The 258,329-nt window shown below is 39.4% G+C and overlaps 8 protein-coding genes across 10 annotated transcripts; 5 read left to right on the top strand and 3 right to left on the bottom strand.

Moving 5' to 3' along the window:
* Positions 1–3,040: 3,040 nt before the first annotated feature.
* On the top strand, positions 3,041–14,906 carry map3k7cl (map3k7 C-terminal like). 2 transcript variants are annotated; one of them, XM_075487132.1, is made up of 5 exons: positions 3,041–3,549; positions 4,667–4,798; positions 8,308–8,366; positions 8,730–8,845; positions 14,038–14,906. In XM_075487132.1, exons 2-5 carry the CDS (start codon positions 4,723–4,725, stop codon positions 14,216–14,218), a joined length of 432 nt encoding a protein of 143 aa, XP_075343247.1. In that variant the 5' UTR covers positions 3,041–3,549; positions 4,667–4,722; the 3' UTR covers positions 14,219–14,906. The 2 variants fall into 2 exon arrangements, with proteins under 2 accessions (XP_075343247.1, XP_075343246.1); XM_075487131.1 differs by having other exon boundaries at positions 3,044–3,549; positions 4,717–4,798.
* Positions 14,907–15,197: 291 nt separating this feature from the next.
* bach1b (BTB and CNC homology 1, basic leucine zipper transcription factor 1 b) lies at positions 15,198–21,235 on the top strand. The gene is made up of 5 exons (XM_075487591.1): positions 15,198–15,853; positions 15,954–16,202; positions 16,750–18,225; positions 19,185–19,391; positions 19,498–21,235. The coding sequence occupies exons 2-5, from the start codon at positions 15,954–15,956 to the stop codon at positions 19,822–19,824; spliced, it is 2,259 nt and encodes a 752-aa protein (XP_075343706.1). The 5' UTR covers positions 15,198–15,853; the 3' UTR covers positions 19,825–21,235.
* A 2,535-nt stretch (positions 21,236–23,770) lies between these two features.
* On the bottom strand, positions 23,771–30,708 carry rab38b (RAB38b, member of RAS oncogene family). The gene is made up of 3 exons (XM_075487590.1): positions 30,420–30,708; positions 28,650–28,927; positions 23,771–25,842 (listed from the first exon to the last, which is right to left on the bottom strand). The coding sequence occupies exons 1-3, from the start codon at positions 30,646–30,648 to the stop codon at positions 25,693–25,695; spliced, it is 657 nt and encodes a 218-aa protein (XP_075343705.1). The 5' UTR covers positions 30,649–30,708; the 3' UTR covers positions 23,771–25,692.
* A 1,560-nt stretch (positions 30,709–32,268) lies between these two features.
* Positions 32,269–53,335, bottom strand: grm5a (glutamate receptor, metabotropic 5a). Of its 2 annotated transcripts, XM_075487586.1 has the most exons (18): positions 53,180–53,335; positions 52,674–52,979; positions 52,453–52,586; positions 51,251–51,512; positions 50,895–51,009; positions 49,016–49,265; positions 43,961–44,196; positions 43,685–43,806; positions 43,481–43,605; positions 43,235–43,403; positions 40,564–40,690; positions 39,707–39,824; positions 38,770–38,956; positions 37,614–37,772; positions 37,391–37,516; positions 37,042–37,224; positions 36,760–36,929; positions 32,269–35,126 (listed from the first exon to the last, which is right to left on the bottom strand). In XM_075487586.1, exons 2-18 carry the CDS (start codon positions 52,893–52,895, stop codon positions 34,238–34,240), a joined length of 3,594 nt encoding a protein of 1,197 aa, XP_075343701.1. In that variant the 5' UTR covers positions 52,896–52,979; positions 53,180–53,335; the 3' UTR covers positions 32,269–34,237. The 2 variants fall into 2 exon arrangements, with proteins under 2 accessions (XP_075343701.1, XP_075343702.1); XM_075487587.1 differs by lacking the exon at positions 53,180–53,335 and having other exon boundaries at positions 52,674–53,169.
* Positions 53,336–57,393: 4,058 nt separating this feature from the next.
* LOC142402107 (tyrosinase-like) lies at positions 57,394–62,052 on the top strand. Its single transcript, XM_075487588.1, has 5 exons — positions 57,394–58,250; positions 59,269–59,485; positions 60,818–60,965; positions 61,048–61,229; positions 61,373–62,052. The coding sequence occupies exons 1-5, from the start codon at positions 57,429–57,431 to the stop codon at positions 61,636–61,638; spliced, it is 1,635 nt and encodes a 544-aa protein (XP_075343703.1). The 5' UTR covers positions 57,394–57,428; the 3' UTR covers positions 61,639–62,052.
* A 352-nt stretch (positions 62,053–62,404) lies between these two features.
* On the bottom strand, positions 62,405–72,228 carry chordc1b (cysteine and histidine-rich domain (CHORD) containing 1b). Its single transcript, XM_075487589.1, has 11 exons — positions 72,052–72,228; positions 67,183–67,232; positions 67,048–67,104; positions 66,718–66,878; positions 66,379–66,479; positions 66,146–66,204; positions 65,710–65,780; positions 64,583–64,688; positions 64,290–64,409; positions 64,132–64,194; positions 62,405–63,638 (listed from the first exon to the last, which is right to left on the bottom strand). Exons 1-11 carry the CDS (start codon positions 72,113–72,115, stop codon positions 63,459–63,461), a joined length of 1,032 nt encoding a protein of 343 aa, XP_075343704.1. The 5' UTR covers positions 72,116–72,228; the 3' UTR covers positions 62,405–63,458.
* Positions 72,229–73,650: 1,422 nt separating this feature from the next.
* On the top strand, positions 73,651–149,153 carry fat3b (FAT atypical cadherin 3b). Its single transcript, XM_075487369.1, has 51 exons — positions 73,651–76,590; positions 77,500–77,634; positions 78,150–78,351; positions 85,391–85,509; positions 88,128–88,326; positions 95,144–95,205; positions 96,298–96,612; positions 97,500–97,710; positions 98,399–98,470; positions 100,377–100,513; positions 102,569–102,844; positions 103,069–103,279; positions 103,431–103,645; positions 103,840–103,998; positions 104,677–104,798; positions 104,966–105,148; positions 105,267–105,381; positions 105,485–105,754; positions 106,081–106,431; positions 107,432–107,605; positions 107,754–108,284; positions 110,339–110,703; positions 110,909–111,062; positions 111,608–111,715; positions 111,807–111,990; positions 112,160–112,380; positions 112,813–113,265; positions 114,356–114,490; positions 114,611–115,004; positions 117,214–117,410; positions 120,911–121,064; positions 121,200–121,433; positions 121,651–121,829; positions 123,715–123,928; positions 124,137–124,351; positions 124,484–124,621; positions 124,822–124,965; positions 125,049–125,246; positions 125,542–125,819; positions 125,923–126,485; positions 126,835–126,966; positions 127,114–127,271; positions 127,425–127,956; positions 128,280–128,433; positions 129,848–129,995; positions 132,466–132,876; positions 135,080–135,335; positions 143,277–143,375; positions 144,479–144,538; positions 144,837–144,875; positions 148,411–149,153. Exons 1-51 carry the CDS (start codon positions 73,651–73,653, stop codon positions 149,151–149,153), a joined length of 14,259 nt encoding a protein of 4,752 aa, XP_075343484.1.
* Positions 149,154–161,527: 12,374 nt separating this feature from the next.
* On the top strand, positions 161,528–194,608 carry mtnr1bb (melatonin receptor 1Bb). The gene is made up of 4 exons (XM_075487130.1): positions 161,528–161,812; positions 192,637–192,755; positions 192,871–193,215; positions 194,066–194,608. Exons 1-4 carry the CDS (start codon positions 161,605–161,607, stop codon positions 194,486–194,488), a joined length of 1,095 nt encoding a protein of 364 aa, XP_075343245.1. The 5' UTR covers positions 161,528–161,604; the 3' UTR covers positions 194,489–194,608.
* The last annotated feature ends 63,721 nt before the right edge of the window (positions 194,609–258,329 follow it).

Here is a 258,329-nt window from a genome sequence, read left to right as displayed (position 1 = left end):
ACCAGCCACACTGGATACAACCAGGTGTATTTTTAAAATACACTGCAGAGCCAAAACCATGTCTCTTATAAATCCATCAAACCTGTCAAGTTTAGTTTGTGTATCACTCTGTGAGGCTCTCAAGTGTACAAACAGGTACAGAGGAATTAGATTTTAAGTATGACTGCAGCATTAAAGAATGGCAGACGTTTAAGTGTGTCCCATCCATCACAGTGAGATGAACAGTCCCTGAGGCTGAAAAGGCAGATCTGTGTCAACAGCCTGTCAATGAAGACAAACGAGGAAGAGGACAGAGCATCTTTTATCACTCTCTGTTTCTCTGTGTGTGCATCTTCTCCTTTGTCCTTCCGTCCTGACTAAATCATTTAGAGCAAATGCTGACATCTGCTTGTGTGCAGGTGAAGTGCTCTTATGAATAAGAAAGCCAAAGTGTTAATCAGAGAGATTAAGGAACTCTGTGGACTATTCTCAAAGGCTTCAGTTTGGCAATAAAATAAATACACCATTATACATATTATGCAAAATGTTGCTTTCCTGTCAACATGCTGTTTTCATCTTCTTTTGAGGACGCATATTCCACAAAGAAAGTTGGGGGATTTGCTCAACTTATGGAAGAACACCTAATCCGTCTGCTTATCTGCAAAGCAGAAATCCTTGGATTTTCTATAGATACAGTGGAAAGCTATGAAAATCACGTCACCCTGATATATGAAGGATAAACCATCAGCATCTGTGATGATGAAGTCGATATGTATCATTCAAATGGAGCATTTCAGAACTTGAGTGTTGTACGTCCATACACTTTGGAGATGAATTACGTACTATCATATGAAAATATAAATGTCCCAGAATCAGCAATGGACCCTGCCCACTTCGTTATTATATTCCACTTACTTTCCACTTACTCACTTACCTTTCTGCTATGTAGATTTTGGCAGGCATTTGATACACAATTCCATTACTAGAATTTTTATCATTCCACATGTGCCCATTTTTTAACTTCAAAATGTTCAGTAATCCTTATTTAAACTGAATGTAGAAATGTAACATAGATGTATTAGTCTTTTATATGTCAAATTGTAATTTTATTATTATTTTTGTTTTAATATATTTGGTGGCTGGATAACATAAAATAGGTCCACTCCTGGTACTCTAGTTTCCTCCCACCATCCAAAAACATGCATGCCAGGTTAATTGGTGAATCTAAATTGACCCTATTAGTAGGTATGAGTGTGGATGGTTGTTTGTCTCTGAGTTGGCCCTTTGATGGACTAGCCACTCGTCCAGGGTGTACCCTGCCTCTCACCCAATGGCTAGAACAGGATTAAGCAGGTATAGAAAATGGGTAGATTACATCAAATAAGTGACATCATGGAACAGGAGCTTTTGCTCCTAAACTGAATACCAACTGCTAATTGTAATGCCTCGTAATTTTGTTTATTTACCATGTAATTTTATTTAATAATGTAGCTGTTATATATCAATGGTAGGTTATGTCACTGCAGGCCAGTGTGTATATAAACAGTTTGCAAATAGATTACTATGACATATATGAAACTATTTTCAGATAAAGGATTTTAATTTCTTTGTGTTGTGATCAGCAGTTCCCCCCATAATACCAGTTTTGGGCACTAATATGCATGTATGTAGAAGTTTTGTCTTCACAAGAACTTAGTCCTTACTTTGAATCATTTCTAGAAAATGCCATAATTCAAAGTATTTTCTAAGAATTTTGTCAGTGCGAGCAACCCTTTGCTCTATGAAAGCTAATTAACGCGGCCTCTGGGCTTTGCCATTCCACCATCCCTCATTTCTTCATATTGAACCATTCTTCATTAATGATCACAGAACTGTCGAAAGGTGAATTCCAATCTCTTTATAGAACTCATATTATCACGAACCAGTATTTCATATAATGTATTATTGATGAATCAGTGACATCAAGCTTCCTTGTTCCCAAGGCAGGCATAACATTTGTACCTCCATGCTTCACAGCTGGCATCAGGCTCTTCAACTAAAAAGCTGCTTTTGGTTTGTGCCACATCTACTTGTCTGCAGCAAGAAAACATCATGCAAGATTGATCAGTTTCAGAGCACATATTCTAAAAGGCCTGGTCTCAATAAAGGCTCTTCTGTGGCACACCTCTCATGCAAGTCAGATGTGTGCAATCTCATTCTGATTTTGGATGTAGAACTTTGACTCTGAAACCTGCATGAGTAACCTGCCTGTGATTAAAATTTGGGTTCTAGCCTTCTGTTAGCCTCAAGCACTCATAGTCTGAATTTGTCAAAGAAGGCAGTCCTGGACCAACTATCAGCTGTTTGAAATCTACACTACTTTGCTTGGCTCTTTATAGAGGAGTGACTTATCTAAAATAAGCTGAAGATCTTTTGTAAATACTAAAGGATTTAGAGAGCTCTTTAAATCATGTCATTATATCACCACACAAAGAGGATACCAGGTCACAGAGGTTTGAATATCACAGGTTCCACCTGTCTAACTGAAACCCTGGTTCTAATTTTATGGATTTGACAGTGGGATAAATGTAGGGTGTATTCCCGGTTTGAGTTGAACATCTCTATTAAAAGACACTGTTTCAAAGAGTGATATATATTTGATTCACCAAGAATGTGTGTTAAGAAAATAAATGAATAAATCTCCGCAAGGAATTACTTTTTCAAATAAATAAGAGCGCTGAGCTTTGCTGAGTAAATGTTTGGCTCATTCTGTCTCTCGAAACAGTCACGCATCCCACGAGGCAGCTTAAAAAGAGAAAGGTCTTCATAGACATTGACATTATGTTGTCTGTGCCCTGTGTTAGGTGGGTTTGATCTATTTATTGAATCCCCATTCAATTTAAAACACACCTGTAAGTGCCACCACAATGCAATGGTGTGTTGAACAAGTCACGCTTGTTTCGCGTAAAGGGTCAATGGGAGACTTGTTTTCTTCCACAAGGGCAAACATGAGATGCTCAGTCAGAGCAACTGCCTCATTGCACAGCTATTCCAAAAACAAGGACCATCCCAGCGGTTTGACCGTGTCACTCAAAACAGTGTTGAAGCTATGGGCATTTTTGCGAGCTAAAGTCATGTCATCTGAGACACTTAATTGGGCCCGGGCCGCCACAGGGGGACAGCGGACGGCATTCCTCCGCTGCCAGCCTTAGTGTTTTACTCTTTGCCGCGTGGCTGCAGTCTTTGGGTAACATGTGCGCCCCCACACAAGATGAGCTGCGGGGGTTGAATTACTCATACTGACACTAGTAAACGGGACGACTTTATCCTGGATTTCGTGTAGCCTAGTTCACCGAACACAAAATAATAAAAGTAGCCTATCAACATAGTGCAGGTCAGCTCGAGGGTTTTTGGAACATCTTTGCTGGATTTTCGCAGGAGAGCGCGCGGCTGCGAAACGACCGAACTTGGAGAGACATCAGTGGTGGCCCACCGGGAAACTGAACACAGAGGACGCACTGTGTGACTTGTTCAACGCCTGTGACTGAAGTTGTACTCTGAACTTTCTGCCTCGGATTCGTGCTGCTTCAGGTAACAAGGACCTGCTGGCATCTGTCTGCCTGATGCATGCGGGAAACAAGTCCCACAATATCATTGTGTTATATTCCTACAATATGCGCACAGCTACACTATTTCTTTAAGGAACAGTGTCATATTTTGATGCACTGCATGCATGACTTGGTCTGTGGTTACATCAAAATGGACATTTTCTACACCAACTGTGAGATAATAATAATAATAGTAATAACAACAAAGTGCCTGTTTTGTTGTAGAAGGTCGTTGAAGTAATTGTGTGAGACGCAGTTTTTCAGGACAGGCAAATGACCAGATATAAAAAGCCTGTATCTTCACTGAAGGGGAGGGGGGATACAATTCAGTCCTCAGAGCCAGTCTTTCAGGACTCTCTAATTATTTAATCCTACTGCAACCCTAAATGCATGATGAAACTGGTGGCTCTGTGTGTGGTGCGTCCATGTGTATTTATAAGACTCCACTAGAGTCTTATAAATACACATGCGGTTTCATCACATGCCTTATCAGACAGTCTGTTCACTTTCATTCCAAGTCAGCACAACACCTGCTGAGTTCAGTGTTTAGTTTTCTCCACTGGTTAAAATCACATGAATGAACTTTATTTGAATATATATATATATATATATATATATATATATATATATATATATATATATATATATATATATATATATATATATATATATATATGTATATGTATTGTAAGTAAATAAGCAATTCATATGAAGTGTGACACTTTGAAAGTTAATTCATTTGTTAACCTATTCATTGTTTGGATTGTCAGGTTTCATAAAAGAGTGAAAAACTCTGTAACACTTTTATATGCTTGCAATACAGTAGCCTTGAGGTGCAAGTCACAACAACAAAATCTAAACTGACAGTATGGAATTATTATTTTTTTAAATGTTGTGGGACACAGAAAACATACAGAAGAAACAAAAACCACAGTTTAAATGTCAAGTTATGTTGACACACAGAAAACCAATAAAAATGTTTAAAAAGTAGGAACCAGCTTAGTTTTTATGGCAATTGATTTATTAAATGTTAAAATGACCTTTGATCTGAAATCACTGATTAAATATTCATTGTAACTTAATCGCTCGTCTTTTACAAGGTCCTTTAGATTGTGCTAACAGCTCTGTTTCGTCTCATGGCCTCGTGAAGGGATAAATGATCACCTCAACCAGAAGAGTGTCTCCTGATAAATCTGAAGTTAGAATCGCCTTCAGCCTCGATGACACACCAGGTAAAACATACACGCGCATACAGTACATACTGTCCGCACACACACTCGCATACCCTCACACACTAATCCCTGCACACACCTGTGTTCCAGGCTCTCAAAATGATGGTAGCAACTTATTTTGAGTTCAGGTCCACCTATTACTCAACCGCTCATTTAACACCAGATGAAGCATACTCTCAGTGCACTTTCAGTATGTGTGAAACATGTGTATGACATTCTCCCAACCAAAACAGACCAGACATGATCTGGCCTGAGCAGCACCCCCACCGCCTCATCCCGCTCTATTTAACTGTGGCCATTCTTCTACACTGTAAATGAGACAGGTGTTCTCACTATTTCTGTATGACCACAGCATTTTAAAAACAAGCACAAGCATATGCTCAGCCGTGCACAGGCAAAATGCTAATGTCTAAGCAGACATCAACTATTGTTTGATCATCAGTAAAAAAAAAAGAAGATGCTCTGTAGTCTTTATTGCTCCTAAACTAACACAGTTACACGTGCACTCACTCAAATATCTTTCATACAGGGCTACGTGATATCTGTCAGGGTGTTTTACTGCAGAGGGGTCAGGCAATGGGACAGCAGCTGCAGCCTTGCAATGGCAGAGTCAAGTTTCTCCCCTAATACTAACAGTGTCACTGTTCAGCTTTTAGAACACTGGCCTATATTTATAAGTAGTTAACACTTCCAGTGCTACTCCACCCATCCTTGATGCTCCCTTGTTTTTCTCTTAGGAAACAACATAAGGGGCTATAACAGGAACAGCCCCCTCAAATCTAAATCAGAGGTCAGTTATTGAAGTCCAGATGTCCCGGAACAAATTCTTTACCACTTGATCATTCATTTCATTCAGCGTGATAACCCTGACCACAGTAGCACAGTGGTCAGCAGAGAGCCTTCTTTAGTTAAAAAAAAAAAGGTTTAATTTTAGTTGTACCTCCAGAGCTCGCTCAGGCACAACCGGACTTCAACCTCCAAAATCAAATCTGGATATTCCCCTGACCATCATGTTGTCTATATGAACTCATGTTTCTCAGCAGAGGGGATGAGAGCTGTTATCCATCTGGAGACCATCCCTCATGACTTCATGCCTGGCATAGTTATAACCCCACAATGTGTCAATCCCAAGTATGAGACCTGTATTTATTCTGCATCATAATTGCCCCAATGGCTAAAGGCTGGCCCACTAATACTCCTGCTTTTAGACGGTTGCATCATCCCAAGATTCTCTACATGTTCCACAACTCCAGGGGGGGCATTACTGCTGAGGCGGTGCAGACAACCTGTCTGTTCCTGTCTGGCTGCCTGTCTGTCTGAATCCCTCTCTGTCTATGCATCTGGCCTGGCTGCTCATCCCTCTATGTTTGTCTGTCTACTTACTACATAGAATAGTTGTCCCTTAGTATTCTTATCCTGCTTGTCTTTCAACCTAGCAGCTCATTACTGCTATTCAGTCAGAGGACATGGTTCATTTATAAGTTCAGCATTGTGTTGTTATGTTGCAAAGTTATTCCAGAGGCCCCTATAGTGTTTCATATTGGACCTCATTTCATAAGGAAGAGAAAGGTATTCAAACAGCTCCATGGAGAAAAAAAAATCGACTGGTAATACATCTAGAAAGTAGCCTGGCTGACATGTCCACATCTCGATGAGATGGTGGTCTGGGAACTAGGTGTGCATTTTCTCGGATTTGAGGCGTGGTTTACGAATGCCTAGAGCCGTTTATTGGGCGCTACGAATGTCTATCAAATGGCGTCTGGTTCTTCCCATGCTGCTTTGCGCGCGATTCATAGCCAATTGTATCACTTATACCAGATGACATATGTAGAGCGACAGAAATTCGACGAGGAAGAAGAAGAAAAAAAAGTAAAATAAAAGTAAACTTGCGCTCTAAGCTACTTAAAACACTTTCTAAGGCTGCATCGAACGGTAACGTTGTGTCCGCTGCCATGTTGGATTAACACTCTACAAGCTTCGGTGTAGCGCATAGACGTCGTCATCGTCTTGCTGCCCCCCCCCCCGTTCTGTGATTGGTTCCCTAACTCAGGCAAAAATAAGGGCGGTGGTTTCCAGGCTGACTTTGCAGTGTGAATGAAATTGCGCGCAAAGCAGCATGAGAATTCCCAGGCTATCTAGAAAGATTCTCTGAAGTTACTATGTGAAATCGTCGTTACTCAAACAACATGCTCTGTGTTGATTTGATGGATGATGCTGACCAGACGTTTAAATTCAAAACCAATCCCAACATTATGATGTTTTTAATCCTGGAGAGAAACCGACCACTTTGCATTGCCCTTAAAGAGTAGTAACTTTAAATTGTTTGCATTCTTGGTTGTATTTCTTTAAAGGGCGTACCTCATATGTACAAAAGTTTCTTTGTCAACGCAATCTCATTCCCAACCTGTCACACACTGATGCTTGGTCAAGAGCAATTCTCATCAGTTTTCTACATATATCATATATCATCACTATTTAGGCTCATGCTTCCTATTGCTCGGTAATCTTCTGTAGAAGTGATGTGCAAAGAGTAAGCGTCAAAAGGAAAATGCCATTCTAAGGTGCTTGCTTATAAGTAACGTGTAATGTGTAAGGAAGTTGTAGGTGAGTAGGGCAACAGACAGACATCTTACAACCAAGCATGGGACTCATGTTTGAGTTCAGTCTTGGCACTGCTGTTTTTCAGTTTCTTCTTGTCATTCACTTTATTTTTCCTCTGCTCTACTGCTGCTAAGGTGTCACTAAGTCAGTAAAAAAGTCAGTAAAATGGTAAAGTATTAAAATACATTAGAAATTTGATTTTAATTGCAGAAAGCTTTTTCCAGCATTTTCCATGTTGTCATGGCTCAGAAAACCCAGCACAGCCAAAAGTGAGACTTTGGGGTATCCAGTGCATTCAAAACATACATTTGGGTCCTGACCAAGTGTCTGTATGTTCGAAGTTGGGAGGAGCATTAATGGGTTGTTTTCCCAAGTTCCCTGCATTTTCCTCAGCACATAGATCTAACTGAAATATAATCAAATCACCTGTTTTGTGCAAATTGTGTGTCTTAGTAGACTCATTGCTGTAAATGAATGGGAATCATGATTGTCAAAAAGTAATGAAAATCAATTAGAAAACCAGTAGCACAGTAACTGAGAGCATTTACGTAATCCTTATAGTTAAATACAGCTTTTGGAACCTTTTAATCTATTGCGTCTTTCTTCTACTTATTCTTCTTTTGCAGGTGCAAAAATTGTGTCTTCAAAGCTACTATGTTCATTTTTTACAGCACGTTTCTACAGTAGTTCAAACCAGACAAACCGAAGAAAGGTAGAGGGAGGCGAAAGGGTATTCTTTTTAGCACTAGAAATAATACACAGCAGACTTTTACGTTTTTACGATCATAAACCAATATGCTGTACAATATTTATTTTTGAAGTGTGATAATTCACTGCCATTCATTGTTTTTTATGTTTTTTTTCGAAAGTAACCAAGTGTCACTGAATAATGCATTCTGTTTATATAGATGTAAAAGATGTGGAGGACCTTTCACAGACCTTCCCGGATCTTGAACAGCGTTTACAGGTATACAGTAGTAGTAATTGCCACCCTTAATACACAACTTGTCTGGAGAACATATCAGGAGGGGATAACAACTTTACATTCAATCTGCTTTTTAAGGGAAAATCTTAATTTTGTGGCTCTGATTTGTAGCATGAAAAAAGCATGACAAAATACATTTATGCTTCCTAAACTTGGCCAAATTTGTTATCATTTTTGCTCACTCCTTATAATCTGTTACTTATTCACATCTGGATGGTAAACCACTTTTCTCAGATAAATAATAAAAACATAATTAACTGAACAGTTTTTTGAAAAAAAACATTGAAAACCATTCCAACCATCACTACATTTCTGTCATGTTTCATATGTCTGTCTCTCTTGCAGCCGGTGCCGCCTTGTGTGTCCCTGAGAGAAAGTGTGCAGGTGTACAAGGAACACTGCAGGATGGCAAGAGAGTTCCACCAAGTCAAACATGAGATTGCTGTGCTTGAGGACCACAAGTAAGGACCTATTGCCCTATTGCAACAAATTGCTTCCATATTGTTTTTACCAACACAACAAGGGTGTCTTTCATTTGGAAGATAGGCAGTCAGTCTATGAGCAATAGTCCACCAGTCTATGTGCAAGGCATTGAACTCCACAGTATACTAATCAGTATGATTGTGGAGAAAAAAAAAAAACTACTATTTTTCCATTCAGTAGATTTAATTATAAGAATTTTCATAAAATGATAAGTTATTCCGTTTCACCCAAACTTTAGCCGTCACAAACATGGCCACATATTTGACCCCAGAATACCCAGAAAATTTTGGTATACAGAGACGTTCATGGTCGACTCAATGACTGCAAGGTGTCCAGGTCCTGTGGCTGTAAAACAAGCCCAAATAATCACCTCTTCACCACCATATTTAACAGTAGGTATAGGTTGTTTGTGTTTAAATAATGTGTTTGGTTTTCACCAAACATTTTGCATTTAATAAAAAAATTCTATGTTTGTCTAATTTGTCTCAAGGTCATTGTTCCGGGAGGGGTTTGTTAAAATGCAATTTGCAGACCAGAACCACGCTACCATGTTTTTTTATTGCAAAAAGCAGAAGTATTTATAACGAAACTGTGCAGGTGAGAAGAAAAAAAAAAACTAAAATAAAAAAAACTGTTAAATACAAGATGGAGTTGAAACAGATTCCTGGAAGTTTATGAATGTTGATGAAGGAATAGATGTATATTGTCCAGTAATCATTGCTGTAAGGAGTGCGTGCTTTTATATAGCTGCACAATAAAAAGATAAAAGAAGGTTCAGAATTCTAAAAACAGAGATTGGTGATTGTAGTGGTAGTGGTAGCATTAGCAATGATAACTATAATAGTAATGATATCAACTGTACTAACAATATAAACATCTTTACTTCTCACACATCCTTGCCGACCTAATTCCATGGGCCCTAGTCAGGTCGGTTGAGCTGCTGCAGACAAAGAGGAGCAGGAACACAGTCATGCCAAAAAGCCCCACTCCTCCAAAACACACCGACCCATACAGAACACCAACACGACTCCCAGTTTTTTTTTTACTTTTTTTTTTTTTTCGTTTTTAAGAGAGAGGAAGCTTTCTCTTGGAAACCCTTTCAAACAACCCATACTTGTTTTTCAAATTGTACTGTCACAGCCTACAGTGCTGTGCTTTTCTTTTTCTTTTTTGCACTTTCATCAGGAATTGCACGGTCTGAACTTGGGACGTTTACTTCCGGGGAGACTGTCAAATGTCTTGAATGTTTTCCACTTGCGAATGATCTTCCCATCTGTAGAATGATGCACTCCAAGTAGTTTGGAAATAGCCTTAAGACCCTTCCTAGATTGATGGGCAGCAACAGTGGCTTCCCTAAGATCACTGCTGATGTCTTTCCTCCTTAGCATTGTGTTAACACACCGGAATTCTCCAGACGAGAACGCTGGCAAAAGCTCTGCTTTTATACATGTGCACACATTTGCTGATGATCAGTGAATCGAGTGTGTTTGAATATCGTCACTTTGCTCCTAATTACTCTCTTAATTTTCATGGAAGAGTGGACTATTTTTATGACCTGTTATGTGAAGCCATAAAATTAAAAGAGAGCACAGTTTCTTATTTTCTTGAGTGCATATAATGAAAATGGGTGAAGGAGAAACACATTGTAAAGCACTTTGTAGAACCTACAGTAGATAAGCTTGAAAACACTATTTAAGTGTGAAGCATTTACCAAATTGTTAACTGATGCGCTATTAAATAGCACATATTAAAGAGAAAACTGATACAATTTATAATATTAAATTACACCAAGGTTTAATTCCTCTAAGCACCACTTCACTAAACTTAGAAAAACAATTGAAGGACTGCAAGGCCTTTTGTTTCATGTCCACCAGATGGCATGTTAATAACACGGGGAGAACATTTAGCACTCCATCTAAAGAGAGAATTGTGAAGTGTGAATATGGAAGTAGCTTTCTGTACTGTAGTACTGCACTGTAGTACTCTGTACTTAATTCTTGGAAGGTGTGGAATGTTTGTTGGGGTTAAATGTTGTATTTATTGGGACCCTGGTTAGATTAAACTGAATTAGACCCATTATTAGCTTTAATGCTTTTATGCACAGTGTATACCTTTCCATATGCAAGGATGTGTGACACACACAGACGCTGTCCTCTTGTCCTTAGCAGCTGTGGGTGGTTTTATCACAAATATTTCCAAGGCTTTTGCAGTTGCTTGACCACACATATGCACACACTCACACACCAACAGACATGCACTGAATCTACTCCACTTCACAGTTCCTAAATAGAGAACAGCAGGCAGACCCTGTTGGGACGAGCATGGCCTTGAATTTAGATAAGCGTATGATGAGTCAGGTTGCTGCACACTCCTGGTTGTTTCTAGTCACAGCACACACATAAACCACATGCAATTTATAGTAAACCAAAACAGTTTTTGACACAAATGAAAGCATTGAAAACTGAAAATGGCAGGTAAAATTTCGCTGAATTGGAAACCAGACAATGGAGAATGTCATCACGTCTTCTGCTTTTTGCCACCACCATTGTCAGTTGTGCGTCATACAACACTGTATAAGGTTTTTTTTACTTCCCATATTTTAGACACCGAGTAAAGTGTTGCAAGCATTATTACAGAAATAACACTTCAACACACCGACAAGGGGATTTTCCAAAATGCAGAATTGCTTCTGGTCTGTTATGAATTAAGAACAAGCCGAAGGATACAAAACCATTCACTTTTTTACTCAATTTCATTCCATCCAGACAAAATTTGTCTAGGTTGAGCAAAGCACTTGATTTTCTCAGATAAATAGTATATCTTAGATGTGTGTGTATAACTGATTCAAACATGATCCAAAGAGTTAGTACAAGAGTTACACACATGAGCTAACCCCCATTGTGAAAGAGTCATTAAGCTGAAAGAAACAAGTTTTGCATTTTTTTTTTTTTGGTACACTGGGTTCATTGTTTTAGGGCAACATGTGAAGTACTGTTCGATATCCCCTATATATAGAGAAAAGGAAACACATCATCATTTCTAAATTCTATTTCTTTCAATGTTTTCTTTTTTTTTTTTATTACCAATATGTGTATCCGTAAATGTCAAAATGGGGGATCTTTTGGACTTCCAAAGAGGACAAATTGTTTGAGCGAGAATGGCCTTCGATAACAAAACTTTTGACTTCTTAAACTTTTCTAAAGGAACTAAGTAAAAAGTCATGCTGTCATGCTAGTACACCAAAATTAAAGAAAAAAACAACTCTGGGAAATGTACCTTAGGGCAAAATTGCCCAACACTGTGACAGAGACTATTAAAAACGCATCATGTGTTGAAATCGCAAAACTTCCGCCAGTAAAGTTACTAAAGAGCTCAACATAGTAACGACCATTGACAAACCTTTGCTTTTCCCCATCAGTGTTGAAAAGACACAGTTAAAAAAAAATACAAAGACTACAAGATGTGGACATTGCACCAGTAGAAGAATGTCATCTTCTCTGACAAGTCAAAGCGGTCACACTTTTTCCTCGTCATACATATTGTGATGCATGTGCTGTGGTCCACAGATGGTGAAATGTTTTTAAGATTTCTTACATATATCATTACAATGCAAAAAAGAAACTATGTACCTGATCAAATCTGAAATAAACGTGTTCCCTATACATAATGTTCAGAAATCAACCGATAGACTATTTAGAACACCATCAAACCTGCGATATCTGTTATATTCAGTGAAATTCTGCTTAACACAACTTCCATCCATCCATTTTCTATACCGCTGAATCCGTCGGTCGGGTCGCGGGGGGGCTGGATCCTATCCCAGCAGTCAATGGGCGAGAGGCGGTGTGCACCCTGGACAGGCCGCCAGTCCATCGCAGGGCCACACAGAGACAAACGAAACAAACAACACGCTCACACTCACTCCTAAGGACAATTTTAGAGGCACCAATGAACCTAACATGCATGTTTTTTTTGGACGGTGGGAGGAAGCCGGAGTACCCGGGGAGAACCCACGCATACACGGGGAGAACATACAAACTCCACACAGAAAGGCGCTTAACACAACTTTTAGATTCTAATTGAAGCTATGTTTATCACTTTGAAATAGATAATCGACTGAACAATTTTACTAAGAGCGTTACAAAGAGGAATTAAAAAAAGATAAAAACCTAACAATAAGGGTAAATCGATAAATAACATGTGTGGAAGGGGTAAGTCAGTAAAGTAGTGTATCAATAGATATACATGAACATCATAAATGCTCAAAAGTAAAACACACCAGACATTTCAATAGACTTTTTTTCCTCTTCGAAGAAGCCAGACACATTGCGCCTGAGTTCAGTTGGCAGAGAATTACGTAAAAATGGGGGCTTGAATATCAAAAGCCCAATCCTTTATCACAAACTGCCACTGGGGAATAATAAGTAGCAGGGCTCCATCTGACTCAGTGGTTTCTGGGCACCTATCAGGAGTATAAATCTGAGATGTGGGCAAGGCTACTTAAGACTTTGAAGGTTAAGATGGAAAAAATTAAAATTATATCAAATCTATCAGGGAGCCAGTGAGGAGAAGCAAGCACAGGGGCGGGGGTGATATGATAGCGCCTCCATAGTGCCAGTAATGAGTTGCAGCAGAGCTCTGGCTCATACCTAAGTATGGTGCGTTTACACTAATCAAGCCAAGAGTAGATCAAAGCATGTACTTGTTTAAGCAAATTAGTAGTGGAAAAAAGTTTGAGATTGTCTCAAGGTTAAAAAAAAAAACCCATAATGTTTTCCATCAGCATCAAACATCAATATCTTTGTAATCAAGACCACATCTCTGTTTTACTCTGTATAATTGGATCCACAGAATGTTTTGTGTTCTTAATCTTGAGAAGTTTGCTTTTGTGGCCCAGTGGCAACCTCAGCTATTCCTGTGAGTTTGCACTGTTTCCATGGTCGTTTTGGTTTCCTCCCACATTCTAGAAACAAACAGCTGGACGCTGTAATTTACTCATACTGTGTGTATGAATGTGACGAATTGTCTGTAAAATTCCCTCGTGGGAACCTGATAGGGTTGTTTCCCTTCCTCAAACTAAGTATATAGTTTTTTGTGTTTCCATACCACAGAGAATAAAATACAAACAAATAACCAGCTCTTAAAAACCTTGTCTTGCTCACTCCCTCAGGCGTAAGCTGCTGGCGGAGCTGGTGGAAGACGAGAAGCTTGCCATGGAGATTGCACGTCTCGAAGAGGAGTTTCGGCGTCTAACAGAGGAGAACCGCATCTTGGTGACTGTCCACAATGAGCGCACTCAGCAGCTGGAGAGACTCTGCCCGAACAATCAAACCAGGCAAGACTCCTCCTGACCTTTGACCTCACAGAATCTGAGACCACTAGTTTTCCATCTGATGCCAGGCCAGCAACTCTGTTCTATTTAGTCTATGAATCAGCAAATAACACAGAAAGGAGCTGTTTGTTTGTGTCTGAGTCATTTGTTTGAATCACAGATGCACTCTTATCAGAAGTGAGAAGTTGTTATAGGGATCCTACCAAGCAGTGACACAACGCTTCTTTTCTGGGTGTTGTTTTGTTTTATATGTGATCTTTCAGAACCCTCCTGGCCGCTGTTGCAACACCCAACGGTGTCTACTCATGTAAAGTCGGTCGCAGTGAATGTTACCAGATGCTCTTGTGTCTGTCTCAGATCTTGTGGGAAAGCAATTTTTTTTTTCACCAAAGGTGGTGCAATGTGGTCCAAATGTTGTATTTTAAGGAGTGTTTTTAACCCCTTTCTCCCTCTACCAGCACACAGGTGAGGGTTTAATCTCATCTGGAAATTGGAAGTTTTTGTGAGGAGCAGCATAATACTAAAAGGTGATCATTTATTTCACTGTATGTGCTGCGACATAACACTGAAAGAGTTGTATATTTTTTGATTAGCGATGTACGGGGTTATGTGGTGTCGTGTGTACCTATCGAAGGGGAAGTATGTAACAAGATAAACTTGGCTTTTTGTCCTCATCTGATAATAAAAGACGTTTTATTTTAACACCAGCTTCAGTTCCTTAGTTTCATTTCTCCAAGCCAGTTATGTTGTGTTTGTTGTGTTATGTCCACACTGCTGCTCTTCAAAAGAAAAAGGAAGTAGAGGGTTGTTGTTTTTTTTAGTCATGAAGTGATTAGTTCATTGTGGAATTATGAAACAGTCGCCTGATTGGCCAGTTTGATTTTGGCTGACTTCCTTATTCTTCCAAATCATGTGACATTGGAAACTTGGCTTTGTAGTTGCAATTATCATATTTTCTATTGTGGCTACTATATAACCTGGTATAGCCTGACTTTAAAGGCATGCCTTTTCTTGACATGGGACAGAAATGCTCTTTTAGGAAATATTAACCTTCAGATTAACATAGCTGTTCTCTATTTCTTGTAACAGGTCATTTGTTTTTATCCAACTTGTCCTCACAGTTCTCCATGTTTGAAATTTGTCAACCGAGTTGAGTCAACTCTAAGTCTCAAAGACAAAGACAAACACCAGACCATATCCTGATTAAACACTAGCTTTATATACCCCGCCTTCACCTTAATCTCCGTACTGCAGTAGAAGGAATTTTCTGGGAAATGTCTGCTGGTTTATCATGAAGATCCAGGGGTGTGATTGGAAGGAATGGGAAAACTGCTTGCTCATCCTTTATCAGCATGAGCGCATGAGTCAGCACTGGTATGTTACACCCATAGTTGTTGCAACACACACACACACACACACACACACACTCTCTCTCTCTCTCTCTCTCTCTCTATGCCCCCCTCTCTCTCACATACTCACACACAGGCCATATGACTGAGTCAAGCTCAGTTTTTAGTTTGTAGCTGAGTTGAGATAAGGTTTTCTGGGAAACAGCCCAGTTGGACAGCATTCCATTTAGCAATATCCATGCGCGCCAGACAGCTGGGACTTTCCTTTACACCCTAGGAGACTTGTACAAAGTTTGCTTTTTAAGGTAGGAATCTTTTTATCATTTCATGAAAAGATTAGATACGTTTTTGTTCGAGAGGAATTGGGTTGTCTAACTTTCCTGTCTGTCTTTGATGTACAAACAGATGTCTCTGATGGCCGTGTCTGCCCAGCGGTCGTCCGTGTTTACGTTTGAGTCTACAGTGCATTCCTCTCATGTGCTGCGCTGGCTGGACGAGCAGCGTTGCCGGGACATGTTGTGTGACGTTACAGTGGTGGTGGAGGCTCAGAGTTTCAGAGCCCACCGCTCTGTGCTCGCTTCTTGTAGCGAGTACTTCGCTCAAAGGATCTCTGCGCTCACACAGCATGGAGCGGTTATCACTCTGCCACAAGAGGTGAGACGTCACCTCATGATACCACACAGAAAAAAGCAGTTGCACAAACTCTCTGAAAGCGAAATGAGGAAAGTAAATAAAAGACTTATCTCCTCAGAAACTATTGTTGGTGCATAGGTTGAGGATTGTTTTTTTTTTCTTATTCAGTCGACTCTTGAACTGCATATAAACACATAGCTGTAACCACTACAACAGAACAACAAGTAATATAAGAAAACATTCTAAGAACTAAACTTGTTTTTATGAATATTGAGTTTCTTTTATACAACCTGTTCACAAGTTTAATTTGTTCTATTTTAAATTCATTGTATATAATGCATTTCCTGCTTTAATATGGAAACCTAAACCCATAGAAACGTTTGAACAAATCTACACTCAGAGTACAGCGCACATATTTTCACATGTAGGCCTGCAGTTTATGCATGATTATCTGACAGTAATAAAAAAATGAATAAAACAAATAGATTAGTCCCATCACTGACACAGTTCCTGAGAACATACAAGAGGATAGGAAATGCTCATTTGTCTCATTTATCATGTTTTACAGGTAACAGCTGCTGGCTTTGAACCCTTGTTGAAATTTGCCTACACATCTAAACTTCACTTCAGTAAAGACAATGTCTTAGAAATACGAAACGCAGCCTCCATTCTTGGTTGTCAAGACCTAGACGAGACGTGTTTCGATTTCCTCCCCCCAAAGTTCTTTTCCAGCAGCAGTGAATCTGTCCCTTTCTTGAGAAAGACCTGCTGTAAGAAGAAGTGCAAACGGAGATCACCAAAGAAAAACTGTGGGACAGACTCTGACGATATGTTGTTGGATAACAAAGAAGTAAAACCAGTTGCTGACTCATCATCTGAGCAGGAAGTGGCTTGGGACTGTGACAAATCGGAGAGCAACAAAATGGGCAGTCAGGACAACACAAAGTCTCTTGCACCTGTAACTGAAGGGAAGAGTGAGCATTTCAGGCAGTTTCTAAAGTATCGCAAGTTCCAGATAGCTTGCGGGAAGGAAAATTGTGCCACTGAGAAAAGTCTAACCAATCCAGCAATGTCAGTGAACATGGATGATTGCGTCCTCCCTTGCTCACCGTGCTCCAGCAATGCAACCAGCACAAATCAAACTGGAAATACAACCTTCAGCACATGCAGAGACAGTGAAGGAGGGGCTAAAGAGCCATGGAAAACTGACACACGTGAAATTAGAACAGAGAACGTTGAAATGGTTAAGAAAGACACATTTGAAAGAGAGAAAAAATGGCATGATGAGATCACTGAGAACAACTTCATGAAGTTGGAGAAAGTGAGGGAGCACATCCCTGAAATCAACTCTTCAAATAGTGTGAAGACAATTCCCTCAGAGCCAAGCACAATGTTGTGTGAGAGGTCATCAGAGCTAAGACTGGACTATTGCCCTCCCAGAACCTGGGACAAGAACCCTGCAATCACCAGGTCACTGGAGCATGAAATGTTTGTCATCGACATTAAAGACAGCGAGGAAGCGAGGGACCCTGGTGTGCTAGAGCCAGGGTCCCTTTATCACAATGTGCCGGTAGAAGCAGAGGGAAACGGATCGGATAATGCCTGTCTAGATGGACGGATAAGAGGACAGACGGGCAACATGGAAAGAGGAGCCATTCTTGTAGATAATACCAGACAAGGAAGCACTATGGAGAAGGAAGTTGTCGACTACCTTGCCAAGCGACTGTGGTCAGACAAAGGCACCTCTCAGCTAAACTTCCAGGAGCCTGTGGCAGGACACTCCACTGATACAGAGGGTGGGTGGGCACAGAACCCATCTTCAGAGTGCCCGAAACGTCACAACAACCTCAACTCCACAGGAAGCAGCTGCTCCTTCCTCCAGGATCTGGACCAAATAAAATGTTCATGGGGGCCAGCAGGCATGTCTGAGTGTGAGGGAGCATCTCAATCAGGTGTTTCCTCTGTAAACTCAGGGGAGGATGGAGACTCAGAGACAGAAACAGAGGGAGATAGCGAGTCCTCTACAAGAGAGAGAGCTAGGCAGGTGAGCAGCTAAACATTTACACAAGTCTGCTGATAATCTGTAGCTCTGCTCTGTTCTCCTACACATCTACACACCTTCTCGCCACCTACTTCTAAATCCATGTTGTTCTGAACACACACAAAAACGGCTCCATCAGAAAACACCAACACCGAACTTGTAGTTACCTTACTATGTCTCGTGAATAATGAGTGTCTGATGTCATTCAAAGTATATTGGCTACAGCACTAAGTTAATTATTCACCCAGTAGAGATGATATGTGTGTGTGTTTGAGCATGCTTATGTGTCCTGCTCATTCGTTCAGAGTCCAATTCAGACGAAATTCCCAGCTCAGCCTATTGAGTTAGTCATGACAACAGGTCAAACCACAGGTTTCCGGAATCTCTCACGTTTCTGTCCAGGCTGAGCATTTGGATTAGGCCGAAAGTACAAATAATAACTGTGTCGACAAAGCTAAGGTTATTTAACTTCTTTTATTGTCCCCAGATAAAACACTTCAAGATTTATACTGCCCCAATAAACTGGTGATTGTACATTTCCTGTCGCACATTTGCCACATCAGGTTTCTTGGGTTAATAATTACTAGTTTGGTAAAAATATAACTATGTGACCTGGCTTGCATTTCTGTTTGTGCAACAACTTCCACATGGACTAGACTCCACTTATTGCATTTTATTTAATAAAATAATGTCCTAGGATTAGTTGAAATTACATTAAGTACAAGAAATACTTGTTAATGATGATCAATTGATTGAGTATTTCTCACAATACTCAGAGAAGAAATCAGACCTTTCTTTACAAAGCTTCCTCTCTGAGGAAGGTTTTTAGCTCACAGTTAAAATTACATGTTACTTAGAGCTTGAAATTACAGACATTACAGTGTTATCGAGGATGCTCCTTCATTTATTCAAATTCTCTTCCTCCGTAATCTTTTTCTTTATTTCCTGTTTGGTTTTCTCAGGTGCAGTTGCCATTCCCTGTGGAATGGATAATCAATCTGAGTCGAAATGACTTCCAGCAGCTGCTGAAGCAACATGTCTTTACTCGAGAACAGCTGGATTTTGTCCATGATATGAGGCGGCGCAGCAAAAACCGCCTCGCAGCTCAACGTTGTCGCAAGAGAAAGCTAGACTGCATCTATAATCTGCAGTGCGAAATCAATAAGCTGGTAAGAATGTTCTTTTCTTGAAATAAGATTATTTTCCAGTAGTCTGGTTCTTGCTTTGAGTCAGCTGTGCTAATCAGACTAAGTGTTCCGCATGTGTATTTTACAGAAGACAGAGAGGGAGAAACTGATGATGGAGAAGAGCCAGCTGAGCCAGCTGAAGTCAAAAACTTGTCACAGTGTCACTGCCTTATGCCAGAGGGTCTGCAATGAAGCAAATCTACAACCCGACCAGCTACAGGTGTTGGCCAAATACAGCACCTCAGACTGCCCTCTGTCCTCTGTCTTTCCTCAGATTGACACACTTCTATCACAGCATGGATTGCCACTGCATCCCCAAACATCTCTCCTGGCATGTGCTGGGGGTCTTGAAACATATGAGGCATCTGAGGAGGAAACATCTAGCTCCAGCAGGGACACAGTCTCAGGACAATAATCACTTTAGACACATGCCCAGAAAACTACAACAAAGCCCAAAGAAATGTTGTACCTGAGGTCATGATGTCAGGTTGTGAAACTGAACTGTACACTGTATCATCCAGTATACGAGGACATTATCGTGTACTTTGGCCTCAGTTGAGGCTGCATTATAACTTAGTCATTGTGATCGTATATCTACAACAGCATTCTGCAGCAAATGACTTTGCCTTTGAATGCTTAAAGGAAAGTTTAGGAGCATTTCGAGAATGTTAAAGAAATAAAACTGCATCGAGACATTAACAACTTTGATGGTGAATTGAAGAGTAAGATTTAAATTTTCTAAGAATTCCTCACGGTGACTACTAATTAATCGTCATTTGCATAAACCTCAAAACACCCTTTAAACCATTGTAAGCAGTTTGGTACAACACAAATCTCAGGTGTTAATTGGAGAATTTTGCATGAATTACCTCTCATGGAAAGCACTGGTTCTGTCCTCTCGCACCGAGTGCTGCACACCACATTTTGCACCAAAACCACACAGCTCAACAAAAAGGCTCAAAATAGTGTGTCATGTTTACCTTTTTGATCTCCTGTCTGACTCTCATTTTTCTGCTTGTCATTGTGGCCTCCCTGCCTAAGCCGACCACAGTGACAAAGCTCTGTTTAATAGCTTTGACTTGTTAAAACGCACCTCGTGAATTCAGTTTTCTATAACTGTATTCAAAGTTCCTTGTTCAAAGTTTTGATGCATCAGCAAAGTTTTGAAGAAAAACCTGCCTCATCTGCGTAATTCTGAAAATCACTGAAGCAAATAACTTCATTCGTCTGTCTGGTTTTGTAGCAGATTGAACTATTTTGTGTTACCTATAATTTTATATCTCACCCTATCTAAATCACTGCCAAGAGTAAAGTCAACAATGTATGCATAAGTCATCAGTGATGTAGCACAACCAGATTTATCTATATATTTTGTGTCTCCTGTTCTATCAAAAGCACAATTATTTATATTTGCTTCCTGCATTCTATGAATTGCTCTGTTTTCTGCAGGTTTTACGGTGGGTCTTGCTTTTTGTTTTACCTTTGCTTGTTGTGAACATTTCACACTCAGGACTCCACAGCAAACTCCTTACAATTTCTCTTGTGATTCTCTTGATCAACTTTTGCTGTCGTTCAGATGGTCTTTGTTTGTTTTTTTTAAATTGAAATGAATGTTGTTGTGAATGCAAACCATCTCTATATTGATTTTAAGTGGATAACTGAATAACCATACTGTATTTCTTATGAAAGCAGGCTTCAAAGGTGTAAAGGATTTTAGTGATGGCGAATGACAAAAGAATGGTTTTCTTTCCTAAGTGATGTATAACTCTCGTGCTTAGTGCCCTCTAGTGGCCGTAAATGAAAGTAGCACTCCTAGTGTTTCTTTACAGTGCCCCATGATGATTTTGTCCTTCAATTATATGCTCCTGTCCAAATGGATGTCAGCATTCTATAGCATCAAATGTAGAAAAATAGATAAATTAATAAATTAATCAAATTCAAAGCCCATTGACTGCTGGGATAGGCTCCAGCCCGCCCGCGACCCGATCGACGGATTCAGCGGTATAGATAATGGATGGATGGATGGAAATTCAAAGCACACTGAGCGCAACAAATAAGCATAATATTCAACTAGCTTCAAACAGCAAGATAAGTTCGTTCTCTCCAGGATTGTAAGTGCAATGCGGTGTTATTGAATCAGTCATGTTAATTAGATATGAATTCTGCCAGTGTTCAGTGAGTGATGAATAGCTGAACTAAATTAATCTACAGAGAACTTATCCTTGAAACCTTGGCATATATATTTTTTTTATTTAATGCTGCTCTTCATCTCTCATGTGTCTCCCTCCTGAATCTTAGTCACTCTCTCCCACTCCGTACTTTTAATCTGCTCTCTGAGTTTGTCTTTGCTTTCACTCTTTCTTGAGTCCTCCTCTACCCCATCACTTTCTCTCTAGAGGCCATATTAATTAGCAAAGACTGTTCTTCCATCTCTTAATTTTCTTTCATGTTTGCAAAGGTAGTGTGATACTCTCCAGAGGATAACAAAACTTTAAAGAGTTTTGTCATTCACTGTAATGTTGGCCATCGTCCCAGGGTTTTCATGCCCTTATTAATATGAGAGAGTGGAGGGGAGGTCAGAGAGCTCAGAGATCAGGCAGGTCAACTGGCCTAAATAGGCTTGGTGGGAATTGAGAATCTATTCTTTCAGTGGGCTTAAAGATGAGAAAAGTCACCCCAATGGGGGAGACCTTTAGCCTGAGAAAGCATGTGATTAAGTTTTAAATCCAGTCCTTTACAGTTGGCTGCACTTTGCTTTGTGTTTATGCATTTATGTCCTTTGTTTTGTTATTCTGTAGAAATTATACATCTTTGGGAAAACACTACTGACAGAAGAGTCCTAGAAAAGTTCTATTTTCATTTTTTTCACGACTTTTCAAGTTACAAAAACCTGAAGTCAATAAAATGTATGCAGTGTGTCTAGTTTGACAATAGATGGCTCCACATGAACAACTCCTGGCAGTTGAAACAAGTTTATGATGTTAAGAGAACAGGGAGAAAAACTTATCAAATCACATCATATCATCATCTGAGTACTCTTAGCTGAATTATGTAGCTTGTCACAAAGACCCTATTGGCCTCCATGTGATTTAGCCAGTTAAATGCGGTCTGATCTAATAGAGAGATGTCACTTGTAATATGTGGAAAGCCTATCGTTTTCAAAGGTGACTATTTTAATGTGTCTTTTCTTGTTTGCCTTCATTTACTCGATGAACTATTGATGCTGTTTTGTTGTTGTGAGCGTTAAGATTAGCATCTCTTCCTCTAGTGCACATCTTCTTTTCTTATACTACTGCGCCACCCCCTTTCTCTGTTCCTTTCTTTCTGTCTCTGTGAGCATTTTCTGTAGGTGGTTCTCTGGCAGAGCCTGAGAACAACAGAGAAAAGGGTATGCTAGGCTCATAATCCAGTAATGACTAGATAAACCTGTGCCAGTTGTTGTCACAGAATGAGTTAATAGACCTAAACGTACAGAATTTGTTCGGAAACCTACTTTCATACAAATCAAAGTTTGCTTATCACTGTTTTATTTTTCATTCCGTCTTTTAAAATGTAGTCTTAACTCTAAATGAATGACACCCACCTCCTCAACTTCAACTAGCGCTAGAATTTAGGATAACTTTTAAACCCTATGTGTGGAAAGAGTTTGACAGATAATAACAGATTTTTAGCCCCAAATGAGATTGCCCTCAGATTCCATATTGGTCCAGAGTCAATAGCCCAATTGGGTTTGCTTTGGAATTCTGTTTGGTGCTAGGTGGGCGTGTATTTCCCCTTTAATGTGTTAAACCCGAATGGGCCCAATTTGTTTTGGCTTTTTAAAGCACAGGCACACATTTTCCATTCGTGAACCAGCTAAGACTCACATAGGAATCCTACCTACATTCGCCGTGTGGATAAAATGCTTCTTCTGGGTCCATACCCATAGAGTACCTTAGTACCAGAGCATAACCAAAGTGGGCAGTTAGCACTGGATATATATATGGCCTATTTTAGCCCATTTATTACCCACACAAGCCTCAAATACACAGGCTGAAAGGTAGTGCTGTTTAAACAGGAGCCAAAAGCAGAAGACCAAATCAAATTCCTTATGCAGAGAAAAATCCACAGTCATATGTTCAACTAATGAGAACCTGAGAGTTCTGGATCAGCATGAACAGACACACACACAAACTTATTTCTCAGTCTAAACTAATAAACGGGGACGTCAACCCGCTGGCTCTTAAAGTAATTTGTGAAGATCTGTTAAAGTGAAAGCAGCTTGTTCCAGGTTAAAGGTTAGATAGCATGAAAGTGCTCCAGTGTTATATTACGTAAGAGTGTGTTCCAAAAACTGCAAACACGAGATATGAGTGAAGCTGCTTCATTTATTTAAGAACTTGACAATAAATAAGTACAATCCTCAAGTGGTATAATAAGCTTTAGAAGTGCAGCTAAGTCCTTGCTTCTCTTCTGGAATCATTCACAAAGTGCTGTCCTGTGTTTGAATGCGTGTGAAACATCTATATTATAACCCTGTCCTGAAAGAAATTTGACTAATGAGTCACACATCTTCATGCTGTAAAACTGCTCTGTAGAGAAAGGCGTTCATTAAATCTATCAGGGCTTCATGTGCATGCTGACAAAATCATTAATACAATGACATTGTTGTTTTAGGCTTACAAACACCGTGCAAACTTGAGGAAGCAACATATATCAGCAGACAATTATTACATGATAACAAATAATACACTTAATTCTATTTCAATTTGGCAGATCGAAGCACTCCAAGACACTAATTTGGAGGTCAAAACAAACAAAAAAAAAAGGCACAAGTTTGGCTTGACTTACGTACAAGTGGCATACGCACAGGGTAATTGAAAAGAGGAAACCCCGTTCACATCCAAGCATCACATCACATCACACAAGCCTTATTCTTGGCAATCAATTAAAATTTAGCATTTTAGGTCCCATATAAAGCCTCTAATGAGCTGTATATTGCGTGTGGGAGAAAACATGGAGACAATAATCAGCAGAGGTGTAAAGGAGAGACACCGGAAACGAGTGTAATGAGACAAAACGAGGAGTTGAGGATGAGACAGGACACAGAAAGCCTACATATCCTTTGGCGCGTGTGCACACAACGACGAGAAAAAGCTTCGCACAAATGTTAGAGCATACCCATTAAAAAAGAAAAAAAAAAGACTCAGTTACCATGGATACCGAGGTTTTGGGAGATGACAAGTGTCCAGATTACAGCTAGAAGATCAATAAAACTCTATGTGATGACTAAAAATATCACACACATACACATATTAATCAATTATGGAAAGTATAAAAATCACATTAGTACAATGTCACCACCGACCACATTCCTCCTGCAAACAATTTTGCCTTATCTCCAGGGCATTTATGTGTCTCAGTGTTTAAGTCAGTCTCTTCACTCCTGCCCAACCAAGCTGTTGCAATAAATATGAACGTGTTGTTACCTACTAAATTAAATAAGGCTTACACAACAGTCAGCTGTAGGATGGATTTTAAGTAACGTAACACATTACATTCACCATATTACATTCATACAAGCACACTGTAAATAACTTAAAATCACTAAAAAAACCTAAAAAAACAATGTTTGTGCAGAGTTCACATAGTTACAGAGTAGTAAATCCTAGCTTCAATGAAATTGGTCTGCAGTGCTCTCTATGGCTCCTGCATTGTAATATCAAAGAAAGCCTGCTTTTCTGCAGAAGTACTTTTTCCAATCGGTTTAGTGGGTTTCATCACAAGAGTCATCAGAGTAGTAAAACAAGCAAACTTGATGAAATGGTGATTAAAGTTCCTCAACACATCTGGTTTCATTCTGTATTTACAGCACACATTTGTGTGACATCAACTACACTGGGATACTCGGAGGAACTTTGTTCACTTTGATCAGGGAGGTGAGAATGTTGACGGTCCTGTTCAAATTGAACTGCGGTAAAAGAGTGAAAATTGAATCTTAATCGGGTAAACAGAACACATTGTTTACTGACTCTTGTCTATGCTCTTTTTGCGTGACCGACCACATTATGCAAACAGCACTGGCAACTGTGTTACTTCAGTGTCGGAAAACGTCAGTATGACAATATGATTTATAACCAAAACTTAGTTGCAGTGTGACATAAACATGCAACCTTTGAGTCCACATGAGCTTTGGTTTTCTCCACAAAAGTCATAACAAGTTGGAATGTTCAACTCTGATATGTACCAACCAAAGAAGTCATTCCACATAAGCCTTTCCAGTCCCGCCAGCCTTGACTTTTTATTATTTAAAGCAGCCAGAGCAAGTCATCTGCCTGTTGGAGTCGATCTGTGGTGAGATGGTGTCTGGGACCACAGATTTCAGGATGTCATTCTCTGTAGCCATGATGTGCTTGACCAGGAAGTTTGCAGCGTCGCTGATGTTGAGATTGTCCTAAAGGAGAGAGTTAAACAACCATCAGGTAGGCCATATAGAAAATGAACAGCTCATTACAGAAGGATCCGGCTATATTAACTTGATGTCAGTATAGATACAGATGATTTAGAGTAATAATCAGCATGTGGATGACCAGTAGGCATTCATCTTCATGAAAAGTGCAGCACATGTGCCCCTAATTGTGTGGGAAAGATCCCTATGTACAGCCCAATACAGGAAAAAGTTTGGCATGGTATTGAAAATTCAAATAAAAGGGAAAAATGCATTGATTCTTGCATTGCAGTATAATGCATGACAGTATAATGCAATGATATTTCATGTTTTGTCTCACCGACTTAAAAAATACATATATTTGTGCAATTCAGGCCTGCTAACTATTTCAAAACAAGTTGGGACTTTTCCCTCTTTGAAATGCTGCCTTTCCATAATGCTGCACTTAAAAATGTACAGCCACTGAAGATGTCAAGCAATGTTATTTGTTAATTTTGTTTTGTTTATCCTACTGTCGTTTTATCCTATTCTTCCAACAAACATTTGAGTTTGCAACAGCACGTTTTCATATTTTTTCTTTCTCACACACTCTCTATTGGGGACAGGTCAGAACTGCAGGCAGGCCAGTCTACTAGCCATACTCTCTTCTTCTGCAGCCATGCCTTTGTAATGTGTACAGAGCATAGTTTTGAATTGTCTTGCTGAAAAAGAGATGGATGTCCTGGAAAAGATGTCATCTTGAAGGTAGCATATGTAGCGCTAAAATGCTGCCATCACAGAAGTGAGCTTTGCTAAGAGCACTGATACAACACCATGCCATCACAAAGCCTGTCTTTCCAGACATGTCACTCATAACAGTGTGGATGGTCACTTTTTGTCTTTGGTCTGGGGCACAGGGTGTTCATCTCTTCTGAAAAACATCTGGAAAACTGACTTCTCAGACCACATTACACCTTTGCACTGTGTGATGGGCCATCCCAGATACCCCTGGACCAGGTTTACATCAGGCTTCTTTTTTTAACACAGTTTTAAGTGGCATTTCAAAATGCTCTTTTTTTTTCTACGTGCTACCAAAGAAGGGGGAGTACCGTGCCCATCGTGCGTCTGCCTGAACATACTCATTATACACTTTGACCTCTCAGAATGTTGAGTCCCGATGCCACAAGAATGACAGTGCACCTAGGCCGCTCCAGCACATGAGTGTCAACAGAGGATGTGTGAATAAAGACAACATTAGCATTACTTAAACCTCTGTGCAAATAACGCAGGATGTTTCAAATAGTATATGCAAGGAAATTAGATAAAGTTGGTACAGTATGTAAAGTGAAACAAGACATTTGTCAGGTAAAAAAAAAAAAAGAAAATAACAGAATATCTTTGTTCAAAGGTTCAAGCTATTTTTAAACTGTAGTCATAAATCAAGTATATCATAGGGGAAAACCATTCTATATTTCAATGTGATTCTACTTCCATTAAAGGTATAATGCATTTTATTATTATGGTCAGTAAGAGTTTGATAAAACTTTATCATCAGGTGTCTGCAGATACAAAATCTGTATGTCATCCAATAGATGTTGCATAACTCACTAATGAATCTACTACTACTTTAATAACTTTTCTTTGAATGCTGAGTTCCCTGAAATACAGGCGATTCTGAGCACCAGGCAGTTAAATTTGTCTTGTAGAGCCAGCTTTCATGTAGATATGAAATTCCAGTTGGCTTTGAGGTGCCATTTATTACTGGCTGAATGGACCTGAGTGGGATTTTCACTAGGCAGTGGGGGGCAGCTACTCACTACAGAGGCGTACTGTCTGATCACTTAAAAATTACACTGCTCCTGATATTTGTTTTGATCTATTTCCTTTATGTGGACATGAAAACTTTTTTTTTTTGATAGGTGAAAAAAAAGGACACATTTGGGAGCTGAATCGGATGGTGGGGGGGCTGAAATCAACAACTGACATGCAGATGATCAGAGTTGAAAACATCGTGGCTTGCCTTATGATAATTCTTCTCAAAATACTAGCTTTCTGTCTGAAATGTTTGCTCACTGGGGTGACAAGTACCAACACATCTGCAAAGAAATGAGGGTGTAACAAAAGAAAAAAAGAAAAACAAGAACAGTTTTTTTTTTTCTAAAGATAAATATTTCCCAACATACCATGATGCCCAACACGAAGCTACAACAAACATCCACTGAGTAAGACTGGCACACAATTACACACAAGACCATCATTTGTAATATTTCACACATACATACAGGATAATCAAGATATAACTTTTGGAAATTAGGGTGGCAAAGTTAAATACACAAGACTTTGCATTAAAATCCTATATGGAGACACCAAAACAAGTAAATGAACTGCCAAACATTTCACCAGGCTTCAAGATGTTCGCTTTGACCAAAGCCCAAAAGTTTGGATTAACTGGTGCCCTATAATCAGCTTTGGGAGTGTTTTAGGTGCGATGACAGTCAACAATGGGGGTCTTAAAAGGTTAATGTAGACGCTGCCATTGAATCTGTTGCCAAAGAACGAGGGGACTGGAAAGTACAAAATGTTTTCACTTTTCTGCCCACTTGCTTTTGCCACTGTTTTAATCGTCACTCTCTGCTGCTTTGATTTTGCTGACCTGATTCATCTAAGTTTGCTCATGACAGACAATGATCACGTTCATGGCTCATCCAATCACCTACCAAAGGGTTATTTTAAAGTGCCTGGGATTTCCATGGATGACTTCCCATATGGCAGAATTTCATTGTCACACATTACACATGACAACGGCAAATACCTTAAATGTAATCATGTCTCACCTTCGCAGAGGTCTCAAACCAGCCAACAAAGCCGTGGTCCTTGCAGAACTGGTCCATTTTGATGCCATTGTTGGTCAGCTCCCTGCCCTGGTCACACTTGTTAGCCAGCAGCACAGTTGCTATGCTCTGGCCATTAGCAAGCATTACTTTAGAATCCAGGTCCTCTTTCCACTTAATGACGGCCTCGAAGGTCGTGGGTCGTGTCACATCGAACACAATGAAGGCTCCCATTGCTTCACGGTAATACACTCTTGTCATGTTCCCAAAACGTTCCTGACCTGCGATTAGCAAACACACACACGCACACACAGAGGGTCTCATTTATTAGTGTGACATACCAAGTTTCCCAAGCTTTTGCAGTAAAACAACTGATGCAGCTGGCATTAGGACTGCAGTTAGCTGTGCCAACATTTCCATGAAACAGCACATTCCTGAGGTATTACTGTCACGTTGCACTTAAACAGTCAATGCAACTGCTTGTTTCAGCTTAAAATAAGCAGACTTAAGACTCAAACCTGTAGTTTGCAGGTTGACTTCTGTGAGAATACAGCAATGTCTTTATGCAAGTAGGTGTGTATATTTATGAGTTCATGCGTGTCTGTGTAATATGCAGTAAATAGAAATTAGTTAGCTGTCAATAGGACATTCCCTCAGGGTGTATGTTCTGCTGTGTAATGTGTAAACTGAGCATGTAGGTGTACATCCAACATGTTGAGCATCTCTCAGCAGTAACGTTAATATGACTGAGAAATATTAATGAATGAGAGAGCCTTAGCTTTGCCAAAAGGACAAAATGTTGCTATGGTGCAACATGAGTAAGAGGAAATGGAAAGTCTGACTGTCTATGGAAGGGCGGCTTCCTCCTTTCATATAGACAATGAAATTCATCATTTATAAGGAAGCCCGATCTGCTGTGGGGTGACAGCAGTCTCACGTGTGTCAGTTGACACATTGTCATTCATAAACAAATGTTAAACTCTACAGCTTTTTATGACCAGAGCACAATGTGCAAAGTTTATTCTATAAATTGTAACAAAGTGAAATCGCTCACTTGCCACTTCCTCTCAGTGCTCTTCGCCTGGTTTAACTCCCACCAGGTAGACAGATGTGACTCATAATCTAATTTAACGGCTCAAAATTAACCACTTGAAGCATGTGCCTGCATGCTGATGTGTGTGTGACTGAGTAAGGTTGTTTTGCTTTTTTTCCCCTATCTATTTATTTAGGCTACAATGACACTCCTGTGACTGGCCTTCAAATCTCCCTCACATGGGCCTGATCACATGATGTAACATCATACCTTAAATGAATGACTGAGTAACAATGTGCTTGTCGTCTCTGCATAATTTCTGCATCTATCTCTGTGTGCGTGTGTGTGTGTGTGTGTGTGTGTGTGTGTGTGTGTTCTCAAGAGACTACTGTCTGTCAGATACCAGCTCCCCAATGACAGTGCATATTTACTTTGTATTTCATAACTTTACAAGTCATGCCTCACTGTCAGTTTGAAGAGATGTGTTATCTACTAAAACTATCAACTTTTCAGGAACTAAAACAGCATTGCTGAACATTTTGTCTTATTTCAGCTTTAAGGGTTCATTTTAACATAAAAATGACCATAAATTTAAGCCACAAACAGAATGCAAAACAGATTATTGAAACTCATTAGATAGCTCTATTGAACCCCGTTTCTAAGTGGTTTTAACCTGCTGTCACTAACTGTCTACCCAGCAAATGGCAGACATTGAATATTCATCGTCCACACTGTCCCACCTGCAATGTCCCACAACTGAAGCCGGACAGTCTCAGAGTCCCAGTTCAACACTTTCAAGGCGAAGTCCACTCCGATTGTGGCCCTGTAGTTTGTGGAGTAGGTCTGATGAACGTATCTTCTGATGATGGAGGTCTTCCCGACCCCCAGATCTCCAATAACCAGCACCTTGTACAGGTGCTCCTTCCGGAGACTCTGCATACCGTTGGAGTGTGATGAATGATTGGTCATTTCACCTGTTGGATCTCAGAGCGAGCCGCTCCCAATGACTTGGACTCGATACGAGTACAATTTGAGTCTACGATCCCTTGAGTAGCCCACGTCTTACGGGGTTTAAGAACCGCCCTCCCCGTCGGGAGTGTGAGAGAGCTCAGGGGCTGTGCTCGGAAACTTGTGACCTCGACTCGCCACAAGGAGAGACGTGCAGTGCGCACACGGGTTTGTCAAGGAGCGGTTTCTAGGAGTTTTTTTTTAGTCTCATGTGAAAAATACTTCTAGGATTATACTGCCTGTTTCTGTCATATATTACCCCTGTGAGCTGCGAAGCAGTCACCTCTTTGCATCGGCAATTAAACTGATTAACTCTGAGCGTTAAAAAGATGGTAGCCACTGTTTTTTTTTTTCATTAGCCTACTGTGTAATACGCATGAAGTAATCCCTCATGACTGCTTGTTCATTAAATTATAAAGATACACCCACTTAGCCTACAGAAAATTAGGTAATGAATGCTTTCCAGTTGCATAAATAAGCTCAAGAGTAGAGCTGAAGCAACGCGGATCACTGGGTGAGGACTGAGCTTGGGTGTGTGAGTCTGTGCGTGTGTTTATAATTATCAACACTTATTCACAGTGAAATTCAATCAAATGGTCTAGTACAACACAGTTTAATAAAAAAAAAAGATAATTATAAGCAGCCAAAATGAGAAAAATACTACAAAAACAGCACAATATACTGTTTTATAGTGATACACTACTGTTCTGTAAACTGAATTATAATCCAGTTATTGAAAGGTGAAAAAGAGTACAATACTTGCAACCACGCTGGCAGTAGAGTACAGTAACAAGTTCCTTTTAAACTCTACTAAAACTTAAACTATCTCCACCTACAACAAATCCAGCATTGGTCTATCTCTAAAACGATGATAGTTCTTTATTAATAATCCAATGAGGAGTTATATAAGAATATATCTTTAGTGAAATCAGTGCTGGTTGGAACATTGTGAAATTGCAATGAGACGTGTATAATGAGAGTGTTTTTTCCCCAAAAACATGTGAGTAAAACCACATGCAGGATTCGATCATGAGAAAAAACAATGAGTAGATCCACTGAGACCTCTCTTTTTCTGTGCAAACAAAAACTGTTACCCTCTAACTATGAACGAACTTTGCCCACCTTCTGGTGAGTTTCAATTTCAGTGGACAATTTTTGGACCATAATTTATGGCATAGGAAATTACATCACGTGCTATTTAATGAATAAGGCCCTAGAAACCCTATTTCCCATTAAGTTTATTAATTATCGCACAGTGATTTGACACAATTACCTTCTTATTTAGAATAGGTCCTTAAGTAACATTGATTGATCTTTTTTTATACCTTATAATTAACAATGACTCCTTTAACCATGACAATGATTTTAAAATTAGTTAAGCTTTTCCTTTTTGTTTTTCTTGTTTAAATGTTGGCCATTAAATGGAGTCGGCGACTGCTGCTGATATACTTAGAGACTTTCCAGTTAGTTTGAATTTTGTAACATTGAGATGAGGCATTATCACACAATTATGAAGTCTATCCACGTCTCTGTATTGCTTCAGTATGAATACCAGAAATTGAAATTGTAAAAACTTTGAAGCATTTTCGATGGACTTTATTTGATTTACATTGTAAATTCAGGCTATCAGAAAGGCAGATGAAAAGACAAATCAAACACACCAGGGGAGATTATATCAGTGGCACAGAGCAAAATATGTATTTGCAAAGCCTGAGTCGGCACGAACCTGCATGCAAATATGGTTATTCCCTTTGACATTATTTACATCTGTAAAAAATACTGTGTATAAACATAACCGTGCCTGTGTAAAAATGACAAACAAACTTTACAAAAAGAAAAAGATAAATAAGCAGAAGATAACTACAACATAACTAGTATCAGTTCATAACATCTTCTGGGCTGAGAAGATGCAAACCTGGTAATAGTAAAATTAAACTCCATCCTGAGAGAGGCCAGAATGCCTCTGCAAAACCAAAAATAGTACCTAGTGAATGCAAATGCCTTAACTAGTATAAATGGGCTCGCAGTAGGATAGTAGCAGTAGTAGTAGTATGATCTATTTCAAAGAAACACAAATCAATCCACTGCTAGGAAAAATTGGCACATATTTAAGTAAAAAGCCAGGCTGGAGACATCTGGCACATTTTCTGTTTGCTTCCCTTAAATACATCAAAATCACTTTTAATATCATTACTTTGCTACAGTAACTATTAATCATATACGTTTGACATTACGATATTAAAAAATGACTCATTGGAAACATTATTCAGAGAGAGTACAAACAAATCTTGACATCATGCAAACTGGGAACATTTTGAGCCAATACACGACGACACTCATTCAAAGAGGAACGAGTCCGAAAGTATTCTGGTTCCGACACATCCTGAGGTGGAAAATTGTTTTGGTCCACTATGTATGATAACTTATCGTACATTCAGCTAAGTCACATCTAGATAAAAGAACAGAATAAGACATCCAAGTAGTCTGTAAGCTCTTTGTGGGTTAAACACCTGATGATTGTGTCCACTGAGATATGTCTTACAGTCCCTGGAGATGCAAAGTGCTCCTGCCATCTCAGGGTTAGAGGATTCAGTCTCAGTCCATGCTTTCTTTCTGAGAGACGTGTGAACTCCCTGCGCAGAATTTGTACGTTTTTTTCTATCAGTATCAAGATTTTAAAAAAGCTCTCTCGTGTCTATCAGGGTTGACAACAAATCGGAGTGCAAGGAAAATGGGTCAAATCTGATGTTTGGGCTGATCTGGAGAGATGATTTCAGATTGATACAATCTGTGTCCAGTTTGGTGAAAAAAATCTTACAGGTTGCGGTAGTTTTAAAAAAAAAAACAATAACAACACGTGATGAACAGAAGGACAAAAGTAAGCAGTAATATTAACAAAAAAAGCTTCCTATGATAATAAATAGTGAAAAGGTACAGCTGAAGTCCAACCATCTGTAGTGAATTCTATTACCTGAACTTCCTTGATCCTAAAGAAACATGCTATATTAAAATTAATTTGATATTTTAGTATAATCCAAAGAAACACTGAACAAAAACATTTTGTAAATGTCTCCACTTATGACTAACTATGCTATGGTGAGATTAAAGTGGAATTTATACGCACCTTAAGTTTTTTTCCTCTCAGCTTATCAGGGTTGTCTTTGGAGTGGGTTAGAAAATGTGTCAGAAAAAGCATCGGAAAGTCTTTAAAATGCCTATGTGTGCGTTTAAATGTCAAGATTAACAATCAGTTGATGACAAAAGCAGTGACATTTGAGTGACTGTTTTCTTTTTTGCATTTGATTTTTGCAGTTTTGCTGTTGTATAACAAATCCTCTTTGTGGTATTCTTTTCTCATTCCTCTCGAATCAGGGCATGTGTGGGTGCATTCAGTCCCCATCTTAAGCATATTCTACCAAAAAGCCCTTTAACATCCATCGCATCAAATGTAGAAAGGCATCAAAGAATTTGGTCCAAAGAATTGAAGGTTTGTCTTGTGAATTTTAAGATACTCCAACTACAGGACGAACATGGACAAAAAAAAGCGGGATTAAAGGGAGGAGGAGCTTTGGCTGTAGTGTGTCAGCAGCAGCTGGTCATATTCACCCTCAGAAGCCGGGGACAGGGACGGGGGTGAGCTGCCATTGGAGCTCAGAGATGAGTCTCTAAATGGGGACGGAGGCGTCAGGGCCATGAGCTCCTCCATATCCTTGGCTCGTCTTCCGCATGTTCCGGATAGGTGCTCGTAAATCTTGGTTGCTGGTCGATTATCGCAGAAGCTGGAGACAGCTGTCACTTCAGCGTGTGTGGTGACAGTGGAGGGGGCCTGTCTGTTCCTGGGTGTGAGGTACTGAGATGGACACGGTGGGGTGTCCGCAGGGGCAGGCAGAGCGGTGGTGGGAGGAGGGCTGACGGTGGCTCCTCCGGGCAGCATCATGGTGTTTAGCTCACTGATGTTGGCAGTAAAACGGTTAACCACACAGCTGATTTGGTCCATGATGGTGACACCCTGAGTTTGGCCAATGTCACCCACACTTATGATACTAATGTCGCCCCCGTCCATCATGCCCTGGCCATTGTCCCCACCTCTTCGTCTGACCCCAGCAGGATGCTCAGGAACATATGTAGGTAGAACTTGTGCCTCCTCGCCATTCTCTCCCCCATGGAGACCCCTTTGCTTTGCTGCATGCTGGCTGATGGCGGGCAAAGGTGACTGAGAGGGCGAGCAAGTGAAAGACTGAGACACTTGTGGCTCTTCATACTGCTCTTTCATACCATTGTCTGCAGGTGTGTCTCCTCCTTTAGAGAAGGGCTTGATGATGGCTGTCTGATTAACCTCAATGGGGTCCTTTTTCTTGACATGGAACGACATCCTCTTCCATAAATTTTGCCTGCAGCCACGTTCGTTCTGCCCCCATGTCACTGATTTCCCATTTGAGCTGCAAAACATATATACATATGCAAATATATTTGATTTGTTCACAATGAAAGAGAACACATCTACAGTGTAATAAAGTCTTCTCCCGAGATACATTAAAATACATTTGTAAAACTGTTATCAGCATATGAGAATAAGACTGAGAAAGAACCTGCATGCACTCATGTATTTTTGCTGTCCCCTGCTCTATCTTTTGCTTTCTGTGTAATATCTCTTTCCATTTTATTTTATCTTCCCTAGAAAGAGAAATCCTTAAAGGCTGTAAGTTTCCTCTGGGAGTTCGTAACCCAAATGAGGGAGGCTTTTCTCAGCTCAGGGAGCAGTTTTTCTTGGCTTCATATTCAGCCTGTTGCAGTATTTGCAGCTCTTTACAGACAGTTTAAGACCAAACAGATAAGGTTAAGTTCTAGTATACAACAATTCAACAGAACATGCACAAAGTCAGTGACAGGGATCCCTTAGAAGACTCCAAACAGTATCAGGGGAGGCTTAATGAGCTGAAGTCGAGAAATATGACATTAGTCATGAAAAAAATGACTGTGTGATTTTTTTTGAAGAGTTCATATACCTTTGTTTTGGAAGATTTCAGAACTAACAATCTAATAAATACTTTTGCATGGAAAATGTATACCTTTAGTGTAGTGTGGAAATGTCAAACAGCCATATGTGGCTAAGTTTGAATGGGATTGAAAAGACAGAATCATCGGGGCATCGTGCAATTTAGCAAAGCTAAGCAAAAAGGAGTGTGGTGTCTTTTTCCAAATTTTATCTGAGGGGAGATGAGTGTGCAATCGTTGCCACAAGTCGCTGTGCTTCTCTTTTATTAATGGTTTTGGTCGCATGAAAATAAAAACTTCAATGATTTTGACTGTATAAAAACACTGTACTGTGAGATCTTTATACAGCTATCCATGGAAACTTTGACAAATTTAAAATTACATCATGGCGTTTCATTCTGTTCACTACATGTTAAATGGCAAGGACAATAATATATAACCTTCAAAAGACAGGTAATGGTGTTATTCATTACTTTAAGATCTGTGTTTAATTTGTGTAACTGTGTTTTCATTTGAAATTTAATAAGAACGGAAAAAAAAGAAAATTCTTGTTTTCTATAAAGATGCTTTACTGATTGTTTTTCTAATAGCATAGACTATTCAAAAGATGGACGTAACCACTGGGCATGAAAAATGATGTGCCTTAAATCTGCTTTCTGTCTGATGGCCAGCAGGAGGGCTTGCCAAGCCAGGGCAGCGATATGTAATTCCGTGGGCAAAATGAACCTAATTTCCACATGATTTATGACCGCAGCAAATATTTGCATGATGTGTTTATTTGAACGCATATTGTTTTGAGAAGCAAAACGCTTTATTTTTGTGGCCCCAGCAAACTAGCCGGACTAACTTCGTCAGCGCCAAAACGAGGCTGGAACTCGGCTCACAGTGCGCAGTGGGGGGTAAGTCAATCTTCATAAATGATGTTGCTAATATGGGATGTCATACAGCTTCATGTCAAAAGAGGCGAACTATCCCTTTAAGGCTTCAAACTTCTAGCCCACCAGTCCACATCACGGTGGCAACATCAGTCTTTTATCGACAGTCCATACTTAAGACACGCTTAAGTTCCCCTTATACCTTATGTTGTCCTGTGCAGAGCCACGACGTCGAAACAGGTTGGCCATGCTGCTTGAAGATTTTCCAGCCTTGGCAGCTTTCTTGGCATCGCCTACATGCATGCGCACAACCGTGGACGTAGTGAAGGCGCTGCGGACATTTTTCTCTGGCTTGGCGAGCATGATGTACACCTGACCATGAAAATGAACAACACACAACTGTTAAGAAGAGAAACAAAGCAACAAAAGACACTGAAAAAAACTACATCTGAGATTTCAACTCTTTGTGTTTGTTGTTTCCTACCTTGGGAACGAACATGCAACAGAGGGCCACGGTGGCACTGAGGCTGACACTAAAGCACATGGTTATGATCTTGTAGTTAGAGCCAAAGTAAATGGGAACAAAGGCCAGCCAGATGATACAGGTGGTGTACATGGTGAAGGCAATATACTTGGCCTCGTTAAAATTAGCCGGTACGTTACGAGTCTGTAGGAGAAAGGGAAGAATGTAATCTGTAAAGCTGTGCGAACTGAAGTGGAGAGAACAATTTACATGGAGAGGAAACTAAGAAAATATTTGGCTCAAAAACAGGAGAGTATAGGGTTTATTTGAAAGTTCAATGACATATCCTTGTATCATTAACTACAGTTACCTTGAAGGCGTAAAAGGTGCAGCTGAGAATAAGCAGGCCATTGTAGCCCAGTGGCGCCACAACCCCCAAGGTGGTCAAATTGCAGATTAAATGTACCTCACGGATGCTGGGATAATCATAGATCACCTAAGAGGAGATAATGGAGAGGTCACTCTGTATTGTGTAAATATTATTAAATTAACATCCCCCACATTGTAACACTAGCGCACTCATACACACACACCTGCGGTGGCTCTATGATAAGAAGTGCCACAATAATTCCCAGCTGCAGCAGTATGAGTAGGAAGGCGATGACCAATTGTGCGCAGGCGGACATAAAGCGAGGTTTCTTGGTGCAGATCTTCTTCTTGCTGCCTGCCAGGATCCGAGCTATACGGTTGGTCTGGAACAAAAATAGATGAAATGGTCGGTTGGCTTCAATTGCTTCGACTGTGAATAATACCTCTTGCGCGGATGCATGACAATAATCCTCTTCCCTGATCTTAAATATCAACCTCAGCCCACAAACACCATCAGTTTTTGCCAGGCCTCCCTAACAAATGGATATCATGCAGTCCCTGGAGAGAGCTCCTTTACTCCAAGCTTTACAGTTGGTTTGCCATATAGGCTATGCTGAAATTTTCCAAAACATGGAACAAAAATTGCAGAGAAGTAGTCATATTGATGATAGGTGCACACTGGTGGAGATCCAGATCATCCAAATGATATATCACAGTGTCAAAGTTAAAGTCCAGAATTCCAAGATATTTAATCCCACACCATAAAAAAAGAGATGAAATCAAATGTAATTCTTCTTTACATGTGTTTGCAAGGATGACTCACATTAACAGCAGTAATGTCTATTTGCAGTTCAGCAGGTCTCTCCTCTGCCAGCGGCTGCGTTTTAAGCAGCAATTCACTGCTTTCTGTAGGATCTTTCCGCTAAACAAGCCTTATGTGCTGACATTTTATAAATACTGCTGTACTAAACTCGACTCCATCGAAGTGAAGTGGATTAGAATTGGATTTAATGGGGCTGTATTTAATGCACTTAAATTGAACTTGTTTACTTTCGCTCTTGCCTTGAGATGACTTTGCTGTGTGCCAGCTCCATAGAAATGAATTGAACTGAAGGTTGTAGGAAAGGATGCCATTACTAGCTTACATCTGTCAGTTATACAAAGTGCAGGAAACTAAAATTCAATCAAATCCAAATTTGCCTTTGAAAACACTTACTGAATTCAAAAACATTTACTAACAGTTGATGGCCCTGTGACACTTTATGACCAGATGAAAAAATGTGACATTAACCTAATCAAGTCAGAAGTTTTAGCTTACAAAGCTTCATAGGAAGTGTAACATGTAAATGACATACAATACCTGTACTTAACTTAGCATACCTTGGTGACAAGAGCAGAGTAGCTCATGGCAGGGGACAGACCAATTCCCAGCCGCTGGAGGTAGCAGTAAACAATGTGTGGCTTGGCGATTAGGCTGAAAGTGCACAGGTAGCCCAAGCAGATTCCAGCCAGGATAATGTAGCAGAGCTCACGACTAGATGACTTGACCACAGGAGTGTCCCAAAATCTGCAAATACAGTAAATAAAGCAATCCCCTAATTGCCACCTGAGATACTCTTAACATTAAACAAGTTGTTTAAATTATGTAAATGACATTATAAGCTTCTGGTTTTAACAAGAGTCATCTGCAATGGTCACAAACTATTTCTGGTTTACTAACAAATGCGTGTATTTATAGATTTTAATTTTTTTCTAGGTCAACTTAGTCACTTGCTATGTATGGCCTAGAATTAGAGGTATTTTTTGTATCAGTTTTGAATAATTAACCCTCATTACAATAATTTAGTGTCAGTCACAAAAAGCTCAAGTCTTGGCCTAAAACTGTCACAAATATATCACAAACCATATAAAACAATCTGAAATGTACTAAATTGCAAACCTGCTCATAATGCACATATCATTACCATGTTACTGATAACATACAGTGATTTGATAGTTTATAAAGTATATAAAAAAGCTAGTATAAGATCAAAACGGACTCTTGTCTCTCATATTGAAGGTAAAGTTAAAAAAGGCCACATTATGTATTTGGGGGCTTTCCCCTTTACTTCAGACCGTTAAATAGCTTCTTCTTTTTGAGCGTGTCAACAGACTGAAAAAATCCAAAAGTTTCAACAAAAACAATAAACGTGCTACTGCTGAACTGTTTTTAGGCCAGACTTTTTTTTCTCACTTTTTGACATCATGATGTTACACAAAACATGTGTTCTGCATATACAGTATGGTAAATATCTTGGAAAGGTGTGGGTATAATTACTTGATAAAGACAGATGTAACAAACAGTGTCGCCATGAGCCCCAAACAGGCAAAGACTACTGCGGCGATAGGCTCTGGATCACCCCAACGCACATATTGCACTGGAATTGGTTCACAACCTGAGGGGAGGGAAAACAATGAAAAGTTCAAGCAACAATTTTAATTTGTCTGGTCAAAAGAGGATAGAACATATACTTGCATGTGATAGACTTGCAGCTGATTTGAGATGCATTCAGCAAGGCATTACTGCTTGTAGAGCTATTTGCTGTGGACAGTAATTCACTTGTCATGCACAAAATCTTCACTCTATGACACAGAAAGGGTCTCGAGAAATAAGGGAAATGTATGAAACAGAAAAGGAATCTGCTGAGCAGAAAGCTCAGAGGGATACAATAAAATGATAAACTTGTAGCTTTTTCGTATTTTCTGTATACCCTGAAGGAGGGAAACAAAATGGCCAAAAAAAAAAAAAAAGGATCTAAGATATTCTAAGGGCTAATCTTTAACAGCAAACCAGTGAAAACATTTTTTTGACAGACGTTGGAGCTGAGATCTCTGTCTTCATCTGAATTCTTTTATATGACAGGGATCCACGGTCTCTCGGTGTGTGTACAGTACGTGAGCATGTGTGTTGATTTCTCTACAGTTGAACATCTTAGTAGAGCATCTGACAACTTGCCAGCTTGTACTGTGAGTGAGTGTGTGTGTGTGTGTGTGTGAGAGAGAGAGTGCCTGTGTGTTAGTAGTACGTAAGATTTCAAATGGGATTAGTGGGAGGACCTTAAGTGTGTGACCCAGATTTGGCCTGTCTGAAAATCCTGTACATCTGAGTAGCAGACACATAAACTAAGTATTTACCAGTGAGGTCATTTGTGGGCCAGGAGCCCAGGACACAGGCTCGACAAGTGTACTCATCAAACACAAACTCATTCTCCTTGCAGGGAGTACAAGTCCAGCAGCAGCTCACCTCTCCTTTACGGATCACCTGGAAACACACACACACACACACACACACACGAACACCTGTATGAAAGTGCAGAAAGACCTCAAAGCTCCAGAGGCTCTTTTCTGTAGATAATCTTGCACTCTGACTGCCCTGTAGGGCTAGGAAATGAGTATTTGGTCGTCAGGGGATCAAAAGACAGAAAAAAACGTGTAGAAGGTTGTCCAGTTGTATTAAATCTGTCTCTTTGCAACCTTTCAGCACAGGAGGGCCCTTTCACACATAGACCACTTCCCATTTCTGTTTGAATGAGTGCCCTGGTGCTGATCCCAAACATTTCCCAACAGAAATTTTACTAGGTCAGACCAAGTCACACAGGCATATCCCTTCTGTGACAGCCCAGCAGTCACATTAACAGACAAACAGTCATCGTTGGCTAATTTGGCATGCTGTCAGCTGTTCAGAGGAATCCAGAAAATCCTGGTATTAAATCAATAAACAAGGAACTCTCCTTCTCCTTGTTTTTTTTTTTTTGTATGATAATCAGCTGTAGAACTGAACTGTTTAATATGAACAAAAGCATGCCGCTTAAAAGCTGCTCCCATTGCCATTAACAAAGGGGCATGTTATAACAAGACTGCAACTCTATAAGGACTTACAGAGTTTTAATTATATAGTTCACTTGATGTATATTCTAATCTCACGCAAATGGAAAATACTGTACGAATTCTCTTGTTTTTTTCAGTCACTTCACTGGCATGTTTGAATGAAGCTGTGAGGAACATTAACCTGAAAGGGACCCAAAAGGAATGAATGCCATTCGCTTTAACAGATTGATAAAATTATCATTGTTACATACCTTATGTCTGAGAGGGGATTTAGTTGGGGGCAAGCATAGCTCAGGAGGTAGAGCTGCCATCCTTAAATCAGGGGATGGATCTACCAATTTCTCAAGGTTATGTTTAATTTAGATTTTTAATATTTCAAATCTAAACTCTTCCTTTAGATTTCTGTTTGGAGTTCTTATGGCTCCCTTCCCAAGTCAGTATAAATGTAAACTTTGTGCTGCCATCTATCCATCCGTTTTCTATACCAGCTTAATCCCATTCAGGGTCCCAGGGGGCTGGAGCTTATCCTTGCTGCAGTGAGAGGCAGGGGTACAGCCTGGAAAGGTCGTCAGTCCTTCACAGGACCAATACAGAGATAAACGAGACATATAATCATGCATACTCATACTCTCTCCTAGGCTCAATTTAGAAACACTAATTAACTAAAAATGCATGTTTTTGGGCGGAAGTGAGAGTACTCGGAGGGAACTTACGCAAGCACAAGGAGAAGATACAAACTCAACACGGAGAGGATCTAAAACAGGAACACTTTTGCTGTGAGGTGCCAAGCAAGATACTTTACCAGTCATGAGTTTAAAAATCTATAATAAGCATATGAAATTTGTTGCAGCCCAGTAATATATAAATAAGCTAAATCAACCCCATCATGACCAACTACAACATTAAAATCTCTATACCCGCTTAATCCAACTCAGAGTCACGAGGGTGGCTGGAGCCCATCCCAGCTGCCATTGGACGAGAGGCGGGGTACATCCTGGACAGGTCACAACATTAAAATGCTGTTTGAATGCATCAATAATAATTATCTGATGGTAAAATACATATCATATCAATATAACCCTGTGCTCATATTACTTAAATAATTTTGCTCAAGTGCAGTTTTAAAGGTTGGTCTTGTATTTGTAATGATGTATTTATACAATTCTCTGCAACACGTATGTAAGGTAAGACTCTAAACAATTTCTCCTCCAGCTGTTCATAATCTTCTAAGTGAGCTGGTTTAGGCTTCACGGTTAACTTAAAAAGAAAACTGGAGCAGAGACTCGAAAAGAGAACTGTGAAAGATAATGTGAGGTTTGTTTCTTTAAAGTAACACAATCTCCATGTGATGCAGAAGCAGGCAGGAAATGACTCTTGCTTGTTCTGAATTAACAGAAGACGGAACAAGATGTAATCGCTGATGAGGTCAAAACAGATCGGAGAAACTCAAAGCTCAGAATGTGAGCTAGACGTATGGACTTGCACATCTTTTCCAAACTATGCAATATACTGGATGATACAGAGGAGGAGAGATGTAGTGTTCTCCATGATATGGATAGGCTGGAGGGAGCTGGAGAGGGCCAGGTGGGGGAGGATTAAATCCTTAACAATAAGCTGCACTGAGTCCCTGGTGGAGTACTTGATGATGTGATAGTACTGTTTTTTAGGACTAAAAACCTGTGGGATCAATTAAGACTTGTGTGTGGGGTGTATTTGACAACTTTCCTCATAATAAGTTCTCCTATAAATAATGGAGCATGAAAACAAGAAACAATGTATTTTAGAGATCAGCCTAACAAAAACAACTACCAGTATTAGAACAGCTGAACTTTCATAACATGCACCTGAAAGGATAGGCATATAAATAAAAACTGTCCAAATTATTATTTATGTCAAGACAACAAGCTAATTTTGTTTAATAATTAAAAGTCTGACTACTACAATGCAAACCTTAGTGCACTGCAGTTGTTCATCATACCTTGATCTGTGCCTTTTGGCAGGGCTCAGAACAGACTGACTGGATTATTTCACTGTTGTTGCTCCAGATTTCCTCATCATTCATCTTTAGGCCACCCTGATCCCAGCTTCCCACGTGGATGTAAGCGTACTCATCCTCACCGATCTGTTTGAAGTTCATGATTTCATACCTGAGGCACATATGAGTACGCATTTAACATATATTTCTACTTCCTCCACCTCTTCTTTCTTTGGTCAGAATCCTAACCTGCCAGGTGAGTCTCCATTCTGGTCAAAGTAGATGGTCTCCCCGGATACACCAGTAAAGTTGGTTTTCATCAAGAAATCCAGCAGCTTGCGGCCATCAATGGGCCGCATGTTTTCACACAAACCCTGGAGGAAAGCGGACATTGTAACAGTTTTCACAACTTAGGGGGATTATTTTGATTGAGCACACTGTTGAGGATCATACCTTATACCCTGGACAGAGGGACTGCTGCATGGTATGCAGGCCATAAGCCATGGAATAAATTGCATTTATGACAAAGCCCATTTTGGTGTCTTGAGCATACTGGTGGCGCAGAGACTCTCTCCCTGTGAAGAACAGAATACTCCTTATTGCGATTCACCTAATCAAATTAATTACATTAATCTGCTTACGGAAAAACTCATTTTAGGATGTGTAAACAGACAAGGTAAAAAAAAGCGTCTAAGGAGGTGAAAGGAGCGTGACATTTATTCTACTAACAGGTGCAAGTGCGGTTGTACAAAGCGCTCTCCTGCGGGTGTCCTCTCAACCTGCACTGGAACCGGTGCTGCCAGAATTCGGGAAACCAGGGGTTCCTTAGGTTGGCATCGGGCTTCAGGTTCAGGTAATAATTATCAAACCAGGTCACATATGCTGACTTAAGTTTTATAGTGATTCCACCAGCTGCTTCCCTCTGATAACCATCAGTCACATCATACCTGTCTGCCCAGCCATCACTGAAGAGAAGGAAACAAGGACACAGCACCTTGTTAGAGTTAGGACTGACAACTTTTTACATCTTTTTTTGACTTTCTGTACATTCGGCTTGCTCTGGCCAGTAAATACGTTTGTTTCTAAAGCAATTTAAAGCAAATCAACAATTTCATTTCAAATATTGAACCAATCTTGTGTAACCGTTGTCCATCTTTGCAACCCATACCTGGATTTGAATCCTTTGATGACACCATCACCTCCTCAGCTGGTAAACCTGACATTTAATCTCCGAGAAACTATTGAAAACCCAACAAATGACTCGCATTTAGCCCTAAAAACATTAAAAGACCATTTCAAACCACTGCTCAGCACCAGTACGTGGACTAGTCACGAGCAGCTTTCTTTCTTAGAAACATTTATGGATTATTGACTGTTTACTCTGGCAAGTGAACCTCTTGTTGTAAAGAAAGGTGTAGCTGGTGCAAAAATGATATTTTACATAACTGTTGCACTGAAACTGAAAGCTCAAAGGTCACAAGATGATTAAGGTGAAAAATAGTCACAAATCACATATACAAGTTGAGGAAAGGTTTTTGACAACTTTTCGTCTTTAATGGTATTAACGTACAAAGATACGCAGCAATTGATCTTCAAGGATCAAAGGTTGATAGTATTAAGAGGACTTACAGGCTGACACAGTGGGGCCTTATATACGTCATGTCTGTTCAACATTTTTTGTGTGCCTTACTTTCATGGTCAAGTTTCTGAATCACTACTGATTCATCAGATCTCTGCAGTCTTATTTAATGTCTTATTCTATCTTTATGATTGAGAGGCACAAATAATGAAGTCATGAAAAGCATATTAAGCATATTGATTGTAAACAAAACCATCATGTGAGTCTAAGACGCTTTTGTACTCAATTAATCCCACACCATAACACTTTCACCCCCACACTTTACAGTCACAACTGTCCAGTCACTCTGTCAGTCCAGGACCTGATTTTGGCAAGCAGGCTGAACGGCACCTGAGCTCAACATTTCATCTGACTGAAGAATGATTATAAGAGCTCTTTATATTTTCTTCTAGTTTTTAGGAAAATGGTCAATAGAGGGATTTCTTTCTGCAAATATACTGCTACTACTAACAAAAAGTTTTTTTTACAGAAATCATGGTGGTGGCATAGTCAGGTCTGACGAGTCACCTCCACTTGCTTGAACAGGCATCCCCCCACATTCTGCATCAGCTGAGCTGGAATTAACAGCTTGAGAAAGTGGTTGATTGGACCTTAAATTTGTAATGTAAGTACCGAATCTGTCACAGCCGTCTGTAAAGGTTATTCCAAACAGCAAGACATTCTCTACAACCCTAAAAAGAGTGTTGTTGTGATTGGTAAAACCAAGGAGGACCAGAAGCTCATATTTGCTTCATTCTATTAAGCAGACTAAATGTTAAATGTGTTGAACAAAGTAAGATATTTGGGTCATACCATAAGGGATTATTCATGTGAAGATGATGATGATGATATTCTCTGTTGTAAGTTGCATGAAAAAGCAAATATGCTGGCAAAAAAATGTTGCATTTGTACAGATGATATCAGTTTCTGTTTGCACTGGAACAACTGCCTGTATGAACTAGATCACAGTAAATGGATTGTGCTTTTGTGTATATAAATATATATATATATATATATACATATATATGTGTGTGTGTGTGCAGATTCATAGCCTATAATCCTTGTTGACAAAATACAGTATTGCTCTATTGCTGTTTCAATATTCAAGCATGACTTATATAACCTTAAAAATACATACAAAAACAAGCAGACTGCAGTGTCGGCACACATTAATTGTACTCAGATTAAAAAGGAAAAAAGAAAACGCAAAACATTGTGGGTTTGGACTCAATAAGCAGTTTCATCAGTGAGCTGTTTCAGTGAAAATGTTTTTGCTCCATCTATTATTATCTTCTTCTGGATATGTCTACAACTAACAAAGACAGAAGGTGCTTACTCCTCCACACATGTGCATACAAGTAAAAAAGCACACCTCACCGAGACAAAGAACTGCATTCTGCTTAAACTCTCCCTAACAGACTTAGAAAAAAGAAAGATAAAGAAGTCATTTTTGAAAACTTCTCTCACCAAGCTGGAGTTATACAACAGTTGTGTGGGTGTTTTAAAATGCTGGTGAGGCAGGAGATCATTTCATAACACATCCTTAGAGATGCGAGCACAGAAATGGTATGCTGGCACAAAAAAAAAGGCTGGAATGGATATGAAAGCATGGAGGGCTTTGACTCTGGATAGTTTGAATCACTCTTCAGCAAGCATTCTGAAACCCACACATCGACCTGGGAGGGCAATATGCTGCATGCAGCATGCTGCTACACCACCTACATGCCTGAAGACACACAAAAGTGTACAAATGGGCCGATAACATAGACACACACACTCATACAAGCGCATACAAAGGTATGCACGCACACATAATGCTCTGATTTCACTTATAAACTGGTCAACTTTCATAGCCAGCTATTTTATTCGTGAACATTACAATTAGTGAGGCAAACTAGAGGCCAGAAGGGTGTCTAGTTCTACTCAAAACTAAATAAGACATGACAAAAAAACAGACAAACACACGAAAAAAAACCTGTCTTTTTTCAGAAACAGCTGTCTGATTCAAATGGAGTGAAAGCACCCTCCCACTACCTAAGCGACCTCAGTTGCTGTGTTTCCGATCGAATGGCAATATATGTGGGTGGGAAGCTAGTGGGGATCGTGTTGCTTTACTGACACCATAAACTCCAAGTGGTTGACTGGAGCACTTGTGTCACAGTCAAAATCCATCTCGCACAGGTGGACAATTGCTGATAAACCACAGAACTCAACCTGATGGTGGTGCTACAGGAAAAAAAAGAGATGCGGTCAGTATGGTCAGTGTTTGTCAATAACCTCCCTTTACCCAAGTATGTCTTGGACAACCAGTGCCTTTTTTTCAAAGGTTACCCGATATGGCATATTCCCTACAGAAGCTATCTGGATCCACCTTGACTAAAATGGATGTAGCATTTCTTATGCTCCAGCTATGTTGCAGAAGTTGGTAAAGCAGTAGTGGAGAATTTTTAGAGCAGGTTGAACGTCTGCGATACTGATTCGTGAAGTCTTGGGTCTAATAAACAGTTTTGTTAAGGGAGAAGAAAAAAAATTTGTCTGTATTGGAGTTTGCAAAATCTCACTTTGTGATCTGGTTATAAGAGAGTGAATGCCTCCCATTCATTCAACCCACAACTATTCATGTTGGCCTTGGTGATTGTTACACACTCATTTTTGGAGTCCTGTTTTCAAATGTATTCTTTATTGAATAGAGTATAGATTAAAGGGTAGATGTTTGAGCCATATTTGATGTAAATCTGTGAAATAATTGAGACATATACTTCAATCTCGTCCAAAGTAATTGACTGACTGACTGACTGACAGATATCCAGGGATACTGAAGATGCATTTTAACCAACACTAGCCAGAAATCAAATTTTCCAAATTAAAAACTTCATAAGCTAGAACTTTATTTCAAATTGAACTAAATTAAATCCAATTTAATTTGTAAAATGTGTATAGGAAACCAACTAGATTAATGGAAAAGATGACAAAACAAAAAAAAAGTGAGGATAAAAGCACAGAGAGATGACAGAACTCTGAATTTGATACATACAATATTGGCTGCTTGGAATCACTTATGGATCCAAACATCTTAACTGTTTGGCTAGCATCTCTAGTAATGAGACAGTAATAATGACAACAGCACAAATACCTGGGACCTGTGTGCATGCTTGTAGAGCTCATAAAGTATGGTGCTTTGCTTTATGTAGTTCAAGGTTATTTTATGTTTCCTGCTGTCAAATTTGAGCGACAGCCTACATATGTGGCTCCTAATGAGGAAAGGCATTTATAGAACACCAGGGACGAGAGTGAGCCAGAGAGCTGAACCTTAAAATAAAACATGTTATTCTCGGAGAGAGTGAAACCTCTTGCTAGATCGACCCCCTCTTTTCTGCTTGTTTTCTTCTCTTATGATTTTAAACGCATATGTGGGGTTTTTTTCTGTAGATCTTGCCCAATCTTTAGCAGCTTCTCTATTTAAATCACAGACATATGCATTATATAGTCAATTTGAAGAGATAATATTTCTCCAAAAGAAAATAGAGAAAATGCCTCTTGTGATTGATTTTTTGATATTGTCGTAATCTTAGGAATGACCGAGAATGCAGCACATTTAATCATGCAAGGCAACATTTGGTACTTTAACTAATTGTTTATGATGATTAAACTAATATGCATTTATAGAACAGATAATATTCCTACAAACCATAATTAGTGCAATGATAAAAATCATTAGATTAGATTAGATCACTAAGTAATCATGATTTATGGTTCTTTGACAGCATCAACACTTCTGGTTGAAGAAAAAAAGCACCAAGTACAGCTGACTTGATGGTAAGGAAAAAAATCTGTGTCATTTAGATATGCAAGGAAGAATATGAAATTACCTTGAGTCACCCAGGCCCCCCCCTGAAGTTGATGGATGCAATGAAGGTGATACTAAGGATGATGAGATGATGAGAGGACAAAGATGGTCCCAAAGACAACAAATAATCTGACGTCTGAAGGTGATGATGGACATCTGAAGAAAGTCTTGACTGGAGAGTAATGCATCAGACTTCAGATCTTGAAGTGCAACATTTCTGTCACCTCTTTTAGCCTCTAACAAATGCAAAAAAAAAAAATAATAATAATAATAACACAGTCAAGAATTCTAAACAAGCCAGACAGAATTTGCCACTCACCTTCCAACCAGCAGAAATTCTCCCACCAGGCCCTGACGTCTCATGGCCATCAGTATGCCCCGGACAGTCATACCCTCACAGAAGCAGGCCACCACTCTAGCTTTGGGCAAATGGCCTCTGAGTTTTTGCAAGAGCTTGTCGAAGCTCTGTTGCCCTGCGTTGCTGTATATTTTATCTGAGTGGGCGATGCAGATCCCGTCTTTTGTTGCCATGTCTTTAAATGCCTCCATACCACTCTCACCATAATTACCTACGGAGGGATCCAAATTCATATGAACACAAAGTCAGGTGTTTTGTTTCTTAATTAAAGCCAACACACTGGGCACATTTCTCAGCATGACTCTTTGACAAAGCCCCTTTGAATGCATTTATGGCTGAATTTGGCTGAATTCAATTCCACCACTTGCTTTTCTGGTGCACTTATTGTTATTACCATGCCATGCAAAGATTCAGTCAAAGATCTGACAGTGCTTCTCCTCCCATTCTGATTTCTCAGCAAGAAAGCTCTTGTGTGCTCATATATATGAACTAAGTTCAACAAATAAATACAGTAGTGTAATGCCAGCACAGCACTTCAGATTCTAGTGAATTTGTCCCTAACATGGGAATTGTTGAGGGTTAGACTTCCCTGTTTTTGATGGAATTTAGGTCACCTAGTTTCTGTTGCTGTGGATGTAAACTCCCAAAATGTATATTATTTACTAGGTCATAAACTCTGTTTATGCAAACGCCTCAGACTGTTTTTGACAGAAGATTAACTGTGGCGATTGTGAAATCCCAGTTAAAAGTTGCAAACATTTGTGCCGAATGGTGAAAACTTTGTTTAGTTGTCATACAAGTCGTTCCAAAACTTATACAAGACTGTCTTATCCGATATGTGAATGTATACATGTATATTTACATTTACAGCTTATCAGAAGTCAAATAATCTTGACCCATTGCACTCCCAGCAGGACCTAAGAAAGACTCGAGAGATACAGTGCAAAATAAAGATAGGGTTATTATTTATAGGGGGTTCCCATTTCATTAGGTTTTGCCAAGCAAATGTTCATTTAGCATACAAAAGGCCTTATTTGAAATCATCCTCAACAATTTGGCATTTTTATGGGGGAAAAATGGAAAAAATTGGGTCAAAAATAAAAATTTTATCCAGATTTAGCACTTATCATGAGAGATTTACCTCAGGACAAATGGCCCAGACCCATTGGGAAGTAAAAAAATACAACAACTAAACAGTAAAATTACGGTCACAGAACAGAAAATCATAGAGATTGATACACTGGCAATGCATTTTTTCTTGAACAGCTAGGATCAGTTTATCAGGGACTTATGTTTCATTGCTTAAATGTCTGCAGCAGGGTTTGGGGGTTGCTTTGAAGAAAAAAAAAGAAGAAAGAATCAGCATCTTTGTCTTTCTGTATGACACCTTCTAAATATACCATAATGTTTTCATTTGCTTTTCGTAGGCTTGGAGGAGGGAGAGTAAGATTAGGAGAAAGTAAGATTAAAAGAGATATATCTGAAAATAAGCAAAAGCATTAAGCCCGTGTCAAATGTGCCACGGGTACCTTTGTCAATAATGAATAAAATAATGATGAGTATACAATAGATTTCAGTCTTAAACAATGTAAAGTACCAGTTTCTTTACAGTGACTTTGCTTTAATGCTTTAAACACTTCCATTTCTCTCTCAGACTCCCTGGATTTTTCCTCAACATGATGCACTGCGGATGCTGAAAGACCAAAATTCTTTTAATTTTGCATTGACAAATATATTTTTGATGAAACGTGTTTCCGTTTCTTTCCGATAGAGTTTTGCAAAAAAGTGGTGCTGAGGGAGGTAGAGAAGAGACGTCATTAATTTGCTTACGCAGCCTTACCCTCTGTGTGTATGGCAGACACGTAGCTCCAGTTGTACCTCTTGACTATGTCCACCATGGCTCTGGCCTGTTGCATATCTGACGGTACCACCCTCATAAAGTATTTAAACAAGCTCTGTTGAAAGGGATTACATTCTCACAAGTCTGGCAGTACACTTGGCATTCTTGATAAAACAGTCTCGTAGTCTAGCAGTTTGCAAATGAATCTGTTCCAAACTGCACTCTATCACTGAACACTGACTACCAGCTTATTTTCAGCACGAGAAAATGATAAACAAGCTGCAGTATTTAAGATATATAAATACATATATCTATGAGTGCGTGTCTGTGTGCGTTTAGGACTTAACTGGCCTTACCTTGTCACTGAGATCCATGCTGGTGGCTGAGTATGCTATCTGTGGAATGTTGAAGAGCTGGAGGAGATTTTGCACCTGAATGGCCACAGAGCTGGACCCTGGTCCAATCAGTCCTACAATGGGCTTCTTCCCCTGAACCAGCATGGTCCCTCCTTCCGCAGTGCATCTGCCCTGACTCTCCTCCTCATCGTTGGATACGAGTGTGTCCCGAATAAATTCAATACTCTGCTCTAGTGCCACTGCAGAGTGCCAGCAGGAGTCCCTGGTGTACAAACAACTCACTGTCACCTCATGTTTTTGGCAAGAATAATGGCAATAACAGGTGAGGGTGGGATGTAAAGATTTTTTAATTAACCTCTTTATTAAGACAGATTCGGAATTAGTGACACTTTTTAAAGGTTATATGAGGTTTCCATCTTTCTGAATCAGTCAACTCAAGATAGTGTCTCAAAGTCGTATTTATTTCAAAGTTTGCCTCTTTGATTTTCTCCAGGCGGTCCCCTTTGTTGGAATGTGGCAGAGATACACTCTAGTTCCCACGACTGGATATGTTGCAGACTTCAGAATGTATTTTGTATAACGTAAAGACAAATTTTCACCTTTTTCTTAGAGCGTAGTTTGCACTTAAAGGGACCATTTCACAATCTTTGCAGAGTTGAGCAGTGACTGTATGAACTCTGTCAACACACAAAGCATTTAAGAACTGTTGTTGCTTTGAGTTGAAAAACAATCTGACTCTGCTTTTTTAAGGCAGTTTGAACCAGCCACCACCTGTCAGCGCCTGGATTTACTTTAAGAAACTTCCACTCTGAGCTACATTCAAAATTACCTCTCATGGCCTCATTTCTCCAACTCACTTTCACTTGTCTGCACCCTGTCTAGTTACCAACAGCCTCCCTGGGAATCATAGTTATATCTCCTCACCTGCCATCTCACTCATATACCTCAAGACAATCTGCTCATTTAACATGATCATGTGTTATATCTTGGTTAGACCGACGACTTTGTTAAGATTGTGAACTCATTTAACATATTTTTGTGTTAGATCTACTTTGCAGTACCTGCGACAAACAGGTGAAGTCAAAATGGCGAGCTAGCGATTCCTTTCTATTAATTCTTCATAGGGTGAATACATGGTCCCCTCATGGCATATCAGTAAAAGCCACCAACAACTTGCTGCTGTTTTGTGACAGGTTGCTGACCTGATCTCGCAGCCAAGGGTGATGTTGGGAAGGATAGTGGGGTCTGCATTAATCCGATCCAAAGTGCTCATCATAGCCTCCACTCTCTGGATCCCATACTGCTCACGCACAGCACCACACTTTCGCTCGTGGACCTGAACATGGTGGAACAACACATGGATAATTAACATTTATCTCACAGATATAAGATGGGCACACACGTAATTACACACAACAGGTACCTTGTCTGCAGGTGGTTGGTGGTGGACAGAGAACAGAGCTCCTATGATGATGTCTCCAGGGATATGTGCCAGTACTCTTCTCTCACTGTTCTGGGCATTCACCCCAACCTGGTCTTTTAAACCCAGCCATCCCAGATCAGCTCGCAGTAACAGGATAACAGCACACAACCTCACATATAACTTTGTTCCTGCCACCGTGCTTCTCCTTACACCTCCCGCCATCCTCTGTCCTCTTAGAACTGAGTTTGAGATAAATGAGCTGTGTTTGGCATGTTGAGTTTAGCGCTAAGGGCAAGGGTTAAACTCCTGAAGAAAAAAAGAAGGATAAGAAGTAAACGAGCTCAGCGTGGATACAGTGATGTCAGTGCAAGAAACAAGAAAATACTTAAATGGAGCCACGGGGTCCAAATAGGTATGGAGAATCTATCAAAAACTCGAAAAAACTCTCCTATTGTTACCTCAGCGTCTGCTCCCGACCCGACAACTAAATGATACTTTCTGCCTACCTTTCTTTCTGCCTGCTGCCATGCAGATGTCAATCCTGCTGAGAATGTTTCCATAACAGCGGAGCTGTAAGAGACGCTGCTGCAGGCTTTTTGCTCAGGCTCTGTCTGGTGCCTGGCTACAGCAAACTGCAAATAGCCGCAGATACAGTAATACAGCCCGTTATTGGAACATGTTTGAATTACTGACGCACACGGCAGCCCCCCCCTCCCTCTCCTCCTCCTCCTCCTCCTCCTCCATAACAGTGGAAAGCATGGAGCATCATCAGTGCCTATGGGTGGTGAAAATCTCCGGGAGTTGATCATCACTCAGTTTATAAGAAGCTGACGGTTTAGCTGGAATAAAGGAAAAAAAAGCAAGATAAGAAATATCATCTAGGTATGATTTTAAAATGTAAGATTCTCCTAAAAGTATTTTATGCTTTGACTAACCCACTTGAAAGGATTACTAAAGCCTCAGATACCTCTAAATTAAGGCTATATTGTATCCAATCGAGGAGAAACCTTCAGGGAGAAACCTCACAGGCTGTGTGAAGGTTACAGTTTTTAAATACATTATTCAAAGGTTACTTTTGTGGAGCATTTAGAGAACCCGGATGGAACGTTCCCTTGAAGGTTCCCTCAATGTTGAATAGTGAAACCCTCGATAACCTTCCTGAACATTTCCTCACTGAATTATCAGGAGTGAACCTTTATCAAATGTTCCTTGATTCTGCAAATTTTTTGAATAAATAACCTCCACAGGCCCTCTCAGGGTTCCATCGATCCATTTTATCACTATACCTCAGGGTTATTTCTGTAAAATGTAAAGTTTTTCTCATTAGTCTAAAGGACATTTTCTGTAGCTCTTTTAGAGATCTTTTAAAGTAACATTCCTTGAAAGTTCACTATTTTCTGTTTTTTTTCTTTCTTTTCCTTATGAAGCAAAATATACCTCAGGCACAAGCACAAGATTCTTTAAGGGTTATTTTGTAGAACCTTTGGAAAACTTAAGAGACTGCTGGTAAAGGTATTAATACTAATGATTACTTTATGAAACACAAAAACCTCAAGGAGCAATCTTGGAACTATGAGTGATGATTTTTAGAATCCTTAGAGAGCTTTTACTGAACCCTATCAAATGTCTAATAAAAATTACAAGAACAGATCCCAAAATAACTGTTAGGAGAGGCTCGCCAGAAGGTGCATCGAACCATCCGGCATCCCTCAGGGAATGTTCTTAAAATATTGCCCAAAGGTTCCATTATTTGCTGTGCATAAAATAGCCTATATGTCGTCATCTATGAAACTGGACATTTCAACATGTTCTATTTTCATGTTAATGTTCTTTTCAACAAAAAGCCCCGATGCTTGTTACTTGGTTTGAATGATTTTGCTTTGTGGCTCACCACGCTGTGCCAGAGGTCAACTTGACCCTCTTTCCCTATTCATCAGGCAAAAATAACAACAACAACAAAAAAGCCTTTTTCCTTCCCAGCGTGAAGTTTCATGGCCTCATAGAAAGTTTGTCATTTGTATGATCAAAGAGCCTGGATGTAAAACTGTGCCGTCCACAACAAAAGACACAAACTGAGTCTTTTAACTGCAAAGCTTTCACTCTCTTGCCTAAGGTCAGAATGACTCGCAATAAAAGATTTGATTTGTGCACTCCTATCCAACTGCACTGCACATCTGTCAAGACTGTAATGAGACCCAGTTTTCATCCTCTGATACTGGGTGCTGTTCTGCAAAGCAGTGCTCTTTGATTAAATTCACACCACAATCTGCTGCTTTGTTATCATTTTAAACTCACAAACCACAAAGCTAACATGTAGTTTTAGATCAGGATAATGACAGAATTATAGCCTGGAAAACCAGCGCCAACTGCTGGACGGCAAAATGTTTTGCCTGCGGTTGGGTCTGGCCTCGATCCACTTGTCATTTTGAAAATACTGCCCTGAATCTGGCAGATGGCAACTAAACCAATCACAACGCAGAGATGTGTTTTGAATCAACGCGGGCGGGCCAGAGGGTTCTGAGGGAGTGACGACAGAGCAGTGCGACGTTGGGCAGTGGAAGCGAACATAGACAAGCGAAAGCACAACAAGAAAGATGGCGGCGGCAATGGAACAGTGCTCGTTTGATTCAGCCTTGGCACACAGCCATTATAACGAACAGCCTTGCCACTCTCTATTAAGCCCCATTGTACCGGCTTTTTGGCTGCAGTTCCACCAGAATTCCACTGGGAGCGTCGGTGGAGACCAGAATGAATGGGGCCCAATGGAGCTAGATGCTACAAATGGTCAGTTTCACCTAAGTCTCCTCAAGAGCGCTCAGATTTGAATGTAGTTTCTGAGAGCTCAACATGGGTTTCAAGTAAAAAATCAACTGAACGAGTACATATATCCCTTTGATTTCTTACTGGTTGGCTTCTTGTTGTCCACAACGCGCTAGCATTGTGCTAATGACAGCTGGTCGACCAGCTATGTATGACGTCATATACACTTCAAATCCTTTTTTTAAGCAAATGAGTGGCTCTAAAAATCTAAAACTCAGCCATGGGTATTTTCTAAACACCCTCTTTCGAAAACAACATTCGAATTACTAGAGAAAAAATTATATCTTGAGATAAGGGCACGAAAGGGCGTATAGCTCCATAGGACTCCATTCATTCTGGTCTCCAAAATTGGGCGCCCCACGTGGAAAGAGGGTGGAACTGCAACCAAAATCGCCTCGTTGGAAACCGGAAATGCACCGTGAGTGGCGTATCTGTCCTATTATAGAATCTGTGCTTGGCATCAGTTTTGGAAGAGTCCCCTCCCACCAAAGCTTTCTGTCGCGCTTACTACGTCACAGTCAGTTGCGCTGATTGGTCAGAGCGTTGGCCTATAGGCACAGACGCGGTTTGAAAGACAACGGGTTGTGCTCATCAACAATGTTCCGTTGTATCCATTGATCGGTGCCAGACTAAATTAGACATCCAATCCATTTAGGCTGGTTTATCAGGCTAACAGAATTATATAATAATTTGCTCTGAATTTAGTCTGTGGATTATCCGGCACATCAGCGGTGGGGTTCATTTTGAGACTAATATCATGCAATAACACACAGTGTTTATTACATCAATTAGCAGACACAGATTTCTGAGTGAAAAATTGTGGTTTATCAGTTTAGGGAGACTAAACAACCGCAGCCTCATGAACCATGCAACACTCTTACGGCTAAATGGCGCCCTCTAGTGTCATTACATAAGCTGTCATGGGTTTGCCCCCTGAATATCACATTCATTCATGTCCATTGTTCAGATGAAAAAAGATAAAGATCTGGGTGTACAGAAGTTACACTCTTGATTGAAGAGAGTCATGTGAAACAGCAGCAGTAGGAATGACGATTTTTTTTTTTTGGGGAAAGCATCTTCAAGCAAAGCGCTGCCTGAAGCAATGTTCTGCTCATCAGCTGCTCATCCTTTGTTTCAAGCCCCTGCTCGTGCAGTGTAAAGGATGTATGTGGGCTCATATGACACAGAGTCAAAGGTTATAAAGAAACTGCACAAATGGAATTCCTTAGAGGGATGTTTAACAAATTCATATGGGGATTATCTTTCACTAGCCTGGTGGAGTGTGTAAATAATTAGAGGGTTGAGGACAGCCAATCACCTGTGGTTGTAAAGACAAAACGGAAAGCATTTTGTTATCCTTCTGTCTATCTTTCTCTGTGGTCCCTCCACTGACATGGTGCTATTCATCCCATAATGCCAAGGAAAACTGTTTATTTGTGTGTGTGTGTGTGTGTGTGTGTGTGTTTCTGTAGAAAGAGATCATGAGCTAGCCTATGTGTGGCCTACTATTCAAGCAAAACGTGGAGAAAATCAGTATAATAACTACTACAACAAATCTTAAAACTACTTTTTTCCCCATTTAGATTAAATATTTAGTTTTGTAACACTTTTATCATGTGGCAATATAGTCCCACATGCTTTAGTGGTTTTCTAAATATGGTCCTAATGATGGGGACCTAAACTTTCATTAGAGTGCCAGTAAACACCATAAACATGCTACAACCATACAGTCTAGTTTGGCTTGAGTTTTAGGATGTGTGCTTTCAGGCGTATAGTACCCCTCATGAGGTCTAAGCTTGAGGGTTTTGTAGCATGTGACTGCCTCAACAAAGGGGGGGGGTTAAGCCAAGAGATCATTATTAACACTTTCCCACTTAGTTGTACTTCGGTTCATTCTTCGGCAACTGCTCCGCAAACTAACACCCCACAGCTGTGATGTGGCCTTTGGGAGTCATTAGTTTCCTGTTGTGTTTGGTGCCTGCCCATCAACAGTTTCCCCGTCAGTGCGCAACCCAAGAGGCCCTGCGGACCAAGGAGTGTTGCCCGCTGTGGGAGGGAGACAGCTCGGCGTGCGGGGCCAGGTCGGGCAGGGGCTCCTGTGAGGACGTGGAGGTCTCGGGCCAGCCAGACGGGCCGCAGTACCCTTTCTCTGATTTGGACGATCGAGAAAAGTGGCCCCTGGTTTTCTACAACCGGACTTGCCAGTGTGCGGGGAACTTCATGGGTTTCAACTGCGCGGACTGTACGTTTGGCTACTTTGGAGAAAACTGTAACGAGAGAAGAGAGTCTCTCAGGAGGAACATATTTCACTTGACCAGGGCCGAGAGGAACAGACTCGTGTCTTACCTGAACTTGGCCAAGCAGACGATTAGCAGGGACTATGTTGTGGTGACTGGGACCTACAGGGAGATGGAGAACGGCTCCAACCCGATGTTTGCAGATGTGTCTGTGTATGACGTGTTTGTGTGGATGCATTATTATGTGTCACGGAACGCGCTGCTCGGTGGGCCGGGGAATGTATGGACCGACGTGGACTTTGCCCACTGGGCCCCTGCGTTTCTCCCGTGGCACCGCGTATACTTGCTGCACTGGGAACACGAGATCAGGAAGCTGACAGGAGACACGAGTTTCTCCATCCCGTACTGGGACTGGAGGGATGCCCAGGACTGCGACGTGTGTTCGGATGAGCTGATGGGGGGCCGGAGCGCCCAGGATCCTAGTCTCATAAGCCCGGGCTCGGTCTTCTCCTCTTGGAGGGTAAATACAAAAAAACCCAACTTATTTTCTTTCTTTTCTTTTGCTTTGTTAAAATAGTTGCCTAATATTCAATAATGTGTAAAATTATCTTTCAGGTGCAACACTGCTACTGCCTTGCACATTTTTAGTTGACATGGAAGAGCACAAAAACACAGAACTAGATGAATTAGTGGGTTAAAGGCCAAGTTAAAGAGTCAAGTCAATATGTTCAGCTATAGCCTATGTTACCCTTCATGAACAAACAAATAGATTTTTAGGGGTGATAAAACAATTATTCAAGTGAAAATTGCGAGATTTCATTGGTATTTTTCTTTTAAAAATGTGACTTTCATAGTTCAATAAACATTTTTTAAGGTTTGTTCCCCTGATGTACTGTTGTCAAGTTAGTGTAAAACTGACAAGCTTGTCCATTTGGTTTATAGTTAATTTGTCAGCTTTGGATATAATATCCCTGTCTTGCAGTTTGGAATGTTGAGAAAAAATAGATTAATAAACAAAAAAAAATCTTTGCCAATTGTGGTGAATTCGACGTTTTCCAGGAGTAAAATATCCTTCTGAATAGGTCTCAAGACTCAAATATCACACAGTGGGTTATTGTCTGTGTTCTATCATCTCCCTGTCTTCCAGGAGAGACATTCAATGCCATTCAATTCATTGCATTACTTTTCAACATGAACGTGTAGAATCAATATAAAAAAGGATCAAATGAAATTCCACCAAAATACCCCTTTAAACATTTTTTTAAAAAGCCGGAAAGATGAGTATGTCTTTAAAGTCACATAAACTGAGTACTTGAATCATACATTTCATTATTTTTCTAGATTTTTCTGCTAAAAGTAAAATAGAGAGGTATACATGCTTTTACAGAGAGCACTTGGCCTATGTTCACACAATAAGTGAACCGGCACCGCATTTGAAATGTACCTTAAACCAGTTCATCCGCTCACTGTTGGCAGGTATGCACTTCATTACCAGGATTTATGGTGGCACTTTCTCGATCTGTGCTCTTCGTCTGTAGGTCCTGTGCTCCCAAGCTGAGGAGTACAACAACAGAGGTGTATTATGTGATGCCAGGGATGAAGGCCCTATGCGCCGTAACCCTGGAAACCACGATCGTAATCTGGTCGACGGATTACCAACCTCTGCGGAGGTGGAGTTCACACTCAGTCTCCCCAACTATGACAGCGGAGCAATGGACCGTAGTGCCAACATGAGCTTCAGGAACACCCTGGAAGGTCGGATAAGCCTGAACACATATGCACTGACATATTGCTTGATTTACTCTGCACTGCTCCTCACATGATCTCTGTGGTATTCTCTGTGATATTTTGTCAGACTTGGGCTTGTATTATGTCATCCTGTGCAGGCTGTTTTGTATGTTGTTTAAGATATTTTTGCACTCAGATTTGCGGCCTTTAAATGTCAATGTACTTTGTACAACGTTGACATCTTCCCCGCAAATATGCAGTTGCTGTTTAGGTAGGCACTCATTTATTTCAGAGTAGGTGCATGTTTGGGCTCAGGATAACAGATTCTGCACAAATCCATCGATTACACCAAGGCTGAATGACACATTCCATTACCAAACATCTATTTTCTGTTGATATTTGCTTGAAAATGAACACATCGCATGTAGATTCACAGTCATACTGGACCTTAGTTCTACTAAAATATCTGATAGTCTAGTATGCAGAATTCAACTTCTTGTAGCTCCATGAGAGTGGGTATATACATGAAGCACCCAAACACAAGCTGATGCATTTGCAGTCCAGTGCAGTCAGATATACACAAACCTTTATGTTGGGGAGACTTAATACAGATGCACAACATGAGGAGCCACCACCTCAAGACCTGCATCAGACAGCAAAGTGCTGGTTCTGGACAGAGAGGTTGGACAGAAGAGTGAGGCAGGCCATCTTTGATAAACCGAAATGACTTTTCATTTCACAGAGATGCTGGCCTTTGGCATCCCTTTTCAGCCGCACACAATGCAGCCTTGATAGCATCACTCAGGTGGTTTCACCACTGCTTCTGCTTTCGTTCATGAGACCCTGGTGTCTCACGTGATGGCTGGGTGGATAACCGAGCCCCCTGTGACCCTGAACATCCCAACGTGCCCACATGACGGTGGGTTCAAAGGCAGACATGTGACTATTCTCATGTTCCTGACCCCACAAACGGTTCAAACTAACCTGCCACTCAGATGGAACAGAGGAAGTCCCTTTGATGAGAAGTAGGTGAAAAGTATTCAGGAACCTAAAAAAGTTCAAACCAAAGAAGTTTAGTTATCTTCTACTGAAATATTTATGTAGCTTTTCAGGCTTGAGATAGTTTTTCTAGGAAATCTCTCAAATCTGTCCATAATCACAAGTATTTGTGATTATGCAAGTACTTCCTCAAAAAGACAGTCTACTGTATTAGAGCTTGGTGTAGACACACGTGGTCTCCCATGCATTTTTGTTTCAGGATATTATGCTTGTATGCTTAACGGGTTAAATTTGCACATCACCTGGATGTTTTGATTATGAGACGCAGGTCAAGAGGATATCTGACTTTTAATCTCGCAGGATTCGGGGACCCTCGGACTGGGTTGGGTGGCAGCTCTCGTTTGGGTATGCACGCTGCTCTACATGTGTTCATGAATGGCTCCATGTCCTCTGTGCAGGGCTCAGCAAATGATCCCATATTTATGCTTCACCATGCTTTTGTCGACAGGTGAGACACGACCGTCAAACGTTTTACAAATTGATAACACTTGCGCTTAACAGTAATGTTTTCCTTCTTTTCTTCATGAAAGCATTTACGAAGAGTGGCTCAGGAGGCATCGTCCGTCTCCATCCCAGTATCCAGAGTCTAATGCTCCTATAGGGCACAACAGTGAATACTACATGGTGCCATTCCTACCTCTCCACAGGAACAGAGAGTATTTCATTTCAAGCAAAGACCTTGGATATGAGTATTCTTACTTGCTAGATGCCAGTAAGTTCCCATCATGCGACTGAGGAAATCAAACACGTCTCTCTTAGTGTCTTTTCCCACTTTATGTATTCGGTCACTGAATATGAGAAAAAATGTGTACCCTGAACAGATATTGACTGTGAGCACGTGTATCCTCTTTACAGACCAGAGGCTTGCAGAATCCATGCGTCCCTACCTGGACGAGCTGCAGGACGTGTGGCCCTGGCTGCTTCTCGCAGGGCTTTGTGGGGGAATTTTGGCAATAACCGCAGCTGCCGCTTTCCTAACTGCAAAGCGGCGATACAGAGGCTCATCTTGGCCGCACCGGAGGAGTTGGAGAAATGCACTTTCTCTTCCAGAAAGACAGCCACTAATCAGGAGCAATGAGACAGAAGAAACCAACCATCGTAACTACCAAACAACTATCTGAAGGCACAGCCGGTGTGGTGACATAACGGTCTATGAGTTTCTATTTATGAGCACTGTGAGCTATACCTTCTACTGACAGTCATGGATCTATAATCCATGCTCATACGACTGTCTAAAATGTCTCAAAAATGCAAACAACTGTGCATGCAGAACATTTTTAAGTGGATCGAGGCACATTAAACTGTGAGAATGTTATCCCCCCCCCCAACTTGTTCAATTCTATCCATCAAGATTATATCAGAGGTTGTCTGCAATATTTATGGTTTCTATCAAGTAAATGTTCCATAACGATTTGCCACAAGTTTCAACGGTTTAGTTTCAGTTGATTGCCTTGAAAATGAGTTTCTGCATGAATCAACAGAAGTGTATTCTGAAGAACTGACAACCTCCACATCATCCAACTACAATTTTATAAAAAACAGACTGTTCCAATACATTTGCAGAACTGGGTGTTCTTTTTATTCTTAGGCGGGGGTGGACTGAACCACATTTCCATTAGTATTTCAGATGATTCATATCTGTGATGCAAGAGCTTCTTTTAGGAAGTTTATATCTGCTTAGAGGTCTCATGCCTTCATGGCATCAGACTTCAACATTCTAATCTTACAACAATCATAAAAGTCATGGCGGTCCTCGAAGCGGACGTGGTTCAGAATCTTGACCTAAAAGTTCACACATGCTTAAATTCGTGCTGCGGTTCATTTCTAAAGATCCCAAAACTTTTAGTATGTTCCACATATTTTGTCTGTCAGTAAACACGGTTCCAGTTTTAAAATTTCAGCACAAAAGTTTATTTGTTTTGGTGAGATAAACTGGTTCCTTGATAAATTTCCCCTTCTGTCATGGTCTCATTAAGCCAAATAAATGTCTTACATTCTAAGCCTAGACACATGCTGTCTAGAATATTTCAATAATACAGTACTTAGCTCAAAATACTTAGTATTCAGTGGGCATTCTCAGATATTACAGTACATTCTTATTAAAACCAGGCTATGCTGTTTTGACAAGAAACAAAGAGATAACTACAGTATTAGAAAGTGGAATTGTACAAAATACATGTTAAATTGATGTAAAAACAAATTTGGAAAACAACAACTTCAACAGTGATAAAGATGACATAACTAAAGCCCTGCCTCCCAACCATTTCCTTCTAACGTTACGAGTCTCAAAGACACGCGGTTTCTTAAAGTGTACTCATTACAAATTCCATTTTCTACAAGTACGGACGCTTCTGGGGTTTCAAATTTCAAACTCAAACTACAGAGAGCGGCTTTATCACACAGACAGGAATATGCTGATGAGGACAGCATCTAGCCTGATGCGACGCGGCTGGACAAAATAATTCAATAACTTACGTGATTTATGAAAGTGAATCATGGAATGAAAAGACAACAGACAGGTCGAAGTGTAACGCTTCAAACGTGTCCAGTGTGAAACACTGAAAATGTACAAATGGAATCATCTTTTACCAAAACGTATGAGCGTAAGCATGGTCAAAGCTGACTCTCGTCCCACTGTGTGAGGTTATTTTTCAGTGCAAATTAACATGCGAGTTGTCACGACTTGACCAAAGTCAACGGAAGTTACCGTGTTCCTTGTTGATCGTTGAAAAACAAAAACCCACTTTTAATTATTTTTTAAAAAGTAAAAAAAAAAAAAAGTAAAAAAAAAAAAATTCAGAAGTTTGGGAAAGAAAACTGATAAAAGTAAAGAACGATTAGGGTTATTCTGAATGCCAAGGAGGCAATTCTATAAAGAGGTAAAGAACGTAAAGAGTGATTAGACTAGAAATACAAGCTAAGTTGTTATGTTTGATTCTAATCAGTCATCTTCATCCTCATCCTCACTATCAGTCTCTTCTCTCTTCTTCTCGCTCTCTTTGGGCGGGGCGACAGGAGGAGGGAGGTCCAGGCGGGCCCAGGACATCGGCTCAGACTTCTTCATGGCTACCTCGATCTTGGCTGCCATCATGTTTACACTGCTTTTGGTTACATCTATCACCTACAGAGTGAGAGAAAAGAGCAGCGTGTCACACGGGGTGGCAAAAATGATCAGTGCTCTTTATTTTAATACCTGCTACCCTAAGTATCCACCTCAAATCCTTCGGCAGGGAAAGAAGAATATGTAAACTCTGACCCACCATCAGTTAGATTAATCCAAATCAAAGTGTAATGTCATTTATTTTGAATGCAACTCATAACAGAAACTACCAACTAACTTATGGGAACACAGAAGAAGTATTCCAACATACGCTTTAAAATAATCAGAAGGAACATTTGCATTTACCACTAGTGAAAATCCCTACACACATGATCATTAAAGTTATTATAAGTTGGAGCACCTTGTATGCAGTTCAAAAACTATTTACTGTGCATCTGTAAAAAGGCTCAGGTTTATATATATATATATATATATATATATATATATGTATACTGTATATATAAAAATAAATAAAGACCTGAGCCTTTTTACGTCAAAGTAAAACCACACTTACTCCCCACAAGCTGATATTCTGCACGAATTCCTTCTCTCCCTCAAATAGAATGTGGATGTTGAGCTGACGGAGAAGAGGAAAAACATGACATTAAAATCAAAAAGAGCAAACACTAAATAGCTAAAAACTAACTAATATGGACAGACTACATCTCTCACCGTGGTGCTGTTGGCATCCACGTAGCTCAGTTCTGGGACGGCATTTTTGGCATAGATAGAAATGATGACCTGCGTCCCGGTTTGGTGCCAGTCAAACCGACAGGGGACCACTTTCTTCCCCTGCAAAGAGATTTCAGATAAAGCGGGGTTCCTGATTCGGCCTCTGCAGCTCTACCTCAGAGCAATGTCTTCACTGTGAAAGTGTTTTGTCAGACACCACTAGATGGAGTTCCAGCTAAGTGCCTCTCACAGTGTCAGACACCGACCGCTTGCCATCAAGCTGGCACACCGACCTCGTCTTTTTTTCTCCACAGATGAGCTCCTTTAGTGCAGCCCTCTTGAGAGAGGAAGGTGTTGAAATCCGACGTTTTCCTCTTACAGCAGCTCCAGTATTTCATCCTGGAGACACGAGAAACATAAACACCTGCTGAATTTTTAGCAGACAACTTGTCACTCTAGAGAACCAGTAAACAATACTGACAGAAGGAGGAAGAGCAAAATTCTAATGATGCTCTTTATTATTCTGTTGTGGGTTCCAGTGAATATTCACTGTTTTACATCCATCAAAAAAAAGTTGAAGTTGTAATAAAAGCCCCTTTCACACTGAGGAAGAACCCGCGTTTAATTCACGAATTTAGTGTGTCCGCTGTTCTTTTCACACTGACGATCCGGGCTGGGGTGTCAACTCGATTCGACATTCGACCCGCGCAGGACCCTAGTCTTTTTGCTGAGCCGAGTTTGATGTGAAAGCAATTGACGCGGGTCGGACGTGGGCGTGGCGTGGCGTGACGTGAGGAGTTTAAAAGACAGAATGGACAGCTGATTCAGAACAACAGCGACAGGTGAGGACAAGTTTCACTTCAAGTTTTACTCTGTTTTACTTCAAGTTCGAGACATTTTTTAATATGGCCAACTGGGGAGACAAGGAGGTCCGCGAGCTCCTCAGCCTCCGAGCAGAGGACGTTATTTACCGCCACATGATGGGGGCGGTGAAAGAGGGACCTCTGCTGGAAGGGCTGGCGAGAATAACATAAAACGTAAAATAACATCTCCATGAACTGCATATACACTTGCGTGACCGAACAAACAGCCAGCAACAAAAACAAGTCCTCAATGTGTCCCGCCATCGTTGGTTTGAACCATTTGATGCAGACAGGTGTATTTAACCCTACCTCCGACGCATGGCTTGTGCCTACGTCATTGTACACGCCCAGCATTTTATGTGTTTCGTGTGACGCTCTGCCACTAGGCAACGCCCCCTGAACTCGGCTTCAGGCGGCACGGATCACCTAATAAGCCAAGCGTTCACATTGCTCGACGTGGGATGAAGTGGCAATTTGGACCCGCGATGGTAGCGGATCTCAGTGTGAAAACAGCTACTGAGAAAGAGAAAAAAGGCACAATAAGCAGCTATACCCACCCTTCGTGGAAAATGGGACATCCAGAGTGGTATGAGCAGACATCTGAGTCAGTCTCAGGGCCTTCGAAAGTCTGAAGATAAACAACAGTGTGGTTCAAATGACTGAAGAGGGTCATCTTTTCTCTAGAGTAAGAACGCTGGTACGGCTAAACAGCAGATAGGTTGAATAATAAAAAAAAAAAAAACTTCTGCTCAGCTGCAGAATTCACAGTTTGTGTTTTCAGCTCGTAAGTGTCATACTCATGCAAAACATATGAAGGTTTCTTCTTTCTTTATGGGGGAGGTTATTTCAAAGATTCAACTTGGGTCATTGTGATTTGTGTTGTTAGAGTGTTATAGACTCACAACTTGCTCGTATTTTTTTACTTCAAGCATCAGCTGTACGGTTGTACAGGTAAAGATAGACACTGACAGAGTATTTCCATGTGACGCTTACTTTAGTGCAGCCTCCATTTTTGCAGGACGTTCCAATTTTGATCTCGTCGTCATCTTCCTCTAAAATTCATGAAAAACACAGAAAAAAACAAACAAACAAAAAAAACATTCTCAGCGGAAATCAAGCTGTTCCGTCAACTATGACGAGCCTTGGCAAATAGTTTTGTATGAGAAAAATCTAATTGTGTTCAAGTAAAGAGACGGAACGGGAGAAGATGACCGTTCTGTTCTCACCATCCTCCTCCGTCGCATTTTCAGATAGTTTCAGCTTCTCCAGCGCCTGCTTTAGAGAGGCAGAGACTTTATGCTGCAACCTCACCATTGGCTCGTCGGCACTGCAGGGGAGACAAAAAGACATTATTTATTAAAACTATTCTAAAGTGCTTCATTAGAATAATGCCGTGCAGTCTGCAGATCTAATAACGAGAGTTCTTTTCAGTGGTGAAATTAAATTAAAAAAAAAACAGTCAATTCTAAGTTTTGGCACGATACATTTAGTGTACAAGTTCAATATCTGTGTAGTATGAGCCACAACTTGTGGAAGAAAAAAAAAAAAAAAAGTTTGAAACCTACCTCGGTCTGACAATCGCCTCCTGAGGTTTTGGTGCTGATATTATGTACTCATTAAACTTTGGTTTTTGGTCTTCCGACTCTTTCTTCTCTCCCGATGATGTCACATCAGGTTTTACTGGCCCGGGGGGCTTCTCTTGGTTGTGGGGACCTTTTGTGCAGCCCTGTGAGAAGACAGTCAGCGTGTTGGACTCTAAAAAAACTTAAAAGGGGTTATGGCCAATATGACCGCAGAAATACTGGCGGTCGATACCTAAGAAACAATAGACAATAGAGACATGACCGTGGAGATTTGGAGGCAGAGAGAAGGGACAATTACGCCAGAAAACTTACAGCAATGCTGAGGAAGTCGGAGAAGTCGGTGGTTCTTCTCTTACAGCAGGACCATCCCTGAAATCAAGTTAAAGAGACATTAACTTTGACCGGGTAAAACAATACAAGCTACCTGTGCATTTTCAGCCATCTTACCTTCAAGGCATCGTGGAACACTGGGACTCCTGGGTGATACGTGCAGCCCTCTGTGAAAAAAACCCCCCAAAAACCCGTCTTAGATTATCAAGGAGAAAAATATGCTGCGGTAACGGTGACTGGTTACGAGTTCATTCAGATAGTCACAGCGAATGTAGGTCTAAAGCAGTACCTTGTAATTTATTGTGGAACAACTTGAAAGAAATGATTTAACCTGGACTAACCCACTCAGGTTAAAGTGGTAAAGCCCATCAGTGATGTCATGTCTGGATGCATTCATCTCGTCACGTTTGGAACGTCTCCCGAAGGACTCGAGTCAGCAACGTTAAACACGGACTTCAAATGTTCTTTGACAAAACAACTTGTGGCAGATTAACATTAGTTTTTTTTAACCATTAGATTTCAAATCTGCACGGTGGTGTGGTCGTTAGCACCGTCGCCTCACAGCAAGAAGGTTCCAGGTTCAACTACCCGCTGGGGCCTTTCTGTGTGCAGTTTGCATGTTCTCCCCGTGTATGCGTGGGTTCTCTCCGGTTACTCCGGCTTCCTCCCATTGTCCAAAAATCATGCATGTTAAGTTAATTGGTGTTAAAATTGTCCTTAGGAGAGAGTCTGGTTGTTTGTCTCGTTTGTCTCTGCGTGGCCCTGTGATGGACTGGCGGCCTGTCCAGGGTGTACCCTGCCTCTCGCCCAATGACTGCTGGGATAGCTCCAGCCCCCCCGTGACCCGACCGACAGATTCAGCAGGTATAGAAAATGGATGGATGGATGGATGGATTGCAAATCCCTCTTATCACAATGTGCTCAGGCAGGTATAAAGTTCAGAATATCAATATTTACTGACTTACATTTAAAAAAAAAAAAAATGGTCAGAGTGGGAAACTGCCCTGAAAAGCAGTCTCTGATGTTTGCCTCCAATGGGGTAAAACTGCATATTATGTGCGTTTTTTAAGAAGCGACCCACTGACAAATCATCAAGGAGTGAACAAAATAAAAAGCCTGGACACAGTGGGTCATAAATAATATCTGTGCAATACAGCATGTGCTACGCCTTTTCCGTGCTACTGCCACAGATACACCACTCAGACATCCCTGAAGGTGATTATAATATACTCTACTGTTATGAAAAAGCGGCATCCTATTAAAATGTAAATTAGACTTGACTCCTGCTTCGGAGGTCTGCCTGTACACAATGTTGGATCACTCCAGGATGGGGGCAGTAGATTCGAAAGAAAGGTAATAGAGGACACTCCGAAGTTCTCTCTTGGGAGACAGCGTAAGCGTCTTGACAGTTCAATTACATTTCTCCACACAAAACGCGGAATCACGCATACATACTCTGATAATACCGAATAAGAAAACTCCAGATTAAGAAGTTAATTATTTTGACAATGATCTTTTGCACATACGACCTTAAAGTGGATTTGTTGAGTAACAGCAAATTTCAAAGATCAACATATTAATAATTTGTCGTGTTATGCTCAAGTCGAGAGGAATTCGGGAGGGGACGGGGGGGTGCCTACATTTCATATAGCAAAACAGAAAGCTACACACCATAAATAGCGAGGAAAATCCTGAAAAAACAAATCAACCGCGGCGCCATCTGTATTTCTGGACATTTTCATCAAATATCAGAGATGCAACAAGATAAATGAGAAGAAAATTGTAGTTCCAACGTAATATTTGAAATGTCAGCCTCCTGTAGCAACTTTTTCTTCCACATCAAAGACTTCTCCGAGAAGAATAAGCACGGCAAATATGTAAAGTGTGCATCCATCAATTGTCCCGATCTCTGAACGAGTCCCCTGGTTTTTAGCAGCCTTGCACTCACTTTCACAGATTAACGTTTAACTGCTGGCTGCAGACTGTGAGTGTTCAAAACAAACATTCCCCAGGTGTAACCCCCCCCCCCCAGCTGTAAGTAAAAGGATTAGAAAGCATTCACCACACTTCATTCCATTTAAGAGTTTCTCAGATTATTGTGCAAACCAGTTGTGTGGAAATGAATGTCAGAACGATGAGCATTGTAATCGGAAACCCACCAATGACATTTTAGTTAAGTTAGAAAATTTTTCACTTGAAAATAATTCTAAACGAGAAATAAAAACCAAACGCCAATAACCCTGAATAATATGAGAATCCAAAAAAGGTGAGCAAACATGCAAAATTTAGTATTTGTACATTTCAGAGGGGAAAAAAAACGTGGTCATTAAGCATGTTTACTTGACACTGGAAAAAAAAACAAAAAAAAAACAATCCATCTCATTAATCTGACCAAAACAGGATTTTAAAAAATGCCCCCTTGGTCTGAATGTGAAATCAAATAAAATCGAGCTCAACAAAACAAGACTAACTCACCCAGATAATGTGGTTGGGCATCAAACTATTCTGCATGTGTACACTTAGCAAGACTCAAATTGGCATAGGCACGCTGTACATGAGCCAAGCCGCCACACTATTTCATCATTTGGTAAAAACACTAACGTGTAAGTGTATATCAACACAGCCGAATTCCCAATAAAGCTGTTCTCATTCACATTTTAAAACCACGCGCAAACTTGCATTTTCTTTGACAAAAATCAGCCTTCGGTACTTTGAATTCAGCCATATTTAGCGTGAGTGATGATTTTCCAACCGAGAATGTCAGTAGTGGCAGAACATCTTGAACATTTTCCCCACACAGTCCACAGCGTTGCACCATCAGACATACTTCAGTCAATAACTTGATTCTGCTCCCATACATCGGTTCTGGGACAGGGATGGCGGCCCAGTTAAACTGCCCAGCGCCATGTTTGGAGGAAACCCCTCTGTATACCAAAGTATTCCTGAGTCAAATGTGAGGCCATCGGTCCAACTGCTAAAGTGAGGCTGTAATTGGATCATGCCACAGGTCAAGCACACAAGCAAGTCCGCACCAGAATGACTGAAAAAGAAAGGAATTGAAAGTGTTGCGATGTCTCAGTCAAAGTCAACACCTCAACTTCATCGAAATAACGTGACCTTAGAAAGGCCAGCAACCCTCAATGAATTAAAGCAACATAATGAAGAGAAGTGGGACAAAAGTCCTCCCCAGGGATGTGAGAGACTGACAAGGTCATGGAGAAAACAATTACTTCAAGCTGTTGCTGCTAAACTTCCCTCTACAAGTTATCGAATCATAGGATGCGCTGAAATCCCATACACTGCTTCTGCACTTAGCTTAGTAATGAATAAATGAATCAGTTAAAGTTCAATATATGATAACACGGTGCAGTATCATATATGCTGTTGTTCCTACCTTAAAGACCCTGTGGGCACCAGATGATCCATAAAACCAAAGAACCAAAACACAGATGCAGTTACTTTTTAGAGAACGCACACCACGGTGTATTGATGTGCTCGTCACTTCAGCATTCAAATGATCTTTTAGCGACGCCATTGTTCTTTTCAATTCAGTTTATTCATTTATTATATTTCTTAAAAAAATAATGACCGTCCTAAGGATGTAGAGGATGTTAAATAACCCCAACCAACATTTCTGGAATATTCTGTTTAGATTTAGACTGGACTTTAAAAAACAAACAAACAAAAAACGATTTCGCTAATGTTAACTCCGTTACCAGAGTTAACATTTTGACATTGGGAGCTGTACAATAGACACTCCGTGTGTAATAAAAGCGTAGAGTTAAAGGTGGGGTAGGGGTTCTTTTTCTGGAGCATTTTTTTTACATATTGCTTGAAATACTCTTCACACCCCCATTGCAACCAATTAATTAAAAGTTTTGACACAAATATGAAAAGTTTTAGTGGCCTCTAGAACGTACAATCTAGGAAAAACACTATCCAATCATACTGAACGGACTGTTAACGATGATTGGATTCTGATGCCGTCTATCAAACTGCAACCTGCTCCTCCCTCCCCCTCCCTCCCCCTGTGCGCGTACCCTTCTTCGTGAACGAATTACGCGTGCCCAGAAGCTTGGCAGGAAGCTAGCCAGCTTGGCTAGCACCTAGCATTATTAAACGTATAGTTAGCATATACTAAATACTAAATACGGCAACGATCGATGCTTGCTGTCAGAACAGCGCTCGTGCACCTTCGTGCTCGTGAACAAGCATTGCGCGTTCATGTACTCTAGAGGCGTGGCTTCAGGGGGAATCTGAAGAAAGGGGTTGGGACTTTTGACCTGTGTATTTTCAAAATGCAGCTTCGCTGGACTCAAAATCCAGGATCTCCTACCCTACCTTTAAGTGGTCGTGAACTTTAAACTCTGACCAGACAATGGTTCTGTACAGTACAACGTTTACCTGCAGATCAGCTGAAACGCTCAGTGTATTTAAGTCCAGGTTGAAGGCACACCTATTTTCAGCTGCGTTTGAATAAAGCTCAAAACGTAATCACATTTTAACTACTGATTTTATATTGTTCTTATTTCTTTATTTTTGCTTAAAATTTAAATCATGCTTTTTATTTCTCTGATTTTATCTATTGTTCTTATTTCTTTCTTTTTTGTTTAAAATTCAAATCGTGCTTTTTATTTCTACTGTTTTAATGTCTCTGTAAAGCACTTTAAATCGCCTTGTAGTTGAATTGTGCTATACAGATAAACTTGCCTTGCCTTGCTTGCTAACCACTTGAGCTTAACATGCTAACAACGGCGTGATAACGTTACGCAACAAAAGAGCCATGTGCTATAAACTACCCGAGTTCTGAGGCGTAGTGGTGTTAATTTATTAAGCTGACCATGTTTTGAGATCCCACAACACATTACAGGTTAGCTACACGGACCCGAGAGGCCTGCTCGCTATAGAAATTTCCAGATGATCAGATGTTAGCTTGGCGAACATTCTGGCAATGTACATGACATAGTTAACTATGAAACTACTCACCGTCTGGGTTGTTTTCTGGATCGAAACGCTGTCCACATGATTTGTTATAACACAAAACAGACATAGCTGTGGGTGGACAAAAGTTTTAAAAGGTGACCAGACTTCTAAACCACTAATAAGTCTCGCGTGTGAGAGATGCAGAGCCGCTGCTGCCGCTAAGGTGCTGTACGTTACACTGCTCACACTTCCGGGTGTTGTCGGCTATGCTCGGCAAAGATCGGAGCTTGTCCGCCACATCCATCCACTTAGCGCACCGTGGTCCCAGACCAGCAGCAACTGATGATCACCGCTTCTAAACTTGCGTTAAAAGACACATTTTTTTTGCATTCCGTTTTTTTCCCACGACTATTAATCTTGCAGCAATCGAACGATAACTGGTGTAAAGCCAGTTTGGAGTAAACTAGTGCAGATAAAGCCCGAAAAAGCCATACGCTCTCAGTAGTAAGGTGCACGAAACTGGGGCAGTAGCTATTTAGTTTTACGGGGATGGCTGCAGTCTAGTAGTCATCTGTCTGCCTGGATATTCAGCTACAAATGAATGTTTCTGTTGCGCGCATTGCCTTCAACTGCTTAGCGCGTTTTTTTTTTTTGTATTTTCTATTTCTATTACTGTCGGACGGAGAGGGGGAAAGGATTTACTTCCATTGATAAGCCAACATCAGTTTCGTCTAAAGGTAGGATAATTTGCAATGTGTGAGTATGGTCTGTACAATTCTATAGAGGGACGTTAATTAAGGGACAGACGGCCGTTAAAGTGACATTAACTCGTGAATTTTGCACGAAGGGGAGCTCCACTTGAGCTAAAAAAAAAAAAAAAAAAAAAAAGATAGGTGATAAGTGAACCCATCATCTGACGGGACAGCCTCTCAGCACCACAAATGATCGATCCTAATCCAGCTATGATCTAATACACAGTTTTGGTGGCTCATATAACCTCTGTCTATTTAATTATGATACGCCTCTTTGTCATGCATGTCTGCTGAATGCATATGCATAATTTGAAAGTATTTGCAATGACATTAAGAAAAAAAAGAGTAAATGTTGTTGTTTTTGATATTTCTTTTTCCTCTACTGTCCTTGTTATTGAAAAGGTATCTACTCCCGCTGTGAGTTTTAGTTAAAATTATACCATTTCTTGAAAATGAGCTCCTCCGAAAACTGTTCAAATGTACAATAATTTCTAACTGAACACGTTCGAGGTTTTGAGTGCACATTTATGTTTCTCAATGATACTTTCTTTCATGGAAATATCACTCATACCTGGAGAACATCTTTAAGTAAAGTAATTGTTCCAAAGCCCTCCAAATTGTTCCATATTTCTCAGATGACATGATGTTCTTCTCTGAGGCAAAGCCTGTGGATTGTTTAAATACCACACAATTGTTTGTGTCAATCTTTGCAGTATATCCTGTTTGCAATGCAAGCCATTGGTGTATTGGTGACTTTTTTTTTTTTCAGTTGTCTTTCAAAATATTTGCACGCAAAGCACATGTCCTACCAACTCATCAACTAAATCCAGGTCTGTCTCTCTTTGTATTTTTTTTCCAAATAGGATGACTGAGTGATGGAATATCAATGACGCCTAATCCATGGGGAAATATGCTTCCTCTACCCAGTTTTTCTCGTCTTTTCCATTTTGTTTCATTCTTTATATTAAATTTCCCCTCAACCCCAGCCCAGTTCTTGCCCACACCGAGGGCAGAACAAGGCTTGCTCCTCTTCACCCAGCCTACCTATGATGCTTCAATATTTGAGAACTCTGCTGCTAGAGCATATATCAGAAGTGAAGTCAAAATGGGTATCACTCTTAGGCCACCTTGGTCTTTTGAACTGAAATATTCCATCGAGGCCGGAGACAGTGAAGGCATCTTCCTAGCTGAGGATTTTCTAATAGGAGATTTTTGTTTCCTACGCATATTCACCAGTGGAGCCAGTGGTGCCATATTAAATCGGGAGGTACAGGACAATTACACTCTGACAGTAAAGGCATCCACTCAAGGAGGCCTAGAGGCCTTAGCAACTATTTATATCAAGGTCTTGGACACAAATGACCTCCGACCTCTCTTTTCCCCAACCTTCTATTCATTTGTTGTTTCTGAGAGTGCCCCTGTGGGCACCAGCATAGGATGTGTAACAGCGACAGATGCTGACATCGGCTCTAATGGGGAGTTTTACTACTTTTTCAAGAACAGAATAGAACTCTTTGCTGTTCATCCAACCAGTGGGGTCATAACCCTGACAGGTCGACCCAGCATAGACAGAAAAGACCGTTTTGAACTGGAGGTGCAAGTGATCGACAGAGGTATGAAACTCTACGGGGACAGCGGTGTTAGCAGCACTGCCAGGCTAGTTGTAACTGTGGAGCGGGTTAATGAATTTGCTCCTGTTCTCAGCGCAGTTGCTGTTGTTCCCTCATGGGCAGACAAAGACCCAGTCTATGCCATAGTGACTGTTGAAGATGAAGATGAGGGGATTTTTGGGGATATAGAATGGGTGTCCATTATTGAGGGTGACCCTTTGGAGCAGTTTGTGATTGATCGATCACCTGTTGGTAATGAGTATAGGGTTAAATCATCAGAAATATTCAACTGGGATACATTCCCCTATTGTTGTAACTTAACATTTCAGGCCAAAGACAGAGGCGTGCCTCCTAAGTTTTCTAATACCCAAGTTCTACAGTTGTTGGTTGGAAAGCCTGACCAAGTGTTGCAGAATTTCGAGAAAGATGTTTATGTGGTCAAGCTGAGTGAAATAGCCCCCCCAGGCACTATTATAGAAGTGGTAAAAATATCCCCGGCTCCTTTGAGTGTCAATTACAGCTTTAACAGCTTCTCTGATTCAGTGTACTTTGATATAAACCCCTTTACTGGAGTTATTACGACCACAAGGCAGCTGACAAAAATATCACAGGATTTCATGGAGATGGAGGTAGTTGATAATATCAGTCAGCTGCGAGCAAGGGTTCAAATTACCATAGAGGATGCAAATGACAACTCCCCAGTGTTCAAGAGGCCATTCTATGATATTGCGATAAATGAGAGCATACTTGTAGGTACCGTTGTTCTTGTAGTGTCTGCTGTGGATGACGATAAAGGAGAAAATGGGTATATAACTCACACAATCAATGGAGAGCAGTCTCTTCCGTTTACCATAGACCAGTACACAGGGGAGGTTAAAATCACAAGAGATCTGGATTTTGAGTCATCAGAAGATATCTATAACTTTGCAGTGCGAGCCTCTGACTGGGGTTCACCCTACAGAAGGGAAAGTGAGGTTAATATTACTATTCGTGTGATAAACATCAATGATAACCAGCCTCTTTTCGAGAAGGTTTCTTGCAGAGGAATGATAAGCCGTGAGCTCCGTGCCAACCAGATCATTGTCACCTTGTCAGCTGTAGATTTAGATGAGCTAGGAATAGTGACGTACAAGATACTGTCTGGGAATGAGTTAGGCTATTTTAACTTGAATCCAGACTCAGGGGCTTTGTCTTTGAAAAAATCGTTTGGGACAGAGACTTTGAAAAGAGGGATATTCAACCTGAAAGTGGTTGCAACAGATGGAGAAATATTGTCTGATCCTACATTTGTGAACGTAACAGTGGTGAGGGGTAGGACGCCACCTAAGGGGTTTACCTGCAAGTCGACCAGGGTGGCTCAGCTTTTGGCAGAGAAAGTGCTCTCAAAAGCGTCTGCTATGTCTAGATCAAAATTAGATGAGGGATACATGGACATTTTCTCTATGAACAAACAGGCTCCTCAGTTTGAGTCCTTACCTCCGAGCATTATGGTGAGAGAAGACCTGGCTGCTGGGGCCAGTGTGTTTCAGGTGCGTGCACGAGATGGTGATACAGGCTTGAATGGCTGCGTTCTCTTTTCCTTTTCTGATGGTAACAAAGACAACAGGTTCAATATCAACATGGAGAGTGGGCTGATATCTGTACTGTATCCACTTGATCGTGAGCGAGTGGCTCGTTACCTCCTTAATATCACCATCTATGATCAGGGCATTCCTCAAATGTCTAACTGGAGAGTAGTGACGGTAATCATCGAGGATGCAAATGACAATGATCCCGAGTTTGATCAGGATAGCTACTCCGCCCTTGTTCCAGAAAACTCAGACATTGGCATGGAAGTTATTAAAATCACTGCATTTGACAGAGATATGGGCCAAAATAGACAACTCTCCTACATAATGCTGACCAGTGTCTCTCAGTTTGGAATTGAAAGTGAAAGTGGAAGTGTATTTGTTGCCAGCCAGCTGGACAGAGAAACATTTCCAACGTTCACATTGAAGATTGAAGTGAAAGACAAGGCTGAGCGTGGCACTCGAAGATCGTCAGTGACTACACTACATATAATAGTGGAAGACATCAATGACTGCTTCCCAGCTTTCATCCCTAGCAGCTATAGTGCACGAGTACCAGAGGACCTGCCGCCAGGCACTGTGATTACCTGGATGCAGGCTGAGGACCCAGACTTTGGACCTGGTGGACTAGTCCGTTACTCATTGGTTAATGACTTTAATGGAACTTTTGAGGTAGGTTATGTCACAGTTATTTTCTTGAATTTATTTCTTTTGATAATCTGTTAAACTGTTTGTACAGTTAAAACCAATATGACTCATCACCATACCAAGTTTCATGGTATGGCTGTAAAACAAAGTGACAAGTGACAGTGAGATATTTGGTTGGATATGCTATTTAAAGATTTTAACTGTTTCTATGTTCTCTTTTCCCCTTCCAAAATTATTATTATTCTTTCAAAGTGATCACATTTAACCAATGAGGTTTTTGAAAGTATGGATTTTGGATCACACGTCCTCTGCAATAATTCCCTGGTCTTTTAGATTGGAAGGGTGCTCTTTGTTGTCACTCTGGTCTTCAGTTCCCTACACAGCTCTGCAACACTGCTGCTGTTTTCTTTCTTTTGTTTTTACCACTGGGCCTAGAAAATTTGTCAAAGTAAATGACATCAAGAAAAATAAGAACATCAGGCAGTCTGCAGAAAAACTTGGCCTTCGGTGGCATTTGACCTTCCAACAAGGCAGTGATCCAGACAGACCAAGCAGACTAAATTGGTCAAGAAATAGTTCAAAAGGAGGAATGTCAACATTGTGGTGCAGCCAGAGTGCAGACGTGGAGCCCATCCAAATATTTTGGATAGGGCATTTTTAGGTGAAAGTTTAAAAAGCAGAACTATTTCAAATGTCTGATCAAAACTTGTAACATATCATCTTACCGACGTTTGATGATTGTTGTTGTCATTTCCGGCCATAGAAGGTATTTTGTTAAAAAAAAAAAAAAAGGATTCAATAAAAGTTATAAATCACAATTTGGCATGTGTATAAGCCATTATTTTGGCATTAAATATATGTTAACCCTCTTTTTGAGGATTAAGAACAGTTTATGATGGATAGAATTTGTGTCTGAATTAATGCTTTGTGCAGATCAATACTGCAAGTGGTCTGCTGAGGTTAAGAAAGGAGTTGGACTTTGAGACAAAACAGTTTTTCAACTTGACCATACTTGCTGAGGACAGAGGAGTACCCAGGCTGCGGAGCCAAACATTTGTAGAGGTAGAGGTGCGTATGAGAGAGACACAGAAAAATGTGTGCAGTTAATCATTACCATTGATATCCTTGTTAGTGTATTTCTTGCTTCCAATTGTCGACAAGATAATATCATTTTATATATACATATGTGTGTCTACATGACAGTTAATTTGCCATGATATATATTATTATTATTATTTATTTATTCATTTATTTTCTGACATTTATCTTCTTATCCATTTTACTTAATGATAGCATTATTAAGCACAAAGCACACTTAACCTGCCAAGATATACAATGGAACCTACTATACTCGAGTATGATGAGATTTATGGCCGCTCATAACTCTGCTTAATTCTGCCGGAGGGGCCCTTGTAAATACATTTGAACAATAAATAATGCAAAAATCAAAGTAGTAACAACCCGCAGAAACGGTTTGAATTTTATTAATACAATATTAATACCTACTGTAAAATAGAACAAAACCATGTCAGCACACAATTCTTCTGTTCAAATTAAAGTGAACCATTACATTTTTTTTTCAGGTGGTGGATGTCAATGAGAATTTATATGCACCATACTTCCCTGACTTTGTTATGAGAGGCTCAGTGAAGGAGAACTCTCGTGCAGGAACGAGCGTCCTGACAGTCAGCGCCAAGGATGATGACAAGGGACGAGATGGCGTGTTGAGGTACTCTGTCCGTGGAGGCAGCGGACTGGGCACTTTCACAATCGACGAAGACACAGGTGTGACACAAGATCAATTTTGAAGCCTATTTGTGTGAAGTGGAAATCCAATAACATGTAGCGCCACGCTTAGAATGTCAACTAAATGAGCGGCCAGTAGGAAATCTCACTATTTCATATGTCACTAATGATGAGTTTCACATATGTGTAGTCATTGCTCAACTCTTGGTTTTGTTTTTTTAGTGTCGTCATGGAGTGGTTTTGAATTTTGAGTCGTATGGAAAAAGCATTACCATTTGATGCCATACTTGATAGGCACATTTATAAAGGTATATTAGAGTTTAAATGTTGAGAAAGATTATCACATATAGTCACAGTCAGTGTGTTGATGAACCTCACGTGGGAGCTGTGTACCGGGAGATCATTACTGTAATGAGGGCAGCATAACAGCTACAGTGGCTGGGCCTCAGGCCGTGCTGTAGAACCGATCCACTGCTGTGTTGATAACGCGGATCAAGGCTCTCCTCCACAGCAGCCCCATCTTATCAAAGTGTGAAGAAATCACTCTGACTTATCTAAGAAGCATGACCTAAAATAAGTTTTCTGTCTGTCCTGCACTGTCAAACGGCAGCTAAAAACATGTTGATCCAAACAAGAAACCACTGACCCAGGCATAAAATGAATCAAATACCGAGTACGACAACGGGACAGTTCATATCATTTTATACTTGGTGATGTGCAAAAAGAACGACTGATGGATGTACATGTTCAACGTGAGCATTATTAGAAAGTTAGGGACAGATGATCTACAGCATTGAAAAAAACTGTATTATAGTAAAATGAACAGAAAGAAAAAAGCTTGTCTTTCACTAAACATCTGCCAGGAAAATTGGGCATTTTGAATAAGCTACCGATATATTCATTTAGATTTATAGCATTTGCATTCATAGCTATAAATGCCAGACTATTGCCTGGCTGTCCCTGAAACTTGCAACTCAGTCAGGTGTAAGTGAGAATATTTTCCTTTCCATTAAAGATTGTTGTAGTTTTCTTGCAACAGCAGGTTTTACATTCAATGGTACTGGAATGTTTAAACTTAAATCTGCTCATTTTGTCTTCCCTGCATGGTTCTCAGTGGGGAATAATACTTTATACGCTCTTGATGTTATAGTCTTACTATTGTCAAAAAATGTATTGCACAAGTAGGCTGTGGTTGGACTTTAGAAAAGTTTAAAGTCAGGGCTTTCACCATTTCATTGTTCAAAAGAAAATACACTCTGTAGGATGTCACTGTTCTGCCAGGTAACAGGCTCCACATAATTGTAACTAGAGAAAAAATACAAATATTTTTGTGATTTCGTGAGAAAGTGTGTACAAATTCAAGTTTGTCACTATCGATTGCACAATTTCAACTGTATCTTAGTAGATAGTATAGCAACTAGTAAAATGTATATTTTTGCGAGTGTTAAGTGTAGTGAACGGTAGCAATGCATTGAATAATAATGGACAAGTTCAGCTCCTTAAGTGCATTTTTGCACATATTCACATCTTCAAAAATAATTTTTAAAAACCCAGTTTTCTTTCCCTTCTCCTCACCTCATGTGGCGCTACTGTACACAACTTCCACTAGAGGCCTGTATTGACATTTAACTAGGCTAATTAGTATTGACTGCAGTAGAGAGTGAAACAAATGGACAGATAGAGTGTGTCTTTCTCTGAACTCTTCTGCCTTAGTGTGTATAGATATACATGTATCTTTCTATATATAGATATATAGATAGATACGTATGTATATATTCATACATATATGTATATATGTATATATATATATATATATATATATATATATGTATATATATTATTGTACACATGGAAAACCAGCGTACATAAACAGATCCCCACAGCCCTTCTATAACAGTGCTTGGTGCTGTTATTTCACTTTGGCATTAAAGGAGGAGCATCACAGGCAGCGAGAACGTTTATTGAGTGCAGATTTCCAGGGGAAATCAGACTGCTTGTTAGAGCAGAAAGTGAAGAAAGAGGGGAGTGCAAACGAAGCCGAAGAGAGGGAGGAAGACGATGTAGAGGGAGTCGCGTGTACATAAAAAGTGTCTGAAGAAAATATGGTTTTCTTCCTCTGAGACTTTTAAAAAGAAAAATGTTTTCCTAATTTTTTGTTATAATGCAGTTTTTTTTTAAAGCATACAAAATACACACACCTTTTTTGCATCAGATTAGAAAATACAGTGAGAGCATGCCACGCTTTTCTTCATCAGGTGATTTATTTAATCGCGTTGTATAAAAGGTTATGTCGTCAGGCATGGTGCAGTAGCACTGTTCCGTCCTTCCACCATGCCTTTGGTTGCCATGTTGAGCTGTGCCCCATGTCGCCTGTCAATCTGTGGCTCTGAACGCCAAACTAAGAACATGAAGAGGGACTGAGACAGACAGCAAGGAAGAGTCAAAGAGACAGAAAGAGAAAGAGAAGGAAAGAAAAATCCATTTAGTTTAGCCTGTCTTAACATATGTATCGCCTTACCCCACATGTATCTTCTTAAGTGGCTTTTTGATGCAATATGTCTGTTCCATGACACCCCCATTCTTTGACATATATTTTCCACATGAACCTTTGTTTTCAGTATTTGTTACATAGATATTTCTGATTACCTAATCAATGCATGGATGGTAGATACAAGGGCTTTTTATAAGACAAGACTAAGGATCTTTTCTACTTTGCATGTTTAGCTTTCCTACACGTTAAACAAAATTTGGTATTCCCGTCGTTTGTTTGAGGGAAAGCAAGTCCTGTAATTCCTCATCAGACAGCTGGCAGAAGCCACAGCTTTTCTGTTGTTGGGCTCGCAAGTTCCAGGATTTGTCATAGTCAGGATAAAATATTCTTTAAGTTACAGGCAGTTTGAAGCAGCAGACTTTTCACATTTATCAAAAATTAATGGGCTATAATCTTTTATGTCTTCTTTTATAGCACACAGTGAGTGCTATTTCTCAAAGAAAAATGATCACAATATTTTATTATCAGTCTCGGGATTGATTATTTGTTGGCATTAATTAGATATTTGTGTGACAAAACTAGCTTCTCAAGGGTGAGGAAGTTGAATAGACTTGACAGATGGATGTAAACCCGGCTGTACTGTGAATTCTTAGATTAGAAAATGTAGCATGAGCCTTCATTTTTTGTCCACTCTTTGAAGTGTGTTATTTATGGTGAGAATGGATGCTGTCAAGTCTGATTTATATTGAATTCAGTGAATAGCGGCTGTCGGTCCTAAAGTTCAAAGAGCTCTTGGAGCAGGCAGCTCTGTTTTCCTTGTCTCTCTGTCGAGCTGTCTGACAGAGATGAGATGTGGTTTGAAAAGGACATGGTCAAGGACGACGGGGCAAGGATGTTTTTCAGCAAACACTTTTACTTTCCATTGTGTGTGCCCTGGGCGGCTGCTTAGTCATAACCTAACACATACACAAACTTTCTGACAATACAGCCACACCTCTAGATGCTGATTTGTGTGTGTGTACCTGAGTATTTAAAGCTTTTGGCTAAATGGAAGCCCAAGTTCAACAACCAAAGACACGTGCTGTGTGACAGCAAATCAATTTCTCCAGCAGCAAATAAAAATTACTTTTTTATTAAAAAAGATCACTTTTTGCCGCATAGAGCTGTGCTGACATGAAACTTCTCGTTTTTTTTCAACGTATCATGATTGTTTAGATTATGTTGTGCAAATATAGGGTCACTGAGTTTGGGCACAGAATCTTGCAAGCAAGGCACTGAGCATGTTTACCTCACGGGTGTGGAGGGCATTCTGTGACTCCTGGACTTAAAGACATAGTCCGGTTTTTATAGAAAAATGTGTGTTCCTGATGCTCTCTCTACAAGTGCAACTTGATGTAAGAACTCCTCCATTTCTAACAGAGCAGTTAATTTGCCATGATAACTACATTATTGAATTTTCTATAGCAACAGGCTCTCTGCAACTACAATCAAAATAAACTCCAGTAGTACTGTTCTACCCCCACCTAATGATATATTATCATAATTTTTAATGTCTTTACAAAGGCATACGATTGCACAAGCAAAGCAAAAAGCTAATCAACAGCCATTCAAAAAGTTTAAGAGCCAGAGCAAAGACAGAAGAAGTCTTGCAAACTATGTCGATATTCGTTTAAAAAACTCTCGACTGTTACACTAGTTTCAGAATTTTTACAAAGCAATTCATGATATAATGGGAGGAATAATCAGCGGAATTATTCATAATGAAAATAGTAGTTTGATGAAGCTTGATACAAAATAGTCAAGAATGACACCCTGCCACTACATTTCTCCATGTGTATTAATAATCAAAACATCTAAAAGACCAACAATCATGTGCATGATTTTTCTGCATTGAGCACTTTTTTATTATTATCTTTTTTATATGCTTTCATGTTAATGTGCGTGTACTTTCACTGAGGTAACAGGTATTTTACTTGTGGAGAGTAGGTTCACAGTGAGATATAAGCATCTTTACTATGGTAAAGGTGAATACTTCCCCCACTGCTGTATCTGCTTGGAGGTTAATTTTATGTACAGTAAATCATAGACTCTGCAAGCGTTGACAGACTCATTTGTCTTAGTTCCTATTTAGAATCTATGACTGAGTTAAAGCAACAGATTTATGTGTTCCAGGCTGGCTGGTGTGATTTAAGAGAAAACTGGGGACCTGATTAAAGTTTGTGTTCACTCAGCTAATATGCTGCTCGCTTGTCTCTTATGATCAGTGAATTTCTGCAGGTTCATTTTGTTAAATGAGACATATTATGTCCATTTTCCACAAGCTCATACAATAGCCTGAGGTCTTAACATATTTAATGTAACATGCTTTGGTCTCTTAAAACACATTATGATCTGAAAAAGCATCCAATAAAGAGTCTTGAGAGCTCATACCACTCACCAAACTGATGGAAAAAACATTTGATTGAACAATTTCATTCTCAAATACTTACATTTCACCTGTCTGCAGTTGGCACGTACCTGGGCCTGAAACTGTCCTGGAGCACCTGGGTGCTAAAATAGCACAGTTCACAACTTTACCACAGTTCATCTAGCACAACATAATTTACTATATTGTGCACCAGCACCACTAGTTAAAAATACACTTTCATTATAATAAATGAAGTAAAAGAGGAAGAAAAGACACTATCATCTTTATAAATATTGAATAAAAAGTTGGAGAGTTCTTGTAAAAAAATTAAGTGTTTAAATGATACCCAGTGGCAGACAGGGAAGAGACTTAATACAATGAATGGGTGGAAGTGAGGAAGAACAGAGATAAAGTGATAAAGTGTTTTCAAGCAAGAGACACAACAAGAACAACCATCAGATTGGATTGTATTACTGGAGAGAGCTCAGAGAAACAAAACAGGATGATAGATGCAGACTGAGTGTCATTTTTGCTGTCACTTAGTAATAACTGATGAGCTCTCTTGTTCTATCGTGTTTGCTCTGCTCGACTCTGTTGGTGAAGATGCTTATGTGTGGTTTTGAATTCACAAAAACAATGTAATCATGATCATTTCTCCCTCTACTCTTTGTAGGTTGTAGATAAGATGGGGTATTGAATATGTAGTTGATTCCTCGTATAAAACTAATGAAACTTCTGAATATACTCTCTGTATCATGACGAGCAACATATATACAACATTACAACTACAGCATGTTTGTCCCCCTTATGTTATTTATTAGAAATAGAAACAAAAGTTATGACCTAACAGTCTCACAGACGAAGCCTCAGTCAGCCACCTCAGTTCTTGTTCAGACTAACATGGACACGAGTTCTTCTCATGTAAAAATGTTTGGTCAGTTGAAGGAAATTTGGAATTTTGCAGCCTTTCAAAATGTTCTCTGCTATCTTGCATTACGTGGTTTGATAATATAGAATGCACATTATGTTGCACATGTATTGGTTTCACACATATGCCCCCATAGAATCATTTTAAAATGTAAATCAGAAAAAGCAAACTCTATTAAACATAAACAGCAGCATTTTAGTAAGATTCTTTTTTCTGTTTCATCTTTTTGTCAGCGTGTTTGTTCGTCATGTATATCACAGTATATGAAATATGCAATCATAAGAGTTTCAATTTCCCACTTCTGAGATCCAGTGAATGAAGCGTCATCTGAAGTTGCAGTTTGGTGGAAATAATGAGGCAGTGGGCTGGAGTACCTTGTAAAGTGATAGAACTGAACAGTTCACTGAATGACACATTTTCAGAAATATGGGGCCCACAACAAAAAGAGTTTTTGAGTTGGTAGTAACTTCAGACACCAAAATATATGCTCTAAAGCACAGAAGAAAAGGGATTCTATATTATGCCTAATTTAATAGTTGAAATTGTACTATATATTTTTGTAGTATTCACATACTTAGACTGTGTGACACATTGCTCCACAATGGTTTTGGCAGTGTACAAAGAGGACATATATGAACCCTAAAACCTAGGCCGAACTCAGGCATGAGTATTTATGTGTCATATTTCAAGTGCATGCACAGTCCTGCATGAGGGATTTCAAAAGAAAAAAAGGAAGATGCAGTCATTTGTCATCCATTGTGCGTGTTCTCTTTGTCCCTGAAGAGGTCACCAAAGCTGTCAGCTGCTCATCTTCCTTTAGGCCACTAAATACGCATCAGTCAGTGTGTATATATGAGAGTCTGAACATCTGTGTGTGTATGTGTGTGTGTGTGTGTGTGTGTTTTCACTGGTGCAGGGCTGTTCAGGGTACATTTAGCACTGAACAAATAGCAGTGGGAGCAGTTTGGTCAGCCGTGATTAGTTGTAGAGATGCTGAAACATTGAAGGTGACTACAGCTGCACCACTAATGCCTGTGAATGTCACGAAGGCCAGGACACAAAGTTTAGCCTGTGCCAAAGTCTTTGCCAATGGAAATTTAGTCTTCAAAGACTTTTCCCGTGAGACCTTTTAAGAATGTATTCTCCTGATAAAACCCCCAGTCTGCACTTTCACTCACACAAACACCACACACACACACACACAGACACACACGAGTCACAACTGGACTAATGTTTTTCTGTTCTTCAACAGGCGTGATTTACACTGCTGGCGTCCTGGATTGTGAGACCAAAGACTCCTACTGGCTTACTGTCTATGCCACAGATAAAGGAGTTGCACCCATGTCTGCTTTTGTTGAAGTGTTCATTCAGGTAATGACAGTTTGGCACCGGCAATAATATTCTACAATACAGGCATAAGAGGAAGTATACAGAGAAAATGTTTATATTAATTTAATCAGAGATTTGCTTCGAAAGACATTGTGTTTAAAAATAATTGCTGAAAATGTGAACTTTTCCAGAACTTTGTAGCAATGACGGATTTAGGCCATTAACCTATTTTTCAGCATTTCTGTGTTCATGATATTTTTGACAGAGGGTCGGAAATCAGGTCTTCGTGACCCAGTTGGACTTAAATTCAAACTCACCCTATCTCTAAAATCGTAATGTTACAGGCTCCATACCACATCAGCATTAAGCATGCTAACTGTGCACAGCTCACATTTTATTATTCAACTATGCTGCCTTTGTCAAGCAAATGCTTCTTCCCTGCCTGCCAGAATTTGCAGAACAATGCAGGCTCTTTAGTTGAATTGACTTTGAATGATGAGATGAGGGAGAACTGTATTAAATGGGCCAAGCTATAAAAGCCTTATTGGGGGTTGTTAGGAGACAATGCATTTGCTCATAGAACCAAATTTACTGGAGTTACATTATTATTTATGCAATGCAGGGTGGCATTCATTGAAAATTGAGGATCACCACCAAGATCTGCTTCTGCAGTGTCGGTTCAAAAGCTAGTAGTTTTATAAACTTCCACTGAAATCAGAAGTCATGTGCAGATTGCTGCTATTGGTGAACTTTCTGCCTCTTTAATAACTGCAGGTTGCCTTGTGCTCTTTAGTGTGTGTTTGTGACTTCCCATCTAAGCTGGGTGGTTTGTTTAATTTAAACTAAGTCATTTCTATTCTCCTCGGTGGCGCGGATCATTTCAGCCGTTGTGAGAGCCATCAATCAGTGTTCCCAGCATACACATCCACACCATCTCAGAGCAGAGCGTACGGCTCGTTTTCTCTACGACTTTAGAATAAATTTCGATAATCTTAAGAAGAAGGTGGACTTGGCTTGAAATTTGAAGAAATACAAATTACAACAAATTAAAGTCCCTGCTCCCTCTTTGCTTGTTTTTGCCACAAAAGACTGTAAATTAAATTTGTTTAAAGAATGTATGCTTCCTTAACAGGAGACTGTTTTGTGCATGCTCATAACTATGAATGAAAGTTTTTCTTTTCTGTGTTCAAGTTATTTTTTCTATTACACGAGAGGAATTTATTCGAATTTCAAGTAGCCCCAAAGGAATAGGGCTTAAACCATAGTTTGTATAGAGAGGTATAAATCGAGCATTTGTAGTATTTTGAATCCCTTAGTGACTTTTGTACAATAAGTCACATCAGATGCTTTCTACAGCAGCTTCTCAGCCATGTAATTTTCAAAATAATAACTTGTATAGACAAGTTAATGTTTGATTATTAAATGTATTACTTTACTAAATTTGACTATGTTATACTTAACTAACTTGTCACTGGTGTTATATGCCTAATTTTACATTCTTTCTTCCAAATCCAATCGCAGGCTGATTTAAATTATTTAAAATTTAAGATAAATTTGGGTTTTCAACAGCCTAACAGATGACACATTGAAGGGTCTATAGATCCCAACTATACAGATATTTTGGCCAATCTTATTTCTGATATTGGCATAAAGGTACAAAAGGCAAAATGATGATGATGATGATGGGGGGTATTAGTATATAATATTTGATTATATTTGCAGTTTTCAAATACATCACTCCTCTTGCTGATCCAAAATATTGACATTTCACGTGAGTTCTAAGGAAAGGTTAGCATTGATGAATGTTCTCAGCTTGCTGGCATGTAACTGTAGGCTAATTTAGACGCTGATTGTTGTATACTCTTGTGGAACATTCCATCCAAAGTAACAGGAAGATACCAAAAACAATGAATATATTACTCTCGAAAATTATAATTGTGCTCAGTCTGTGAGCAAGAGATATGCTCTACACAATCCTTGCGTTTCCCTTCCAAAAATATAATTCACCGACTAAACACTCTATTACACACATCACTGTTACAACAGAGCTTTCACTTTGGGCAAGAGTTAAGCAGCATATGATGAAAAAGGCTTTTCTAGCTTCAGGATATTCACATTTGGTGATCTGATTGGGTGCTTTACCCCTGGCCTTTTCATCACAGACAAAAAATTGGAAATTAATCAGGCGCAGGTGCATCTCATTCACCACTGAACTGTCTTGGCTCTCTGTGCCTCCCAGCAAATGCTCAATCAACACTTTGCTTGCCATGTATACTCTAGATCTGTGCTCTCGGAAAGGAAATTAATTTGCTTTGCTTTTAAAGTGTGACATCTATGACATTTTGTGGTAAACATATTTCCATTTTGTGATTGCTAACAGATGGACTCAGACCCAGGCGTTGTTGATTACAAACAAACACACTAAAATCTGCAGATATATTTTTCCTATGCATTCATAACGATTTAGAGGGTTATTTTTTATCTGCTTGTGCATTGTCAAGTCGGATACAGTGAACATTTGAAATATATATATATATATAATATATAAAGAGACAAGAACAATAATCCATATTCAAGTCCTGCCACTGCCTTTTATTCAACTCCTTCCCTTATGTGCCACCGTCTCTTCTTTTATTTTGTTCTCCCATCATTCTCCTCAGGTGGAAGATGTCAATGATAATGCTCCCCTCACCTCAGATCCTATCTATCACCCAGTCATCGTCGAGAATTCTCCAAAGGATGTGTCAGTCATTCGTATTCAAGCTCAGGATCCTGACCTTACAGCCACACCTAGCCGACTGAGTTACCGCATTACTGCTGGAAATCCACAGAATTTCTTCACCATCAATCCCAAAACAGGTAAAAGTCACAGACATGATTTTCGATTACTGAAATATATTTGCACTAAAACTCAATGAGTGATAGGATTTTGGGTACTTACTAGTAATATCACCTTCTGAACAACAAGTATTAACACTTTTTGTTGCGTCTAATTGAGATAAAGGTTTTTATATTGAGATAAATGTAATTTAATTCAGTGCTTCAATGCTTTTGAGCCAGCACAGTCAGATATCAAGGATGTTGATAACTTTCCATATTCACTGTGATGGTTTCTTAAAAGCAGACACTCAGTTAAGATAGTCATCAAAAAGAGAAGGTTAATATCTCTTAAGGCAAAATCCAGAAACAACTTAATGTCTAAAAATGTTTGTGAAGACAAGAAATAAACCAGGAACACAATGAATAGTAATGTCAAACTTGCAAAGGAAACAAATGGGGAGATTTCTTTAAAACAAATAACATGTTCTGTTCCAGATTTTTGGCATAGTACCAACAAAACAAGGGTATGCAGAGTATAAACAAAGGGATTTTTGACTGAACAGAAATGTGAAGCGATAAGCAGCTTGAAAACAAAGCTGGGAGGAAAAACTAAGAGAACAAAAAAACTCCAAAAGCCGCGATAGCTTGCTGAACTTTTATCTGAATCTTTACAGGTTTAAGCTCCTTACAATACACCCAATAGAATTAGTGCAGTTAGTTTTTTTTTTTTTCAAATCTATCCTGATTGTAAAGGAGAATATCTTTTAATCGTTTGATTGTTTTAGTTAAAGCAGCTTTAATACCCTCAAGTGTTTTTTTTATAGCGTTTGATGAAGTGTACAGCACAGTTACTATATTTTTCTTTTTCTCCAAAAAGTCAAACAAGGTGCAAAGTTAAACAAGAAAAAGGTGAAGCTAGGTTTTAGGAATATTACCTATGATTTGTAATTAAGATTAACCTAGCCACCACGTTTAAATATGAAATACATTTAGAACTATGGTTGTACTACTAAAGGTCACTTTGAGGTGTAGGTTTCTTCAGTCAAGTATCGCTCTTGTGGCTCCATCCTCTTGTTCAAATTTAGTCATCTCCAACTCAAGATAAGTCCAAAATGACAAAAACCAAATGAAGAACTCTAGGGTTCACAATACCAGACCAAAAAAGGTGACATCAACATGGTGGCGGCAAAAGCCCACAAGACAAAGAGGCCAGAGAGCAGATGAAGGACAATAGCATGGATGCCTGCTTTGAGATTGAAAGAGTGCAGATAGTGTTAAACCCTCGGTGAGAAATCCTTCTAATGTGCTTTCCTGTTCCTTTTCTTAAATATGTCGTTGGCAAACAAACCTCTTCTCACAGGACTGCCAGCTACCAGACTGATCTGTGAAAAAGTAGATCAATTTCGTACATGCATAGACAGCTGTGGTATACCTCACACAAATAAGAGTATAAATCGGACCGCATTCAAGTCCCAGCTACACCGAAGTGGACACATGTGAACATGCAAATGCACTTGTCTGTGTTCAAATGCTGCAATTATTAGAATAGTCAGTAAGCAGTAATTATATTTTTGCAACGGGTTGTAAATATTGGATTAGACTTTTGGAATGTATTTAAATAGTTCTAGATTTAAATTAAAATAAGTGTGCACTACCAGTTACACATTTCACTGTAGTAACAATGTAAAACTTCTTGAGATAAAAAAAAAAACAAAGATAGAATTTTCTTTTGTCAAAACATAGCAGCTACAGCATATCCAACACAGAATTGGGATTAAAGAATGTTTTTGTTCTGACTGAGAACTGATGTAGCCTTAAGCTGTGAGCCTTAAACAGATATGACAGGTTGGCTTCAGAGGTTTGGTTTCCTCATTTCTTTCCACCTCCACATTCCGATTTTCTCAAACTTGTAATCTTGAGCCCCAACTGATCCTGCCTTAAACGATTTGTAGTCCATTGGATTTGATTCCACAAAAAGGCTTTATACAATTCTTGTCACAGATCTGTTTTCCCAAAATCTTTTGTGAAATAACACCGTTGAAATCCTTTGTGCAAATTGTCCTCAAACATTCACACATTTGAATGTTTGAATGAAAGATGATTTACACCGCAGTCTGTGAGGTGCCTGAACATCATTTCAAACTCTGACTCTTCTGGGTTAAAAGGCAGGATCCAAGTCAAAGATTTTCTTTTCCATCCTTTTTAGTCTTGATGTATGATGGTGTACAAGTGTTTTAAAATCTTATGTCTTTTCAATAATAATCAAATCACCCTGACAAAATAAATAACACAACAAAAATCAGTAGAGCTGTCAATCCTACCTCACAGTAAACATTGGTAAGAAAAAAATAAAAGCTGTTTAGCAGTCAACTTTCAAGGATTAACTCATACATTCTCCAACTATGTTTAACACTTACATTAAAAAATATTGAGGTGGTGAAATGTTTTATTCAAATCCCAAAGAAAGAAAAAAAAACATTGTGAGGTGTTTTCTCTGCCCTAGATTACATTATGAGCGCATCAACAAACAACCGCAGGCGATTATGAGTGCTTCAGTTGTTGTAGGAACCAGCATTGCGTTCAAAGAATCAATGTAATGATCAAAAACCAATGGCCTACATGCAACATGCTGCATGTCAGTCATCACGCTCATAGAAGAAGAAGTTTTCTAATGGTATGGTTGCATGTTCACTTTGTAAATCGAAAGCTATGTTTCTATTTGGCGTTTAAAACGCTTTTGTGCATTATGATATTGACATTATGTAGTGCAGCAGACTGGGCTGAACTAGGAAGAGAAGGCTAACATCGATCCCAGTAGAAACATTCTGGCCCTCACACGTTCATTAATATGCAACCTGGACCCAACATAAAGACATTTGCGTACAGATCTCGTACCTGTAATAATGATTCAGGGAGTCTTGGTTAGCAGCCCTCCGGTGTGATTAGCTTTAAAGCAGGTGCGGCAACATATCAAATCAATTTATCATTCTGCAGATGAGGACACTTAACCAACAGATGTATCTGCGTCTATGAATAATGTGGGGATAAGTGTGAGAGAAAAAGAGCCTTAGTGCGACAGCTGAATAACTTGATGAATTGGTTATATCATTATGTTAGAAAGGACAGTCCTGCTGCAAAGAATCAACATGCATTTTGGCACAACCACAGCACACGCTATAAAAATAAAACCCTTTCGCTTTGTGTGTATGCCAGTGCGTATGGGTTTGTATGACCTGTATATCTGTGGTGTTTGTGTGTGCGTCTCAGGGGAGTTTTCTAGCCATCTGAGCCCTGCTTTCTGTTTCTGTCAAATGTTCACAGCATTTTGGGTCTTCGCTATTATTCCATACAAGGGAACTAAGTTAGATGTTGTTGATGCTCTGATGAAAAAACTAATGCTACAGTATGCAGAAATCTTTGTAATTTATTGTTTCAAGAATTTTTTTCTCTTAGATTGACATGTTGGGTTCCACCAGCTGACTTCTTTGGTAGATGAGGTGAGCGGGAAACAATATGACTTGCTTATTCAATATGAATTACCCCTCAGTGTGGACGCAGTTAGAGACTTTCCGTGTGCCAGAGCGATTCATTGGAAAGATTAATAAACAAAATCCAGCTGACTGATTGGCTTCCATGAAGCGGTTTGTGAGCAACACTGTGAGTTGAACTGCTGAGCTCTCTCTTCCAGCTTCAAATTGTTCTTTAAAACTCATGTGGGAGTGCTTCAGAGTAATGCATTTTTCAAGTCCTCTCAAGAAGTGTCAGTTTGATAGGTTTGAGATGCCGCAACAATTCCCAAAATGCATTGAAGCCGAACTTTGAATGAGTGCAAAGTGTGCAGATGTGCTGTGACAGCTTACAGTGCTGTCTGTTGGTTTTTTGGCTGTGTGATTGAAGACTACTTCCTTTGGGGAGGAAAACAGAGCAGATTTGTGTTAACACAGGGTGTCAGACGGAGCGTTATTTGTAAAAGCATGTATGTTTGTAGAGTTCCGTTATGAAGTCCTACTGGCTTTGTGACCTTTTTCTTACAAGCCTCAGTTGGATAGAATTGGTTTTATTGTATCAAGACACTTGCACACACTTAGGTCAATAACAAATCTCTTTTTCATCTCTACAATAACTAAATGATATGCTGTATATTCATGCCATTCACACATTCTTCCTAGTAGCACAAAAAGTATAGTGTAGTAGCATACACGTGGGGTGCATATAATGCGTGACAACTGCAAGCATATAAATAGAGCTCAATACCTGTTAAAAATTTAAATGCAAGGAAAAAAACATTACACCACTGAATTCATAGTTTAGCTCAGTGAGTTTTTGCTGCAAACTTTCAACAGCTTCATAACAGTCTTCTTTGTTTTGAATTATAATACTGATAAACCATGTTCCTGTGATATAGAGTATGTCAGGGCTGTATTTGTACTGCCATTAACTAACATTTCCCGAGGCAACAAAAGAACGAGTTTGATCACAGCTTGATATTCCTCTTTGCTGTACTGTATATGTAAATGTTTCCCTTCTGCCTTTGGAGCGAGATGTGCCGCGCAAGTTTTATTAAAGATTTATTAAAGATTAACATCTCAGAGAAATTTGAAATCTATTAATTTATTTGTAATGAATCACTTGATGGTCTTGCTTTGTAAGTGGATGAAAATTTGTGCATTCAAACTGCTTGTTTATCATCGTTGAAGAGTCTTGCAAGGTGCTCTAATATGTACATTTCCAGGTATCTCCTTACTATTTAGCCGTGTCAGTATTTATGATCAACAGAAACTATACATGTGATTTTTATATCTCAAGTTTGGATTTTTAATGCTGCTCTAGTTCAAAAAATATATTAAAGAGTAATTGGCTTATTTGGTTAGGATGTCTTTGAACTGTCATCAGTGGGATAATTTCAGGTAGATTATTATTTAGGCTGACATTTTATGTGTGTGCAGATTTTTTTTTTAGTTGATTTTATTGGGTTTTTCTTATGGGTATTTTGTTCAACATCTGATGTGCAGCTGCACATGAGCTGTAGATTAATGATTTGTATGAGTTGTTACAGTATTCTGCTGAACAAGCCCCGCTTCCCTCTCTGGTCCCTCTCCTATAGCTTGTGACCGCTGCTCTAGATTTACTCCTAATTTGCCTAATTGAAGTTAGCCTGCGTAGCAAGCTCAAGGTGACACTGTGATGTGTGCAAGCAGGAGAATGCCTGAGTAAGTGTGCGAGTATGTGAGTGACCATGATTTTAATGCAGCCATTGAGTGTTGACTGCATAGTATTCACCCCCCCCCCCCCCCCCCCCCCCCAAATAATCCTATTTCACCGCAGTGCTTCATTACACTGGCACAAAAACACCATCAGTATTAAGGCACATTTACCTCACTACCCCTCATAAAAATCCACACCGAAATAATTACACGCCTTGTTTTGTGTAAATTACACAATGCGTCCATAATGAATAACTAGGCGTGTCTAAACGTTTGACTGCTAATGACTAGATAGACGCTACCAGCAGGAACTTCTCATGAGATCTTAGCTCTTTAATTCTTGACCACTTTTGATGGTTTGTCCTTTTGGGTCTTTAGGATTTCTAGCCCATACTCACAGGTGTTCCTCAGCACCATGTCTCTCTTCTTATGGCCTTACTCTGTCTTGTGGACATAGATCCTTTTAAATTGTGTCGGGCGGCTGCTTAAAGGAGCCTACAAATACTAGTTCATGGGATCATGTTTCAGGAGTCTTAAAGTTTTTAAAGATTCAAAATTGTTGTTTCTTTAACAAGTTATTTTATGTCTGAGGCCTTGATGAAAGTTTACTGAGAGTTTGCATCGTGCTTTATTTTTTCGTTTTCTTCTTCTTCTTTCTTACAAACTATTTGATATGAATGGAAAAACTAGAAGGAATTGATGTAACTTTTCCATAACTGGGACAATATTATGGCCATTTGTTGAATGAACCAGTGTATTTTTCTGTGCAGATTTATTTAGTGTTTTAAGATAAAGTAGCTGAGAAAAATATCACTATTTCTCTCTGTTTGGACATGAACAGAATAAAAGCTGAACAGAATACAAGCATTTTTCAGGGAAAAATTTCAGGACTGAATCTCTTTTTTGTGATTTGTGTTTATATATATCTGGGGAGATTTTAATTTGTGTAACTCTTGAAGATCACACTGTCTGAACCTTGCAAAATCAACACAATATTTCTTTCTTCTGCTATGGGGAGTTGGCTTCTTTTTGAGACAATATCTCCTGTGATTGAAATCGTTACATTTAAATGCAAATACTTGTTTTAATGTTTGCCTTTTGTCAAAGCAAGAGTAATGGGCTCTCGCGAATGAATGTCAGCGAGTGTGATGGAAACACGATAGGAGGGCAATTGTAATTGGACAAATGACAAGTAAGAAATAAGAAAACATCGATAGCGTAATGGAAAAAAAAACAAACTATGTTCTGGGAAATAAAGGTGTAATCATTGATTTTCAGTGCTGTTTGTCAAACATTCTAACCTTCATCTGAATAATCTGCTTCAGTTTGAACTTTTATCAATGGCTTTGCTCATCCTGTTGGCTCATTGGTCAAACGAGTGACCATTAGCCAGACAAGGCCATATGAACATGTGCCAAATGTAACTCTCTGTGCCAGGACTGCAGGCTAGACTGCATATGACTACTGGCTCATTAATAAAATTAATTCAATTGCAAACAACTTGTGCTTTATACATTTTTCAATATTTCAGCTTTAATTTCAAGGTTTCAGCTAGAAAAGGGAAGAAGAGAAACAAAGTGTAACAGCAGCTCTTTATTCACTCACAAATCTGCTTCTTTCGTTCTCTGAAGTTTCTCTTTTATGATTTTCAGGTCTGATCACGACAACTGCAAGAAAACTGGATAGAGAACAACAAGCGGAGCACTTTTTAGAGGTACAGTAAAAGCTGAGCAGTGTTCACTGGTTTATAGTATTATTATTTATCCTACCCTGCCACCTGCCACAGCACACTATTAACAAAGACAGGGTGGAGGACAACCTTTGCAGGCATTCAAGGCTTCATAACCATGATGAATGAGTGTAGTTTTGGGCCGAGGGTTTAGTATTTTTAAAATGTAATCATTCATTGTTGGTTATCTTCTCCACTCAGGACGGGAACAGTGAGGAGAGGAGTTGGTCGGCCCGGCATTTGATAGGTGGAGACACTGGGCATACAGATAGCTCTGTGATTACCATTTCTGTTGCTGCCGCTGCTCTGCATGCAGATGAGCCTGATAATCAGAGATTCTTGACTTTAGACACAGGAGCAAACTTGTTTTCCTCACACTCTTCTTTCAACTCATCAAATGCGGATGAATCTTCAGGCACTTTGCACCTTTTTGAAATAAAGGAACATAACCTGCAGCTGACCCACAAGTATTTCAGCTCGGTGTTGTTATGAATTGTATAGCATTTCTGCTTTTTTTTGTGAACTTTTCTAGATTCTTGTTGTTCGTTTCAATCCAGTACTGTTTAATAACCCAGCGTATGACAATATACTGCAAAGTGGCAGCAGCAAAATCATGTGCAAACGAGCTTGTATTGAACAGTGATATGGACTGTAGAAAAAAAAAAAAAAGGGTTTAAAGTGGAAGGTAGAGTTGTCTTTGTTGTTATATATTCCAGCCCAGTGATTTCAACAAGACTGTTAGTCCCCGCATGCCACCCAGTGTTCTGACTGCCTGCCTATGCTGCCTGTCTGTAATTAATAGTCTAGTGAGCAGTCATGCTGGCAACAACGATGTTCACCCTTATCTGATCCCATTGATCAGTGATCAGACCTCTGGCTCTGCTTCCAGGGGATCAATAATACAAAGAGATTTCCCCGGATCTCAGCTCCACGTGGCTCTGCACTCACACGGTGCAAGCAATATTTAAGATGTCAATAGATGTATGCACTCAGAAAGACAGTCTCACACACAAATGACAAAGTGTGTTTTTACCTTATGTTGTATATCTGCTTTTTTTGTTTGGGCTGTGACTGCAGGTGACGGTAATAGATGGCCCTGTGACGACCCGGCAGTCTACAGTGTGGGTCATAGTGCACATCAACGATGAGAATGACAACCCGCCAACCTTCCCGGAGGTCACTTACCGCATCAGCTTGCCTGAACGAGACCGGAACAAACGCGGTGAACTCGTTTATCGTGTATTTGCATATGACCGCGACTCTGGAGTGAATGGCAACATTACATACAGCGTTATTGATGGTAACGAGGAGGAAAAGTTCATTATTGACCCCAGGACTGGTATGGTGTCATCAAAGAAGATGGTGACAGCAGGCAGTTATGATATCCTCACTGTGAGTGCCGTATAATAACTGAAACACAGTACTCAATAGCATGACAGGGATGACTAAATGTCTGAAATGCAGACTCCTCAAAGTCTAACTTGGGATAAAGCTGTGACCTCTTTTAAACACAGAACTCCCCTGGGTTCTGTTCTCTCAATTGCTTTACCTCTAAAAACATGGCCAGTCAGGGTTCAGCTGCTTTATAAGGTTCTGCTTCTATACAAAGCTGGCAGAAACAAACACACACAATGTCATTTCTCATCAGACAAAAATTCAGGTATTGCAAACTTACTAGTAGCAATGTGAGAGTGGCTGTATAACTGAATTTATCTACATTAGATGACATGGTAAACCTTTGATTTTTTTTCACATGAAATGGTACCTGTGTCTCTCCTTTTTAGACTTTTTCTTACATCAAACCACAAGCACAAACTGCAGTGGTTGTGGCCATTTTCCGCATACACCTAATTTTTGCAAATGCACTGCATATCTGATTCACTGATTAGCTGGTAACACCCCTTTTGTGCCATTAATTGTGCTCATTCTTGGTTTCCGTGAAAAAATAACTCATATTTGATTAGCTGAAGCAGCCTCCTTCATTAACACAGAGAGCAAACACACCAAGATCCTCCCCTTCAAAATTGTTGAATGCATCATTGGTTCTCTTATTAGTTTATTGGATTTATTTTTGCTTTGCTGTATTACTATAATGTGTTTGAAGGTTGGGGCAAACTATTTGAAGTCAAGCAGAGACATACACCACTTAAAGCTTGTTTGTAGTTTGTAGTTTGCTTAGCCTAATTTCATACAGACTAACCCTGCATCAAGCTAATTATTCATTCTTTACTTGGGAAATGCCCTGTTTTAGCTCCGCATATTTTTTTTTCAACTCTTAGATAAAAGCAGAAGATGGTGGTGATCCGCCACTTTGGTCTACAGTTAAACTACATGTCGAATGGATTCGCAAACCTGTCCCCTCACAGGTGCCCCTAGTTTTCACCCAGAGGTACTACAACTTCTCGATTTCAGAGACAGCTGCTGTTGCCCAGCCGGTGGGCGTGGTGGCTGTCAGCCAGTCGAGCACAGCTGTCTGGTTCAGCATCATCGGTGAGTAATTTCATATGAAATATGAACTGTAAAGAGCAATGTATTAGACTTTTATTGTGTGGGAAATTTGGTGTTATTCCAAAATGAATCAGACTTCTTTGAGATAAGAACCAAGATCAATAAAATATAGAGTCATTCAGTTCTTTATTGTTTATTTGGTCAAATGCAAACAGGCAGGAAAAACAATGGAAAGCAGGGTTCTCCTGCTTCTCTGGCTCCTGTGAAAACAGTAAATCTTTTTACAAGCTTAATCCTGTCTCTCACTTTACTATTAGGGAGCTCTCCATAGCCCTTTGATTCTGGTCTTTGAAAAAAAAGTTTAGCAGTCTGTGGAGATGTTATAAGGAAAATGTATTGATTGTAGCTACTTCTTCATGTCATACAGACAGATTTAAAAAATGTACGCATTGTTTATTATGTTGTGTGCTGCTCCTAATGTTGATATCAGTGAGGTCCTTTTGGTCAGTAAGGACTAACATTTCAATGTAAAAAAAAATAGAAAATAAATTTCTTTTTAACTTCAAGGCCCACCCATCACTCATATGTTGCTAAAGTACTCTGTTGAAAAGTCCATTTACACGAGTTGAGTTAATGGCACAAATAAATGTGAAAAATGTCAAGATCAAAAGACTACTCTAACCTAATGAATGTTGATTACCTACTCGTCTTCTTTTCTCTCACTGATAAGGTGGACGGCTTGCCAGAGAAATGTTCTACATTCCACAGAATGCATGTGGAAGAAACTGCTCTCTTGACACAGGTATGCTCAAAGTGAATTTTGCCATGCCTCCAGGTTCAGAGGAATTAGAAAAAATTCAGAAAGTGTAGCAGGCAGCACTGTGACCTTGTTTAGCTAAAGGCAGAATTGATTGATCTGAATTTGAAGAAGGATTCTCACTGAGCCGCACACAAACAGCACCAGTTTGTTTTCCCTGTCCAAAGTGGACAGGTTTATTTCATTAGTTCAGCTGCAATGCTGCTGCTTCGGAAAGTAAATGTGCATGTGTTGTGATAGAGACTGCCTCTGCCTCTGACTGTGATGCATTCTGCTTTCATAACAAATTTCCAGATTTTTACAACTTGCTTGCCTATACTTTGATGTCAGGGAAACAAGACCACTGTTAGAATTAATTTGGGTGTAACTTATGAGCTTTTAGTTTTCAGATAAACTCTAACCTCTATTTCTGCTGTATATCAAAAATGCATGGATTGACATGTGATTTGAGAACCGACAGCTTCAGTGAGCTTCTGCTAACTGTTTAGTCAACCAGCCTACATCATTATTGTTAAGGATCACTTTCACTGCTGCCTTGCATTCATTTCAGCCATCGGCCATTTGTATTTACTGCAAAATTAGCTATAAAACGTCATAGGTCAAGGTGGACATAGTAAAGCATTTCACATCTAGAGAGCAAGATATGTCCCTCAGGAGATGGTAGACACCAGAACTACAGCTAAAAAAAACAAAAACAATGATTAATGCAGTGATGTTGGTAAAGTGGTCAGAAGCATGACTGTAGATTAAAAGTAATGTTACTCCATAACTACTAGATGTGTCAGTGAGACTTACATGGTAATACCCCCCCCCCACCCAATAAACCTTAATATTATGTCGGTTTAGCTTTTTTTCCAGGTATAACATATTTACAGCCACAATAAGTAAAACACGAGTAGCATTCTTCTAGACATTGATTTAGAATATATATATCAGTATTTTCTCCATATTTATTCTTTCATGTTCTGGGAGACTGTGTGATACACACACAGTAAGTTGATTTATACTAAATGACTAAGTAGTACCACAACTCAAAAACTCCTATATTATAGTTTTTACTCATACATTTTGCTGCAAGTAAGGCTGTTAAAAAAAGAGCCAAAACTTAATTATTTACATGTGGAATGTCATTACTGGTTTATTAGCAAAATATTTTTTAAAAGTTTTAAGATTCATTGTATGTTTATAAGACACAGATGGCACCAAAAACTGTGAGGCGTGGTTAAACTCCCTAAAAAGAATTCTTTGGCAACTACATGCTGCGAGTTTTGTTTTCCAAAATTCTGTGATATTGATCCCTTGTCATGTAATATTGACCAACATCCCCCCACCCCAAAAAAAGAAAACAAACAAAGACAAAAGCACGAGTCTTAGCGGTTTGCACCCACTTAACACGCATCAGTGATTCTGTGAAAAATGTTCAATCAGTATTCATATGCTGAGGGGAGCTCAGGCTCCCAGATATCTCGAGAGAGGCTTGGATGAGTCGAAGGATGGCGGTGAATACCTAACACGTATCAATCCTCTGCTTCACTTTAATCAAACATTACGCTTCTAAACTGTACACTCACTGCCTGTGGAAAAGACCTGGCCATGGGTTTCTGATCTCCGTGATGGGTTGTGTTTTGGAGTGATAAGACAGATGTTTGTATGGCTGTTAACAGCTTTCATTCTGCCAAGTGGGTTCACTGCTACATCACATTGCATTTTAGTTCATTTTATTCCACAGACCCTCCAGCTCCGGATGAAGGCACCTCGCCAAAACAATTACAGCGTAATAATTTAGAGCACCTGATTTTGGTACACAAAGTGAATACCAAGTGGCTCACAGGCTTGTGTGTGCATGTGTGTGTGTGTGTGTGTGTGTGTGTGTGTGTGTGTGTGATCTCAGGGAGCTTTGACATGCAGTTTGACCTTCAAGTTGGGGTTGGGACTCTAGTGGTGGCCAAGCCCCTTGACGCAGAGCTGCAGTCGGTGTACAACATGACTGTACAGGTGACAGATGGGACCAACTTTGCCACAACACAGGTACACAACGTTTTGATTTGTTATTTGTGCAGAAGCACTGCAACTAATACCCTCCAGATCCCCATCAAATAAAATGACTGAATCTCTGTCCTTGAAGCTGTTAATTCTCAGCTTTCCTACAAACACTTGTGCTCCTTTTTTCTTTTTTCCTTTTTTTTCAAATCGTCTCCTGCTGACTATAAAATGGGCTTTTTGTTACACCGTCTTTGACATTCCTTGTGCTCCTGTTTTCTTGGCTGGCCTACTATGTATTTCTTGCAAGGGAAATGTTGATATCAGCGGCTTGATGGGATTATGCCAAGCCAAAAATACAGTCATGTGAAAAAGAAAGTACAACCTCTTTCATTTTTTCATCACCCCATGTCATTATTATAGAGAAAAAATAATTAAAAAAACTAAGCCAAATCCAGAAGCAATTTGAAATCTAAGTAAACCCAATGATTCAGTTGCATGCAGAACAACCTTCATCAGCACTTCAGTAATTTTCTGTTGGACATTATGAGTCTCTCACATCACTGAGGAGGAATTTTTTGTCACTCTTATTTACAGCGTTGCTTCATTTCACTGAGGTCTGCCGACATTTGTTTATACACAGCTCTATTAAAGTCCCTCCACAGCATTTCAATCAGGTTTAGGTCTGGATTTGGTCTGGGCTCTTGCAATAACTTGACGTCTTAAATTTGTTTCACCCAATTTGTTGTAGATTTGCTGGAGGGCTTGGAATCATTGTCCTGTTGATTGACCCAATTTCAGCCAAGCTTTATTTATTAGACAGGTGGCCTCACCGTTAAAGATCAGAATACTTTGGTATGAGAGGCTGAGAGGTGTCCAGGTCCTGTGGCTAAAACAAGCCCAAATCTCACTCCTTCTACCACTTGAAGTGACCAAACATCTCCATTTTGGTCTCATCTATTCAAAGAACACTGTTCCAGGAGTCTTTTGGTTTGTTCAGTTGGAACCAAGTAAAAACAAGCCATGCTGCCATGCTCTTTTCATGGCAAAGAGACTTAAACCTGGTAACCCTTACAAACAAGCCATACTTGTTTAGTCTTTTTCTAAATGCAGTGTCATAACCGTCACAGTTAACATACTCACAGAGACATGTAGAGTCTGAGATGCAGCTCTCGGGTTTTTTTCAGTTTTTCTGAGCATTGCGTGGTCTGATCTTGGGGTGAACACACTGAGACATCCAGTCTTGAGAAGGTTGGCAAATGTGTTTTCCACATGTGAATAATCTTTCTCGCTGCATAATGATGGACTCAGCTACAATGCTTTCTTCAAGGTCATTGCTGATGTATTTTATCCTTGGTGTTATTTTAACACACACCTAAATGCTCCAGACCATAAAATTTCCAAAACTTCTGCTTTTATAGGGCTGCCCACACTTGCCGATGATCAATTAACCGAGTGTGTTTGACAAGCAACTCTTGGCTGCTGCTTACCCTCTTAATTCTTATGGAAGGAATAAGGGTCTACTTGGTTTTTAAGATAATGTTTAAAGAATAATTACACAGTGTAACATATCATATTTTGATGGACATCTGGGCTTGCATTCATTGATTTTAAGACCTGGTAAAGAGCAGATTATTTTGCTTTTTATGATTCCATCTTTTTCTTGTACCCATTTAATCCATTTCAGGGTCACAGGGGGCTGGAACCCATCCCAAATGCCATTGAGCAGAAAGGCAGGGCTCGCCCTAGACAGGTCACCAGTCCATCACAGGACCATGTCCTGATACATAAAACCTTAGACCTGAAAGAGGTTGTACTTACTTTTTCACAAGGGTCTAGCTCAAGAGTAATAATACTAAAGAAAACAGCTTCGAAAAGTTCCAGAGATACTGCTTTGCCTCAGTGCGCTGTAAATAGTATATCACTAGTTTATCCCCTTGCAAGTAAAAAAGAAATACTGGAAAGAAACTACCCAACAACTACACACAATCTTATTAACAAAGCCAATTCTATGTCTCTTGAGACAATATACTGAGCACTTAATTCCAATTTGTACTCATCTTAGTGACTGCAAATTTCTACATCTCCCTCTATGTCTCTCAGGTGTTCATCAGAGTACAAGACAGCAATGACAACCCACCAGTTTTTTCACAGCCAGCCTATGACATCAGCGTCTCTGAGGATGTACCAGCTGACATGGAGATTCTGCGGGTCAGAGCGTCGGATATGGACGAGCGTGCCCGTTTGAGCTTCTCCATCTATGGCAGTGTGGACCCAGCTAGTATGAGACTGTTCAGGGTCAATCCTGGAACCGGAGTTGTTTATGCTGCGGACAGGCTGGACTATGAGGCCAGAACACAGCACATCCTCACTATTATGGTGAGATGGAAAATATGGAAGAAGCTCTGTGTTTGTGCTCGGCTACTAGTCTGTTAGGCTGTTAGTTAATTAGGCTGTCTGTGTGTGTGTGTGCGTGACTGCACGTCCTGTTCCTTGTGCTCTGCATTTAATGATGCCCCTCTTGACATCTGTGTATTCCCATTTTAGCTGAATTTGTACATTTATCCTGTTCTACAGCTCAAATCTCTTTTCACCTGCTCCAGGTTAAGGATCAGGAGTTTCCATTTAACCGTGACCTGGCTCGTATTCTGGTGGCAGTCGAGGACACCAATGATAACATTCCCTACTTCACAAGCACTGTATATGATGCTATGGCCTATGAGACTTTTCCTTTAGGCACTTCTGTGCTGCAGGTGACGGCCCTAGACAAAGATAATGGGATTAATGGTCAACTCACGTATACTATTGAAGCAGGTAAGAACTAGTATTCAAGGACATTTCGTCTGTTTTAAAGCTTGTTGACATTCATGTTTGGTCTTAACAACTATGTAAATTGAATTAAGTTTCTATTTTTTTTTTAAATCTATATTTACATCAGTAACTACAACTTTGCTGCTACTTACAGGTAACACCGGGGGTGTGTTTGCCATTGATAACGCCACAGGCCTCATCTTCACCGCAAAGAATCTGGATTTCACCTCTGTGGGCTTTTACACACTCACTGTGCGTGCCACAGACAGCGGATTTCCTCCATTAATGGCCACAGCTTCAGTTCGCATTTTCTTAATACTGTCTGACTTCTCCAAACCCAAATTCTCTCAGAAGGAGTATCAGGCTGAGGTAACGAGAGAGACAATGGAACGATGCTTTAATGGGAGAGGGGGCTGGGAGGGGGTGTTAGGTGGAATAAGGATGGGTTAAAGGTGTTTGGCAAAGATGGATGGTAACTGTTTGATTGATTTGCAGGAGGTAAATATCTTGATGACATGACTCATCGAAATGTTTGAATGTATCTCTGATTTCTGCTTTTACAGATAATGGAGAACAGCAAAATTGGAACACATGTGACCACTGTTACTGCCATTAGTCGCTCACCGCTCATTTATGACATCATCAGAGGCAACGAGGGGCGCCGCTTCTTTATTAACCAATATACTGGCGTAATCACTACTCGAAAGCCACTAGACTTTGAGGTGTGTTGATGTGAAATGCAATCTAATGTTTGGTGAAAATGAAACGGTGGCAAACGAGTCATAAAAAAATCAGTGGATGTATGAAACAAAATGCCAGTTCTCAGAGAAAGTTTGGGGCTTCATTTGTGACAGTTTCTAAAAATTTAAAGAAAAGAAAGCAAGAAATAACTACTTGAAATTGAAGTAACTTTGTGTAAACTAGTTTGAAAAAAAAAAATGCATGTAAATGGGTAAAAATGTAGAATACAAAAGAGAAAACTAATGGAGCACCATTGCAGAAAGTTATGACAACAGGCCAATTTGTTTTTGATGAAGTTACAAAAAGTAAACTTTATCATTATATTGTTCCTCAAAAACTTGAGATCTTAGTAGTCAGGGAAATCTGGACCAGTATTAAGGGATAAAAAAAATTATAAAATAGCAATATAACATTTTTTGATAAGGAGAAGCACAGAAACCTTTTCTCAGTAATGCAGATTTAATTGGTTTTTACATAAAGAGACAAAACTTGACAGCCTAAATCTGTGAGTCTGACTAAAGTTCCCCTGAAGTACTTTGGCAAGCTGGTCATGATGCTGGCAACAACCTAGCTGTCAAGTACCTGGAAAAGCTTTTCACGTGTGTCCCTTGGAGAATTGGTGCTGTTTGAAAGCTAATTGGAGTTTTTTCTTCTGGTAGCAAACAACATCCTACTTTCTGATGGTGCGTGCTCTGAGCATGGCTGGAGTGGAGGTCAGCACCACTGTCATTGTTCAAGTTGGGGATGTGAATGATAACCCACCTCAATTCCAACAAACCAGGTATTTGTGTTGATGTATAGATAAGTAGAGCTTTGGTACTGATATGCCACTTGTTTTTTTTGTTCAGCTTTGTTGAGCTCTGACTGAAGGTGTCAATAGTCTATTGTGAATTAAGGAGAGTGTTACTTTCCTTAGCATTTCCCTATTTTTTTTTTTTTTTCAAACAGGTATGTGGGCACAGTCAGCGAGGCTGCTCCAGTCAACAGTGTGGTCCTGGGAGAGGATGGCAAACCTTTGGTTATTCGGGCAGTAGATAATGACCGCAATCATAATGCCCTGTTAGTGTTCCAGATAATAGATGAGACCGCTCGTATGTTTTTCACTGTGGATTCTGGGACTGGGTCGATTCGGTAGGTACCAGTGCTCTGTAGAAATGAGAACAGTGACGTGCTGTTTTATCTAATTCACCTGTTTATGAACAAATACATTTTGTAATGGGTTTGTTTTGCATGGTTGTAAACTTTTTAGAACAATTGCCATTCTGGACTATGAAACCTTCCCAGAGTTCTTCTTTCGGGTTCACGTTCGAGACAGCGGTCAGCCTCCAATGAGTGCTGACAGCCCGGCAGAGGTGGTTATAAAGGCAAGTCAATGAGTCAGCTTTAACTGCGTCACAAACCATTTTTGACCCATTTTTATCAATGTTATTTTAGATGCTATTTTTTCCTGTATTCCCCCTGTCTTAGGTGATCAACATCAATGACTCCCCCCCAAAATTCTCCCAAGATATTTATGAGACGGTCCTCCTGCTGCCTACCTACGTGGGAGTGGAAGTCCTCAGGATTGAGGCTTTAGACCCTGACATGACTGCTGAGCTTAACAAGTCTGTCACACCCCAGCTGGCTTACTCTCTGGTAGACAGCAATTTGGAGCACTTTTCTGTGGAACGCTACACAGGGGTTGTGACTGTCATCAGTCAGAACCTCAATAAAGCCCGTTATCGCTTTAATGTGAAGGTAAGCGAGTGGCCGTTGGTGGGAATGACATATCAGAACTTTTATTTATACTCCCTGTTTCTCAGATAGGCTTGGACTGGCTTACCTAACGATCATTTTCACAGGCAGGCTAAAACATTTGGTCATTTGCAAAACTGTGGTTTCAGAGCTTGTTCTTAATCAGTGTATGGTAATGCAGGGTGGTTTTTAGTGTTTTTCTCGTGAAACAAAAGGGCAATGTACATAATGTTTAATGAAAATACATTACCAATTAACTACTTGTTATTCATATATAAAATATTTGTTTAACATAATACAATACAAATACAATGTTTTGTTTCTTTAAGGTATGGGATGGACGTTTTTCCAGCATATCATCGGTCACAGTGCTTGTGAGAGAAGCTATAGACAGCGGCCTCCTCTTCACTCTCCCGGTATACTCCGCCTCCATCCAAGAGAACATACCCAATATCACTGTAGTCACTGTTGTAAATACAGTTGGTCACCGCCTTAATGAGCCGCTGAAGTACACGCTGCTGAACCCCGGAGGACGCTTCACCATCCGACCCACCTGTGGAGTGGTGCTCACCACTGGCGTGCCGTTTGACCGCGAGGAGAAGGGGAGTTACGAGCTGGTGGTGGAAGTCAGCAGAGAGGATGAGATTTTGAGAGTGGCCAGGGTGACTGTGCAAGTACAGGTGGGTGCAGGGTTCTTTGCAGAGTGCAAATATGTCTTCTCTGACGCTGGAGATTTTTGCCACTTACAGGTATTTTCAGAACAGATGAGGTGAGTTAGTGAAAGGAGTGACAGAATCCTTGTACAAAGTCAGATGTAATGGGTGAGACGGTATGACAGCTCACTGTCAGTCAGGAGCTGGACTTCAGTTCAGTGCTGATGGCAAATTGTTTCTGGCGTTTAAAGTGCTTTTTCAGTGGGTGAGGGTATTGCATTGATCTTTAGATGAAATAATTCATGCTCGTATTCCTTGTTGTTCATCGGACTCCTTGAAATCAAAGTTTTGATTAAAATCTCGGCCTGGCAGGGGGTGAATTTGGGTAACCAAAGGCAACGTTTCATTGCTGTTAGGAAAAGTGCAGTGTTGTATTTAAGCCTAAATTAGAGCGTCATCTCAAAAGGAAATACACCTCCCAAATTGTGTTATCTTGATAATCTTGTTTTTCGTAACTGTCGGAAGCCAAAATTAAATGTACATTTCCATTAGATGCAGAGCCCCGCTTTAATGTAAACTTTAATGTAAATTTTCATATTGAATGTCTATTCTGTTTAGTCTGTCAAAATAGTTTTGTAATTATTTATTTTTCTTTATGAATCAGCTTATTCACTTATTTATGCCCATCTGCAGTTTTGGATGTCAGTGACTTAGATTGCGGCTTTGTTCAGGAGTCGAGAAGCTCTTTAAACTCTTTTATGTACCTTATGTCTGCTTTGAACATTTTAAATCAATTGTCCTCTGTGAAACAAGGGACTAATCAGATTCTATGTATGTTTAGCTACACCGAAATAAACTTGTTAATCTATTTAAAAATCTTTGAGGTTAGTAATCTTTCGGCTAAGATGCCTTTGCTGGTATTACACTGACAGTTACCAACACAACAGCTGTTATGAATAGTTTTATCTAATGTTACACCCCCTTAAAAGTCGGATATTTTCTTCTAAAAATGACTACCTTTTTCTAGGTGGAGGATGTGAACGACAATGCTCCAGAGTTTGTGAACCTCCCCTATTATGCTGCAGTTCAGGTGGAGGCAGAGCCAGGATCAGCCGTTTTCAGGGTCTCAACTGTTGACCAGGACTACGGTCCAAATGGAAAAGTGACTTACAGCCTTAAGACGCAGCACAGGAACTTTGAGGTGATAGCTTTGATTATCCTGCTTTGAATTGAATTTTCTTAGTTTCTATGGGAGGCTACAATATATCTCGTAACGATTTTGAAATTTCATGGGTTTGTACAGTGGTGTGTTTCTTACCTTGCAAAATATCAATTTCAATTCTATGCAGGTGAATCCTACGACAGGAGATCTAATCTTAAAGAAATCCTTTGAAGCAGATTTATCCAATACAGAATACAAGGTGATTCTCGTAGCCACCGATGGAGGCATCCCCCGTCTGTCCAGCGAGGTGGAGCTGCCTGTAACTGTTGTAAATAAAGCCATGCCAGTATTTGACAAGCCCTTTTATGGCATCACTGTCAGAGAGGATGTGGTTGTCTCCACCTCTGTTCTGTGCATCAATGCCAGCAGTCCTGAAGGCCAGGACATCATCTTCACCATCACAGATGGAGACCCTTCCCTGCAGTTTGACATTGGCTTTGACACAGGAGTCATCGGTGTGATTTATCCATTAGACTATGAGACCACTCAATACTACCGGTTAACAGTGAAGGCCACTGATACACTGACTGGGGCAAAGTCAGAGGTCGATGTGGACATGGTTGTTCTGGATGTGAATGACAACCCCCCGCTGTTTCAGAACACCTCCTACTCCACGGTCCTGTCTGAGAACTCCATCACCGGAACGTCTGTTTTACAGGTGTGTTTGCGTGTGTGTCTTAGTTAAGTCAGTTCAATGTGTACTCTGATTATCTGTTTACATTTCAGACGTTTTGCAAACAAATATTAGATGCCAAATCATTTATTCCTGCAGAGGAGTAATGCACCAGTTTAGTGTTCTTTTTGCATATAGGGGATGGCTTTATTGTGTGTTATTGTTGTTGCCTACTGTAAGACTGGTATACTTGATAGATATTCATTGTGTTTCAATCTTACCCCTTGCTATATTATCAATATCTATTTTATAATTAATTAATGTAAATGCATGGTATACTTTTTAGGACACTGGCCTGTTGTGCTATTTATCTTTAGCTTGATTCTTTGAAAGTTTATTCAGACTATTCAAAGACAAAGTACAGAAGAAGAAAAAACAATGAAATGAACATATATACTTGCTCTATCTGACAAATTCTCAAAATACAATATAAATACAAAATAAATGGTCCAAAAGGAATGTAGGCTGAAGCAAAAGCACGTATTGTTCACCCTTCTCACCAAATACCAGTAAGATATATTTGAAAACTCAACAGCAACTTCTCTGTCTGGGTATCATGACCTAATAACACAAGTCGATTCACCAACCTTCCTCTGACAGATTTCATGTAGAAGCCCATTTTTTATTCGGGTGTACTAAAACTGTCAACTGTATCACTGCCAAAGGGAAATGTGCATATGAAATAGGACAAGGCCGGCGTTTGTAACAACGTGCCTGGATGTAAAATGTGTCCTCTTCAGCTGAGCTATAACCACATCATTAGAGACAGTTAAAGCTTTTGAAGGTAAAGATCTTGCAAACCAGAAAAAAGTGCGAGAATTTTGAAACATTGTTTGTGTTCTCACTTTCTGTCACTGTTCTAAGCCACTACCCGTTCAATCCATTCCAAAAGCAGACTCCTACCAGCCCTAGTACAAAAACAGTTTAATAATGGAGCTGATTCATCCATCCATCCATCCATCCATCCATCCAGTTTCTATACCTGCTTAATCCAATTTAGGGTTGCAGGGCAGCTGGAGCCTATCCCAACTGTAATTTGGTGAGAGGCAGGGTACACCCTGGACAGGTTGCCAATCCATCACAGGACCACACAGAGACAAATGAGACACACAACCATCCAAGCTCACGCTCACTCCTAGGGACAATTTAGAGTCACCTAACATGATGAACCTAACATGCATGTTTTTGGGTGGTGGGAGGAAGCCAGACTACCTGGAGAATGCCCACACACACACGGGGAGAACATGCAAACTCCATACAGAAAGGCCCCAGCCGGGAATTGAACCTGGAACCCTGTGAGGTGACGGTGCTAACCACCACAGCACAGTGCAGCCCGAGCTGATCCATATCAAGCACTAAATAAAAATCTTTTTCCTTGTCCTTTTACTTTCTCACTTATCATGCTGACAAACAATTATGAAAACTGCAGTCTTGGACAATAGTTTTGTCATTTCATCAGATGACTGGTGTGACTAAACCAGTAAAAAGCAAGACATAGATCTCTGTACAATGGATTTTGTCACAACTTAGCCAGTGAGGCTGACATTATTTTTAATTACAATCTTGCTGTCCCTGGAAAAAGCAAGGGGAAAAAAAAAACATAACAAAACATTACAAAAATTCTATTCCACAAAGTGAGTCGATTGATGGTTTTATTTTCACAGTAAGACAATTGCTCCTACATGAAACTTGCAACAACAGTTTGTGGCTATTCTTGAGTCCCTGCATTATGATTCTGTGATAGAAAAAATTACTGTTGACTTTTCACGAGTATGCTTTGTTTTTTTGTTGCTTTGAGCAAAATAAGCCATTGAGGTTCATAATATTCCAAAGAACTGCGTATAACTGTACATATCTATAAAACTTTGGAACTCATTCTAAAACAATATGGCATATGTAGATTTGATTGTTCTTATCAGACTCTTGGTGAAACGTATACATTGTCTACTTTTTTCTAATGGAAAGTGTTTGCACTGTAGCATGCCAAGGTAAAAAAAATCAGATCTGAAGTTTTGCACAATGTGTTCCTCCCTCTTTAGGTCTTTGCCCAGGACCAAGACTCAGAAAAGAATGCAGTGGTAACTTACCAGATCCTATCTGACATCTACAACAGCTCCGACTACTTTCAAATTGACAGCAACAGTGGATTGGTATTTACAGCACGCATGCTTGACTATGAGCTCATGCAGCGCTACAACTTCATTGTCAGAGCAACAGACAGTGGAGAACCTGCCCTTAGCAGTGATGTCAGTGTCACAGTGACTGTAACTGACACAAACGACAACCCACCTAATTTTAGCCAAGCACTTTACGAGACCTTTGTCAGCGAGCTGGCTCCCAGGGGACATTTTGTGACTTGCATCCAGGCGTCAGATGCTGATATTTGTGATGCTCAAAGGCTGAGGTAAAAAAAAAAAAGTAGGATGTTTTAGAAAGCTATAGTTTTAGTCTTTAGAAAAGCACAATGCCTAACAGGCAATCTTGTTTTGGTTTAGAAAATCACAGTAGGTGTTCATTGTCAGTTTTGATTTATCTTTTTGTCAAGTGGTTTTGGCTCAGCAAGAAGCAAATTATTGAACTGTATTCTTTTTTTTTTTTTTTTTTTTCAGGTACAGTATTCTTTCAGGAAATGAGAAAACAACCTTTATGATGGAGCCAGATACAGGGGTTCTTCGTCTGTCTAACAAGAGGAGACAAGGCATGAAACTCTCCTATCAGCTCAATGTGTCTGTGTCAGATGGAGTCTTCACCAACACTGCACAGGTGAAACCACTCATCGGCGGTTACAATCTTGTCCTGTCAAATGTTTTGCAATTTGAAACCCCTGTAAACATCTTGTACCGAAGGCAGAAGGACCTTCGTCTGCAATTGCTCGTTTTCACATGATTATAAACATCTGCCTCAGCACTCGAGTATAAATAGAGTTTTCTGCAGAAGGTTAATATCATGTCATATCAGATTTACTATGAAGATTAGCAGCTAAATGAGAAATATGCTCACATCTGTACCATAATGGTTAATTACAAATTGGACATTTGCAGATCTTTATTTTTTTTTTGACCCTGCAATCCTAATTACTGTGGCAATGATATCCTATGTGTGTGTGTACGCAGTAGTTTCCAGAAAGGCATGAGTATCTGCAGGTGGTCTATAGTCTCCATAATTTGCTGTTGGCTTACAGGCTTGACGCTCATATGTTGATGTGATGATGTTAGACAAATCAGCCGGTAGTTACTCATTGTGATGGCATCAACATAATGACAGCAGACAGTGTTTGTTAGGATGATGTTTGAGACTGTGATTAACAGGTGATTGTACGAGTCCTGGGAGCTAATCTGTACAGCCCAGTATTCAGCCAGAGGTTTTACCTGGCTGAGGTCCAGGAAAACTCTCCTCCGGGGTCAAAAGTCATACAGGTGATTTATTTATTTATTTTCTCGCTTTGCTTCGACTTGTAATTGGTAATATTGAACTGACTGATATATGAATTTCTGTATGGACTTCCAGGTTCGTGCTACAGACGAGGACTCGGGGCCGAATGGCCAGATCACCTACTCCTTTATTAATGACCTCGGGAAAACTCAGTTCACCATTGATGCAGATGGAGTCATATCAACTGTTGAGAGATTAGACAGAGAAAATCCTCTTTACAAGGACATGGTGCTGACTGTCATGGCCCTGGATGGTGGAGGTATACACTTATTCATTTATTTAGCTAACCAGAATGTTTTCCACATAGAAACCTCTTCAGCTGATCAGCTGATGGGAAGGCCAAACATATTACAACAGTAATGTACGAGTGGAAGCCCTTGTTGGCATTGTAGGTGTCACATATATTGATGTTTTTTGTTTTTTTTCAGGACGTGCGTCATTTTGCACAGTGCGAGTGGTCCTTGCAGACGAAAATGACAACGCCCCACAGTTCAGAGCAGTGGAATACCGCCTGAGCATTAAAGCCAATGTTGCTAAAGGTTCTCTGGTCACACAGATTCAGGCCACTGACCCTGATGCCAGCTCTAACGGAAGGATAACGTACTCCCTTTACAGTGAGGCCCGGCTCTCATTGGTTGACGTTTTGGAGGTCAGTGAAGTTAACTGAATATTATAGAGGATTGCCCTTCATATCATCATTTTAAAGTCATCACATAAACACAAAATTACATCAAATGAAACCAAATGTGAACCTCAGCAAATGTATTTAAACTTCTTCAAAGTGCAAAATGTGTGCAATATATCCTGATTATCAATTAGGGGATATTATCAGCTGACACCACCACCTCATTTTTTACTGTAGATTACAAGTTTCTGCACATCTAATCTTAACAGTACACTGCCGTTAATGCTATATTCAATTTGAAAAAATAATAATAATCAAGTAAGGATCAAATTAAAAACATCTGATGAAAATGGAGCAAAATGACATACTTTAATAGATTCAATTTTGGAAGTAGCTTCGAATCAAAGATATCAAAGTCTCAAAAGCTGATTTAAATTTCTTTTTGCTGGTGTGCAGGTGGAGTCCGATAGTGGTTGGATGATGACTAAAAGTGCGGTGGACCACCTTCAGGGAACTGTACTGTCCTTCTTTGTGAAGGCCACAGACTGCGGTTCTCCACCCAAGCACTCCCTGGTGTCAGCCTTCATCCACGTCGTCCCCCCAGATGCATTTGTTCCCTCGTTCAGCCAGCCTCAGTACTCCTTCACCATCCCAGAGGACACAGCAGTGGGAACAGCGCTGGGGTCTGTGTACCTTGGCCCTGGGCAAACGGGGCTCTTTACTGCTGTTGGAGGAGAGATGCCTGACAGCAACCAGGGGGAGACCTTCCAGGTCGAGAAGGAGACGGGTCTCATCCGTCTGCTGAAGCCCCTGGATTACGAAGTTGTCAACATTTACCGCTTTAAGGTCGCAGCAACAACAAGAAGAGACCTGATCGAGTCTGTCTCCACTGTGGACCTTGAAGTAAAGGTTGGTGACACACAACAACACAAAGAGCCTGTTGGTATTTAGTGTGAGTAAGTGCATTGGAGAAGAATGTAAAATAGGGGAGGACCTGACAACTGGAAATTCTAAAGTGTCCCAACTCTGAGAAAAAGTGAGGAAAAATAAATCATATGTTGACTGTTGCAGGCGCATACATAATGGGGGCAACAGGTTCACATGTCCCTTGAACTTTTGATTAGATTATATTGGATGCTTCTGCTTCTTACTGTCTGAAAACCATTGTATCATTAAAAATAGTTTTAGAATGCTGTAGTTTTATGATAAATGCTCATTTTTATCATAAAATTGATTTAAGATATATTGCTTCAAGATGCAGGTCTGATATCAGCACTATTAGTTCATCCATCACCTTCAGTGCAGTTTAACTCTGCATATTGATCAATATATTTATCGATTTATTCACTTTCTCGCTGAAGAGTTTGTTCAAATGTTTGCTGAATAACAGTTTTGTGAAAAAGACTTAGGGAATTAGGGAAACATGCCTCCGTTTTTTTCTACCTTTAGTAGAAGTATTAGAAAAGCTGTGGCCCTTTTATTGACATGATGTGCCTCCAATTAATTTGAAATTAAAATTCTACCCAGTGCTTGTAGTAAGGATGTTGATGATGGGTCTTTTGCACAAGAAGTGTACAAGGTGTGTTCTCCAAGGACACTTGGGGTTGACATGGTGTTCTCTGAAACCAGAAATCTGATTGGCAGACGGCTGCTCTTTCTCCTGAGCCACGGCCCCACTGATGAGATCTCGGCTGACACCATCACCTCTCCTGAATACAAAACTGACAAATGTGTGCAAAACATGAAAGCATGTATAAACTCAAAGGAGTGTGATTCTCTTCCTAATTTTCAGTTAAAGAGATCATATTTAAAACTTGATACAGATATTCCTAAATATGCAGTTAATTGAATTAAAGATTATTCAAGAAATGGATTAGAAATATTCATTTGCTAGATTTATGAAAACGTAGACTTGGAATCTTACTCTTCATTACATTGTCCTTTCGAGACATATTTACATGTTACAGAGCTGAATCACAGACAATTCGCTATTTTCCAGATTCTAGACGTGAATGACAACAAGCCAGCATTTGAGACGAGCAGCTACATGGCCACCGTGATGGAGGGGATGCCAGCGGGCACAAGAGCAATCCAAGTGCGTGCGCTTGATCCAGACTGGGGCTCTAATGGACAGGTGTGACAGCTAAATTCCTTTCAGTATTTTTTTGTTGTATTTTTACACAAATGTGTTTCGCGATTTAAAGAGTTAAAGATGCTTTGAAAAGCTGTTGCATATATCTTCTTTACATCACAGGTAACCTACAGCCTTGGGCCTCTGCTCTTCTACAATCTGGACTTTACGAAGGACACTCAGCCCCTCGCCGGCCCTCTCAGTACCAGTTCTGTCTTTGCCATTGATAGTAAAACAGGCTGGATCACCACAGTGGGTCAGATGGACCACGAGGTCTGCTCCAGCTACAGCTTTGAAGTAGTGGCCTCTGACCTGGCTGACTTGCTGCCCCTATCCTCCACAGCAGTGGTAACCATCACTGTGTCAGACGTTAACGACAACCCTCCGTGGTTTGAGAGGGAGTTCTACAGGGGTGCGGTGAAGGAGAGTGATCCCCTCGGTGAGGTAGTGGCTGTTCTGAAGACCAGAGATCGAGATGGCACTGATCAAAACCGCCTTGTTAGCTTTTATATCACAGGTGATCACAATTACTCAATTTTTGTAGTTTCAGCAGTGAGATGTGATTGTGTTTAGGGTGGAAAATTATACACAATTTCCTTAACCAATACTTAGTTGCATTAATAGTGGATGTTCTTCCCCAAATGTTGACAATTCTTTTTTTTAACAACTGACAGCTATTACCATTTTAAACTCCATCCAAAAAAAATGTCACTGATACACTTTCCCTTTTTAGTTCTGACACTGTTGGAAGTACGTTGTCAGAGTCCTGCCGCTCATTAGCAGCTACAGCAGCTCTCTCTGCTGTTGCACACTCAGCTCAAACCTGTCAACTTCTCCTAGCAAACACAAATGTTTTACCCAGCTTATTATGGTGCCATCAGCTAAATTTATAGGTGGTTTAGTAGAAAGCTGGTAGAAAAAGACCAAGATAGTAAGGTCTAAATGCCTAGATTTGAGACCCCTAAACAGCAGTTCACAAACCAGTGGATGAAATCACCATGGCCCTGTCCATCTTTTATATGTTGTCCATGTTCAGCATTAGCATGAGTGACTCGTAAGTCGCCGAAAAGCAAAACAGCCAGATTTATTTTCTTTGTTTCCCCTTCCTTTTAATATTTCACAGTTTGCGTTGCACTAAAAATATTTCAAGGATATAGAAAAAGGATGGATGGATGGAAGTGAAATCGTGTAAAAATAATAAAATAAGTAATAAAATTGGCAAAATGAAATGTTCTGTAAAAAAACTGTACAGCGTGTACAGCCTCAGTTCTCAACAAGTCGGGATGCTGCGTAAGATATAAATAAAAACTGAATGCAATGACTTGCAGAACTCAGAAACCGTTTTGTTCAAGGTGTGACATTTTACTATTTCATGAAAAGTTATTTTTCAATTTGATGGCAGCAACAGTTCTCAAAGAAGTTTGAAAAGGGCCATGTTTGCCACTTTGTTGTATCACATCTTCTTTGAACAACAACCTGTAAACATCCAGGAGCTCTGCTGCTGGAACTTTTTTCTATTCTTGATTGTAGCTGCTCACCAGTCCTGGGTCTTCTTTGTTGTATTTTGCATATACAACATATTTTTCATCCCACCCATATTTCAATTGGCGTCATGCTGTAATTAGCATTGCATCAACGAAATATGCAAGGTCTTTCCTGAAAAAGATGTCATCTGGAGGGGAGCATATGTTGCTCTAAGCTTGTATATACCGTTCAGTATTGAGGGTGCCTCAAGAAGTTTCCAGTTCCATAGGGTGTCATGCCAGATAGTCCCTCTCCTCTTTAGGGTGGAGGAAACAGCATCCTTGATTTCCACAACAAATGTCAAATTGGGATTCTGACAGCAGAACAGTCGGACCATAGTACTGCTTTTACTTGGTCCCAGTTCATTCTAAATTATTTTTAACCAAGATTTTTTCAGAATTCTGAATCCCCACCCATCTTTTCTTCTGAGAGACTCTGCCTTTCCAAGGCGTTTTTCTTTTTTTTTGCCCAATCATGTTACTGAACATTTGCTAAATAACCTAATTTGATGCAAAATGTCCCCCCAGCAGCTTTTCTTTTTTTTTTAGTACCACTTACTTTTCCAGCTTTTTGATGCTCCTGTCCCTACTTTTTTTTTGACATGTTGCTGTTATCAAATTCAAGATGAGCTGGTATTTTTCATTAACTACAAAGTGTCTCACTTTCAACATTTGATAACTTTTCTATATTCTGTTGTGGGTAAAATATAGGTTTATGAGATTTGCAAATAACGGCATTCTGGTTTTATTTAAACTTCATATAGCATCCCAACTTTTTTCTAAATGAAGGTTCTATATTAGCTATACATATTTTAAAAGGCTGGAGTTATAAAAAAGCTCTCACCTTGATAACAAGTGTTTATCATTCTCTTTACACTGTGTGACAGTGCCAGCATATGATGAAGATTTTCCTTCTGTTCTGCTATTATACAAATTAGACTAATGGAAGAGCTGGTCATAAAGGGTCAAAGATTTAAACTGTGCAGTGCCATGGTGTTGCCCCACTTACATTATGATGACATCGGTTTTGATTGCACTTAAGGGTACTGCGTCATTGCGTATGTCGGTAGTGTGGATGAGTAGGGAACCTCGTGCTTACTCATCTTGTGGATCAATGAATGGTAGTTCCAGTTTGTTCACAATGCCTTCTCACGTCTCTCTTCTCTATTTGGTGTGTTTGATTCTTATGTGTGTTGTCTCCAGGTGGAAATCAGCTTGGTGTGTTTAGCCTTGCCCTCATCCAGGGGGAGTGGAAGGTGTATGTTAGTGATCTGTTGGATCGTGAGCAGCAGGACTGGTATCTGCTGAATATCACAGCTAGCGATGGCCTATACGTCTCTCACACTGCTGTGGAGGTCACCGTCATGGATGCCAATGACAACAGTCCCATCTGCAACCAGGTCAGACGAGATGACATATTTTTTTTATATGCAAATCAATTAACTTTTTCTTTTAATTATTTTAAAAATCTTACCTACATTGCACTTGTTTTTTCTTTTATCTATGAATATGGAGAAGAGTTTTGTGAAAGATAAGTGTTTTGGCTTTAAAATATTTTCTTCATTGGTGAATATGGTTGAAAAGTAATTAATTGATTTAATTTAGGATGGTTTCTGTTATTATCACATTGTCACAAGTTATGAGGAAAACTTGCAATATGCCATATCATTGTTCACTATTGCAATGACAATATATAACACTCCAATGGTGTTAATCTCAGGTGAATTAATGAGGACTGCACTCTACTTCTGCACCTGTGTATGCTAGTTAGTTGTAGAAAATGCACAAACAAAGAATTTCCTCTAAATAGAATGCAGCCCTTATCAATGCAACTTTGCTGCTTCTGTTTCAAGGCAGAATGTCTTTCTAATGACTGCGTAATCATAAATTCTCAATGCATCGTGGAGCACTAATGCAAATCATCTTCGCCAATCCCATCATTCAATGCGTGGTTAACAAAATACAGCATAAAAAAACAATGTTCATTTTCTGATTGACAAAGAATTTGTTGAGGTGCCAGTTTCCATAATAATGAACTCATTTTTAGCTAATTCCAATGGTGACTTATTTCAGAAAAAAAACCGTCTTAGATAATATAGAATTTGCATATTTATGACATGGTGAGAAAAGCAAAGTCTGGGACTGCTGTAGTTGAGCCAGGATTTGTTCAGTTAAAATATTGATTCTCTGTTCCACAGTGTATTACAGAACAGACTGAAAGTAAATTACTTTGAGCACATTGTACAATAAGTCAGGACATGTGCTGGAATCTCTCTATAACCTGACTTTTAGGTGGCTACTGTACATTGTGGAAGTAATATTAATCTTGAAAATGCCCACAGTCAAAAAATTGATGGATCATGTTTGTTAGGTTATATAAAATCACCCAATTTACACAGCAAATGACAGAATTTTTTGATAAGAAACAATTCATTCAAGCCCGTTGTGCGAATTCCTGTGAAGCAACTTTAAGACTCATCTGAAAACAACATTAATTTTGTTGCTAAAGCTGATCCATGAGAAGCAAATCATGGATAAGATAAGATAACTGGGCTGTGAATTCCTCTGGGAGTATCTCCTTGCGTTTATTAGTATTCAGCAGTTCTTCAGTTTCACATAATTAGTTGAGGAACTTTCATTTTCCTTAAAATGCTTAATAATTTTCTTTGAATTCCTTCTTCTCTCCTCGCTCTCCTCTGATATTCTTTCTGTTCTCAGCCAAGTCGAGCCTCTGTAACTACAAAGTAGTTACTCTGGCATTGCATGATAGCAGCATCAAAGACATTTATGGTCAGACAGTGTCCTATAATTGTGGTTTTTTTGCACATTACACTACACACATTTTTACAACATTTTGCTTGTAAATGTTGTGGCAAAGCTAGTTTCGTTTGTTCAACAAACCCATTTTCAGAACAGATGCAAAATTGTATAAAGTAATTAATTCATATCATTATTTTATCTTCTATCAAACAGACACGGGTACAAAGGAAATGATTTTCAGTATGTTTATCGACCAATTTCTATGTATTTAGAAAATAATTTAAAAAATCCCAAATAGAATTTCATGCCAGCAAAACACAACAACAAGTTGGAAGAGAGGCATGTCTATCATTTTATTACAGTGGCCTTCTGTAATTACACTCTTTCATCATTTGCAAACTGATTAACTGATTGTACTAATTATTGCAGTTTAGCAAGAGGAATCTATCCGTCCTTGCTAAACACAAGATTTAAATTGCTCAAAAGTCTGTGGTTGTAGCTGTCTGTTTACCATATGTGGCCACACATTTTCTAAAGGAGACAGATGTGCAGATGTGGTCTACAGATGGGTCAGCTAAGTACACTCATTCTGTGTATATGATGCCATGTTGGTGCAAGTTGTACAGAATGACATCTGGCTGAAACATCCATGGGTCCCCTTGGGAAAAGTTGTTGCCTTGATGTTAGCATATTAACATAATTCCAATTCATACCACTGCATCAATGGTACCCTCACACAAATACAAGTCACCGATACCATGGACTCTGATGCAGCCCCACACACCATCACAAATGCTTGATTTTATTCTATTCCCACATAACAGCCACTATGAACTATCTTTAACTTTAATCTTTGGCATGTTGAACTAAATGTTAATTGTCCCCAAAAGTAGCTGAAATATTGACTCCTCTGTCTCTTCATCTGATATTACCTTGTGCCTGTATAACTTGGCACCGTTTCAACGATAACATGATAGATGGCCTCCTCCTTGTGTAATAAGATTTCAGGTTACATTTCTGGTTGCGGCGTCGGCCTGTGCTGAGTGTCGATGGTTTTCCAAAGTACCCCGTAGTCTATATGGCTGGATAAATCATGATAGCATGACAGTTTTTCATGTACTGCAACCTGAGGGCTCAAAGATCACATACTTCCATCAGTGGTTTACGTCCTTGGCCTTTCCGGACTGAGATTTCCCCAGACTCCCTGAATCTTTTCACATTAATGTGCACTGAGAATGTTGACAGACCAAAGTTCTTCGCAATTTTTCGTTGACAATCATTTCTTTGTAACTGATCAGTGATTCTCTGACAGATTTGGCCACAAAGTGGTAAGCAATAACTCATCCTTGCTTTACAAAACTAGGCCTGTGGTGGATGTAACACGCTCACCTGTCGTGAGTCATTCTGCTTCTACAACTGTTTTACTCATCTAAAAATTTTGTTCTATTTTTGCCTCTCTTCCAATTTTTTTGAGTGTGTTGCTGGTATCAAACTATTTGATTTATTGATATTTTCCGGCTACAATGAAGTTGCCAGTTGAGACACTGAAAATTATTTGTTTTGTATTCAAGAAATTCAAAGGAATGAATAAATTACAGATTTAAGTATTTTGTTGCCCTTTATAAAACTTTCCTGCTTTTCTTGAAATGAAAATATGTTCAGTGGCAGTGGAACTAAATGTTGAGCTTTTATTGCATTAATAATGACTTGATTGGTTGTCAAAATAGTAACTGATTGATTATCTCTTGATGACCTGGTCACTTAATCAACTAATTGTTCCAATAATTTATGGATAGCGCTGATGTAGCAGATTAAAAGCTACACGGAAAGATATTTCACACTGCATATGGATGTCGTACGGTAATATTCAAACTGTGCTGTGTCGCTGTGTTAGATGAGACTGTGAGTACACTCAGTTCATTTCCAGAGGCGATTATTGGCAGGAGTGGACGCTGGGTCAGGAAAGGGTGCTTAACTCTGTTGACCTTGTCCTCACAGCAGAGATAATGGATGCAACACCCAACAGTCAAATTTTCTATTCAGATGTGTTGAACATGTGGGCTTTTATTTCTCTGTCAATATGGCTAGTATGCTCTCATTATATGTTTGTATATCTCTGCATTTCTATGTGTCCTGCCAGGCGGTGTATAGTGCTTCTTTTTCTGAGGACATTCCCACTAACAAGGGCATTCTGACAGTGGGTGCAACAGATGCTGACTCAGGCTCTAGTGCAGAGATCCAGTATTCGCTGTTTGGCATTGGGGTGGAAGATTTCTATATGGATGCTAACACTGGTAATTTTAGTCGCTCTTTTTTCACATTTTTTTTTATGATAAAAGCCATATATATGTATATGTATATACTCCTAGAAAAAAAAGAACTAAATAGAGCTTAAGAGTTCTTCTGACACCTTTCCTTTTTGTCTTAAGGTGAGTTGCGAACAGCCACCGCGATGGATAGAGAAATGACAACTGACTACAAACTCATTACCCAGGCAACTGATGGGGGAGGGCTGTTCTGCAGATCTGACATTTCTCTCAAGTTGTTGGATGTGAATGACAATGCCCCCTCATTTTCCTCCTCTCATTACCTGGTTAGTGTATATGAGAATGCTGTCCCCAAAGCGTTACTTACCCGACTGCAAGCCAGCGACCCAGACGAAGGTAAGCTGGTGGGGTGTTATGCTGGTGCATGTTAGATATGTAAAATCTGAGCCAAGGAAGCATAGTGCAGACTGTTTAATTTATTCATTCAAGTCTCGATTCAAGCACAGTTCCCAAACAGATGACTGAGCTGTCTGAGCAAGATCATGAGCCAAAGGTAGAAATATTGCGTGTGACATATGTATTCCAGACAATTTGTATAATCTGTCCCTTCCAGGTTTGAACCGTACAGTGATCTATTCACTGGTGGATTCAGTAAATGGCTTCTTTTCCATTGACCCAGTAACTGGAATAGTGGTTTTGGAGAAATCCCTGGACAGAGAGAGCCAGGATTCCTATCGTCTGCGTGTCCAGGCTACTGACCGACTTGGACAAGAGGGGGCGCTTTCCTCACAGGTTGGTGATGCATGCAGTGGTGGCATGGTGATTGAAACTGAGTGTAAAACTGTCAAGCTGAAAAAAGTTAGGGGCTTCTGCAGAAACAAAGTGGCGGAATTTTGTAATGTAACTACTTACTTTAAATTCATAACTGTAGTAAAGTACAGGTATGCTTACTTTACTATGCATCTACTATAAAATACTTCTACGAAAATGAGATGGTCATTTTTATTTTTAACAACATTTAGCATGACAACATAGTTTTTACATATGAAAGGCATGGAGTTTCTGAGCGATTGTTATTCGATGCTTTAATACATTAGATTTCACATGGAAGTAGAGATGTAATTTTGGTCATATATCTGTGGTAATTATTGCCAATCGTTGAGTTCTTTTCTAATGATACTAAAATGTTCACCGTTTCACCTTTTTCTATGAATTTGCTGCTTTTCCCAACTGATTTGGTGACGAGGGGTGATAACAGTAGAAAGGTGCTGGGTTTGATCCCCAGCATGTTGGTTGCTGACTGACTACCCTCATGTTGAAATGGCATTTCAATCTATTGAGCCCCTGAAATCTATTAGAGCAGTGGTTCCCAAACTGTGGTACGCGTACCCCTAGTGGTACGCGGAGGTACTGCAGGGGTTACGCGGCGCACAGGGAGTTTTTTATTTTTTATTTATTAAGGCGTCACACTTTTATGGATGACTGTTTATGAAGGAGACTCCAGTTTTGAGATGAATGTTACATGAGTTAGGCCTGTTAATGTATTCTTAAAAAGAGAGAGAAATGAGTTATGTTCATGTATTCTTAAAAAAAAGAGATAGATAACAAAGGAAGATTATTTTCATTTAGTATTTATGCTATTTTGGTTAATTATTTATATTTCAAGAAAATGTTTTTTATTCTTATGTTGAATTCAACTGAGGTTAAAAAAAAAAAGAGAGAGAAAGCCTGAGAATTTTATGTTCAAGTTAAGGATATTAAATAAAATGATTTTCATGTAATAACCACTGTGTTGCTCTACTTTTGGAGAATCATCGCACGCGTTGTATGTGTGAGGGGGTACTCGTGGTGTGACAAGAAGGCTCAGGGGGTACTCAGGCCAAAAAAGGTTGGGAACCACTGTATTAGAGTGTTAGACTTGATGTGTTTAATTAATTTTGGCCAGTAGATGCCACTGTTTGTGCAGCTTACGATCAGTTTGTCTGAGCACACATAGCAACCATAAATGGAATGATCAAAATGATCATAAACATATAGTATTAACTTTAGTATTAGAAAAGCTAACTAATGAACGTAAGCAATCAAAAATGAATCAGATTTGAATATTAAACCATTTTAACGGTGATGTACGCAAAATGTGCTAAGTACACAATGTGGTCATGTGATGAAGATGTGCAATCTGTATCTCATTTCACATGCATCGATTTTAAAATGAGCCCATGAATAAAAACATCTTGTTTACTGAAGGGATGAGATAAAGAACCAGGTAGATTTCAATTAAGATAGATCATCATCAAACTGTGCGGTTGCTGGGATGTGAAAGATGAAGAATGTGACAGAAGAGGGACAGAACTGTCTGAAGACCTCAAACAGTGTTGACTCTCCCATCTAAAATGTGTCACTATCTGAGGGTCCTTTCATGCTGCTAAAACATGCCATGAACACATGCTGAAATAAGAAAAAGACTCTCTTGCCAACTTTGTTGACTCGCTTGAATTGATTAATTTTTCAGTCCACAATGTTTTTTAATTAAAAAATTTTTTAGTAAGCCTTTTACTTCTTTCCCTCCCATTATTGTTTGTGCACCAGCTTTCAATGATGCTAAAATTGACCTCTCAGTACTGCAGACAAATTAACTGGTAGGCTGTATTTTAACTCTCTCCCTTTGCTTTTACAGGTTGATGTAACCATTATGGTGCTCGATGTAAATGACAATGCTCCAGTTTTCCAGAAGAGGGACTATGCTGTTACTGTCCCAGAAGATGTAGCAGTGGGAACAGAGGTGCTACGCTTGTTAGCGACAAGTGCTGACATCGGACCTAATGCTGAGATCATCTACAGCATCCGGTCAGGCAACGAGTTAGGAAGGTTCACTATAGACATGAAACTGGGTAAGCCAATGCAGATTTTTTTGTGATCCTAAATTAAATCCTAAATTAACGTTTAGATGTAATAAAATTTACCCTTTGAATTAGATGAACTGCTTTGGTTAGCATGAATTACATAGTTTGACTCTGTGACGCATTCCAAAAACAAAAACAAATTAACACAACCCAATTTAATTGGTTTGAATATATGCTGCGCTGTGTGTATATTAAGGCTCCATTTCAGTGGCTGATGACTTGGACTTTGAGGTGTGTAAGGATTACTACATCACTGTTGAGGCCTGGGACAGCGGAAATCCGCCTCTCAGCACAGCTACCATGGTAATCATTGAACTCATGGATGTCAATGACAACGCTCCAGCCTTTGATCAGGACCTCTACAATGTACTGATCGGCGAGGATGCATCCATTGGGCAGACCGTTACAAGGGTAACAGTTGGTCTTAACTTGTTCCCCATCCTCATATCTTTACTTTTGTCTTTTTCAAAAACTTTTGTTTTACATGTGTGTGTGTGTGTGTGTGTGTGTGTGTGTGTGTGTGTGTGTGTGTGTGTTTTGTAGGTATTAGCGGAAGATCTGGACAGCCAAGTGAATGGGCGGATCACCTACTCCATTCTCAAAGGTGATCGGAGCAACCAATTCTGGATCGATCCTGTAACAGGACTGCTTAAAGTCAATAAGAGGCTTGACAGAGAGCTAGTAAGGAGGCATTTTTAAGAATACTATCTCATGAAAGAAATAAACTGAATGATTTTTCTTATCCATAAACACTCCTGACAGAAAATACCCAAAAGGATCAACCCCCAGTGAAATCTCATTGTGCAATTATAACTGTTTACCTTACAGATAATATACATACAGACATGCAGATATCCCACATTTTCCTTTTTACTATCTAGATATCCAGATACACTTTGTCGGTGCAGGCATTCGACAGTGGTTCTCCTGCCATGTCCTCCACCGTTACAGTTAACATCAACATCTCCGACGTTAACGACAACCCTCCTGTTTTCACTCCTCCCAACTCCACTGCCGTCATACAGGTAAGTCTGTGAGTGTGTTTCCACACTGTAGTCATCTCTTTGTTTCTATGTCATTTCAGCTCCTTATCTGACTGTACTTTCAGCTCAACCAGGCGGCTGGCACCACCCTGCTGAAGCTGTCAGTCAGCGATAAAGACTCCTCAAGAAACGGCCCTCCCTTTGTCTTTCGCATTATGTCGGGAAATGAGGGAGATTTCTTCACTTTGGACCAAACTGGGACTCTGAAGTCAAATCGTGTCTTTGGCCCTGAAGCCCCTAGAGAATTCACTCTTGAAATCCAGGTATATCTTAACTATCAGCATGGTTAGACACATTGTCTCTCAGTAGGAGTTACACATTATTTAAACCTGAAACCCAAAAACCTTGAATAGTTTAGCCATTTAGAAACTTGGGTATCCTCTAAATATGGGACTCGGAATACTCAAACACACATGTGTGCTGCATTAAGTCTGAATTCTGTCACGGACCGCCATTATATTAGGGACATTGTCTGACTTAAAGCTAAAAATATCGGTCCTAAATTTTTCTTCTTCCTTTGAGTGCATAGCTCACATTAACTTTTTTTTCATGTCATAGGCAAGTGACTCTGGTAAGCCAAATCTTACCTCCTCTTCCTGGGTGTTTCTGAGAGTGATTGGGAATAGCCGGTACAAGCCAACCGTCTCCCCACTGGAAATCTTCATTGTCATAGTAACAGATACCTTCCCGGGCGGTCTGATCAGTCAGATCTATGCAACCGACCGCGACTCCAGCGACGTTCTGTCATTTATCCAGAAGCCTGAGTCTAAGAGCATGTTTAAGATTAACAGACAAGATGGCAGCATTGCAGCTCTGCCAGGCCTGGAACCGGGAAGGTACATGGCACACAAACACATAGTGAATAACATATACAGTGAAAAAACACGATATTGTAAACAAAACAAACAAAATCTAACGCATTTTCTTGCCCTCTCTCAGGTACCAGATAAATGCAACAGTGAGTGACGGACGTTTTGCTGCGATAGCTGATGTGTCAGTCCAAGTTGAACAAGTGACTGATGTGATGCTGCGTAGTTCCCTGACCTTACGATTTAGCTCTCTTTCCCCAGAAGACATACTTGGTCGCTACCTTAACCAGATCAAATTAACTCTAAGGGAACTAGCAGGTTGGAAATGGTCACCAGGGCAACAGGATCCCCTTCACGTGCTCAGTGTGCAGCCAGTGCAGGGGACATCGAATGTCGACTTAGTTCTCGCCATGGAGAGGCCGGAGACATCCGGCAGCGGAAGGATGGGGGGTTTCTACTCACCGCAGGAGTTGTCTGCAAAGCTGGATGAGGCTGCAGCGCGGGGTCAGATACGTGGTGTCTTGACTGGGGCGACTCTGATGGGGAATGCTTGTTCTGAGAAGCTGGATTGTGGGGAGCGAGTGTGTGAAAACACACTGGTGATGGAGGGTGGCTCACTTGTTACCTACAGCACGGAAAGAGTCAGCTTAGTTTCGCCAAGGTTTCGCCGTACAGAGACCTGCATCTGCCCTGGTGAGCACTGCACTCGGGTTTCCACTTGAAAGCTATGTAAACCCTGCTCACATTATCAGTTTCCTTTATATGTTACAATAACTTATAGCGGATAATCGTTTTAATTCAAATTTATACAATCTTGAAGGCTCTAAGTAGTGACGTACTGAATTCTGTTTTGCTGACTTTTATTTTTTATGGTATGTAAAAAATGTATAGTACTATTATAAAAAAAAGAAAAATTGGCATAGAAGCATATATTATGTATACAATATCTAAGGACAAAACCTTACATTTGCTTTAGCTAGATATTACTCTGACATTGGTATTATTTTCTGATGTTCATGCGTCTTCTTTTTTTCCAAAACAGGAGGGACATGCCCCACCCCTGTGGAGCTTTGTGAAGGTCAGTCCTGTCCAGCAGACATGCAGTGTGTGCGTTCTGGTCCTACAGCGCCATCTGTCTGCCAGTGTCAGCCAGAGAAAATAGATGGGTGTGCGGGTAGGATTTGATTTTGCGCATTATTTTTTGGATCTTTCATTTGCACTTGTTCCAGGTGGACAAGTAGATCGAAATCAATCTAAATCAATACTTCAACTTGAAGTTGAAACTTTTTCTCATCTGTCTCTGTGTTTTGTGAATGAGCAGGCCAAACCTCTCTGAGCTTCTCTGGAAACAGTTACATCAAGTACAGAGTGACGGAGAGTGGCCAGAGTGGGGAGATGAGGCTCGGCCTGAGGATCAGAACGCTTCAGAGAAGAGGAGTCATCATGTTCACACGTGTTAACCCCTGTACCATGCTGAAGGTAAATCATACTTTGACTGCACTGGAATGGCACCTTTCTGCCCTGTGAAGCACTGCTCTGGTCTGCATCATGCCGGTTTCATACAAAAAAATCTGTTTTGTAGCAAAAAATAAAAGTTAAAAAGGCCTAATTATGTTTGCTTTCTTTCCACAGATTGAAGGGGGGCGACTCTGGTTCCAGTTGGATTGTGACAACACCCTTGGCATTATGGGTATCTCTGACAGACCAATAAATGATGGCCTTTGGCATTCAGTTGCTTTGGAGCTGACCAGGAACTACAGTCTCCTGTCACTGGACGACAGCTATGTGGAACGTCGCAGGGCAGCCCGGGCCCCTGTTCGCCTTTGGCCTCTGGCTCCAGATTCATCCTTTTTCTTTGGGGCTCAAGTAAGGCCAGTGAATGGGCAAGGTGAGAGGCCCATCCCTGGACCAGGGAGAAACGAAGGAGGGCCAGGACCTGGAGACCGTGGTGTGAGGGGTCCTCCGAGAGCCCAAGATGGCTTCCAAGGCTGCTTGAGCTCACTAATGCTGAACGGTAATGAGCTGCCCCTCCAGAATAAGAGGAGCCTTTACGCTGAAATAGCTGGGCTCAGCGACGTCAAGTTGGGCTGCGTGCTTTATCCAGATCCATGCGTCAGCCAACCCTGCCTCAACGGAGCCATCTGCAGCAGCCTGCCCTTTGGAGGTCTGTGTATATGCATAGGACCATGACTGTTAATGAGCGTTACTCTTGCTGCACTATCGAATTATGTAAATATTTTTTCTTGTCTCATGAAACAGTTCTTTATAGCTTGAAAGTTAATTTTATCATTTTTATATTTTACAAAACACATGAGGATAGTTGTGACCATGAACCCTTGTTTATTTTGTCTTTATAGCAAAATATTTAGTAAGTTGTGGGCAAAAAAAAAAAAATCAGATTCAGTTGAACTGATTTGAGATTTAAGACTAACAATCAACTTTTGTTATAATCATTGTTATTACATCGTTTGAATATCTGTCCAACAGGCTTCACGTGCAGTTGCAGCACTGGATTCACTGGGGGGCGCTGTGAAATTGAACTGACATCCTGCATGCCAAACCCATGCCTGAATGGTGGGAACTGTAAGCCTTCCGGCAGTGCATTCCTCTGTGGCTGTCCCAGAGGGCTTGGGGGACTTATGTAAGATAAAATTGCCTGAAATCACAGTCACACACAAACACACACATATGTGGGCCTTAATATCTGTAAAAACTATGTCAACAACTAGTGTGCCCTATTTAATCAGTGTATAAATGCTCACAGTTAGAGTAATGTTTTTATTAGTCCCCTGAACATCTGCATCTACTCTCTCATTCAAGCATATAAACCCCATGCGTAGATCAGAAAATATGCAAACATTAATTAGCCCATATTAGCACTCCACTACCCACTGTGTTGTCTTCCTAGTTACTGTGTGGGGCAATTTGGTGGTTCTAAATAAATTTGGCATAATTCTTGGTTGAAAGACGTATAATCATTCTCTAGCTGCCTTCTTAATTACAGCACAGTAATTGCCTTTGAAATAACCTCTGTGCTCATGTTGTTGTTCAATGGAGCCACCGCTAGAGAGCAGTTTTCCCTCAAAGGAGGAGGCGGTTCTGTCTTTTTCATGCTTTTGACAAAGATGCAAAAATTCCTTTGGTTAAGTTGAACTGAATGACATGTAGCTGAATAGAGCTAAAATTACTAATTAAGATGCTTCCTTTCAGCCACAAGATTTATAATTTAATAAAAGTTATAGTTTCTGCCACAAGCGAACATCCCGTTGAGTCTAATTGGTTTTGAAATTGTTTCGCCTGCAGCTAGATGAATAACAATTCTGAAATAAAAAGCATGTATATTCAATTAAAAGCAATGCGAATATTTCTTGTGATTTGCTGAATTTTACAGAAATATGACACGATGTAGAATTTTTATTTTTTTCCCATTAGGATACAAATTATTTCCTATTGAAATTATGCATGAGGATATCACTGGCTCGCATATCCAGGCCTTGAAGAGTAAACTTTATATATTTATATATATATATATATTATATATAGACTTTGATCACTTTTATCGTTAAAAGCAAAACTTTGCAAGGCTACACAATAAAGTTCTTTTCTTTTTTCTTTTTTTTTTTTTTACATCTGACCAACTCTGAGACTGTTTTTAAAATCCCATGAAGGGAAAATAATTTCAAAAGAGGAAGGCATATATCTTCTCTTCCCTTTACAGCAGGATACCGTGTTTGATATGACAAGCTAAGTTGAGCACGTATGAGTGTCGAGTAAGTGATATTCTGTTGGAATTAAACTCTTTAGTGAAGATTAAGAGTCTATGGTGAGACTTTTCTTTTCATTTGGGCACATTTCTTTGAATCAGAAGCAAATAAATGGGGATAATAGGGAATCCACGAAGATAATCCCTTGATTAAGAATAAAAAAGGCCTTCTTAAAAGATGATCTTGAGGGTATTTATTTCTTCTTCTCTTTAACTCATGACATGCTTTTTTTCTTCTCTTTTACTCTGATACAAATAATTAATAATAATATAATTGTGTCACCCTCTACAGATGTGATGAGGATCTGAATGAGTGTGACCGGGACAATTGTGGAAACGGAGGAGAGTGCATCAACACCTTTGGGTCATACTATTGTAATTGTTCAGATGGATACGAGGGTCAGTTTTGTGATGACCAGACCCCTGGGGATGACACACAGGTAACAAGCACTTAACAAACTGGATTATCGTAGGACTAATTCCTAGAACAAATGCCCAAGTATAATTCAGCTAACATCTAATTGGACTCTGCATACACAATGATGCTGTTGAGAATTTTGAGTGGGCTGCGGCCTCCCAGAAGGCTTATTCAGAGGCTCTGTGTCCTCATCCCCGCAGTTGGTGAGTAGAAGTGTGGTAATGGGTAAATCACAGTTTCCATTTGAAGTTGTCATGCTCGTGACTCTTATTACGCACTACAGTTTATACCTTACAGTGCAATTTTGCAGACTCTTTCAAGTTTTCAACATTCTGAAGAATGTGTGAGACTCATCTGAAAATGGATTCAATTCCATTTTTTTATTTTCATCAATGACAAAGCCAAAAAAAAGAAGAAGTATTTTGGAAAAAATAGAAAAAATATAAGCTGTAATATGCCACTTACACAAGCTTATTCTTCACACAGTTTTTGTTACAGCATCTTTGGCAGCTTCATGACTTCTTATTATGATCCCACAAGAATTTACACATCTTTCCTCTGGAAGTTTCTCCCATTCATCGAGACAGAAATGTTCAGACTCATCCGGATTAGATGGGGAGCCATTCTCAGGTCTCACCAGAGATGCTATCCAGGGTTCAGATCCAGGATCCTGAACTTTACTGAGTTTCCCCAAGCCACTCCTGCGTTTTCTTGATGGCATTCTTCTGCTGATTGTCTTTGTGAAACTTTGTAAACTCCCCCCTCCGCTTTACACACCGAGCAGTCTGGAAAAAATCTTTATTTAGGATTGCTCTTTATTTTTATGCATCCAGCTTTCCTTCTAACCCAACTCGTGTCCCAGCCACTATCACAGAAAAGCATCACTACAGAGTTATATGTCATCTAGGTTTCTATTACATGTACTCTTGGAAATTGTGGATAATTAGTTCATTCAGTCATTCAGGGGCCTTTTGGCAAATTCCAAGTAGGTTGTCATGTGCATTTTAGGGAGGAATAGCCTCTATTAGGCCATTCATCTCAAAGGATCTCATTGACCAGACAAGCCTGATTTTTACATGCCGAGTTGAGTCTTTGATTACTCCAGTTGGAAGTCTGTCAGTGGTTCAAAACTTTTTCCATGTTTCCAAGACTTTGTGTTTGGAATCCTAAAATGCTGCAAGTTTGTCCTTTCATATTTCTATTCTGTTTGTCATGAATTGCCAAAACGCTCCAAAAGGATTAGGCTCAAACGAATGAGAATAAAAACTTAGTTTAATCCATTTTAATACAGCATTTAACATTTCTAAGACGTTAAAAGGTCTAAAACTTTCTGAATGCTGTCCTTACTGAGAATTCAAACTTGGGTAATGTTGCACATTTGACATAAGGTGCCATCATTATCCCCCAGTAGAAACCAGACATAAACTGCTTTCACAACCGTCAAACAGTAACATTGTGTGTTCTTGTAATGGTCTCTTTCGCTAAAAATATTAGTGTAGAAAAACCTTTACTTTTTTTCCACTGATGCTTAGTCTTTACATATTATGTTTAAAAAAAAAACCTGGGGCAATAATCTCTTCCGTCATACTGCAAGACTATAAATGTTATTTATATATGATATAAATGAAACTACTATGATTATTTGCTGTAGAGAGTGCTTCAAAAGTTTGGAAATGTAACCAATATCACATTGTACAGCTGTATTTATAGTAGGGATGCAACGATATAGCATTTTTTTAAACCGAGTACAAGTACAAGTACTTGCCGAGTACCGATATGAGTACTAATCAAGGCCATTACAGTTCTTACAGTTAAACACATTTTCTTTTCTTTAGGCATATTCAACCCAAATACAACTGCACTTTGTGCATTTTAGTAATTTAAAACTACTCTTAGTGCAATTATTGTTTTAACATTTTAACCTTCACAAACACATTGCAGGAAAATTACGCTCCTGTCACACTGGTATCGGTTCTGTAGTATCGGAACACTTTAATGAATACTGCGTACGAGTACACGCACATGGTATCGGTACCGATACTAGTATTGGTATAACAAATGTTAGTGAGGTTTTTTTTTAAATTTTCTTTCAGATGATGCCCTCTCTTTTACATGCAGTGTGTTAGTTTACATCTACCGCCCTCTTATGAGTATTTATGAATGGATGGCTGGAATAGATCTGTGCATTACACCTTGCATGTATATTTAATATTACTCTCAAGTGACTCCTTGACTAACTTGAAAGAAACACCTCTAAACTTTACAAAACTTATTTGCTTCTTGACACAAATCAAGTTTTATCATACCAAGAGGTGTTGGTATGAGTTTTCTCAAGAGCTTGGATATACAGTATAAGACCTATTCTCATAAGAATCCCTGAACCTGGACTTTCTCTGCTTCTACCAGGGAGTGAGGGTGTTTGCCTGCTTACACTTTCAAAAAACGAGATGCTGAGTCCATGTTTTTGTGATTTTTCTTTTCATGTCGCCCAGGCTGAGCCGTTGTCTTACGTTGGACCGGGGGAGATAATTGGCATTGGAGTCCTTGCCTTTGTCATCATTTTACTCCTCATACTCTTCATCGCTTTTCGGAAAAAAATCAAATTCAGGAAAGAGTCAGACCCAGGGACTCAGGCTGTGATGGGCATCTCAGCGGTGTCCACAGAAACCAACTATATGCTGCATAAGACTGGCATGGGGGCAGAGGGGATTGAGTTTAAAGCTGTGCGTGTATCAGGTTCACCAGGGACCACAAGCACTTATGGAGAGACAGGAGGCAGCGGTGGGGGCCCTCCCCAGGTCATGGTGCGCCCAAATGCCCACTCCACCCTCCCAGGAGCACTCGGACACCAGGCCATGAGGAGTGGGGATGGTGAGAAGACCAGTTCCACTGAAGGCAGTCAGGTGTGTGTAAAAGTGTGCATGGCCATGTATTTATGATTAGAATTTATTTTTGTGACACATCATCATGATCATGATATGACCATTAGCTTGCTGGAACGGAAGGTTTTTCCGTAGCTGGTTTTATATACTGTAGGTGAAGAGTAATTTGCTGGTGCTGGAAAATATTGAATACTCGACATTATCCCTAAAGACAGTAAATAAAAAGAAGTAAAGCCAAGAAGGCACTGTGCCCTTTAACCGTCTTGCAGTCTCTGAGACGAAAACTGGGTTTAAGATTTAATGTATGAAACTGAAATATTGAAAACCCAAAGTCATATTAGTTTTATAACATATCAATAATTAGGCTGTAACAGAATATCTTACAGCCACATTGGACTCATTTATTGATGCTTCACGTTTGCAATTGAGTTCAGTATTACATCCTGCACCTATTTTTTAAACAGCCACAAGGGCCTAAGAGCAGGTTTCAAAGCTGTGCTACAGCCAATGGCAAAATTGTTCAACCCCCATTTCATGAGGAATCCAAGCTAAGAGGGTTTAATGACTTTTCTGGTGCCCTGTAAAAAATGAAGACATTTGGTGCTACCAGTTGGCATCATTAAAGGAGAATGTTACAATGAAAGTACAACTCAGAAACACTCGTTTAGCTAGAGAATGTATAATCGCAATAGGTTTTTTTTTTTTTTTTTATCAGAAGTGTCTCACTTTTTGTCTTTTAAACCAACAAGAGGCTTTTATATATTTTTATAGGCTTTAGTGGTCCCCTAATACTGTATCTGAGTTTTTTTCCCCAAAATTCTGCCTTGGTGCAGAATTACAGCCAGTCCCAAAAATGAGCTTTCCTTAGGATCCTCAGAATGAGCCGTTTAGGGTCTGCAGCTTTAAATGCAAATTAGGAGGAGAAAGGTGGGGCAAAGATTGCTCTGGTTTGCAAAGATGCACGTAGCGCTAGTCATTTCAATCAGGGGAAAGGGAGATATTGTGCGCGCCATAACACCAACAGCAGGACGGCTATCAAAACAACAAATAAGTACACAACACTTGCGTTACAGTAAATGAGGCGTCCACTCGCATCGACACAGACAGATTGACCGATTTGACTCTGGAACCATGAATGAATTATTATCCTGATGAAACGCACTGAATTTGCTGATTCATTGTTCTTCAGGAAGCTTGAAGTAGGGGGTTTTGGTCTAAAACGAGCGAGCTAACCATCTCATGGGCATGCAAACACCTCCCACAGCCCAGTTGATGCTATTAGCTGCATAGCTAACGATACAAACCCTTTCCTGTGGTAACAAGCTATGTAACTATACTGTACATACAGGAAAGCAACACAATAATAGAGCGTTAAATTACTTACTTGTCCGAGGTCTGTAGTTGGGCCAAAGAGAGTTGGTACTGATCAAGGGTTAATTTTCAGACGTTCGGCAAGGCCCGCTCGGTATTGGCCCAAGTTCTGGAAACATTCGTCGGTGAAATGTTTGGCGCACACATACACAAATCTCTTCAGTTCTGTCGTCACTTTCCCAGAAAAAAACAAAATCTGTCCACTGGCTCTTTAGAGGTTCTGATGCAGGAGCTCTAAACAGATTTTTTACATCCATGTACAGAGCAATGAGCTGGCCAAAGAGCTGTGGGCGGGGAAAGGCAGTTTTGGCATAGCCATATATGGGCTTTGGGGGGAAACAACCTCGACGTCATATGAGGCGCTACGTCATATGAGGCAGCTTTCCCGATCAGGCCACCTGCATGGTCACATTACCAAAGGCGGAGAATAATTTCCAGTGCATGGTTTAGGTCTATCGTCATTTTTAGCCACTGGGGGACCGCAGGCAGGCTAGAGGAACTCATATTAATGTTAAACAACCTTAAAAAGTTCAAATGTCATACCATTTTGCTCCTTTAAGAAGAGCAGTGTGGATATGACTGAGTTAAATTAAGCAGTATCTCTGTTCGCTAGAATGAAACAATGTATCACTGGGAGCAACAGTGGTGCTCCGTACTTTATGTCAAAAATGTTTAAGTTGACACTGTGGCACAGATAGATCTTGTATGTATCACCACCATTGACATTACAACAGAACTGAACTGAAGGTGTTGGCATTGATTTATTATTTCTTTTGGCCTTTTAGTTGAACTCAAAATATAGGCTATATCAAATATATCATTAAATCATTTCCTGCCATTTTTTTTCCCACAGATGAGCAGCTTTCTCTCAGACATGTCTACTGTCAGAGGTGTGGCCAATAGGAGGGGCATTGCAGTGTGCAGCGTGGCACCTAATCTCCCCTCCGCGTCGGCCCGTCACTCAGAGCACAGTCCAGCCCACAAAGTGTCCTGGGAGGGTGAAGAAATGAGGGAGAAAAGGCTGGAGAGGTTTAGAGATGAAAGAGAGGACGAGTGGGGGCAGAGAGCTTTTGAGCTGGAGAGAACCCACAGGGATAACAGTCCACAGGGTAAGACTGACATGTGCATGCACAGATGCACACTCACACGAGCACATGGTTTCTAACCATAATCGTGAAAGGCAAAGAGAACACAGTCAAATAACTCATTGTGTGACCACCACACAACTATCTTCACCGAGAGAGCTTACTTCACAACGATATATGCCTTTTGATCACACACATCAAAGAAAATAGCCCACAAGAGGCTTTAAAAATCATATTTTTATTTTACTATCATTTTCATTTTATCTTTGCTTCCTGGGAGCAATAGATGATCATAAAACTTTCAGTTAGACTGCTCAAATTAGTAGTTATATCATCCTATATCCAGAAAACTGTCTTACATCTCATTGCAATTTAGTTTGAATGGTCAGTGTAGTCAGGCAGAACTGATGTCTTACGTTCTTGTCCTACGTTCACCCTTAAAAGTGAAGTCAAAATCAAAATATTTGAGACATTTTTGCACAAGGGCACTTGTGCACTTGTGCCAAGTTTTCTACCTATTTGAAAAAAAAATAAAAAATCTTTTGAGAACTATGAGGGCCACAAAGTCAAGGAAAACTCTGAGACATTATCGGAAAAAAAATTCAGTTTAACCGCCGACACTGTCAACAGTAAGACTGCAGTTTGGTTCCTTCTCTGTCAATTAAATAATCATGATGCATTTCATTACCAAGGCAGACGTCAGATATTTCGATTTTTTTTGCTCGACCTGTTGTTTGAATAAAACAGCTTCCAGAGGGAACTTCCTGCTAGTTAATTATTGATTTTCCTCCTGTGGGAACAGGAAATTGGTTATTTTATTAGTTTGGTCCCCTGCTGAATGTATGCAGAAAAAAAACATGTAGTCCTAGAGTTCAATCACACTGCAGTCCATTAGATAAAATGTGTTTATCGCAAATTAATATCCATATTAGTGCAGTAATGACTCCAGCCGTAATTGACAGTTACACTAATCCACTGAAAACAGTTGAATAATGAATATAGTAATACGAGACTACAACTCAAGACACAAATTACTAAGTATAAAGGTAACATCCTTTTTACCACTACCTGTTCTATCTTAAATAAATAAATGATATAATGATTAAACATTACATTATTATAAAATGTTTTGGTATTTGTCAACCAAATACAGGATGTCTCATGAAAGAAACCCTCTTAGTAGATGCCAGCTTAAATGCCACAACTATTACTGTGGCAATTACAGGATGGATTACTGAAAGCAATTTGCAAAGATGTATTAGTTGCTGAAAAGGAAGTGGAGTTAGAACTGTTGAAGCTTTGGATTGGATCCATGTTTGGCTTAGTGTTCGTGATAAGTGTTTTCACTTTATACGTTATTAACTCATCCGAATGGAAATATTTGAAAAATAATGGAAAAAGTGAAAGGAGCCAAACAAGTCAACTTTTCCTAACCATTAATAACCTTAATACTTAATTTAACATAATTACAACATTTTCCTGTAATGTAATGAGAGCATTTAGATTGTCTAAATGGATTATTTGGAGTGTCCCCTCACTTGCATCATATACCAGAAAGGTGGCTGCTGCACTGCACGTCTTATTTAGTTTGACTGATGGTGCTGCCTATTCCCAAAGTAGCTTTGGAAAGGCTCCATAAACACTGAACCGTGACCACGTGGCTTGGGTTTGGAAAGCTAAATTTGATGTCCACACTGTCTACATTTGATCTGCTCCACACTGAAACTGATGTGGATTATGATTTTGATGATGTATGCGTGTATACACATGTGTCTATGTATGTATATCATGTAACTGTATGTAAACAGGTAAAAGAAAGAACACCTTTTTTCAATTCTAAGGTTTTACATATCAGGAAAAAAAAAAAAAATCTGGTCCTAGCAGGTCTTGAAATGAGGTGCATTTAACCTCATATGAACAGCAACACATGATATATTACAACGTGTCATTGTTGATTAGAAAAGGTAGGTCTGATACACACCATGATTCAATCGCTTATATAACAAACGTTGGTAACAATAAATAAAGTAATAGTTTTCTTTATGACATCATCAGTCTCTCACATTTTAATGCGGGAAACGTTTGTCCACTCTTCTTTTCAACTTTGCTTCAATTGACTGAGATTTGCAAGGATTGGTTTAAACATGGGCTGCACAGTGGTGTGGTCCATTATATGTAAAAGCTCACAGCTGAAGAGGCAGACATCCTGTTTTTCCCATGACTGCGGATGGACCAATCCCTGAATTATTGCATATCAAATTTACAGTGAAAAGTACCATTTTTTTTTTTTTAAAGATTTTGAAAAGCAGACGGTCGGTCCAGGAGAAAAGAATAATGTCTTGTGTCTCGGAAATGAGATGCAGCATCTGATCACAACAAACAAACTTCAAAGTATGAGAAGCTGTCCACTCGTAAACTTTCCTTACTTGAATGAATAGCAAATTAATAACACATTTCAAAAATTCAAATTATAATTACCTGTGGACAGTTTGGCACACCTGAAGCAAAGACTGATTAGATGTGAAATGTGTAAGACAGAAGGTGAAAACGGGTGCTACAGCACTATACGCCATTAAAAAAGAATGCCGCTTTTAGGACATTAAAGTATGTAAAACTATTCTAATATACCTACTAAACAAAGCTTTTAGCTTGTAAATGAATATGGATTCTTTAAGTGGCAGAAATAAAACAATGTTTTCCACTTACCCTTTTATTTTGTTTTACAAAATAATTCTATTTGTGTTTACTGTGAAAGAAAAGTGCTTTGCGACTAACCAGAAAAGACAATGAAATGTCGGTTCTCTGTCTTTCACCTACCAACATAACATAAAACTGTGTTTTTTTTTTGGTAAAAGTTAAAGTCACTGTGAGAAAATGTACCCTTTCCCATTTCCATGCAATATTATTTTGCAGATGAATTTGTTTATAGAACCCTTTATTTCCGCTCTGTCAGTCTTTTCCATCTCTTTCACAATTCGAACAAAAAAGCTAAACCAGGCGTTGTGTGGCTACTAGATCTGAGCACCTGGGAGAGCAATGTACCTGTCTCTTTCTTGGTTCAACAGACAGCAACACGCCACGTCATTCTGACAGCCAAATACCTGCAATGCCCATCTGACACTTGTTTGACATACGATCAGTCAGAGGCGACTGGGTGATTTGAAAGGATACAACCCTCCAGATAACAATAGAGAAAAAACACCTTTTTAAATGGTGTCTTTAGTAACTCGCAGTTTAAAAAGCTCTCAGAATAAATTAAATTTATGTTCACGCTTTTGTCCATCAAAATGTCCGATTTTCAACTTGAAGTAACAGAATGGCTACATAAATGTTTCAACAATTCACTCAAACCCCACTTTCCATGGCAGATTGCAGCTGATGAACTTTGTCAAGCAATTTGCTTTACTTTGAGATGTTTGTTGATGATGCACCCATCTATGGAAGGTAGCATTACATGAGCACAGCTGGACCTGCAGAGCTTGTTTTGGGATCTCTTTGAACTCCGAAGCAGTAAGACAGCGCTTGACAAAGGACCAAATTTCTCTCAGATTTTACTGCTACCTAAATTATTTAAAGGTGTGAACAAGAAATTGTATTTTAATTTAGCCTCTCTTCTTACAATACACAGTCGGCTAGATGGAAAAGTGGAGTGTGGATACCCGAACATCAGCCTCTGTGAAATAGTAATTTTCTCTTCCTAATGTCAGCATAGCTATTTTCTTCTCCCACTGCATTTCTCTTTATTTCTCTGAAGTAATCAGCTATTGAGATGATAGTGAGCTATAAATGAAAACTTCATTGGGTTCTAAGTGAGCCAGACATCTCAAACCTCGAAAAAGGACAATCTTGACAAGACACAAATGAACAACTACAGGCCCATCTCAAATCTCCCATTTTTAAATAAGATCATTGAAAAAGCGGTTTTTCAACAGCTTAATTACTTTTTAAAACAAAATAACTGCTATGACACCTTCCAATCAGGTTTTAGACAGCACCACAGCACTGAGACTGCTCTGACCAAAGTGTTTAATGACATTTGTCTGAATACAGACGGTGGAAAAATGTCAGTCTTAGTTTTACTAGATCTCAGTGATGCATTTGATACAGTTGACCACAATATATTACTGAAACAACTGGAAAACTGGGCGGGTCTTTCCGGAACTGTACTAAACTGGTTCAAAATAAACTTAGAGAACAGGAAGTACTTTGTGTCAATAGGTAACTTTACATCTAAGCACACAAGAATCACATGTGGAGTTCCCCAAGGTTCCATCCTGGGACCTCTTCTGTTTAACATCTACATGCTCCCACTGGCACAGATTATAAAAAACAACAAAATAAACTACCATAGCTATGCAGATGACACGCAGATATACATTACAACGTCACCAGGAGACCGAGGCCCTGTACAGGCTCTTGGTAAATGCATTGAGGAGATTAATGACTGGATGTGCCACAACTTTCTCCAGCTAAACAAAAACAAAACTGAGGTAAATGACTTTGGAGCCAAAGAGAAACGATTACAGGTCACCACAGAACTTCAATCTATACACCTAGAAACTACCAACCAGGCCAGAAATCTGGGTGCAGTGATGGACTCAGACCTAAATTTGGAAAAACACATTAAGGCAATAACACAGTAAGCCTACTATCACCTTAAGAATATGTCATGGTTAAAGGATCTGATGTGTCAGCAGGACCTGGAAAAACTAGTCCATGCATTCATCTTTAATAAGCTTGATTACTGTAACAGCATCTTTACAGGTCTACCTAAAAAGTCAGTTAGACAATTGCAGCTCATTCAGAACTCTGCTGCTCGAGTCCTTACTAAGACCAGAAAAGTGGACCACATCAGTCCAGCTCTGAGGTCTTTACACCGGCTGCCTGTCCATCAGAGAATAGACTTTAAAGTTCTGATAAAGTCTATCTATAAAGCTCTGAATGGTCTAGGACCAAAATACATCAGTGACCTCCTGACCCAGTATGAACCTTCCAGACCCCTCAGGTCATCTGGATCCGGTCTTTTATCAGTTCCCAGAGTCAGAACCAGACATGGAGAAGCTGCATTCAGCTTCTATGCTCCACATGTCTGGAACAAACTACCAGAAAGCCTCAGATCAGCTGAAACACTCAGTGTGTTTAAGTCCAGTGTAGCAGTCACAGTGCCGTGTGGATTAAGAGTTTTTCAAACTTTGACAAAACCAACATTCCTGTGGGGGATGTTTACGTATGTGGATAAAAAACAGATCTTCATTTTCTTCCCACAAAGGAAAAAGAGACAGAAACTGCCTAATTTACAACACCCTTAAGAGCTTTTGGGAGTGAAAAATAAGCAACAGACACTTGCCATAAAAATTGGAAAACTCGAATGAACAAAGAACCTTTCTGTTGGAAATGTTGGAGACTTACTATCTTATCTTCACCATAAATCGCGGTTGACATTTTAACACCCTCTCCCACCAGAGAAAGAGACCAGATAGCTACACACGAACTGAGAAGACTTCACTAAGACTCACTTTTAGTCGAATTTTAAAACTATATTAAATGTGTTTGATAACCGTATACAATTTCTTTCAGGTTTCCAGCTTGATCACAAGACGCATATAGAGACAATTTGTACGATTCTGGCTTAAATATTGACAAAGAACTGATTTTGGTGGAAAATGCCCAACCTGCATGATGGAACCACATTGCCCCCTAGTGGTCTGCAGTGTTGATTAGTTGAACATTTAAATCCCAGAGGACTCAGTAAAATGGACAAGATATATGCAACTATTAACTTTTAACGATGTCCCTTCGGTATCTATTTGGTATTTGTTTGGTATCCCCATTGTTAACACAGAAAATTAACATTGTGTGGTTCACTATTCATATGTCACGATTTCATAGATATTCATCTGAATTTTGAAAGTCATAATCATCAATTACGTTGTGTGTTATTTTGATGTCTTTATATTGCAAGTCTATGTTATATCTTTAATCTGCATATCTTAACAAGATGTGGTGTTTTCAGAATCACTGAGACAAATGTTCTATGAGACGGAGTAATGGAGAAATAAGAGTTTCTTTGTCTCATCCAGAAATCCCCATATAAAACAGATCATCTTACACAGACACCCAGGCATACGTTCACTACAGTTCAGGCATATCATTGGCTGAAAGAGTAGTGTAAGCTTACGTCACGCCCCGCCTCCGAGAGTCAAAACCCGGAGCCCGCGAAAAACTCTTGCTTCTCGCTGCTTGTCTTGTTTCTGGCTTCATGCCACTTGTTCCAGAAGAGTTCCAACCCAGAGGTTCAGAAGGAGATTTGAGCAGAGAACAGTTGCTCAGAGAGAGTTGGAGATGGTTTGAGAAGGAGAGAAGAGCTCACCAGAGTTTGGGAGTTTTCCCATAATCTCAGGAGAGAGCGGAAGGACGTGAGGATGAGCGATGCAGAGGACGACCGGAAGGAAGCCCTCCAGAACCCAGTGAGACCCCGGAGACGAGAAAGAAAGACCCGAACAAAGATAAGAACAGAATGAAGTTTTCCTTCCCAGAAAGCTAACTCCAAGCAACCTTTTATTAATCTTCTGTGAACTTAAGTTCACTTCATCAGAGAAGCAACGGACCCACTGACACTCGGAAGATTCGATCATCTAACCACAGCCCTCGCCACCATTGTTCCCGTTTCCCGGTGAAAGAAGCAACTGAGAAGTCCGCTAAAGTCAGCCACCACAACCAGGAAGGCCCAGAGAGCGGAAGAGAAATCCCCTCGGACCCCGCGTGGCCGCTGCCGTGTTCCGAGCTGACTAAGCAGAACTTCAGCACAGTAAGACCGACCCGTTTTCACCTTAAAGTGGGTTTGATGGATGTCTCGAGGCTTTCACAGAATGATACATTAATCCGAAATGTCAGTATTTAGCGTCAAATAGTCAGCCAACCCAAACTATTTGAATACATCCAGTATCTCCCCATTCCCCATATTTTATTTTCCATTCACTAAGTGTTTTATATAATCACCCATATTCAATGCATCTCCTGTTTGTTTTAAAGGTTCATGTTTTGGTCATATCATTTTAATAAATAGTTCATATATCTATATATATGTCATAATCACAGATTGTGTCGGATGCTTTCTTTACGTAATGTCTGTCCAACCAAACGAGAACTTCACGAAAGTAGCGAGATATGAGACTGATTATTAATTGATTATTAACTGATTATTAATTTAACATACCAGGATCGTAAGATTTTAACAGTTTTCCTACCTGACTGTAACGTAAAGTTAAGATAACGGTAGGTGGTGCCCTTAATTCGAGGTTTAAGATAAATCCTTATATTTGATATATATAATTGCCCGATAACGCTACACCAGGTTGAAGACACACCTATTTTCAGCTGCGTTTGAATAAAGCTCAAAACTTAATCACATTTTAAGTACTGATTTTATCTACAAATTGTTCTTATTTCTTTCTTTTTTGTTTAAAATTTAAATCATGCTTTTTATTTCTACTGTTTTAATGTCTCTGTAAAGCACTTTGAATCACCTTGTAGTTGAATTGTGCTGTACAAATAAACTTGCCTTGCCTTGTCTTGAGATCAAATCAATCAAGTTTCAACTCTGCATATAACATCTGTTGTGAAAGTCCCGCTTTTAAGATCTACAATCTTCACGTTTTCACTGATGTGTCCCCAAAACATTACAATTGGATATCTGTTTAGTTTTTTCAGTTAAAACTTTGTTGATATCAATATTCTATACTGTTTGTTGTTGCCGTGCACGTGTACGCAGCTAGTGTCTGAAAGACGTGTCTGGTGCGTTCACTGGTGACTCCTAACTGTGTGCATTGTTTTTTTGTCCGGTTTTGTTAACCCCTGTGTAGCTTTAAGGTAGTCTATCATTTTAAGATTTGACAATTACTAGTTTTACTTCACTTGAGTTGAACATGTTGAGATAAATATGTGTCATTTGTGGTTATACACTAGATGTGTCGGAGCTGGCGGATGAAGTGGTACATCTATCAGACTCCACCTCTGAGGAGCACTCCCTCAGTTCTTACACCTCGGAGTCCTTCGACGACAACGGTAGGACTTTATCTATGAAACAAGTCACAACACTTTGCACTCCTCAATATTTAGTCACGGTCAGTGTATGAAACAATTTTCAAAGGAGTGAGGTAACACTTCCTCTGCCACGTAACTTGTATTTCCATTGGAAGGTCAGAAGGGATAAGGTCTCTGGTGGAGATTTTATTCATTCAGAATATATCGACCTAAATATCTCCATCTAATATAGAACAATAAAATAGTATTGTTATCTCAGTCATTATGGGAATGAGAAGAGCCAGCTGTGCTTACTTCAAATTTCAAAATCAGATTTAGATAAAGGGACAGTTAACATAATTTACTTCATACAATGTGCCAAGTTAATTCAACAGTCTTAAATTTCATTGGTTTAAAGATATGGACCAGATGAGGGAGGTCCGCAGCTGAATCCTGCTCAAAATATCCCCAAGATAAGAATCTGTCACCCAAAAGAAACCTGTGTTTGCTAAAACAGGTTTCTTTTTGCTGACTCACCTTAACTACACATTTCTATTTTATACAAACTGTCTTTCACAAGCAGAAATACTACAAACCATTGCTGATCATTGCTCATAAAAGGTCTCATCATACAAATAAGTAACTCCATTCACCAATGGCTAATGCACATGTCCTCAGACACAAGAAAAAAAAAAACCTTTTCTGGAATTTTCTGGTGTGGCTTTTTCCCAGATAACTCAATATCATCTTTTTCTTTTTTTGGCCAAGCATAAGAGAGTAGAAGTCAAGCGCTGTCATGATCATGTGTGTGTGTATGTGTGTGGTGTTTTCTTCTTCAGACAGGCAATCCATGTTGATGCTTCCTTTCCTATCTAATTAGTGTAGCTGCATAGAGAATAAGCCCCGATGTCTTTGCCAGTCCCTTGTAGGGCAAGCACACACACAAACACACACATCTCACATGTGTAAAAATGTGTTTTCAAGACTAGCATGTCTCCTCTTTGTTCTCAACACATGCATTCACATTCATGAACATGTTCTTTATAATACTACAGTCACACGCAACACATGCAATCTTATCCTATTCACAAATGGGCTGACATTGTTTCTGTACTTCTTCTTGTCTTTTTGTGTGTCCTACCTAGCCTCCATAGTGACAGTTATACGTCTAGTCAATGACGCTGTTGATGATATTGAAAGTGAAGGTATGAAAAAATATATATATAAAATATCATACATTAACAGAAGTTAACTCCTCTTTCCTTTTTCTGCCTTTCTTCTGATGCCAAACTGTTCAGTGGCGGAGCACAAGATACTGTGTTCTCAATGCAGCCCAGCATCTGCTGTTCACACTCTATTCTTATCAAGAGTAACACATCCAGCTTAGATTTAGAATATTTTTGTCAGTTTTTGACACTGAATCTCTTTCTGTTAAAATTTTTCCCCTTTGGTTTCTGTGTTGGTTGTCTTTCCCTGACTTTCGCTTTCTCTCTTCCTTTGAAGTCTCAAACATGGACAAAGAACAGCGGTGGAGCAGCCGTGGTGAGTGAGAAGCAAAGCAGCTGAAAAACACGATTTAAAAAAAACAATCTCTACCACTTTATTTCCCGAGTTGTGATCGTGAGCCCAACACTTTGTATTAGTTTTAAAGCTGCACTATATTTCTTGTATACAGTGCATAATAATAGATCTTTTCGTACCATTTATTTTTATTATTATGTTTTTCTGCTTTTTGCTATCCAAACTGTGTTTGAAAACGTACTTGCGACATATTTGCAGTATTGAAAGCAGTTTGTTTTGTTTCCAATAAAATCAAAACACGAGGTAAAGAATATTCTAGAACATATTCTGGTTCATAATTAATTATCACTGCAAGCAAAGCAAAGCTTTCACCCCAGCCTTGTAGATGGTCTCAGAGGATTTTAAGGGCACTTTGAGCCAAGGCTCACATCTGCACAGAACAACAGAGGGAAAGGCAGCTTCAAACACTTTCTCTTTCACACTAAATAGGGCATCAGCTAGAGTCTGACCGCTGATTTTCGTGTCTAAAAAAATCCATAGTTTGGCTGACATACATGAACTGGTTTTCATACCTATCTTATAAGATCATATGTCCCTGCCCATTGATTGTGCTGCAGTCCTACAATCAATATTAACTGGCACATAGTTATCAATTCTGTTTGTTCTCAGTTGCCTGAAATTTACTGGCTCAATGAAGCGCTCATTCACCCACCCAGGGCAAGGCTGTGTTTATGCCTCTGATACTGACAGCCTGCTGAAGCACAGAAACAATTATAAACTGAACTATATTGCACTTTTTAAAATACACAGAAACACATAGGATAAATCTACACATTTAAACACACACCTATGAGCATACATAATTAAATGTACGTGCGTGATCCCTTCACAAAACCTCCAGCTTTTGACCAAAGCACAGTGAAAAAAACTGGATGAAAAAAGGTCCAAAAATAGAAATAATTTTTTGGGAGCTACAGGGACAAATAACTTTTTGATGAGTTGATCATAGAGGCTGACTACGACAATAAGACCTTAATAACTTTGCTATATTTGCAGGAGGCAAGAATTTGGGAGATTGTTTAGTTGTTTTTTTATAACAGTGCACTTTAGCGATATCAGCCGAGGCATTTTAGATCAATTGAAGACAGGCAAGAGAGAACTAAAGACAGAGTTGCAGCAGTCTAAATGAGAAAAGATAATTTAGACAGTTTATGATACAGATAGCAACTGAAAGACTGGCTAAGATTAGTATTGTAAGGTTAAAAGTAGGCTGTCTTAAATTGACAGTCGATCAGTTTTGCCAGAAATAAGATTTTGTGACTTCACATTTGTAAGATAAACAGTTACATCTTTATTTAGAATAAAGATCATGACTGAAACTGTTTCCAGCACTTCATAGTTTTTGTTTACTGAACTGAATAATGTTTATTCTAAAGACAAATGTGATTATGTGAAACAATTATGATATAATGTGTTGAACAGACCAAATGTCTGCTATTCCAAAAATGGAACCTGTATGCATTTCATATATCATTAACTGTGACTGCAAGAGAGTCCAGTTTCGGTTTGTGTACAATTACAGTGTGCTTGTGTACATGAGGAGTCATGTGAAATAGAATGCGTCCTCGAAATTACTAAGTTTCCATGTATTGGGATATAATAATACTAAAAAGAAAAAACATCAAAAATCTGTTTCTTACTAGGTCTTGAAATTTGGTATATCGATTTTAAATGAACAACACATAATAAAACTTTGCAGAAAGAGCAGCCTCCATCACTTTTTCTTTCACACTGAATGGGACATCAGCTACAGTCTGACCACTGATTTTCCTCCCTAACTAAATGCATGGTTTGGCTGACAGTCATGAACCGGTTTCACACCGATCTTATAAGATCAGTATGTCTCTGTCCTTTCATTGTGCTGCAGTCGTACAAACAATATTAACAGGCACAAAGGTACCTCATAGCATCCTTAGCGTTTTAATTAAATAAAGACACATTGTAATACGCCATGTGTTGTTGTTCAACACATGTTGTATTTACCGGATGATTTTTTTTTTAAATGTCCAGATGCATAAAACCTTTTTACACAGCTGTACATGCATGTTGTGTTTTTTATCTGTTCACATGTATGAGTGATGTGGTAAATGGCTCTCTGCCAGACTCCCTCTCTCATGATCAGTTTTTGGGGTTTATTTCCACCGTCATAATTCACAATGCTTCTCTCCATTCAGTCGTTGCTTTGAGAAATTCATCTTCAAAGTCTTCCTGTCCCATAAGATGTTTGTTTTGCTTTCCACTTCACTGACAGCAAGTCACCACCTGCAGAGCAAGGATGAGATTTGTGTGGAGTTCATCAAAGAGTACATTGTGAATTGTAAGAACACCCCCCACCCCCCTCTTTACCTTTATTTGAACATTTTTCAACCAGAAACACAGATACTTCAGCAGCATGGTATGCCGGTGACAACTCCCAAATATTTTGTGGTTTGTTGGCATCGCAGTCTAATAAATGCCCTGCATTGCACCCCAGGAGCTGGCACTCTCCCGCACACAAATGAAGTGAACTCTTCTTCCCACAGAGACACTGACCCCTCTGGCTCCTCACACTTCATCAATATGATATTTTTTTTTCTCTCACAGCTCATTAACCTAACCATGAATTATGCAACCTGCATGCTGTAGTTTGTTTGGAAGTTTGGGATTAGTAGGGAGTTCTATGTCAGTCCTTTATAAGCATGAGCTAAATTGTAAAAGTTTTCGTGAGTGATTTTTATCTGCATGATAATAAATGCAAAGACATGGAGCAATAACACAATAGAAACACACGGGATAAGAAGGCCCGTAGTGACACAGTAAGAAATAAAGCCATTCATAAATCCCCTGCTACATCAGGCACACATAATTACAAACAAACAGCACACACAGAGCTATCAAGCAACACTTGTCTTGTAAAAATGGATTTTAAAGATGCAATATTAATTACCGTAATAAAAACTTGCCAGTATTTGTTTTTAAAGGAGGAGTTTGTTTAGTGGGGAGGCAGTAAACTCTAGATCCTGGCCCCTTGTGTTTGTGGTTTTTCTCCTCAAGAAATAATGCTTTGGCCTCACAGTGGATGGTGTCTGCAGGGATGTGAGTGAGTGTGAAAATGATCAGATCAGTCCTCCAGTCACTCTTGTTCAACACTATATTCACAGCAGTCACCTCACCCTACTTACCCTAGATAAGATTACAACGATGTTTTAAAAGTCGTGTTGATTTATTGATGGGGAACTTTTCACCACATTATCCTATTAGGTGCATAATCTCATTCCTCCTCACACTATCCAATGAAGTGAGGCAGTGTGTAACCCAACACACACACCCAAACATTCCAGTAGGAATGCCCTAATTCCAGTTATTTTGCTCTGTAAGTTTCTACGGAGCAGAACCTTGAGCTCGTCATGAAGCATGTTAGCTTGAGTAGTACTTGCAATAGAATAATACTTTTTATATAACAAAGCTCTTTCAAAATGCTTCCAAGATTTTTATTCTATCTATCTTTGCTTTTCAGCATACAGGTGGGAGACTTCCTGCCAGACTTCGAGCTGGCTGTCGCCATCACGTTTGCATCCACCAGAGGTAGGATCCCATTACGACCTCAGTGACGTCCAGCAGAACATTAGACGTGGAGGTAGCACGCGCTCTCTCCAGCTGGACTACAGAATGATGGACTACAGTGGCGACAGAGACCATGAATGGGGGCAGGAGTACAGGAGGAGGACCTACCAGTGGGAGAGAAATAATTCTGGTGTGTGGGAGAGAAAACACACTGTGTACAGAGAGGAGAAGAGAAGACATGAAGGGGAAGGAAAGAACACAGGCATGAGGAGCTGGGACGTGGGGACACACCAGGACCATAGAGACCATGACAGCGGTGAAGATAGCTCCTCTCCTGTTTATGAGGAATACAGAGAACCCAGCCATGATCCGGAGCAAAATGAGCACATAGAGAGTCTTTATGACACTCTTCCTCCGACTCGGCGTGCCTACGAAGGATATCCGTCAAACCCCCCAGGCCTCAACCTGCACCCGGCTCAGCTGATGCCTCCTTTGAGGGCCTGGGACTTACAGGCAGAGGAATGGAGAGAATCACAGGAGGATCACGGAGGACTCGGCTCTAGTAGTCTTGCAGGTTCTGGGGACGAGCTAGAAAGACTACTAAATCTGGTGTCACTCAGAGCCAGGAGAGCCACACGGATAAACAGAGCCTCTACCGGATCTGAACCCGCAGCAGCCTGGGACGGGTTTAAATGAGCACAGAAAACTATTCAAAGAATTATAAATGAATATTCCTTTATATAATGTAGACAGACAATGATTCTCTCTGACTGTTGGTTATATTTTAGTATTACATCGCAGGTGGACCACCTAAAAATAATTGAACAATTACCCTGTATATCTTAGTCATTCAACATTATTATCCTGATGTAAACAAGCTCTCATCCACCACCAGTCCCCTGGGTCACTTATGAGCTGGAGGAATAAAAGGAAATATATGTGTTCTCTGGACACCTTCACCTTTGCTGTACTTGATAGAGCTGTGATTGGCTGCGAGTCAATGTTTTTACATTTATTATTTAGTCAAAGTGTTTTAAGCCTGTCTGTCTCCCTTTTGGATAATACGAATATACAATGATGTGAAAAAGAAAGTACACAGTCTTTCAATTCGACATTTTTGCACATCAGGACATAATTGAACATCATCTGGTCTTTACTAGGTTCTAATATGGGGTAAATGCAACCAGATATTACACAGTCAGACCATTTATTTAACAAAACCTGAGCCAAAATGCAGAAGCAAAGTGCGAAAAACTAACTCCACCCCAATATTCGAGAGCTTGTGGAACCACTATTTGCAGCAATAATTTGAAATAATCTTTTTCAATATGACATTGTTAGTCTCTGCACTCGTCTCAACTTGTCTTTACAACATTATGACAGTGCGTTAGCATTTGCAGGCATTTGTTTGTCTACAACTTTCTTAAGGTCCCTCCACAGCATTTCAATCAGGTTGAGATCTGGACTTTGACTGGACCATCGCAACACCTTGAGTCTTTTCTTTTTCAGACATTTTCTTGTAGATTTGCAGCTGTGCTTGAGATAATTGTGCTATTGCAAGAACCAAGACGAGCTCTAGCTGTTTGAAAGATGGCCTCATGTTTGACTTTAAAATACTTAAAAATTGAGAGGAGTTCATGGTCGACTTCATTCCTGCAAGGTGTCAAGGTCCTGTGGCTGCAAAACAAGCCCAAATCGTCACCCCTTCACCACTGTGCTTGACAGTTGGTATGAGATGTTTGTGCTGATATTATGTTTGCTTTTCTCCAGACATATTGCTGTGCATCATGACCAGACATCTCCAATTTGATCGCATCTGTCCAATGACCTTTATTATAGAAGTCGTTTGTGGTGGTTTGTTCAGATAAAACTTAAGCTTCGCTGCCATGTTCTTTATAGAGAGGAGAGGCTTTCTCCTGGCAACCCTTCCAAACAAGTGTACTGTCATGAACTTTTATATTTAGCATGTAAAGTGAGGCCTGTTATGTCTGAGATGTAGCTTTTGGGGTTTTTCCCATTTTTTTTATGCAAATTTGAGCATAATGGCCACTCTAAGATCAGTGCTGATGTCTTTCCATCTTGACGCTGCGTTAACACAGACCTGAACGCTCCAGATCTGCAATCAACTTTTTGCTTTTATATAAATGCTCACTCTTGCTGATTATCAGTTAATCAAGTGCATTCGAGTAGCATAATCGACAGCTACTTAACCTCCCAACTGCTGCTACTTAGTTCTTTTTGCGCACCACTTCTGCATTTTGACTTGTTTTATTTATTTTTTTATTTTTTGAGAAAACACCATGCAATGTGTCATGTCGTTTTTGTATCTGTGGTGGTATTGACTTAATTCTAAGACCTGGTAGCAACCTGATTATTTTTTATCATGTTCTGATGCATTTGAAAAAATGCATGCATTTCATGTAATTGTACATGTGTTTTTGTGTATTTACATACATTATTCCATTAGATTATGCACATGTCAGCAAACACACACAATCTTTTTTGCATTTATTATTTTCACTGACACATGCTCAGGGTTATTTTCAAAAGAGCTATACACCCACATCCTTGACACAGCATGAAAGATTTTATTTAGATTGCCAGAAGATTATACCAGGGGCTCTTTACTTAATCATCCAATTATTCTATGAATATATATTCAATAACAGTTTGTGTGAGCCTCCTCGTGAACACACACATCATGGATATCTGGCTTGTGGAACTGATTAAATGCAGCACTTATGATTATGCTACATTTTCATTTTATGAAACAATGGTTTTGGCCTCTTGTCTTAGCTGTTAATACCAGCTGTGTGGTAATGTATGACGGTGTGTGAAAATATAGACAAACATTTATCAACACAACTTCTAATACTCTTACTCTGAATGTACATGATGTATTTTGTATATATCCCCGAAGCTGTACTTTTAGATAGAAGTAAGCCCACTGTATACCTGGTGTTAACGCAAGAAATGAATTCCAAGACATTATGTGCTAAAAGACTCAAAGAATAGTGTGGAAATGCAACCGTGAAATACAGAACCACTCATCCAGGATGTGCACATGCTTGGCGCACTGATAACACAGTGTAAATTCTGCTGTGCTCTCAGTTCACACACAACAAAGAGAATGTAAATTTAAAGAAAGTCCATGTTAAACAATGGTGAAATTAGGATTGGGAGTTTTTCAGGATGAACATTATTCAGAGCGGCAGTCCAGGTTAGCTGTAGATTGGGAATAAGCCTGACTAAATATCTGCTTTCAGAGTTATAGTTAAGTAAAGATGTCACATCACAAACCCTCCTTTATTTCACATTTCCTACACACAGTACATCTGCTGGTGAACATGCCTGTGATAAACACTTTCCTGGGGTGGGGGTGTAGGAAAACCTTTACATCTTACTTAGGGGTGTAAATGGCTAACAAAATGCAGAGCAGACTCTTTTGGTTTCCTAAAGGATAGAGCATCATGTGTAAATGTAAATCATCTACAACTGACAGCCCGTAATAAAATTCAAGGGCAAACTATTTTGCTGAATTGATTTGTTGTTGAAATAATGCAGAGAATTTAATACTGAAAAGCTACTTACCTGAAGGACTGTTTTGGAAGTACTCTAACATCCACCACTAATAGCCGCAAGTCTGATGGCAGGCCTTAACATGGTCATTATCAGGCTTGGTGTCAGCTAATGCATCTATGCCTCTCAGTATGATGCTCATCCATCCATTCATCCTCTTTGCTCATTCTTATTCAGGTCCACTCTGTAAGTGGGTCCCTGAAGCGTGTCCCAGCCCGGTCGAGGTAACAGACAGGGAAACATCCCGGGCAGGTCAAACTAACACATGCACAAACACGTTCACACCTGTGGGCACTTTACAGTTTCCAGTTCACCTGGCCTTCATGTCTGCAGACTGCGAAGCGAAATCGGGACACCCGCAGGAGACCAAAAAGGAATACAGTGAGATCACCCGAACCCAATTCAGACAGCAGCATCCAAAGGCTGAATTATTAAACTCAGACCGTCAGTGCTGTGAATCAGCTCTGGGACACCTTTGCTGTCAGATTTTAATACTTGACTGTCATCTATCCCAGTTGCATCATCTTGTAAACTCACTTTCAAGTATTCAGGATTTTAAGTTATTTTAGGTCACTGATGTAGTACAGTGTTACACAGTGTCTGTACACTCATATGACTTGTTGATGAGCACCAATCAAGCAGATTCCATCTTTATTGGAAAAGGTCTTTGTCCTAAGGGTGAGTTTGTTCCTGGTGTTTCCCTAGCAGGCTAGATATAGCTCAAGGCAGACTGTGACAGATAAATAATTCCCATAAGATGTTTAATCCTGTCAAGTCAGTCTTGTCACAGCTCTTATATGTTTTTCTTTCCCCTCTCACAGGAATCTGGCAGATTCATTTAGCAAAGCTTAAGCTTGTCAATGTCCTGGGAAGACGTGGAGGTGTAAGACTGTCTTCTGGAATGTTAAATACATAAACTCTATGATCAGTTTAAAAAAATACATTTAATTTAGAAAATCCATCTGAGATTATTTGAAAAGGCTGTTGTGATCATAGGTTAGATTGCTTTGGTGGTATAAACTGTCAGCTGCTAAGCAGATTTTAAGCATAATGCCTTTTTGTTTACTACAGGAAGAGATTTCTTTGCTGACTTGAATAAATGTATCCAGCGTATTGTGTGTTGCTCTTTTTTCCGGGGTGTTCATTTCCGTCCTGACCCAGTGATTAAATCATGCATCTGTGATTAGATAAATCTATTGCTGTCTGCTGTGAGAAAAATATGTGAAACCAATTTAAGACTGTGTCCAGATCCTCAGTACATATGTCTAAAATGTTTGGAAATGAACACCTTTCTTTCATGATTGTAGCTGCTTATTAAAACATACTTGCAAATGTAATTATGTAATGACTATTGGTTTAAAGCAATACAATGTAACTTCTCAAAAAGCCCATTATGGAGCTCCCCCTACAGGCTTGGAGGTAATGTACGGTAACACTGTGGTAAATACAACACCCTTTCGCTTTCACGTTTTACGTTTGTTGACGAACCGGCGAGGAGTCAGAAGGTGCAAGCTATGTCGACCGAGAAGGTAAGAGTAATCAAATGTACCTGGGAGCGTGAGAGGGGTCTATTTGTTTTTGCGGTAGGTGTGCCAGAAAGCAAGTCGAAGTACTTCCGCTCAGCTCCCGGGCCGCTACCGGGCCGCTCCAGCAAAGTTACATAGCGCAGTTTTTCCAACTCAGACCCCGAAGGGCATAGGAGACAGGCCAATCGTAATATTAAAACTCATTCTAGCCGCAAATTTTTTTCAAGCTGTTATTTTAAGGTAGAAATGTTACATAGAATTGCTTTAAAGTGCAGAAGAATATTAGTTTTAATTTACAGGTATTTACTACCAAATTAAAGGAATTCTTTAACAACAATGGCTTTGTAAAATGTAAAACCATCTTCATATAATCAGACAAATTTGAATAACCATAAATAAAGTTAACTTAATTAGCTTTAAATAGGTTTGCTAAAATTCTTTGCAGACACAACCTCCTGAAAACCAGAACCCTGAACATCACCACATATTGTTTCCTCTTTTGCGGTGCTTAGCCAGCGGTGCTGCAGCTGTCTTCAGTTGTTTGTTTATAGATGTTTCTATAGTTTAATCCAAACCAAGAGAATTGCAGCTCGATCTGGTTGAAATTTCAGCCATTGCAGATTATTCGTCTTCTTTACCTCTAAAAACTCCAGAGTTGTTTGGTTGTATGTTTTGACTCTTTGTGTTTATTGAGTAGCACGGTGCAATCAGCTTTTGCAGTCCTGCTATCATACCCACTATTGTCTTTCTTTGACGTACAACTCTTTTCCAATTGCGAAGCGAATGGGTATTCTGTTTTTTTTCTGAGAATCATGATACGTTTTTTTCGAGATTGTAAATCCTCCCTTTGAAATCAATTCTAGATATTTTACCAATTAAAAGATAAGGAATGAGGCTTTTTTTAATTTTTTTTATCCCTTTCTCTGCATCCTCAAAAGATGCTCATTCAATGGCCGGTGTGCTCCATCTCCATACCCTGCACTCCATCTACACATACCGAGGAGACGCATCAAGGAACCTTTGTGGTTTTTGAGTACTCTTAACCCTTCCCTACCCATTGTGGAGTTTACACGGAAAATGTGCTTGTTATCATCCGACCCCTCTCGTACAAACATCACCAGGTTGACTGTCTGCCAGAAAATTTCCCATGGCAACCAAAGATTCCCCTTATTGTGTTTTATTTTCTCTGTCACGCACAACAGATTTTGCCCAATTAAGGGGCAGGAGGTGTGTGTGTCTGCGTGAGTAGAGCATGCATGTGTGTTCTTAGAACTTTTGTGGCTTCAATGTGTGATATTTTTCTCTGCATGCCACAACATATCATACCTGCCCTCGAAAGAATTCATGTGTGGTGGATACAGTTTTGTCCAGGGGGAGAGTTGTTTGACACAAGTCACACTCACCCACCCTCTTGTATGTAATATTGTATGTGCATAAATTCAGATAACTTAGGGATATGTGGTGGCATGTATGCCAGTGTCTTGGGTTACAAAGAGAAAAACATTTTAAGTAACAGTCGATCTTTTTAAATGGCTATTTGGACTGTTTTTTTGTCAAGAGTTGCAGCTATTGTCCATGAAGGCAATCGTTAGTGTTACAGTTTTTTAAAGCAGTGGATATCCATTTTGAATGTAATGCCGCATATATTCTTTTGTTCTTTCCAGTTTGTTTCAGTGCAAGAGATGGAAAGAGCTCACAGTTAAATGTTGGCTGGCTTGTTCGAGCTCTATTCTTTCTCCTCCCAGCAGGGACCTTGCACCACAAAAGATTCACACAGGTACGATGCAGAACTCAAGAGAGATGTATCTCTATTTTCCTCAGCCCAGGAAAATGTTATGCATTGCCATGTAAAATGGTTAGAAAAGTTGATGAAACTGCAGGAGACACTGAAAACCTCTATTACCAACTTTACAGCTGAAAAATAATCAGCTTGGTTTTGCTACCTAATGTGATCGCAACACCTGAATCTATGTTTCCTCCGTTCTTGCTGCTTGTCACAGCAAGGCAACAGAAAAGGAAATTTGATCAATTAGCATAATATGCAAAATATTTCTCAAGTAAAAAACAGCCTGCGGTCGCTAAAGTGTGCAAGCAGCGTGTCAGCTTTCTCTGAATCTTCCCGTTTATTTATTTATTTACTTTTTATCATTTTTAAAAAATAAAAATTTATGCTGATTCTCTCTTTATCTCAGGGCTTCGTGGGACATTTCCCTCATAGGCAAAACCTTGCATAACACTACTTGTGCCTTCAGCTCAATGTGCAGTACACACAAAACCGACTACATGAAATGTAAACAGCAAACCACAGGTGAAACAGCCCTGCTGTTTGGTCAGAGTATATAATGTGAGCAATATAGTCATCCAGCTTTAGTGCTCATTAAGTTGCTATGAAAGAATTATGCAACATAACCCAATAACTTACATAGTCTCTCTATTTTATAATTAATGTATTCCAAGCATGCTGGTTGTCCTAGTGACAAGCACGGGGTCAAACCAAAGGCACATACAAGGGTGAGTGTGGGGAAAATGAGACTGAGCAATAAACAATGTGACTGTTGTGTTTATTTATCATGCATCAGAGGAAACTGATGAGAACCTGCCAGTTGCTTTAGCTGTGCTGGCTTTTTAGTGGACCATCTGGCATTCACACCATAGAGTCAGCTAAACTACATAAAACCTTTGTGTACCCCTGTCCCTTCAGTTTTTGTTTTTTTTCCTTCACCTCATCTCTGCTCCAGTTTTGTCAATGACCTCCTACAGATCTGGCTGAACACAACAAGGAAGAGGAGTCATGAAAAGAAGATAAAAGGATGTTACATAAAGGAGGAGCGGATTGAAAGATAGATCATGTAAGAAAGGCAAGAGATGAGCAGAGAAGTGGGAAAAGTATGAGAGATTACCATTCTGCAGTTCTTGCGGGGCAGCTGTGTGGTTGATTCTAAATCCATGCTGTTCTCAGTAACACCAGGATTATAAAACGAAGCCAGACCTAATCTACATGACTAACATCTGTCTCTGATGACAGAAACGCAAGAATGCACAAAAGCACGCAGACGTGCTGGTCACACATGACCAGAATGGTACTAATGTGGCCAGTCTCTGCAGCACTTTCATCACATATATTATTTAACACATTTTTAGAATGTTACATGTATGATGACACACAGTGTACCTACACTCCAAAGTAAGGGAAGGAGGAGAATGGGAAAATCGTATGAGGGCATAAATCCTTACCAGAAAGCTGCCCTTAGCCATGTCTAGAGGAAGCTGCATAGCAGCCCTATCCCATCATTTCCCCTCCCCTTGCTGTTTGGAGATTATTACAAAGGCAATCCGCTAGCATATGCCTTCAAAACTGTTACGTTGGAGACAGGGAAGTTAACCATGCACTTTGAACCCTTTTATTGGATTTTCTTACATGATGAAAGCATATAAATGCCATAAGATTATTTCACATTTACACAGCATTAATATCCAGTAACTGCCACAAACTTTGGGACATTTCTTTAGTTCGATTTTTTTTTCTTCCCCCTACAACTACTTCATTAAAACCACATAAAGAGAATAGAAAAAGCTGAACCATACTTTTTGGAATATCTTCATTCCATCCTTCTAGAATTCCAGGCTTGAGCTCCGATTTGCTGATTTGACAGTGACCTTCATTGTTAAAGGTGTTGAACTTTATTGCAATGTTCCCCTAGTTTGTTCTTAAACAAAGACTGCCTTAACTGAGGTGAGACAGGATGATGGATCAATATACTGCGGAGAAATCTGGCTGCATCATGGGCCTGAAAGCACAGCTTGTTATCTCCTTTGCTTCTAAGAAATTGGTACACTGTCACCCACGAGATTGCTGAGATCTGACTTTCTTAAGAAGGAAGTCTGCTTTGTGTTGTGCTTTGATCATCAGGGATTTTTATGCTCACTGGCAAAATAAGCATGTAGATATGCTTAAGTTGCAATAACTTTTATTAGGCCCTTGTTTAACTGTTAAGAGACTGAAATGCTTCTCATATAACATTAAGAGCCTATGGTGTGATTTAAGTGTTAGAACAAACATAACCCACTAGAATTGTGAGGCAAGCCCATTTACTGTAAAAGGTAACTGGATAGATACAGCCTTAGCCAGAAATGTTGTCTACACATGAATTCACTATTTTCATTCCTAACACTGTCAACATATTTAAAAATCCATGAACGTAACACATCTGGCAGACTCTCAACAGAAAACTTGTGTTTGTGCCAGCTGTTGTTATCTGTTGGGGTTTTAAAATGCAATCCAATGATGTGAATTTAAAATCCAGATTACAACAAAATCTTTGTGTTCTTTGGCTTAGTACCCATTTCAACCAAATTCCATATAATATCGCTGACCTTAGAGATGTTGCAAAACATTTTATGGGTTGACCGACAAACCCAATGGATGCGAATCTAGCATTCATTCAAAACAATTACTCAACACACATTCAAAACAAAAAAACCTGTTATGAAAAAGTTGCGATGCCATCTCCTAACCACAATAATCCACAGTGAATAATCATATGGACGTATTTTAATTATAAAAGTGGTTGGACAAATGGACATGTTTACAAATGTTAAGAATTAGATTTATCTTTTATTAATCTATTTTTTCTGTTCTATGTAATATTAGGACCGCTGGGATAGGCTCCTGACCCTCCCGCGACCCGACCGACGGATTAAGCGGGTATAGAAAATGGATGGATTGATGGATGTAATATTTGGGTTAGGGTTACATCTCACACTTTGCACCCAGTCACTTTTCTTTGTGGAGCTGTATTACAGTCAGTGTCTGCAACGCGGCCAAATGCAAAGTTCTCATTGCCCTCGATCTGCTCTCTGTCAAGCCTCTGCAGTATGTTTACTTGTTCCTTCAGCAGTGTAGCCAACACCTTCCTTTTATGTGGCCTTGGAGGAGCAAGGGCTATTGATACCAAACCCTCTGATGAGGGTGCAGAAATGAAGAGTTTGGAAGAAAAGGACTAGGACAAAGAATTTACTTGCTAAAGTTAAAGGTAACGGCTCCTTGGCTGTGTTTGGTGCAGGGATTGGGATGTTGCCTTCTGAATAAAGAGGGTCTCATTTAGGGGCTGGAGTGCCAGCAGAAGTGTGCTCAAACTTACGCTGCACAGATTAATTCTTTCAATAACACAGGTTTAACATGACCAGTGTTTGTAAAGTGTATGTGTATAATGGGAAAGAATGCAACAATGAGATAAACTCTTCATATTGTGAGCCTACAACACTAAAGAATAGCAATACCTCCAACATTTGTATTTCATAGTTTATGGATCTGAAAATTTATTTGACTTCTTCTGGGATGTTTGACTATTTAGTTCAATGTTTTGAAAAGCTACATGGGCAGTCCAACATCAAAACAATAAAAAGAATGAACAAATTGCCATCTGTAAAGATGGTCCCTCCTTTAAGGTTCCTTTTGGCTTTCGCACATCTGTGTTGGAGGGATTTCCACTCGCAGTTATCATAAGACTTCTCGCCAGGAACTGAACCCCATGTGTGTCATCATACCCTTTTTTGCCCCCCCCCCCCCCCCCCCCCCAAAAAAAAAAAGATGCATTCATGTTGTAGATCTCTTTCTTCTTTTTGTTGTCTTATTTGCCAGATGTGTGTTTTTTGTTTGTTTGTTTTGCGTCACCTTTTGAAAGAGCGCTTTATACGTGATGCAGTCACACAACCCCACAATGTTATGAGAATTTCCGAAAATACACATAAAAATGAACCTTTAATAATTCAACATCTTTTAGTTATAACTATGTTTTAGCTGTGAATTAATCAATACCTCACAATATGTTTGTTGCTGAGACATTCGATGCCCCGCTGTGTCTGCAATACAAATATGGCTTCAAATGTTACATTATTCCCCAAAACACAAGGAGAGCCAAAACAGAAGTACTGCCTGGCCAGTTTCCCCGTGTTTTCTTTACACGCTTTTCTCCAGACATTCGTTTTAGTGGCACCATCTGGTGACTTCATTAAAACTCTCTGTGGAACAATGACTCGAGTTAGTAAAGAATGACTGTGTTATCATCAATAACCCTTGCTGTCATTTAGAGAAGACATAAAAACATGGCCTTATGGAGCATCTGTGTGCACCAGGTTATTGCAGAGGATTGTGCATGATACCCATTTTCTCAGAATGTTATTTACACTATTTCATTTCACTAACAATATTAGACTTGACGGCTACACAGTTACTAAGTGGTTATTAAGGTTGGGGAAATTCCTTCAGAGCAGTAAAACATATTGTCATCAAAGCCGCTATAGATTTGGATATCTACAGTTTTCAACTGTAGACTGTTGTTTTGCACCACCAGCACCATTGATTTGTCTTGTGTATGGCATTGTGATGAATCTCTGTCTCAACTATATTTAGTGGGTTTCCATAGAAGAAGCGCGTGCGAGCATGCCTATCCGGCTGACCTCACAGAGAGCTGTCTGTCTCTTGGTCATCGCATCGCTCTGCTTTGAGGACTGACCCCAGGCGGCTCTAATCTGTTCCTGCCGCTCTGCCTGAGGGCATCCGCTGTAGCCCTGTAGCGATGAGTAAAACAAGGGACTGGCGCGCCGCTGACCTCAATGTGTCAACACCGGCACTGACCGTCTTGATGACTTATATGAATCCACTGGATCTGATGGAGAGGTTGACTAGACTGTTGCCACAAGTAACCCATTTTAAGCATGAATGGGAGCCACCTCCACTTGCTCTGCCTGTGTAAGAATTCGCAAGAATCAAGAAATGGCACCCTAGTGGAGGCATGCACACACTGCTGAAGGATTTGTCCAATCAGTAGTGAATTTCACTTGCAACTGAAAGGCTTCCACAATCTAATTCCAGCTGTTTTGTTGTTGTTTTCCCCCTCTCTCTCTCGTTTTAATTTTTCCTCGCAAGATTAATGCATATGTGCAAATTCCAATAAGAATAAAAAAAAATGTTTAAATACACATGTGAAACTTCAAAGATACAGCGACAAAATGTCTGGTTTATTTTAGTTTCAAAATGTCTTCTAGCTCAGCCGTGACAAATGCTTCACACGAGTCACAGTGTGCTGCATGGACCCGCCGCACCGACCCACCGCTGGTTGGACACTTAGAGCGCTTCCCAGCATTGTGCTGAGATCAAAGGCAAATTCTGGGAGGTCACGCTGGGAATAGGCAGCGGGGGAAAAACATGAGGAAAACCTTTGTTTGCAAGCATAGTGAGATGAAGAGGAGCAGGCGATGACAGTAAAAGGACATTAAAACGGACACACACACACACACACACACACACACACACACACAGAGAGAGCCCAGTCGGAGGCACCAGCGGAGTCTCTCTTCGTCCGCACTCCGTGAATTTCTCCACATCCCGATATGCCTCACAGGGGGTTTGAGTGATATTTCGCCACAATGCCGCCTCGCCACGCTCGGCGCCAACTGCATCGTTGTCCAGTGCATGGAAAGGACATCGCAAATCGTTAGAGAAAACAATTCGTTTCACCGTCTGGTTTGAACATAGCAAATTGAATCAGAAAGGTTCCCGTGGCGGCACAGTGGTTTGACATTTTCAAAGGAAATCGCCTTGTTGTTTTTTTCCCCCAACGTGGACAGATGCAGACGAAGGAGAGTTACACATGTCAACCAGTAAGCCAGCATCACTCGGAGAGGATGAAGACTTAAAATACGACCACCTTTTTAAGAAACATTTTCTAAAAGATCCACAACACACATTCCTCACGGACAGGAGGTGTGGCACCGTGACGGTGTCCAAATTTCTGTCTCACATGGCTGGATGACTTTCGTGCGAAGGAATGTGGAAAAAAAAAAGCCAAGACTCCGTGTAACTTTATACGTCACATGTGGTCATCACATCAAGTAATTATCGCCTTTAAGTAGCGGACTTTACCTGCGCTCTCGATGAACTGTGGGAGGTGCGCTCCATGCTTCATCCTGGACACACCGGTACCAAAGGTACCTGCGGGACATAAAACGCAGCTGGGACTTGACAGCAGCTTGGTGCTGTGATGCCGGACACATTTACGCTCATAAAGAACCGGACTGAGCCACGGCTGGGACAGCTGGAACGCACCCTGGCCACGGAGGGGACCGCCCGCCCCGCCTGGGTCATAGCAATCTTAGCGAGTGTTTTGATCTTCACCACGGTGGTGGACGTCCTGGGAAACCTGCTTGTGATCATCTCGGTGTTCAGGAACCGCAAGCTGAGGAACTCGGGTATGATATCTCCTCCTACGCATCTCTTAAATACTTTATACAGGGGTCACTCAAAGGTAAACCGGGTCAAGAGCGACCATACCTACAAATATTAATTTCAAGGAAACTACTTTTCACTTTTTCCAGGACAGGATCTTTCAAATAGACCATCTGGAATCTGCGCATTTAGGTTAAACTACACACTATGTGTAGAGTGGATTCTGTTCAATCTGGCTTTCCCTAACACCTCTGAGCACACTTTGGCCCATATACTCACCGCCATCAGTGAAGCTGGTTAAAAAACGTTTCACATGTTATACAGTTTAGATAATAAGTTTAGAATGACCTGCTCTTATCACATTCTACAAGGCACACAGTTTAGACTACAGCATTTCTATACACAAGGTTTTCAAAATGATTTTACTTCTTTGAGCCCAACCACATGGCTTTGACATGGAGTAGTTGACAACCTTATCCAAAACAACCAAGTGACTCATATTTTGCTGAGGGGCAAATGCACAGTGCACACGAGAGCTGATGGACGGAGTGAGGTAAATCCACATTTCCAGTTAAAAGATTGTGCGTTGAGACCACTTCTGGCCACTGGTGACTTCTCAACTTGTCTATGCTCCCTCGCTCATGCACTCTAATAGGTTCACATAATAGTCTGAGTCACATATTTAGGCTACAATGAAAGAGTGTAAGCACAGGTGAGTCTCTCTGAAAATATCGTGGTGTTGATGAACTGCATGTGAAATTGCCTTTGTCGTAGAGAAGCATAATACCAAATCATGAAGGATGGAAGTAGCCACTCTTCCAGTGAGCTTTGCTTCAGGTAGAAATTGTATTCTTGGTTGTGATTCAATTTCCTTATGAGGAAAACGGATGCCCTTCAGGAGTTCTAGACGTTTTAGATTTTGTGTGTTTTTTTTTTAATGCCTCAAAATGTGAACACATGTGAGACTAAAAACTTGTCATGGTAGATATTCTCTGCAGCAAGTTCTTCCATGCTGTGCTGACTGGCTATTTTGTGCTTTCTCAAGCAGCAATTTAGGATAGGAAATATGCATTTATTTGCATATCATGTGAATCAGCAGCTATTTTTTTTGGTCAGTTGGATGTAAGAATGAATCTTTTTTGCCTTGTTATAGAATAGATAGATAAAAAGAAATAAAGAAAATGAGGCACTGTCACTGAAGACATGATGAAACTGTCTCTGTATTCGCTCACTTCGGAAAACATTTGATTTGAACATGTTTCTTACAGTCAGATGGACACAGTGATCGTTGGAGCATTCGGATGTAACCTTGATTTCAGACTCCCACATACTGCTCTCTAGTTTTTTTGTTTTTTTTTACTAGTGTTTAAGTAAGGTTCAACATATTCCTAACTATGAAATGCCTTGTGAAAAGAGTTGTCACTTGTGTAATTAATAGTGTAACTAAGAAAATTAGGACGTGCATCTGAAAAGCAGGATCCACCTGAGAAGTGTGACTTTTATCTAAGAAACACGGCCTACAAAATATCCTTTTTTTATCATTGTCTTTTTAAACTTTATGCACAGTGACAGACTTGAGATAGCTGCCTTCAGAGGATTCTAAATCAAGTTCTAACACTTCTTGAACGAATAAGATGGAGATTAAAGCTTATTACAGCGGTTGGAAGAGTTGGAAGAGTTGGAAGTTTAATCAAAAGGTATGTTTAACACGCACATCTCTGCTCCTTTTCATTTGTATAACACTTGTATAACATGTAAGATGTGTCGTGTAAGCTAAGATGAAATACTATGGTGAGCACATACAGCCCAGGTGCTCCAACAATAAAAAAAAACAGCTGTGGTGCTTGTGGCTGGTGTTTGAGGAAAGTGTGATTCTGTTGAGTTCGTACTAATTTAGGACTACAACACTTTCAAAGGGCTCAACAAAAGATTTTGCATTACTAGACAAATCGTTGACACGTTTATCTCATCTACAACTTAAACAGCAATTCTTTGCATCGAGACACCTGACATATTCACTGTTTAAATACACGACTACAGTTTTCTACGCAAACCACCAACAATAGATCACCCATTTTTTTTTCAACCAAGCTGCTTTGATCCTATTCAAAGCCTTTTTTTTTTTATTTTGATCTTTTCTTGGTGTCTTTAGTAAGAGAATCACTGGGATATATTTTCTTTGGTGTTGGATTTTTTTATATTTTTTTTCCACTCACATGGTTCACCTCTGCCTTGGAGCTGATCTGTCTCAACTCAAACAGCCCACTCAGCAGTTCAGAAACAAAGCTGAAACCACAATCGGGAAACTAAAAAAAATGGCCACAGCAGATCGAAATGACCGGCTCTAAAGTTTAGATGGGAAAACACTCTACTTAACAGGAGTTTATTAACAGTCGCAGTGGGATCAGAGGGTAGCATGTGAGTGCTCGCCACTGTTGTCCCTGCCGCGGCAGTGTGAGAAGCAAACCTACTGCCGACAGTAATATCTGATCAGGTGCAAGGTTTGAGAGGGATGACAGGCACTGCTTTGCTCTCACACACCCACGCTCATAGTAAGTAGTATCAGGCTCGTTATCACCCTCATGCTGAAATGGCATCAAGATATTTGTGATTCACAGAACTCTCAAGCAAGTTGGTCATGTAATCAAACCACTTCATAAGCATCTGTAAGCAGCAGGCAGCGAAGGGATTTGTCCCCTGAAATGTGTTTTGTAAGCTATTCCAAAGCACCTTAACATTAATATGTGTGCACACACAAAAACTTACAGCAAAGAGCATATCCAGTTTAATACTTTTCATTCAATCTTTACATGTTACTGTGCTGCTGTGCTTTCTTGTACAAATTTGTGTGAGCATGTGACAAGCAGCGTGTACACTCGCATGGGGCAGAGGTTTCTGTCCCCTGAGATTTGTCTTAGAAGATGCTTAGGTGTTTCGAGTCTTCAAAGAGAGTTAGACAGGATCACACATTACAGAGACTCTCTTCAAAGAGACTTTATTTACATCATACCCCCCCTCCGTCCCCCTCTCTTTCACCAGCTTTTTTTTTTTTTCAAAAGTTCTCTGCCTGCACAAAAATAATGCTTAAGATATTTCTAAGTTAAGACTAAGATTTGAAAAAGAAATTGCTCTTGACTCAGTTCAAAGTTAGGCATTTGCTGGCTTGCTGTCATCAGTACCTCTATCCATGGTGCTGAAATCTTTAAAACCAGCATATTCATCGATCTGATGCTGTGGTGCTGAAACACTAAAACCTGAATCGCCACCTTGTGTGTAAATGTAAGCTTGTGGACTTGTGTAGACGTTGAAGGCCAGAGCAAGAACACCGTTTCAGTGTCTGCACCATGACAAAGTACAATCCAAAATGCAGAATTAGCTTTTTACATAACTTTGTAATAAAAAACAAATAAGTAATCAACTTCGATTTGGCACAAAAATGTTCTGTTGCAATGAAGACTCAGAACAGGTTACATTGCACAAAGTCAAACTCTTCACCTCCATCAACTGGAAAAATATACTGTACATGAAGTGGGGCCTGATGGATTTTGACATCACATGATTAACTGAACCTTAAAAAAAAGAGCATCAGCGAATCACATTTATAAATGGGACTGTGAATGGACACTCAAAAACTAAATGACTCCCTCCAAAATTCAAACAAAAATACTATAGCTTTATAAAGGAGAAAAAATTGCGAAAAAATTGGCCCAGCCATGTATGTCCCCTGAATTGAGTGTTTTAAAGTGGAAGGCAGTAAACTTCCCCTACAGCAAAGAGCAACAGAAAAGAACAATCTGTGAAGAAAACCAGAACATCTCTCTACAGATTTATGAAAGACAACCCTCCGTGCCCGGCCGGGAGGACTGAATCTGTCATCAGAAATAAAGCTGGACATATCTAGTAAATAAGAAAAAAATAATAAATTAAAGAATGAAATCTCAGGAATGTAGGGTATAACATGCAGCACATGGCTTTTCTTAGTTCCATCTATTCACAGATCTCCCTACATTTGACTTTTTTTTTGTAAAAGTGGAAACACAGGGAGGCAGTATGGTGCATCACTTGGACTGCAACTGACAGTCAGTCCAGTTGACAGCTCCTAAAAAGATTTTTTTCATTTATTCCCAAAAGTCTGTTAGTGAGTTTTGACTTGATGTATTGTATCATAGAATAGTTGCACAGATGGGCAGAAGTGAATTCTAGTCCCTCACAGCTGAGCTGGAATGTCAGCTTGAACACCGCTGCTCCAACTGCATATTATGTACCTCATCCTTATGTTTCTGGGAGTTTAGACTCCCAAGATGAACTAATCAAGTTTGGTCTGCCAAGAATACCATTCTAAACTTGGCATTCGCCATGTTTACAGAAACATCGGGTCTCACCTCTCTTCGTAGTGCTACAGCATCCAAGAACTGTCTGTCTCTGTTTGGACCTCCCTGTTTCACCCAGTGGGCCTCTCTGTCATCTGCCACTACTTTTAATTCTACTTGAGCTGTGTCCTAACTTAGGTTCAGCTGGCTGTTTTTACATTCATAAAGCATGGCAAAGTGTTTGAAATATGAATACAGCATAGAAAGCAAACGTGCGCATGTATATTTCTGGGCTGGCAAATATAATGCTTGAGAGGGGCAACTTTTTAGAGCCCAGGCACGGTTTGTGAGCGTATTTGCCCTGATATCTGAAAATGCTCTATGCTCTTTTGGGTATTATTATGGACTTTACTAGTAGGTTTGATGACACTGAAGGTATGTAACTATCATGGTTTTACAAATGTGAAATGTGTGTCTGAGTGACAGAGAAAATGTGAGAAGATTGTAACAGAGAGATGACTCGGGGCAAATTGCTAATGGGCAACCTCGGCCTTTTAGTCTATTGGACAGTTTCTGAGTATATTTCGCATCTTTACATTTTAGGCATTCAGTCAGCAGCATTAATCCGTGTCTCCCGATGAATAGGCATGGGGGATTTCTGTGTCTCGCTAAAAGACATTTTGACAGGACATTCAGTGTTGGCAGACTATTGCGAGCAGTCTCTCTGAATACTAACGCCACCTTAATGCCCTGTCTTTACTGATAATTGTTACCAGATGTACATTAACTGTCAGTCATAACTGTGGGCTATTAATAGCTATGGCACAGAGTGATTTTAGAAGAATTGAGACTGACATTTCTGCTCTTTGAACAAAGAGGAAAGGAAAAGTCTTCCTGTTACACATTCATAAGTGGTTTGTTAGATAAATGTCAGGAAGATTTTAGTGTAGCTCGGTATATTTAAACCTATTGTGTAATTTTACCAATATGACAGACAACTTGACGAACTTTCTTCCATTCCACTTGTACTTGATAATAATTTGTAACTTAGGAGTAGTTCACTGTTCAATTTAGTGATGCAGAAATTACCTTCATATCAATAATTCATGAAAAAAATTTGGAAAACACAGGTTTGAATATTCTGCCCTATTCTTTTGTACTTGCTTATACATATTGTGCAAATAGGCTAAAGTTTGCTGAAACTAAGACTTTTATATCTTTAAAAAATATCTTACCTTGATCCACTATTTATTATCCACTGCTCAGCCTAGAATGGATCTTAATATTCTCTTCTTCACTTTTAAGATATAGCTTTGCTGTTCATTCCCCACCATGACCCAGTAGGCATCCTCAGATCCTTGACTCATTCTGGTTTCTACTAAAATTTATGCTCAAGAGCAAGGTTAGTTATTTTCCAAATTTATTTATTTTTTATTTCCTTTTTAGCCAGAGGGCCACTAGACTGTTTGATTTTAATTCATTAAAATCAAAACAGGAGGTAGGCAAGCTGAACTGTCAGATCAGTCAGATTTTCTTTAATCCTGAAGAGCTTTCTCGGCTTTCTGGTGCACAGTGAAGGTTTCCAAACCAGACAGCTGAAGGCAGACTCATACCATCCACCCTACAGCCCTATTGGAGCTGTTTTCTGTGCATAACAGAGAATATGGAGAAAAGCAGGCAGAGAGGGAGACTTCACAGTTCAGATGAAATAGCAATAGAGGAATGTTAAGCTGTGGCTCAAAAAGAAAAGGGGAAGAGATTAGACGCAGGGGCTCTGTTGCTAGTTTGATTTGAATTAATCCATTTACTTGATATTGAATCATTTGGAATCACGCATGAAAATTGCATTTGACATCCCATTATACATCCCATTGTGACAAATATTAGCCACTCAGTCTAGTTTCATCGTGTCATTTCATGTAGAATCCATAGGGGAGCAGATTTACTACTGATCTATAATGCAATGGAGAAGAGTGTCTGTGGGGCTTTGGTGGATTTTCTGGGTGTGTTAGGCTTTGCCATATAATTCTTCCATCATCTGGCATCATTTTTGTCTTAGCAAAGTATTTAAGCAGAAGTGAAGGTTGGACATGATTGCTGGGGGTGTTTTCAGCAGCATTAAGTGCTCTGGGAGTCTACTTCTTCCTGAGCTCTGCCCAGGCACTGCCCTGTATCTTTTAGGTGAGGCATGACTTCTGTAATTCCCTTGAACACAGACAGCTGGATAAAGGAAACAGGATGAGCTCAGACTGGCTACAGTAGATGGAGCATAGAAAGGGAGAGGTGCAAAAGGAAAAAAATAGTTTGGGAACAGATAAAAAAAAAAGGCCAAGGATACAGGCTATAAAATACAGAATGACAGCCCAAGTTTTAGATAAGAGATGAGCCTGACTGCTATGAAAAGAAGAAGACTGATGCTGTGTTACAGAGGTGCCGTCAAGACAAAGTAAGACCTACTGTCATGTGTCATCAGAATCACCCAGTTGTTATCAGTGCTTTAGTGCTGAGATGGGAGATGATTCAGAAGCACAAGTTTGCACATAGTCGCACACACACACACACTGACAGAACAATTTCCTTTTATCTCAATAACCATGAACGTGATAGATTGGCCCATTTAATCTGCAAAGCAAGTGATTGGAAATTTCATTCCTTCATTCCATAGCACCTCCTGTATCTGGCAGTATCCATAATACATGCATTGTGATCATTTGAAGTGCATTATGTAACACTTTCTCAAAACCCTCAGGCAGCAGTGGGTGAAGAGGTGGAAGAAGCAAGGGATTTTCTGCAAGTGAAGGAGCAGAAAGAGAATGAAAAGAGGAGGGAGGTGAAATGGAGAAGATGTGAAAAATCAAGGGCAACCTAGGATGAGAAAATGGGAATTAGATAAGGGAGGGAGGAAGGGTGTACACAACAGTACACAAACAAACAAAACAGGCAGTCAGGATATTTGTTTCAGGCAGACACAGAGAGACAGAGGAGCAGGATGGAAGTCACTTCCTAATCCACTCTTGAATACAACCCTGTGGAGATTTGGATAAAGACGGTCATTGTTGATATTGGTGCAGAGGCCAAACGTGCACAATGTGAGTCTTGGAATGTTTTCAGTGCTGTTTGCCTATATGTCAGGATTCAGCAAAAAACTGTCATGCTGAAATTCATGAAACCTGTAATCTAGTTTTTAACATGGATTGCACACATCCAACTGTGTCTACTTTTATATTTAATTACTGTAAGAATTTGTGTTCAGATAGAGGTTTGACTATTTTGTCTACATGGGTACTATAAATAATGTTTGAAGTTAAGTCTCTTGAAGCACAACTCAGGCAGAATAAAAAAATAAATGTTTAGGTTTTTTTGTTCTGTTTTTTTTTTCCAGAAAATCTTAACTTCATAAGAGCTTGCTCTTTTAGCAAACCTCTAGAGTGTCTCTGAAAATGTGCCGCTTAAGCCATTCTCATGTTGTATTGTGTTGTATCGGTATTCATGACAGCATGCTTAGCCTCAAAGAAAAATTGAAAATGAAATGGGTTTGGCTTGCATTCAACAAGTTCTCTGTTTGTTACACTCCAAAGCCATGTTGAATACAGTTTTCGGTCTCTTTCAAAGGATTAAAGAAATGTGTGAAAAGGGAACCAAAACTGTATTTGATTTATTGCAAATACCTTGAATTTAATTCGGAATCAAAACCTATTGATTTCAACTCATACATAGATTAGTCTCCATAACTTGAGGGGAAGATATTCAAAGTTCCGGAGGTAAAATGCGAATTAAATTATTTCATACATAAATTCATTTTCCCTCTTTTTTACCGTTTTGAAATTTCTGTAGCTGAATGGGTTTAGAATGAGAATGAGATGAACTAGATGACAAATGAGTTCTCAAAGCATGTTCCCTTCAACACATTTTAGAAGATCTATTCGTGCATTACCTGACTCTGTGTAAGACGTTTGGACTACAAAGGTCATAATGAACTGAGGGATATTTGCTATCAGATGAAACAAAAACTAAACAATAATCAAAGTATCTCTTCCTCCTCAGAGGGCTACATTTCCTTCTGTTTCTGTTCATCTGCTTCACACCTCATGATCAGAGCACGTTTGAATCACTGGTAAGACTTGGCAGCTTTTTGAGTACTCCGATTCTGGGAATCTAAAATGGCAATATTTCTCTGATCAAACACAAAATGCCTAGAGAAATTAAAGCCCTTCAAAGGCCGCAGTCAGTCAGCTGGACGGAATCATGTAAGTAGTGATGTGGAGAGACAAAGGCAATATTTTACATAATGAGATAAGTTTTGCCCGAAAGACTGTCTTTGCTGGTTTCAAAATCAATATGTCAATAAGCATTTCTCTTGTTGTGAAGTGCAGCATTAATGTATGCTTTTATTTTCTCAGTATTCACCGTTATAATGATGAGCTAAGACAGCTTTCTGATTTAATCATCTGCTTTGCTTTACAGTTCAGTGTGCACTTCAAAGGTCAATCTCCTAGGACTTACCAGACTTAATGTTCTCCTGCTGCACTCAGTAGAGATGCCAGTGAGCCACAGAATCCCAACATTATGCAAGTCCAACATAAACAGTTACAACAAAGATAATATACTTTATGATAATCCCGAACATTTAAAAGGATTTGCACTTTTGCTTATAATTTACAGTAAATTTCCTTTCCAGACATTGATCTCTTGCAGAAAATGAGTCTGAACGCCGAATGAGGTGAATGTGCTGATGAACCTCACAACCTGGTGCCGTTAGATTGAGCACAGTGGCACTTCTAATGTCAAAAAAATAGAAGGTAAAATGGTCAAACTCCCGTGTTGTGCATTCTAAATGTTAGAGATGGGGAATATGATAGATTTGGCTCGCCTGAGGCGAAGCATAGACAAAGTCCATTCTGAATGTAAACTGTCCTGACCTCAGTTCACCTCCACATTCAAACAAAACCTTGGCAACAGATGACAGCATCTTCAAAAATGTGAATTCTTTGTAATCTAATGATGCGCACAAATAATCCCTCGTATGTTATTTGCTGTAGAAGATAGTCGGTAGATTTTATCTGGTTTTGAAAGACAGATGAAGCCGGATTAACAGCTTTGCAAAAGACAAACAGTTGGCAGAAATGTCTTTATTATCCTGGTCTCTGCAAATCTGACTATTAACAGAGTTTTTTCTGTTAATTTTTGTAACTTCTTAAATCCATTGGAGATTGAGAAAAAGTTATATCGTCCTATACAGTTCCATAGAATTGATAAGCAGCTATACCCATATCTTTTTTCTTGCGTGTGAATATTCAACAGTGAGTGGTCTCACAATGCTCAGAGCAGGATTTTATTATTTTTGTAAAATTACCTTTCCATAGCCGAGTGGCTAGGGAGTACACCACATGGACACATTTTCTTTGAGCAGCAAGTACTTCTTTGGATTCCCAGCCAGCTGAACCATTTACATAATTTATTTTTGGATTATTTCCTGTTTTTCCTCTGTTATTGTCAAATAACAGCATAAAACCTCCCAAAACTGATCTTTTAAACCCAAGAAATGTTAACATATATAGTTTATTACTGCTCATAAATATTAATAGTGCCAATCAACAACTAAACACTGAAGATAACCGTTTTTTTTTTCTGTTCATCTCTGCAAACGCTATTAAAATCTGTGTATATTTATCTACTAGCGTTAGTGCTTTTTCACATGTCTATAGGCACGGCCAACTTAAAGAAAGTTGAATAAACTCTCGTTAAACCAGAATGAACATTTTTACTCCACCTCCTGTCCAGCTCAGGATTGGAAGTCTTGCGATTCTTCCAACAAACATCCCACTCCCAGCACAGACGTGGAGCTGCTGCTCAAGAGGCTGCTGTTCTGTCTGAAAACACATTAATTACAACAACAAAAGCATCAACTCCGACCAGACATACGCTTTGCTAAATGTGCCTCTGTTGCTACTTAGAGAGCCGGGAGTGTAATCACAGCTAAATAGAAAAACAAATTTGTACTTAGAAGTCTGGTGGTAAAATGCATTGACAGTCCAAAGCATTGTTTTTTGGGCTGCGTTTACTCATGTGCACTCATTCTTGAGGTCTCGCTAAAAAAGATTTTTCTGGAAAATAAGACATAAACTATTTGTGGTGACTATTTGATGCCTGACAATGTAGGAGCAGCAAAGAAATATGCATATGATAAAGTTATTAATTAATCAGGCATTGCATTTTGAATTGCACTCGGAAGAAAACAATACAACCTCTAAGCTACAGAAATTAAGGATTTATCATAGCCGTTGAATCCTACGATTCTTAGGGCGAAAATTTAAAGAAAAATGTAAGCCCACCATCTTTTCTAGCTAGTTTCCATGTATTATTCAAACTGGTGACATGTTTGTAATGTCCTCTGTCACGGTTAGCCTGAGGCATAACTAAACTAAGCGGTTGCTTATGATGCCACAGCAACCATGGGCTACACAGAGCAGGAAAAAGAGACAAATGGAAATGGGTTTTTGACCATTTTGCCAGGAATATCCTTCAAAAATAAATTTATTTGCAATACTGTTCTTTATAATGATTTACAGCATTCTATAACATACACATTGTCCTCTTGCTATACCAATCAGAAAGACAAATAGCATTTATTGGTTAGATAGCTAGTTTTTATTGTCCCAAAACAACAAATTTGTATTCACAATATGCACATATTCTCGTCTCACGGGGAAAGAGCACATAAATTCAACATATAAAACCACATATACAGCTGCCAGCAACTCCCACTGCACTGGATTCCCCATTTAATGAGTGAAATAATTTTACTGGCAACTGTACCCAATACATACCTCCAAATGCATGCACTGATCAGCCACTGCTCCAAAACATCTGGATGATTTATAGGTTTCCTTTATGGTGCCAAAAAAAACTCTAACCTGTCAAGACACATGCTCCACGTGAATTGTGAGTGGGAGCCTCCACGCATCCAAAAGATTTTTCCAGCACATCCTACAGTTGCTTAGATGCATTGATATCTAGGGCAAGTCAACACCTTTACGTAAGTATACAGCATCATCAATCGATTAAAGCGAGGCTATTCAGCCTTTCAGACGCCGGCCTCTTTTCCATTAATGTTTTTCTCCTTGATTAAGGCGTACCAGTTAAGATATGACGGAAAGACCAGTATTCTTTCAATATTTGACTAAACGGTGCATAACAAGCTAGAATGAACTTGTTCCAGATCATTTCTACCTCTTCTATGACCTGCTTTAATGTTTGTTTGTTTATGGCACACAGTGTTATGCATTGCTATGAAGTACTGGAATATAGACCTAGCAGCCTTCTGAGCAGATACATACATATTGCTGCATTTATCTATTTTATTGATTTTGATCAAGATATGATAGTATGATTTTTTTTTTTTTAAAAAGTAAAGTTCTAACTGCATAGCGTACTTTATTTAATCATTTTCACACATTGATTGAAGCATATTTGCCAGCAGAGGCCAAGTGACAAAAAATTAACATCACACTAAAGGTAACTTCAGCAACAAGTTAAAAATAGGGAGAAGAAAAAAAAAAAAGAAGCTTCAAAACATCCAGCAACAACATGTCATACACCTTAAAGAGACTAAGAAAACAAGCCAGGAGCTGTGTGACAAATTGTGGTGTGGGAGCAACACCTAAGATATTGTAAAATCATACTTTGTGTCAGTTTGTGACATGGGTGAGAACAGAGTTGGTGAATGTGTAGTCGTCTGCGTCGGGGCCTACACAAAAGTTGAGCAAAGATTATGTGAGATATCAGATTGAGATGGCAGGGGACACTTTTTCTTCTTCTAAGCTATCTTCTGCATCCAGGCACAATGATGCATGACTTGTTAACTGTTGACAAGATTATTGTTCAATGCAGCTAGAAAGAGCTGAGTTGACTTCACATTACTCAGATTAAAACAGTTTCATTCAGAATTAATTCAATGGAATATATGAACACCACTCATTAGAGCGGTCCTTTTAACGCCTTCATGCACAGCACCACCCACCAATGCAGCGGTTGTGTGAAACACGGTGTTGCTGGAACGAAATAGCTGAGAATACCACTTTTCTGTTTAAGCTTGTTGCACTTGTGAGGGTTTAATTGTTCTACAGTACTACTGTTGTTCTACTGTTACCTACTTGAGAAAAAATGTGATGTTTACTTCCCTTCAGGACACAGCCACAGCTGTTTGTAAGAAGGGAAGATGCAGCACCACACAAAATCCTCTAAGTCTTTCCAGAGTAACTAGGTTTCCCATAACAACATGTCATTTTGACATAAAAATTCAAACAAAAAATCCCACAGTATTGTGTCAGAATGGCAGCGGATGGAAGCAGTTAAAAAAAATATCAATGTATGGTCCGACAGAGAAGAGGCTGCAGTACAAACACATTTATCTTGTTCATTTGGCCCAGACAACTAAGAAAAATACAAACATTATACACTGGGCTGCAGCTAATTATCACAGGGAAGAAAATGTGGAAAAAGAAAAGTTTGAACAGTGCTGTTATTTATTCATTTAATAACGCAACCTGTCTGATTCACCAGATGTCAAATTAACCTTGCGCTGCTTTGCATGTCTGTCTGCTAATGTGACCTGTGCCACGTTGAGAGTGATACATAGACATTATTAGGTCCAACCCAGTCAGATTTTCGGCACAAAAAGTTATGGAACAGAACCATGGGGTTAAGTCACACATGACATTAGCCGCATTCGGACAGAGCCGTTCTAAGAACGGTCCACCTCGAATTTCGTTCTAATAACTGCCCTTCCCCAGGGGAACTGTTTCAGTTTGCATTCGCACATGAGTCGGGACCTGATAGGGACTGATGCGGCGCAGCCGTCTGCGACAGTGACGTGTTACTTTAGCGCCACATTCAACAACGAAACAAAACCCGCTAAAAGTAAGGAGAGAAGAAAAAAACACCACCAAGAAGCTAATATGGAGAGCGGGGAGGCCACCGTGTTCATGGTCTGCATGATGGTGATATTAATCATGGACGATCACATCAGGCGTCTAATATCGAGGCTGGAAGAGCTCACAGAGAGAGTCAGGATCAAGCGCAGGCGATACTTCTTCATTTCATGAAGGAAGGAGAGCAGAGCGCCGCAGACAAAGGAGACCACGTGTAAGTTTAACTTATTAAACACTCGCCAGTTGTGTCCGTGTCGTATGAGGAAACATTTCAGCCGCGACAGCATGACAAGGGGCGGAGCTACCGACCACCAAACACCTCCGTCAGATGTGTTCCTATGGAACCCAGAACAGACCCAGCTGAGGAGAAGGAGCTAAAATGGTTATAGGAACTGAGGGCGATGGTCCCGAGTTCCTGTATGTCCGAATGCGGGAAAAAACGGCCCTGTTCCTGAAAAGGTTATAAGAACTGCCAAAGGTTCCTACTTGCGGCTATTAACATGTACATGTATGAAAGGGGCTTTTGTCATGTTCATCAAACCGTTTACCGAACTGTTTTTGGAATGTGTTTCAACCTCGTAAAATCCAGGATGTCCTAAAGTTTCTCAATAGAGCAATGCTCCACTCCACTGGTACAATGCATACGTACACACAGTCATCCTCATTATGTAAGAAGTGATTAATTAGAGCACATTTCTATCACAGAACCTCAGCAATTTGTATTACTGTGGCTGGATCTCCATTCACTAGCAGAGCAAATCTTAAGCAGTCTTTTGAAAAAATGCAATTCCATTAAATGGTTTGCTGCAAATAAACTAGCAGAGTAGTGTCACCAGAGAGTTGCAGTATAAGCTGCATTGCTAATGGTTGTCCTAAGCAGAAGAAAACCTCATGGAGGAAAAAGCAACAACTGCTGTGGATTTTTCAGGAGCTACTTTATTCTCTGGAAATATCTATTATATTTGTGGGCTTCACAGCTGGTGAGTCACATCAGATCACTTTGCTTGGTTAGATGGGATTTTCAATGTTGTTTCCATTCACCCTAATGCCCATTGTGTCTTCTTATAAACAGGCAAAATAACCTCAATTAACTTGTTTGCACATTAGTGAAAGCATTTACATATTGTACCATTTCCATCACAAGTTCTTGTCACATCTTCTAAATGTAAATCAAAAATGGCAGAAGAATACTGGCTAATGCCTCCTCTTAGGGAGCAACCAAGCCTTCACTCCTGGCACTGTGAGCTTTGGCCACCTGTGAACTTGTTGCTGCTTCACCAGTTCTCTTTCCTTGGACCGCTGCATGCTGGGAACACCCCTGCCAGGCCTAATTTTGTGACGTGACTTGACCATGTTATCGCACAGATCTTTATGCTTGGCCATTATTTCTTCTTCCAACTCATACTTCATACTTCAAGAACTCATTTCACTTGCCTCCATCATATATTTTAGGCATTGCAATAAAATGATATTCGCTTCCACTTTCTGTAGTTTTTTGTGGCGCATTAGTATGCACTGGCTCATGCAGAAAGAGAGCATGTTGTTGTTTTGATAGCTGCTGTGTCACAGACAATAAAACTATTCAAACTGGGCTTCGACCATTTGTAAAGTCAAGTGTTGCCAGATGCAAAATGGGAGAAAAATGAAGTGTCGGTCGAGGGGGTGATCACTGTCATGAGAAATGGTGTGCTAAGCATCCCATAGTCTGCTGATGGGAGGTGAGGAGTAACGAGACCCACGATCTTAGCCACAGTGTGTCTCACACTGTTCATCTTGTTTTTGTTACATACAGCCAGCATGGTTTCTTTGTACGACAGGCTTCATTATGCTTTGATTTAGATCTAGTAGAGGTGGGGGGAGAGCGGGCAACAGAGCTGTTGTATTTGCTCCCTCAATTATTTCCATTTACCCATTTCAAGTAAATACAAAACAAACAAAGCTAAAGGTTTGATGAGGGTAATTTTCTTTCTAGCAGTTTAATGGTTGTTGCTTTTCTTACTGCAGTTTTACATTGTTCATTTTTCTTCAGGGAATGAAATCAACATTTTATGAGAGATTTTCAGAGGAGCGATAAAACAATAGAGTATATTAAAGGAGTTTTTAGATTTAATTTTTCATTCCCTTCTTTACACGGACTTTATTGTCAAAGCTTCTAAAACATCTCGTAATGCAATGAAGTAAGGCAAACTAAACATTTATTGAAACCTTGGAAGATTCCATTGATAAAACTTAGATCTTTAGTCCCCTCTTACTAGCATGAACCTTAGATTTTATGTTTTGATGAGTCAAAGAGGCTCTCTGTAAGCCTGAGTCTAGTAGTTCGGCTCTTTTCCGAGAGCCGACTCGTTTGACTCGGCTCCCAAAGAAGAGCCGGCTCTTTCAACTCCCGAACGGCTCTTTATTTAGGATCTTTTGTAGCCTATATTTTACTTTAACTTTGCAAAAAAAAATCATGGTTTATGTGTTGAAAACCCTTTTGCTTTCAGTGTTTTTATGAGAGACCTTATAATTGCCTAATTCTTTGCATTTATTCTGTGACAAAACCACTTTTACATTTGTTTATTTCAATTAAACTTTTTTATTGCACAAATTAACAATAAACTTCAAACAAATCCACAGAACAGAACCAAACTCCTTAATTCTCACATGAATACCGCATGCTGGTCGCCATGCTGGCCAATCATAACAAAGCTCTGTAACCAGAGCTGGGACTGAGCACTGAAAGTGAAACCTAAGCAGCGAATGGAAAATAACTTGGAGTCGGCTCTCACTTGATGCGAGCCGGCTCTTCTGATTCACTACAAAGATGCTTGTGCGCATGACCCATCACTACCTGAGTCCCCTGCTAAAAAGAATAAACATAAAAAGATAGAAAGCAAGGATGCAGCTGATGTTACTGCATTTCATGGTTGAATACCAACTAGCCTGGTTGGTGAGAGGCATGCCAGTTCTTTAGCAAAACTGATGATGGCAGAACAACTAGCAGTATTTACAGTTCAGCCCCTTAAAGACGAAACCTGCTTTTGTGACATGCAGGTCAGACTTTTGTGAAGTGTCAAGTAAAGTATGCAAGAGTATCCGTGAAAGTGTAGTAGGGTCCCTCTGATGAAACATCTTGAACATTGGTTTGATTCATAATGTGTGTGCAGAATTCTGCATCTGCAGAAAGTGGAGCCCCTCAAGGTAGCTCCCCGAAAGGTGTTATAATGAGTAAAATAGCACATCTGTGGTTCCTCCAGTTGTCCTTAAGTGCTTATAATTGGGCCCCTAGTGCTTAGTAAGCTTACATGCTAAACTACACATTAGAGTATTAGCTCATGCTAAGTTAAGACCACGAGGACCTGATAAAAATTACTCTAGAACGGTCATATGCAGATGGGAATTCTTTTTTTTCACACTCCACTTTACCATTAAATAGGATCTACCATTTAATACCCATTAATCATGAAATACAATGTACCACCAGCTGCTTATCTCACCTGCTCCAAATCCCTACTTTAATCTTTGATATTATCTCAGTGCAGTGCTCCATCACTGAGGTGAGAGTAATGGGGAGATGTAAGAAGCAATTTGATACCCCTGCGTGACCTCTGCAAATTAGTGTGTGTGGCTTGTGTGTTGGATGAACTTGAACTTTCCAGCACCAAGTCCTTGAAACTTCTGACGCTTCATCAGTGATTGCCCTGATCAATACGACATTTTCACTGCAATGAAGGCTTTTACAGATTTAACAGATGTGTTTTCATCTTGCCAATAGATCTCTCCATGCTCAGTTTCATTATCTCTTTCCATCTCTTTAATCACATCCAAATTAAATTCGAGATTCTGCCCTCGCGAGCAGGGCTGACCTACATCACAGTGCCTTTCCAACAATGCAGATAAGTTTTGCTAGCAACCCTATACATTGAAAGTAAAAAAAATTTTTATTTGTACTTATAAGTAAAAAAAAAGATGTTAACATCCAATTAGTCTTTCCTGTCTTCTGGATTAGTGGGAAAAAAAAACGTTTTTAAGTATAGTTTGCTAATTGTTCTTTGTTCAACACTTGTGTACTTTTTTGTACAAATTTTTTTCCCAACTGGTCACTTAAAAACTACTTACAAGTTCAAATGGAATGCACCATCACGTTGCCTCCCAGTTGATTTGGAATAGCCGTATTTATGTCTCATCTGAAATACCAGTTTCCCACTTATAAATAGTCTTTATCAACATTCAAGTTAGAGTTTTTCCCTTTTATTGTATTACTTCCCACAAGATATAAGATATTTTAGTGCCAGAATTTGCCATTTTTACTCATCTGTAAAAAGTTAAGCCACCAGTTCCTAGTAAAGTGGTACTTCAAGGAGCATTTAGGTCTCAGCGGGGCCCGGGTTCCCCCCTTGGCCCCACTCCTGGATGTGCTCATTGGTCCAATGTGTGTAATAATTTTATACTGTTTCTATTGCATAACCTGTAAGAAAGCCAGATAAATCAGTTTTGTGCCTGATCTGCTAAGTTTTGCAGTATTCATATTTTCCAGTCTGATTTCTAAAATCCTTTCCCTCTACGTTCTCGTAATGATTTTTTCTGGCATTTAATGGAGGTAGTGGATCCAGTTCTCTTATGTAAGATCCCTTATGAAAGCTGGCGCTCTCTTATCGAGACAGTTTCCTCCAATTGGTGTTGTCTTTGACAAATCATGAGAAAAAATTTGGCAGCAGCTCTTTTGGGGGGATTTTCACATGAATTCTGTCACATTGCACATTCACAATACCTCACAGATGACATCACATCTACTGTGTAGCACAAAGAAGCGCTGAAGAGATATTAATCCTGACACAAAACATTATATTAACAAAATAGATTTTTGTAAATAGATCTTTTTGTATTTTGTGGTGTTGTGGTTGCAGCCTTATATCAGGCAACCATGGAGCTAGATATTACATGGCACTGAACACATGAACCCTTTTATTTTCTGGAAATATTGTGTGGTCAAATGTAGTGAGTCATACAGGACCTTATTGATTATCTACTTCTATTTGTTGGATTTACAGACACTCTATGAAGGTGCAGTTTGGCTGAAGAACTGAATAGGCAGGATACTCATGATGCAGAGGCTGACAGTGCATATGTTTGTGAAATTCATCTATTCTGCTTCAAATACTACACAAAAGACTAAAAAAGCAGTATGATTTAGATGGTTCATGTGCTAGAAATCCATTCAGCATCACAGAGCGCATTACACATAAAAACGCTTTACACGACCGTTCCCGAGGGTTTTTGTTTGTGTGTGTGGAATAAAACCACCAGCTGTAAATCCTTGACTCACCCCTTCACCTGACAAGCTTTTTTATCATACCACAACAGTGTATCATAATTCCACTAGTGTTGTCCATATGCTGACTCTCTCGTGCAGAATGAGGCCCTGATAAATCCCGTAGCACGTGCCTGAGCACAAAACAGCCATATGCACTGGCAGCACTATTTATGCAACGGCCAGACACTGTTTGGAAGACTGATCTCTCATCATTGTGCTTTCATTCGGTGGAGCAGTCCAGCCAAGCTGCAGCAAAAAAAATTAGATATTTCCATTTGATAAAAGTGAGACAGTGCTGCACTCAAAACTGAGAACTTTTACTTCAAGACTTTCTCTATGATGTAAGTCCAGCTCCACTTGCCCTCATGTATATGGTAATTAAGCCATATTCTCTCATTATCACATGATACAGAGCCATCTGTCAGCTCAACGCTTCACCTACTAAGATGTCCATGTTTTGGTATGCAAACAAATCTGTGATGCACTCCAATATATTAGAGTTGATCACGTATTTTCTTTTTTCCCATTGGCACCTCGATTAAGTGTGGATGTAGATTATTATCAACAACTGATCTAGATATCAGAGCTTAAGAAGAAGCTCTTTTATCATCCACTCTTCTTTTTTTTTGCAATTCTTTATTAAGCATTGCTACATTGTGTGGAGGAAAATCCCAGTGAATTACAGTCTTAATTCCAAGAAAGTGTCTTTCTTCCAAACCACACATAATGCTCTGAATAATTTATTGTATGTGCTGCTACACTTTAGAGGCTTTATATGCACAAGTAAATGAACCCAGCTACACAAATGCACACACAGATGCACACTGCTGTGTGCACTTCCACAGCTAATAAACAAGTACTCAGCTAAATGCGGGATCGGTAATATAACATATATCACGAGCAGCACATGGTGATGCTCACACAAAACAGAAGATGAATGACTTTGATAGGTTAGCGTCAGTGTGACTTTTCGTTCAGAGCATGACAGCGAAAACGGCAGAAAGTTGGCCTGCAGATCCGTTCATTGAAAACCTGCTATTGATTGCAGTTAAATATGCAAACCATCAGTACTCCAGGGGCAAATAGAGCATTTATTTGCATAATGAAATATTTATAAAACTGTGTGAAGACATTTAACTGCTTTTTGTTTTAAATGCACTCACATGAGACTCAGTATGTGGACTGGATTATTAAAGTGGCTCTTCAGTAAAGTGTTATGATCCATAAACTTAATAGATTTATATTACTGTTACCCTTGCTGCTGTCATTCATATAACTGCAAACTCCTCTTTAATGGACATTGATGGTCTATTGTGTAGCCCATTTTTTTGCTCGACTTTATCCCCCTACGCCTACTTTTCTGTCTTTGTGCATGACTGACCATGATTTAAGTTGTTCCCTCATTATGGAGGTGATTTACGCAGCAGTTACAGCTGGTGCGAACATTTGCCTGAAAGTAGGGCTGCGCTGCAAGGCAGTAAATTGCCTCTCAGTTAATCGGCATATCGCATGAGGGTTGTGTTTTTTTTTCTGCAGCCAGCATGTTTTGTGAACCTTAAAGCCTTGTAAGAGCAGCATGAATGGATAGAAAAGCACATCAAGTTGTGTTTTCCAGAGGTAACAATTGCATTAAAAGTCATTAACACATTCTTTAGAAAATAAATAAATACATGAATAAAACAAAACAAAAAGGCAACATTCCAATAGAAACTGCAGCAATGTAAGAAAACATGCATTACTTTGATGATGTACATTAGAATTTAGTCTAATTGTGTGCGTGTGTGTTTGCATTAGTTGAAGAGAATTACTTTTTCTCCTAAAGAGAACATTTTTACTTTTTTTCTCATCTTGTACTGGATATCTTGCCGCTGTGGTGACTATAATGATTACGTAAAAGTAATGCAATTTATTAATGAGGCTTCATATTGAAAGTTGCACATGTTGTTTACACTGGAGGTTCATCTAGGGTTCTTATATATATATGTATATATGTGTATATGTGTATATATATGTGTATATGTGTATATATATGTATATATGTGTATATATATGTGTATATATATGTGTATATGTGTATATGTGTATATATATGTGTATATGTGTATATATATATATGTGTATATGTATATATATGTGTATATGTGTATATATATGTGTATATGTGTATGTGTATATATATATATGTATATATACATGTGCTGCTCGTGATATATATAATTTTATTCTAAAAATAATACAAATACCCTGTGAAAATCAATTATAAACCCTCTCTCTCAAATTGATCTCCAGTCTGTTTACATAGTTGCTAAATAGTCAAAATTTTTAGAGCATGATACATCAAAACTTCTGATTGACATGAAAACAAAGTCAGTGACGGGAAAATAGATCACTTACTTGCATGGATCATAACACATTTAATCAGTGCAGATGAACCCCCACCTGAAGCAATAAGAAAGATATCCATGGACAGTTTCATGAAATTTCTTCTGAGTTTCGCTGAAGAGGATAAGTCAGCAGCATTCAGTGTGAGTGTGTCATCTGTCGGCAAAAGTTAGCTTCGTTAACATAGTACCAAGCAAACTGAAGAGGTTGGCTTATTTGGAAATTAACTATACACTATGTTCACATTTTATTTCATATGTTCTCCTCCCTTCTGCAAGGCGCTACAGAACTCTGTACGCCAAAACAACAAGACACAGGAACAGTTTCTTCCCTCAGGCTGTCTCTGTGTTAAACAGCTAAAACCGGACTTCAGTGTTTCATTCTTGCACCATGCACCAATTTGCACTTCTGATTTAATCTTGTTCTATGTCTATTTTTTTGTCTATTTTTTTGTAATTGTTGCACTAAAGAGAGTGAGGTGTAACCGGAGTCAAATTCCTCGTGTGTGTCCACATACCTGGCAATAAAAAGCGATTCTGATTCTGATTTAGAAAAAACGTCTTAACCAGACACAGTAGAAACAACCACAGAAATTTTGCCGGCAGATGAAATCCCATTTCACCGTCAGAAACAATGCACCAGATAAAATGCACCAGGCATGTGTGCGGTAATATCTGTGTGTAGAAACTTCAGATCACTGTCAGAGTCCCATGATCTAAAGATTGAAGACCCTTCCTATCACAGTAGGGGAACACTCCTGAAAGCGGACTGACAATCTCTATCCCAGAAAACAGCTAAAGAAGTGCCCATCTTCATCTATGCACGGTTCATTTCTGACCGTAAACAGGGATTTTGACCATGGTAAATACTCACATTTTCACCTAGTGAACAGAAAACCAGATGTTTTGAGAACAGGGTTTCATGGATGTTTCCACTTGCATGACAGGCTGACATCAAAGCAGAGATTTTGATGAGCTCGTATTTTCATATATGGCTGACATCAAAGATTACTGGTGTTTTTACACATAAACTCAGGAGATTTTAAGGAGAATGTGCAGACAAATTGTTCAGGATTTTTTCCAGCGTACATGTTCATACATATGTCTCAGCAGGAGGCTTTCAACTGGAGATTGGCTCTTACAACAGGAAATGCAAGGGAGGGGTGTGGGGACATGTGTCTAAGGCGCACAGGAGGCCGGACTTGATGCAGAAATTTTGCTGTGGAAATAACAGTTTTTTTTTTACAGCACAATGAGTGATGGTTATAGAATAGTTAGAGGCTCCTTTTTGTATTCTTATTATTGCTGCATGTGTCACGCCCATGGACTGATGGTTTTAGTTTCATGTTTTAGGTCACCTTTTTGAGTTTCAGTCCATGTTTAGTTTTTAGTCATGTTTTAGTTTCCCTGCACTCTGTTAATTAGTTCACTCACTGCACCTGTTTATTCCCCACCAGCTGCACCTTGTCCCAATCACCCTCACTCCCTATTTAAGTTCTCAGTCCTTTGTGTTCTTTGTGAGATCATTGCCATTCATACCTGACGTGCATGTGTTGATTCCCGTTACGTCCATGGTCCACGGCGTTTTTCAAAAGTTAAGTATTTATTTATCCATGCCATGTTTAGTTCTTTATTTTTTCACAGTTTGGTCTTTTGAATCTGGCTTAGCCGTGCCTTTTGTTTGTTACTTTGTTTTTGCTTAATAAACCAAGCCTTTATTTTTTAAGTCCACATCCGTGTCCTACCTTCCCTTCACCCTCAACCCCAAGACTTGACAATCTGAATGTATCTACACCAGTGAACAGAGACTGGAAAGCTTAATACAATTCAGAAGAAATGAGAACTTTACTCAGGAAGCTCACCAGCTCAATTGCACACAGGCAGTAAATGCTCTGGAAGATTTACCGCAACATTCGCATCTTGTTTTACTTGCTGGTTCTATAGATTCTAGGTGGCTGGGTGGAAAATCTCCGCTAGAAGTCCTGAGAAAATGCTTCTGACATTTGAGTAAGCATCTGCCACTCTTTCAGAACATCTCTAGAATATTTCAGGACTCCTGTGCATGTGTCCAAAGGGCTGAGGAACAGATCCCATTTCATTTAGAATCTCCAACAGAAAAGCTAACCTATGACAAAAGGAGTGAGCAAAGCTCTGTATGGACTGAGTGTCCAACCATCTCATGCCAGACTTTTTTAAGAAACGGTTTATCTCCTCCGTGTAAATTGTTATCTAAACCAGTTCTTTACTCTGGTTTACTTGTATTATTTTTACCAAAAATTTATTTTCATGTGAATACAATTGTTTGTAATGTTTTTTGATTTAATACCTCGACTTAATTCAAATGCTGTGATATGACCTTAAGAGAACTGTGCATAAACAAATGCCTTCAAACATCAATGAACTGAGAGACTGATACCTATATACAGGTAATGGTTCCCTGTTAAAGGTGGTTCTACAACCTACTGAAACATGGGGTGTATTTAGTTATTCATGTGCATTTTTTTTTCATTTTGTCATGATGCATTTCTGTGCATATTACATTTGTAAAATGAACCTTCAGTAGGCATTACATAGGAGGGATAAGACTTGATAGAAGGGCTCTTGTGCAGAGTTGTGAATTAGGTGTGCCATGAGATTTTGGCTTGCCCTTTGGTGTGCCTCGGGCACAAAAAGTCTGAAAAGTACTGATTTACTTCGTAAACAATCTGTCACAGTCAATTATGAAGACAACTGACTGAGGAAAAAAAGAGACCCGAGGCAGGCAGCTAAAAGAGGCGCTTTATTGCAAGGCTCCCACACACTTTTCTACAAGGATTTTGGCTCAGTGCCACATCCAGGTCAGCAAGTGTCACCGAGCCAAAATCTTCACAGGTCAGAGGTTTCAGTAAGTTAGAGCTAAGCAAAGAGGCTGTTCGGAAATTATAAGCTTGAGCCATTTGCCTACATATTTACCATGGTCATTTTTCCATACTTAAAATTTCCTAAAGCAACCTCACAAGGTAATGTGAACAATGACTTTGCACTACCTCGATGCAGCGGAGGTACTAACAAAGAGGGTGCAATTTAAAAAACTTAAAAAGCTTACCTTTTCCTGAACCACAACATGACGTTATCCAGCAAGGTGCTGCAGTGCACTTTCAGGTATCTTCGCTAATTAACTGGTGTTTTTTGACAACCAGCAACACCAACAACAAGCAAATAGAAAAATGTTGCCCTTAAAACTTTCATAGTTTGCTATGTTTCACTTCTGTTTTGGCATCTGTAATTAAAATTCCTTGAAACATTGTGTTACCTGTACCTGAAACAACTCACCCCCACCACATCAGCCTCTTATACTGCATTAGGCAGTGTACGAGGCTGCAACATTATGCAACTACAACATAATTGTACATTACAATAACATTATTGTAGTAAGGTTAAAATTCCTTAGTCTGGGGTTCTGGTGGTTGGATGCATTAAGTGTGTGATTTTGACCTCAGTGACCATGTTTTGCTTTCACTCTCCTACTGGCACTCAATGTCAATTTATTTCTCTATCATTTTGCAACTCTGACCAAGTATTTATTATTGCCTGAACAAAACTACCGATTTCTTAGATCAGAAAAGAGTATATTATTCTAAGTATATGACGACAGAATTGATAGGACGCAGTGGGATTTAAAGAGTCTTTTTTTTTAGAGTAGAACACAAAGAAAGAAAATTACCTCAGATATAACTAATGCAACCAATCCCTGAAAAAAAACTTTTTACACTATAAGTGTATTTGTGAGTGAAGGTTACAGACTCTGTAATTGATCAACCGCCAATTTAAAGTGAATGTCATTGTTTGAAGTTTCTCAGCTGGTTAGAATCCAGTGCCAATTTCCAGGTGAATTAAGATAGTCAAATCCAAAGGACTTGTTATATGATGAATTCTTCCACATTTTTAATTAAAATGTAACCTCAGGGATGTTTATACCTATAAACTTAAACCAGGGTGACTTCAGACAGAAATTACTGGAGGGTCAAATAAATGTGTGTGTCAAGCCAAGTACTTGGGAATAGAAAACTTGGTGAATCATGGATAAAATACACATTGGGGTGCATTGTAGGCTATATTTGCCGCACAAACTCTAGCTATTTATGTGCCTGAGGTGACAGCTGTTATCTAGTGACAGCATACATATTCGGAACTGCGAGGACAGTCTCAAACTTTCCAAGTGTTTTGGTTCCGCTGGGAACTCCTTTAGATATACCATGAAGATAATAAAGAGCACTTCTGAGGTCATTTTCATTGCATAGTGGCAGCCAGACACTCCACTGACATTCTTTTCATATTTGCAATATGGCCTGACCACCACTTAGATGAAACAATAACCAACCTCTACAAAAAAAGTTTTTAATAAGGGGTGGGTAGCAGGTTGTGATATTCAACTTAATGCATTGACAGACATGCCATTGACACGGTTGTTTATTGGTTTGTCTATAACACCATGAGAAAAGGAATATTATTATCTTATTTTGTGTTCAGTCTCAACAGTGTGTTCTGTTTTTGCTTCCTCCACTGCTGTCAGTGCCATTCTTTGGGGACCTTTAATCTCCTTTTATATTTTGCCATTTTCCTAATTTTCCTTTGCCTTTTGGCAGCTGTGTACATTATTCTCTATGGACTGAGTGACTCTTTATTTTTAAATTGTCTTGTTCTTTGTGTCTTGTTCTTTCATTTAACAGATTTAAGAAATGACTTGAGGTGACAGCTTCATTATAAAATAAAATAGGAGCATTGTTGGAAGTCCAAATCACGCCATGTGGAAGTTGCATTATTTATCCATCTTAAATTAGACTGGCTTCCCATTTTTAGCATTTGCACATGAAAATGCACCTTTTGTAATGCCTGACCACTTTTCCTTCCACATCACTCCCTCTAGACCTTACAATCTATTTTTTGCCAGTGCTCCTTCCCTAAAAACAAATTTAAATGCAAACAAGGCAAATCTGCCTAGCATGTCCTCCCACAGGAAAGACGTGAGAAAAAGCTAATGAGAGGAAAATCATTGCAATCTCTACCTCTGGGGAATAGCTTACAGACATGGAGGGAAAATGCGCAAAGCCATTTTTTTGGTTCTAGTATTGTTCATTACAGTAATCATTCACGCATTCCTTTGTCAAAGAAGATTAAGTTTCAGTCAATGGTTCCATATGCAATTATGAACACATGAATAACCATGTGAAAAGCTGTCCAAACTTCAGTCTTAGGAAAATCCAGTCCATTCATTAGGCAGAAAAAGAAGGAAAAACAAGTAGCAGAGCAAAAAATTCTGTTTCTACTGTACTATGCAAATTGCTACTGCAGATTAAACTCAGCGCTTCCTACTGTGTGCAGCTTTCATCTGAAAATTTGAAGAAAAAAAAAAGAAAAAAGATTAAGGTCTCTGAACAGTTGGTTGTCCAAATTATACCCTTTCCTTGGGGGCTCTGGATGAGTTAAGTTGTAGTGTAATCTAACTAAAGTTAACATGGCTCTAAACCCTGAAACAAGATTAAAATGTTTGGGCTTAGACTCACATTTATGAATAATTATGAAGTGTGATCATCATCACAATCCATGGCTTTGCAAACAGATGCTTCAAAAATTCTCACAGGTGTGTCAGCATGCATCAGCGTGCACTTCCCACATATTAGACACTTGTTTGCTGCTTTGTCAAATGTATGCTGCTTCCTATCAAGCTGACTACACAAAAAAAAAACTAAAGCAGCTGGCTATAGCCTTCTTGAACTGGCTTCTTATGTAGTCCCCAGTGTGGTCAGAGATAATTGAAAAAGCTAGCGTCAAGCACAAAGAGAAATTCTTAACTTTGTTACTTGTTTTCATTACTTTCCAACTTTCAGCCACATCCATAAGCATTATGTAGAGCAGGGATGTCCACATCTGGTCCTGTCCTGCAGGTTTTAGATGTTTCAGATCATTTCATCATTAGCAGGCTTGTGCAGAACTTAACAATCTTTTGAGGGGATCTATTTCATCTGAATCAGGTGTGTTGAAGCAAGGAAACATCTAAAACCTGCAGGACAGCGGACCTCGAGGACCGACTTTGGACATCCCTGATGTAGAGGCTGAATTTTCACCTGGTTTCTCTGGCGTTCAGGTTCTTAGTAACTTCAATGGCAGAGAGGTAAAACAGTCACGTGGTACGTGTGTTTTCAACAGCCCAAATGACTCACTAAATGTGCCACGCTTGCAGCCACAGCTTACACAGAAATTATTTAGCTAAACGACAGCACCTTATCCCACAGAGTGTCAATGCTTTTCTTCCTTAATGGACAAATTGCAAATTAACGGACAAAAGCAGATCCTTAAAACACAAGTGTGCTACTGTAACACTTATCACTTATGTATTTAACTGTTAATCTGTTTATTTCTAGCTCTGCAGCATGCCTCGTTAAAAGCCTGTAACGTGTTTTAAATATTTTTTATAGTAAAATCACATATCATACTGTACACTCAGTGAATGAAACAAGAAACACACTTGATTAAACAGTGCTTTTTTTAAAACAAACACTATGACAACTCTGAATTTATACATAAGTTGGACCCAAAAAAGCCTAATAGCAGCTGTACAACTAAATAAGAGCTCATGTGATTCTTATTTCTCATTTTGGCAGAGCTGTTGAGCAGGGGCAGATTTTTTAGGTAACACATTTCACATTTGTGCAACTCTCTGAAAGAAAAAAATGGTTCTGTAAAATCTGTGATAATACACTGAATACTTTATAAATACAAGTGCTGCAGCTGAACTCTAACTGTTCAAAATGCACCCTCTGTGAAAAGTATGAATTGGACATAATGTACATAATTGTCAGAAAAGCTTTAATCAGGGTCAGTTCTGGCTATAAAAAAAAAATGGTTACAAAGACAGCTGGATAACCCTTTTATGTTCATTTTTACAAGAATTTTAACATATTGCCTCGATGAATATGACAAAGTTGACCTAATTTTCTTTGTATTCTGTCCAGAGCTAAATTTTCAAAATAGGCCTTGATTGCTGAGTGACAGTTTTGGAACATAAAGAATCCCATATAAAATGTTTCATCTAATGATTTAAAACGTGAACATAAATCCTGACAAAGGTTTATTATCAATGTTCCATATTGAGTTGCTCCTATTGCACGTGAACGCCCTGTTAATTTTTTAACAAAACAATAATAAGCAAGTTTGACTGATCTACATGATAGTTTGTAATTTAAAGAAAATTAAGACATGCATGAGCGGCATAGAAAGTGCAAGATATTTGAAAAGCCTAGTCATTTTTTATTTAGTTGTTTTGGGTATATAAAGTACAGTTTGAGTCTCAAAACTCTGTCCTGCATAAAGTACGGTGGTAAGATTATTGCAAAAACATTATTTCCTTGCTCTACATCGTTTCACTGCATACCTCTGTGCAAATGTGTATAACTCTAGCTCAGTGGTTAATATGCGTCTTTCTTCTTTGCCTAATTCAATTATTGATGTAGGACATGCTTGCCCCCACACACAAAGTCATTACTAAGACTAATCTCCCTAGACCAAAGAGATAATTTTTGCTCCATCACGTTTGGACCACAGGGGTTTTAAAAGATACAGTATGTCATCCCCCCTTTCTCGCATATATCCAATTTATATTCAAATGCACCGGAAAGAATGAGCAGAATTAGATTACAAAGTCTTATCAAAATATGATTGATGTCACCATGGTGCATTTGCCATAAACAAACACTTGTGCAGCTGTCAACATAGAATTTATTGTGGGATGTAGCTGGTAAAAGTATGCTGTCAGACACACACCCCAAACTTTGAGTTATTAAAGATAATTGTGTTAAGTGATTTCCACACTTATAGTCGAATTCTCCTGTAAATATCAATGTGTAACAATCTCTGTGATACGTCTGTTACTTTAGTGTAAAACTCTTCATGTTCAAGCATCTGTTCTTTATCTGGCAAAAGTACTAAAATCTGAATTTAGACCAAACGCAACAAATAACGTCATACTGCCAAGTGGTCTCAATAAGAGGCACGATATCATTTTGTGAGGAAAGAAAACTGAGTAATTTTCTTAGCCTAACAGTTTCTTCTCCTGGTTTTGTATTGTAAATTGCATTACTCTGCACAGTTACATGCAAAGTTGAGTTGAGCTATTGGATTTAACCTGGCCGATTCATGGGACCTCCATCCTGGTAACAGTATACATTCATGGAAGTTATTGAGTGAAATGTGTCCAACATCACAATGTTGTAGATTGCGTGGGGGAAAAAAACTGTTTCTGCAGCTTCTCACCTTGTCTGTGGGAGGTAATCATACATTTGTATGATGCACACAGTTGTCTTCAAGTTACTTGAATTGTAATTTTATCACATGATAATGCAGTTTTGAATTTTTTTCTTATTTTAATCTTGCAATATGGAACATGTAAGATAATATATATAATCTATCAAATGTATCAAATGTATGTGCAATAAAAATGTTTACAGTCATTAAAAACAATAAACCTATTATGCTGATGGGTAAAATATGATAAATATTTTAGAAGTAACTCTCACACATATTTCAGGGTCTGGCAAACCATGAAATGGTTCATACATTTTTACACAGTTCTGGGCAAAAATGTAAAACAAAAAGCACATCTTTAAGCGCTGATCTGGGTAAGTAAGGAATAGAAAAGATCTAATGGACAACAGTAACGTTAAAAGGCCTCTTAATGCTACTGCATACAATTATGAAACTTAACCCAAGCAGGCACAAAGGACCCACTTAATGTTTCTATTAACGAGAAGGGCATGATTACCTGAACAGTATACAAGAACTGTTCAATCCACTACAGACACTTTGGAGAGGGTGTTCTTCATATTTCAGAATAGCTCTCCGTTTTATTCGTGTTCCTTTCTCTAACATAACCTCCAAAGAACCTGGAGGTGTGCCAGTGATGGAGCCTGCTTTTGCTGATCAAGTTATCCATCTTCTCCCTGTCCTTTGCTGTACTGCATTCTCCCCCAACAAACACAGTGACGAGGACAGACACACGTGTGGACGAGTTGCCAGCATGTGCCACTTGGGTATTGTGCGCACCTGTATAAAAATTATTAGATGTCCAAGAGCAGCTGATAGATGAGCAACTAATAGTGACGCATGGATGAAGTGGTTCAAATCAGGAAGAATGAGGGCAGTCTTAGTGATTTGCTTTTATCAAGCTCATACTATACTTATACTAAGCAAAGCTTTGTGTCATTTGATGTGATGCACCAACTGGATTTTGCCAACTGAGTATGTTTTGGATTAAGCTATGGAGCAGCAAGATGAAAAAGGACCTGCATGCTCCAAGTGCTGTGTCCACACGCTTGTCCTTCTCCTCTGTCAAAACAGGGACTCTGCCTGTCCTGATAAAACTCTGTCTGGGGCGAGGCAATTGGCTGTCGGGCAGAGGCTACAAACCTTTTGTAATCGTGGCCTTCTCTGTGAACAATCACACCAAACTCGACATGCTGAGATAGGCGAACTGAAAATTGCATCCCATGCACAGCTCTTGCATTTGCTCCGTTTGAACAATGCACGGTGTGAGACAAAAGCAGTGAGAAATGGTTCCAACCAGGGTTATGTGCTATTATTCTCAAAGGCTATAAACAATAATGTAAGTCTGTGGCTAAGTACCTGACAAAGTATGATGTGTTGTACAATTATGCAGATGTGTTTCACTGTCAATAAAGCTAATGACTGAGTATGTGCAGGGAAATGGATGTACTTTGAGATGATGAGGGGTGAAATCATCACAGTCATTACGGACATTAGAGGATAAAATCAGTGTTAATGGAACATAATAATTATGGTGTCTGGCATAACAAAAAATAATTCATCTGACGGTCAGAGATTTTTCTAAACATATCTAAGAGAAGTCGTTTCGTCTCTATGTGTCTCCTTCTCCAGGCAATGTATTTGTGGTGAGTTTGGCATTTGCTGACCTTGTGGTAGCCTTCTACCCCTATCCCCTGGTCCTCTATGCTCTCTTCCATGACGGATGGGGACTGGGAAACACACAATGCATGGTAAAAGCACATCACTTACCGGCTTTTTTTCTTCACTTTACAATTGCCGCAATATATAAGCACTCACCCAACATAGTTTGACACAAACTCTCCACTCTCTTCCTTTCTGTTTCAGGTCAGTGGTTTCCTCATGGGGCTGAGTGTAATCGGTTCCATTTTCAACATCACTGGGATCGCGGTGAACAGATACTGCTATATCTGTCATTCATTCTCTTACAGCAGACTGTACAGCTATCGCAACACTTTTCTGTTTGTTGCATTAATTTGGGTGCTCACAATTGTGGCCATTGTCCCGAATTTCTTTGTCGGTTCTCTGCGCTATGACCCGCGGGTCTACTCCTGCACCTTCGCCCAGAATGTCAGCAGTTCTTACACAGTGGCCGTGGTGGTGATTCACTTTCTGGTTCCCATTGCAGTAGTTACTTTTTGTTATCTACGCATTTGGGTTCTTGTGATTCAGGTAGGTCTCCTGACTATCTACATGGTTGGTTTTGTTTTGAATTGTATACCAGTAACCATGGCACCAGTTTCAACTAATACAGAACACAATCCAAATTGGACCTTTAATTAAAGGTGGGGTATGAGATGTTTTCTGGAGCATTTTTTATCATATTGTCTGAAAACCTCCTCACGACCCCATTGCACCCACTAAAATAGAATGTTTGGGAAAAAAAATTATATTTTAGTCCATTGTAGAGGGTGTAGCAAGAGGAAATGTCTGACCAATAGAAGTAATGATGAGAGTTACTTCTATTGGATTCTGACATGCCAATCAACCGTCAGCCCCCCTCCCCAATGTGTTTTGAAGGCGTGGTTTCGAGGGGTGGGCTGAAGGGAGAGGCAAGGTTGTGTATTTTCAAAAATATAGCTTGCAGGAACCGTTTTTCCAAGATCTCATACCCCACCTTTAATATAAGAAAACACTGTCATTACAGTTTTTGAAAGTCTATTCTCTTATAAAAGACCAATTACTGGATGAATCTAATCTTTTAAATGCCAGGAGACAGAAACAAAACATCCTCTCAGTAAAATCCCTTCTGAAATGCAGCTTTTAGTAATTACTAGTAAGCACAGGTCTAAATCAAACACTGAAAGCTGCAAAACATCAGCAAAGTTAGTGCCTTTGCCAATTTCAGACGATGTATTTAACAATCAGATGGATTAACCACATCCCTAGAAGGATTTTTGTCTGGATATTTGTGTGTTTCTGTGCCTGTTTCTTCCTATTTCTGTAGAAATGGGCGGAGAGAAAAACCTAAAGGCATAATCTACAGTCTTAATTTCTGTCATGTATCTTCTACCATGTCCAGGTGCGGCGTAAAGTGAAGACTGAAGAGAGCCCTCGCCTCAGACCAAGTGACCTGCGGAATTTCATCACCATGTTTGTGGTATTTGTGCTGTTTGCTATATGCTGGGCCCCACTTAACTTGATAGGCTTAGCGGTGGCAATAGATCCAACCCGTGTAGGTCCCCGCATCCCCGAGTGGCTTTTTGTGGTGAGCTACTTCATGGCTTACTTCAATAGCTGTCTGAATGCTATCATCTATGGTTTACTTAACAGGAATTTCAGGAATGAGTACAAACGCATTGTCACCTCTGTCTGGGTGACCCGGCTATTTGTGACGGAAACATCAAGAGCCGCAACAGAAGGGAGGAGCATGAGGAGCAAGCAGTCGCTGCCTCCGCCACTCAACAACAATGAGTCAGTCAGAGATAGAGTAAACAAAGAATGAAAGTTAGATTATTGAGTCTGTCAGATGGTAATTCCTGTTTTATGTGATATCCAGGCAGTTGTGCAGCTAAAGAGTAACAGTTAACAGATGAAACTGAAAGACATGGCTTTGTTTTCTACTTTACGATGGGATATGAGCAATCATACAATTTATATGTGAGTTTTTGGACATTTTTGGAAGAAACTTTAAAAAAAAAAAAATTTCTTTGAAAATTGTGATTTGCCTCAACAAAGAAAACCCTTTAGAGGTGTTAAGTCTAGGGAGAACCGAGCTATGCATTGCAGTTTCATGTTGTTATTATTAATCTGAATGGTACATTATTATTATTATTACATTTAAAATGTGATATCCTTTAATGTCTGCTGCTGTAGACTCTTACACACGTTTCACAAAACTGGGTAACCACCACTACTAAACACACATCTCTCTTTAGTAACTTCAAAAGCCTCAAATAGTTCAACTCGCCTCACCTGAATGCTGTAGATTAGTAAAGAAGGAGATGATGTGAGTCTGTCGATGGTTTACAGTATCAGAGTTTTACATGGTGGCAGTAACATGGTCAGATTTACACACCTAACCTGAATGCTGCAGTAATGTACACTTTATACTGCCTAGTCTGCCCTTCTTGCACTGAGAAGGACAAGAAACAGAAACTTAGTAATAACCATAGTAAATTAATTCAGGATGATAGTTTACTTATGGTTGAAATTAATCAAATCAAAACTAGCACCAAACCATGTAATAGGTGCTAATGTTTAAAGTCTATTTTAATTTTTAAAAGTCACGTGCATTTGATGTAGCATGTGGAGGATGCCTACTTGGTTACTATTGCTGCTTTTCCATAAGCCTAGACACCACCAACACTTCCCAGCTGCTGCAGCTTGGCCATTATGTAACCTTACTGCAATACCACTTCATTAGTTATACTTTTATAGTACACGATGGAGACATCCCCAGAGGTGGACAGTAATTTGGTACAGTTACAAGTACAAGATTTAGGTGAAATTTTTTACAGTTAATCATTTTATTGAAACTCATTCACACGTTACTGTATATAGGCTTCAAGTTTATGTATAGTTTCTACCTTCTAACCTTCTAGAGCAACATTGAAACTCCATAACTCCAAAGCTGGTAACCTTGAAGAAGAGTCAGGTTGAACATTTTAACAAATCCTTAGTTCAGTCCCCATCCTCCCCCTGCTGTTCACCCAAAGATGATGGATTCCAGCAAATTTGAATCACTGAGTTTTTTCTTTTTTCTTTTTCTCTTTACCAGCTTGACCTTCCCCTGTATTGCTTTTAGAGCATTGTGAGAGTTTTAGGAAAACTCTGCATGAAACTCTGAAAGCTCTGCAGTTTGAATACATTTGAACACGTTAAGTATTTCACAATGCTGTTCTTTTTACATAGAAGATCAGGGTTCTTCCTCCAACACAGGAGAACATCTACAGAGCAGGACAGACCGGGTCAGAGAGACTTCACACAAGTACAGCAGATCTCCATACACTGATGTCAACAATTTAACAAAATCACAATGCAATAAATATTTTCAGTTTCACCAAATAGCCAAGTGCAGCTGCATGGGGATGATTCTTTATGCACACGAACACTTTGCTATGCAATTTCAAACAAAGTAGGTGTCACAATCCAAGATGTCTAACAGTCAGTCGTGTCTGAAAATTATACACACGTGGACAAAATTGTTGGTACCCCTCTGTTAATGAAAGTTAAATCCACAATGGTCACTGAAATAACTTGAAACTGACCAAAGTAATAATAGATCAAATTTGACTGAAAATTTACCAATAAAAATCAGACATTGCTTTTGAATTGTGGTTCAACAGAATCATTAAAAAAAATAAAAAATAAATAATGAAACAGGACTGGACAAAAATGATGGTACCCCTAGAAATGATTGAAAATAATTTGACCATAGGGACATCACAGTCTTCAAACTTGTAATCAGTCAGTCTGCCTATTTAAAGGGTGACAAGTAGTCAGTGTGCTGTTTGGGGACATGATGTCTACCACACTGAACATGGACCACAGGAAGCGAGGGAGAGAGTTGTCTCAGGAGATTAGAAAGAAAATTATAGACAAGCATGTTAAAGGTAAAGGCTTTAAGACCAGCTTGAGCAGCTTGATGTTGCTGTGACTGCAGTTGCACATATTATTCAGAAGTTTAAGGTCCACGGCACTGTAGCAAACCTCCCTGGATGTGGCCGCAGGAGGAAAATTGTGGACAAAATGAATGATGACAAATGAATGATGTAACCAAAGAGCCCAGAACAACCTCCAACGAAATTAAAGGTGAACTCCAAGGTCAAGGTACATCAGTGTCAGATGGCCCCATTTGTCGTTGTTTGAGCCAAAGTGGACTTCATGGGAGACGACCAAGGAGCAAATCATAAAAAAGTGAGACTGGAATTTGCCACAATACAATTTGACAAGCCACAAAGCTTCTGGGAGAATGTCCTTTGGACAGATGAGACAAAACTGGAGATTTTTGGCACGGCACATCAGCTCTCTGTTCACAGACACAAACATGAAGCATACCAAGAAAAGAATACTGTGAAACATGGAGGAGGCTCGGTTATGTTCTAGGGCTGCTTTGCTACATCTGGCACAGGGTGTCTTGAATCTGTACAGGGTACAATGAAATCTCAAGACTATCAAGGCATTCTGGAGAGAAATGTGCTGCCTAGTGTCAGGAAACCTGGTCTCAGTCGCAGGTCATGGGTCTTCCAACAGGATAATGACCCAAAACACCCAAGAATGGCTAAGAGCTAAATATTGGACTATTCTGAACTGGCCTTCTATTAGCCCTGATCTAAATCCTATTGAACATCTGTGGAAAGAGCTGAAGCATGCCATCTGGAGAAGGCACCTTGCAAACCTGAGACAACTGGAGCAGTTTGCTGATGAGGAGTGGGGCCAAAATACCTGCTGACGGGTGCAGAAGTCTCATTGACAGTTACAGAAATCCTTTGATTGCAGCGATTGCCTCAAAAGGTTGTGCAACAAAATATTAAGTTAAGGGTGCCTTAGTTTTTGTCCAGGTCTGTTTGATTAGTTTTTTTATCATTATTATTATTATTCTGTTGAACCACAATTCAAAAGCAATGTCTGATTTCCATTGGTTAATTTTCAGTCCATTTTTATTTATTATTACTTTTGTCAGTTTCAAGTTATTTCAGTGACCATTGTGGGTTTTTCTTTCATTAACAAAGGGGTACCAATGATTATGTCCACATGTGTATTTGGTCAAGTCTCCATCTCCCTTGTACAACCGTAAAGTAAGCTGTCACAGCACACCACTGATTTATTATAAATGATGCAAACGATGATGTATGATAACAAAAGAAATTCAGGATAATCTATTGCAATCTCAGTTTGAATACATTCACTCCCCAGAAAAAAATAGATATATTTACCAAATCCAGACTGGGCTCCTCTGCCTTCTACATCATATGGTACACAGTATGCGTTACCTTCATTCTGAAATACTTATGCAAAACTTTAGCTTTTAATTTCATAGATAAGTTATTTTTGTTGATTACTGAAGTAAATCATTTGTTTGTTAAGAAAAAGAATTGCAGGGACACATTTTGATGCTTTCACTGTGGATATAAAAACAAAGAAAAATAAACAGAAAGTGTAGGGAGTTGGTCACTTAGTTGTATTAAATTTGTCAAATTAGTGACATCCATTGCCTCTTTACTGGGGAGCGTCTCAAACAGTGTGGATTGTTGAGCTCATATCTGTGTTCCCATCTCAGGGTGCCTATCGAACATTTTGTTGTTATACACACTTGTCCTAAACATTTGCAGTTGATGGGCTGCCATATGTGGGAGTCTGAAGACATTTTAAAGGGACATTTTGTAAATTATTGTCAGTGTGTTTTTTTAACTGTGGTATAATGTTATTGCAGATGTATTCAAAATGTGCTTTTTATATATTTGAAACTCAATTACCCCACACAATCAACTGTTTGTTCTTAGATAGTGCTTAACCTCTCTTCCCGTTAACTCGCTATTATATTCGCAAAGTGCATCTAAAACAAACTCTTGCATATTTGGCACAAACGTTTCATTACAGCAAATACACTCGTTTTACAGTGTACTGTGATGAACTCGAATTGCACAAATCAAATATCCTAGACCTACAAGACAAGCTGTGCATGCAAATGTTCTTGTCTTGTTTTGGTTTTTTTAACATCTAAATTCCTTTTGCTGCACATTTGTGTGCTCTTGAACAGGGTAGAATGTGCACAGCCATAGGTCAGGAATGGTACTGTAACAGACACAGAGCTCAAAATCACACAATAAATTTTCTTAGGGCGGGACAATTGTAAAAGCATTGCAAGTTGAGTTGGAATATTTGGAAGCAGATGACATTTGTGGTGCAGAAAAAGGCAGAAAGCAGTTAGGTTGAGTCTATTGTTGATAAGATGGGGCTTAGAGGGACTCAACATCAGAAGTAACAAAGCACTTTTCAAAACAAGAGGTTTCGGGGGTTCACGTCACCACTAGTGAAGCAGTGGTAATGTCCGCACTTCATTGGAAGGATGAGAGTGCTGAATAACAAAAAAGCAAACAGTGATGCTCCTATGGTACATGGGAATCTAATGTCTAAACATCTGGAGAATGTTTTAGATGCACTTGGAGGAAAAAAAGACTTTAGTTTAAACCAAAGAAACGTGTACAGGTAAAAGGTGTTAATGTGTACATACACTTTGTCATGATGTGGCAGGGCAAAATCTAAACACCACCTTTGCTCCCTTAATGTCATTTTTTTTTTCTCAAAAACACTGCCTTACGGTTAATACAATAGTGTCAAAGTTGAAAATATGACGGCAAGTGCCATCGTTTGTAATTGTCATCAGCCCATTCAGCAAAGCTGGTTTGCCTCCATACTTCTTCTTTTAATGTATTCAGGACAACTGTCGTTTGAAGATATTCTCTGCATTATTGCGCAGTGGTTTGTATGCAGACCTCTGGCATGAAACACAATTGATGAAAGAGAAGAACAAATATCATCTTTTTCCTCCTTGTTTTTTTGTTTTTTTCTACATGCCCTATAGTAAAATAGTGTCTCTATGTTCATTTATGTTCCATTTAGTTTGTCTGCATCCTCACTTTGGGCCCATTTCTCCATGTCACCAAATAGCTTCCTCTTCACTGTTTTTCAGTGGTATTGACATGTTCTATCCCATCATAAACAGTAAAGCACAACCTCACAGCTTTACCTTTTCTACACTGACCACTCTGCTGCAGTTTCAAGCTTGGCTTAGCAACATTCCGATAAGGTAATGATTAAGACCAGTCTTGGCATTTGAGTTGTTGGAACAGTCAGTAGAGAGAAAACATGTCCCGGGGTTGGATTGCTGGCCTGGATTACGCTTACACTGAGTGAGATGCTGCAGCAAAGCGTTCAGCAAGTTTTTCACAACAAATGAAGCTACTGCTGTGGCTGCACTGGGACTGTAAATGAATCAAAACAAATTTTAATTTCCGACAAAAAAACAAACTTAAGTTTAATCCTACAAATGAATAAATGAAAATACCTTTTTGAATATCCTTACTAAGGGTGTAAATGTGTTTCTTCTAAGAAAGAAAAAAACATACAAACAAACAAGCTGTAAACGCTGGAAGGTGAAAGCTAACATTTCTCTGTGCAACTAATCCTTACGAGGGCTGACCTCAAGAAGATGACACAGCCTGTGTCTGCCTATTAAAACTCTTTTACAGTCTGATGCCCTCCCAAAAATTCCACTCGTCAGTACATTCGTCCATGAAATAATTCCCACTTAATTTGGACTTTTTATTTCTTCTCTGGGATTTGGGTCCTGGAGAAAAAGTAGTGCTTGTTTTGAATTTTAGATCGCTTGTGGGGTGGTTTGTCGTCATAAACACAGTTGCTTTGAATATATTATTCAAATAAATTGATTTCTTTTGACATGACACCCCACAGAACACAATATGCTCTGTCATATGTTTAAATTTACTACGATTAAGTCAGTTAGGAGTTCAGAGAGTTGCTCATCAACGGTATGAAACACAGAAAAGCATTTTAACCACTGTTACTATTTTTCTATGCGGAGACCAGGCCAGCAGGTAAAGGAGAAAAACAATTTAAATATCCTCCACTTAAATATAACCCCCCCCCCCACACACACACACACACACACACACACATTTCTTAGCATCATGACACTCACTTGATGAATTTTTCCTCATATAGTTTTTATAGGCTGCCAGAGTAGTCACATGGTTGACATGTCAGCTATGAAGCATTGCTGTTCATGTCCTTTATTTTGATCCAGATGGACTTGCTATTCAGCATGCAGTTTCTCTCTTTTTCCTTTCTTTCTCTGTGAGTGTGTAGTGTGTGTGTGTGTGTGTGTGTGTGTGTGTGTGTGAGTGTATGTGTGCGTCACTAACAGATTATTTAACAGCATGACTACACCAGCTGACAACTAAAGACATAGAGGAGTACAACTCTGATCAAATTACAGGCAACGTACCTTCACCGAGATTAAAATGAATTGAAAAGCCTTGGGAGCCGAGCTGAATGCGTTGCTGACAGAGGAATGGCATACAAAGTGAATTATGTGTGTTTATTTACCTCCTGTAGTGTTTACAAAAAAAACTTAACTAATCTACTCTACACTATTCAAGGCTGCAACTACAAAAGTTTTAATGAAAACGGCATTAAGACATTTGCAAAGCACAAGTGCTTCTATCCTGAGGAATATGTACACTCTGTGGCCACTTAATTGTCTGCAGCTCATTAGACGCAGGTAGCACTCTCTGTTTGCCTGCTGCCTGTAATCTTTTAGGCATGAATTGAATCATACGCTTGAAAATGTTTCATAACATTCTGCTCATGCTGACCTGATGCTGTTACAGAAAATCCATGCAAAAGATGTGATATTTATAAACGAGTGTGTAGCTTATTAAATGTGGCAATTGAGTGTGTATCTTCGTGTCAAATGGCTTATGTGGAAAAAAAGAAAATATTTGTAATGCTTTATTACTTTTCTCTTTTTTTTCTTTTCGGTGTAAGAAAACATCAGAATAAACAAGAATATTAAAATGTTGAAAATTGAAGTTGCATTTTAGGCATTTAGCCACTTGACTTCTCGTGTCATGATAAATGTCTTCTGTTCCTGAGGCTGTGTGAATGTGCATGCTTGTCTGATTTTATTTATGGCTGATGCTCACTGACAAGAATTCACTAATGGGGGCAGGACAGGATGATGCCCAGAGGATGGTCTGAGTAACCAAAGGGAAATCTGTGGAATGTAATGGAATTTAAAATTTCAACAGTCAAAAGGCTCGGTTTGGAATACTGACTCTCACCTGAATGAACTGTGTGTGTAAAGATATACAATATGTGTACAGTTCTACTGAGACACTGTGTTATGGAAAATAAAATCGATATATGTTGCATCTGTAAAACCAGCTCATGCAAAATAATAAAACTTTGTTGCTGTCTTTTCCAATATCTCGTTCTTTTTTTCATACCAGGATGTGTGGTCAAAAGGTTTCTTAAAGACTGAATTCACTAAGACATTTCTTTCAGTCGACCGGGGTAATTTCACATTTATGAGCCACCCAGCTCTATCTGTCCAGTAAACCTGACGCCAGTCTCCCTCCCTCCTCCCTCACCCACTGCTTCTCTGAGATTAAATCCTGGTTCACCGCAAACTTACTTAAACTCAACAGTGATAAAACGGAACTCCTCCTTGTTGGCACCAAATCCACCCTTTCCAAAGTTGACAGTTTTTCCCTCACCATAGACAGCTCCGCCGTGTCCCCCTCCCCTCAGGTTAAGAGTCTGGGTGTCATCCTCGACAGCACACTTTCTTTCCACTCCCACATCAATAACATTACCCGGTCTGCATATTTTCATCTACGTAACATTAATCGTCTCCGCCCCTCTCTCACTCCTCACACCACTGCTATCCTGGTCCACAGCCTCGTCACCTCCCGCATAAATTATTGCAACTCACTCCTCACAAATCCCTTCATAAGCTTCAACTGGTTCAAAACTCTGCAGCCCGCATCATCACCAGTACCCCCTCCTTTCACCATATCACCCCCGTCCTCCAGCAGCTTCACTGGCTCCCGGTCAAATTCAGAATTACTTTCAAAACCCTACTTTACACATTCAAGGCCATCCACAACCTCGCCCCCCCATATCTGTCTGATCTCCTCTCCATTGCCATCCCATCTCGCTCCCTCAGGTCATCCACCTGCCTCCACCTCTCTGTGCCCTCTGCCTGTCTCAGCACCATGGGGCGCAGAGCTTTCAGTCGCTCTGCTCCCCAACTCTGGAACTCACTCCCACCAGACATCCCCCTCTTCAAATCAAAACTCAAAACCCATCTGTTTCAAGCTGCATTCTCCCTCTAGCCTCTTTTTTAACTTGTGTTATTTTATTTATTGTGTTTTTAATGTGTTGTAAAGTGTCCTTGAGCGTTGAGAAAGGCGCTTTTTTAGAATTAAATGTATTATTATTATTATTATTATTATTATTATGAGGTACTTTTTTTAAAACTCAGAATTGGCTTGATTTGGAGCTGAAGAGCTTTTGCCAGCTACTGGTGCTGGCTGCTAAGTTTTTATACCCTGATGCCATCAGACCCTGGTGCTTTTCACTTGGGAGTACCTCTCTCTTAACATGTGGGGGTGGGGTAGTTTGCTCTGGAAAAGGTATTGTTATGGAAACAGTTGAACACTGGAAAGGGTAAAAATGCATAGAATTCACCTCTAACTTTTTTGTGTGTCTTGAACATGAATTCCTTTTAAGATTTGCAGTATTTTCAATCAATTTAGGATCACACAGTAAACAGTACTTACATCTTCTTACATCAGCGGTCGTGTGAGAGGAAAGAGCTGCCAGCACTCTAGGACATGCACGCAGATTAGATTTTAGCAGAGGGCAGGACATGGACAAGTGGCTGGAGGTGATCCAGCACAGGAGGTAAAGATGATGATTAAGAAGGAAGGGAGTGGTTAAGAGAAGCTGCCACTTGTTCATGATGAATAATTGCAGGGGATGATATCCAGATGCTGGTCTTGACTTATCCATATAATCAAACTCAGTGCACACATCACCACTCTAATAAGGTATTGCAGGGAAAGACGATTGCTCTCTTGAAAAGAATAAAAAGTAAAAAAAGAAATACACCCAGTGCATCATATTTCCTCCTATATTACTATTTCATAAATGCAACATTGTCATTTCTCGGAAAACTGAACTTTCCACATCGCTTGTGTGCAATTCTTATTAAAAGGGAACCCCTGAAACCACAATAGTGCCACAGATTAGACAGTCAGCTGAAATTCAAGTTATTAGCTAATGATAATTTTGTTCCACCACTGACTCTCTGTTGAAACAGTTTGCCCTCTCTTGTGGTATCTTTTGGCAGGCGGCCACAGTGAATATCATAAATTCAACAAGATCATCAAAGAATTTCATATGTTGACCCAATGTCTCTAAGCAACCACACAATTATCACACCAGGCTTAAGTGGCTGGTTAGTGTTTGCCTTCAATAATTTGAATTTGCATTGCATTGGCTCAAGGGGGCTTTAATTGTACTTAATGGATGGATTAACAAACATAATCCACGTATTAGATTAACTTTGTCAATCCAACTAAATAATAAACACGATTTCATTTTAAAGCAGAGATTATAGGGTAGTGTTTTATGAATTTAGAACTATCTCATTATCATAGATAATAATGCGTGCTGTAAATATTGCATAATGTATCTCGCTACTATCATCCATAGTGTCATTTACTTCTAATTGGAGAAGTTGTCTTTGAAAATTGTATTTGCTGAGACATCAGCTTTAGAAACTATCACGAGGGGGGACATGCCCCAAATGACTGAGTAAACATGTGCTTTAAACCCATGTGCCCATTTGACTTATGGACCCCTTCACATTTAAGACATGAACAGCATGCTAGCTACTTCCCTGTTGAGAAAGACTCGGCAAGCCTTTAGAAAGGAAAGGGATCAAAGGATTGGCATCTTTTTTATGTTTAGTAATAACACATTTATGTGTATGCTGACTGAAAGAGCTTAGCTATTCTAAGATATTTTAAAGTTGTATTTTCTATTATTAAGTATGACAACAGTGGTTGGAATGATATTTCTGACACCTTTCATGGAACCCTGATATATGTGACATCAACCTGTATCATTCTATGTCTCGTAATATCCAGTTTTCTTCTTTTGTTACGTTGGCAGTTTCCTGGTTGTATGATCTTATTTCTGGACTTTGGCAAAGCATGAGAAGTTTAGCTTTTAACTTTTCAGAACTTTAGTGAAGCTATGCAATATTTCCAATAAATACAAAATGTAAACCCATCTCTCCAAGTCTCACATAGCTGCATGTGTCCACCGAATGGTATTAAGGTTCATATTTTATTTTATAAAACACATTTCAAAGTTGCAGACAGTGACTTAGAAACTGGACGGGAAAACCAGACGACCTGATCGAGTATAATAAATAGAAATCTAAAATAAAAAGTAAATCTCTACTCGAGCTGGATTATATGCCAGGTCAAAGCAGTGAGTCATTGCCAAGGATTTAAAAATGGCCAATCTTTAGTGGCTGATCTGATTAAAAAGAGTAATCTGTTCCAAAACCTTAGGAGGTAGCAACTGAAATGCACTTTGCTCCTTTATTTTTTCATATGTATTTTGAAACCACAAGGACAAGAATATGCAGAGGTTTAGCAGGGTGCATTGGGCGAAGCCGAATTAAGGATGTACTGTACGTCAAACGATAAAACTTTGAATCCATTTTCAAACTAATAGGTAACCAGTGAAGGAAGGCTGAAATAGGTCATGTGGTCTCACACATGCCTATATGTCTACCAGTTAGAAGGTAAGCTGCTTCTATATTGTAGAATTTAAATAGTCCAGCATATATTCAATATTAGCACGGAAAACCCCCTACATTTGTTATATACACGATTGCATGTAAGCAATTACAAAGCTGACCTTAACTAAACTGATCTGTTTTTGTGTCATAATATGTTGGATGACCGAAAAATACAGCTGTAGCTTTGCTGCTTTTGAGGTTAAGGAAATTTAAGGACATGCAACATACAAGCAGCTTTCCAACACAACTGCCTTTGGGAAACTATTGGTCTTTTGTTAGAAGTTTAGTCTGTTGCAATGTTAAGCTGCACAGCATGTGTTTGAAGAGACCGACCCACCAGTGAGCAACAGCTCACAATCAAAGGAGGTGTGCCCTTAAGTTCACACCAGCAAGAGATAACTATTATTACAACAAACTCCTTTTTTTCCTCCAGACATTGTTCTTTGTAATGATGCCTGCCTGGTAACCTTGTGAGTCTTCAAAGTCAGAGTAAAAATATATTCTTGAAACAAGAGATGGTTCATGAAAATGAGCAAGTAAAGAAATATTGCCAAATCTGTTGACTTAAATCTGCCTGGCCCAGATTGCAGCCTGTGTCCTGCTTCCAATGAGCTCCACATTTGCAGCTGAAGTACATCAATCATACTGGCATCACTGACCCACAAACCTTAAATTACTGTACTTTGTAACTTCCAGAAGTAGAAGCAGCAAGAGTAAGCTGTTTGCTGAAACGCTGTTGATAGCTGCTAAGAACTCCAATATTGTCCTGTAGTTGTCATGACAACAGACACTGAAGGCATGAGCTTTGCTCTGTCAACATTAACAGTCCTGAACAAACTGACATCGTAAAGCAGCCAAATTGTCATGCTCTTCTGAAACCGGTGAAACTGAGTGTTCAGCAGCAGTGATCAGGTATTCCAACTTTTATTGGCGTTTTAGACTGTTTTCTCGCAGCATTATACTCAAAGTCAGTGGTTTCAGCCGCCATCCAATACCATCACTGTTACTCCTGGACACACCGGAGGTCTTTGTTGCTGTGTGTCTGAGGTGAGCTAAAACCTTGGCTGTTTTGTCAATTAAATAATTAATGATTCAATTTATACATGCAACTCAGTACTGTATAGTAAAATAACCTGTTGTCTATGCTACTCAAAAAGGAATTTTATATGAACTAACTATTTCTCGTGGTGGAGCATGGAGGATGCATTCAGATATTTTGTCACCTGAGAACAGAAACTGCTCTGAAGTCTGGAGGTTAAGCAAGGTAGATATTGTTTTTAGAATCATTTGGGCTACGCTCCATTTTCCTGATATTTCCAAATACCAATGATGTTCTGAATGTTTTTTATCAGCAGCTGCAGAGCCCTCCTGCTTTGGTCATTGGCCACGGTCTTTATGAGGCAACAATCCATTAACAATAACTTGTAGGGGAGTGGAGGTTGTCTATGAATGTCACCAAGGTCCATTATTTAAATTAAATAGACCAGTAACATGCAAGTCAAGTGAACGGGGAGCTCTTATTTGAGCTTGTCATTCTGAGAGTGAATGTGATTGTTTGAGGTAGAAATATAAACCATGCGTACAGTAGTTTAAAAGAGGAGGTAGGCCTAAACACTTACCTAATTTGAAAAAGGCGAAATTATCATGTGGTCTGGAATGGTGACAGGAATAATGCACTTAGTATATAGTTCCTTTAGGATCTACAAAGCCCTTCACAAAGTGCTTCTCATGGACCCATCCATACACACTCACACAGCCTTTCTTATTCTGAGCTATGCACTCTTAATATCTCATTTTGTTAATATCACTTTTTTTTTAAGCGATTACACATAAATGAGAGCTTCAAAGCCAATGAGACATTCAGTGTCTTTCCCGGTGACATTTGAAGAAGCACTGGATCGAACCACCGAACCTTACAGTTGGGGGGTGAGAGTTGTACCAAAGATCCAACCAAAAGCAACTGCTTAGATTACCTTGAAAAAAAAAAGTCAGTCCCAAGCTATTAACAAAACAGTTGTATCTTTCTTACATAAAAGAGTAAAATTGTTTTCTTAAAGTGATGGTTCGGAGTAGATTCACCCTAGGGTCATTTGAACCGTGGCATCCAGGCAAGTAGCCCACCCGAAGTTTTTCCGATATTGGCTGAACATCAGCCGAGTTATCCCGAATAGCTTAGTACAAGCACTAATGGAACCTGGCAGTATCTCCAAAATTACCACACTAAAATCACATGCCATGACACCAAACTTCTACAATAGTACAAATATGGTCTGTACTCACAAAACGATGCATTTGGAGGTTTGTACATAGTCCAAGAGTTTATTATTATCAGCACATCAAGGCTGCTCAATTTCTCCATTGATAAAATAAATTCACAACTCTACAACATAAAAATTCATAAAAATTAATGTAGAATATAACATATACTTTGTTGTCTACAGTAGTAGATCAACCCTCATCTTACATTGACGCTCCCAGATCAAGGAAGTGACGTTGCGCAGCTTTAGCAGCAGAAAAGCTATCAGGCTTGTGTTGATAATAATAAACTCCTGGACTATGTACAAACCTCCAAATGCATCGTTTTGTGCGTACAGACCATATTTGTACTACTGTAGAAGTTTGGTGTCATGGCATGTGATTTTAGTGTGGTAATTTTGGAGATACTGCCAGGGTCCATTAGCGCTTGTACTAAGCTATTCGGGATAACTCAGTAACTCAGCTGATGTTCAGCCAAGATCGGAAAAACTTCGGGTGGGCTACTTAGCTGGATGTCACGGTTCAAATGACCCCAGGGTGAATCTACTCCGAACCATCACTTTAAAGCTGCAGTCTGCAACTCTTTTTCAAGCAAAATGCCTGGAACTGTCCGGGGATTCTGAAAGTAGTACATTAAATACAGTGATGCTGGTAACGCGTTAATTAGTAACGCGTTACTGTAGTCGGACTACTTTTTACAGTAACGAGTAGTCTAACGCAACTACTATTTAAAAAATAGTAGTCAGATTGAAGTTACTTATCTAAAACATCGTGCGTTACTATTTCTGCATTTCAGGGGAACATATATTTGTCTTTTGTCAACATATATTCACGATTATTACAACCATACATTTGTATTGAAATAATTTGGGATAATTTCGTTTTCTTATGAGTTATATCAGTGTCCGCGACGGGAGCGGGGTTCGCCTGAAGTCACTCGTTATTTTACATCTACCTACCCAGTAAAACTGATCTGTCCCACTAAAATGTTAAACACCAGCGATATCATTTGTTACATTTTACTCACTTTCCCTAATCATTTTAAATAAATACACCAATCCATGCGCGTCGAGAGACCTGGTCATTCGGGGCTTCAGCCCCGAATCTCCGGGCTTCAGCCCCGAATCTCTCTGGACTGACATAAAGAAAAATATGTATAATAATAAGAAGAAGAAGAACGAAGAAGAAGAAAAATAAGGAGAGCTCCGTCACGGGACCACACTTTGAGCGGTGATAGACTACCGCGGCGCTGCTGTCATCATGCAACTTTGTAACCAGCTCAGACCGCAGGATTCTGACACGCCCAAATATGGACATGTGTTGATTCATTTTGTCGCGAAAATAACAAATAAAGGTTTCCCATCACGCAGAAGGGGTTTATTCTACATTGGTTTGCCATTTTGTCTGAGGGTGACATTGAAAGTAATAGCCTAAGATGGACATCAGGAATTTTTTCAGGGGAAAGGGGGCAGAGAGACAAGTGGAGGCTGAGAGCGTTACCTGCTCTGAGGAGGAGTGAGTGGGGTGGGGGCGGCGGGGGCAGCGCCAGCGCCAGCGCCAGACCAGCGATTTCTTCTCCTGCCTGGGGTTGAACGGAGGTTGATTTTACTCTATATCGCCACCTCCTGGCCAGAAAAACTGCCGGTCCGGCGCTATCAGTTAGCCTGCTAATTCTGCAGTAAAACTCAGCTATGCTGCGTATAAACTTTGGTTGGGACATGCCAGTAGGATTATTTCTGCACACTCTTATGGTATGTATAGGTGTTTTTTGTATGCAATACACTTCAAAATGACATAAAAATCGCACATTGTGCCTTTAATAGGAGGGTTTCACTTGACGTCACTTCCGTATTTTTCTACCCAGGTGGTGGGCAACCTGAGCTGGAGCCCATTGAAAACACTGTGCTTTGTCTGCCACTTTTTGCCCAAAATACCTCAGTTTTGTGCCGTTTTTGGATGTAGCAATCGGTCTAACCGAGAGAAGGGAAAGGGTTACTATCGGGTACCGAAGGTAATCGCCCATAGAGGTGAGAAATGGAAAAAACTCACAGAACAACGCCGCAAAAAGTGGATAGTTAACCTACGTTTACAGACTGGAGGAGCTGAATCTGCAAATGCTCGTGTCTGCGGTGACCACTTTTCAAAGGTATGTGGGAAATCTAACAGTTTTGTAGTAGTGCAGTAAAGTATTATGTTGCTAAATGCCAATCAACAGTAATGTAATACGGGCTACGTTTGGGCTTTGTTTTGAAGGCTGCCCCAGCGCGTTGTTAGCTACTGTCAGTGGACTGGGCTCCGACGGTCAAGCTGGGTTACCAAAACACAGAGCTAAGACACCGTCATCGGTGTTTCATGCGATCTCTGAGAGTGGTTGATCTAAACAAAACAAATTTGTCACGTCGTCACAATCTTCACGTTTCAGTAGTATCCACGAAGTGCTTAAGTGCTAACAGCGCACATTAGCTCCCAGGTTCTTGACAACAGAATCGCTCGCTCTCTCTCTCTTGTGCATTAGGCTAACAAAGACACAATGTCAGCATTTGGATATATGGATCTCGGCATTTTATCAAAACATGAATGCCAACATTCACAGCTCGGCATTCAACATGTTAAGCAGCTGGTCATGAACTGTGTTAAATTTTCATTTTAACACCCCCTTTTTTTTAAAAAAATCCCGGGGGAAAAACCCCCTGACCCCCGTTAAAAATTATTTTCATGTCTGGGCTACAGCCCCGAATGTTTGCTCAAGCTACAGACGCCCCTGCACCAATCTAAACCACAGTTTTCATCAGTGCCTGTCACAGACGATAGTTGATGGGTTTAGCTATTCGTGCTAACTTTATAACATATAGCCTACGTTTCAGGCAGTGCTATGGAGAGGGCTAGCTAGCTGTTTATCTTACCTGGTCGCAATTGATGACTCAAAGATGACTTGTTAACGTCTTTGTACTGTATTACATCCTCTATGATATCTGAATGAGTGTACGGGTGTTTATCTATGTATACTTCGTCAGGTGTAGCTTTGGGTAATCCAGTAACAGCTGCAGTTGTAGGCGACTAGCATACAAACATTTCTGCAAAGCGACGGGTCTGACGATCAATCAGGTTTGTTTAAACTTTTATTGGTCAACGAGTGGATAAATGTGACATTTTTCGGTCAAAAACTTGACTGTCATACTGGCTTGGGCCAATAATTATCAGCAGGTTACGTGTTATGACCGTCCGTTTGTCTGCATCGCTGCGAGTGAATGACTGATGGTCACTGAATCACTGGTTACTCCACAGTTTCTCGCATAAATGCAACTAAAAGCCAAGTCATAAATACAGATACGGGTTTTGTTCTGATTTGTTTTGTAAAACCACTCCTTGCTGCTCTAATGCGGGACAACTACATGTTCAATATAACTTAAGTGTTACCGTAATTCATAAATAGATGCAATCAGAGTTAAATGCATGGAGTCAAGAATGTCTATTGTATTTTTTTTTTAAAAAGAAGTGTTTATGTTAAATTGAGTCAAGAAACGCTACTTTATTTTTTATAAGAAGTATTTAAGTTAGATTTAATGAAGTCAAAAAAGCATTTAATTTGTAATAAGTATTTCAGTTAAATGAAGTGAAGAAAGAGTATTTAGATTTTTTTATACTGTTTTTGTTTCATAAAACCACTTCTTGCTGCTCTAATGTTAGACAACTACAGGTTCAAGGGATGTTCAATATAGGTATTATGTATTACTTTTTTACGTAAGAGGTTTTTTTATATTTTAAGTAAAGTCAAGAAAGACTGTCTTATTTTTTTTTATTTAAAAAACATGTAAGCCTATTTCAAGAAAAAGTTTGCAAATGCCAGTGTCATTTTTGATGTTCCGGTTAAAATACATGTCAATAAAGTGAGTATTGGCAGAACTGGTAGTCATTTTCATGTTATAGGGGCGGGGGATCAGCCTCGGCTGAAAGTAACTAAAAGTAATCTAACTTAGTTACTTTTGAAGGCAAGTAGTCAGTAACTTAACTAAGTTACTTTTTAAAGAAGTAATCAGTAGTCAGTAGTCGGATTACTGTTTCAAAGTAACTATGGCAACACTGATTAAATACCCCAATACAATAAAAAAAAGAGTTCTCTAGGTCCCCTATATGTCCCGCTAGGTCCCTCCAAAGCCAGCAGGTTTGTTTACAAAATTGCAGACCGGACCGGTAAAAGGTAACCAATCAGGTTACGAGCTGGGCTCTGCTGCCTGTCAATCACCGATTGTGCACGCGCGATACAAGGTAGGCTCGTCCCCACGCTTATTTATCTGGACTACTGAACTTCATTACGGGCTAGTCTACTTACTGTGTCTTCCATGATCGCAAATGACAGGTGAGTTGATGAATGAGGATCGTGTACGCGCATCTGGCGTGCACTTAGACGTGCACGAGTTCTCATGTGTTTTGATGGGGCGGGACAGGAAGTTGAATAACTTTTTATTTTTTGGTTAAAAAATAAGCATTTCTTGCATTTTGCGACTACGAGGTCACCGTTTTCAACTTCAAGCGTTCTGATAGATCATGTAAACTCTTAAAATGCCAAAAAATTAGGACTTTACGTATGACAACAACAAATCCTGCAGACTGCAGCTTTAAGTCACCTCCTGTACAGATTCCCATTCCACAGTCATTTGCTCAACTTTTCTACAATTCTTTTTTACCATTTCTTATAGGGTAATCATGTGGTTGAAAACATTGGCTGTGTAGCTTTACATAGATATTTAAATGTGTGTAGACACACATCCAAGCTTGCGCAGCTGTCAGGTTTGAGGATAGTAACTACATTTGCTGTGGACACCCAGCCAAGGAATAAAATGAACGATAAAGAGTTGGCATGTATCGGGGCTGCATTGTGATGCAGAAACTGCTACTCAAAGCCAGCACTTTATTGGAACTTCTACTTACAAAAAACCAAGATATTATCAGCCAAAACACTAACCCCAGAGATGACGTTTTGCCTCACTAAGATCGGGTTGTCGTCACCACGCCAACCTGATCCGGACTAGGCCCACCAGGCCTCATGTGTTGATGTCTGCCTTAAGTTGAAGAATCTTAAATACATTTCAAGTACTTGGTACTTGGTGGGTCACAGATAGGAGATACAATGTATAATGTAAAATGCATAGTAACGTATACTGTATCTCGGAAGTTATTAAAATGTATAGGTAAGTGTTTTGTTATCAGTGAACTCAGCAAGGAAACTTTGAGTCTTTTGCAGATTACCAACTTTATCTTAAATAGATGCAGGCAAGAAGTACATAATTGGATGAATAGGCTTTAATTCATTCCTTGCCCTTTTGCCTTCTGCAGCCTTTTTCAGATTAACTCATATTTTAAGCCTTTTAAGTAGTATGTGTGAAGGGCATTTAGTATTTCTACATGCACATATTTCTTTGGGATGTGGGAGGGGGTGCGTTATTTCTTTCTTTTGCTTTTCTTTCTAACCCCTGTGCAAGAGAAAATTCTAGAAAAGGATATTAGGACCGGAATTTATGTGGTAGGTTTGACCTGGCAGCCTGTTGTAATTTAACTGGGGGTGATAGCAATTCTGCTGTTGCAGTGGTCGGTTTAATGGTCAATAAATTAACTGCCTATCCACAGTATCCGCTGTGCAGTATATGTAATTGAATATAAAGATTATTGTGGTTTATATGTGTGTATAATATAGTATATTGTAGTTAATATTTTATCAATGTGTACACTTTCTGGAAGACTGAATCGAAATCCTTGTACTGTGTGTGATCTACTGTGGAAGCATTAAAAAAGACAAAGTCGTCAAAATGCCAAAAATGTTTCTGTCTGGAGGTTGTGACAAACATGCTAATATTTCTAAAACCATCTTCAAGCTGGCAGCACAGAAAAATCTACTATGCAACTTCATCTTTAAGGGGAGCATCCAAGATTAGTTTCACCGTCAGATAAACTGTGGAATACAGTCCCAATCTGTGTGAGTCGTCGTGTTGAATAATGACCAAACGTTAGTGTGTTTGTCATGATTAGCTCATAAACTATTAGTCAAGGTCAATGAATCCTCAACTTCAAGTGGATGTATGTGCCACATTTAAAGGGGACGGATTGTTTTTCTCTCTTTTTCAATGTATACTCGTTTTGATTTTATAACAACTCGAGACAGAGGCAAAGCATTAATGTAACTCTGCAATAATGCAGAATTGTATATGCAGTTCTTGAAGGAACATTTGAGGCCATCCAGACTTATTTTCAGGGAAACTTTTGCTTTTTTCAGGAAGACAATATCAGACATGGGAGCATGGCTCTGAGGTACATTACGTTGTTTTTATCATGAGAGCCACAGCAATTTATTTCCTCAGCTACCAATCGCTGACAGAGGGCTTGTTACAAGAGTTGCTTATATGACACACTGGTAAACAAGCACTTGTCCAAACTGTATTGCTACTTGTTGCAGCTGTTGAATTCAAAATGAGATAAAATTCAAAATCATTGTTCTATTTTCAGTCAAATGTAGGATTTACTAATTTTCTTTACACAGAACATTTTGTTTTGAATTACATAATCCCACAGCATTTTATTGTAACCGGTGATGACTTAATTGGATATTGATTTGACATGGTTATTTATATGATATATATTTTGAATTACCCATTCATTTTACATCTAACAACTGTTTTTGTTTCATTTTTGAAGTTTTTGAAGATATAACATCCACCAGATAATTGCAGTTGCTTTGTCTTCTTTATATCAATTCATTGCAATCATTCTGCAATGAACAAAGTGGGGAATAATTATGATAGTTTTATTTATTTTTTTCATTTATTATGCAGGCGTGCTAAGTGCCGGTGGGATGAAGCTATGAAACAATCTTGACATCTGCACAGCCAGCTCTGGAATGCTTTTGAAATGAATAATGGATTTTTCTTCATTCTGTTTGAATCACAGATAAATTGAGAGATTTCTCTATCACGTTCAAATATGACCAAAAATTCCCTCAACAATAACATTTTATCAGAAACTTTGCAAATGGAATTACTGTCTCAGACTAACAACTCTGCATTTTGTGGTGTTTTATAGATAAACGTAGTTTAGTTATTAGGCTATTTCCTGCACCCTGAATGAGTCACTGTTCATATGCTGAAGACTTATTGTGCTGATTGGCAGGCAGTCCCAGTTCTCCTGATCCAAATCTGCTCAGCAGAGGCAGTCCAGAAGGTGTCTCAGTTGCCTGACTGGAAGGATTAAAAACGACATCAAACAGTAATCTGAGATCTGTTCATTACAGCCTCTCTGATAAAAATGGAAATATGCATGTGAGTTCTACAAGCTGGACAGAAGGAGAGAGCCTCTGAATACTGTAGATGTGGTTGAATGGCTCAGGCACAATGAGAATCACTGAGTGACATTAAATAACCTGAATCGTAACCAGCACACAAGTGAATAAATTATTAATTACATTATCTAATTACACGTCTGGCCAGTTGATCATAGAATATTACCTCACAAGTGAAACAGTGAGTTTCAGGCATTTCTGGGCTGTTCGGAGTATGAAAAGATCCGCTCACTCTCTCGACAGTGTCTACAAATAGTTAGCTTGTATAAATGTTATCTTTTAGGTTTTTACTAAAGGGAAAATGTTTTTTTTTTTTTTCGTGAAGTAGAGTAGCACAATTTAATAATTACATTTTTATAAATTTTTTTATCATTCTTACATTTTTAACACCTGTCTGACCACCTAATACAATATATATTAGATTTATTCTTACTACTATGTTGTGCCTCCTTTTGTGAATGTGGTGTACATGTCAATTTATGAGTCTGATATTGGAATACATCACATATTCCAGGTAAAGGACATTGGTGAAGGATAAAATTAATAACATGCAGACTTAGTTTTAGATTCATTTTATCAATCGTGACAGTAACAAATGACATTTTTCTTCGCCATGCCTAATTCAGTTTTCTACTTGTCTCCATCTTGCCCTTGATTAAAGTTATCCCAGGTTGTGTCGCCTTCAATGGGTACATCTTTTACTTCTAATGCACCTTATATGTAAAAATGAATATTGTTGTGTGACATTTGTGTTCTTGAATGGAATAAGAAATGAGTAGCCAGTTAGGATCAATGGAAGCTTACTGTCCTACAAACTATACCTGTTGCGCCTTGACTTAGAAATTCAATTTTCAGAACACACATTAACATTAGATACTAACACATTATGGTGCATTATCGGTTATGTTACAGGTGCAATTGCATTGCTCTAGTATGAACATACTGTACAGATTTGTCAAGGATATAAATCCTGGTTTAGCTTCAGCAGAAATGGTAAGCTTTTGTAGAAGCAGCTGGTAAACATATTAAGGAGTTTTGCCCCATCGTCTAATTGGCTCTTCCATCAGGAAGTACTTTAAACTCTTTTATTTCAACTTACTCAGATTACCACTCTTCGTAAAAGCTTATTGTATCTTCTTGGTCACTGGAGACAGCTCATATACTGTGACGGATGTGTATGCTAAACTCTACAAGCTCTTATACTTTATTTTATTCACCACTTGGGAAGTTGAAACATTACAGTAATATAATAGATATTCCAGTTGTTTACGCAAGTTAATGTGGCACTTGTGAATTGATTTAAATTGGGGTTTTTTGTCTGCATCTTGACACACACTAAATTGCACTTGTTTGATAACCGCAACTTTTTCCCAGGTGACTGAAAATAGTCCGTTCAACTCACTGTTACAAGGTTATATCAAACCGTGCATCCTCCGAAGACAAACAAGACAGAGTAGTGTTTCAATACACGTCAAGATTTGCAGTTTCTAAATAGCAGTAAAGCTCTATCTCAGTGCAATTATTTCTTGCCAGTTGTATGTACGCTATATGTTGAAAAATGTTTGTTTTTAAAAAATAAAAAAACTAATTTCTATAAAACAATGATTTAATAAATTTGATAAAGTCAAACAAATCACACATAAACCTGTCTGTTTTTGGTAAACTCCTGAATTATTTTTTATTGTCACTTATATAAAACACAAAAGAGGGGTTTCTCATAAGGTGGCAAAGATTAAAATATTCTCAAGGGCTGACTCGTGGTAGCTGTCTCCTTTAAACCTCAGCCATCTTCTGTTGGCCTGCTCCGACATGTTAAAAGTCAGCAAGTTCCATGGGATACATCCCTGGGGGTTCCTCTGCAGTTCTTATAGGGTGTATTAAAAAAAATTACAAAAAAAACAGCAAAGATCTGTTTTGAAAAATTTGTAGTCAGGCAAACAACTGTAAAAGTATTCAATTTTTGGAGTCTGTTCCTTTGCTTTAAGTGCAGATTGTGCACAGGAATACCCTGATCAAATTACATTTTGGAGTTAAATGAGTGAGTGTTAAGGAGCATGTTTAAAATCACATCCTGGAGTGATGAATAGCTAACTTGTTCTTGATTATTCCCAGCATGTGCATGTTTTTATTTACTTAAAACAAGTATACAGCATATTGAGTTTTACACTTGTGCTAACAGGCCTAACGTTGAATTAAATTAAACTGATTGATGACAAATTGAACAAACTGATAAAAAAGGCTGGCTTTGTGTTGGGGACTGCTCTGGAGCCCCTGGAACTGATTGTAAAAAGAAAAATGCAGCAGAAGTTGATTAACATTAAGAAGGATACAGTAACACTCAAAAAATTATGTTAAAACAATGAACTGTGATCAGGGGGAGGCTTCTTCAACTCTGCTGATACAGGAGGTCCTTCCTACCAGCTATGACTCTTCATAATGAAAGCTTATGATGATTATTTTAATTAAATTTTAAAAAATTATACTGATATTACAATAATAGTTTCCCTTTAGGATAAATAAAGTATTTTCCATTTAATTTAATTTAATTTAAATGTAGCAGCTTTGACCACCATAAGTATGGTGGGTTTCCCGGATGACACTCCATGTCATGGCACGACCTGGTTTATCAAGTGCGAGAAGAATGAGATCTATCTATCCATCCATCCATTTTCTATGCCCACTTCATCTAATTCATAGGGGAGGTGGAGCCAATCCCAGCTGCTATTGGGCGAGAGCCTGGTTTCACTCTGGATTGTTCACCAATCCATCTTAGGGTCACACAAAGACAAATGAGATAAACAACCATGTGCGCTCACACTAAAGAATGAGATGTGCATGTTAAGTGAGATTCTATGCTGGTATGCTGATTTCAAGTAAAAGCACCTTGTTATTCATAATGTTTTAAAATTAACATTAAAAATAAATGGCAAGAGTCATTCATCTATCCATTTTCTATACCCACTTAACCCAATTCAGTGTCACAGGGGGGCTGGAGCCTATCCCAGCTGTCATTGGGCGAGAGGCAGGGTACCCGCTGGACGGGTTGCCAGTCCATCACAGGGCGACACAGAGGCAAATGAGACACTCAACCATGCACACTCACACTCCCCTATGGACAATTAACCAATTAACCTAACAGGAATGTTTTTTTTCAGTGGGAAGAAGCCGGAGCAGCCGGATAGAACTCACGCATACACAGGGAAACCATGCAAACTCCACACAGAAAGGCCCCAGCAAGGATTTGAACCAGGAACCCTTTTGCAGTGAGGCGACACCATGGAGCTTGCAAGAGTTCGCAAATTGTAAATATCAGGTCTCACCTCACAGGCATGGAAAACATTTCAGATCAAAATAAACCCTGTTTGGAGTTACTTTTCACATGGAGCAACCCCAGATCAACGCAATGTGCAGGTGGAGAACAAATAAATTCCCAAAACATTTCCAGATGGAGGTTTAAACAATGGTTGGCAGTCCTACGACTGATGGAGCAGATAATTGTCTGTCCTTCTACCCAAAACATGCTCAGGTAGTGTATATTCATGCAAGTAGATAAGACCAGTAATTGCACTTTAAGGAACATCTAGTCATCATGAGACTGGCCTTGTGTGATTGTAAGAATGGTCTCTTGTAACGGTTCGATCCTGATGTTTTACTCCCCTTTAAACATGATAATTCTCTAACCCCCAACCAACTTAGGAGGTTGCAAAAGTGTTGTAGTTTTGTCTCGTTATCAAAGGAACATATGTTGGTCTTGATCTCATTTCACACAAAGATCAAGGGTGCAGGGCCTGGCTGCTCTATCCCTCCAACCCCACAACTAACCAAGATGAAAAATAATGAAAAAATAACAAAAAACACAAAAACTTGAAAATTAACAAATGTGTGAAGATGATTCTCATCCAGGGTTCTAACTGTTTACGTGCTTGCTGAATTAATGATCTTAAAAAGTGTCTGTTTATTGTACTTGTGTTCATGAGTTTCTAATAATGATATAATTATTGTAGTGTCCTGCTTAAAGGTGGGGTAGGGGATCTTTTTCTGCAACATTTTTTTACATATTGCTTGAAATTCTCTTCACACCCCCATTGCAACCAATTAATTAAAAGTTTTGACACAAATATGAAAAGTTTTTAGTGGCCTCTAGAACGTATACTCTAGGAAAAACAGTATCCAATCATACTGAACGGACCGTTAACGATGATTGGATTCTGATGCCGTCTATCAAACTGCAACCTGCTCCTCCCTCCCCTCTCTCTGGGTACTCTGGCTTCCTCCCACTGTCCAAAAACATGCAAATTAGGTTAATTGGTGTCTCTAAAATTGTTCTTCGGAGTGAGTGTGAGTGTGTGTGGTTGTTGTTTGTCTCATTTATCTCTGTGTGGCCCTGTGATGGACTGGCGGCAGGATGTACCCTGCCTCTTGCCCAATGACTGCTGGGATAGGCTCCAGCCCCCCGCGACCTGACCGACGGATTAAGCGGGTATAGAAAATGAATAGATGGATGGATAGTATCCTGTTTATATGTGAGAAATACAATATAGGAAGAAAGTTTTTAGTTTTTCAAGTTTGATTGACATTAACGGATGTTATGTGCTGCTTCTAAGCTTTTGCCAATTTCCAGCTCCTCCTCAAAAACTGGTTAAGTGGTTTAATTGACCAAGCTATTACAAATTATGTACACAAATCTCTTTGACGGTGCTCTTGTGGATTTCAAATTGATTTGAGATTATCTATTATTGAACAAAGCTCCCTGATAGATATGTCTGCAGTTCAAATGATAAGTGGAATGGGAGTTCCTACGGTCAGCTCCTCTGAGGCCGTATACCTCTCCTTTAATGTAGATTTGGACTTTTTGCTCCATTTATGATCAGTGAATTTAGTAAGTTGTAAGTCTTTAGAAAGTCTTCCACCAGCCTTCGCTTCAAGCTTTTTTTCGTACACAGGCTCATGGTTTTTGGCAAAGAAGGGGAATGGAGCAACCCGCTCCTGATTAGCCAAAAAAAATCTGCTTTCATTTTCACCTTGTTTACAGACTGCAGGAGAAAAAAAAGCATGTTCATAAGAAGTAGCAGCAGAAATACAGTGCAAATACAGCAGATTAGATTAGGTATTAAATAATCATCAAAATAATTTCCCTTCTGTCACAACCCGGCCCGTCAGGCGGTGGAGATACACCGTTGATAGCAGCCAATTGAAATAATTAATGAAATCAACCCAGATCTTTATAACCACAACATAAAGCTATAGCATTTCAACCTGGAGAGACTCACACGGAGAGAGAGGGAGACAATTGGAAGGTTTATTGTCAATATTTCTTTGGCGCTCGGGCCCCGGCGGAGGACGTGCAAGCTGAACCGCTGTGAGCTTGAAAGTCCGGCATAGGGAGATAAATGCTGAATATCTTCCCTGCCTGGGACCCGAACCTGGTGGCGGAGTCGTACGAAGGAAGGAGATACCGAGGACCTTGAGACACCGGGTGGAGATGGGGAGGTGGTGGGATGCAGCTTGCTGGCGAACAGGGAGAGCCCAGAAAGGAGAGCCTTATATCTGGATCTGGACAGTTGATGAGCGATTGGCCACAGCTGGTGAGTCTGCCATGTTGAATTTGCAGCTAGCCTTCATGTGAAATGGGACGTCTGCCTCCTGCAGGAGGGGAAAGGAGAGAGTTTAATTGCAACCAGGCTATATAGTCTTGGAACACCTGAACCCAGGTGTCAACACCCAACAGACCCGCCTACCTTCCAAACTAAACCAAACAATTAGGATGGCAAGGGCCATAGTCAGTTATTTTTTCAGTGTGAGCCAAATGTACCTAAATAGTAGAAATAAGGTTTTTTTATAAATAAAGTGCATTATGCAATTTAAGAAAAAAATATTGGGATTATTTTGGATAGTTTTCCCAATTTATTGCCAAAAAAGACATTTGGTTATTGCTAAACGTGTATTTTATGGCTCAGTGTTCATGTGTGGTCACTGAGTCACTACTATCCACGTTGGATGAACTAAGAACATGGATATATATATATATATATATATATATATATATATAATATAAAACATGGACAGAATACATCTGGTGATAATTCCATCAAAGGTGGGTTGGATTACTTCAAATGTCATCCTCAGAAGAACAACTCCCAGCAGGATGTGTGAAAAAAATAGTCAGAAGAACCTGAAAAGAAGAATCAATATATAAAAGTATAAAAACACGAACCTTGATAAAAATCTCCGTCTTGCTCTGGATGTGTGAGTCTTTTGTAGAATACTGAATGCTGTCAAAATCTTAGCCCGCAAGCAAACCAAAGAACTTAATTTAAATTCGGTTTGCGCCTGTATGGAATGTAACTCTGTGCTGCTTTGGGGAGTTGGACAACGAGCAAGTAATAGATGCGTGATTAGAACACTCAAACAAACACAGTTAATAAATTGCATAAACATTTCGACATTTTGACTTGTAGTCTGAATTAATGAGCTTGTTAGGCCCATGGCTTGTTGTGGCTAGTGATCATCCAAAGGAAAGACCAGAATATGCACATTTTAAAACCTCTGACTGTTTAAACCTCGTCTCAATAATCAGCAACTCCATAGTAAAGAGCTCCCTTAAGCAGCGGCTTAGCACCCAAAATAGACCAAATAACTGATGAGAATTTAAGTTTTTTTTTAAAGTAAAGTAATGACAGGTCACAGAACCAGATGATGAGTAGCTGATGTGTTAAAGAACAAAACAGCTTTCAGCGAGAATTAATTGGGGGATTGTTTGAAAGACAAATCAAAAATCTGTGTCACAGCAGTGACAGGTGTAGTGAATCCTGGTGAAATACTCAATGAAGTGTTCAGATATGCAACGTGGAAATGCACTGTGATTTGATTTGGCTGAAAATGCAACTTAAAAAATGCTATTATGGTAGTTTTAGTTGTACAAATTAATTTAATATAAAACAGGGCCAGTAGGAAAATATTTGCACTGTACAACATTGCTGAATTCTGAGAAAATGTATAAACTCTGATATAAAGAAATTCTTTAATAATATGGTGCTAATCTCAGGTGTAACAACGACGGCTGCATTCCATTTCTACACCCGTGCGTGCTGGTTAGTTGCAGAACACGCACAAAAGGAGAACTTCGTCAATGTGGAATGCAACTCTCATTAATACACCTGTGTTTGCCAAATTTCATTTCAAAATGCCGCTGCAATTTTGATATCATGCAATCGTTTAGAACCGTTTAGAATATCCATGGGACATGTATTATTATTATTTTACATTAAAATGAAGGTTTGATGGAGTGCATACTTGTTTATTTGTGTCTATGTGGTCCTGTGATGGACTGATGGCCTATCCAGGGTGTACCCTGCCTCTCGCACAGTGACAGCTGGTATAGGCTGCAACCCCCCCACGACCCTGAGTTGGGTTAAGTGAGCAGAAAACGGATGGATGGGTGGATGGATGAAGATTTGATTAAGTTAAAATGATTTTTTGACTTTTTCAGGAAAATATACAGTATGTTCACAATTATTAGACAACTAGATTATTAAAAAAAATTCCCTTGCTTGTTTGTTCTCATTTTCATGCAGTACATGCACAAAATGTGGGACGACTGTTAAGCCTCCTCCGAGAATTAAGCATCCAATTAAGCATTTATATCACTATCAATTTATTAAAGATATTAAAGATTTACTTTAATGTGACGGATACGTCACAGGCTATCACTGCCGCAAGGGCTCATGTGAAGTGATTTAAGAGTTCATCGTCACAGCCAGCGAGCCATGGAATGAACACAGATTTTTTTTAATGAGAATTGCCTTTATTGTTGTTCTCGGTTCAGAGATTCAAACTGGAGACCTCATACTGTGAGCTCTATCTAATGACAAAGTATTCATTTCAATTGTTTTGAGAAAGATTAGAGAGTTATTTTTGTTTTGTACAATTTTAACATCAGGGGGACAATGCAAACATATGGGAACCTGAAGAACCTTTAGCTCAGATTCTTATTGTATCAAATTCTCACAACTTAAGTAATTTAAAGTTATGGTGAAAAGTAAAATACAACCAATGAATAAAGAGCTAAAGCAGCTTAGTTAAATTAAAGTAATGTACAAATTGTACATTGCACAAAAGAGTCAGAGTGAATGTGCACTTGTTAAAACATCCCGACACTGCCAGTGTAATTGCATACAACTAGTGATTTAGTCCAGGGTATAAGTAATTCGTATATAATCAGAATCTATACCCACCAACCCAGACTATACCCATTTAGTTTCAGTCAGCACTGAGCATATCCAATCTTAAATCTCATCTGAACTCCAACACTTTAGGTAGTGTACTGCAAGTATTTATTTAGTTGTTTTTTTTCTCAACGAAGGCAAAAGCAAGACCTCCCCTTTTTATGTTGTCACTGACTGGCACTGGTTTCCTCCTTTGGTGGCTTTGGTTTAGTTTTTTGGCTTATCTAACTATGGCAGATGATTCAGGTACTGTTTATAACAGTATTCATTGCTTGCAGTGTCTCGAAAAACAATTGGGGAAGAGATTAGGAACAAATATATCTTCTAGGCACAATGAAGTCATTATAGAAAATCAGATATGCCCCTCAACCATACACCACAATGCTTAATTATTTTTTTTTCTTATATCTTCAGAGGAAAAGGAGATCTTCATATTTTTATGTGTGTGGTCTCAAGACAACAGCGGTTATGAAGTGTCCATAACATAAGGTCACTTGCAAACAAGCAAAACCTATTTCAGGAGATTTCCCTGTTTGAAATGCATCGCTTTCTTTGTTATTAATTTCCCAGTTTTCTCAGAACTTCATCTCTCTCCCCTACCAAGTACTGAAATTGGACAGAGACATTAGATTAGATAACACTTGGAGAGGGCAGTCCTAAACCACATAAACAGCTTATCACATCATTTTAAAGCCAGTCATCGCGATCCACCCCTAAATTCAATGTGCTCCTCCTTTTTCCATGCTTCATCTCTTTGCCAGGTCTCATGAAACTTGCCTTGATCGTTTTTGGGAAATCTTACTGGCACACACACACAAAAACAGATAATAAGGGAAGCTTTCAGCATGCTTCTCCACAGGAGTGTGTAAATAAAAATGACCTGATTGTGGCCTCATATGGCCACAAACATCCAGTTTGGCACCACAAAATGTAACAGCTAGAACACAACATGGAACAGTCTTGGACCTCTGTTTCTTAAGTGTGTGTTTTTTTTCATTTATTTTTATCTTAAAACCATTAACAAAACAAAGACAATTAGTCTTTCCATATATCACGATTTTCTATCCACTCATTTGCCAAGCATAAATTTGTTGGATCGAGAAAAGAAAAAAACAAACTGTAGAGATTCAGTGAAAGGGAATGATAGTATGAGCTGCATGGTTTGTTTCAGGACATCTGTTTCCTCTGTAATGTTAGCAAACACGTAATTTCCCCTGTTTGTGTCGGGATAAATCATTATTCCTTTTTTTGCTTTGTTATGAGTGTGTCTGTGTGTAAATTCGCAACCATTATGGACACTTTCATGTATTCCGCTCCTTTGGAGTAGTTTAATAACTTGCCAGACATTAAACAGGTTTCAAGATATGCCATAAGCATGCAGCAGGCTACAAACAGAAAGACATTTGTTTGATTGTTTAGAATTTTTCTTTTCCTGAGCAGGTTATGAGTTTTATGTCTGCGTTTTTCAGGTAATAATAAAATTGCACTCCTTTCAACTTGGGTTTATGTTCATAAGAATAATATCAACCAATTTTTGCTTGGAGTCAAACACATTAAATGCACATTGGTAAGAGACATATCGAGTACTGTTCAAAAGTTTTAAGCCCCACAAATAAAGTGAGGATGCTTCCAGAAGTAGTGCCACTGATTGTTTTATTTATCAAATGTTTTCATATAAGTGCAGTAAGTAAAAAGAACCCTAAGTCAGAACAGCATTTGATCCTATCGCTGTTTGCTTGACTTGGTACAGATTTGCTGGATTGTTTCAAGCACCATGAGAACTTGCCACAGTTCGTATTTGGATTCAGGCAGTCTTTTCATCTGATCTCACCCTGACACAATAATGTTGAGATTGGAGGCCTACAGGGACCATCCCATCTGTTGCAAGTCTCATTGCTCTTCCTGTGATGCTCTCCTCCCCCTTTATGACTGTAGGTTTCGGGTCTTTGTAAGGCTGCAAAATGAATCTAGTAAAATTCCTCCCCCGTTGTACCGTTTGATGGATAGTAAACAAGAAAAGTGTCTGAAATATTTGAACTGTGCATTACATAAACTATAAATCGTGTAAACATATTCCGATTAAAATTCAGATACAACTGAACTGAATAATGACACGGTATTGCAAATATCAACTTAATTTACATTGTAAAACATGTCTACCTTGTGTTTCTAACCCAAAAGAACCCAAAGATAGACACAAAACATTAAAGTCAACTAGAAGTGCCCTTTCAATCAGCAATTAAGTCTGGAATCTAGATGTTGAAGGGAGTTGGAACAAGTCAGTGGATCTTCCTATTGGGGACTTACGTTAGGTGTGAGAATGTTGCTCCTTCACTTTAATCAACCTCGGATACAACGGATTATTGTTTCATTAAATTTAGGCATCAAAACAAGTAAAAGTTCAATGAAGATCATCATCTGGTGTAAATAAAGTCATTCAAAATTCTGAACATTCCTTAAAAAAATGCCACAACATTTTGACATATTACATATCTCATGTTTCGTATAAAACTATTTCTGACAAAGCTAATGCATTTTTTTTCACACTGAACACAATGATACTTTGTAAACATTTTAAGAAAAAAATATCAGGTAAATTTATGATATGAGGGGATAATGCCTGAGATGCATGATCCATTGTTTGCTGGCTCAATGATTTGATTTGATTATAATTCCCATAACAATTTGATGCATGTAAAAATGCACCCGAATGCCTTGTGTTCTAATATTACACTTTAATCACGTATAGCTTTTTTTTTCATCAATCAATACAGTGAGTCAGAAAATTCTCAATAATCTTTTAATTTAGTGCTTTTAAAAAAACAGACACCATGTCTTAAATATCAGAAGCCAGCGCCAGTTACGTGTAATGCACCTCAGTGCTGTAATTACTTTTTGTAACATACAGTTTCTACTGAAGTCTACCAATAACAGATAGACAGATAGTTAGAACGACAGATCAATTCTAGCCAGAAGTATGTTGGGGAACTAAGTTCATACTGTTACCTAATTACATCTTTACTGGGCAACAACTACACCAGGGTCATAACATGGACTTTGGTTTAGCTGCGGAGGGTAGATATAGCCATTTCTATATAATTAGGTTTCTGATGGAGGTTATACAGTGGCACAAAGGTCTTTAACAGCTATAAAGGAGTTCATAGATCCCGAGCTACATAAGCCACCCCAAATTTGTTGATTTGAGTTGGAGTCGTAGAATTGAAGATCAAAGCTGACATTCATATTAGTTGTGTAACCAAAGTATTTAACCAGGTATATTTTGCATACCCCATGTTTTCTTTACAAACCCGATTTCCAAAAAGTTTCAAAATGTTTTAATTTGCAATGGAAACTTAAACACACCTTTTTCTTACAGAGAAAGGATCAAAAGAGCATTCACTGACCAGCTTCTCTGTGTTTACAATATGTTGACACGTTTTTTTATTTGATGTCAGCAACACACTGAAACAGTTGGAATAGAGGCATGTTTACCATTGTGTTACAGTTTTCAATTTGAGTACAATCGCTAATCATTTAGTATACAAACTACTGCAGTTTTTCAGAGGAATCTGTGTCCATTCTTTCTGCATACAAGATTCAAACGGCTCCACAGTACGTGGTTGTTGACTGATGCGCCGTACATTTCCAGTTGGAGACAGATCTGGACTGCAGTCAGGACAATCAAGCACAGAGAGAGAGAGAGTCTGCAGTAACAGTACCTTCACAGAAAGCCTGAGTGGTCTTTCTTACCTTTGACTTATTGAAGTAGACTTTTGGAGTTTTTTTGTGATTTGTTTGTCCTAAAGGCAGCTGAGAGGTGGACTGGGAGATGGGTTTTTGTCCATCTGAGATGAGCTCCTGCCACGGGAGAGCTTTTCTGCACAAATTTATAGCTCACGCAGTTTCGAGTAATCTTCTTGGGTGGGGTGACAGATTTTGTTATGTGAACATGTTTTCCCAAGGTACTCCAGAGTCAATGTGGTTATGTTGATCACGGTAGCATTACAGTTTCTCATGCAGTGCTTTTCCTTGGTCTTTACACACTGAGATTTCCCCTGACTCCCTGATCTTTTCACAATAATTTACATTGCAGATGTTGAAAGACAAAAGTTCTATGCAATTTTGCATGTAGAAATATATATATTTTTTAAAACTTACAGATGATTGTCTGACCGAGTTCAACATTAAAGCGGCGGGCCACAACCCATCCTTGATTGAAAAGCCTATGGCTTCAGCTGATGCTCCTTTGATACCTAATGATACCCTCACCTTCAAATTAAGTAGTAATTTATATATTTAAGGTGTATTTTAGAACATATAAAGTTCCTGCCTTTGGTAAGTTAATAAAATCCCAAGTGTTTCAAAATCATTTTACACATATGTGTGTACATGTTTGCTTATTATTTTCTCCTTACTGACATCTGTGCTCCTTTGTCACATCACTCATTATTAAGGCTAGACCAGCACTAGAGCTACTTAATCTAACAACCTTGCCACCTGCAACCTTCTCTTGCCACTTATTTCTCGTACCACCCGTCCAATTTAATTTTATCCCTACGACCTGAAAATCACTAATTAACGACTGTATACTTTTATTTTTAGACTGCTCTTGTTTGTGTGTCACTGCATCAATGTAGAATTGCTCACATAGGCATCGCGATTATTTTTGACATTGGAAAGGTTCTAAATCTCTTTGTGTACATGTTATCTTTTTTGTTTGTTTCTTTGAGAGGGCAATTTACCATTACTATTATATTCTATTAAAAATGCTCAAGACCTGTCTACGATAGCACTGAAACAAAGTCGTAAATTTTCCAGCCGTGATGGCAAATCTTGATCACCATTAGTAGCGCAATCATCAGACATTCAAAAGTGCTAAAGCAACATCCAAAATAAGTGTAAGAATAAATTATTTATACACTTTCTGTGGGTATTGATTCAAGTATTACAATTTTAAAAGAAAATACTTTAAATTCATGTCAAAGATGGACATGACTGGGAAGGAAAGAAAAATGCCTCCAGCCAGTGTTAGCAGGGGGTTGGTGAAGGGCATGTCAAACAGACCAGTTCTTTTACAAGAGTGCACACAGAAACTATGTAGAGAAAAACTTTTTTTTTTTCTGCTCCCCTCTTTTTTGTTAAGTAAAAGGAGAATATTTTCCTTCTCTGCATATGAAGGTAAAACAAGCCCTTACTTTTGTCCTGGTGATACATTGCATTGTATGTACTGGTGTCATTAAGAGAGAGGATAGACTTAAGGGGGACCTTGATAAAATGCTTATGGGCATTGTAATTGATGTGCTCTACAGTACAGTCTGGTTGAAAAACAACTCACCCAAAATTTCTTTCTTAATTCAGCTTATCATCCAACAATTGTTTGCTTACCCAATCTGGCTTCCAACAAGATTGATGCCCCACTTTTTCCTTTAAGCAGTTTTACGAAAGTAACTTGAGGCAACCTAAAAGCCAATGTTTGGAGCCCCTGATAATTACCTTCATCCCCCAACTTTTACACCTTTGGTCACCAGCTTGTTTCAAACAGTGCACACATTGTCTCTGCGGCATCACTGAGCATGGGAATGGACATTAATTGTAGGGTTCAGCGAATAGGCTGCTGTGTTATGACTGACCCTTTGATTCTCCATCCGTCCAGAAGCAATCCAAGTAGTATTTTCCCCTTCCCGGTTCATACCACTGACGCTGACCATTGATTTGATCAACAGAACTGTGCTTCATTTTCCACTGAGTTGCTCCCAGGCTTTCTTGTTCACAACCTTTTGCAAAGCAAAGTATTTTGTTCCGGTAGGCACACCTGTCATTTAGTTTTGGGTTATTTTTCAGCTTACTGGATAAACAGCTCATTTCGATGTGGCAGCAGGATGTCACTATCCCACCTTGTAACTGTATCTACTGAGTAGTGCATGTAAGCAGCTGCCATCTGTCTCTTTTTCAGTTTTCTATTACTCTGACTAACAAACTGCAAACCCAACAGCTCCACAATTATTTTTTCCTATCGTACAGTAAAGTCAAAGAAATGTCATTTGAACTTTCATTCTAAGGTACGGCAACTGTCAATAAATATCAGCGAAATATACATTCAAAATTAGGTTCTTTTGGCATATGCAGAGCCCTGGAAGCACACTTTGCAGGGCAGACATGGCAGGCATGGCAGTCCACGTGTTTCAAAATAATGAGCCACTCCAGCACGTGCCACGCTGAGCTCTTAGTGTCACAGCGGCTAGAGCTACAAGCACTGACTTGCATATAATACAAAATTCATTACAATTTGCTGCTCTCTGCCACTCCATGACTATTTACAGCCTGTGGCTAACGCTGTGAGTAGTCTGCATCCATAAATGACATTGCTCGCTCAGAAAAGGAAAGGTGTTTACTAAACACAAGAAAGGTTTGTGTACATAGCAATCATGTGTCCCTAGCCACAATAGAAAGGTAACGATAGCATTGGTTTGAATTACCTTGAAAACTTCTGTGCTTTCACAATGTATTAAATGAATACACAAAGGAAAACTGAGAAACATATCTAATAAAATGCCAGCTAAAGTAAACATAGAAAATTGCACCTTATGTTGGAGCAACAACAACAAGACTGAGAAAAAGATTCTGAAACACTCATGAAATAGGTCAGTGATGAAGCCAATCGTGCACACTACGTTATCTGCAGCAGCCGACACAGTTAGGACAAAATGTTTGTCATTTTGTGAAGGGAACCTCATTTTTTGCAACAGTGAGTCTGGGAATTGTAAACACTGTCATATAGACTTACATACTCCAGACTGTATACATATATATGATGTATTTAAAGAGTGTGTATGTGAATTTATGAATGGGTCAATTTGACATGTAGTGAAATGTGCTTTAAGTGGTCAACATGACTGGAGAAGCATCATGTAAATGCAGTCCTTAGATATATGCCGAGATACTGTGGCTAGAAATCGTTACGTGTGTACGTGTGTGTGCGTGTGTGTGTGTGTGCGTGTGTGTGCGTGTATGTGTGCGTGTGCGTGTGTGATTGTATTTTGGGGTGAATATGTAAGTGTAAGGATAAAGGATTAGTGCCAGTCCTCTTGGGGCTCATTCATACTTTTTTTTATTGAAGTAAATCCAATCCCAAAGGCAACAGAAAGTTCTTTAATCATGAATTATCATCAGCTCTGCCTCCTCTGGCTAATGTTAACATTTGGTCCATGTGAGACTTGACAAAGTTAAATCTCCCTAAGGCCAACAAAGTCAATTGTTTAAGGAAGACCACAGTTACAGTTTTATCGGGATCTGTTTATGGTGCCTGAACAGCTGGGGATACAAGAGTTGCACAATTTGTATAGGAATGAAAAACATTGGGGAAATTATACCATTCAAATATGCACAAAAATGGGTTTCTCTTAATATGATATCCTCAAGTATATTGTCATATTTTCCATTGTTTAACATCCACGTAACTATTTTGAGCAAATCTGTTCAAGATATATCTGACCTCGAACAAAATGCGTGCTGAAGTAGACAAGAGTCCTCCAGGGACTAAACTTTATAAAAATACATGAATCAATTAATAGTTTACTCCAAGCTGTTGTCTGCGCTAAAAATTGGAATCATTATGTACTGACAGAGAGACAATGAAAATGTCCTGTTTTAAACTAGACAGATAATCTTTAACAATACTAAAGACTTGTGTCATGAACAAAGTTTGTTTGATCTTCGAAGACTACTTTACAGAGTATGTTCTTTAATGTATTTTCAAGGCAAAATCTGACGTCAAATCCATCCAGACAAACAAGGAAAAACTATAAAAACAAATCAAACAAAACACATATTTATGGTACATATTTCAGACTTTTTAAAATTATCGACATCTTATACCCCAATTTTAATTAATTTTATTTCAGTTTTTTACATTCCATTATCAAATAAAGTAATACTATATCGTCTTATTTTGCATTCTGAATTTGAAAAAGGGTTGTCTAGCCCCATTTGGTCAAAGGGGGATAAAAATCATCATGTTTATGGAGATTTATTCCACTAAGAAGTAACAGCTGAACGATAAGTAAGGACAGCGTAATTCATTTAGGTGTAAATCTGTAGCTGCTTTACATTGCAGAATTTATCCCTGAGCTTATGTGGACATCTATATATTATATAAGATTGATAGACGTTTTAAGTGTCTGCTAATATTCCCTGTGGAGACTTCCATTGTGTTGTAGCTTTCTCATTCACTGAAGACTTACTTGCCCTGAAGGACAAACAGTAATTTCCCCGGTGCTCTAAGCTGGGCGGCCAGTTTATGTTGGCAAATTGATGTTATTCAGTTGTAAAGACAGCTTTGATCTCTGAAAAAGTCCCCCCTTTGTATTTCTATCCTGAAATAACTTATTAAAAGAGGTAATAATTGCTTTTTCTGTTAGGAGAGATTAATTTAAGCATTTTCTGTCTTAAAAGAACAGAAAGACAACAATTTTGAGAAAACATGCACGCGAATGTCGTCTTGTAACGCCTTCAAATTTGGATTCACTTGATTGGATTTTGCTGGTCAAAGGTCAACATTCTTGTGACCCCACAAAATACATTTTTGGCCACGACACAATAAACTTTTTGTAAATCATAACAACATTTGATTTAAATAGGATTAAAGGGTATCTCTGTCAATTCCATAACCAGAGAATAGAGCGGAATACTTTGATCATAGTTCAAATCGCTTGGATACTCACCTAATGATACTAATCTCGACACTCTTTTAACTGCATATATTGCTACACTACATATATAAGATTTGCATATAAACTGTATCTTGAGGGGTTGGTGGAAGCTTTCATTGTAGCCGATTCTACTTCTTTTTGAGTCTTCATTTGGCAGTCACTGAACAAAAAAAATGCATGAAAAAAAGGTGCACCTTTTCTTGCTCGAACAAGTGCAACAAGGCAGAGTCAGAGGGTCATGAGTCATCCACTATCTGTGCATCAAATACAGAACAGAAGAGTGAAAACACTTTCATCTCTGTTTCAAGTTTCACCAAAAAATTAATAACTGTGGTATTTCTAACCTAAAGCATGCTACAATATTTAAAAAGAGAAGGGCTGAGTGCCACTTCTTTCTTACATTCTTAGATACAAAGTGTCCTTTGCGAACGAATCTTCCTGGCAATAGTTAGAAAATGTCTTGGAACCGTAAATTGCCTCAGAAATTCATGCACGGCTGTCTTGAATTCGCAGCAGGCATCATACCTTAATCCCAGATTAAGCTTTGAGGCAAAGTGACTCAGTGATTCATCTTTGACAGTGTACATTATTTGGTATGAATCCATCAGTTTTTAACAAAATTCAAGTTCCCAAACAGAATGTGCCTCATGAAATGAAAGGATGGTTTTGGTTATATTAGACTAAATTAGTCAGTTTGCACTGACTCAGTTATTACTTCTCCCTATAATACTTTTTTATTGGCTCATTTCAGGTTCTACAAGAAAACCCCCGGGTTTTCTAAAATGTCCATCTAAAAAAAATTTTTTTTCAAAACAGATATGGGTTAAGCTGCTCTACTGCAAAAAGATTAGTTTTCTATGGACCAGGACTAGAAGGTTGGGGGCAGGTAATAGGGGTATTTTTATTTTTTCATGAAAGCCCTTCACAATTGTAACGGTTCCCCTTGTAAATAAGTCTTTGCAAAATGTAGCCTAGACTCCGGTAAAAAATGGAGGAAATCTCCCCAACAAGGTTATCACAGAAACATTCTATCGTAAAATGACAAAGTGATTTAAGACATTTTATTTATCATTCCATTTCTGGAGATTCTGTGTCTTACTGTTTCTTCTGCCTCCCATTGAAGAATCACATCACAATTAAATGTGATTTGCTTTTGTTGTAGCAGATGTATGTCAACAATGAACTGAATTTTTTTTTATGTTTTTCATAAATTAATCGTATATGGTATAGATATTTTGTGAACTTTGTGAGTCAAGGAAACATTCTTTTTAACATTTTTTTTATCGTTCCTTAAACACATACAACACTACCCCCTTTCAAATACACAAAGCTATAAAGCAAGTCTATAGATTAATATAGCAGAAGAAACATGCAGAGCCAGTCACAGACTCTCATATGTGAATATGGGACTTCAGTCAGTATGAAGTCTGATGTTCATTGTGTTTGTAAAGCACAGATGCATGTTTATGACTCACACCTCCTACTCCAGTTCTGTTCCATGTGCACTTTGATGTGTCCTATATCCTGTACATAATATAAGGGGCACTGCTGACAGCATGAATCAGAATTAGCTCTGGAGCTGTCTGTGACCGACACATAATAGCCACAAGGAAAGTTTATACCGGAACAACTGCGTGATAAAATTGAGCTTCCATAAACATGCAGGGAAGGAGGCAGACACAAACCAGTTTCGCTGCAATATCTATCTTGTAATGTAAGTCTCAATTTTGGTTTAGATTTAATTCAGTCTTGCCCATAGTTGGTTATTAATTAAATGAACCCAGTATCCTAATGATAATAATTCCAGAAGTTGTGAGGCCATTTTTTTGACAAATCTTTTGCTGTCTATATGTCAAATACAGGCTGTGTCCAGCAAGTGAGAGACTCTGCTAATAACCGAGAACTGTTATTGTCTTCTACTTCAATCAGTATGAGTTGTTTCAGTTTATCTTTATCTTTTGAAAGTGGTTTGATTAGATAATAATTGTTCTATTTTCGTTCTCACTGTACGATTGTGTGTTTTCAATTTTTTGTGAGTTTAAGTCCCGGGAAAGCAAAATGCACACAATTACGATTCTGTGTCGGAATGACAGGTACGGCGTATGAGGTGAATTAACACAGGTGTGCGTTTGTGCCACGAAAGCTTACATATATCCTGTCGACAAGAACTGACACCAGTCATCACAGTTCCATGCTGCCTTTCTCTTTACAGCATGATTAAAAGCAAATTAAAGGAATGTAAATGGTAAACGTTTTGGTGGCCTGAGTTTGACATTTGACAAAAAAAAAAAAAAAATCAAATGACGGAGAAGACAACACTGAAAGGCGTTTTCTGACTTTCTATTTTTTTCCCCATTTTCCGCGTTGTTTTGCTTTTGTGTTTCCTAATTTGTCGCGGAGTTTTGGCATTTTCTTTTGTTTTCCATGTTGTGATTAAACAGGCTTCTTCAAATATGCCATTGCGTTTCCTGAATATTCGTTTTTTGTGTCCTTTTCTGTGTTGTGGACTACCGATATAAGACAGATATTCTGTCTTATGCTGTGGTTAATTGTGAATAATATTGGCCACATGTAGTAGTGACAGAGCCATATGGTCTTCCTTGTAAATCAGTGTTATATTCCATTCAACATTAGGATTGAAACTGAAACTAAATGGAGCACATGGACAAAAGCAACCTTCCATTCTTCATCACTGACTGTCTCTTTGAGTCTCTGTTTTTCCTGTCATGGTTTACGTTATCTGCTCCCCTATTTCCCAGACATTAAACACACAAAAAAAACTCATCCATTGCCTCCACAGCTGTGATGTAAGCAGTCAATAAAGATCTGATAGCATAATAAATTACAATCCCCCGGCATCTGTGAGCAGTTCTGATCTTCTCATTAACATGCAGGTGTTTTTTTAGAAATTTACTGAAAGAAAAGCAAGAGAGCACAACAATGCTCACTCAGGAAAGGGGAAACAGTAAGTATTTGATGTAAGTAACTTTATCAGCAGACTCTAGTTTTGCTGCTCTGCCTCCCAGTTGTTTGAAAAAAGGTCTATAATCTAGAGTCTTGATTAGAATTTCGTCCATCTCCCAAAGACGAAACTCTGCCTTTAAAAATGCTTCCAATTTAACCGTTGAATCTAAAAGAGCCCAGGCCCACTTTTCCTTAAAGAAAGGTTATAGGGAATCCAAAAAAACTAAATGGACCACGTAGATCACATTTCTGAAGAAAAAAAAAAGTCAAATACCACCACAAAGTGTCAAAGATCTGACCATTTTTGGCCAGCTTATTTTAGTTTCAGTCATTTGTTACACCTGTGTCACCGTGGATCCGTATGGGCTAATTAGAATGAATGGCTGGTGGATCAAGTCCAATGTAAACTGCCATGCTGCATTTGCAGTAATGAGAATAAATAATAACGACATTGGGCGAATAAGGTGATGAGGTAGAGAGAAGGGTTATTGAGAAAATAAGAGAGATGCAAGTGCTGGACCATATCGAAGCTCTTGGTTTATGTGTCTGTCTGGCCCTCCAGTATTTCACTCACTACACAGTGGTATAACATTCATTGGCTGTTACCTCACCGCTGTCTTTCAGGCAGTTATGCTGTTCAGTAAGATTTTTAACAAACAGCAAAAATTGGCTTTCTTCAGACAAAAGCTTACAAATGAGGCCTTTTCAAAGATTTTGATTGGAAAATATTGTGTAACATCAGGGTTAGTGAATAGGTCATTTTAAGAGGGCAACTGAAGGAGGTGAATCGACAAAGGCAGATTCGGTGAAAAGCTCCATTTCTACCATACAAACAAAAAGCTGGGTAAAGGTTTAGTTTGTGTATGACAAAGAGACTGTTCTCAAAAGAAGACATCATAACTCACCCTCCGAGTGTGACACAGTGTGACACTGTACATCTACTAACACGTGCTAATGGGCAGGGGCTCCTAAAGGTCTTACAACATAGACAGGCTTTACATTTTAAGGCATAACAAGCCTGTCTCTCAACTATGAATCATTCTGTTTTTAACAAGACCGCTGACAGCTGTGCAATCAATGAGAACGTTATTGTTCCCACAGCTTGAGCCAGAGTACAGATTCACAGAAAACATTGCAGAGTCTCTTGTTTTTCTACTTGTTGGTGCCTTATCGTACTAACATGATGACAAAAAGAGAAGAATCTCAGACATGTTGACCTCTTATTCAGCTTCCTAAGACACACGCATTGCCATCAAGTGCAAACATTAACAGTTTGTGTCTGCTCAAGGTGTGAATACTGTGATGCATCCTCACACCTTATACCGTATACTCAGATCAAATGTTGTCAAGAGGAGATGCAGAGCATGAAGTGTGCCATGCTGTTAACCATGTCTTAAAGTAGGTGATCATCACCATCAGCTTTATATGATGTTGTTTCTAAGCTTTTCAAAAGTGCAGTATGATTATTTGTGCTTTTTTCTGTCTCAGGAACATTCATAAATAGCAGATGTTGGATGTTCGGAGTGCCATGAAAAATACTTGCGAGGCACTAATCGGTGTCGGCAGTAATTGTCAGCTGCCATGTTTTAAGAGACAGAGCTTCTTGGATTCCTAGAGCAATCTGATCTAATTTAGTGTCAGAGGAACGTCAACTCAGGTTAAAGTAATACAACGCATGTGTTTTTAATGTAAACAAGGAAGAAATGGAGAGGAATTTCTGTGGAATGGGTGAAAGCAGGTAAACAAATTTGAGGAGTGTTCAAAAGCTCATTTAAAACAGCTAATTTTAAAAATTAGAGAGGAACACAGAGAGAAACAGTTCTGAAACAGCTCAACAATCATCCCAGTCACACAGCTCATTAGGACTTATTTTGTTGCTTGAAGTTAGCTCCAATATTTTATTGAGAGGGACAGCTCGACCATGCCCAGGTAAGAATAGCATACTAACTGAGTACACTTGGGAATGCAGTGCAACAGCAAGCTGCTGTCACGCAATGGCTTGTCACATGATGCTTACAGGGATTACAAAACCAAAACAAAACTGAACTTTAAAGAGTCTCAGCAGAGGCTGGCAGAAGGCGGGGGAGACTTATTTCTGGATGCACGAGACTCCAGGTCACACGGGAGAAATTATACAATATATCAACTGTCGAATATAGAAAATTTTGCTTGGATATGCAACTAATTTGTTTTGCAAAATTTTTTTCAAGAGCATATCTACTAGGTCCAATTCACTTTGCAGGAATGGAAAATAGGATGTTATTGTAGGATATTCAAGTCTGGAAGGTAACTAGGTTATTGTAGGAAAATAAAAAGGGCCTTTGCATCATGAAGTATTCAAGTATATATGGAAAACAAGCAAAAGTCTGACAAAAGACATTATGGCTTCAAGAATCAAACCCAATCTTGTGGGAGAAGGATGTCATGACATGCTCATGACTTCTGGCCTAGTTACATCCTGGGCCTTGTTGACTGGTTCATATGAATATGGGTAAAAGGTAGTATGGGCTGTTTACATTTAGGGCAGACGCTCGGCGTCGCAGAAAGAGATTGAGTCCGGATGACGCATGCATGTTATGATTAAACCAGTATAAAGTTGGTTCACAGTATGAAGACGGTGGACATTTTGTACATTCTGTATGCACATTTGCTGTGACGGTTTGTTCAATAAACTCCCCAATGGACGGCTGACCAACGCGGGATTCGACTCTAATTTCTCCACAACAATCTTTATTTAAACTCAAAATTAATTGGATACCGATATTCTTTTGGGTGATTAAACTCACAGGCAAGAGTGGCAATTTCCAAAGATGCTTTTTTTCTTTCTTTAATCAGACTCACACCAGTCCTAAGCTAGTCTATCAAACCATATGTCTTCATGTTTGTACACTTTGTACCATTCCAAATTTATACCTTCAATGTTTTTCTTAATTTGCTTCTTTTTTATTTTGGGTCACCTTTGGAAACTTTAACTTTAACTTGTTTTATGTGGTCCATGCAATGGTTTTCTGATCAGAAGTCTTAAATTGTTACTTGTTTAGAATAAGGGAAAAAGGCAAATTTTTGTTTCAACTTTAATGTCCGCAGTAAGAAAATAATAATAATGATTACAATCAATGTATATATTTGTTTACAAATGTTTGGAGAGATGCTTTATGGTAAAAGTTACAAAATGTCAAACAGAAATGTCATAAAGTACACTTTCTTTTAGTTTTTATATACCTAAACTAATAAAAATACCACACATTTTGAATAAGACATGGTATAGTTTCAGAAAAATGTTCCCTAACGAATAGTACAGCAGGGCATTAAAGGGGAATTAAATACACTCTTTTGTCTGATTCATATGGCAGGGTGACAGCTAATATTATAGGCTTTAGCAATCTCTGTATATTTTTAGTGAAACAGAGAGCTGCTTCTAAAACACAATGAAGCACATCTGGTGTAATCTTAAGCATTAGAAAGGCAGCGATCAACTTTGATGTAGGTTCTGATGTAACCCAGAAGTCACACGAGCTCAAGCTGGTATTTTTGCAGGTCGATTTTAGAAGTTCCCGTTTTGAAATAGAATATAGGTATAGGTATATGCAGGTATGGTCGATTTTTTTTTGTTTGCTTTTGGAATATTTCTCTGGCAACACAATAAAGAGACATTTGACATTCTAGAATTATTCATATACCATTTCCCTGTATTCAGTGGCAAAGCCTTTATCTCTGATGACAGCAATCAATATTATTTCCCACAAACTACCTGAAACATACCACCAAAGTTCTCAAGAAAGTCTCAATAGGCAGTAGTCTTTAATGTGAACTAGTCCAGACCTGCAACCAATCCAGAATCTTTTTTGGGAATTAAAGGCCAGAGTGACGGTAAATAATCGCTTCAGACTCACAGACGAGGAAATAATTGTCGCAGAGCAGTTGTCTAATTTCCCAGTGGAGACACACAGAAAGTGTCAGCATTTACAACAAATATTGTTGGCTGTGACTGGAAATGAAACTTTATGAGTCATTTCTGAAAGAAAAGAAGGGAAGTGTAAAAAAAAAATGTATATACAAAAATTCAAACGAAAAGGTATTTGCTTTTTTGAAGTTGTCACAAAATGGAAACTACTCTGGAGGAATAGAGAATGCAAAAAATGGAAAGACAGCCCCTTTATTGTCCTTTCATTCTCATGGCTTATCACATTGCCCTATTGTCCATATGTTGCCTTGGCATAGAACCCACAGTTCAAATAGAGCAGCCAGCAAACCAGCTGGAAGTCAGGATGCACTTACCGTGACCAGGCTCTTTCTCAGTGTGTGGATACTGGAACTACTGTTGCAGCTGTGCATTACAAGCAAACTGACTGGCTCTTTGCCTGAACAAGAACAGAGGTTGTTGCATAAGCATGCTTGATGTGGGTAGAGGAGTCAGACACAGATCCTGCTTAGCAATACTGAGGCGTCTAATGTGTAATTGCTTTGACGCTCAATTTGCCTTCTTTGCCATCTTTTCAAAGATGAAGGGAACGCTCCAATTTAACTTGGGGTTTTAGCAAAATGTTGAAAGCCTGTATACATAAGCCTATAGAATCAACAGCACTTTAGATATGCTATGTGTGCTTTGTACTTGTGTTCATTAGTATTTTGAACTCCAAGTAATCTTTGAATAAGAGGAGCAGCAAATGATATTGCTAAAGAATGTGCTTTATTGTTGAGTTTGTAAAAGAGGCCATGTGCCAGTTTGAATCTTCAAATTTCTGAAAGCTTTCCAAGACCGTTAGAATCTAATTAGATATCAGATCGGGATCGCATCAAGGTTTTTAACGTTGCTGCATATTTTTGCACTCCTTAACCATCATTCTTTCAACGTAAAAAAAAAAAAAAGTTTCTTTCTTTTCATATTTTCACATTCCTTTGTGTCTCTCTCAGAATGCCTTCTTAAAAAGTAATTAGCAACCTGTAATTAGAGAATAGCAAATTGGAAAAAATCATGCAATTTGAATCTGAAAGCAATTTAGCCTTCCATATCGGTTTTCTGATATGCACTGAGTCAACTGTATTTGTATAATGTAAAGATATCTGCATAAAGCTCATCAGTGATGTGTCCTGAATGCATAGAGAGAGTGACTCATGAGGCATGAGGGGTCATGAAGTGTCATCTTGGCCCTAATGAAGGCATGACAGTGCACTACAAGGACTTTTATTAACCTCTTTCAAGGGGCTTTTTGTGAGTATGTTGTCCTTTAATCAACTGTCTGTGAGCGGTAATTGCCCTCTTTGTGAACACTTACACAGGGGCGTAAAGTGTAAAACAGTAGGCGGAGATTTCTAGAACTATCAAAGTGTTTTATAACATTAGATAATTCACAAAAATGATCGACCAAATCTGAAGAAACAACTATTTATCAAATTGCGTGAAAGAGGACACCTGCACTCAAGCTGACCATAGCCTGTTCCATCTTGTAATTCCTCTAGCTATATACTGACACTTCTTAGTGCAAATGGGGGCAAACAAAGGCATCTATTGTTGTCCTGTTAAAAACAACCATCATCAACTTTAAATGTTAGAAATGTTCAGGATATTGATTGATGATCTTAGACGGCTTCTACTAACTTTGGTGATGTTGAAATATATCTCCATCGAGTGTACAGTGTGGCTGTCTCGGGCACAGGCAACTGAAGTGGACACAATCATGACAACTAATAGGAGGGGATCATTGCAGAAGTGGAAGGGCAATTAGCCACAAGGATAATGACGCATGTCTCAATGTGACTCCGCCACACCATGCCAGGGCCACAGCACCTTATGCCACTCTACATATTGCTGCCCAGCTGGCAACTCTGCTCACCTCTGTAAGTTGAAAAGTACCACAGAAACCTCGATGAGCTTACTCTGCACTTTTCCATTCAACAAGGAAATATGACTGACCTTCAATACGGCCAAGAAGTTAAAGAGTGATTTTGCTATATTTTTCTGACCTTAAAGTCATGATACTTTTACCCTTATTCTTATGTCACAGAAGCAGCAAAATTAAATAGGAGGGAGATATGTGAGTGGAGACATAGCTGCTAACTTCTGAGACAAGGTGTATAAAAATGCAGAGGGGTTGGAGTGGCATTATAGATACTGATCAAGCAGAATTTTTAAGCCATTTTCTCTAATATTTTACATGTAAAATACCTTACATTGATAAAATGCAACATTTAATTAGGCAGACAGGACAGAGGCCTGAGAGAAATCACTGTGATGAACAGTAATAGAAATAAACAACGCTTTACAGTGTGTTTAAAATGCCACAATACTTACAGGAGGGATTGCTTGTCTGTGTACTAATGCACTTATGACACATTACACCACTGATTTATAGTTCCCATGAAATAACTCAAAACAAAACCAGTAGACCACCCTGTCTGCTCTTAGTTGTCAGATGAATTAGCCTGTGCAGAGACCTCTCAACATTCTGTATACTGTACACTGGTGTTTTTGTTAGGATTTACTTCCTTGGAAGAGGGACAGAAATTTCAAGAAAGTGTTTCATTGAGGGTTAGGGTATAGACTATAGTCACAACTTACCAACAAGAATACCAACAGCAAAACTTTATTTCCATCGTTAGGCCAGATACACATGCATATATCATATAAAAGGGCTTAAACAATGAATTTGATTTCATCATAGATTGGTGAAAACTTTCCTTTAATTACACAATAACAACAATATCGTACAATTCAAGTTCCAGATAAAGTGGCCAATATGCAAATTTGGACACAGCAACAGTACTTTGATCTTGACATTGATCTTGTATGGAAATTAAATTCTGTGTATATGAATATGTCTAATTCTGTTGAGTAAATGTCTGTTTTGTAGTAAAGACAGTGGAGCTATGGTAGTCGATAATAATTCAACCATCTCTTCTTCAGCCAGTAGCTGCCCTTTTGACAGTCCCACTGTGTGCGGTGACAGAAACAAGCTGAACAAGCATAATAGTCATGGGTTATCCTTTACAAAGCCATGTTTGAGCATAAAGTGGTCCATAAGTGTACATGGTACCAGGCCACCTTAGGCTAAAGGGTGAGACCTAGAACCATATGTTTTGGACATTTGGGTGAAGAGAGGGGCAGAGCTGTCATGTGATCACCACCTGTTTAAAAAGCTTCCTGACAGCAAAGCTCCATTGATGGATGAGATTCACCCTGAGATGCTGAAGGCTCTGAACATAGTGGGACAGTCTTGGCTGATTTGCCTCTTTAATGTTTAATGTGGTTCCTGTCTTTGAGAAGAGAGATTTAGTGAAGATTACTTTAGGGGGATCACGGGGAAAGTTCACTGTTGGAGAGGAGGCTCCAACCAACTGCCGAACCTCAGACTCAGGAGGAGCAGAGTGGATTTTGCCCAGCGGACCAGATCTTCACCCTCACAGTTACTGAGGGGGTCATGGGAGTTTTGGCCATCCAGTCTGCATGTGTTTTGCGGACTTGGAGAAGGCTTCAGATCTCGTCCCTCAGGATTCTGTGAGGGAAAAAGGTGGAGAGCTCCATTCAGGTCAGGGATGAGCCTTTGCCCCAAGTGCAGGAGTTTAAATATCTTAAGATCTTGTTCACAATGTTTTTGTTAATCAATTGTATGGCCTTTTTCTTCATTAGTCTTTACTTACTATCCAGTCCCAGCTCTTCCCTTTCTTGTAAGGATTTGTTAAAAGACAGACCTAATAATGACGTCACTCCAGTGTGAAAAAGCTCGTATAAGCTGTAATTTACTCCAGCTGTTTGTTAGGGGCGATACATTACAGGACATCCTATTTGTTGGTTGTTGTTTTTTTTGTTTTGTTTTTTAGGGCTTTTTTATGCCTTTATTATATAGGACAGTGAAGAGAGACAGGAAGCAGGGGACAGAGAGAGGGGGAATAACACGCAGCAAAGGGCCGTCCGATGCGGGATTCGGACCGGGGCCAGCTGCACGAGGACTACAGCCTCTGTACATGGGGCGTCTGCTGTACCCACTACGCCACAGACCGCCCCCTATTTGTTCATTTTGACTGGAGAATGTGTCAATGAGTGAAGTTCCAGAGGGGTGTTTGCCCCTCAGCAAGACAGTTAAAAAAGAGAACAGCCTTAAATAGGCTTAGATAGGCTAGTAACTTATTTTTACTTCAGTAAAGTTCATTATAATAATAGTTTTTACTAGCAGAATAAAGCACTGTGTATATCTCTGGATTTCATGGGGACTTCAAAAGAAAAATGACATTTCAGAACTGTTTTTGCCACAGTGTTTTTTAGTACTCTAGTTTTTTTCTAGGTAAAAGGGGCTGCTGCCCTCTGCTCCTCAGTTATCACACTACGTGCCTTTGTTAATGCCACTACACACTGAATAGCAACTGGGGCACATCAAAAGACAATAACACATAGGAGACATCGGGAGCCAACATGGTTGTGCAAACAAGCTGCAATGGTTTGATTACAATGGAAGGGAAAAGCTGGAGGGCTGTGTACTCCTCCTCTGCCCTCAAAACACATAGAAGCAGGCACACAAAAGGACACAGATATTTACTTCATTCCTTTGTTAGGATTCCAGTCAAATAATGGGCATTAAATACACCTTCCTCTCCTAATCTTGACCCACCAGTACACATTTGCAGGGTCCCCAGACAAGTTGTCAAAATCCTAAACAATCCCAAATTGTCATTGTAGGAAATTACAGGCTGCATGCCTCTGTGAAAACTGTCAGATAAAAGCAATGTGTAAATATGAGCAGTTCAAGTATTACTCATGTTATGGGGACCCAGATCTATCTGAACAGTGACATTATGAGGACATGTCTTTTCTAATAGGAAGAAAAAGAGTAAAAGAATTAAAAAGCAAGTGTTCATAACAAAAGCCTGAGGTGATGACATGTTTTAAGGGAAGGTTTAGGGAAAGTGTTTGATGCTTCAGTGTGGAGCACGTACCCAGGAAATCAATGTAGGTCAATGTAATGTTCTCAAATGTTATGGACTCACAAATTAGTGGGTTCCTGTTTGAATACATGATGATTCCCAGTACCCCAATATTATTAACTTGTTTCCTTAATTTGACTGACTGATTCAAGATGCTTCCAAGAAGTTATGTCTCGTTCTTCTTTTTTGTGTTCTTTACTCTCTAAAATAGCATATTACATGGACTCTTTATACTAAATGTGTTACGCTAAATTATGTAACCTGCTTAAAAAAATCAAAATAGATCTAAATAACTTTGAATGTGATATTGTCAGTTTAAAAGATGATAGAAGAGTTGTCATTGCTGATAACATAACACATTAAAGCAATACAATGTAACTTCTCAAAAAGCCCATTATGGAGCTCCCCCTACAGGCTTGGAGGTAATGTACGGTTACACTGTCGTATACAACACCCTTTTGCTTTCACGTTTCACGTTTGTTGAAGAACCGGCGAGGAGTCAGAAGGTGCAAGCTATGTCGACCGAGAAGGTAAGAGTAATCAAATGTACCTGGGAGCATGAGAGGGGTCTATTTGTTTTTGCGGTAGGTGTGCCAGAAAGCAAGTCAAAGTACTTCCGCTCAGCTCCCGGGCCGCTCCAGCAAAGTTACATAGCGCAGTTTTTCCAACTCAGACCCCCGAAGGGCATAGGAGACAGGCCAATCGTAATATTAAAACTCATTCTAGCCGCACAATTTTTTTCAAGCTGTTATTTTAAGGTAGAAATGTTACATAGCATTGCTTTAAATCCAAGTGGTGTTTGATGCTAATCAAGTACAAAACTACCTAACCTGACAGACAGACCAACTATTACGTAACCATTATATACTTTGTTTGTTTCTTTCTGCATTAACATTCCAGAACCAAGTTCTCAAAGCATAAATCCAGTTTATTTCAACCTGGCATATTTCCCATAAAGTATGGTTATAGTGATGTATGCCGTGAATTAATTCTACCTGCCTGATATTACGTAACCAGGACGCCAGTAAGCAAATCGTTTGAGTCCTGAGGGTTGTGGGGTGGAGCCACCATGGATCAGACCTGTTCAAGGTACTGTATATGTGCCAAGCCACAGATTCTGGGAAAGACAATACTGTATCTTAAAGTATCAAGTGCCGTGGTGCCATGCACACCTTGATTTGGCTCTGAGACCCCTTCCCCTGTCGGCTCAGAAGCATATCTATTGCTAAGGTGCAAATCTCTTGAAGTCTGAAAGGACTGTTGTTTAGTCTTATCAAGGGAACATTCAAAACAGAAAAATGTCAGAAAACACAATTTCCCAGAAGAAAAATGCAGCACTGTATAACAAGTTAATTTATGTGGCTCATTTCACCTGTCAGCAGTTTTAAAGTTAATGATGATTGGTGTGTGCATTCTGATCACTTAATATAAGTCCAGTGAGTTCAGCCTTGCATAATTGAGTTTTTACTCATCTTACTCCTGAGAGCAATAAATTAGTCTTTAGCACGTCGAAAATTTACCACCGTTTCTCAGCTCTCGGGTGAGTAGGCAGGGGCAGAGATTTTTATTAAAAACAGCTGCCTCCTGCTGTGGGAAATGAAGTTCCTGGGATCATCGTCACATACTGTAATTACACAATAAATTTGGTGAACATGAACAATGGGAGTTGCATCAGCCTACAAAGCTGTGTATAGGCTTTTGTTTGAACACTATGACTTTCCTATGTCTCATCACATCTAAACTGTGATTATTATTATGTTAAATAGTTATCTATCAGACACTTTTGTCTTATCTAAAAGGTCAATAGATGGTAAAAATTTAGATTTACAAATTTAGATTAAAAATATGTATGAGTTTTCTGAATCTAAAAGGATGCTAAAAGAGGGCACATGAAATAAATATGTGTATGGTTTTGGTTTCCAATTCTTTTTAACATTTCACAGGGTTCTAGCTAGCGCAAACTTGCGTCGCGGCCCGCTACGCTATAATTTTGGACCGCTACGCTTATTTTCAATTCAGCGTAGCGGCATTTTGTCTGTATTTATTTGTACAATAACGCCAGATCAATGCCATTTTCACCTTTCTGACAAACTTGACACATTTTTCGCGATGGCAGCCAAGAAAGGTTGCGCTGCCTCAGTACAACCGCAGACGAAACTGTAGCTCCAGGCAGAGGCACTCCACGTCCGCGGCTCCTAGAATCTCTGGTAAGAGTGCTCCGTAGCCATGGTTACTCACACACGCAGAAGCAGTGTTGCCAATTTAGCGACTTTTGGCCATCTCTGGCGACAAAAAAAATAATCTAGCGACTTAGCGACTTTCGGGCTCAATCTGGCTGAATCTAGCGACAATTTAACTTGTTTTGTGAGTGACAAAACAGTTGCCCCGCGACACAATACAAGCCGAGACAGAAGCACTGCAGGACGGCGGCAACCCGGCATACCGTCATTTCCTGTCAAAACAGCAGTTTCAAGCTAGCTACAACGAGGGTAGGTTAACTTCCTGTTTTCAAAACAAAAGCACCTTTTTTATCGTAATGGCTTTCCCTATGATAAAAGGCAACGGGTCTTTTATTTTTGTCAAAATAACCGGAAGTGCGTTGCTCACTGCGGCTAGCTTTAGTAGCGCCGAATTCGTCGGAACAAAATTGTAAATAGCCGGTATTTTGGCAGGTTTTTAACATGTTGGGGATCTAAACGACTACTTTCTTGCCTGAAAAGTTTCAAATGTTGCTAAAGTTTGCAGAGTTTAAAGCTAATAATCAGCTTCAGGCCGGCTGATTTCGGCTCGGGTAGGAACGAAAATATATAATATGGGCGTGGTTACGTCACTTATGACGTCATGACGCAATCTAGCGACTTTTTAGCGACTTTTCAGAGAGCCAATAGCGACTTCTTGTGATTTTTTTTTTTGGCAACACTGCGGCAGAAGCGCACACGTAAGGGGATTTGGCAGAAATCATGTTAGAATAGCTGTAGCCTATTTTAACCCGTCCCTATTTGAAGTAAGCAAAAACGGTCAAGGTTGCTGTGCTTTTTCAAAGCTTCTCACGTACAATATGTGATGAGCTGATCAGGTTATCATTTAAGCTGAACGTGCAGTTGACTTGGCGCTCGAGAAAAGAACAGAAAACAGTCCTCTCCACGAGGCGCGATTGACTGAAGGCGCTAGCATGGTTGCCGCGTCTGTCACGGCTTTTTTTTTGTTGTTTTTTTGTTTTTTTTTTAATATATATGTCTATAAAACAGATACAATAACTATACGCCAGGGGTTAGATAATGCAGACACAAACAAAGCAGACACACATCTATAAAACAATATTAAATTTTGTACATAAATTCACAGTTTTCATTGCTTTTTTGTTCTTTGAGGCATAAATGTTTTTGAGATAAATGTTCACGTCCCTACGAAAATAAACAAAAGAAGGCCTCATTTTAAGTACTTTACACTTATGTATATGGAATTTTGCCAGAAGAACAATTAAATTACAAAGAAAATATTCCTCATCCAGCTCCTTACTAAAATTGGTAAAACCAAATAAAACATCTTGCAAACGTAACTCAAAAGTTTCACAAATATGGTCAATTATAAAACGACAAATCTTTCGCCACAAGTCTCTTGAAAACTCACAAAACCAAAAAAGATGAATAAGTGATTCTGGATGTGTATTACAAAGAGTACAATTAGTATCAATATCTTTACTGAATTTAGCTAAAAAGGATTTAACTGGGTAAAAACGGTGAATGATTTTAAAGGACACTTCTTTTACTTTATTGACCAGTAAGAATCTGTTGGGTAGTGTCCAAGCCTTGGTCCAGCATATATCGTTGGCATATCCACTCCAAGCTGAGATTGCACAAGGTACAGAAATAATGTCCTTTAGAAATAGATTGTTATTATTACGGGTAGTGGACAGCGTCTGTCACGGTGGTGGCGTACCGTGGCGTCAAAATGACGTTTCAGGCATGGCGCTTGCCTTGAAAAGACGGCGCAGCGCGTTGTCGTGCACCAGTCGATTTTTGTAACTTGGCTGCGCCGAGAACAACGAATCGAATGGACCGATGTGAGACCGGTCTTGTACGAAATTCTGTTCCCCCGTGAGAATCTGTTCCCCCTGTGTCGGGAGCGCGCTTTGCAGCCAGAGAGGCGGATCCGACCATTTTTGCGGCGCTTCTCATCGATTTCTCAGTTAAACGACTCTCGTAATCATGTTGTAACTTTCAGTTGTAACTTTCAGTTTAATTGACAGTTTCTGTAAAAAAGAAAAACAAACCTGTAAAATAAACTACAAATAAACCTACTTGTGTGTGACTTCTTCTGACACGTTTTTTTAATCGCAAAGAGAATCAGTCTTTTTCCATCTTTTGTCATGTTCACTTTAGCCTGACAAATATTAGTCAGCCAGCAAACACTGTCTTCCAACACATTGTGTGTATTTATCATTTTTATTGATGATATAAAAGGATGGAAGCTAGCTGATAGCAGGGCACAAAAAAATTAGATAATAAGCTCTAGCATTTATATTAAATATCTTAAAATATTTCTCTATTATTCTGTAATGTATGAGGACATACCTCTTCTATTTTCAAAGGACAAAAAACTGCTTTTAGAAACATCAAATACAATGTTTCAGCCTGAAGCTCATACCTTGTTATGTTTTGTTACCTCATGGGCAGGGATTCACTAATCATCTGGAGATTTAGGTCGTTCAATTATACCATCATACACAACTATCCTTGAGAATTTGAAAACATTTGCACTTAAATTGCAATTTAAGTGTTATTGTCCTGTTATCAATAATTCACATGTGTTTTGATTTCATTTTTACTCTTTTCCATACTCCTTAATTGTTTTTATTAATCTAAAAAGTGAATCCACTGGTGACTTGCAATAGATTATCATATCATCCACACACAGTGCTAATTTTGGGTGTTCTTATCCTGTTTGTTTTCCCTTTGTATCTACATTTGTCCAAACTGCACATGCAAAAGCTTAAACACATAGTGCACATAGGGAGAAATTTCCTCGCCTCGGTGCTCACTTTATTAGAAACTTTCTCAGTTTTATATCAATTGTTCCGACTTTGGTTGTTGGATTACAGAAGATTGCTTTAAGTCATTGCATACATTTCTCATAAAAATGAATAAAGCAAAGAGTCACAACATAAAGGGCCACCTCACTGAATCAAAGGTCTTCTCAGTAGCTAATTTCTTCCTTTTTTCTCTAAGCCTACTCAATTATATTTATTGTTTGTCTAATAGCTGACTATACTCATTAAGTCATAGAGCCTCAGTGATCTGTATCTATTATATCTGTCATAACAATCTTCAATCTGTTGGCTAATGTTGCTGATAGAGGTCCTTTCAACCCCCATCAAGTAGACACTGAAGCCGAGGATTGCGCCTGAGATAAAGCTTTGAATACCATTCTAGGAATAAGCTAACAGTTGGAGCCTGAGGATCTCATCTGTTGGGTTAGCTCTTCCTCACCGCACTAAATCAGATTCCCAGGAGCGCAGCAAAACACCCTGAGACATCAGAGGAAAGAATCTGTTTTAAAGCAGAAATGAAGAAATTCCAGTAACCTACTTTATGTTTTCTTTAAGGCACTTTCACATCACAATGAGAACATGGCTCATTATGCGCCAGAGTGATGTGGGACTGCAAGACAAACTGCAACAATAACCAAGTAAAAGTTCGACCCAACAATTTTACTAAATCTCTTTGTGCTGTACGAGTGATTGGTGTTAGCAAGAGACAGTTAAAAGAAAAGCACACCCACTGGAGGGTTTAAAGGGAAACAAAGAGAATTAGGATAAACAAAATGGTTATTCCTGTTACCGAGAGGAAATTCAACATGTACCTCTGGTTTCAGTGGCTTTATGAGCTAAAAAAAAAAGCGTTAGACCGCTGAAAGAACGTGGATGGATGCCATTTCTTTTGTTGTGCACAGCAGAAAAAGGAAAAACTAAACATCTATGCTGTCAAAATAATACATTCCTGTCGCATTCACTTTTAGTCACCCTCTGAGCTATGTTTGATGGAGATTATCAGCTCTCAGTTGTCATTTTGATGGCTCTTAAAGAAGATTGATTTGCTCTGATATAGCAGTGCATTTCTAAGTTTAGCTTTATTATGAGCTTTCTGTTATTTGGAAACGAGGGAGCTATTGTAAAAACAATTTAAGTACCCACCAAGAAACCAAGTGAATTTGAGCTAGACTGAAGTTTTCTACCTAATTAAACCCTTATCTTTTTGTTGTGTGAATAAAGTATGCAGCCTGTATTTTTTCTCAGTTACAGTCTTCAGTTTGCTTGTATAATAAAACTGCTTTTTAAAGTTTCAGGTTGAATTACAGGAATTGTTTTGCTGCTGCTTTGTAGTACTTGCTTGTACAGAACGTGTGATTCTGTCTCCGTATACTGTTCAGTCTGCTCTGCTCAAAACCATAAAAGGATTCAACTCCTGTTGGAATGTCTAAAGTTTGTTCTGCTTTTATCTTTTTTATTTCTTTCTTTCTTCTTCAGCATGACTTCAGTTAATAAGATTCAGTCTAAGGGTGTCGTATTGGTATTGGAGCTTTTGTAAGGAGGCGCAGGACTGGAAACATCCTGCAAAAAAAGAAAAAAAACTTTGGATTTTGAAAATAAGAAATTATTCTAATAATAGAACGGTAGCTGTAACACATTTGTTCCTGTGACACTTTTGATGTCTATTACAGCAATAGAATAAACACATGTCAAACTGACAATAATGCCTTATCCACAGTTACAGTGCAAAGATTATGTACAACAACGTACATACAACGTATGTACTACAATGCCACTCTGCTTTAATGTCTTGTGCTGTAGTATTTTTCAAACCATGAACACATCAAAAGTTCACTGCAACCTTGTTTGTCAATCAACAACACCTTACAGTCTGTTCCGTGGTTCACAAAAGCAGGGCACCGCTCTATCAGTGTTAAAAAAAGAAACATCGAACATTTTATCAGACATGTTCTATCATAATAAGACTCACACTCACAGAAATAAATGATTGCTCATCAGAATTACATCAATGACTACAATTCTGTTCCACTGGATAATTTGAAGCTGACTAATTCATATATTTCAAGTAAAAAAATGCAACTTAAATTAAAATGATTATGTTCTCTCATTACTTGTGATTGGTTTAGATGTCTGAGTGGCTTTTTGCTGGTAGTACTTCCCATTGAGTCATGGATGAGCAAATAGGTAATGAATAAATTGTTACATCTCTTATTGTTTTCCCACATCACACCCCCATGCACTATTCAACAGTGTGCACCATTTATTCCGTGGACCCATTGTGTGTAGCCCTGACAGGTTATAAAACTCAGTTTTTATTCAGCACAATGGTTCTCTCCTTTCTGTTTGTCTCCCCCGTCCTTTGTCAACCCTACTTCCCCTCCTGAAGGTCTCCAGAATTTCAAACTTTCTGAAAGTTTAATGTTCAGTGCTTAAGGTTGCTCTGTCATTGCTACACTTTTTTTCCGTCTCTATTATTTGTCCTTGAAAAGAAACTGTGAACTTTTTTCTAACAGACAGAGGATAATGAAGAAAATTGTAGTTGCACATAAAAGGAACCATTCAGGGAGGGTGAGAGAGGTGAAAACAATCATTGTAAATGTGGGAATTTAAAAAAAAATGTCAACGCCTTCTCCCAAAATAAGAGCAGTAGCAAAAGCTCCAAGAAATTGTCTCTGAATGGGTTTGTTTTTTATTTCACCCTCTAACATGTGCCTTCTTTTTAATCATTGAGGGAGCTGATGGTTGGCTTTCTTGGAGCAAGAGTGATGATGCAGGACTTCAGGCAGGTTGAAATATAGACCAGGGACAGGTTGAAGATCCTGGTAAGGGTCCCAGAGAGCTGGTTTACATGCTTTGAGTTCCTTCAAGGGTTCTCTATCCGGACCAGCAGCTTTACTCGGGTTCACTAACCTGAGTGTGCACCTCACTTGGTGTTCTTTTTGAGTGAGTGTGAGAGCAACTGGGCAGGCAGGCAGGATTTCTGTATCAGGCCTGTGCGACTCAATGCGAGCAAAGAAGTTGTTAAGCTCCTCTGCCAACGAGGCATCTGTAGACAAAGTTCCATTCCTGTTGCCTTTGTAGTCGGTGAAGATGAAAAATCCTCACCATGGTAAAGAAAAATCCTGAAACGCCTCTCCATCAGATTAGAGACAGTCTTCAGGAGGCAGCTGTGTCTTTGTCGGAGACTACGATCTGCAGAAGACTTGATGAACAGATATACAGAGGCTACACTGCAAGATGCAAAACGCTAGCTAGTGACAAAAACTGGATGGCCAGATTACAGTTTGCAAAAAAGTAATAAAGGAGCCTGCAGAATTCTGGAAAAGGGTGTTGTAAACAGATAGGACCAATATTTATCTGTATCAGAGTGATGGCAAGAAGAAAGAGTGGAGAGAAAAAGGAACAGGCCAAGATCCAAAGCCAAATAAAATCCAAATAATCCAAATAATGATCCCAAACGGACTGCTGAGACAACACCAGAGTTTTTCAAAGCTAAAAAATGGAAAATTCTTAAATGGCCGAGCCAGTCACCTGATCTTTATCAAATTGATCATACCAATGAGCCCATGAAAAAAAACTTAAAGGGACAAGCCCCCGGAACAAGCAACAAGCAGGAGTTGAAGGTGGCTGCAGCAGAAGCTTGGCAGAGCATCACCAGAGAACATACTCACCACCTGGTGACATCTATCACTCGCCGACTTCAAGCAGTCATGTCGTGTAAGAGATATCCAACAAAGTACTGAACATGACTGCTTCAGTGTACCTACCATTACTTTGTCCCAAGCATTACAGTGCCCTGAAATGAGGGGGACTACGGATAAAAGGTGTGTGTTCTACATGTGGAACTGAAATGTGTGAAAAAAAAATGACATTAAATTAAAGTCTGGAATGTACATTCTAATCACATCTGAATTGTTTCATTTAGAATTTTACACTGAGGAGCAGAGGGGAAATACAAAGAAAAATGGGACTTTGTCCCAAACATTATGGAGGGCACTGTATGTGCGTCATCAAATTCACAGATGTGGCAGAGCAGAACAAGGACTACTGTCGCCAGCTGCAGTCCAAGAGAGTTGAGTTGGAGTCTGTTGGTGGAATTAGATTTAGGCAGCATAATGTATTTCTGCTATCAATTTGTCACAAAGTACGTGGTTAATCAAAATATTTGTCGTGGGACACCTTATATACAGTGAAGGCATGGGTCTGCCTCCTATCATATGCATGCACATGGTCACCACCACCCTCCATCAACTGCTGCCACAAATAGAATCTAAACACTGTAAATTAATTATTTGAAATGAAACATTTACAGTCACCAGTCCGTGCTCAGGAAACAAGGGACAATCCATAATCCAAGAGGCTGCCTCTTTTATCTGTTACAATAATTTATCTGTTACTTTTTTTCCCCAATTCGTTTCAGTGACTGTTAAATGAAGTAGTAAGACTTGATGCAACATAGTTTTGCCGTGATAAATTATGGAATGACTTAAAGTAAAAGCTTAAAGTAAAAAAAAAAGTATTAACTTAAAGTAAGAACTTAAAGTAAAAGAGCTGTGTTTTTGTAAAAGAAAAAAAAAGGAAATTGTTTTTTTAAAATAGAAAAGAAAAATGTATTTTCACAGCAGTGTGTTTCCCAGGAGTTGTGCTTAGAGGGCGTATAGCGGACAAGGTCAAGTATTCAATCCACCACTGGGCTTTTCAAAGGTCCCCAACATATATGTAAAAACATTTCCAATCCAATGCACGACTTGCATTGAACTTCTTACTTTCTCTGCAAAGTGCCCAGAGATTACTTCCATTGTGAATGGTGCTATACAAACAAACTGAAGAATCTGGGAGGAAAGTATATTTATTCTTATCAATAGTTTCTGGTTATTCACCTCAAGACTAATATTTTACAACCCCAATTCCAAAAAAGTTGGGATGCTGTGTAAAATATAGATAACTGACTGCTATGATTTTCATATCTGATAAATGTTATGGTTTAAGATCATACATCCAGTTTAAAGCCCATCCCAACTGTCATCAGGCAGTCGGTGGGGTACTTACTGGACTGATCTCCAGGTCATCACAGGGCTTAGCAGAGACAGACTCAAAGCAAGTAGTTCAAAAAGGTTTATTTACAATACTGAGGTAAATATCTCCCCAAAGTATTTCCAGGCCTCAGAAGATGCATCTCCTGAGGCGAATCGGGTTCTGGAGTGATAGAGCAGTGTCCAATTTACGGGACAAGTCATTCTTTTTGTTGTTAAGTCAACTGACTCGCGAGTAGGCATGATCAGGCTTTCCCTGGATTCTCCTGGCATGATGACTGGGGCGGTGAAGGTTTCTCCTCCATGATTTCTGAAGTGGTGAGTAGTTGTTCCAAGTGCAGAATTCTGAGGCAGAGAGGCTAGCTGCAAGTTGTTCAGTGGAGTAAAAAACGGTGAGTGAAGAAGCCCTGGGTCCTGGACTGGCCTGCCTGCAGTCCAGACTTCTCAGCAATTGAAAACATTTGACACATCATAAAGCACCAAACAAAGAAAACTCATGACTGTGGAGTGGATGGAATCCTATATCTGTCACAGTGCAGAGTGGGAATCAAAAAGCAGAACGAGACTCTGAGGAGTAAATATCAACAGATTTATTAGTTATTTATTGATGTATTTCTCTGAGTTTGCAAAGAAGGTTTCAAACAGAGTTCTCTTGTAGGTCCGGCGAGGTGGTCCAGCACTGGCGAACGGGCAGATAGGTAGATAGGTAAAAGACGAAAATCCGAGGCAGGTCCGGTTTCGTGAGTGGCAGAGGCACGGGAGCAGGTCGTTTAGGCCATTGGCGTTTAGGCCGCAGTCGTTTAGGCCCCCCTGCAGTCGTTTAGGCCACAGGGAGCAGTCGTTTAGGCCCCCCTGCAGTCGTTTAGGCCAGGCTACCTGAGCAGCTGAAATCTTTATTACATCACTTTGTACATTCGTTATTATAAGATATAAGTCAGCTCTACTGGTCTGTCTGTGTAGCCTACATATCTATGGTAAATTATTTAATAACCAACTTTAGTGTGGACACGTTTTTTTATTTAATAAATGGTGATTTATAAATTCATAAAATTGTGGAAATAATCATCCGCATTGCCACATTCATTGGACAATAATGCTGTAATTATTTAGAAGCCCGTTAGATTCGCGCGGTTTGTGAGCATTAAAATAGTGATTTATAAGATAAGCATGCATTGTCATCGAAAGGGTGACTGATCTGAAACACCACATTTGTTGGAGAATAATGCTGTAGCGGTAGCCCAATCATTTAGAATCCCGTTTGGCGGTTTGTGAGAATTAAAATAGTGATTTAGGCTATAAGATAAGCATCCGCATTGCCATCAAAAGGGTGACTGATCTGAAACCACCACATTCGCTGGACAATAGGCCTAATTATTAATAATAATTCGTTATTTAGAAGCCCGTTTGCGAGATGGGACGTGGTTGATACACGTGAACACAAATTCACTAAATATGTGTTTATTTTACAGTTATTCGTAGGCCTATATATTCTGCTTAAATTGTATTTTATTTCTAAAAATAGATAAACCAGGGAAGCAATTGTACACGCCCCAGCTACTGCGGAAATTATGTGATCAGGATTCCAAAAATATTCTCACAAACCACGAATCAAACTGGCTTCTGAATAACAAATTATTAGGTATTAATAATTATTGTCCAACGAATGTGGTGTTTCAGATCAGTCACCCTTTCGATGACAATGCATGCTTATCTTATAAATCACTATTTTAATTCTCACAAACCGCGCGAATCTAACGGGCTTCTAAATAATTACAGCATTATTGTCCAATGAATGTGGCAATGCGGATGATTATTTCCACAATTTTATGAATTTATAAATCACCATTTATTAAATAAAAAAAACGTTTCCACACTTATTGAATAATTTACCATAGATATGTAGGCTACCCAGACAGACCAGTAGAGCTGACTTATATCTTATAATAACGAATGTACAATAATAAAGATTTCAGCTGCTCAGGTAGCCTGGCCTAAACGACTGCTCCCTGTGGCCTAAACGACTCCTCTGTCGGCCTAAACGACTGCAGGGGGGCCTAAACGACTGCGGCCTAAACGCCAATGGCCTAAACGACCTGTATCCCAGCGGCACGTACTGCAGAGTACATAACAGCCAGGTTCACAGGAATAAGTTCTTCAAGGGAGACAAGGACAGACTGGGTTAGGAGTCTGCTTAACATAAGCAAGCGATACCTTAAGAATGAACAAGGTTGGCCGACTATCTGGAGCTTAATGGAGGTGAGTCCCGGGTAGATAAGCAGTCAGGTGATGAATTTTGATAGGAGACAGCTGTGCCAGGAGACCCTGCAGAACCCTAGAGCAACCACACCCACATCAATCATCACTGGGAACTCACCAGACATAGAGTAGTGGGAGACTGCTCACACACAAGAGGGAAAAGGGGCAAATGACACAAAAGGGAAAAAACACAACTTGACCCGGAGACCCACGACAATATCAGACAATAATGTGACACATTTCCTCTCCCAAAGGTCAAGAAACTGGTCTCATTAGCTCCCAGATGTTTACAGACTGTTAAAAGAAGAGGGGACATCACATAATAGTAAATATGAGCCCATGGGCGTCGCACCCGTGGGGGATGGGGGTGTTTCGACACCGCCACTTTTACAGCAAGATGATTTCACCTTTTTGAATTTTCAATGACCAAATTAAGTTTTAACAAATCATAAAATATGTTTTAAAGACTCTGTACCCTCTTTAGAATAATTCCATTCAGATTTGAGCAGTGTAACTATTGTAGTTTCCATACAGGATCTAGTTTAGGGTGATCAAAATGCAAAAAAATGCAGTAAAATGGCCCGTTCTGCATTTGTACAAATCAGAAAAAGGTTTCACAAATCCCAAACAAGGTTTTAATGAATCTACAACCTCTTTAGAATAATTCCATCCAGATTTGAGCAGTGTAATTATTGTAGTTTCCATACAGGATCTAGTTTAGGGCGATCAAAATGCAAAAAAAATGCAGTAAAATGGCCCTGTTCTGCACATTGGATGCCAACTTCAGCGTCGTGTCTATGGGCTTGATGTGGTGCTCGTGTGCCCCCCCTGTAACACCCCCACATTTAAAATCGCTGCTCCACCCCTGTATGAGCCTTTCATATGGTACTTTCTAAGATGTTGCTGCCATCAAATTGAAGATAAGCTAATGTTTATAAAAATCGAATATAAGGTCCTTTAATACTAAAGCTGTGTAGTACAATATTGACGAGTCTTTTCTCTCCTTTTGTTGTCTAAGATATTTGAATATATTTATAGATCATAAATTGCCTATCTCAGGGTCAAAATTCACTTTAGGTGCAATATCCTTGGTCATTGTTTAAGAACCTGATCTTTTCTGCATCACGATCAATACTCTGACGTGATGTTTGATAACATACAAATGTTGATTATCTCTCACCAAAATGTGTACATAGAGTAAGTTAGACTTAGATGCAGAATCCTGATGATGTTGTCTTTCAGCGCTCTAACTGGCTTGTAGCCAGGCAATCTGTTCAATATGCCCAGATTTTAATCATACATATTTTCTAAAAATCAAACATTCAGAGATATCATTCTGCTCACCGCACGACAGCAGGGCCACCGATAGGAGGGTACAAACGGGTATTTTGTCCCGGGCCCAGGAATGGGGGGGGCCCAAAAAAAAAGGAATATGCGCATTATTCCGCAAATATGTCCAAATGTTTCAGGCACGCACGCCAATCAGGCTGAATTGATTTGAGAATCATCCCCGGTCATCTGAATGACAGCCAGTGTAACGCGGCTCTGGTTTAACCTTATTTTGTTTAAAATAAGCCAGTATAGACATGGCAACGTGTGAAATTGCCATTTAGATAGAGTTGAATGTAACGAATGGGTTATAAATGTGACATTTTGGGGTAGCCTGTAACTTTCGTTTAGAATGATTTAACTTGACACTCGCCAGATGAATGGGCTCCGCCTTGTTCCCCGAACATTCTCCGAAAGTTCAGCGGTAATACATGCGGGTCTGGCGATAAATAAAAGTACCCTTAACATGATTCCCTTGGTCAAGTGAAAAATGGTTGATGAAATGTGCAGTTTGTGAGCTCTAAATGAATAAAATAGCGTGAGTTTTATTGTGGTAGGATTTTGAAAGCCATAACTCCACTCAGTCCATATCCATATCCAGGCAAAGTGGTAAATAATCCTTTTGGTTTATCCGCAATAAATGAGAGACTGGGAAAGTAGAGGTGGGTGTGGGTGGGTTGCTACGGGGGGGGGGCATTCAGAGAATTTTGTCCCGGGCCCAGCCAAACCTGTCAGCGGCCCTGCACGACAGAGTTGCAAATGTGTCTGAAAGAGCCATGCCCAACGCATGAATGTTCTTACGCACTCCCTTAAGGTCAGTAAATAAACAAACATACACATCTCACACACACACTCGCACAAATATTTTCACG

This window comes from Odontesthes bonariensis, chromosome 16, assembly GCF_027942865.1.
Source record: "Odontesthes bonariensis isolate fOdoBon6 chromosome 16, fOdoBon6.hap1, whole genome shotgun sequence".
NCBI lineage: Eukaryota > Metazoa > Chordata > Actinopteri > Atheriniformes > Atherinopsidae > Odontesthes > Odontesthes bonariensis.
This window is presented reverse-complemented; position numbering and strand designations above follow the sequence as displayed.

What these genes read in the sequence shown, in the direction of transcription:
- map3k7cl (XM_075487132.1), top strand. Translation starts at nt 4,723, where the DNA reads ATGATCACCTCAACCAGAAGAGTGTCTCCTGATAAATCTGAAGTTAGA. An exon ending in ATCTTGAACAGCGTTTACAG is followed by an intron (nt 8,367 to 8,729) that starts GTATACAGTAGT and finishes TCTCTCTTGCAG; the next exon opens with CCGGTGCCGCCTTGTGTGTC. An exon ending in GCTGTGCTTGAGGACCACAA is followed by an intron (nt 8,846 to 14,037) that starts GTAAGGACCTAT and finishes TCACTCCCTCAG; the next exon opens with GCGTAAGCTGCTGGCGGAGC.
- bach1b (XM_075487591.1), top strand. Translation starts at nt 15,954, where the DNA reads ATGTCTCTGATGGCCGTGTCTGCCCAGCGGTCGTCCGTGTTTACGTTT. An exon ending in TTATCACTCTGCCACAAGAG is followed by an intron (nt 16,203 to 16,749) that starts GTGAGACGTCAC and finishes CATGTTTTACAG; the next exon opens with GTAACAGCTGCTGGCTTTGA. An exon ending in AGTGCGAAATCAATAAGCTG is followed by an intron (nt 19,392 to 19,497) that starts GTAAGAATGTTC and finishes TGTATTTTACAG; the next exon opens with AAGACAGAGAGGGAGAAACT.
- rab38b (XM_075487590.1), bottom strand. Translation starts at nt 30,648, where the DNA reads ATGACCAATCATTCATCACACTCCAACGGTATGCAGAGTCTCCGGAAG. An exon ending in TCAGTTGTGGGACATTGCAG is followed by an intron (nt 28,928 to 30,419) that starts GTGGGACAGTGT and finishes TGCTAATCGCAG; the next exon opens with GTCAGGAACGTTTTGGGAAC. An exon ending in GGTTTGAGACCTCTGCGAAG is followed by an intron (nt 25,843 to 28,649) that starts GTGAGACATGAT and finishes TCTCTCCTTTAG; the next exon opens with GACAATCTCAACATCAGCGA.
- grm5a (XM_075487586.1), bottom strand. Translation starts at nt 52,895, where the DNA reads ATGGCGGGAGGTGTAAGGAGAAGCACGGTGGCAGGAACAAAGTTATAT. An exon ending in GTCTGCCATACACACAGAGG is followed by an intron (nt 49,266 to 50,894) that starts GTAAGGCTGCGT and finishes ATCCCTCCGTAG; the next exon opens with GTAATTATGGTGAGAGTGGT. An exon ending in TCTGCACAGGACAACATAAG is followed by an intron (nt 35,127 to 36,759) that starts GTATAAGGGGAA and finishes TATGTTTTGCAG; the next exon opens with CTCAAATGGGAAATCAGTGA.
- LOC142402107 (XM_075487588.1), top strand. Translation starts at nt 57,429, where the DNA reads ATGTGGCCTTTGGGAGTCATTAGTTTCCTGTTGTGTTTGGTGCCTGCC. An exon ending in CTTCAGGAACACCCTGGAAG is followed by an intron (nt 59,486 to 60,817) that starts GTCGGATAAGCC and finishes TTAATCTCGCAG; the next exon opens with GATTCGGGGACCCTCGGACT. An exon ending in TTCTTACTTGCTAGATGCCA is followed by an intron (nt 61,230 to 61,372) that starts GTAAGTTCCCAT and finishes TCCTCTTTACAG; the next exon opens with ACCAGAGGCTTGCAGAATCC.
- chordc1b (XM_075487589.1), bottom strand. Translation starts at nt 72,115, where the DNA reads ATGTCTGTTTTGTGTTATAACAAATCATGTGGACAGCGTTTCGATCCA. An exon ending in TCCAGAAAACAACCCAGACG is followed by an intron (nt 67,233 to 72,051) that starts GTGAGTAGTTTC and finishes TTTTTTTCACAG; the next exon opens with AGGGCTGCACGTATCACCCA. An exon ending in AAATGCGACGGAGGAGGATG is followed by an intron (nt 66,205 to 66,378) that starts GTGAGAACAGAA and finishes CATGAATTTTAG; the next exon opens with AGGAAGATGACGACGAGATC.
- fat3b (XM_075487369.1), top strand. Translation starts at nt 73,651, where the DNA reads ATGCTTCCTCTACCCAGTTTTTCTCGTCTTTTCCATTTTGTTTCATTC. An exon ending in ACTGGGGCTCTAATGGACAG is followed by an intron (nt 114,491 to 114,610) that starts GTGTGACAGCTA and finishes TTTACATCACAG; the next exon opens with GTAACCTACAGCCTTGGGCC. An exon ending in AGAGGGCTTGGGGGACTTAT is followed by an intron (nt 128,434 to 129,847) that starts GTAAGATAAAAT and finishes CACCCTCTACAG; the next exon opens with ATGTGATGAGGATCTGAATG.
- mtnr1bb (XM_075487130.1), top strand. Translation starts at nt 161,605, where the DNA reads ATGCCGGACACATTTACGCTCATAAAGAACCGGACTGAGCCACGGCTG. An exon ending in CCGCAAGCTGAGGAACTCGG is followed by an intron (nt 161,813 to 192,636) that starts GTATGATATCTC and finishes CTCCTTCTCCAG; the next exon opens with GCAATGTATTTGTGGTGAGT. An exon ending in TTTGGGTTCTTGTGATTCAG is followed by an intron (nt 193,216 to 194,065) that starts GTAGGTCTCCTG and finishes TACCATGTCCAG; the next exon opens with GTGCGGCGTAAAGTGAAGAC.